Here is a 288,358-nt window from a genome sequence, read left to right as displayed (position 1 = left end):
TAAAGCCATTGCAGAGAAAAGTGTAAAGGTTCTTTGAAAGCTAAAATTGCATCTACCATAACATTCAGTGATCCCAATTCTGGATATGTAACCAAAAGAAATGAAATCAGTACACCTGATTGTTGTAGAATATTATTTTAAGGTGTGTTACATTTGTTTATGCTATGGAACATTTGTTTAATGATGCACATTAGGTTTTAATGAGAATTAATGAATTGTTTTTGTCTTGCACTTGTTTAACTCTGTGAAGCTGTGTTACTTTGCCTGTCCAAAACACCTGAGTAGTCTAATAAAGAGCTGAAAGACCAATAACAAGTCAGGAGAAAGAATAGGCATAGCTGGCAGGCAGAGAGAATAAACAGAAGGAAAAAGAGAGGGATCTAGAAGCAAGAAAGGATTGGATTGAGGAGTGAAAAGGAGGACAAGAGGAAAGCTCCAGGGCCAGACACCCAGCTACACAGCAAATCACTGAGAAAGGAGAAAAGAAAGGTATACAAAAAATAGAGAAAGATAAAAACCCAGAGACAAAAGATAAACAAGATAATTTAAGTTAACAAAGGCTGGCAAGAAATAAGCCAAGCTAAGGCCAGGTATTTATAAGAAAGAAAAAGCCTTTGTGTGTGATTTATTTGGGATCTGGGTGGCAGACCCCCAAAAAGCAAAAAAACAAAAAGGTTTAAAAAAACAACCAACTACACCTGAGGGTTACCTGCATGCCCATGCTTATTGCTGCTCCATTTACAACAACTAAAGACTACCACCTGGCAATACAACTATCAACAAATTGGTAAAGAAACTGGAATATATGAACAAATTATGTTTATACACACACACACACACACACACACACACACACACACACACACACACACAACACACACACACACACACACACACACACACACACACACACACACACACACACACACCACACATCCCATCACCTCCCATCTCATTTTTGAGCCATAATGAAGGATGAAGCTAGACATGACAACATGATTGTAAGAGCCTATCATTACAACACTGAGGCAGGAAGACTCCCATAAATCTGAAGCCATCTTCATGTAAATAGTGAATTCAAACATGATCAACAACAACAAGAACTGAAAAAAGTGAAGATGTATTATTTGCCTGTCCTCCAATGTTACATTTTTCTGACTGCCTTGCTTCAGAAGGGAGTAATGAGACTCTGAGGACCCCCATGGAAGGTCTCACCCTCCCTGGGGAGCAGAAATGGAATGGGATAGGTAGGGTGTTAGTAGGGGGCAGGGGAGGAGGGGAGAGAGAGGGAACTAGGATTGACATGTAAAACAATCTTGTTTCCAATTTAAATAGAGAATTGAGAGAAGAAAAAAAGGAATAATATCACTGTTCAGAAATAATACCTTATTAAATAAATGCTTCTTTAGTGGTTAAAAATAAATAAATAAAATAAATAAAAGCTCCTAGAAGCCGGGTGATGAGGGCGCATGCCTTTAATCCCAGCACTCAGGAAGCAGAGGTAGGCAGTTCTCTGTAAGTTCAATAGATACGGAGTGGGATGGTTTTCAAGGGGGTTACTGGGAATCAAACCAGAGACTGACATGTGCTAAGCATTTCCCCTGTACCCTGAGCAGCGTTTTAGCCCTCTCCTTTGTTTTTGCTTTCTGTTAGTTTGTTTTTTCATTCATTCACATACATATGAAAATGATATCAGCACCTACTCTGATGAGAAGAAATGACTACATTTGGATGATTTGGGTATCTTTTTCAGCAAACATGCACTGGCAAGCCTCCCTTCCCACTCTATACCTCTATTCTCAATCCACTTACCTAAAGTTTGAAATTTTGTCTATTTTCACATGAAAACCTTATAAGTCCTTGGAGGAGAATGTCAGATTCTGCTTCACACAACCTGAAGGCCCCAGAGTCTTTTTAAGCCACACCATTGCTGCCCAGAGCTATAGTTTGCACTTTTAAAGTTGAATGAGTATGAGCTGAAGAATGATTTTGCTGAATTCACTTTTTAAAAACTGAGTTAAAGTGGCAGATTTTCTTTCTGATTTGGGTTTAATTAAGACAGACCTGTCATAAAAAGAAAGCCAGAGGAAACAGTCAATGATAACACCCATCAGCATCCATCATGACCAAGCTCTTGACAGGGTTAATGTTCTGGAACATCAGGACCAGCAGCAACAGGGGGGTGGGGGGGGGGTAGGGGAGGAGCTCCTCATTTGTTTCTCACTCATTGTTTTGACACATGCCAGCATCAGTCTTCACAAGAGGGCTTGCTTTAAGGTAAATTCATTTAAAACTTTGAAAGAAAACTACTTTTATAACAAGTATTGTATCAACACCCATGGATATCTCCATAATGCAGTCAAACTGCAGAGGTAGAGCCATGGATATCTGTAGTTATGTACATATAATGCTGTGCTTTATTTTGAGAATATAATTACAATTATACTCTCCCCCTCCTTCTCCTCTTTCCAAACCCTCCTCTCATATACTCCTCCTCAATCTCTTCCAAATTCATGCCCTCTTTATTGGTCATTATTATTGTGTGCATATATGTTTATGTGTATACACATGTATTCCTAAACATAACCTGCTCAGTCTGTATGATGTCGTGTGTGTGTGTGTGTGTGTGTGTGTGTGTGTGTGTGTGTGTGTGTGTGTGTGTTTTAGGACTGCCCATTTGGTATTGGATTTGTTGCTGTTTTGTATTCTGGTTCGAGGTTAAGAGTAAGGTACCTACATGGGTACCAGGACTGGTACTGAGCTACCTATGCACTTGAGCCCAGATGAGTCCCAGGACTGGTACTGAATAACCTATGCACTTGCGATTCTGCCACAGTATTTTGCTTCAGTTTAATGTCAAATGTTTATCTTTTTCTTCATGATATCTAAAACCATCAAACTCAGGGTCCTGTATCATTTTGCTTTATCATCCTTTTGTATCTGCAAATGTTTACTGGACTTGTAAGAATGAGCAGCCTGAATGACTCAATGGTTAGGCTTGCTGCCAAGCCGAAAGACCAGAGTTCAATCCGGGACCCACTTAGTAGGGGAGAAATGCTTCCTACAAGTTGTTCTTTGACTTCCACCAATATGCTATGTATTGCTCATGGGTGCATGCATTTATAGTTTGCAGTATAATGAACATGTTTATCTTTTTAAATGAGAAAATCAAATTATTAAAGAAAATGTGTTGATTGAAAATGGTATGCTTGGGGCTTTGGAGTTATAATTCTGATTATAATAACTACATCCTGTTATTTTTATCCTCAGCATAAAAGAATTATTATATAATTCAGTGTTTCAAATGCACTACGGGACATTTAAAATTATATCCACAAACTCTCCCGAATTCCTTTCAAATGATGCTACTTAATCATCTGCACTTCAGCATGGGCCAGAACAAACAGAAAATGCTGTGTTAAGGAATAATTTGGTTAAAAGAAGAGGACATTTTCCACTCTCCCCTCCTCTTCCTCATTCACTTCAGGAGGATCTACCATAATGTTAACTAGCCTATGAGGAGATATACCTGGCAAGGAACTAAAGCTTCAGCCCAACCAAATGTGGGGAACTGAAAGGCCTAGCAATAGCCAGGTCAGTGAGTTCAGACATGGAAGTCTTAGCCACAAACAACTCTTCTGATGGTTACAACCTTGACAGTAGCCAAATAAAGACCCTGACTGAGAACCAACTGACTTAGATGTACCCCAAGCCTGGTTTCTCAGAAACTATAGTAGATATGTACTGCCCCAGCCTCTAAACCTGGGGCCGTTTTGTCCTCGTGCAGTAGATAACCAGAACACACGTGTGTGGTTATTGGCTGGAAGCAGCTTTACACCCTGGGGTGATAGAAAGAAGCCTTAAGTTTTTTTAGTCTTTACCTCCTTCACCCCCACCTCAAAAGGCTCAAACAAGCCAGAAAACCAACCCTTAAACACTAGCAATAAAACACAGGGAGAGAATCCTTAGTCGGTGTGATCCCTGAGTATTTATGACAGAGTTCAGAAGCAAATCTGTTGGTTTTCTGTCTCTGACTCTGGTAGGGACAGAAAAGGCATATACATATATGTGCACAATTAATAAAAAAGACATGAATTTGAAAGAGATCAAGGAAAAGTATATGGGAGAGGGAAGGAAGGGAGGGGAGGGGAGAAATGTAATTTTATTCTCAAAACAAAAACATAAAATAACACAGAGAATTATATCACAAACACCACCCTACACTAGAGTGGGTGTGAACACTGGAGTACTTTGCTTAAGACACCCAGTTCATATCTGTATATGACTGTGTACTGGCTGTTGTGTTGCAAGTACTCTATTTGCTTCAATCCATAGTTTTGCCCTTTCAATTATTCTTTTTCACTCCCCCCCGTCTCTTTGTGAAATAACTAAATAGACTCTTTTCCCCTCCCCTCCTCCCCTGCCCCCCCCCCAACTAACACCCTACCTATCCCATACCCTTTCTGCTCCCCAGGGAGGGTGAGGCCTTCTATAGGGTTCTTCAGAATCTGTCATATCCTTTGGGATAGGGCCTAGGCCAACTCCCTTGTGTCTAGGCTTAGGAAGTATCCCTCCCTGTTGGATGGGCTCCCAAAGTTCATTCCTATGCTAGGGATAAGTACTAATTCACTACAAGGGGCCCCATAGGTCTCCTCACTAACACCCACATTCAGGGGGTCTGGATCAGTTCCATGTTGGTTTCCCAGCTATCGGTCTAGGGTCCATGAGCTCTTCCTTGTTCAGGTCAGCTGTTTCTGTGGGTTTCACCAGCCTGGTCTGGACCCCTTTGCTCATCAGTCCTCCTTCTCTGAAACTGGATATCAGTTCAGTTCAAGGTTTAGCTGCGGGTGTCTGCTTCTACTTCCACCAGCTGCTGTATGAAGGCTATAGGATAGCATCAATCTCATTATTAGGGGAAGGCATTTAAGGTAGCCTCTCCTCTGTTGCTTAGATTGTTAGTTGGTGTCATCTCTGTAGCTCTCCAGACATTTTCCTAGTGCCTTTTAATTCTCTTACTTCTGTTTCATTAGTAATTTCTACAAGCATGTTTTCTTTTGAAGTCCACAGTTAACAATATCTTTTTCTTCCAGACCTTGAACCAGTGAGTCCCAAATTTAACATCCTGATGAAATCCTTAAGGACCTTGTTAACCTTAACATTTGGAACCAGTAGTTCTGGACAGGCTAGAGAGGTGACCTTTTAATCCACCCCCAGGTGAACTGCCATCTCCTGCTGCTGGCAGCCCACTTAAAACAGCAAGGCCATGGGCCCCAGGGCTCCTGCCATCTCCTTTCTAATACAGAGTTCCAGTTTATTGCTGTGTATTATTAACTTCACATTCAAGCCATAACACTGTCTCAAATGAAGTTTTTAATAAACCACCTTATTTTGCTTCTGTATAATTTTGATATGTATTATGAAAACTTTTTCTATGTATCAGAAATATTGTCTCATATAAGTGTCTTAGTATGTGTTTTGTGATTTTTAACCTAGGGATGTATGGATAAATTTCTATTCAGACCATATAGAGAGCAAACAACAGATTCAATATATGAGTCCATTCAAGTATAACATAGTGGTTCAGTGAACTAAAGGAGTTTAGGTGATAAACTATTTATAGGAACATAACCAACTCAAAGATACCTACATCATCAAAAGCCTTGCCCCATCCTGAGTGTGAACTCATGAAAGCATCATTTCCAGAGCTCTATATGCAACTTGCAGGCAGCTTGATCATAACAGTCTCCTCACCCTAGCAAATATTTATTGCTTTCATTACCAAGGTCTTGTGAGTCCTGAAGGTTTCAGGAGTATCTTGTACTTTGTAAATTTTGAAAACTTCTGAAGGCTCATTAACCTCCTTTATCCCTATCTAGGAAGGAATGCTTTAAATCTGACCAAGTAGCTTTGTCACAATGTGCTATTTTCACACCCATTCAAATTATTTCATTGCACAATTTGTCCAAATGGAAGATGATATGTAGATGAGCCACCAAAAATTAATAAAACACTCCAAGCTGTCCCTGACTCTAGAATAAGGAGTCTCAATTTCTGGGTCATGGAAATTTGTTTTTGTCATTAAATTTCATTCTTTTAAATTATTTTTAAATATTTGAGAATCCCATGCATGCACACATTGTATTTTAGTATTTACCCCCACTGCTCCCCCTAACTCCTTCCATATCCTCCCTGCCTCTCAGTACTTCATGTCTTCTTTTTGTTGTTGTTTTTATATAACTGAGTGAGATCGATTTATGCTACTTTTATATTGATGGGGTTGGGACCATCGAGTGGAGCATGGGCATTTTACCAGTGGCTACCCCTTAAAGAAAACTGATTCTCCTTCCCTGAGAAGTCATCAATTACCAATAATTCCTTGGCTGGGTGTTGGTTGTATTGAGAAATTAATTCCTCCATGCTAGAATGTCTACTGGCTTGATATGGTGCAGACTTTCTATAGACAACAACAGCTTTTGTTAGTTCATGAATGTGGTAGTGCTATCATGTCCAGAAAACACTGTTTCATCAGCCTTTCCCTCATTGCTGCCTCTTACAATCTTTCTGCTATCTCTTCCTCAATGGGCCTAAGCCTTAGCAAAAGGAGGTATAACACTGATATCCATTTATGGCCATGAATACTCCACAAAAATTTGTTTTCTACATTTGGGCAGTTGTGAGCTTTCAAATTAACTACTATATACTGCACAAAGAAACTTCCTGGTAAGGTCTGAGAATTACTTTCATCTATTGATATAGAGATATGAATTAAAAGAGTGACTTTATAATATGTGTATTTAGCAAAATGGTGATAAGTTTACTCCTGGGGCCTGTAAGTTCACAAGCCATGGGTTTTTAAACAGAGTCACAGTACCAGCGATGAGCTTTCTCTAGTAGAATGGATCTTAGGTCAGAAAGCAGTCAGTTACCCATACCACTGGTGCTGCAATGGACTTATCTTACCATGTGACCATCACTGTTGTAACCCAAAGGGTTCACAATGGATGAGACTGTTGATGATTTTTTTCTTCTCCAACAGCCTTTCAGTCATAAAAGCTAGCCATTCTGGAAGAAGCTTTTTAGACAGAACCAACTTGATTTCTCCATGTGCCATGAGTTCATCTTCAGAAATAGGTTCTTACTATCAAGTACTGATAGGCAATATCCAATCAAGAGCAATGACAATAGCCTGTATTGTTTGGGGGGATACTCCTGGCCAACAATTCAAGGGAAAGTATCTTCCACCTGACACTAGGCTGTTTTGTGTGGCTGCTTTTGGTTGGTTGTTTTCTTTTTCTTACTTCGTTTTTTTTTTTTTTTTTTTTTTTTTTGGCTTCTGGCAACAGTATTATCCTATGTTTGGTAGCTTCAAATAAAATCTTTTATCTGAGTATATAAAATAGTAGGTTTCCAAAAGCCTTAGTTGTATTCTTCTTTCCACTTCCTCTTCTTCTTGACCTGATCCTTCTCCTCACTTAAACCTCCTGTCTTCATTATTCCCCTTTTCCCCTTCATACTTCTAAAAGAAAGTGGGGTGAGACTTGCATTTTTATTCCATCAGGTCTTTGCATTCATTGTTACTATTTTGTTTAGCAGAAATCTTTTTGTAATCCAAGGTAAAACCCAGTTTCTTTATCAGTAATGTTTTCAAGCATTATATTCTGGGTCAACAAATCTAAGTTTTAAACTCAAAGAATTCAATCTTTTCTATTAAAGCTTCATTAGCTTTCAGGAGAAAGCATTGTAATGAAGAGGGAGAACATAAAGACTTGAAAATCTCCAGGGCTCCTCAGAAAGGCTTCCTTTACATAGAATAATTCATCAATTTCCACAGTAACAGAAAGTAACAGGAACGTGACCCGAATGAGTAGCTGAAAACTGAGAAGTGACTTCAAACTCTGTCCTAGCTGTTTGTCAGATACCAGGCATGGCATGGCCTTCCTATAAGAAAGATGTAGATGCTATAGATATGTTTGCCAAGGCCAAAGCTTGTCTTCTCAATACAGAATTGGTGATATAGTGTTAGTCGCATGTTAAAACACTTAACCTTGATAGGTAGAAGATTTGTAACATGAGTTTTTAAACTGGGGTTAAGAAAGACCTAGTGTTTTCACAAATGCACAAAACTTCCTTTAGAACTGTAGGGAAACGATTCCACAGGGGACACTACCCCATCTGAAAGTAAATTCCTCTTAAACATAAGTTTTTAGGGAATAAAATGACTTTCAAGTAACCAGATTCTCAAAGAGATAATTTTTAAAGGGACTTCTAACTGTGTGTTGTTTGTCTTTGGTGTTAGTAAATCGTGTTTGCACATTTTCTTAATTTTCACATCTATGTTATTTACTTATACTTTATATACCCCCATTCTATTTATAGTTAAAAGTCAAGCTTTCATTTTATAATTATCAAAGTGACAGAAATGAAAATGGGCAGGTTAAAATTTAATTTTTATTCACAAGTAAACATTCAGAAACAACCTATCTTCCTAAGTTAAATACCTATGTATTTCTCAAATTATTTCCTTTACAAATACATGAATGTTATCTAAAATGTTGGCCCTTTACTGATTATATTGGCATTCAATGACTCTGGAGTTATTCAAAGAAACATGTGATTTTATTTTTCAAAAAAAGTTTCTCAATACCACTGGAAGCGACAAGGAAGGAGAAAGTGAAACAGGAACATTCCCATAATGTCTTAAATATAGTGGAGGTTTTCAGACAACAATTATACTCTTGATGTTTTCATAAAATACAACAAAGAACAAAAGAATAGTGAAAACCCTGAACGCTACTCACTGAAACACTTGTTTTCAAACTAGTTTTTCGCACAAAACAGATTTTGAGATTATTAGGCATCTTTTCCATAAATATATGGGCCTGGTTTTTCAGCATGACAACTTAAATATATGACATTAAAATTCCAATTAATTATACACTTGGGAGTAAAGCAAGAACTTCTAATCATTGATATATTTTTCTTCTAAGTATTTTATATTTATGCTGCTCTTTAAATCAGCTCATTTCAAGAACATGGGGTGTGTATGTATACATTTATATGTAGATATGAATTAATGCAGGTATTTGTGCACATGAGTGTCCGCTGCTCCAAACTTCCTTATAATATTTGTGGAAAAAAAAAAGAGATGGAATTTCATGACTTTTTACGTGATTAATTTAGCAAATTCTTCTTCAACTACCCAAAATGTTTTCCTTTTTCTAAAAGCCAAAGTTTTATCACTTTCCTTTGTCCTCATTAAAAGTAATTGAAAAAATCAAGTTAAATCTATTTCTAAACATCAAATTCATTTTCTATTAAAGTTGTTTTTCTTCAATTTAAATGAATCCCAGGAGGCTGGGAAAAATCTAATGAAAGAACAAAGATTTTTATGTGTTACAGGCAATATCTTCCAGCAGATTTTTCTGCATGTTTGAGTTGACTTATTAAAGTACTCAGACTGCATGTCCCACATAGAAAACCACTGTAGCCCTCAGTGGTGTCCCCAGCCCATTGCCATGACCCAGGTCAATGGAATGCCCTATTTTTCAATTTTCAAGGTATTTCACAGTGTTCTTCACGTCAACTCACAGAAAATAGCTTTTTTTTTTTTTTAAAGATTTCCCAATCATAGCCTGACTGGAAAAATTCTCATAAACACTTTTGCTGTCATTATAAAGAATCTTTACCTTTCTAGACATGCCTGAAGTAGAGGTGGTTTCTCCCTTAGGCCCCGGGCTGCTTTTCTTCTACTATAACACAATCAGGTATCCAGATTATTATCTGTAATTTCATCTGTTTTCCAAAAATCATTTACTAACACACAGATCTTTTTTCCGGAAGGGCCAAGTACAGGGGGCAAGCACTTCTACAACATACTAAAACCCATAGTATATCAGTGAATTAGAACTCACCAAGTTCTTATCAGTAAGATTTGTGATTTTCTCAGCTCTATCAAGAGGGATTAAATGAACAAACCAGAATCACATTTGTGATTCATACCCAAAGACAATAATAACTGAAAGATATAATGATGGTTGGTTTCAATGTCACCTTGCCTGCGATTAAAATCACCTGAGTAGGAAACCTAACCTGAAAAAGTGGCTTGATTGCCTTGATTGAAGTGGGGAGACCCATCCTCACATCTTCTAGAGGCCACCCAGATCAAAAAAGGTATGGTAGATGGAAGATTATCTTGTCTTTTGCTTGCTTGATCTTCCCTTTTCCCATAGAGTTGATTTGATTTACCCTGTTTACTGCTGCTGCAAACTGAATCCCTTTGCTGATAGCAAAAGCAGTGTTCCCAAGTCATCATTGCAGATCTAGTGACCAGTGGTTCTCTAGGAACCTTCACTTCTGGTGTCTGAGCGGAACTATGGAAGCTCTCTCTCCACCTTGCAAACTGAATAACTACCAGTTGTCATTTCCCTTCTCCCAGTGAGAGACCGCTGTTACTGGATTATTCCAACCTTTGAAGCACCCAGCCTCAAGGCCAAGTGGTGACCAGATTCTCAGGTTGTCTGGTGTGATTTAGGTGTTGTTACTATTTTAATGCAGACTGAATAAATTCAATTTGTAGTTATTAAGGTGATACAGACTAGTAAAGATACCAAACATCTATAAAGCAACTTTCATATGATATTTGGCTGTTTTCACCAGCCTGGAAGGGGGAAATGTGCTTTCCTTACAAATAAACCTGTGGATTATTAATTCCTATGTAATCTGGAAGTAGTGAAGTGAACACAGAAGCTGGGCTCTTTGATATTCTGCCCCTTGTTCAGAACTTCATTAAACCTTTCCTTCCAGAAGGCATGACTAAAGCTTTTTGGCTCGAATGTACAGGATCTTGCTATGTAACTTGCAAATGGACACACACACACACACACACACACACACAGAGAGAGAGAGAGAGAGAGAGAGAGAGAGAGAGAGAGAGAGAGAGAGCGCTTTGGAAGTTTTGATACTTAATTACAAGATTAGGTCAACTACTCTAACACCACAGATTTTTCAAATTCTCATTAGAGACTTTTGATGTTGGGCTTACTGTGTCCATCAGTGAATGCAGAAGGTCCATTTGGCTTAGCTTGCCACTACACCCCCAACCTGCACCCAATTACCTGGATGCAGTATGAGGAGAGGTCACAGCACTCCCAAACAGTTCTTTCATCTGATAGTGAAGATGAAAAACAACCCGCAATTCTCCCTGTATTGTGCACTAGCTCTTTGTTTTATCTTCTAAAGGTTTGATGTTCGATAATGAATAAATTAGAATAAAATATGAATGCACCCTCTGTAAGTACCCAGCAGGAAACATTAGCTGCTGAGCCAGATCTCAATCAGCAAATGAAAGAGGTTCCTTCTGGCCCTAAAACTGAGCCTGGGAAGTCTGCTTATTTAGAAGGGAACTGAAGATGAAAGAGGAAGTGTGTGCCTGCATGGGTGTGCTGCTTGTGTGTGTGCAAGGGAGGGGGAAAGTTTCCACTTTTCTAAAGCACCACAGCTCATATGACACATGTCAAATAATGCCTTATCATCTAAGTTATTATAAGAGCACTCGCTGACCCATTGTTTCCTTATTCTTGATTTAAATGGCATCCATGCTTTGTGTTGATATTTGGGGACTGAACATATCTGAAAGCTCATAAATCCTATAACATATCTACATTGCTGCATAAACTTACACTCACAGAGTAAACATAAGCCATTCAGAAACACACAGATTGTGTGGCAAGAGGCTTTGTGTTACTTTACCTGCCTTTGTCATATTCTCGGTGTCAGTACTTACTTTCCTGTGTTGTCATATTTGCATCTAGTTGTCTCTTCCCATGTCCTCTATGATCATTACTTTCTTGAAAAGTTGCACATAGCCCTACTCTGAGGACAGTGTCATTTAAAGCCAGGGTCTGAGCCTAATAATAGCTCTGCGTACTTGATAGCACAGTCCCTTGCCATTACTGGTCCCCCACATCTGACTTCCCAAGAGCTGGCACATACAACTCCCCACACCTCACCTGATGACAGCTGGCTTTTCCCTACAGCTCTCTCTCCACCCAGAAGTGCCTGAAAGCAAGAGATAAAGCTTGTGACAGGCATATGTTCTAAACGTTTTAGAGTTCTTCAGAGGGGCAAATGCCAAGCAAAGATGTTTTCTTGGTACTTTCCTCATTTTTACTATGTCTCTCTTATCATGCCATTCCAAACTGTAGGAACAGTTATGCTACAGGTGTGTGTGTGTGTGTGTGTGTGTGTGTGTGTGTGTGTGTGTGTGTGTGTTAGATTGTTTTTTGTACCATCTCACTAGGTGGAATGCTACTGACTTGAACAAAAGTAAAACTATAGAAGACTGGAGAGATATATCTTTGTATATTCATCACCTATTTCTACTTCTGGAGCCTTTTAAATGTTTCACTCTATTTACTTCAATAGTACAAAAGTTAGCTTTTAAGTAAAAAAAAAAAAAAAGTCTAAATTTCCATCTAGCAGCTTGAGAGGAATTTGAGTGGAAAAGTCCCTTCTCCAAATAACATCTTGTGAATATTGTGAGCAGCATCCAGGCACTGCCTGTGTAGAGCAGGAAGTGACTCATGGTCAGTTCGGCAACCTAAGCCTATCACACAGTCTTCTTTCAATCCCTGAGCACACCAGCACAGCTTGTCCTTTTTCATTTCATCTGATGAGTCACCTCTGTCAGTGCAGGGTCAATTATTTTAAGTAAAGTTTATAAAGTCTATAGAAAATATATGTAGTAAGTTCATTACTGTATTTCAAGCATATTGTAATTACCATTTGGCTTGCAATAAATGCTTATAATAAAGTGGACTTTTAAAATAAGAAATGGGATAATAAGATAGCTATCTTCTGAAACATTGGAATCAAATGACATAAAGAAAATAAATTTTTTCTATTCCTTTTCGAGAATTTTTAGACAATTTAAAATTCAAGAATTAGGATTACTTAGAGGTATAAACTATAAACAAGTGACATTAAAATATAATAAACAGAAAGTAATATTTATTTCACTATAATATAAATTCAATACATTTAAATTACATTGTCTCTTGACTAAATTTCACACTATTGTTATCGTCACGATTACCGAAGTTAAGATTCTTATCTGCCATTTAGTAGCACAAATTTCTGAAGTTATGGTTGCCCGGAGTCAGTACGTATAAATGGTGAAGTCCTCTATTCCTACCATGTAATTAACTGAATTCCAACAGTGAAGGGTGTGTGTGGCTGGGTAACAGGCAAACTGTAACAAAGCAATAAACTAGGAAATGTGCCATAGTAACAAACAATAAGTTGTAATTCTTTATAGTTTCACTAGGTGGCAAGTGACTGACTTCAATAAAAGTAAAACTACAAGAGAGCCCAGACATGAGGGTTAAAGGAATAAAGAAGAGTTTCTCTAGTCATCTGCCTTTATTCATTGCCTGTCTGTCTGGGCCACTCTCACAGCTCACATAGCTAATATTTGTATGAGGTATCATATGGTATAGTCTGAGAACAATGGTTGTGAGTGCCAAATGCACGGTTAAGGTTCAGTTAAAATATGGCCAGCCCTGAAACACATGCGGACAAGTAACACTATGTGGAATGAGCAGATGGTATTTACATTTTGGGGAATATATACACACCCATGCATCTCTCTCTCTCTCTCTCTATATATATATATAGAGAGAGAGATGCATAGATATAACAGCAAATTTTTTAAAGAGAGCACATGAATATAAAAAAAAGAGCAAGTGGGTACATGGATTTCAAATAAAAACTTAAGGCTTTGTTTACTGCAAGCTAAGGGACGATGTATTAAATGTCATATAAAAAGACAAAAAGTAATAACAATAAAATCTAAATTTAAGAAGCCTAGATGTCATGAGACATGGAGATCTGGATGAGAGTGTTTGGTGTGAGTATAGTTGTGACTCTAAAGAACAGAGGACCAAAGTGAAAGAGAAACACATTTGAAGAGATACTGTATACAATCATGGCAACACTGGTGAGAAGTATGCAACATTCTCCCAAAAGATCATAATATCAACCATTGAAACATAGAAGAAAACTTCTAAAGCAACAGAAGTGTTAAAAAGTTACTCTATGACTTTTATTTTAATGTGTGACAAGTTGAAATAATTTCTTTATAGCTGTGATAAAAATTGATACAGTATAGGGGTCTGCGGAGCAACAGGTAGTATCAGAGATGTCTCAGGTACAACAGAATTGACAGTTGAAGAACAGCATTCATTGAGGGTGAGAAAAAAAAAAAAACGCATGCAGCAGATACACAGCAAACAAGATTCAGAAGCCAGAAATCCAGTCTCTTCTTGAGGGCTGGGGATTTTGAAGCCAAGGAAGAAATGCCATTCCCTACTTTAGGGTGGGTCAATTTTAAGACAGGATGGTTGATTGGTCCACAGTTTTTGTGTGCCATGTCCTAATCCACCCTTGAACTTTTTGAGACAGTCTATCAGCCTGCTGATGGAAGACAAAAGCTCTCAGGAGGTTGAGGAGGAAGAAGGTAGCCATATTGGAAATTTGGCTGCTTTGTCGTCTAGTCATGGTCTCTCTCCTTATCTGTCTGTTTAGTGGGAGTCAGTGTAACTCCTGTCTATCTCTTAAAATCAAGAACACAGCATTATAAAACCAAGGAGAAGAAAGAGCCATTACTCACCCCACACAAAACAAAAATGCTCTCAGAAAATACTAGTAGCTGGCTGGTGGTGGCACATGCCTTTAATTGCAACACTCAGGAGGTAGGGGCAGGCAGATCTCTGTGAGTTCAATCTCAGCCTGATCTACAGATCAAGTTCCAGGACAGCCTACAAAGCTATAGAGAAATTCTATCTCAAAAAACAACAGCAAAAGAAAATAAATAGTAGTAAAATATGTTTTAGACAAATTATGAAAGAATTATTACTAGAAAAACCTGCTATTAGGAAGAACAACACATCTTCAGAAGAAATAAATAGGGTTTCTGGTGGACTATTAGAGATTTGAGTTATCAAAAGAAAACAAAGACGGTGAAAATAAGAGCTAGTCTAAAGTTGAGTGGTTTATGATCACTATAATGATGACATTATAATGGCAGTTAGTGTTTTATACATTATCTGTATACATTTGATATGTCATATGTAGGGGAGAATTTAAATTTACAGTAACAAAGGGGAAATTTGTGTAATCCTAAAAGTCTGCTCCCAGAGGTCTAGATATCATAGTATCAAAAGGTCCTCCTATGCAAGCTGCCAGGATAGAAAAATAATCATAGCTATAAAGCTTATTAACTGCTATAATGACAGCACTGGTGAGAAACCATCAATAGTGAAATAGGGGCACTACTATCTTGAGGGTAACCAAGAGCTGTTTAATTGGACTTCAGGCCCACTCAATGGGAGGATGTTAATGCCTGGTACTATAAACTTAGCCAGCTACGTGGCTAGAGAGGGTATTTAATGAGTATTTTAAATGGCCTAGCATAATCTTTGGTCATGTTTCTGGATTTGAAATGTCCTAAATCATGAAAATGTTTTACAAGGAAACATCGTTTTCTTCATATGCAACCCTTCTTAAACCACACAGTTGCATCAGAAACAAACGTAGGCTGACTTATGTAAAATCTGTTTCCAGTCAGTGTTCTAATTGGACCGTCAACCTAGAAGTTTTGCCCTTTCTAATCTTATCCCCTAAAGGACAGCTGTGTAATCCCCACAATTTCATCAAACTGATTAGCTATGGCTCAGAGTTAACTTTCATCCCTGAGTCCACATTGACCTGGCCTGCAGGACATAGGTGACCAACTGTGATATTGTCATTCCCAAAGGCTCCCCTACCCTTCTTCCTCTAGCATGCAACTCCTCTTGCCAAGACACTGGGAAAGCACACTAGTTCTTGCTTTCTGCAGACTTAGAGAGCAACTCATTGTTTATCTATCCTCAAATCCTACTCCATGTATCAGAAAGACTCGTGCTCTTTTGTTGTTGTTGTTCTTCCCAAAATTATTCCCTGAAAAAAAAAACTCATTCTAAATAATTATCTGCCTCTGTTTTCACTGATGCCCCAAGAAGTGAAAAATAAATTCATCAACTATATGTGCATTTCAAACCAAGTGTTCTACTTGTTGTTTAAGACAACAAGTAGAACGAACATCCATTTTGTGAGACTATTCAGAAAAAAAAATCTGTGTTTGATAAAGGTAAAGTGGAAAATATCCTAGCAGCAATATGGTATGTTGGACATTTTTGTAGCTCCTGCCCTTGGCCTTCTTACTTCATAACCATATATGGGAGATTTATAAATGTTATTCAAAACAAACTAACAAACAAAAGCCCAAACAACAGCAACAAAAACACTCCTCTGAAGTCTGAGGCAGTGGGTATCTAGTAAATTCTAATCCCCAAATCACTAACCCATTCTCTGTATCACAGAACCTATGTATACATAACGATGGGAATGACAAGGAGAAAAGAAAATAACTTGGTAGTTGAGCTTACCAACATAGATCAAGATTAATAAACACTGGAATAAAAGCACAGGGTTTTAAGAGAATTAAAAGAAAGTAATGCTATCCCTGTCTAGAGAACTCTGTGAAAATTTGTGGGAATAAAGGTTGCCAAAGGGCAATGGAAGATGAACTGAGATATCCAACAAGCCAGTTTCTGTTCTGGACAGCAGCCATAGATGTGTTGGATGATGAAAGTGAGGCAGCATGGTTGGATAACAGCAGGGGTTTGAGTGTTGAAACACATTGGAAGCTTAGCTGTCAAGGGACATGATCAAAGATGAGCTACCATAGCAAATGACATGAATGCAATGGCTTTTTATTCCATCCAAATATCTACAATGGGACTGCATGAGTAGAATTTTCTGCTTTCTGAATGATTTAAAGTGGAAGGAATCACTAAATGTGGCAATGACTGATGATTTTAAAATGTACAGTATGCTCTAAACAAGATGCCTCATTAGATATTCAAACAGGAGTATTTTGTTTCCTCAATGGGTATTATTTTTATAGTATAAAAAAGCCATAATAATTTGGACTTTTTCTGGAAGTTTAATTCAGTTAATGCCAGACTGAACTTTCTAGGTATATGATTTCTAAATTTTCCAAAAGCTGCAAAATCTTCCTTCTGAACAGCAAAAGAAATTTAAGTTGGAATATATAATATTTTTATACTGCCATATAACTATAAGAAAAACTCATACTCCCCATAATTACTAGAAAACATCTTAAATTCTTTCAAGAACCCAAATCTATGATCATTTAATTTTCCTTAAAAACAAATCTGGCCTCTTACTGGAGTGTGAAGAGATACCTTGGAGTTTGTCCTTGGGGAACAATTGAAATCACCACTTTCACAGATGCTGACATGCTGTCACATCTGGAAGAAATCCTTCATTTCTGATCAGGTGCCTCACATGTCAGTGTGATCTTAGGCAGGAATATAGTGCACCCCAGGAGAGCCTCACCTGAACTGAATACAGATGAGGTGACAACATCAAAGATGTCACTGTTTCCTTGAAGCAGGAGGTCAGCTGAAGGACAAGGAACATCAGAGTTTTGTCCTAAGTAATTCCTTTCCTTCATCATTTTGGGACAGAGTAATCCAGCAATTTCTCACTCATGTCCTCTATCTCTGGGTACCATTGCCAACAGGGAGACTTCAAGGATGCCTAAGAAATACTGGCATCATATTTCACAATGTGATTTGTTCATAGGATCCTTTTGACATTGTGGAATTTGAAATTTCATGACTTGTCACTTTGTCTTTGAAGTTTTGTTTCTATGAAGTTACATCTATAAGTCATTGCAAAGACTTTGAGAAAGACACAGCCAGTCACCACTGTAGACTCACTAAAGACACCTTTGCTGAAGCGAAGGGGAAACTGTTTTCCCAAGGACTCTCCTCTTTGCTCTGCTGGCTCCTCTGTGCCATTCCTCCTCATCAACATGAATCCCACACTTTACAGTAAGTATCCAAGCTAGCAGATAAAGTAGTGAAGTGCTGTATTTTGTGAATTCTCTGAAGTCCTTCCACACACTCTTGCTGTTGAAACACATATCATATATAACTTCAGTATGCAGTAAGCTTATTCATAAAAATTTAGTGAAAGTCAAACCTGCTCTCAACAGCATTCTACTTCCAGATTTGTTAAAATCCCAATTGTTTACATGTGATAAGCCCATTTGTCAAATGTTTTCAAACAATACTGGTAGTTACAAAGGTTAGCATTTCTCTTTTAAACAGATATTCCTATAGGCCAGGTCAAAATACACAGTTTAAAATAGTCCAAACATTCTTAAGGAGCTAAGTCTGTGAATTAGGTACAGTATTATTTGCTATACTAATGAAAATGGACTCAAGGTTGAATTCATGCTGCCATCTAACCATCCTCTCATCTTGTTGATGCTATAAGATATTTGCATATAGCTCCTGATAATCAAACTAATATTAAAAAAAGAGGTTTTCACTAGAGTTTCCATCACACAAACCAGACTCAAATATGCACTTTTTCCTTAGCTTGGGGTAAATGTTTAGATTAAAATCACATATCAATATGGATTTATTATGTACCACACATTGAGCAACACACTTTCACACATTATGTCAATTAATTTTTAAATGGTTAAAAAAAGAATATAAAATCTTTCATAGTTTCATCCATAGCTAAACACTGAGCTGAACTCCTGGAGTCCAGTTGCAGAGAGGGAAGAGTGATGACCAAAGGGGTCAAGACCAGGCTGGAGAAACCCACAGAAACAGCTGACCTGAACAAGGGGAAACTCATGGACCCCAGACTGATAGCTGGGGAACCAGCATAGGACTGTATCAGAACCCCTGAATGTGGGTGTTTAAGAGGCCTGAGCAATCTATGGGGCCTCTGGTAATGGATCAGTATTTATCCCTAGCATACGAATGGACTTTGGGAGACCATTCCACATAGAGGGATACTCTCTCAGCCTAGACACTTGGTGAGGTGGGTGGGGTCTAGGCCCTGCTCCAAATGATGTGACAGACTTTGAAGATCCCCATGGAAGTCCTCACCCACCCTGGGGAGCAGAAAGAGGTTGGGATAGGGGGGCAGTGGGGGTGGCAGAGGAGGAGGGGAGGGGAAAGGAACTGGAATTGACACGTAAAACAAGATTGTTTCTAATTAAAATAAAAAACAGAGCAAAAAATTTTTCATAGTTTCTTAAAAAGGGAATTTGCTGTGATGTTTGCAGCCACAAATGCTGACTTGGGTTGCACAGGATGTGAATCGATTTATTACAGAGACTTTGGTTTCAGAAAGATTTTGTCCCCACTGTCTGAATAGGTATAGTTGTCATGCTTCTGTAAGTTTTTACATCTGTTATGTGTCCACTGTATATAGCATTATAAAGATATAATGGGCATTTGTTTTAGTTACTCACAGCCTGGAGATGAGGATTCTGTTTAGTATTGCTGCACACTATTCTAGATGCTCCTGTGGTTTCTTTGGGGGTAGTGAAGAAGGTGCATTATTAACAGCGCTGTTCCACTTTTGCTGCATCTTACATGCTTTCCCATCACAAAGCTATGACCTGTTCAGGCCACCTCAACCTACACAGTGGAGTAAACATCTGTTCTCTACACCAGTGATTTTAAGACAAGCTAAGAATGCCCACAAGTGTCTACAGTTCAAAAGGCTGTCATTCTGGAATGTTTCCATGGTAATGCTAGTTAGGTATGTCAAAGCACAACTTGCCTGCAGCCCTGCTCCTAGGTGTCCCTAGGGCTTATTCACTCTTTGCCACCTGTCACTAGGGCTGTTCATCTGTAGAACAATTAACCAACAGTGCACAGCTTAGAAAAACAAACGTATCATTTGAGGGAATCTTGACCCCCTTCCTCTAACTTCAGAATTCCATTATCCAGCTCTCCTTTGTAGCCAAACTTCACGGGAGCAGATTCCTATGTCCAGTATATTTCTGCAACATTCATCCACACTTCAATTCACTCCAAATTGAATTCTGCCTTCAACATATCTTGTCAAAACAGAAACCACTATTGTCAGCAGTCTCCCCTTTCCCAGTCCGGTTAGAAGGTTTACTTCATCATCGGTGCAGTCCCACGTGACACACTGCTCTCACAACACTGGACTCTAACTTTAACAAATCTCACCAGCCCTGCTGGTGGTGCTTTTGTTCACATCTAGCTTCTGGTTGGTCTGCAATTTAAAACCTACGGGTCAGAAATACTAGATCTTCGATTTACTTCTCTGTGTTTTGTCTTATATTTTGTCCATATCATAAATATCATCTATAAAAACAGTATCATTTTCCCATCCCAAGGAGAAATCTTGCTTGTTAAGCAGGAGGCTCAAGCTAGAAAAGTAGTGTTTAGGAAGTTTCACTCAGTGTCAGTAAAATACAATCAGTAGAGAAACATTGTGCTGTATCTTAATGGTAAGAGACACGGCATATATGATCCTACTATTGGAAACACAGTGAGCACACTCATGAGATCACTGTGGGAAAAAGCAGTACCCCACATGCTTCTGAATAGACACCTGACAATTGGTGCCACCTTCAGGAAAAGGAAAGGAGACTATGAGCTGAAGTAATCTAGGACTGGATTAGGCACCTCTCACATCCCAAGATGGCTCTTTCAATAATTCAAAGGAACACTGGTATGGTTCTGCTATATAGTAGTATCACATTTTAAACACGATCAGCTCTTTGGCCTCTCAGTTCTATTAATAAGATTTTCCTGCAAATATAATCAAAAGTACACATATAATACCGATGACTTTAATTAAGCACTATGGGCATGGATGCACTACCAGCTATTGAGAAGTATGTGTGTGTGTGTTCCAAATAAATGAATAAATGCTATATGTGTAAAAATAAAACCTGTAAATAGAAACCATATACGGTAAAATATCAACAGCAGTGATGTCTGCATAGTGACTTTTCTGTAGCATTTGTTTGTGTGTTTTTCTATGCTATTTTAGTATAGAATATATGGTATAGAATTATTTTAAACCAATATTTATGAACTACATTAGCAACTGTAAAACTTAAAGGCGTGTATAAAAGAGTTCTCTAAATCTTCCAAGAGTGTTTACTTCACTGAGAAAAGAGGCAGCAGCTGTCCTTGCCATCCAAGCGCTGTTGCTAAGAGCCACTTCACTCATAATCACCCTCTAGCTTCCCTATAAATTAAACCCTAGATATGGGTGCATGCCCTCAATATATGTAAAGGCTTACCATATAAATTCTTAGGAAGTTAAGGCTATCTGCTTTTATTTCTTCTCCACATGCAAACGTGTAAATAGCAGTGTTTTTTTTTAGAAATGAACACATACCAGATTAGTGGTATTAACATATTAATGTAACCAGCATATTAATATTACTACACCAATTTCACTGTAAATATTAAATTATCATGATAGCACAGTAAAATTGTCCTTGTAATTGTAAATAATTGCATGTTATTAACCTAGTATTTCATTTGCCTTGGCTCTTAGTAAAAGATCACTTGCATCAGAGCTTTGATAGTTGTGATGATGATGAACAACAATAATAAAATATCTGGGCATGAACTATGTATCACACTATGTACTAGGCTGCTTAAATGAGAAAAGATGAGTTATAAATTCTGCCAAGGCCCATATCTCACAAACAAAGAACCTATTACTAGGAATCAAACCCAGATAAGCATAATTCCTCCAAAGTCCATCAACACTACCAGTCCCCATGTTTTGTATAATTAATATATGTAAATAAAACCTTGAAATAAAAAATTTAGAGGCTATGCAACAGAAGACCTCATCATCTCATGACACTGCCTTCTTCAATCAGCCTGTTGTCACTGTTTCTTTTGGTTGTTCCATAAAAGCACTTAGAAAGTTAACTGCTGTCCAACACACCAGGCAGGACAGAATTGAAGCTGTCTAACAAATGAAATTCAAGGTAAGCTGAGAAGGAAGCTTTCTAGTTTTAAATTTACACAAGTCTGAACTTTGGAGCAAGCTAGGCATGCCAGTTGGAAGCGTTTACCAGGAGATCATTTCATTTCACCTTTAATTAAATGATTAGCTGTATTGCCACTTAGCACACTTATGGGGAAAGTGAGATGCCTTGGAGTAAAAGTGGAGTATTCATTGGATGGAAAAAGATACATTTGGAGATTAAGCGCTAATCCTTTAAAATGTTGACATTTTGACATTCTGGAGATCTGTAGAAGAATTTTACTTTTTAAGCTACAGAAAGAGTCAGATGTTATGAGGTTTTGTGTGGCTTTGTTAGAAACTTACAACTCACTGTCTGACACAATTTCAGGTAGATGTGGACTGCTAAAATAATAGTGTTCTTCCCCTAACAATTTAAAATTATAAAAATGCATTCCAAAGCAGTTGTGTTACCACCTCATATGCTCACACCTAGCCACATTAGCTTTGTCTGGAGGATAGTGTCACACTATTTTCTCTAAAACTCATGTATCTAAACAAAAATGGTGACTTATTTATATGAAGTATAAATGATGATTATTTATATAAATTATTCAGTTGTTCTAGGTAAAAAATAAAAATTATAAGAACAAGATTTCCACAGTTAGCAATATGATATCAATGCACTATAATTCATACCTTTACAATTCTTCTATTACAAAGGAAACACTACAATTATGGGTCCTACAGCTTCTATATGAGTCTGCAGGGGTCATTTTTGTTTGTTTTGTTTTGTTTTTTGTTTGTTTGTTTTTTTCAAGGCAGGGTTTCTTTGTGTAGCTTTGGAGCCTGTCCTGGAACTAGCTCTTGTAGACCAGGCTGGTCTTGAACTCACAGAAATCCACCTGCCTCTGCCTCCTGAGTGCTGGGATTAAAGGCATGCACCACCACCACCCTGCTGAGTCTTCAGTTTTTTAAGTTTGTACATCATACAATAATTACACAAAGGGATCGTTTATATTGTAGACTTCACATTATTAACATGGGAAATTTTATTGGGGGAGGGGAGAGTAAAAGGGGAGAGAGAATGGGAGTACAGAGTGGTCTCGTGGGAAGAGAGAGGGAGAGAAAGGGTGAAGGAGAAAGAAAAAGAGAGAGAAAGGTACTGACAACAAGAGAGAGAGGGAGAGGGGAGGAGACAGAGAGTGAAAAGAGAGAAAGAGAGAGAATGAGAGAGAGAGAGAGAGAGAGAGAGAGAGAGAGAAGGAGAGAGACTGTGCTCCAGTACATGATTCCCTCTTCCTGTAAGTAACCACAAATAAACTCAGTGGGCCAAAAAAGTTAATAACTAAGTTAGTAAATAAATAAATAAAATAGGAGGAGCTTATTGAGAACAAGAAGGGTTTCAGCAGTGCTGGCGAGCAAATGAAAAGTCAATATATATGTACACACATAATTTTTTGACAGTTTCTATATATGTGTGTTGTGAAACTGTCAAAAAAATTTTAAAAATTAAAAAATTCTTTCTAAAAGTGACCCCAACTGGTCAGAAAAAAAGAAAAAATGTGACTATTTAAAGAAAACAATAAGCAAAAAATATTTTTTGTGTATTTGTGTTCATGGTCAACAAGAAGAGTCTTGTACTCAAATAAGGACATGTGACGTGCCTCAGGGATGTAACATGGCCAGTATATATTTCTTGAAAGGTTGTCTTGCAAAGTTTTTCCTGTTTATAGTATTTCTCAGCATACTAAGATACAACTCCAGCACACTTAAAAGCAGACAAAGAACCCATTGTTAATATGACCAAGACCAATTTCCTCACTTCGTGTTACTTGACACCTCAAAGCTACAAGTGATCTGTCTGGGTGCTGAAACAAAGGAAAAGAAAGAACCTGTTAGGAGGTTCATACTGAGACTGGTGGGTGGGAAAGGGCCAGGTTCTTACAGATGCTGATCTGTTGTGTGCCCATTGTCCCAACATCTCTTCCCAAAACCCTAGGCCAGATCCAGATCCTGGAGCTAGAGACAATGATATCTTTCCTCAGCCTCTGAGACCAGCATTTGGATGGGCTGGCCCTCCCAGATCAATCATCAATCAAGATGATGCCCCCAGACAAGCCTGCGGAGCAATCTGACAGAGGCAATCCCTCAATTGAAGTTCCTCTTCCAAGGTGACTCTCATTTGTCAACCAAAGTTAACCAGCACATTCCCTGGATGTAAAGGATAAATGCTCTGAAATCACAAGGTGCTTGTGAGTCTTGAGTATTACCCTTGCCTTTAACATAACTTAGTTAGTGATAAGTTTATATCACATGATATTTAATTGGGCTTCCATTTTACAAACCAGTCTGCCTGCACAATACATGGAAGTGGATCCATTAACTGTCTTTACTCTATCAAATGGCTGTGTCACTCAACCCAGTGTGCCTATGACATGTAGGTTCTGGAGGAACCTAGACCTCTGTGGTCACTAAGTTGTTGGCCTTTGCCTTTATGTGGAAGACCTGCTACTTCTTTTGTTATGAATCAAACCTCCATAAAACTGTTCTTCACCCAGACAGATGGATGGCTTACCCCCTGGGAGCCTCATTCTTACTAGTTCATCCTCCTTCTCTCATGAGAATGCTTAGAGTTTGTAGCAAAAAAAAAAAAACTGACTCGTGATAGATATTCAATTTTTTTAATGTAGGAATAAACATGAAAAAAATGATTGTTAAGGGTGGTGGAGGACCAGAAATTGAAAACTGCTGCCAGAATGCAGGGCTCTTCACCATCCTGGGAAAACTGACTTTCATTGACATCATCTAACAGGGAAAAAAGCCAACAGAGTCCCTTTCATCGTGGTTAAGGATATCACTGAAGAACAGCAGAGGCATCTGTCAGCGCTCTCCTTAGTTAAGGACCAGCGAGTTCTGTAACATCAAAAGTACTTCAAAGACTCTGTTGCAGAGTCTCTGGCAGGATATTTCATTCTAAACTCTGCTAGAAACTTTAAAACAACAGGAGAAACCAGCAACTATAAAATTCGTGCAAACCTGAGTGACAAAAGAGTCTCACAAAGCAAGAAGGAATTATATGCTTCTGGTCAGCATGTCCTTACACCTCCAGTTCCTATTGATCACCAGATAATATCATCACCATTTGTGGAAAACAAAAGCAAAGCATTTGCCAGTTTCCAAACATTTGATTTTCAATTCATGATAATAAAGAAATAAGTTCTTGCTGGGTATGGTGGCACACACCTTTAGTTCCAGCACGCCGGAGACAGAGGCAGGTAGAACTCCATGAGTTTGAGGTCAGCCTTGTCTACAAAACAAATTCTAGGACATCCAGGGATACATAGAAAAAACTCTGTAATAAAAAACCAAAGGGGGAAAAGAAGAAAGTTTCTCCAATTTCCTCTTTCAAAAAATCATGTGGCTTATCCTTGGGCCTGTCCTATGTGCCATGGAATGTATTACACCCCTCACAGATGTCTATGGCAAAACACAAAAGTCAGTGAGGCTGATAATAGAGGTCTAAAACAAGCCAGCCTCAAATCCTCACAGTGTCTGTATGGTCAAACATATTCTGCTACATCTGATGTAGCTATTAAAGGACAAGAGCAGCAAACAAGGCTGAGGCCATCTGTCCATAGTGTCCTCACTAAGTAGATCAAATATGACTTATTGAAGATTAAGGTAAGACCTGCCTCTGCTCACAGTGAAAACATAGAATCACAGACAACCAGCTTAGCAGCGCCACTATTCTTCCTGTGGAATGAATTGCTGAGGGAATCAGAGATCATCGATAAATTGTACATATTCATTGAACACCTACTCTGTTCAATGCTGATTACTGTTTCTTTTGTGACACCAATGAATTCAATGGCTGCCGGCCAATGGAGAAAATTACCAACGGGTTCAATATTTTACATTAGATTTTACATTTACAGAAACTTTAGTATGGTTATCCATGTTTAAAGGTAAACCCAGAGATTCACAGAGGTTTGAATGATACAGCCAAATAGAAATGTAAGTGTTCATGATCCTAAGATTTATATTATTAATCCTATGGCATTAAAGACATGTTTCATGCATTGAACATTAACTTCTACAACTTCAGACTAATAATGTCAGTCACAATTCAGCAATATAAACTTTAGGAAGAGAGGGTCACTGTGGGGTTGCAAGTTACCTCAGGGTGCACTGAAATATTGGCTGTAAGTGTTTGTGTGTGCAAACACAATTCCTCACTTCTACTCATTCTTCTTATGGTATGATATTGTCTTGGTTATTCAGCAAGCAAAATACTGACTTTGGACAAGATACTCATTGAATAGAATGAGCAGAGGCCTTCTACAGAATGAATCTGTATTTCAGTTGGAAAAGACAGAAAACACATGCATATGCAAATGCATAAATAGCTACAAGTGTGGTAGACTATGGGAAACAGCAATGCTTGTGATACTTATTACAGTGTAATGAGATAAAGAAAAGTCAGGATGATTGCTGACAATCAAATGACTTCATGCTGGCATTTTTTTCTCTTAGCAGTTAGTAGCTTGCAGAGCAAATCTTTAGCTTTCTAGAAAAGAAAAAAATTCTTGGCAAGTTAGGCACTGATGCTTCAGGTCAAACAATATGATAAAAACTGAGGACTTGAACATGAACTAACTTTTGCAGACCACCTTGCTATTATATCTCAGCAACTCATGGTTAGTTCAAACTCTTTCTTGGTTTGTTTCTTGTAAAGAAGCATTTTGGTAAAGTTAGAGGAGTTGCATGATTTGAACTGCTGGAAATGAAAAATAAAATTTAACTAATTTTATTCTACAGAGGCTATCCCAAAGACGTGAGCATTGTGACACAGGAAATGGACTTGGAAGTTTAAGAAAAATTTTTAAGTTTTCTGCTTTAGAAAAAGATTCATTTACCTTATTTTATTTGTATGTGTGTGTGCTTGAGAGTATGTATGTGCACATGTGGTTGTAAGTACCTGTGGAGTCCAGAAGTATTCATCAGAACCCCTAGAGCTGGAGTTACAAATAGTTGTGAGCTGTTTGACATTGCTGATGGGTATGAACTCGGGTCCTCTACAAAAGCAGCAATTACTCTTAGCCACTGAGCCATCTATCCAGCTCTAAGTCCATTTTCATACAGTAATTTCTAATGGAGATGATATTTAAAAATTGAATTTTTCAGTTGTGATGTTACATTTCCTAAATACACTGTGAGTGAAAAATGCAAAGCATGCAAATAAAAGAAATCAGTAGTTGGGTGTCTGCTGGCTTTGTTCATGTTTTCACTTCCCAGGTAAAGTTGACTTATTTAGAAATATAGTCACTAAATAATATATACTTTAATTGTGAACTTGGGAGACGAGATCAGAAAAGTGAGGAAGTGAGAAAAAGAAGGAAAATGGCAGAAGATGTTCTTGTCAGAAGTATTGGGAAGGTTGAAAGACTGTCAGGTCTTGATATAAACCTATCTTTCTGTGGAGAACCAGATAAGCAATACTACCAGAACTGGAATGCCATGTTTCACAGCCTGAAAGTCATTTATGTAACTAGGCTTAAAAATACTGAAGTCATTTAGAAATGTAAACTGAAATGCTTTTAAGTGGCAGCTTTCCTGTGTAGAAATAAAAGGAATGGGAGCAAAATATAGACTTTGACATCTGACCACAGTTAACAGTTCTGACAGATTTGGTAAAATTGTGGAAGAATATTTCTTTAAAGTGTGCGACTTTTGTGTATACTGCATTTGTTTAACTCTGTGAAGCTAGGAGTCTTTGCCTGTCTAAAATACCTGGTGGTCCTAATAAAGAGCTAAATGGCAATAGCGAGGCAGGAGCAAGGATAGGCCGGGCTGGCAGGCAGAGAAGATAAATAGAAGGGGAAACAAGGAAGAGGAGGAGAACGAGAGAATAAAGAGGAGAGGACATGAGAGGCCAGCCACTGGGCCACCCAGCCAGCCACCCAACCAGCCAGCCAACGGAGTAAGGAGGAAAGTAAGATAATGCATAAGTAAGAAAAAAATAAGCCGAGAGATAAAAGGTAAACAGGTTAATTTAAGTGAAGAAAATTTGGCTAGCCACAAGCCAAGCTAAGGCCAGGCACTCATAAGTTATAAGACACCGTCCACGTGTGATTAACTGGGGAGCTGGGTGGTGGGCCCCCCTAAAATAAACAAAACAGTAAAAAACAATTGACTACAAAATATTTTCATCATGTTTGGCTCTCAGTTGAAGCAAATGCAAGCATCTGTTCAAAACTTGGCTTCTGAGACTGCCTGCACATCCTGCATCTCTAGCATTTTCTCTCATCCCAGGAAGAAACGATCCCAAGAATCACCAGGTGTCGTAAGTGGAGTTTTAAAATCAGTGGAAATCCAGAGCTGTAGACTTAGGGAAAGTAAACTGAGCCAGAATGGGTCAGCAGGTGAAGTGTGTGTTTGTCTTATTTTTCTTTTGTTTCCTCATGTTTGAGAAATTGAACAAATTCTACCAACTCACATTTTAAAAGTGAGACTTTAACTAAACCAATCACTTCCCATCCACTATTCCCGTGAAGGCTGCATTAAGAACATATACTCTATGAAAATAGCAGTAGCATTTTGGTAGATGTGAGAATCAGAGCATATTTGGTTAGATGCCCATGTCAGTGGAAAATACAGCCATCAACAGGCTGAAATCATCAAAAGTTAATAGTGGAGCCCTGGCTTAGAATGCTGTTAGCATAATTTCCTGCAACTTGTCTATAATTAAGGAAATACTTTGTTAAAATGGTTTTTTCTCCCTCTTTGGTGTCATATGCCTGTCTTAGAAGTGAAGTGCTATGTAAAAGGAGGGAACACTGGCAGATTGAACGACCTTATCATTTATTGATCAGTGGGTGTGATAGTGGTTGCAACCGCAGGATAATATCTGCATGCTGTCTCTTGACTTATTTTTTTTTTTTAAAAATGTTACAACAATAAATAAAGTGCAGTTTAAACCCAGCCCCAAAGAGGGAAAAAGATTTGGTGTTTTGTTTTGAGTTATTCTTTGAAAAAGCATTTTGGGAAAAAAAAATAAAACCTGTAAAATGATGACCGAAACTGATCAGTGTGAAAAGAAATCCCAAATCACTGAACTGTTTAAGTCATAACTGTAGAAATATCTAAGGATTTAAATATAATGTCTTCATAGTAATTAATTTTAAAACAAAAATGTGGAACTTTAATACATTTACATATTTATTTATTTATTTATTTATTTATCTTTGAGATATGGTCTTACTATGTAGCTCTCACTAGCTTAAGGCTTATTATGGAGAACAGCCTGACCACAAACACACAAAAATCAGCATGTGTCTGCTTCTCCAGTGCTGACATTAAAGGCACATCCCACCATGCCTGGAATATATGGAAATTTAAAAAGAAAAATAGCTTAGCAATATTAACTAAAAATTAGTAATCCTGGATATATTTATACATAATTTCAAGTGATCCCCATAGCAATCTTATCAAACTGAAAAAAGCCAGGTAATGCTTAGTTTATTAAAAATGCCCCAGAAAATGAAAAGAAAACTTTCACCACACTGTATGTGGCAAGCATGATTGTGACCTTCAAACCACAGAGGACCTCAAGGTCACAGGGAAATGAGCAGCTCTACTTAAAGCCACAGATGGAGAAAGGAGTTTGAAACACTAACAAAGAAACATTAGCATCTGCAGCATCATGCCTGTGCCTATCTAGATTAAAATTCAAATTGCAGAGACCCATAAAGCAATGATAACCAGTAAGAAAATGCAGACACAATTTGCCACTCTTTGTTTTTTAAAAATGCTACCTTGTCATTACAAATAAATGTTATCAATAAGGGAATAAAAAGTTAATTCATCTTAAGTTAAAAATAAATTGTCAAAGTAATTTTGGGAATAATTTGACAAACATGGTAAGTACTCACATATATGTAGAGTTTAGACATAGAGTAAAGGATTACCAGCCTACAATCCGCTCTGCCAGAGAAGCTAGTAAACAAGGAGGACCCTAACAAGAGACATACATGGTCCCCTGGAGAAGGGGAAAGGGACAAGATCTCCTGAGCAAATTGGGATCACAGGAGGAGAGGGGAGGGAGCTAGGAGAATGAGAAGGGGAGAATAGGAGGGGGGAGGAGGACATGAGGGAGTAGAAAGGTTGAGTTGGGAGAAGAATAGAAGAAAACAAGAAAGGAGATACCATAATAGAGGGAGACATTTTAGGTTTACAGAGAAATCGGGCACTAGGGAAATGTCTGGAGATCTACAAAGATGATACCAACTAACAATCTAAGCAACAGAGAAGAGACTGCCTTAAATGCCCTCCTCTGGTAATGAGATTGATGACTGACTTATATTCCATCATATAGCCTTCATCCAGCAGCTGGTGAAAGTAGAAGCAGACACCCACAACTACTCACTGAACTGAACTGGAATCCAGTTGCAGATAAGGACGAGTAATAAGCAAAGGGGTCCAGACCAGGTTGGTGAAACTCACAGAAACAGCTGACCTGAAAAACGGGGAGCTCTTGGTCCCCAGACTGATAGCTAGGATACCAGCATGGGACTGATTCAGATCCCAGGAACGTGGGTTTCAGTGAGGAGACCTCAGAAATCTACGTGACCTCCTGTATTAGTTCAGTACTTATCCCTAACATAGGTGTGGACTTTGGAAGCCCATTCCATACAGAGGGATACTCCCTGAGCCAAGACACATGGAGCGGAGGGTGGGCTTAGGCCCTATCCCAAAGGATATGATAGGCTCTGATGACCTCCTATGGGAGGCCTCTTCCTTCCTGGGGAGCAGAAAGGATATGTGATTGCTAGGGTTTTAGTTGGGGGTGGTGGTGGTAGGGGAGGAGGGAAGGGAGAGGGAACTGGGATTGACATGTAAAACAATCTTGCTTCTAATTCAAATAAAAAAAATTCAGAGAAAACAAACAGGCATCTAAAAAAGAATAAAGAAATTCAGGAGTTAAGTATTATATATGACTTGGCGTTTGACCTCCTGACCATTTCCAAACCATGAGAAAAAGAGAGAGAGAGATCCTATAGAATATCATTTTCAGTACATGCAAAATGCTGATTTTGGTGATCACAGCTATTGTTCAAGTTGAATTGACACTTTAACAGTGGGAAGTGGGACTCTGGAGAAATAATTCAGTCATAAGAATTCAGTCTCTCTTGATTATGGGTGCTGCTTACAACAGACAAATCTGATTTTATACTGTCTTCCTTTGCTTTCCAGAGCAGTCAAGTCCAAGTTATCACCTGGGGAGTGGAAACCAGATATTTATCAAACAGAAAGCCTGGTGCTTTGGTTTGGACTTCCAGTTCTCTAGAAATATAAGGAAAATACCTGCTTTGTAAATAGATGAGCATATCTTGAGCAGTCTATGATAGTAGCTCAAAAGAGATTGAGACACATGAGAAAACTATGAAAATATATGGTACCAACACTACTAGCAAGTTTAATAGTCGCTGTTCTCTGTAGACAGGAGCCAGCATGAAGATCATTTTAGTAACTTGAATCACTGACAGCATTGGAAATAACACCATGCAACAAAGGCCAGTTAGTGAAGCATAACCATAAAAGTCAGGGTTATCATAGTGATCACCAAGGTGGAAGTGGTACCCACTGGGGGTCCAGTGTAAAATTATAGAGGTAGATAATAGAACACAGATTCCCTACTGCAAAATAGACAAACAATCAATAAAGGAGAAGTGGGTATATCCCAGCAAAAGAAACCAGAGATGGAAAACTTAGATCACTTTCAGTAAAAGTCACAATTTCTCTTTTAGTTTCCAGACATAATCCAGTTTGCACATTCCATAGTCATTAAGAGGTGATTTAGTCTCTGAGAGGGAGGGCCTTGTTTAGACTACAGCAACTATGCGCAATAATGAGTCCTCAGCCCTTTTCCAAGGGCACTTCTGTCTATTTACTCATACAGCTGTGTAGTGGAGGGAGAATGAAGGGGGTTCTCAGACATTTGGAAACCATTGTTGAAATAATCTGAATTGACTCTGATATCATCAAGAAGACTTAAGGTCATATGACTCCTTGTTTGAAAGTTAGTGGGATAAGCAGAAAAGGGGTTGCTCAGGTGTGAATTACAGTAGGCTCACAAAATGCGAAGATATGTCTAGCCATTATGTCTGTAATCCCAATGCATCATCATCATTAGCATTCTTGACAGCTTATATAATGCTGGAATGGATGTTCTTTGTGCAAGGAAGTGGCATTTTACTAGAGAATCCAAATGGAAGGATCATATTAGCAGGCCACACTGTAAAGAAAATATCGTAAGTTTATGGCATAAGTTAGTTCTGCCTTCAAGAAACTACAGATACAGATAGAATGATCTCCATCACTTCTCCATTTAATCTACCAATCCGGTTCTGGGAAAATGGTGAATAGACCCTGGAATGTGAATACAGGCATTACTCTGAAGTAGCAGTCACTGTCATAGCAATTGCAGTATCTCTAATAAATCAGATGAACATTGCTTGTTAAACACTGTTTGTGGCTATAGATTTGTACCCCTATTTAAGTTAGAAAGGATCGAAACACCTCACATTTACCTGAAATAATATATATCTAGGATATATAAACCTACAACTGTATTAATTCATACCTCTCTGGCACAGTATATCACAACAAAATCTTGATTGTCAGGTATCCAGCTGAGCATCAATTTGAGGTACCACATTGATGGCATTATGATGAAAACAGCAGAAGAAAAATTGTGATAATCAGTTTTGTATCTTATAAGATGTTGGGGGGTCATAAGGGAGGATGGAAAAAGAGAGGGATATGGACAGGGGAAGGGGGAGACAAGAAAGAAAGCTTAGTTTAAAGGATTAATATTTTTAATTGTTAGTTGTCTGCTAGAACATTCATTAAATAAAGTAAAAGGTAAATAGAGTTTGCAGCACCTACCACAAAGAAGGAAATGAATTGCTCTACAGGGAAATTTATCTTACCTGTATGCTCCATGGAAGAGAACTGTCAGTGCAAATGTTTGATCAAGAGTAGGCTCATGGGATGAAATACTCTGAAGTAAGCCTAAACTTAGGGTATATGATCTGTCAGCCCCAGTGGGTAGAAGGGAAAATAGTCCATGTCGAGTTTGTGGCAAACTTTCCTGTGAAAATTCCAACAAAGACTCATGAGGTTCTGCAGAAGATCCATACCCTTTGCAATGAGATTTTAATCTTTTGGGAAATAACCACAGGCATGTTAGTTGGCCTTGGTAGAAATGGAGTACCTGATTGTGGAAGAGTAAGTCTGTGGCCAAAACTATTCATCAAGAAGTGACCCTTGTCTGATGTGCTACAGTATAAGTAGACACAGCAAAAATTCATCGTAGCATGAAAGTGATGGATCTGTGATTGTTTCAGTCCATGCTTCCTGGAGAGACAGAACAACGAGAGGGTGAACAGACACATGGGGTGGTATTTATTATGGGAGACAGCTCAGTTCTTTATGGAGAAGTGCTGCGATTGGCCATCTGAGAGCTGGAGAACCAGCAATACTAGTGGGCTGACTCAGTCCAAGTCTAAAAAGGCTTCTGAGCCAAGGGAGTTTTGGTCTGATTCTTAGTTCTAGGCTGGCCAGCCTAGAGGGAGACAATCAGGCACTGGTTTGAGCTCTGGAGACTAGAGGTAAAGAAAATCTGGAGTCACTCCAAGTCAGAAAGCTAGAAAAAGGCACCCAGGCAGGATGAGACAGGATGAAACTTCTATTCCTCTTCATTTTGCTCCACCTGGTCTCCCATATGGCTGGACAGTGCTCCTTTGCTTTGGGGTGGGTCTTTCAAAGTGAGGTCACCAACTTATCCACCAGTCATTTCTGCAAATAATTAATAGGCATCCCAGAGGCAGCCCAGTTATTCTAACCTAAAGCAAAATTATACAGATTACAGCAGAAGAAAGGTGCAATTGATGCCTACTGAGGAATGGAGAGTAAATAACCCTTTCCCAACTGTATCTCTTACATCAGTCAAAATGATGTTCAAAGTGTGGAACAGCACCATTGCCATGGCATCCTCAACTGAAGAAACAATGTAGTAAAGTTGTTTTTCGTTGTAATTCTACACCCACCCCCACAAACAGGCTGGCCACCTCTGTCAAATGTTATAGTTACCCCTTTCTAATCCCTCAAGCAGCAAAATGAAGACAAGAATTAGATCAATGGGCAGTTGTTTTGCAGACCCACCTGTGTGCATAAATGCTCATAACCAGGAATTGTGTTAACCAAACCATCCCATTTAGCAAAAGAACTTAATGAACTTCTGCAAATCTCAGGAGTTGCGGTGGGATGTATAAATATGAAAAAGGCTTCCTGCTTGAAACTGAGAATGCCCACTTACCCTAGAAATTTCTACATATCACACATATGCTAAGCCTTTAGCTGCAGAGATTTTCTCTTTCAGTTTAAGCTGACTTCCCAAGGAGTGCTATTAACTCAGCAGTTCAGTGACACCACAATCTCCTTGTGACCTGAAACAGCTCCCAGCAATTTACCAAATTGTTTGCTCATTGAGTTGTATTTTCAGAAGTAAAAATGACCAGTTTAAGTGTTTCCCCTAAGCATAATACATACAAGACAAGATCCAGAAAAATACCTGAAATGACAATCCAGTTAGTGTTCTGCTTCATGGTGCTATTGAAAAGTCATGCAAATTCTACACATCGATTTTGCTGTTAATAACACTCATTATTATTTGCTGAGTGCTGACAGTGAGCGGGAACAACCCTTGTGCTTGGGGCTTTTATAGTACTTAGACAGCCAAGGAAAACCGAATTAACTACACCAGTTAGTGTGAGGCTTTAGGGCTTATTTCCAGCTATATTTTTTTTCTCTTTTTCTTTTCATTTCCTCCTCTTTATTATGGTAGGATGCCCTGTACAATGGAAGAACATCACTGGGACTTTTTTTTCAGAGCCACCATAGGTAGTATACATTTAAAAATTATGCTGCAGATATAGGAAGTCTTTTAATACAGTTTAGAAATGTCACCCAAGGTCCCTAGTGGCTTTTCACAGAGAGAATTTGTAAATAAATTGATAAATATTTGCACTATAGTAAAGTATGTTGTTACTAATTTACTGTGTTCCATTTTCCATGAAAGGGTCAATTTAACTGCATAACAAAAAGAAGCAAAGAAAGAAAATATACCTATTAATTGCACACCATTTATTTGCAAGAGTTTGATATCTTTGATATATCTAAGTCACTGCAGTATATTTAAGAATTTTTAAAAAGATACTGTTATGAAGCAAATTTATTGGTGTTTTAAATTACTTTAAAAAGTAATTCCCAGTATGCTTACATTTATGTTTCTATTTTAAGTGAATCTTGTATTTAAACACATAAATATAGCACAGGATTATACACTGAACATTTGGAAATCATGAGTTTAATGGGATATAAATGACTCCTTAGGTCAACAGAAATACATTATTGCCACCATAGAAGGAAACCCCATCTCAAAAGCATTCTAAACAAAATCAAGACTTAGTGCATCTAAGCGTGCTTGGGAGATAAAAAACCGGTTTATCATCTAGCTTCAATTTTTATGAGTTTATTTATCCTGAGATAACATTTGCAAGGCTTTCCAAAACAGAAATGCAGAGGTTTCTGTTTCTAATTTAAATAGTCATATGATATGTGACCTTAGTGTAATAAGAGGTGTTCTGGCCAGGGCAGTTTCTTCTATGGATCAAGTGAATTTTTGTTAAATTGTAAAAATTTAAAACAAATGTCTCTCCAAGCAAAAAAGAAAAAAAATTAAAAAGAAGCCCTCAATGGCATCATGAACCATAACTTTAAAAAAACATACCTAAACAATGAACAGCCAATCGTTGTAGGAAAACTAAGAGATTTTCCTGAACAATTTGTGGTATTATTTAAAAATCTCTTTGAAAGGAATTGTTCTAGAATGACTGATTTTCTTTTTGCACCTTCACTCAATAAACACTAAAAAGTCAATTATGTAAAAGTGAAAGTAAGCAAAACAAAGCAGCATTGTGCTATTTTAATAGATTAAATGACAGAAGAGAAAAAATTCTGACCTCTTCTATCATATCTAGTAAACAGTGACATTCTTTTGATGTAGTCCAAGAATTGGCTGATTATTATATCATTCCTTTTCTGCATACTCTTAAAAACACACACATAGTTGTACAGGGGAGATGAGAGGCACGCTGTATTATGACTTCTTTAAATATTTATAACACAGGAGACACCTATCTGCACAGCAGCGGAAAAAGTATCTGTGTGATTTGAAAGTCACAGAGTGTATCCCGTAGGAAGGAGAGCCACAGTGTATCTTCTCATTCACCTAGTCTTTCATCCTCTTTAGAGCTACAGGAACAGTGGAGCAATAAACTACATAACATCTCTAAATGCCTAAGCTCCTCCAATCTCAGCTGGCTCCTTCAGATGTAATCACAGATTCACAAAGAGGGGTCATTTTCAAACTGTGTTAAAATATATATTCTTAGGGCTATTTGCAAAGAAGATGCAGCACAGACTTTCAAAAGTAGATTGTGGCTAATCCTATGTCTTACACCACCCTTCTCACAAACTTCTAATTCTCTTTTAAGTGTGTTGGGTGAGAAACTGAAAACAGGATCTGTTTGTAATAATGCTTATTATCCTCCCAGTGGTATGACTTTTCATACTCACATATGATTATTTTTTATTTATACTTCCTGTCCCCTAGAATCCTTTAACATCCTCTAGGGGTTTCTTTTAGACACGTGGCTACTTAATACAAAGATAATTTTGCATTTGTAGCACTGACATTTTGTCCTACATGGATTTTTTCTTACTTTCGAAATATTTCTTATACTAGGAATATTTTTGTCTCCTTTTTTAAATAATAATAATAATAAAAATATTTTGTTCATACAATGTATTTTGGTCATATTTACCCTTCCTGCAAGTTGTCCCAACTTCCCTACCTACTGAACTTACCTCTATTTTTTTAAAAGGGGGGGGGAGCAAAAAAGCTCCACAAAACCACAAAAATGAAAATCAAACAGGCAAAAGACCATTAGCAAAAAACTGCCATCTTCTGTATGCTGTGAATATGTTTCTCTTACTGGTTGATGAATAAAGCTGTTTCAGCCAATAGACAGGAGGGATGTAGCCAGACAGGAAGTATAGGTGGGTTTACCAGACTGGGAGGAATCCAGGAAGAGGAACACAGAGAGTGAGTCAGGAGAGAGATGCCATGTAGCCGCTGAGGACTAAAGGTTTCTGGGCATCACTGGTAAGTTAAGACAACATGGAGATACAAAGATTAATAGTTATGGGTTAATAATTAAGAGAGAGCTAGCACCAGGGAAAAATACTAATCCACTACCAGAGGCTCCCTGGAGTGCAGAGGCCTCCTTATTGACATCCATGTTCAGGGGTCTGGATCAGTCTTGTACAGGCATCCCACACGAAGGGATACACTCTGGCCCTGGACACATGGGGAAGGGCCTAGGCCCAGTACAGGAAGATTTGGAGGACACTGCAGAGCCCCTGTTGAGGGCCCTACCCTGCCTGGGGAGTGGTGGGTGGATAGGGTGGGGAGGTAGGTTGGGGGTGGGGGAGGAGGAATGGGGGTGAGGGAAAGGAGAGGGAGAAGGGACTTACATGTGAAATAAGCTTGTTCCCTAACTTGAACTAATAAATAAATTTAAAAGAGAGAGAGAGAGAGCTAGCCTGTAAGAAACCTAAGCCATTGATCAAACAGTTTATAATTAATAGAAGCCTCTTGCATTATTTGGGACTAAAGGGCTATGGAACCTGGCAGGACAGAAGCTTCTGACCTCAACAAAAAGTCCACAAAAATAACATTCAGGTGGTGTGTGTGTGTGTGTGTGTGTGTGTGTGTGTGTGTGTGTGTGTGTGTGTGTTGGTCAATTTCTCCTGGGTATGGGGTCTGCCCTGTTTTTTTTTTTTTATGATAACTGTCTTTTCTATGGTGTGTCTAAAAGCTTTCCCCACTAAACATCATTCAAATACTTCCTCATAATATAATGCTGGATTTGGTACTGACGTATCAGGGAGGCAGCAATGGTAAAAGCTACATGAACTTTATTGAGAGAAGCAGATGTTTGGAAGTTTATGAATCTCATCCATCTATGCCACAGTTCATTTGCTGGGATCTATCTTGATCAAGGACAAGTTTATAGAGAATGAGGCTGCTGACACAGTCAGAAGGGGATAGTTTGTATTCCAGAGGAATGAGCACTTTGAGGGGAGCACAAATGTCTTCCATTTTGAGTCCACTTCAAGAAGTTTGTATACATAATTCATACACAGATTTCTTTTCTTCTCACCAGCCCTTTAATGGTCTTCCTTCCCAACTTCTCACAAGTGTGACAAACTATTAATCATTGCTATTAGCTAGGGTAGAAACTTATGCCTTTCCTTTTCCAGCCAGATAGGTAAAGATGCAAGCTTGCCATTTAGCAAATTGCTTTCAGAGCAGTGTGGCATTGCAAGAGCCCACCTGTGGTTGTTTGATAAGGCCAGAAAACAGCATGGAGACCTATGAGCTGGGAGGAAGCCTATTCTTCAACTTGGCTTGGGAAATTTCTAATGAAATAGTAGGTAAAGTTTCAGGGAGAAAGTTCAGTGAGACAAGAGTGGGCATGCTCGTGTTTTGAGAGAGAACAGATAAGAAAAGATAAGATCCCTCACAACTTCCTGAGATGCCACCCTGCATATGTGCTTTTTTATTTCATGAGAGTTCCTGGACATACTTATCTGGATTTCTAGCTCCTTTCTCTTGCTTACCTGCTTGAAATATCAGCCAACACTTAGAAGCAACTACTCTAATGCAAGTCTCTGAGGAATGTTGGTGAGCAATACAGACCAGTTGTTTCTTCATGATGACCACGCTGTGCTAGCACAGGGATTCTCAACCTTTCTATTGCCGTGACCCTTTAATACATTTCCTCGTGCTGAGGGTAATCCTCAACCATAAAATTATTTTTGTAGCTACTTCATAACTGTATTTTGCTATTGTTACGAATTGTAACATAAACATTTTTGGAGGCAGTTTTTTTCAAAGGGCCAAAATCCACAGCTTGAGAACCATTGTGCTAGGAGGCCTGCTTTGGAGGCTTTCAGTTTCAGGGAATAGTTAGAAGATGAGAACGTGTCTAAGTGTTCTGAAATCTTAGAGTTAAAATTTCCATTGTCTGTCTCCCCACTACTCCCTTCAGGGCTGAGGTGCCCCAGGCTACCTGGTGCCTTTCTTAATTTCCATGGCCTACAGGGTGGACAGACAGTTATATGACCTCCTGTAAGACTATTTATTTGAAAAGCTGCCATTGCTTAGAGAAGTTCTCAGAAAATGTCAGCTCTTGGATCACTTGGTAAATTCTTAGGAAAAATTCACTCCAATGAAAAGTATGTTCTCTCCTAAAACCTATAGACTCACAAAAATGTTTTGTTTTTACTGGTGGGAAAATATTTGAAAGTGAGATGAGTTAGTGTTTTATTGCTGTGACCATGACCACAGCAGCTCTTATAAAGAAAAACGTTTAATTGGGGCTGGCTTACAGTTTCAAAGGTTTAGTCCTTTATCATCATGGTTGGGAGCATGGTGGCATGTGGGCAGACATGGGGCTGGATAGGTAGCTGAGAGTTCTACAATTGGATCCACAGGAAGCAGGAAGTGACTGCCACACTGGGTGTGGCTTGAGCATCTGAGACTTCAAAGCCCACCCCCTAGTGACATGCTTTCTCCAACAAAGCCACACCTAGTCCAATAAGGCTACATCTCCTAATATTGCCACTCCCTATGAGCCTGTGAGGCCATTTTCATTCAAACTAGCACATGCCATAAGTTGCCAGACCCTTATAGCTTCACTGAAGCTCTAGGCTCTGAATTCTCTTCTCTTTGTTTTCATACATCTTGCCAAGGTCTCTACAGTCTGCCAGCACCATTAACAGGTGAATTCGGGATCATTATTTCACCTGGCATCTGTAATATCTCTGTGAACTGAACCATGAAAAACCTTGGACAGTAATTAAAAGTGGAGGCACGTTATCACCTCAACAGCATCCCATGTGAGCACTTGAGCTATAATGCTACATTCTGCAATTGGTTCCTCTGAGCCTGGAATAATAGAGTTGATTCTAGGCCTTCAAGTGGACACGAAACAATTCCCTCCAGCAATCCAGTAGGCTAATCTTTGAATTTCACTAAAAACCTTATGGGGGGTTCAAGATTATTTTTTAAATTGTTTTTTTATTTAAAAGTTTTAAATTGTTTTTAAGATGATCACATGCAAGCACTATATTGTTATCATTCCCACCCCCTCATTTCCCACCTCCAACTCCTCTCATATCACCCCCTCCCTCTCAAAGTCGTGACCTCTTTTTAAAATATTGTTACAGATACATATAAATATAGCTATTAGTGTTGCCTCTATGTGTTTATGGCTGACCATTTGTCATTGAATAATCTATTAGGAGGCTTATTCGAATAGAAGATGGATTCATCCTCTCTCAACAGCCTTTAATTGCCTGTAACATCTTGTAGGATTTTCTCCATCCACAATAGCATGCCAACTGGTGGCATCATTGTATGGCTCTTGTTTAGGCAACCATACTGTTGAGATTTCAAGGACTCAGAACCCCTTCAGAAATAGAAAACAGCATCTCATAGCCAAAGACCTGGTCCTCTATCTCTTACAATCCTTCTACCCCCTGTTTTTTTCTGAAATGTTCCCTGAGCCTTACGTGTAGGAGTTGTGTTGTAGATGTATCAGCTAGGGCTGGGAACTCTGCAGTTGGTTGTGCTTTGAATGCATTTTGGCCATTTTTGGTTCTCTGCAAAGGTTTCTGTCTGCTACAAAAATGAGAGGCAAGTGCTACACTTATTTGTGAATATAAGGATGAAATAATAGGAAAGTGGCAATAGCAGTTTCTCCTCTATGATCTGTGACCTCACCATTCATGGGTAGAGTTGGCTAGTTTTACAGTGCCAGGCATGAATTAACTCCTATTGAGTGGCCCTTGTGGTTCATAGGCATCACAGCTTAGTAGGACTATCGGGTTCTTTTCCCCCTGGTATTTCTTGACATCTTGCTTATAACCTTCTGATATTGTGATAGCTAGACTTCAGAGAGGAACCTTCCAGGTTAGTTCCTGCTCAGTTCCACCAAGTCCTGTGATTGAAGTGTATGGTGTCTTCATAAATAGGGTCTTACCTTCAGGTTCTGTAAGGTAATGGTGGGCAAAGTCAGGCTAGAGACTACATAATTTTCTTTTAAGTCTCATTGACTCACTTCACCAACAACTCCTTATGTTTTTTTTTCAAACACTTAATATTATATTATTTATCTTTCCTACCTTTCTCACCCTCTGTATTGGTCTTGGTCTCTGTTCTCCTTTCTCAGTAAAATTCCCCCATCCACATTTATAATCTATTCATTATTTGATAATTTTGTATATGTAATACATTCTGGTCATGCTCACCCTGACCTTCCCTCAACTTAAAGCCTTCCCACCTCTATGAGCCCTTGTCCCAACAAGTTTCCCTCCTGCTATCATGCAATTTATTCGTTTATTCATTGTTGTGGCCCACTGAGTTTAAAAAGATTTTTGGGGGCATGGGTCAAAAGCTAGCTGCTGGAGCATTAGCAAGTGGCTACACTACTAAAGACAATGATTCTCTGTCTCCCAGCAACCATTAACTGCTAAAGCTCTCCAGAAAAGATCCAGGCCTCCTAAGGCCCTTTCCCAACATACCTGAACTTTGATAGGCCCAATCCTGTGCAGTTCTGTGCAGACAGTTATAGCTGCTGTGAATTGTAAGTGCAATAGCCATGTTATACCCAAAAGATAGATTTCCATGGCCTTCCTCCACATTGTCTGCATATTAGATACTTTCTTTGGTCCACTTCTAGAAGCCTCCTGGGTTCCAAACATCTGCTTGAGCTGGGAGTTTTTGAGCCTTGTTCTCTGATTGTTTCTGTGTGGGATCATTAGGAACAAGCACGTCATCCCACAAATCTTAATTCCCATACAACAAGTATATGGAAAACAAAGATCTGTTTTCAGTGCATCTTTCATTCCAGGAGACCATAGGCAATAATTTAAAGACATTTTGTTGCTATGTGTCACAGACCAGCAGATTCCTACTGATGGAAAGGGACAAAATGTTCACCCCCTTCAACTTAGACTATGCACAGCTAACACTTCGGGTGTTTTGAGATCCCTTTGACTTCAGACAAGTTTAAGTTAGGGTTCTTGCCTGTATCTGCAGAAATGAATTCTGGATTTATTTACCATGAAAAAATATTGCAATGATGCCATTGTACAGCCAACAAAATAAAACAAAACAATGAGGCTGGAATACCAAGCTCTGAACACGGGCAGAGACCATAATAAACTTCTGCTTGGAGTACCTGGTTTGGATGACAGTGCAACTCACTTGGGAAACTAAGCAAATGACAGATGCCTTTGCCACTCATGCCCCGTAACTCCTCTGGCAGAAAGTCTACAGTTCAGTTATTGATTTGAGTATTTTTCTCTTCATTTGCCACTTGTCAGCATTCTATTTGCTATGCCCAGGACACAGGGAGACTGAAAACCTGGACTGTTTTGATGCTGTGGGAAATCAGAGCAGCATCTACCCTGTCTCAGAATAATTTTTAATACTAATAATAGTCATAGAACTGTGAACATAAAGACACACAAGTCAGCATCATTCTTCCGTCTATGGCAGGATGTGTAACATAGGCATAGATGGTGTCATCTGTGGTTTCATTTGATCAATTACATAGTAAACGTTTTTTAGTATTTAGGAATCCAGGATATACAAGAATTGTAACTGCAAATAGTGCTAACATTAAGCATTCTCCTATAGATTGCAAGAAGCTGAAAAAGTTATGTCAAAACATATGTGTTGGGCTTCATGTTATTATCATTATAGTGATAGCCAGTTGTGCTTGGTGGAATTTGCTGAAGGCAAAAGAAAAGTATGGGCAGAGAACTCTTGGATGTCAGTTGAAATGTTTTAATTTTGGAAGTGGAATATGAGAATATTTGCGTCAATAATAAATAAATGTTTAGTAGCAAAGACATTCCTATGTGTAACATATAAGTGACATGTGGAAAGGCCCCATGTGCTGTTCATGAAAGTGAAGAAAGAGCATGGGTGTTGCTGCACACTTTACTATTCTGAAGATCGGAGAGTCATGTTTCTTTTCTTTTTCTTTTTTTTTCTTTTTTTTTTTTTTTTTTTTTGGTTTTTCGAGACAGGGTTTCTCTGTGTAGCTTTGGAACCTATCCTGGCACTCGCTCTGGAGACCAGGCTGGCCTCGAACTCACAGAGATCTGCCTGCCTCTGCCTCCCGAGTGCTGGGATTAAAGGTGTGCACCACCAACACCATGAGGAGAGTCATGTTTTCAAAGTTTACTTTTAGTTTCTATTACTATTGAGGGAAGCATACATACATACATACATAACATACATGGAACTGAACACATAATACATACATACATACATACATACATACATACATACCTGGAACTGCACCCTGCATCAAGTTTTATATCTAATCCAGACAACAGATATTTCATGTACTAATGACCTATGCCACACTAAGAGATAAAACAGAATTCTCACATGACCCCTTCCCCCACAAAAGAAAGAAAATACATTTTTATGGCTAAAATGATAAAATCAAATCATTAAACTTCATTTATCAATATTTTCAAAATCTGTTCAGTTGTTCCCAAAAGAGCTTGGTTTCACTCGCTCAAAAACTTAAGTGGAACTAAAGAATCCACTTATGTAGACCATTTTCTTTCCTTCTTCCTTCCTAGGTATGTTATTTTCTTTTACAAATAGTTTCTGTATAATAGGAATTTAAAAGGCCGTCTCCCATCCTACTACACAAACCCTTGGCCCACTCTCTGAGTAAAGCTACTTAGAATTACCCTTAAAAGAAAGGAGGGAGGATATTTTTGACTATATTTGCATATTTAAGTCTTACAGTTCTAGTATATAATATGGTGATGTTTGTCAATATGTTTTAGTTCTACAATTGCACAAAAGGCTTAAAAACCAAAAGTGATTATTCCTAGGGAGTGGAATTGTGAGACAGTGGAAGGAGTTTGGGAAAATTAAATGTAGCACATGATAATTTAAGCAATAGAACTATGGAAGACACAGGTGCTTCAACGGCATTGATCAGTAGGTATTTATGACATATTGTGAAGCAAAGAGACAAGCATGAGAGGAATGTTGGAGTTATTTAAGTTTGCAGAGGTGTGAGGTGACATGTTCCAGGGAAAGGGAATAGCATATGTAGCCCTGAAGCAGGAAAGATCATGTTATAAATTAAAAATTAAAGACGTCCCAAGGGAGGAATATAATGTGATTTGTCCAAAGAAATGAAAGCACTTGGACCACACAGGTCTTTAGGTTTTGTTAAGGAGTTTAAAGTTGGTCCTAAGAGCACAAGAGAGCCATTGAAGCGTTTTAATTGCAGGGTTTTATTTTCACCTTAAATGATAGCTCTGGCTACAGAATAAAAATTGTACTGTACAGAGACAACATGACAGACAACAATAGCAGGAGACAGGCTATTGAGAAGGTGCAGTTTTTACACTAAAAGCATAGCAATGAGATCTTGAAGCTAGGAAACCAGGAGAACAAGTCCGTGGCTTGAAGATCAATTGGATAAGAGTGGCACAAAAGGTAAATGAGACAATAGTGGCCTCCATGTTCTGGGCATCTGGGTGGATGATGACAATCATACTGAATGTGGAATTTTGAGAAATGATTTCAACTTTTGAAAACTACATTCTGTAGCTTCTGGAACTTAAATATTTGGACTAACATATATTTAGCATATTTTTTCTTTGTTAGTTAAAATATAGTCACATAATTTCTCCTTCCCTTCTTTCTCCCTCCAACCCTTCCCATTCTTCCCAACTCCCTCCGCAATCCATAGCCTCATTTTCTTCATTAGTGTTACATATGTGCATGAGTGCATAAATATGCAAATATAATCTGCAGAGCATGTTTGTGTGTGTATACCTTCATGACTGCCCACGTGGAAATGGATAATCAGTTATGGGGCTCATCTGTGGATAAGATTTATTCTCCCTCTTTCAACTATCTAATGTTGTCTGTAGTTCTTTGTCTAGAAATGGAGCCCCAAGAGGTTTCTCTTTTCCATATTGGCATGTCTATTGGCATTGCTCAGGTCTTGTTTAGGCAGTCATTTTGATGTCTTTCTAGGAGACACAATCTCACAACAGACTTCCTGGTCCTCTGGCTCTTACAATCTTTCTTTCCCTCTTCTGTGATGTTTCCCGAGTCTTAGGAAACTAAGTTGTATTGTAGTTGTATTGTAGATGTATCCACTTGGGCTGAGTACCACATGAGCTGGTGTTCTCTGAATGTTGACCAGTTGTGCTTTTCTGTAATTGTCTGTCTTCTGGGAGAGAAGCTTCTCTGGTAAAGGATGAGAGCTACATTTATTTGTGGGTATAAGAATACATTTTAGAATGCAGTTAAGATCTATGCAGGTCTTAAAAAGTGGTAGTAGTAGGTTCTTCTCTAAGATCCATGAGCTCACTAGACCCAGTATAATACATATATGTGCCAAAACATTATTGCTGCTACTCTTGGTTGCCTCCTGAAGATTGAAGGTAAGTCCCTATCGTTGAAGACATCACATTCTTCAGAGACAGGACTTAGAAGACTGGAGCTCTATACAACCTAAAAGCCTCATCTTTGAGGTTTAGCTTTTATAGTACCAGAAGATGCTATGCAAGTTGCCAGTGGAGGGAAGAAATCAATAGTCTTTCCCAACTGTGATGTCTATGAACCACAAAAAATGATCAGCATGAAAAGATACCTCTAAATGTGTAATAGTGGCATTTGTATCTTGATCACAACCAACAGCTTTCTAATTGTAGTGAAATTGAGAAATCATGCCTGGTACTGAAAATTTGGCCAATATTTTTATTTTTAAAAATAGATTTAATTAGTTATAATTTATGTATAATAAACTCCCTTGGTGATAAGTATATGGTTTTATTAAGAATTGAACTTCTGTAATCATTTAATCAGTTATAACCAAGACATAAAGCACTTGTATTACCCAATTCCTTATCCCCCTTTGCGCATAGAAGGCAAAGATACCTTGGTTCCCTCACCAACCCACATTTGAGGGTTTTTTTTTTTTTGTCTTTTGTAGATTTTCCATGTAACAAAATGCTTCTTTCACTTAGAATCCTGCTCTTGAGAACAACCTGTAATTGAATAAACAGTAGATTACATTCTTTCATGCTGAATGATTTTACTCTACCAGGATGTAGGAAGTCTACTTATCTACTTTACCAGTTGATGCACAATGTCACGTCTGGTTTTATCTATATGAATAAAAGGGGTATGACTACTCAAGGACACATCCTTTTTTAAACATGTACACTTACTGACTTTTCTCAGGTAAATATCTAGTGACTTAGTTGTTGAGGTGTACAGTAATACACACTTAAGAAATATTTTAAAACATCTATTAATGTTTCCAAAGTGGTTCTAGCATATTTATTTCACATGACATGTGTGTGAGTATAGGTTTTCCCATATCCTAGCAGACATTTGGTATTACAGAAATTTTTAAAAATTCATCAGTTCTAATAACTATGGAAAACTAATGCTTTCCTGGTTTTACTTAATGTGGAACATGTAATTATTCACACTAATGATGGCAAATATCCGTATGTATATATACACAGAAATCATGATACTACTTATCTTATAACTACTATACTGTTATAAGAATTGAGTCAGAGTGAATGAGGGATCTAAACTGATAAAATTTTAGACTTTCTAAAAGAAATGTAAGAGAAAATGACTTAATATTGGAAATTGGAAACCAAAAAGACAAACTATAAAGACAGATTAATAAACCAGAAGTTACCAACATTATTGTATTTAAAATATTGTTGAATTTACGACTACAGCTTCAAAACGGGTCATATTGCCCTCATTCCACCTTGGGCTTATGGTTTCTTCCTTCTTACACATTTAAAGCATATCTGTTATATCCCTTTAATGTTTTTGTTGGCTTATGTTACTTCTATTGTGTCTACATCTGTTTTTTACTAATTGACTTTCTTTATTTTTGTTATTAGGCCATAGATTTCAATTTTTTTTGCTTTCATAGAACTTTTTACTGGATTCCAGAGAATGAAGTTTTTGTATTGTTGCTATTTTAAAAAAATCATTATTCCTTGAAATATGACAACATGTTCTAATAGGCAGTTAAGTTACTTGGAAACAGATGGATCACATTGAGACTTTAAAGCATTGCTAAGATGGTCACATGTCAACCTTAATGACAAGACTTAGTCTAGTTGCTTAGCAGATGCTTTTCTATGAACACTTTCTAATACCCTGTGTATTATGAAGCCCCTCATCTCTAGTTGAGGTTCACACACTGTCTCAGAGTGCTGTAAGCTCTGAGGTTTACTGTTTTTTTTCTGCCTCTCCTACGGCTACTCACTTCTGATATTTTGTACAAATCGGAGCACAGAAAGCACAAATCTAGAGTTCCCAGGTCTGATATTTCTAGGATCTTTCACCCAGATTCTATGATATTCTGCCTATTAAGGATGCAACTCAATTATTTTATGTGATGTGTTAGACTTAATAAATAATGTTTGAGAGATTGTGGGAAAAATGATGGTAATTTCTATTATTAGATTAAATGCTAGGCTCTTATCTAGGTATACTCTTATTTTATCTTGAACAAAGGCCTTCTGGTCTAGTCTTCTTCAATGACTATGGGAAGTGTCTCTGACCTATAGTTCAATTGCATTATTAGAAAATCTTAATCAGAAGTATCCAAGTAGGTTCTTTCCTTTAAAAGATAATGTAAAGTATAAGCCTATGCTTTATTTTTAAAATATATGAGGTTTTGGCTTAATTTATTAAGTAACAATAGGCAATGAGTATCTTTTAATAGTTCTTTTAATAGGCCAGAAAATTTCAAGCATTTAGAATGCTCCGGTTATGGATATATATTCATGTCCTCATGTTTGCAATAGATACATTACAAGTGAGCCCTGCCATAAAGGAAACTTAAATTCTGACAGTGCCTTTGTAATTAACTGGGCAGTGGGTAATGTAAAGAGTGTCAGTGAGAGTCTAAAATGCCACAAATAAGCCTTAAGTTTTATTTTTTAGAATGTTTACATTTAGGAATTTGCTAATGTAATACTGATATCTTCTATTCTCTTTGTCTGGGATTTTTGTTCATTTTTTCTATGTATTGCAAGCATTCTTTGTGTGTGTTATATACTGTGTTTGTGTATGTACTTGTGCACACACCTAAAAATACCCAGAAGATACAAGATTATTTTCGTTTATTTCTTTCTGCCTTATTGCTTTAAGACAATAATAAACTCACCATTTTGGCTATTCTGTGTGGCCAGCAAATTTCAAGCATTTAGAATGCTCCGGTTACGGATATATAGAATTATGTCTGGCTTTTTATGCATGGGTGTTGGCTGAAATACAAAATTCATGTCCTCATGCTTGCACACCAAAAGTTTATATCTATTGAGGTGTATCCCCAGCCCCTTCATCTAGATCTGATCAATGATATATATTTTTGTAGCCATAGTTTAATATCAAACTGAAAAACTGACATGACATAGCAGTATTAAATAAACTACAGACCCTATCTGATTTTCATCAGTGTGTGTGTGTGTGTGTGTGTGTGTGTGTGTGTGTATGTGTGTGTGTGTGTTTCTGTGACATTTTTCTACTTTTGATTTATTTGTTTTATTTTGTGTTGAGAATGTTATCTATGTACATAATAAAATGTGACCATGTATTACAAACATGTGGTTCTTTTCTGTCTCTGCTTTCCTCCTTTTTAACAGGAATACTACAACTGCTGACTCCACCATTAGTTTGGTATATGGGAGTTGAATATATTGCTCCTTAAGTTTCTCCAGTGTTCAGAGAGGAGAGGGCCTGAATTCAATGATTCAAGAAGGGCTGTTCATGGCCCCTAGTCTGCTGTCTGGGAGGCCATCATGGGACTGATCCAGACTCCTGAAAGTGGATATCAATGAGGAGGCATCGGCACCCTATGGGGCCTCTGGTAGTGGATCAGTATTTTTCCCGGTGTAAAAAGGGACTTTGAGAGCCCATCCCATGTGAAGGGATGCTCTCTCGGCCTTGACACATGGGGGAGGGCCTGGTCCTGGTCCAGGATGATGTTGGGGAATTTTGGGAACCCCCGTGGAGGATCCTACCCTCTGTTGGGAGCAGAGTGGGGAGGGGACTGGTGGGGAGTTGGGGGAATGGGGGAGAGGGAGAAGGGATTGACATGTGAAATTATAATTTTGTAAAAATTAGATAAACAAAGAGAAAAAAGAAGGGCTTTTATAGACATCTGGGAATTAAGTTAGATGCTGAGTTTCTAGACTAGTCAGAATTGATGAGCTCTGTGTGCAGCAATACCTTTGCCTTAATAAATGAAATGAAGTGCAATCAGTTTGATAGCCAGTACCAAGTTTGGGCCTCTCCACACATGAGTACATATATATATATATATATATATATATATATAATATATATATCCCCAAATAGGAACAGTATGTTGAGAGGCTTGGTAAGGGATGAGTATAGGTTCCCTATGGAGAGAAAATACATACTTCAACACAGGAGAAAAATGAACTATTTAAAATATGCAAAATATGCATTCAAATATTCTTCACTATGTTTCCCTTTGAATGTGAGCTGAACATAGTGATTTCTTTGGTACTCACAGACTATGTGAGTGCGCTAACCTATTCTGAAGCTCTAAAATACTATGGCTCCTACTCTGGGTAGCCTCTCTCTCAGCGCAAAATTACACATGCCCAGCAACCCTATGGGGAAATTCATGTAGCAAGCTGTGACCATGGAAGTTCTATTTCCAGCTAAATGTTTTGAAACTATACTCCTGGCCAAGAGTTTGACTACAATCTTCTCAGAGATCTCCAGCCAGAAAGACCCATTGCTGGCACTCCTAGATTACTTAGAAACTGTAAATGTCTAATGGTTTTAAAGTGTTAAAATTGCTATCCAACAATATAACTGGTGCACTCCCTGAAGCCCCCTCTTCTCTGGTATTTTGCTTTGTAAATTCTAGCAGCATTATTTTGTGTTCTAGCCTGCAGGACTTTTGGTTCCTTAGTGTTCTGAATATTTGCTTCTGGTTGATGGGCTAAGTAAATTATAGTGCTTATTTCACTTGTTCCTTTCTCTCTTGAGCCACAACCCAAGCCTACAAGTGGTTTAGTGTCCCAAAACTATTGACTATTGTCTCACCTGTCTTTCTGGTTTGCTTATTATTTTAAAACTTTCTTGTGTGTGTGTGTGTGTGTGTGTGTGTGTGTGTGTGTGTGTGCGCGCGCGCGCGCGTGCACACGCGTGCGCACGCATGTGTACACACAGATGCACACATTCTATGTACCACGACGATCCAAATGGTCGAACTCAGGTCCCCAGGGTTGGTTGCAGGTGTCTTTCCCTGCGGAACCACCTCTCTGACCCCATCTTGTATGTTTGCTAATTCCTCAAAGTCTGAGTTAACATATGGTCCATATTTTTCTATCATGACCAGAAACAGTTTCAGCTTTGATCTCAGTTTACATACAAAGAGCTAATACCCTCATGAAATTCAGTAAAAGAGTTCTTTGTTGTTCCTTAAATTTTAAGTATTTTTTTTTCTGGAGAGGAGTATTTAATGTTAGCTTTATTCTGTCAGAAGTCCAGTGACGTAAAGAGTAAGAGAGAGTTTGAAGTTGGGGAAGCCAGCGCTGCACCTAGATCATCCAGGTTGTAAAACACAACATGTGAACACCTTGCATGCAAGCACAGTTGTCTCTTCCTGCTCTCAGGCTGAGCCATCCCTGTGTCCCTCTGAGCACACAAAAGCAGTGCCGAGCCTAGTTACTGTCTGGTGAAATATAGAGCAACCCGTCATAACCAACATACTTCCTAGCTTCGGTTTTCTTTCCTTGGAGGTTGCTGATGTACATACATGCCACAGTCCTACCTTGTCTTCTCCATCGCATCACTGACTACTAGATCAGATCGGTTCTTTCTTCCATACACATACACAAATCAAACCCGCTTTCACTGATACTCATAAAACTCTCTTCTAGCTAGCACATGCCATTTCTCTCTCAGGGTTGTTTTGTTTCTCAGCCAAACACATCAAGTTGATAGTGGCAGATCCACAGCAAGAACCAGTATTAGTTCTCGATCAAGCAGTTGAAATCAGAATAAATAACATCTTGGACATCTTGTGAAGATTAGAAGCATTATTCAGTGCAGCTCATTAAATTAACCAGGATGCTGTGCAAAGACAGACAAAAGAAATCATGGCTACCTTTCAAAACTTGGTAAGTCTGGTAGGAGAAAAAAAATAAACGTGGAAGTCGTTTCGATGCAAACTTATAAAAGTCACTTGACTCCATGCAAAATAAGTGATAGAATTCAAATAGAAGGGAGCAAAGCTGACTGGAATGCAAGTACTTACTCCTGAAATAATTAATTTTCCTCTTTCATGAGGTAGTAGTAGGGAGTCACTAAATTAGGGATGGAAACTTGACATTGGCAACCCTTGAGTTTTAACACATATGGCTTAAAAATACGGTTCATTGGGTTTTAAGAAATGCCAAATATATTCCAATAAGTATACATAATTTAGTATGCGTTTCTCTTGGAATTTTACTTTGGTAAAATATGAGAGGACTATCTTATTCTCTTATTCTATAATATGTTATTGTAAAAACATATGAGAAATATCGTAAGACCCATACACTAGTGGAACCAGCCTCCATCTCCATACTGTTTAATTCCATGTAACCGAGTTTTGTGTAAAGAAGCAACAGGTTTCTAGGCAAGTCTCTGAGAACCCACAACCTAGTTGCTCCAGTTACAGAGATTTTACAGGGTAAGATTGAGGAAATGGTGGCAAATTCACCTACAGTGTTTTCATGTCTGTTTTTAAAATACTTTGGGTACAAAGTATTGAGGACCAAGCTTATTCGAACAAGTGAAAACGATTGCCTCCATTAAAGGTACACTTTACACCTTTAAGACTAGGAACCAAAGGTAAAACAACAAAGGATATGGGAAGCCACTCCCAGCTGTGAACTACCCCTCTCTCCTTTAAGTGTATTGGCATTAACTCTTGGTGCCTGGCCTCTTGTAGAGGATTGGAATAGAGGTTGGATTAATCACCCTTGAGTCTGAAAGTTTCTATGTGAATTTCAGAGAGTTTTGAGCTACAGCATTGGATGAGGATCGTTTGAGACCCAAGAGGAGAGAAACATGACTTATGCATACACAAACAAAAGAGGCAAGATATTCTCACCTGGTCTGAGAATTTTAGAATACAATTCTTCCCACTGATCTTAATTTTACTCCAAGAGGAGGAGGGTTTGGAGGAAGAAAAGGAAGAGGAGGAGGAGGAGGGGGTGGAGGAGGAGGAGGAGGAGGAGGAAGGAAACACTGATAAGTTGGGAGCCAAGAAAAGGTAGCATAGAAGGCACTGAAAACTCACTGGTCTGTTGTTACTGTCCTGGCAACCTGTTTGCTATGCTCCTTGAGAGGTTATGTTACCTCCAGGGTTAGAATGTTCTGAGACACCAAGTAGACAAATCAAAAGACTCTGCCACACAGGCTGCAACTCCATCCTCAAGTCTGCACTGAGTTTTGCTTTGTGTGTGTGTGGGCAGATAGTGTCCAAACTGGACAGAGGAGGAGCCCGAGAGAGAGGGAGGGTGGGCTGGAAAAGGGAAGGCCCCTACCTGCATTTACCTAAGCCACAGCTCCACCCCCACCCCTGTAGGGCAGAAGGTGGGGGGATGCAAATTAAGTCTTTCTGAATGGCCAATCAGGAGTCAGGTGAGAGACTTTGGGTCCCAACACTACTTGCCCAGGCTGTGAGCACATGTGCTGTGTTCTGGGACCTTTGTCCCGCAACGTCAAGCTTGGCGGGCACCCCTGGGTCCCTGATTCTGGTCTGGCCCGCCTGATTCTCCCCTACCCTCCACAGCCCTTTGAGGAGCGCGCGCTCTCCCGCCCCCTCCCCCAGCCAGCCCTCTGTTCGCCGCGGCGTCCCGGGGAGTGTGCACAGAGCTCTGCTAGGCAAGCTGTCCAAACCCGGGCGCCGGCCTCGCTGTGCGCGGGTGCGGGCGGCGAACATCGGTTGGGACCGCACTACTCCGCACGGCCGCAGACCGCCCGGTCTTCCCCGAGTCTCGTGGCTCTCGGTGGGACTGCGGGACCGTCCAGCGGGGCTCTGGCTCTGGCCCGCCGGGCCTGAAAACTCTTGCACGGTCCACAGCGCAGAAAGTCGACTCATCACCTAATTCGCCGGGGAGCTGGAGCGCAGAGAGCCGGGGCACTGCTGGCCGCTCCTCCCCACCCCAGCCCCGCCCGGGCTCCAGGAGTCATACAGCTTGCCCCCCCGCCCCCCACCCCTGGCAGACAAAGGGCCCGGGCACAGTCGCCGCCTGGCCTCCGGCGCTCCGGGGAGGCGGCTGCGTGCGCTGTGGATCGCGCGGGAGGCGCGCACCGTGGAGATGGGCCGCGACACGCGCCTGACTCGCATCTGCTGCTGCTGTTGCCTCCTCTACCAGCTGGGCTTCCTGTCGCATGGGACCATCTCAGGTACGCTCAGAGTGACTTTCGAGTTTCCTCTCCTATTTAGCTAGTGTGGACCGAAGACACACGGGAAGGCAGAACTGATGCACCCGGTGCGTGTTGAGTAGAGTTCCGTGGGTAGCAGGGAAACAGCTTACGGGGCAGTTGAGCAGGTCGGGGTCGCAAGAGCAAGGGAAGGTCACTTCTCTTGCCCCCATTTTAGCATCTGTAAAATAATCAGCTCCCCCAACCCCACCTCAAATAATGGTTCAAAGCAGTGTTTACTGTACCTAGAGGAAAACCGGGTAGCATGCCATGTGTTATTTTTGAGATTATGCTGGAGTTCGCACCGGTTTCAGTCTATGCTAAAATATCATCGCCACACTTTTATTTTGAAAGTGCCGAAGTCTGTAAGACTTGAGGTCTTGCAGGAGTTTCGGGAGCTAGACGGGTGGTCTCCCTCGTATTCCTGCAATCTCATGGTATCTGTGCAAACCGTGTGCCTGAATACTTGCGTGAACTTTAAGCCCCGCGCCTATCTGTCTGCCTTGTCCGCAGGGCTGCAGCTCACACCCGACCCCGAGGAATGGGAAGTCGTGTTTCCTGCACTCTGGCGCCGGGAGGAGTCGCTGGACGCGGCGGGCGGCAGCGGGGGCAGCGCAGACCCGGGCTGGGGGCGCGGCGCTGGGGGCGGCGGCAGGGCGCAGGCTGCCGGCAGCTCGCGCGAAGTGCGCTCGGTGGCCCGGGCGCCGCAGGAAGAAGCCGCCGGAGGCCAGCCAGAGTCCTGGTTCGAGTCTACCCCGCAGCCAGGTGGTGAGGACGAGGAAGAACTCGAATCTCAGGAGCTGCCTCGGGGATCCAGCGGAGATACGGCCCTGTCCTCGGGATCCCCCTCCTCATGGCAGCCTCTGTCGCCCCCACAACCGCCCCCAGCTCAGCAAGAGGAATCCAGCACCGAGGAAGTGCTGCTGAGGATCCCAGCCCTTTCCCGGGACCTGTACCTGCTCCTCCGGAGAGATGGCCGCTTCTTGGCTCAGCGCTTCGCGGTGGAGCAGTGGCCAAATCCAGGTCCTGAGCCCACCAGGGCAGAGGCTGACCCTCGCCCTCACACGCCGCCAGACGCCGCCTGCTTTTACACTGGGACGGTGCTGCACCATCCTGGCTCTCTGGCCTCTTTCAGCACCTGTGGAGGTGGCCTGGTAAGCGCCCTCCCTTCCCCAGCTCGCCATTCCATCCCTTATTCAATACATCAGGCTCATTTGCATGCACCACCTCCTCCATTCTTTGAAGTATTTCTTTGAACTCTCATTGATACCTTACCACCCAGGTGTCAGCACTAAGCGCTTCTAAAGGAACACCTTCAGGGCAGCCAGTCCAATGAACCAGACGTCTTACTGCACACAAGGAGCTTTCGGGTGAACTGTAAATTACTTTGGGATTCTTTTCCTATTTCTTTCAAGAGGTTCAACTTCTTTCTGTCTCCTGAGTTCCTGAAGCATGTCCACCATGGGGTGTCTTTGAGCAGTTTGCAATCTGCTCCATGATGAATCCTTTCTGTATTTGCCCCCACATTCAGCTCATCATCTGTGGCTTTCCAGTGTTTGCTTGTTTGTTTGGCTTGAGTGCCCCACTACAAAGTGTTCAAAATAGTTCTCTGGGAATTATATTGTGACAGGTAGATAAGCCCATTGCAAAGGCGATCTGTCTAAAGCTGCTGTTTGCCACGGGCAATCCTAGAATCCCACCACCAGAGGGCTAGGGTTTAACTTTTTTTTTTTATTTTTTTATTTTTTTTTTTTTTTTGGACAACAGTCTCCTTTCCTTTCTAGACTCCATGTTGGAAGGTTGGATACTTTCCCAAGACCCCCGTTGAGAAAGTCAAAACCACTTTCTCTATCCACGTCCATTACTTGACTTTTCTCCCTGTGTTGACTTCCTTGGCTTATGGCCTTTGCTTTGTGTCGGTATAAAAATATAGATGACAAAATTTACCATTTTAATGGATTTTATTTGTCCAGGTCAGTGGCAGTAACTATATTTACCTTATTTTCCTACTATAACCCGTATAGCTTTTATTATTAGTATAAGGCATACCTCATATGGGAAATTCTCCTGTGAGTTGTTAGGCTCTTCAGAGGGAGCCATTGATGGGTATAAGAACTAGTATGAAAGCAAGTTGATGCCTCGGAGGAAAATCTAACAGCAACAGATGACAGTCAAAACCACCCAAAGGCATGGGAAGAAAAAAAAAAAAGTGGTCAAAAACCCAAACAAAACAAGACTGGAAACTTTACCTGTGCCACCAAAGTTCTGGTGGTTGAATGATGTGAATTGCTGGACAAGGCTATATTTTACTAGATGGTGAATATTCAAATATAGGCATTTTAGGCATGACTGAGAAGGTGGCTTGGAAAAATGACATGAAAAGCTTTGGAAATGTTTTCTGTGGAACTGATACTTGAACACCTCAGCAGGGTAAACATTTTGTGGGGGTTTCATTGTCTGCTAGCTTTCGGCTGGGGATTAAATAATTACATATAGAACACTCCTGGTGTGGTAAGAGCAGTAGGGGACAAAGCATTTCACTGTATCGAGTCCTGGGCTGTGGGTCAGATTTTCCAAATGAGCTATGCCTTCTCACCATACTTCAGGGAGTAAAGTTAGAATTATGACTAGGTTTTTCATGAACTGAATAAGAGTTTGACATTCCTCCCTGTTTATCATGTTGGATTTTTGCTCACTTTTCCTACTAACCACACAAGTGTATACTCTGAACTGGGAAGTCTTTGTTATTGAAGAGAACTGACGTTGCCAGCAATACAGTATAGCAGTCAGAATTTGAGTAAAAATGTAGGCAAGTAGCCAGAGGGTAAGTTTGTTACTCCAACTGCCATGCCAGCCCCCTGCCTCTGAGCTTCTGTATTAGGAAAGAGAGAATAATTTGTGATCTTGACCCCCACCTTTGGCTTCTCCCCCAGTGACAAGTTCCTCACCTCTCTCATGTGAGGAATGAGATAACTCAATGGTTGCATTAAAAATATGAGTTGTCAACTTTAAGGATATTAAATGGATCTTGTATTGAGGGCTAACATGCCTTCACAGGTAAGTTGCTGTTTAAAAATGGATATGACAAGGAGTCATGAAGCAATGACATACCGTCATAAACAGTCAAATGTCACACCAGAGTTTAGAAATCCTTGCCCAAGGTAAAACCCCGGGTAGGGAAGTTGGGATGAGCTTCCCAATGTCCAGAAGTTTAACTGGGTTCCTAAGAATAGGGAGATAGTCTCCAGTCACATGATAGAATGTTTCAGGTAGAGAGAAGAGATTAGGGGAGTCATTGGCAGTGCCTGTAGGAGAAATGGACAAAACAAGCTCTGTCTAGGCCAGAAGAAGCAGAAGACCTTAAAATGTTCATTTGGATTAGACCCCCTAAGCATCATCTACCAGAGTGTGGACCTTGACTGGCTATCTTGTTAAATCTAGACTACATTGCTGCCCATCCTGTAACCTTCGTGGGAGACAGACACCATGTTGCAGAAGGTAGATTGTCTCCAAGAGTGCCAGGCTTTAGTTGGTAACAGCACTGTTCTTCTCCTGCAGCAGAGGCTTTCTTACTTTTAGTTGCGTAGAACAAGGTAAATCACCATGTGTCCAGTTATTCTTTTTTTTTTCTCCATAATGATTTTTAACTGCTAGATACTACTTAACCACAGAGCTGAATTAGCTTCTTGGTTATTACATATTTAAAAAGATTCAGATCTTGAATAAAAGGAAAAAGGTTGTCAGTTTTTGTAAAGAACTACGTACTTAACAGTTCAGTTTTGTAAAAAGCTAAGGACTTAACAGATTAGGCAATATGGACATCAGTTGATCTGAGATGATTAAATCTGTAGTATTTGATGATAGAGCATGGATTATTCAGAGTTCAGAGAAGTGACTTTATATCTTGATTTGTATACAAGGCTCATCTCCCATTAAAACCTGAGACCAAAATAAATTACTTTTGAAATAAGGTTTCAAATTTTACCATGTAGAGACCCCCCAAAAGTGATGTAATGAAAACTCCTCCTATACATGTTCCCTCCTTATTACTTGCTGTTCTTTTCCAAGTATAAAACATGTTATTTGAGTGTAGTACATGGTCTGAAGACCACTGATGTACAAACATATGCATACGTAACTTTAAGATTTTTGTAGTATCTGCATCTCACCTTTGAGTAGTTGTTTTATACTCTCAAGGTTTTTCTACTGTCTCCCTCAGTTTGGTTTGACGGACCATTTTATGATTCCACTATTTTCTTATCATGAACTTCGACATGCACAGAAGAGTGGAGATACGTTGTTGGCTGGGTAATATTTTTGCATGTCAAAAGGCATGTGTGTGTATTGGTAATGCATTATGTGGCAATGGTGTTTTGAGCATAGGCTAACTAAGGTGTGAAAGCTCGCCTTTCCCTGTAGAGGTACTAGTGTCACTATTGAAATTTCTTTCTTTTGATTCTTGCTATCTTATAGTCTCTCTGTCTCTGTCTCTGTCTCTGTCTCTCTCTCTCTCTCTCTCTCTCTCTCTCTCTCTCTCTCTCTCTCTCTCTCTGTAATGCTTTGTAGCCTGTCCTGGCACTCACTCTGTAGACCAGGCTGGCCCCGAACTCACAGAGATCCACCTGACTCTGCCTCCTGAGTGCTGGAATTAAAGGTGTGGGCCACCACCTTCCACCTCTTGTTATATTTTACCTATTTTTTTCTACTTGATTTTGCTCTTCTTTATTTCTAGTTATAAAGTTCCTTCCTTAAGTATTTTAAAAGATAAATTTAATTATAAGTAGCACAGTATGAGAATAATTTCAGAAGTATATAAATATATCATCTGTAATCTTCCATCCAGAGACAGGTTCTTAACTTTTAATGGTTTTATGAAAATGTCAAATTTATTGGGAAACTAGGAAAGGTGTACTTTCTTTCTTCCTCTTTCTCTCTTTTCTTTCTTTCTTGAGACAGAGTTTCTCTCTGTATAGACCTGGCTGTCCTGGATCTTGCTATGTAGACCAGGCTGGTCTTGAATTCACAGAGATCTGCTTGCCTCTGCCTCCCGTGTGCTGGGATTAAATAAAAGTCTGTCTATCTATCTATCTATCTATCTATCTATCTATCTATCTATCTATCATCTATCTATCTATAAAGATGCACTTTATTAAATATCCTTTTGGTTCATAAGACTGCACTAAATTCTGTAGATGTTTACAAAGTGGAGTCAGAAATAGGTTGATAACTGGTAGTTTATGGTAAAAGTACTCATGCAAGAGAACCAGTGACCAGATTTGCACCTGAGGGACCCAGAAATGCTTCCTAGTCAGCTCACCCAGGCAAAAGAGAGCTGCTGTGCGCCTCCCTCCTTCTTAAACCCTTGTCACATAACTCTGACCACCCCAAAGTGGGCATGGTCAGCAGTACTTGTGACCAAGTTTTCTCCCTACAGAATTCTACAGATTTAGAGGATCAGATGGACATGTCTGGGATTCTTGATCTCACACATTGTATTTTCTATGTAATTATTCCACATTTTGTGTTCTTATTCAATTCAGTTAATTGGTAGCACTTAAATTAAGAAGAACATCTATAATCTACCTATCTACCTAGCTACATTTGTATATTCAAAATGTTTTAAGTAAGCCTGTTGTGCAGTACTCTGTGAATCTTCATCAGTGGTTCTTTACATCTAACAGTGCAGAAGGTTTGGAGAACAGAAAGTTCAATACTAGTTCCTTGCTCTAGGTGTTGATCATATTGAGTTCCTTGCTCATGTGTTGATCTGTGTCTTAAACTTGAGACAGTCCTCTTGCAGGAAGAATTTTGTATTCACTTACCAATATTTACTTTTTTGAATTTTACTAACTGAATCATAAACAGCATATTAAAGATTAGATTTATTTATTTTATGTGTATGAGTGTCTACTTGTATGTATGATAGGGCAGCACATGTATGTCTGGTGCCCTAGGAGGTCAGAATAGGTCATCTGAACCCCTGGAACTGTCACTATGGACAGTTATGAACCACTGTGAGTGTGCTGGGAATTAAACTCAGGACCTCTGCAAGAATAGCATATGCTTCTAAATGCTGAGCCTTCTCTCCAGCCTCACAAGCATATTTTAAAAATCTAAACAGAAGTCTTAAAATACTTGTAAGTCAATGCAAAACAGCATATTTAGATCAGAGCTCATTAGCAAGGGGATGTTTTAATTTAATAGTAATTACAGCACTTTAATGATTTTAATTGACTAAATAGTAGACAAAGGGCTGTTCCTGTTGGGAAGTGGGTTAAATAAGGGAAATAATCCATATGTATTTATTATATTTACAAATGATGGGGTAAATAGCAACCTCTTTAGATTTTTGGTTTGGGGAGGAGATTCCTGAAAAGAGCCTTACAGAGGCTCCCCTGGACAAACAGAGACGGTGATTCAATGCAGAGTGCTTTCAGTGTGCAGCTCCAGTGTGCACATCACTATGTCCTTCTCATCTTTTTTCCGATGCCAAGCCCCAGACTGAGGGAAGTGAGAAAATGGGAGCTCAGCCATTCAAAGCTACCCAAATACTTTTATAGAGTGATTATGTGGTAGTGTTGGAAAGACCCCGGGGATTGGATAGGTTAGTACTCACTTGTCCAGTCAGAGGCACTTGATTTCATCTCATAATTAGTGTGCACATATCTGCACTAAACTAACTCTTTATAAGACAGTGCTGAACTTAGACCAGTATTATTGTCACTACAGGGGAGGCAGAGAGAGAGAGAGAGAGAGAGAGAGAGAGAGAGAGAGAGAGAGAGAGAGAGAGAGAGAGAGAATCATTAAAGGCATATTGAGAGGGCCAACATGAGGTCATATTGCTCTACTTTTTTTTTTTAGCTCTGTTGCCTCAATCTGGCATAACTAAAGGAGTGACAGCTTACATAGCAAGCCTACATCCTTATGCCTTTAACTAGATTTCCTGGTGCCTGATATGTTAACATGTACTGTGTAGACATCAGTGTTAGAATCCTGGAGATAGGGAAAGTAAGGAGTTGGTGATACAAAGGTATTGAGCATTTCCTATTAAAACTGTAGTTCCAGATCTAACCTCAAGCATAAAGACCATGTTTGAAAACTAAAAAAGGAATTCCGTTTTCTTCCCTATTTTGATTAGTTCTTTAAGAATGTTATGCAGTATGTTTTTATCCTATTTACATCCTTTCCGAAGTCCTCCTAGATCCATTCCCAGTTCACTACCTACTCAGTTCTCTTTTGTTTTTCTCTTTTGTTAACCTACAGAGTCCCAATTGTGCTGCTTATATATTCATGTATGTGTGGTCATCCACTGGAACTTGGTCAACCAACCAGGAACCACATCTTAAAAAAACAAAAAAGAAAAAGAAAAAGAAAAAGGACTCTCATTCTCCCAGAAGCTATCAATTGTAAATAGCTCCTCAGCTAGGAATGCAATATAAAACCGACCTCCTCTTTCACTGTGGGCTTCTTGTTTGGCTTGAGGTTGTTCAGGACTTGTACATGCTGTTGAAACTGCTGTGAGTTCATTTGTGCAACTGCCTCACTGTGGCCAAAAAACCCACACTTTCCTTATAGTCATCCACCCCCTCTGGCTCTTACCATTTTTCTTCCCCCTCTTTTGCAATGGTTCCTGAGCCTTGGGAAGCAAGGGCATGATTGAGATGTCTGTTTGAGAGCTGAGCACCCCCACCATATTTAAATATTTTTCATTTTAAACTGTTGTGGGGTTTTCCGATAATCACCTTCAACTGTGAATGGAAGCTTTACTGATAAAGGCTGACAGATGCATTAATCTATGGGTATAATGATTAGCCATTAGGAGTTGGTTAAATACTGTGTCAATTTAGTAGGATAATAGTGGTAGGTTCCTCTCTAGGACCCATTACCTGCCTAGCAGCAAGTTCATGGATATTGATAAAGGTGGGAGGAATGGGTTTCACATTGGGGAGGGGGCCTTAAATCCAATCAGAGTGGCCTGTTACATCCACAGTCTTCATCTCACTATTGCACTGGTGGTTTGTCAGGGAAGTCATTTTTGCAGTTCTCAGAAGAACAGCTCATTATGATTGATGGTTACTCTTCTCCTCTGGTGTTGTGGATAGAACCTTCCAGCACTATGAAAGCTAGCCAGTAAGGATGGAGTTTCCATGTCAGTACTAGCTCCATTTTATGATTAAGGTGTGTGTTATCTTCAGGAGAGGGTCTTACCTTCAAGTTCTGGGTGGTAATAGTGCTCCAGTAATACCTTGTAATATTCAGGGGTGTCTTACAAAAGCAGAAATCTGAGGTCAGCCATTCCAGTGGCGCCAAGAAAAAGACCCCACAGAATTTTACATCCACTAAACTTTAAAGGAAGTTCTAAAAATCTTGAGTTTTTTCTGTTTCTATCATTTCGTTTCAGCACAAATTATGATAATCATAGATACCTTCTGTCCATGCCTTTTAATGTCCTTCCAGAACCACACTCAACATGTCACTGAACTAAAACTTTGAATTAGTGGAGAGGTAATACAATGGGATATTAGTGCCAGTGTGGAAGTCTTTTTGTTTTGCAGACAAAAAAAGTTGAATACAAGCTGAAATACATCTTGCATTTTAGAAAATATCTTAGAAATGAGGCAAACAAAAACTAAATTATTTTAAACCACAATAAAATTTTAGCTGGCAATAAAGCAGATGGCTTATTCTATCTTTTTCTAGTCATTATGAAATACAATTTTTCAGAGAAAAAATATGGAGCATACCTTCAGACTGACAGGGACTTACCTACTACCAAGTTAAGATACAATTAAATACAGACAGGGATGCGTTGCTGAACAATATTTTAAAATCATCAATGAAGAGAAAATTGTGAACTCTTTGTAGGAAGTTGTCTGAGCTGGAATGTCAGAGCAATGTAGATAGCTTCAAGGCAATGCAATAGGATTTAAATGATAAACTTTTTCAGACAATAAATATTATACCAGGTTTATGCACTCACTTGTAATCTGAATTTTATGTCAATAGTTCTATAAAAATCTTTATAATTCACAGTGAAAGCAGTGGACAGTCTAACAGGAGTGACAAGGAAGATAGTTTTACCAGTTAATAAAATAGTACATTTGGTCTATTTCCATTATAATTTGGGTTTAAAGACATAATTAATAGTAAGTAAAATATGATGCTTTTAGTTAGTTATGAAAACACCACATTTCTTGGAGTTTTTCAGTTCCTCAATTCAGACATTCAATTAAGTTATTGACAGAGGAACATACATATAACCTGACTTCAGTTATATCCTTACATAGGACACAGAACTTCAAAATTGTGTCACATCCAAATAGCAAGCCTGAGAACTCTACTGTGGAAAGAATCATGTATAAACATAATCAGCACAGCATAAAGTTTGAGTAATTTGTTACAGAAGTAAATGGCTTTTAAAAATTAAATTAGCAAGTGCCCAATTATACTTACAGATAATTTCTATTCCCAATCGCTTTTTAGTTGTAATTTCCTGAGGTCAAAATTACTGGTTTATATAGTTATAGTTGCATTTTTAAAATTATTAAATTGATGATCTTAAGATCAAGTGCCCTTCATAGACCACTTTCCAAATATAGCCTAATTATTTCCCATTAGTAAGATGGGGTCATAGATGTCAGGTTGATTCTATCTAGAGGAAATCATTATGTAAAATAACAAATTGGAAAGGATGTTATGAATGTTTTCTTTCTACCATCCTTTATTGGAGTTATGAGTTACATACCATAAAGTTCATCTATGCCAAGTGTACAACTCAGTTGTTTTAGTATATTCACAGAAGTGTACAGCCTTCACTGTGGTTGAGGTTCAGAACATTTCAGTCAATTCATAGTGTCTATCATATCTCTTTGCAGTCACTCTTCATATCCAGTCTCATGTAATAACCAAGTTTCTGTCCTTGTAGATTTACCTGAACATTTCCTATAAATGAAATCATACAAGCTTAGTGTGTGCCTGGCTTCATTCAGTTATCGTTATGTTTGTGGCCACATTGTACATTCCCTTTTTCCTTTTCTTTGAAAGAAATTAAGAGTCTATTTCTATGACATGATTAGTAATCATATTATCATTATTTGCTGAGTAATATAGTTACTTTTATTTATTTTTATTTTATTATGTCTTGATGTGTTTAGTTGAAATAGAATTGCATCACTTTCCCCCTACCCTCCAGCCCCTCTCTGTTTACCTTCCCTAGATTATCTCATAATTATCATTTCATCAACTCATGCTCATTTAGATTACTTCCATGTTTGGGCTATTATGGTTACTGATAATGTAAACATCTGTATAGAAGTCTTTGTGAAGATACATATTTTTCACTCTTCTTAGAGTAAATATATTGAAATGGAATGACTGGGTCATATGATAAATGTTTTAAAGTACTTAAAGCATTAGAAAAATTAATTTTATCATTGGAATTTTGGGGTCAGTTAAGCCATAGTTTTCATCCTACATGTTTTATGTCCAATTAGTATTTCAAAGGGATAAGATAATATTAAAACTTTTACTGTGAGGAGAGCTTTGGGGTAGTCAGTGGAAGGTCTATAGGACAAACAGCAGTGCCATTTGAAAATCACATCAGCTGGTAAAATGGTAGATTAAAGAAATAGATTTGAGAACTGGAAATGTGGCTTAGATGTCAGAGTGCTTTTTTTTTTTTCTGGTATGAAAAAGCCCTAAGGCTTGATCCCCAGCTTCCCCAACTCACAGCCACCACACACATATGAGTTAGTATACATTGAGGAGGTGGAGAATAATAAATTAAGGTGAATCTGAGGCCAGCCTGGGCTATATGATTTTCAAATTAAAATAAACCATTAAAAGGAAAGGAGGGACAAAGGAATGGGAGGTAGTTTTGGTTTCTTACTTGGACCCCATGATTGATTATTTTTCAATTTCAGTTTTACAGTTCCTTGTCCTCGTTAAGTTCCAACAGTTTACATAATCTATGTGGATTGAAAACAAATATTCCTATGTGGGAGGTAGTGTTATGAAAAGAAGAGAGGGAGCAGAAAGATAAAAGAGGAATTTGAGTCTGATGACATACTCAAGGTACCTTTTAAATGTAAGAATATTCCCTAGTTTCCACTTGAATGTTTTGGAATAGCATGTTCCTACCTACTTTTGCCCATTAATGTGGTTGCCTGGTTATCTCACCAGTGGTATTTTAGTAAATTGTCTAAGAACTTGGCTGCTTTTTCCTTTGGCTGCAGAATCTCAACAAGTTAAAATCTGGGTTCTTGGTGACACGGTTCTGAACCTATTAATAGCTCACCAAAGGTTTGTAATAGTACATGGCAGGCTCTATATTGGAAATACATGGTGAACTGTCTGCCTGATTCTTATTTCTTCCCATTAACTCTTCCTTTAGCAGAAACAAATCAGGTGTGTATAACCTTCCTGGTGCCATCACCCTGGGAATTTTGAAAATACAAGTGAAAGAGGAAACCAAAGAATCCCTATGATGCAATGTGGGTAGAACCATAATAACAACATAGGCTTTTGAAAAGTACATTAGAGTTTACACAAAACTTTTGTCTGTGGTATGATACATGCTTCATAGAGAACATATAACCTCAAAGATATGCTATGTGCTAAGTCTACTTTTTAGAAACTGTTATATTTTAAGGATTCTATGAGATGTAGCTATGTAAAGAAAACCATTTTTTAAAATGAATAATTCAAATTTACTTTCTTAGTAAAAGTCAGGTTTGGATATTCTAATTTACCTCTTAAAATGTAGGATATTCTTCAAATTATAAAATTTTGAACTGAGAAGAACATTTAAATATATTAATCATAAATCTCTGTGATTCACGACAGTGGTAGGTAAAAAAATTACATGAGAAATATCAGCAGGGAGAGGGAATTCAACAGATTCTTTTATCTTGTTTTGCTGTAAAGACACCATGCCTAGTCCTTGTTGATTCTTGCATAAACATTGGATAAAATATATGAACTATTTTGCTTATATTGTATCATATACAAATATAGCCTTTCTTCTCCTTTATGGCTCTTTTGTGTTAGTGTGCTTAATATTTTCAAACAAGACATTTTCACACAGCAGAGAGATCTATATGAAGACATTTTAAATACTATTAGTTAGCACTTCTTGTTACAAAGAAATTCATTCATCGTCATTGTGCATATGTCCAAGATGTGTAAGACATGTGTTGGTGGGTGTTACACAATGTATGTGTGAAAGTCAGAGGACAACAACCGTGTTGTCAGTTTTCTCTTTCTATCTTTACCTGGCTCTGTGACTTGCATTTCTAAAAACAAAGACCTTAGTTTTGTCAACTTCTAGCTGTGTGCTTCAAAACTACATTGGCCAGAAAACACTGGCATTATAGAATTGGTATTGGTTCAGTTTTCACAGTCTGCAGAACACTCTCTCTATCTAATGATGGACAATCTTGACAGAGGCAACAACTATAAATGCTAGTGATTCTGTGTGACTCCATTGCAGAGTTTTGGACAGTCACCTATTTTTAGGTAATTACATTAGATTCCATAGTACCCTCTGAGGAAGATGTTACTGCTTCTACTTGATCAACTGTTTAGGGTATTGAATAATTGGTCTAAGAGCATCAATGGACTCAAGTGTAGATCTGGCCAATTTCAAGACTGTTGCCCTTTATTCATAGACATGGTTTGAATACTGGGTTCCCATGAAACTATAAAGTTATGAAGCATTATCCACACAACTTTAGTTTCTAGGTTAAAATGAAGTGGAAGGGAGCATGCTGAGGGGAATTCCAGTACCTTTATCCCCACTTGATTTGATAGCCTCAGTTGTTTTCTTTGTATACATCATAGCTTTCCTTCATTTAGTATTTGGTTTTACCTGATGTCCAAGTTGAACAACAACTGGACAATTTCTGAGAAAGAAATTGTAAAGGATATTAAGAACGAGTGGGGGCTTAAAGAAAATGAAACACAAGGAACAGTTTGTGGAAGGGAACTAAAGTACTAATAGAAAAGGTAAACTGATCAGCATAACAAAAGGCTAAATTTAGGTTTCAAACCAATGACCTATGCTTGTACTGGAGGGTTACAGGAAGAAGGGGAGTAAATAAAGCAAAATGTAAACAGGAGAAAGAAATAAACTAAGCAACAATATAAATGAATGCTATAAGAGTAATGAAGCAAACCCAGTGAAACATTGATAGTTAAGAAAGAAATCAACAAAACTGAAGAGATTTTTATTGCTAAAGAAAAAATTTAGACAAGTGCCTACCCTGAAATATTACAGTGGAGGTCTTATAGATGTGAAGGCATGGAAAGGGCAACAGGAGACTACAGTGAGAAATTCCACAGCAGGAAATCGAGCCAGTCCTTCGCAGTCTCAGGCTGGATAACCCCCTTCCAACTCCCTTGCTCCCAAATGAACCTGGGGAGCACCCTTCGTCCTCCACTATTGCCTATGGCCTGAGGGTAGTCTGGTGGAAGAATAAACCCAGTGCCTCCGTAATGTGGAGCTAGACTGTGCATTGAGGTGCCATGGCCTCAGGAAATCATTGTTTATTTAGCAAACACCGCATGTTTTCTTACAGATCTTTCTAAGATACGGGGAATTATTTATTGTAAAATATTAAAATAACCTACAAGTATACAAAGAGTGACTCTTAATCTGACAATTCTCTTAAGTCGAGTCATTCAGCAATCTGCTGCGGCAGAGCTTTCCTGATGAATTTCTCAAGGACCCCTGAGCAAGCTGCAGCAGAAACTGCTGGACATCTCCAGGGAACTCTTGAGGCCTTGGTCCTGCAGCACTGGAGTTTCATGGTCTGAATAGAGTTCTGCTGGAGTTTGAGTAGGGAAAAATGAAGACCAGGTCTCTTTGCTGTGCTGCTCCAGGTATGTCCACAGAACAGGTTTCTTAACTTCAAAATTACCTATAATTAAAGAACTAAAATTAATAATTGCAAGTCAGTTATTTGAGTCAACAATGTACTACTACTGCTAATTGTGTCACACCCCTTCTTTCCAGGTCTCAGGTAAGTGTCCCAAACACTTCCCTTACAGCAGAGCTGACAGCCAGGAAGAACTGTAGTGAGCGAGGGTCTGTCAGTGAGTCTGCATGGCATTCCCCACACCCGTGCCCTCACCACCCCTGCTATCATCTCCCAGATGTGTCTTATTTACATTTCTGGAGATGACCCAAACTCCATGCACATTTTTCTTCAATTATTTTTATTGATTTTTTTTAAGTTTTAATGGAGCCCCCTTCTTACCATAGTGATAGTTTTAATATGTAGAGGCATGGATAAGTAACATTTATTAACCTTGTGTAATCATAATTTTATGCATATAATATAAATAAATTTACAATTATGTTTATTCTGTAACTTGTTTATTGAGATGTAGGACTTGGGTCCTAATATTTGACTATCTGTGTATATTGCTCTCTGGTCAACACATTATTTTAATCACTTTGTCCGAATCCATATTTAAAAATGGCTACATCATAATGTATAATATGAAAACATAATTTATTTAGACCATCGGTTTCAGTGTTTGTCTTAAGAGAAAGAGCTTAGCCTCTTGTTAGCTTTATTATTTTCAATAAGACATTTATTCAATCTTTCTGAGAATTTTTAATTTATATTTAAAATAAGGGAAATTTTTTCTCTTTATAAAGCTATAGATGATATTAAAGAAATACTCATATAAACTGGTTCAGGACAGATTGTTGACCTCATACAAAGGAGTGCAGATAGGATGAGTGTTGCAAAGTGTTGTCTTGTGACTATAGATATTTAAAAGCATCTGGTCAGTACACCTAGATACACATTTAGAACAGCCAAAATATATACAAATGTTGCCAATTTATCCCATTTCTCATAGTTCTCTCACCACCCTCTCTCTGTGTATGTTTGTGCAGTTTCACACAATTGAGAAGGGCATGGGGCATTGCATCATGCCTGCTAGATGAAGCTGGACACAAGCACCAAAAAATTATTCTCCCAGATGCTCTGCACGGATAATACGTTGTTGGCTATGACTGTGTTTATACATGGCAGAGGCTGTGAAGACAGATTCCTGTTGCTAGACTTTTAGTACAGCACCATTTTACACAATTTCAAAGCATGCTAGTTCTGTCTTGCACATCTCTTTAAGACATTTCTGGAAATGGTATCTTTGAGGGAAGGGAGAATGCAGGCTGGTATTACTGAAACAGCACATCCTGTCAATCACTTCTAAAGATACTAGTCCAACTTACATCCTCACCAGTTTCACTATAATTCTCCTTCCTTCAAGTCTTTGGCCATTGTGGATGTTAGAAGTCTTTATTTTCAATAACCTTGACAAATCTTAATGTTTCTTTGCAATAGTTTTCATGTCTTTTCTGCATTACATGCTCATAATCTTTGTCATTTCCTCACTAGTCTTTTAGTCATTCAATAAATATATAGTTCTATAAGTGTAAAACTTTGTAACTATATGAATATACATACATTAATTCAGCAATCCAGATTTTGTGAATGCTAAATTTCACCAGTTTTGCTTAAGGCCTTTATTTTCAAATCTGTGAGTCATGTTAGAGCTCCCATGGTTCCCTTGGCAGCCAATTTCCTCCCAGCATCTCCAGATGTAACCACTATTCTCAACATTGTAAACATATTTCCATTCATATTTTTATAATTTTGTTATGTATGTGTGTCCATGAAAGCTCAATATTGCTTTGTTTTTTAAAAATGCCTAACTGAAATCATGCTGTAGAAGTCTTTCTAGAGCTTTCCTTTTTCAAGTTATAACATACAACACCAAAACTGACAACAACCCCCTCAAATGCCAAGCAACAGCAAATGCTGTCCTGTTCAGCATAGTTTATCCCAATTCTTCTCATCTCCTCTATTTACTTGTCCATCAGGTCCATCATTTCATCTTAAACACATGTGAAATCTGACTGAATATGTTTTGCAGGATAAAATGACACAAATTGAACAGCAAATTTAGAAATAGCCCCAACAGAATAATTTATTTTGTAGAGAAGTACATTGTTTAACCATTTCATTTGGATTCCTAAGGAATTTAAAGATCCCTTGTCTCTCTGTAAACAGTGTTGGGAGACACTAAGATGTAGGGAATGTTTGAATGATGGCTTAAGACAAAAAAACTGGTCAATTTGTAATATATAATGATATTTACTACAGCAACAATATGATTTAAAAGGAGGTCATTTTAAATTTCTGTAACAATGACAGTATTGATATAGGTTTTGTGGTCAGTGAGTTCTGTCTCTAACTGGTCCAAAAGTATGCTTTATAGTAAATCTGTTATCAATAATAATAGCATGACAAATCTGACTTTTTGTATTTATCACATCTTGTGCTATATATTAGGCTACTTGTTAATGGTTAATTTTCTCTTCATGAATCATCTCAAACATGTATGCATTCATATACATGCCCATTAATGGAACTGTGTTTATATCTGTGAAATAGTGAATTCATCTCCATGCTTCCTTGGTGTTCTCATGCTCAGCTACAAATAGCATAGCATTTTCTCTAAGTGCTTTGCCGTTGAAACAATCTTATTTAGTCTGTAGTAGAGGTCTGGGACATTATTAATTTAGAATATAATTCAGTAAAACATTTGATTTCAATTCTAAATTAATTCAGTCTGCAGCAGATGCAGTAGTGGGATCTGCCATTCGTATGCATTGTTCTGCTAATTGTTGAATTAAGCCTGAATGGAGTTGTACCCAAATACAGAGTTGAATTCTGTATGTGGGATACACTGAAAAATAATAAATTTCAGAAAAGTTACTGGACTGAAAGAAAGTACGAGCCCATGTTTGAACTCTGTGTTGTGTTTGGTGTGATTTCAGCCTTCTGTTTTTCACTTTCTTTAATGAACTTCACAACAAGAGAAAAACACTAGGCTTTAGGTTTGAGTGAAAATTTTAACTATTTATGAAATATTTGGGCAGCATTTTGTAGGGTCCAGTATGGTGTAGTTTATTTATACTGTGGAGATTTATACTTGTGCAATGTGCTTTTATATGCACAATGACTTTCAGTGGACAGGGGACTGTTAAATGTGATGTAGGAAAGTGTTACATTGGCTTCACTGTTAATACCGCCTCTGTGCTAAGATACTCAGACCATCTCACTAGTCAAACCTCAGCTCACATCCTCAGTTGAAACACAGCACCACCAACTGGGGACTAAGTATGCATCTTCCAGAGACTGTGGGGGGACATTTCTCATTTAATCTATCTATCTATCTATCTATCTATCTATCTATCTATCTATCTATCATCTATCCACATACATAATACATACATACATACATACATACATACATACATAATTTGTATTTGTTTGAACAGATCTGAGAGAGAAGCATGCAAAACTAATTACCTTCTGAATTCCTGGAAATGACTGTTGATTGATTGAGCAGTTAAGTGAAGTTTCGCCCAACCATCCCAAACCCTAAATTCTTATCAAAACTGTGATGTCCTCCAAATTCTTTCCCTACCAACCATCCCTCCAATCCTATTATGTTCTCAATGTTAAAATGGACAGGTCTTTGGAAATGAAGCTAATCCCTATGTTGTTTCTAAGAATTATTTCGGACACAAGTTATACATTGTGGATTTAACCAACATCAAGCCTATGAACTATAGAAGAAATGCAGATAAATGACACTGAAGTGTAGGGAGGTCAGGTAGTCCCCAACTCTCCAAGAAATGAGTATTTTCTATAGATGCTTCATCTCCTAGAGAATAAACACTCAACTGCTCTTAAGTAAATGAATATTCCACAAACCACCCATTAAATGGCTACATGTATATGTCACCCACCTTATTTCTGATTAGTTTTTAATCTTGAGAAATAATTTTTCCTGCACATTTTGCTTTCTCTTGTGCTTTTGTGGGTTGCTATTCAGTGGAGCTTCTGAACATCTGAATACATACATGCTTAGTCACGATTTAATGCGGCATTGAGCCTCAGCATATTTATAACAATTCCTCTAACATTACTCTAGAGTACATTACGCAGATAGGCATAATTAATTCCCCACTTCAACATTTTATTTCCTAGGAAATGAGTGTCAAGTGGCATCTGCTTGTTTCCTTGCTTATTGGTTAGGTTGATTGTTTTTCTATGTCATCAATCCTTATGGTTCATTCTGTGTGAATTTCTTATCTTGCAACTGGAAAGTCTCTTACTGGTTTAACTTTATAACAGGACTGTTTATTTATTTTTTATTTAAATTAGAAACAAGTTTGTTTTACATGTCAATCCCAGTTCCCTCTCCCTTCCCTCCTCCCCTGCCACCCACAGACGTGGTATCCCATCCCCTTTCTGCTTCCCAGAGAGGGTGAAGCCTTCCACGGGGATCTTCAAAGTCTGTCATATTATTTGGAGCAGGGCCTAAGCCCTCCCCCGAGTGTCTAGGCTAAGAGAGTATCCCTCTATGTGAAGTGGGCCCCCAAAGTCCATCGTGTACTAAGGATAAATACTGATCCACTACCAGAGGCCCCATAGATGACCTCCAAACAGTCCTATGCTGGTTTCCTAGTTATCAGCCTGGGGTCCATGAGCTCCCCTTTCTTCAGGTCAGCTGTTTCTGTGGGTTTCTCCAGCCTGGCCTTGACCCCATAATAGAGGGAGCCATTATCGGTTTAAAGAGAAATCTGGCACCAGGGAAATGTCCAGAGATCTACAAGGTTGACCCCAACTAACAATGTAAGCAATAGTCAAGAGGCTACCTTAAATGCCCTTCTCCAATGAGATTGACAACTATCTTGTATGCTATCCTAGAGCTTTCAGCCAGTAGCTGTTGGAAGTAGAAGCAGACACCCACAGCTAAACACTGAGATGAACTCTGGAATCCAGTTGTAGAGAGGGAGGAGTGATGAGCAAAGGGGTCAGGACTGATTATTTTTAATGTAGTCATTATATGTGTTACAGATAGTTTTTCCATCCTATCAAGTAGGTTCGTGGATGCTTTACTAAGAAGTTCATAAAATTTACATTTCAAAATGGTTAAATTTTAAAATATTGCTAATACATTTGTATGTAGTATATCTTTAACAAGAATTTCTTTTTCACGTCATAATCAAACATTTTAAAATTAAGGAATTTCATTAAAAGGCAAGTTATAGAATGAATCACAGACTTTGTTGCTCTCTAAATTAAAACAGAATATTATGTACTAGAGATGAGTGTGCACAGGCTTATAGAATTTTAATCTCTTTAATGAATCAGATCAAAGGATAAGGAGAATTAATTTTAGAGATAAATAAAGGGACATAGGTATAAGGGTAGCCATTAAAGAGATCTTTAAAGTTACTGGAAACTTGTGAAAACTATTTTGTCATTGATTGCTTTTGTGTTCATTCATTATTTTTAAATAGAAATTGTATTACATAAGAAGATGTTTGAAGGGCCTACTCATTCATATTTTTGCTCTCCATGGCCACCATTTGAAATTTGCTATATTGCTTTTTATTGCCGATCTATTTTCCTATGATTACAGAATTGTTTTTAAAGTTCAAAGATTATATGCAACATTTCTCATTTTAAATAAATTCAACCTAACAAATGGATTTAATAATTTGTCACCAGAAGCATTAGTCAAAGCAGTGTGGTGGCTACATATCATGTGTCTTTCCTGGAAGTGTCATGATTTACCTTATTTTCTTTGTGGTAGACTTCTTTTTTTTATAATTTATAATTTTGAAAGTTAATCTGTAGTTTGTAATGATTTCATCTATGGATGATTTGGCTAAATGTATCAAAAATACATTACTAAAACTGTAATTATGGAGTCAAAAAGTAAAATAACATGAATCCAGAGTTCCCAAAGGGCATTCATTTGTGGAGCCACCCATGACATTTGAAACACCAGTTCAGTTTACTTACAAAAGCTACTTGTCATTATTTTATTTTTTATATTGTAGTTTGAAATAATGAAATTGTAACGTATTTTTGGAATTTCCATTATTTTATTTATTATTCAAGATGGATTCCACACCTATTTCACTGTTTGTTTCACTTCTTTGTGAATTGTACATGTAGTTTATTTTCTCAGCCACTAGGGCCTTAGTGAGCCTCTCTCCAAAGAACTGGCTAAGACAGAGCAACATTGACAGTAAATGTTTTCTCAATCTAGTTGGTGTTTTTAGTTCAAACTCAAGTTTTTTGTTTTTTGTTTTTGTGTTTTTGATACAGGGTTTCTCTGTGGCTTTGGAGGCTGTCCTGGAACTCTCTCTGTAGACCAGGCTGGTCTCGAGTTCTCAGAGATCTGTCTGCCTCTGCCTCTGCCTCTGCCTCCCAAGTGCTGGGATTAAAGGCATGTGCCACCACCACCCAGCTAACAATGAGTTTTTTATAGTTACATATTTATATGTTTAAGATATTAGCTATCCACAATGATGATATTCAGATAGAATTCCAACTAATTTATTATTTAGTCTCTCTCTCTCTCTCTCTCTCTCTCTCTCCTCTCTCTCTCTCTCTCTCTCTGAGTGTGTGTGTGTTGTGTGTGTGTGTGTGTGTGTGTGTGTGTGTGTGTGTGTACTTAGGTGCTACCCATTTTTTTAAAGGCAGGATAGAGTTCCTCACTGGAACTTGCTAAATATATTAAGCAGGGTTACCTGGTGACCCACCACCTCAGAGCTGAGATTACCAATGTTCACCACCATGCCCAGCTTTTAACACAAGTTCTGGGGATCAAACTCAGGATCTGAGTTTGAAAACCAAGCACCTGACCAACCTTGCCATCCTCCTCAGCCCCAAATATAACTATTCAAATGAAGGTTTATTGTCAGTTAGGAGGGATATTTATAGCAGCATCTTAGTACTGTCTGTTCATTAGTTTTAATTAATGCTACGTAAAGATTAATGATTCTTTTGGATTCATTTGTTTATTTTAGCTGCTGAGGATTGAACCCAGGACCTCACATAAAGTATATAACACTTTGCCACTGAGCCATACTCTCTCATCTTTAAGATGATTCTCATTCAGATTAAAATGTGAAAAAATAATTTATAAGCTTTTTACTCATAAATAATAGAATCAGTATCTAAAAGTTTTGTAATAATGGAGAACATACAAAAATAAATCTCCAATTATTTTAAATAAAATCTTGGATAGAAATCAATTGCCTCAGCTCTTCTACAGGTGACATGTTTTATCTATTTTACAAGTATCACGTGCAAGTTTCTTTTTCCTGTGTCTTTTTGATAGATTGCTTTTAAGTATTTTGTTTTATTGTCAAACCATAAAATATACCCACTAATATTGAATTTGCAAAATCTGTATGTGTGAGTGAAGAATTTTTAAGTTGGATATTTTCAACCTCTTTCATTCAAATTAAAATTCCCTTTGGCATTAAGGAAATAAAGGATTGAGTGGTAGGTGTAGGTAGTCTTTTGATTAACACTATACAAAGCAATTGCCCATATTGTAGAATAGTTATTTACAAGATTTGTTTTCTGATCCATAAATGGCTACTGCATACCAGCAATTCTTAGTTATGAAATGTTATGTCAGACCCTCTTGAAATCTTGTTCAAGAAACAAGAGATCTTGTGTATCTAGGCACATATCTGACATTCAACATGAAAGATCATGGGTTTATCACACTTATATTTTGTACTAATTGTTTCCCTTCTTCTCTTTTCTTCATAGTGTTACAGTTCAGCTATCCATCTGACATGGTCCAAAATCATATTGTGATTCTTATGTGTTTCTCTTTTACATCCTATACATCCAAGCACCAATACGTTATGCTTTTTCTACCTTCAAAATTCATTCTGTCCTTTTCACTATTGTTGATACTGTAATGGCCTGAACTGTTAGTTTCTTGTCTGAATTGTGGAAGCCTCTCTTTCCTACAAAGTAACCAGAGAGAACTGCTTTTTGGTAAGTTCAAACATGTTCCTTTTAACATTTATGATGGCAAAACATATACAGTGCAGATAAAAATGAGGAATACAAATATCGGCCTCATTTCATACTTTGAGCCAAAAAGTAAAGATACTCATTTTGGGAATGTCTGGAAGATTCATTTCCGTTGAACCAACACCTTGTTCTATGTTTAAACATCTAATAAATAAGCACTGGTATTTATTAAATATTGGTGGTAACTATGAGAACCTCCTCTTAACCCTGTACTTGTTTTATTTTTGTTTTGTGGGTTTCTTTGTTTGTTTGTTTTGTTTTTAGAGTCAAAGTCTTACTCTACAGCTTAGACTATCCTCAAATTCATTGTGATCCTATTGTGAGTGGTTCTATGTTAGTTTCCCTATACTCTCCTATTTTAAGTCATCCTACACATAGAAGCAATGTTTTCAACAGTCATTGCCATGTTTTAGGATTCGTACAACCAAGACACAAGGCAGACTCAGGAGAATATCCAACTAAAATTGTGGGAATGACAAAACAGGAAACCAGTTTCAGGAAGAAATGGTCACAGTCACTGGTCATGAGCACACTTGTCATATGTCTCAGGCCTGAAAACATCTATGATACAGAAATGGAATTCACTCTGAAAAATAAGGACAGGAAGTGTCCTGGACCTTTCGTAACATTTATTCTGAGAATTGCTACTATCCAGTAGAGGTCTAAATTGCCTCAGTATGGTGACTGCTTAGTGGGCAGTTAACAAGAACAAACACAACTATAAATATTTATCAATGATGTTGACTAATGGCAACTTTTCTACATGGAATTTGGAGCCCAGACCAACCTGTAGTGCTTTGTCTTGATGCTTCGGTGTTTACAGATGCTTTACCGAAAACATGTCTAATGAATGTCCCATATGGCTGAATCAGAATGTAAGACATTTCGGGTTTCAGAGTGTATACCATATTATATCAGTTATTTAGAGCTATGATTTCCTAAGGCTGCATATAAAATCAGTATATTGCATTAACATTTTTTAGCCCCTGCAACCTCTGATGTGGTGTATGTAAAATGAGTGAATAAAGAAATATTAGGAGGCAAAGAAACATTCCATTGTGTTTGGTTAAGAAAGCACTCATGTGGGAATGAACTCTGTCAGGACAAGGTTTATCTCTCTCACACAATAAACATGCCTTTGTGATTTGTTAATGCAAGTCAGAATGGAGATGGGAGAGAATTATTCAAGAGTCTGAAATGGAAAAAACCACTACTCACCTCATTTTGCTGTTACATTGCAAATGAGAAAGGGACTTAATATCTACAAAAGTCAACTTTTATTGTTTGAAAATACTTCAGATTGTTTTCTTTAAAAGTAGAAAAATTTAAAAAGAATTCTTTGCTGTATGTCTTGCTGAATTTCCCACTTCTGGCAAACTAATCATTATGTAGCCTGCACTTGGTAAATACTACTAAATAAATGAATTAACTATATTCATTTGACCTTTAATTGACTCCTAAAAATATGTTGCAGCACTTTTCCATTCTCTGAGTACCGATGCTATGGTCCTAAATAGTTTGCTTCACTAATCTTGTTTCCATGGTAAAATAAATCTGCATCTTCTCTCTTGGGATATGTAGGAGGTTGGCAGCATCTCTGTCAATTGTGAGGTCACCAGTAAGACCTGACAGTGATGTGTGCTTCTCCAACTGCAGCTGTACAGCTTTCTCAGTGGTCTCATTCAGCTCCACTTCCAACCCAGAACTGGACTGGAATTGCATGAGATAAACATCACAAGTATTCATCACCATGGTGAGCAGCTCCCCAAATTGTCCAGTGACTAACACTAAACAACAAGGGGCATCCCCGAACACACCAGTCATTAAGTCTAGCATGGGTGGGAACTTGAAAGCCACCTTCTCTTTGTTGTTTATGAAATATTATAGGTCAAGACATTTCATAAATCCAGACTTTCCTTCTGACTGTACAATATGGAGGACATACTTTTTTCTCATTTGCAACAAAAGAAAACCATGTTGTTGGTGAGGAAGACACAGGAATGTTCCTCAGCTTAGGTTTTGCTGTTGATTTAAACAGCAGCCCCAGCACATGTGGTCATCCTGCATAGCACTTTTGATTTTTTAACCGGACCCATGTAAGTTAGACAGGGACAGCAGCTTCCTCTGATTGGCTGAAGTAGGGCTTGTTTCTAGATTTTCTTCCAAGATGATCCTCAAAAGATGTATTTTTTTTAATACAAAAACTACTCTTTTTTTCAATCTTAGATTTTCTTCAATTCTGTCTATTTCCCCTTCACAATTGTAAGACCCTGGGTTTGATTGTAAATCTTCTCTGATCTGTCCTTACGTGTCCCCTCTAGAAAGTATCATTCATTTCTATGGCTTGAAATTTTATCTCACACAGTTTTTCCCGCTTAAGAACAACCCCCTCCCCTTGAGCTTGCTGTGTCTTCTTGAATTCTGCATGTGGAAGTCTCACAGATATGCCAAGGTTTAAGTTCTCACCAGAAATCCATCGTTCTTTCCACCCACAGTCCAGGCCATCACTAAGGTCTGCCTTTGATGTCCTCCTTACAGACTCCCATTTTCCCTTCTTTGGTACTTAAGCCAGACACTCCCGAGTCACCCTTAATCATTCTGTGACATGGTTCTCTCCTTGTTCAGTATTGAATCACTCACAGATTTGGGCCATTGCCCTCTGGTTTGGGTGAGAGTCCAAAATAAACCTGAAATGTGTTGGGTTTTCTCCACGTCTTCAGTTTAGCCATGGTGATTTTGCACCTGGCCTATTGGGACAGATTTCAAGTTGGTCTGCTTCATTCAGCTTTCATCTCTGTTAAGTACATTTTCTAAAAAAGAAAGAAAGAAAGAAAGAAAGAAAGAAAGAAAGAAAGAAAGAAAGAAAGAAAGAAAGAAAGAAAGAACAAGAATAGTTTTCTTTGGGGTTTATATCAGATCATGCTGCTCACTGTGTGCTGCCAGTTCGCCTCCAAGTAAAACTGTAATGTCCCTGACCTGCAGTCCTAAGGGGTATGAACCTGCCTGATGCTCTGCCATCCTGGATATTTAGTTTCTCCTGCCATTCTGTGACTCTGTCACTGGTGTGGTTGTCACATTAGTTACTAGTTTTTAAGCCAAATCCTGGCTTGTCTCTAGGTTGTCTTCACTGACTGGCTTCACCCTCAGTCCAGCATTGCCCTTTAAGTACTGAAGCACCCTTCTGCCTCTGCATCATCCTGTATCCATCTTTTAAAGTGTACCTGGACCTGCATACACACATGCCCCCACCACAAACACACATACCCGTATACAACTTAGACACATTATCTGATACATATGTATATAATCTTAAAAGTCCACCCCTACTCTAAACCTTTTTAAATAAAAAAATATAGCTTAATGGTTTTTAAAGCATATTTACAGAATTAGAAAACTATTGCCATTACCTAATTGGGGAATATTTTCCTGACTCCAAGAAGGAACTTTGTATCCATTAAAAATTACTTCCAGTTCCCGTTTCTTGCTTATTCCCTGGCAAAGACAATCTACCTTACATCTCTATAGATAGATCTCTTTGTCTAGAAGAGGTCAACAAAACAGAGCCATTCCTGAGATGCCTTTTTGTTCTTTCTTTCTTTCACTTAGATTGTTTTAAAGATTTATTCATGTTGAAACCACGACAGTACCTACAATATTGAAATATTGCTGAATAGTATTGCATTATATCACTAGTTCTCAACCTGTGGGTCGTGACCCCTTTGGGCTGGCAGAGCCTTTCAAAGGAATCACATATCAGGTATCCTGCATATCAGATATTTACATTTTTATTCGTAAAAGTAGCAAAATTATAGTTATGATGTGGCATTGAAAATAATTTTATGGTTTGGACTACCATGACATGAGGTAGTCCATTACAGCCTTGCTGCATCAGGAAGATTGAAAACCACTGCAAAATGTGAACATACACTTTGTGTACCCACTCATCAGTTGGAAGATTGTGCTGTTTCAATCTTTGTTTTATTATTAAAACATGTGCTAATATGAATATCAGATCACAAGATCTTATGTGGAGGATTTATCGTGGGTACAGACCTAGGAATAGAAATGCTAGATCGAAGATAATTCCCCTCAAAACATTTTGAATGAATGACCAATGCACTTCTTAAAGCAGCATTTCATATATCTACCAGCAGCCTAACACTCTGCCTCTGCCCCCCGTATTGAAAATAGATTTGTTTTCCCCACATATATTCTGATCACAGTTTCCCCTCCCTCCCTCTATTCCCTCAGTTTCTCCCCCACCTTCTTTTCCATCTGGATATATTCCCATTCTGTCTCTCGTTAGAATATAAACAGGCATCGAAGTGATAATAATAATATATATTAATAATATAAATAAATAATAATATAAAATGATATAATAAGATAAAATGAAAACTATCACATCAGAATTGGACAAAACAAAACAACAGAAAGACAGAAGGAAAAGAGACCAAGAGAAGGAACAAGAAGCAGAGACCTACCCCTTCACATGCAGGAGTCCTATAAAAACACTCAACTGAAGCTATAATGTATACACGAAGGATTTGGTGCAGACCTGTGCAAACTGTGTCCATGTTACTTTAGTCTCTGTGGGTTCATATGAGCTTTGCTCATGTTGATTTAGAAGGCCTTGTTTTCTTGATGGACTGCATCCTCTCTTACACTTTCTTACACTCTTTCTTCCTTCTCTTCCCCAGGGTTCTCTGATCCCTGACAGGAGGGATTTGATGGAGACATCCCATATAGGGTTGAGTGTTCCAAGGTGTCTCACTCTGCATAATGTCTGCCTTTGGTTCTCCAAATTTGTTCCCATTTGCTGCAGGAGGAATCTCCTATGATGGTCCAGCCAAACACTGATATGAGTATTGCAGAATGCCATTATGAATCTTTTTATTGCTATGGGATTTTTGTTGTTGCTGTTGTTTTTGTAGAACAATAGTATTTGGTTTTACCTATGATCCTGGGCTATCTAGCCTCAGGTATTGGTTACCTAAACAATGTTGAATGTAGGTTCTATGGTGGTTTGAATAGAACCAAATTAGGCCATATATTTGAATGCTTGGTCATTAAGGAGTGGTGGTACTTGACATGGATTAGGAGGTGTGGCTTTGTTGGAGTGGGTGTGGCCAACTTGAATGAAGTGTGCTACTGAATAGGAGCACAAGGAATTGTAATGGAGCCAAGTGCAGTGCTCAAGGAGACAAAAATTTAAAGAAAAACCTAATTGAATAGAATAAAGGGAGCGGTAATCTCAGGCCAAGATTCCACCCAGCTGAGCTTCCAACTTGTCTAAAGAAAAATTTAGGTCTGTGTGTGGTGATGTACAAATTTAATTATAGCACTCATGAGGGAGAGGTAGGAAGATCTCTGAGATCCAGGCCAGCCTGGTCTACAGAGTGAGTTCCAGGATAGCTAAGCTTAGACAATGAAAGGAACAATAGCACACAGAAAGCTTATGCAGATGTAATTGAAGAAGGGAGCCATCTTCCAGCCTTAGTAAGCAGCAAAACTTAGCAGCTTTGGCCACATGGTTCTGGTTTTAGAGTCAAGAATACAAGAAAGGGGTTATTATATCTCCTTCTATGACTAAGAGAAGCAACTGAAGCCAGGTATGTATCGGAGGTGTCCCTGAATGGAGGCCCAGAGAAGCCATTGTGTGAAGCTGTGGAGGTGAAGCCTAGGTTGCCATGGAGACCTCAAAATATTGGAGATTTCAAGGCCCCAAGAAAAGACAGTTTTAATCAGTTCTTAAATTCCTATCTCTATCCCATGTCAGAGGAAACATAAGGAAAGCACAGTGGTTTATAAGAAAATGGACAGAGAGCATGTGTTTCACTGTTAGATGAAGAATCTGTTCTTATATAAGTATCATGTAAATAAAATATGACTGTGTTGAAAGAACACAACAGAAGAAGCCAGCATGAGGCACCATGCAGTGAAATCTGTAATCCTGGCCAAGAAAAGACAGAAAAGACATAAACCAAAGGGGTTTGTTTTTAAATGCAAACCACACAAGTGATCCAGCTATGGAAGGGTCCTGGGCTTCATTCTAATTGTCTTCCCCTTTGTATCACTCTTCTAGCTATACTGACATTGTATTTCCTTACAGTTGCCACATCTCATCAGTGCCCACATCTGAACCTTGCTTAGAATGCCCCCTGCCCCTGCCCACAAACCTGTGTACAGCCATCTCCTCTCAGAAGCTCCTCATCCATAAGACTATTCCCACAGCAAGTTTGAACTCTCTCATAGACCTTAGAACTCTCTGCATTCATGTTAGACATGCATAATTTCTCAACGTGCTATTTAGACTCAGGAATCTTAACAATATACAACTTCCTTCCAGTTTTCCTTCTTCTGATATATGTTTTTAGGTTGAGGGAAACTCTCTTGTGAGTTTAACCAAAAAATTCATTTGCTAATTGAGATATTCATCCCCTATCATCACAACTTCCAATTCATGTCAGTGAGAATTTGTCTGTTGTGTGTTCTCCACTATAAGCCATTTTTAGAATGGACAGCATCCATGCAAAGGGTAACTAAGTCAGAGTCCTTGGCATTTCCCAGCTTAGACTTTTCTACTTGAGCCTGGGCTTCCTCTGATTCTTCAACAACTGGAGCTGGAAGGTATGTTCAGAAGGAATAAAACATTCTTTGTTGACTAAGAGTATTAAGGGTATTGTTTACTATGTGTTTAAAGCACACACTCTTTCCAGCTTGTTTGTTGGTTTGGGGAAGACTATCCTTCATAGAAACTCTTCCCTGAGGCTTGTCCTTTGTGATAGGGCTTCATCCTATGTAATCATCTCTTTTATACCCATCTTTGGTCCTTAGGTGTCTTTCCAGGAAACTCTTATAATCATGGAATAAAACACAAACAGGAATCAAGGGATAAGTGACCATACATGACTTAAGCAATTATTAAGCAAGTTATGACTTTGATTTAGATAAATGCTACCTTCTTTCCCAATAATGAAAGAAGGCACCTGATAACAAGCCTTTGAAGCCTTCTTCACAGTGGACTGAAGCCTGACCTCTGCTTGCACAACCCTTTTACTGAACAAAGGGTTGAGTGAATGAGTAGCTAATAAAATTGACATACATTGGGAAGATAAGCCATCAGTTATCATTTTAAAAACACACATAAGTATTCTTAATGCTATTAAGTAACAAGTTATTAAATGTAAGAATGGGAGTAGAATAAAAGATCCAAACATATATGAGTTTGTCTACACATATATAATGGCCCATGATATATTTGTATGTACATCTAAAAGTATGTACATGTGCGTGTGCATGTATATGTATGTTAATTGACTAGAAAGCAATCTGAACTTATACTCATATACAATATTCTTTATGTTGGATTTGGAGATGATGATTTTCTTTAGCTGTATAAAATAAATGTTCAGTTATTTAAATTTTCTATTGTTATCTTCAGAAGACTTTTTTAAAAACCCAGAAGAGAGACTTACAGATAAGCTAAAAGCTGAAAGCATTCTCCCCAATCTTCCATGGGAAAATTATTGGGCACCTACACCTACCTGACAGAGTCTGTGGATGAAGCACTTGGTTCCCTTGGACAGTCAACTATGCCTTTGTCAGCAAAGGAGTTCAGCCACACAAAACCACTCAAGATAAAGTTCAGAGCCCTCAGCACAATGTTTTTCTCCTCTGCATTGTGAAGGATAAGGCCTGGCTTTGCTGTGGATATCAAAATTTGGATGTCTACCATCTGTGAGGTGCTTGCTTGACATCCAATTCCTTAGTGCAGAATTTTTTAAAGATGAGGATTATTTGAAATAACAATCACATGGCAAGCCTAGATTTCTGCAGACAGCCTCCCAAAGGCAATATGCACTTGGAGCCAGGCTTCTTGGGTTTGAATCCTGTCATCACCACGTGCTGGTTTGTAATCTTAGGACATAATAAATCTTTTGGAAACTCACTTTTTGCAACCATAAAACTAGTGAATTACCAAGCATGTTCCAAGATCAGTATGCAGATTAAGTGAAGTCATACATACAATGTACTTGCCATATAAGAATTCTATCATCTTGTTTTCATGTGAATGTTCAAAAAAAGAAAAATATAAGTGAGTACGTATAGCTTGAGCATGCGTGTGCTGATTAGATATTTTGTGAATGACATAAACTGGGTCATTTGAAAAGAGGTAATGTTAACTGATGAATTCTCCATCACATTGGCTTTTGGGCATGTCTGTTTAGCATTTTCTTTATGAATGATTGTTGTGGGAGGGCCATGTCCACTGTGGGTGGTTCTACACTTTGGCAGTTGGTCATGGGGTGTAAAAGAAAGCAGGCTGAGCAATACAATAAGCAATGTTCCTCCATGGTCTCTGCTTCAGTTCTTACCTTCAGATTCCTGCCCTGGTTATGTTCCTTTCCTCAGTGAAGGACTGTGATCCAGACATATATGGCAAAGAAACCCTTTTCTCCTTTTGGTTGGTTTTGGTCAGTATTTTATCATTGAGATAAAATACCCAGCAACAGAAAGTAACTAGAACAGTGGGGAAGCAGAAAGTAGATGGTGCCATGAGAAGAAATATGCACTCTGAGAAGTATTAGTTCAGTTCACAGAGAATGGCCATTCATAAAGTGAGAAATGAAAGACAAAGAAAGTAGATTTAAAAGGTAACAAGATAATTGGGATGGGATATTGGAATAGCTATCTAAGTGGTGAGTTGTAAAGGCAGAGAACATGTACTGACCAAAGTTAGCTTTGGAACAAGGAATAAGACCTGTTTAGGACATACCTGGTACATCAGCTGGTATTATTATTGTTGTGCTGCTTTTGTTCAGGCATCCATATTGTTGAGGTTTCATGTGTGCATTTTCCTGTCAGTGTTTAGGAGACACTGCCTAGCTGTATTCATCCTGAGCCTTTGGTTCTTAAAAATCTCTTCTCCCCTGAGTCTTAGGTATGAGGGTTACATTGCAGATGTGTCATTTGGGGGTTGGGCACACCACTGTCATTTATTCTTTGAATTTCGAACTGGTATCTCTGTCCTTAGTTCCATCTGCTGCAAAGAGAAGCTTGTCATTCCTAGAGGACAGGAGGTCAATGGTGGCTGAAAAGTGTCAATCATTTTCCTTCTGTGTAGCTTGTCTGATCCCAAGTGGTCAGTTCTGGATACATGAACAAATGTGCATTGTGAACAGATTCAGGAGGTTATATACACACATGCTTATAAAGATACAGATTGACATGTAACACTAATAATTAAGAGGAGATTGGGAGTTTGGGGAGGGGAGGGTGAGCAATGGGAGGAATTGGGAGGGGTGAGGGAGGAGTGGGTGATACAGAGTGTTAATTATGATGTTCATACAAAAATCAAAATTAAGAAGTACTGAGAGGACAAGAAGTGTGTCAGTGACCAGATGGGAATATTGGGAAATTCTGTCCATCCTTGTAATGATCCTTGGGTCATAACTTACGGAGGTGGTGTTGACATTGGGATTTTGAGTGAAGATAGAATGGACAGGAAAAAAAAAAAACATTGCCAGAGAGCAAATTTAGAATGATGTCCTAAAACCAAAATTTTTCTTGGAAATTTGGAGCCTTCAATGCTGCTCTTTTCTACATGAATTTTAAGCAAGCCATGCAACATTTCCAAGGTCCCGTTCCCTTGATTTTAAAACTTCAGTAATTCCCAGCTGATTTCTAAGTGTCTTTCTATTATTATACTTTTATGATCCTCTTTGAAACTTTTTGGCTGTGAAAGAAAATAGAATGACGTTTATAGTCTGGTGGCTTGAAAAGTTTCCTCAAGATATTACTTGGACATATAAGGAAGGCAACACTGGAAAAGGCTTGTGGAAGAAATGAAATTTGGATTTTCCCTAGATGAAGTCATAGGTAGAGTGAATACATGCTATTCAGAACACTAAATTGATATCTTCTCTTTTCTTCCACAAGAGAGCAACACGTTGGGTTAAGAGCAGATTTCTCTGAGTATTGATGCTGTACCAGGCTTCCTGATTGAAGTACGAGGCTACATACTATCACAAAGGCCTTCACTTCAAAAGCCCTCAGTCCACTTAGAGTGAAATGAGACAATAACTACATTTGACAATAAAGTAATAGAAAATATGAGGTGCAGAAAGGCCAAGGAAGGCAGTGGATACTTGAGATGTTAGGGTCTTTTTTATTTTGAGGAAATCATAGCTAGGCACAGAGGCAGTGTGTTTTGGGAAGAACATGGCATCTGGGACGTGTCAAGATATAATGATGCACTAATTGTTATCCTGAAATATTCCAATATAATGTTTGTTCACATAGAACTTTTCTTCATTATGGTTACATGAGATTTCAGGAGTGAAAATGAAATGACAAATGTAAATAATGCTGTAATAAACATAGGAGTGCAAATATCTATCTAATTCAGTGGTTCTCAAACTATGGGTTGCAACCAAATGGGGGGGGTCTAACAACCCTTCAATATGGGTTGCATATCAGATAGCCTGCATATCAGATTTTCATGTTATGATTCATAACAGTAGCAAAATTGCTTTTATGAAGTAACAACGAAAATAATTTTATGGTTTGGGCATCTCCCCAACATGAGGAACTGTATTAAGGGGTGACAGCATTAGGGAGGTTGAGAACCACTGCTCTAACTCATTTCATTTCCTTGATATTTGTGAGGAATTGATAGTGCACATTTTGATGATGCTCTTTCGCTATCACATAGCCATAATATTTAGTACTTAAGGAGTAGTCAATATGTATTTTCCACCGAGACTCAACAAATTCACCAAACTCACTGGAACTTTACATAGAAATAAAGAAAGTGCCAGAAGGAATGGAGGGAGTATGAGGTGATGACTTGATGGAATGGGACTAGTGTTTTACCAGGTGAAATGTAAAACAGGACTTGAAATGAAAATCACCCCAGGAAGAGCAGACAGGACTGTCCTTCTATTTCTGAGTCTAGTAAGTTTTCAGTTAGGTCTAACTTAGGTGTTTAACATCCATTCATCTCTTAAGTAACTTCAAATTAATTTGAACAAATGGAAAAATTAAACTTGATTCACTGAAGCAGCAATGTTTAAACAACAACAAACTTTGACCAAGTCAGTGTTCTGGATGGAATAAGAACAGGTCTGTGGGTTGCTGGTGGCAGTATTAGTGTATCTAAAAGGACACTAATATTTGTGACAGCTTACAAGATATAAGAACTTACAGGAAGACACAGCATAGTCAGCAAACAAGAAATAGCAGCTTATTTTCACATAAGCAATGCTATATTGAAAAATAGTGAAATTATTTTGAAAATCCTTTGTATAAGTAGGATCCATGTGTAGAGGTGTATGTATATATGTGTACATATGTGTAGAGGCCAGAAGATATCCTCCAAGCCATCCCCTTTGTGTACACGTGGCATGTGGGTGTAGGTGAATGTACATGTATGTATGTGCATGTGCATGTGTATGTATGCGTGTGTGTGTGTGTGTGTGTGTGTGTGTGTGTGTGTGTGTGTTTGAAAGGTGCATATAGACTGGAGTTCAGCATCAGATAACTTTATCCATTGCTCTCTCCCTTGTCTTCTGAGGTAGGTCTGAACCTGGGAATTATAGATTCCACAGAACTAACTGGATAGCCAACTCCAAGGATATACCCATCACCTCCTTCCTAACTATAAACCCTTAACTAGAGTTCTCCAGGAAAGTGCTACAACCCTGGCCATTTAGGTAGATTCTGTGGAATCTAGCCTCAGGTGCTTCATGTCTGACGCCTAAGAATTTTATGCCCAAGTCATCTTCCTAGTCCCTACTAATTTTTTTTGAGATACTGTTTCTCAATGGTCTGGAACTGACCATTTAGGCAGGGCTGGCTAACCAGTGAATCCCAAGGATCTGCCCATCTCCATATCCCCAAGTATATATCACCAACCTGCCCTTTTTACATAGGTTCTAGGTTCAAACCCAGGTACTTGTGCTTATGAGGCAAGCACCTTGTTGAGTAATATCCTCAGTCCCCTGAAATTCTTACTAAATTGTGAAATAAAATTATTAGTGACAAATGTATATCACAACAGAAATAGAGATGGAAACAACTGAAAAATCTTAAATTTATTCTCTACTGTTATCATACAATATTTCAAAATAACTTTGCAAAATACAGACGTGATGGTGCTGCTATTTCACATGAGCTTTTGTTTCTGAGTTGACACTAAAGCAAATTCTGTTGGACACTGGGGCATTTGTGCAGTGAGGTTAAAAGGGGTTTATAGTTTTTCACAGCTTGTAAAACCACAGTGTAGATAAAGCAATCTTTTTTGCTAATAGAAAAAAAGACCTCTGTGTGAGAACACAGAAAACCTAAGGTTAATCATCTACGCAAGTATCTTGAATGATACAGAAGAAAGCCTCTGCGCTTGTGTGTCGTCGTATAGGTTTCCGGTCTCTGATGGAAAGGCCACATTGCTGTTAAATGTGCCTAGGGCTTAGTGCTCAGACTGTGGGTAAGCATTGCACAAATGAGTCACCCTTTATAATTACTCTAACTTTTTTCCTTTTAAAACTGGTCTTCTTAGTTTCAAAAAGAATGTCTATAGATAAAATCCTAATGCCCCATAGAACCTATATTATAGTTTCTAATTCTTAACCCAACAAAATGTAACCTCAAAATATACATTTCAAGTAATACTTAGTGTGTTAATAGAGGAAAAAGAAATTTAATGTTTGGGTGTGCTCATTAAATTTGTCATAATTATTGGAATAAGCATATCAGGGAACAGGTATAGAGTATTTAATCAGTAGCAGACTCCAGGATAAGAATTTTAGCTGTGTTTTCAAACACTCCCTGTCATTTTTGTGTGAATTCACAATAACATCCTTACAGCCCATTGCTATAAGTTATGTACTCCAAAATGAAATTCCAAAATCTGGTCTAGGGTGCGTTAAACTTTACAGGACACTACATTGCTTAGTATCTTAAGGCTCATTGTTATGAATTCAGTAGTTTAGAACCTGTTGAGAATATGTTAGACTATGAAATCAGAATTTGAGTTAACTTGGCATGTTTGTATGAGATGTTGTCACATCATGATCCATTAATCAGTTGCAGTGTCATTACTGGTTGTAAGGATAGGTGAATAAGGATGCTACACTAATATAATGTGGATCAATTTCTAATTCAACATCATCTAGTCCCATTGTGTATGTAGTTGGTATTTGTCTATCTACTAGGAAGAAGAGGAATAAAACTGTGAATATTATAAAACAATACATGTTGTATTTTTTAAAAAAAATCTCTCATGTTCATCTAAGGAAAATACATTTTTATAGCAAATGTAGTTTTTATATATCTCCAGTTTTGAAAGTTGCTATTTCTGAAGAAATTATTATGCTACTTTGTGTGCACACTAAATTAAAATGATCTATATATTTCATGTGGTTAACATGAAGCTGAATTAACAACATTATATAAATAGAATTTTGGATTGAATAATTCAAGTTGCAGGAAAATATTTCTATAAAAATGTCCACTAAGATGTTAACATAGTTAAGCCTGTGCTATATATAGATTGGGTTATATACTTAATAAATATTGAAAAGAACTTCTGACAGTTCTGTGTGGAGTGTTTTCCTAGTTATGATGCAGTTTATATTTTAAGAAGAAAAAACGCAAGTGCCTAGGCTTAGCCTCAACACATCAAAAATGCAAACTGATTATTTTTATTGATCATAACCTTGGCTTGCAGTTTTTGAATTTGCATGCCCAATTAGATAAGTGTTAAACTCTATGACATGAAGTTTGGGCTTGAATGTGAGTCTTCGATCGATGTTCTGCTTCATTCTGAAAAGTTTCTAAAGTGTTTAGTGGAAAGTTTAAGACATTTTCTCTGTTAATTTCAATGCTGTGCCTCATCATTTGCCTTGATATTTTACATGAATTACTTCACTAAATAGAAGTTGTCAAGAAGTTGGACTGTGTGGTGGCTGCAATTAAAAACTGCTTCACTGTTGCTGGACATGTTGTTCATGTTAGTGACCCCATGGGTCTCCCAAAGTCAGCCTTTAACATTCCAGAATTTTTACTGTGCATCTGTTGCTGGCGCCTTGCCTCCCACCCACACAGGCTCAGTCTAACTATGCTAGTTTATGCTAGTGCAGTAAGTGCGTCAAGATGAAGTCATACTATGAGAAGGTGGCTGCCTTACTAGTGGGGCTGCAAAAATAGCTTTTCAGGGAATTTGTATGCACATTTGTTGAAGAAAACAGCACGTGGGTGTGGAGTCTGAAAAGTAATTTCTAGATGGTATGTCTTACGTATCTTTTCGTGTTATGTATTCCAGATGGGCTTTATACAACTCAACGAGGACTTCATATTCATTGAGCCATTCAACGATACAATGGCCATCCTAGGTCACCCACACCGTTTATACAGGCAGAAAAGGTCCACAGAGGGAAAAGACAGGGAGAAGTCAGCTCTTCACAACCATCACTGTGGTGTCATTTCAGGTAACCCCTCCTGAAGAGATTAACTCAATGTGTGCTATGGAATGAGTCTTTGAAGCATTCTGTCTCCACCTCTCCACATCCCCTTCTCCCGATGTGCACTCACCCTCCGTACCCTTGACCTCTTGATTTCCTTGTTATTCTCATATGCTTAATGGCAATTAGATATGTCCATGCTGGATGTATTGTTTAATGTTTTTATGAGGCACTTTAATATCAAAAGACGGAAATTGAAACACTCTTCAAAGGTCAGCATATGACCTCTCTGCCATGCTCTTGACCAAGGAAGTCTTTCTTATGGGGTGCTTTGCACTGCACTGTAATAGAAATGACTGACAGAGTTCCAGACTTACTGTGAATGAATATTGAGCTCCAAGCCTTACTTAGTTTACCCCTAGGAGAACTATATAGATTTGCTTTTCTCTGACTAGAAGCATCCTTTGTGTTCTTTTAAACTCATTACTATAATGTGAAAAAGAATGAATTTTAGAAGGCTTTTCAATGTAATGAGTTTAAAATTAGACTTGAGGGTTTGTATTTAAGTGCTAATGTAGTTGATGTGTAGGACGTAAATTCTAAAATTGACGGTGGTATTTGAGGCCAGGTTTATGAATTGTGACAGTAAGTAATATTTGCAGAGACCACAGCTCTCTAGGGTATTTAGGTTAGAGAAAAATTATGATACACTGTGTCGAATGTATTTCTTTAACATTAAACATGATTTCTGCTTTCTTTTGTAAAAACTCCTGCCATATTGGAAAAGATCTTCAGTGGTTTTGGTTAAACCCTGTTAATATCTGATCCAGTTTACCAGAAAAGACCATGTTATGTAAGACAAGACCTCTTTCCTATTTTAGGAATTTTTAATTCAAAAGAGGTACAGAACAGAATGGAAGTTAGAGCATTATGGACAAAAGAAGAACATGTTTGGCATTTGAAACTAAAAACAATAGCAGTGACTCAGAGGTAGTCTGTTTAAGACTATTGCTCTGTATAGTCATCCTGAAAAACTGCACTATGTAACTCCTGCATCCCGATGAGCTCCCACCTTTAACTACCCACGTTAACTAAGGGCACAGTGGAGGCTTTGTGGGCCATTGTTCACTGAGGCACACACTCTGGAGAGACCTTGTGTTAATAGGTTAATAAACCGTAAATGCATGACTCATGTTTGGCAAACATTATTCACAGTGTTTCTGATATACATTACGCAGTATGTATAATATGCATAATATATTGACCTATTTGGATAAAAGACTTGCATGCAAGGACAGGAAGCTGTCAGCAATCAGATGATTTGTTGAGCTTACCTATACTGGGGAGTTCTGTGTTGGAAAGTATTTTAAAATTAGCCACATGTGAAATGTATTATTTTCTTTCAATCATGTATTCACTGTTGCTTTTTTCTTTGTGTTTTGAGCCTACACTTTAACACAATATGACTTAGGTTGGCATAATGCAAAATAGAATTTTAAATTTTATTTCAGCTTGGCCTCTGTCTTGCTCCTTTCCACCATGTAACTGTCCTAGGTAGACTATGTGTCTTTGCATTGATTTTAGGAATTACTTTTTCACAGAAACTTTCCTACTCTTAGGATGACATTTTGTATTCCTTTTTAACTTAATTTTTTTTGAGAATTTCAAAGATGAACACTATGTTTACATACTTTCTATATATCTCTCCAGTGCCAACTCTTCCCTTATCTCTCTTTAACTTCATGACCTATTCTGTTTAATTATTATTTTTACACACACATATTTATATATACACTATACATATATAAATACATTATCAGGCCAACTGTTACTGCCATTATGCAGGTCTTATTTAGTATAGCATATTATTGAGATTTCATTAATGGGTATAGCTTTCTTGATATACACATACATATTTATATACACACATGCACACTCACACACACACACACACACACACACACACACACACACACACACACACACTATGCTACCTTATAGCAGGCATCCTGCTTTTTCCCCACTTTGTTTGTTATGTACCCTAAGTCATAGGCATAGGGATTGTGTTATAGATTGGTCAGTTGCAGTTGGGCTCAGTTGATCTCAGCATTTTTGACCAATTGGGGCTTTCTGTAAGGCTCCCTATCTGCTGCAAAAAGAAACTGTGATAAAAGGTGAGAGCTACCCTTGCCTGTGGGGATAGAGATCATTTGGAATGCAGTTAGGAAGTATACTGATTTTGGAAAGTGGCTATAGTAGGTTCTCCTCAGAATCCCATGACTCATCAGTCATGAGTAGTTGGCATAGATTACAGTACTATAATACAGTCTATCTTATTAAGTGTTCTCTAAGTTCAATTAGACAGCTGCTGGTTACCTCCAAGAAATAAATGTCACTATGGATGTCTTGCTGGGATGGTTGTTGTTTGGGTCATAGAAGTCGTAGCTGGGTCAGAATATTGATTACTTTTCCCCTTTGGTAGCTTGCATATTAAAATACAATATAAAAGAGAGGAGGATAAAATTAGATTATCTATTGCCTGTGTTTTTGTGAGTGTCATTATGTTCGTTAAGTTGGAGTTTTCCTTCCAGAACCTTCTATAGTGCTGCATTTGTGGATATGTATTGTTTAAATCTGTTTTTGTCATGGAATATCTTGTTTTCTCCATATATAGTGATTGAAAGTTTTGCTGGGTACAGTAGTCTGGGTTGACATCCATGCTCCCTTAGTGCTTGTAGGGTATCTATCCAAGACCTTCTGGCTTTCAGGGTTTCCATTGAGAAGTCGGGTGTGATTCTGATTGATTTTCCTTTATATGTTACTTGGCCTTTTTCCTTTGCTGCTCTTAATATTTTCTCTTTATTCTGTAGATTTGGTGTTTTGATTATTATGTGTAGGGGGGACTTGTTTTTGTGGTCCAGTCTTTTTGGTGTTCTGTAATTTCTTGTACTTTCATAGGTACTTCCTTCTGTAGAAGTGCTTTGAACTGTTTCAAGAACTTCCTTCACTTGTTTGGATGTTTTTTCTTGGGTTTCTTTAGATTCTTTAAGAGATTTGTTTATTTCTTGAATTTTTTGGTTTGTCTTTTCCTCCATTTCGTCTGGGAGGCCAGTACAAGACTGATCCAGACCCCTGAACATGGATGTCAATAAGGAGGCCTCTGGACTCCAGGGAGCCTCTGGTGGTGGATTAGTATTTTTCTATGGTGCAAGAGGGGACTTTGAGAGCCCATCCCACGTAAAGAGTTATACTCTGGCCCTGGACACATGGTGAAGGGCCCAGGACCAACACAGGAGGATTTAGTGGACTTTGCAGAGTCCCTGTTGAGGGCCCTACCCTGCCTGGGGAGTGGGTGGATGGGGTGTGGGGGTAGGTTGGGGTGGGGGAGGAGGGATGAGGGTGAAGGGAGTGAGAGGGAGAGGGCGTTACATGTGAAACAAGCTTGTTCCCTAACTAGAACTAATAAATAAAAAAATAAAAAATAAAAAATAAAAAATAAAGAAAGAGAGGAGGATAGAAGAGTTTAAAGTTAGAGGCATTAGATTTGAAGCCTAACTTTAATCACCCACCAACTAGCAATCAGTGAAATTTATAGTTTTAAATCTCTCTTCTGTATTAACATTGTAACAACCAGTCAGCTCACAATGTTGTAGGGTTAATTGACAAAATTCCTATTTCTAAGTGGAGAATAATATAAAATGTTTTAAAACTGAGTCAGTCAAAATTATATTGTACAATGGCAAGTGTGATGAGAATCTCCGTTCATAACATTCCTTTAGGTGCCGAACTGGGCAACAGGAATGCTGTGCACAAGCTAAGACAAAGAACTGTGAGGTCAGGGGTCAGGCTGCCTGTGTTCACACCACGGTGTTACACTTCTTAAGTATGTGAACTTGGGGAACTCATCTCTCTGTAGTTCCATTTACAGCATGCAAGTTGGGAACAGGATACCTGAACCTCAGTGCTCTTCTCAGCATTAAATGTGATTACATGGGAAAATGAAAACGTATGCACAGTTTTTTTTTTTGAGATGTTAATGGGGCAAGAACATTTTGGGCAAAAGAAACAAAATCTAGGAAAGTGTAAAGGCTTGAGAAAGCATCAGCCAAGGGGGCTGGAGCCAAATGTCTGTACTTGATGATATCCAGTCCTGGAAAAGTAGCTGTGCACTGGATAATGATGGCACACACATGCTCTTCAAGTGACACTGTCAATTAATTTATTTTTAAAGATTTATTTATTTTTATGTGCATTGGTGTTTTGCCTGTATTGTAGGTATGTATAAGGTTGCCAGATCCCCTGGAACTGGAGTTACAGACAGTTGTGAGCTGATATGTGAGTGCTAGGAGTCGAACCCAGGTTCTTTGGAAGGGTAGTCAGTGCTCATATTTGCTGTCCAATCTCTGGCCTGACATCATTAATTTATAATGCTCGGCATTGGAGAGTAAACTTATTATTGTGCTTAGGACTCTGTAGGAGAAACTGGACATTTGTGGGGTTAAAAATCCAAGTCTGAGCTGGATAAAGAGATAGTCTCTATTCCTAGAGTTGACTCAACCAGGCCACTATTAAAGTGTCTCCTATACTCCATCCAGTATGCTGTGATGACTGTCAGTGTTGGCAGGTGATAAGGGGGCACCAACTTTGTATTTTTCTGCATGTTATCAAATTCCTTCTCTAATGGGAAGTGTGCAGCAACAGCTGTACATATAGCAATGTGCTTATGTCCAGAGAAGGATCTGAAGATTTAGGAAATAAGGAATGAGCTAAGCAGAGTTGTAGACAGTGACAATATCAAAGGAACAAACAACATAAAAAGAATGCTTCATTATGCATGGTTTCCACACACAGTGACTAGGTTGTAAGAGGGTCTCTACCATGGAACTGAATTATTAAGAAACACGAAATGTTCCAGATTGTCTATGTAAATGCAACATGCTAAAAGAGCATTGGAAGCTGCCATATTGGGACCCTCACTCTTGGGGAAAGTAAGTGTTCTGTCTACCCGTCAACACAAGGAAAAAGCTCTCTCTGCTATGTTCAGTCCCCACTTGTTTCTGTCCCTCTGATTCTCTTGCTGCCCTGTCTTCTCTGAGTGTCTTCTATTTTATCTACTGGTATATAGATATTCTCCGGAAAGGCCATGTTTGCTTTTTATCTGTAATTTCACTTATTTTATGAGGATGATAGAAGTCAAATTGGTGGGTTCAACTTCACATTGATTAGTTACAAATTCCGTCTCCATTTCACCTTCTGCCCCTGTAGGGAGAGATCTTACTAGGTACCTGTGGTGCTGACCACGCCCATTTGGGCATGGCCACAGGTTGGCACAGGGCATATGGGATATTGGCCTGGGGAGAGGGAAGCACAGTCTCTCAGGTTCTGGTCAGGTCTAGGAGACCATGGGAGACTGGAGGCTTGGAACACTGACCCTGGGTTATCTGTTTCTCATGTAAGTGGTTTCTCCCAAATAAAATAACCTATGACATCCCTACCTCATGTATGATAATCTTCATCCTACATCTCCATGCCCTGACTTCCAGGTGTATACTAGCTCCTATTCAGATGTTTGCCTTAGAAAATCCATAGTTGAAACTATCATTAAATAGTACTTTTTATTTGTGGTAAAAATTAACTTCATGGCTAAATTCTTATTTTAACTTTGTATTTAGAAATGGTGTAGAAATCCTTTATAAATTACAATAGTTCAATACCCACTTCATTCCTTGTGCTATAAATTTGATCTTAACACTAACTACATGTTTCTTTCTGCAGTTGATATTGATTTATTGTCAATTCTAGAAAGTTTCTGGAAGCCTTCAAATAACTATCTTTTATGATAATTGCTAACATTTTTAATACAGGCTTGAGAAATACACTATTTTGATGCCCTGCAGGAACCCAAGAGAGAAATCAAGAAAAACAGATAGGAAACACTGCCAAGGCTGAGTGGCTTCCCTTTTTAGTCGATAATAAGGATGCTTCCTTTGAAAAGAGAGTCAAAACCAGAGCCATAGCACTCAGCTCCAGAACAGTGAGGAGTCAGCATTGGTAGAAAAGAGTGACACTAGGGAGATGAGTGGGGGATGAGAGGACGGGTCTAGCTGTTCTGGGTTTATTCAACTTTATAATGCTTTAAAATACTACCTGAAAGGCTATTGTTTTGGGGAAAGCTAGAATGATTGGTTTAATGCAGAAACAATTTGTTAAAAATGATTTGAGTAATCATCTGTTCACACTCATCTTCAATGTTCAAAACCCCTAAAATTCCTTAGAGGATACCTGTAGGTTATGAAAGCAGTTCTTTGCATACATTAATGATCTTTAAATTTTGGTAGGTTGTATGCAAGGGAAACACTCTGTTCTCTTGTCCTCTTGTGATGATGGATACATACAAGCATAAAAGCAGATCATGACATAAATACAGAGGTTTGTAAGGAGTAATTCACAAGAGGCACCTTTTGAGGACAGCGAGAGACCCCTGTAGTAGTTCCAAGAGGCTCTAAGTTGCTATAGTAAATAATAGCAGTTTGTGTCCCCAACATTTTGCAGTTCAGACATTTTCAGAGAGCCAGGGCAAGATAGGGAGCATGATCTGTGACATCATTCAATGGCACCATATTCTTCCCCCATTACCATTTGCCATGCCCCCACCCCGCCTGGTGTTATCCCCTGAATGTATACCTGAAATCACTATACTTTGTCAATTCTAGCCCACTGGGATGGAAATTTGAGAAAGAAGGACAAGTGATTTTGTTTTAAAATTGATCTAGGAATCACATATACCAGTTCTCCTCATAGTCTGCCCTTGGTCATTTAGCTGGATGGTCACACAGTTGAACATTAGACTGAGCAATGCTTCTGGTTGGACAGTTACAAGCCAGCCAAGAGAGCAGTGGTGGCATTGCTGGGAAGAGTGGATACCTACAGGCAGTTAGTTATCTTAGCTACAGCAACCTCCCTCAAATCAATGAAAGGGTAACAACCAACAGGACTAGAAAATGTGGAAACATGTTCGGAGTGAATGATGCTTTGTTTTTGTTCCTGCATATTTCCATATTCATCTCCTTATGGAAGTGAGTGAATGCTTCACAGTACATGATGCTGTCATTTCCTCACAAGGCCAGCGATGATAACAACATGAGAACTTTTTCATGACCCATTTATTAGGTATTGATTCTGGCAAGATAAGTCTCTTCATAAATAAAATTGAAAGATTTTCCCCCTGCTAATACTTGCTGTAAGGTAGATTGGAGTCTGTAATTATAGCTATAATTCACACCACAGTTGGTTAAACCACACAGTTAATTTTTAAGTGTCCTAGACTGGAAAACACTATTTAACTTAATTTCTGTTCTTGTCCATCCTTTGGGGCTTTGCCATTCATTTCTATCACTGTTTTGATGGCATAAGATCCAGTCTTATCAACTGCTGCACATGCCTACTCTTGTTCTTGCCACTTTGCGTTGCCTTTTTAGATGCTACCATGCCCACTTCCTGTACATAAAGGGCATTTGCTTTTATTTTCCTATGTACATTAACTTAGTCAACTGACTTTATATGATATTTGAGTAAAAATTGTTTTATTTATTAAGTGGATATTTAAATTTCTATTATTACAAGAAAAAAGAGAGAAACAGTAATCATGCTAATATTTAAAGCCAGAGAGCTCACTAGCTATTGTCTTGGCATCTGTTTCATCTTAGATCTCAGGGCTGACTCTTGTGTCTAGAAGGTAATAAGAGAGGGCATTTAGGAGGTCAAATAATTCAAGATGTAAATGAATCCTGAAACTTTGCAGATGTTAGAGGTGGAGTAGATGGTTACTGAGATGGAGCCATAGAGGCAAACTGAAAACACCTACTGTGAGTATAAATATTTACTATAAACCAGTTCCATGATTGAAAAAGGTGAGAGCACCTCTCCTGAACTCAAACAAAGTTAGACATCCAGGGAATACCAGCCATTCAACCAAACATTTGTCTTCACATTTCCAGAGAGTTCACAAATTGTGGTAAGTAAATTTAAAAAAAAATGTTGGTCAATAAGGATAAGACATCTGTGAAGGAAACAATGTCAGCTTAGACTTTTGCATTCATTATTACAGGAGCTATGACTGATTCAGCCATGTATTGCAGAGGTAGTTATATGACCATTGAGATTTATTAAACTTTATTCAATGATGCATGTAAATAGCTGCATATTTATCTCACATCAATATACCTCAATGAAGCTGTTAAAACATAAACATCACTGTAGCAGCACATGAACATAGGCAGTTGCACAGTGTTGCAACCACTGAATTGAATTCAGGAAATATCTGTACCACATGGACATCCCAGTTCTGCTCTGCTGTCCAACTCCAGGGCTTGCCAGATTGAAAAGGGCCTCAAACTACCTATTCTTTTGTAACTGTCATGAGATCCATCCATGGATATATATCAATTGTTTTCTTCCCATTTTATCTAGTGTTTCTCTGGTTTTCATTAAATAATTAGGATGAGATTCGATCCATTAGCCTGTGTGAGCTAGTAAGAACAGTGCTGTTCTGAGTAATATGCACATACTTTGTGTGCAATTCTGATGGAGGTATTTGAGAAATGATCATTGTATATGCATAATTTCGGGTTCGAAGACCATGTTAATCAGTTTTTCAGCATGTTTATCCCAAAATTGAACACCAGTATCTTTTGTATTATTGATTGTTATTTCAGTATAATCTTTGGAAGTGTGACGATAAACATCCAAATTCAATCAACCATTTTTCCTGACTGTTACATATATAACTGTTTTACATATATACCATATACATGTGGATGTTCAGTTGTCCTTCATGTCTATCAGTATTCAACGTTGTATGTTCTTTAATTTTGCTTATCGTAGGAATTTTGATTCATTTCCATTTGCTTTTGGGTTTTCATGTTGCCAGACTTGGTTGAAGCCTCTCTTGGACATAAATTAGAGATGAAGAGGCTTTTGTTGGTGGTGGTTTTGTTTATGTTTTTGTTTTTATGACCCAAAACTGAAACTGTTCAAGTCCATTGTCTGTATTTCAGTTTTGTTATCTTGTATTAAATTAGAATTTTCTTCATTTACATAATCTGGAGATATGTAGCAAATGTCTTCTTCCGCTTTGGGGCATTCTTTTCACTGTGTTGGTGGCATTATTTCATACACAGAAGTGGTTAATATTTCGTGCTCAAACTTATAAGATATTATGTTTTCAATTGTCACTTTAATTCAAGAATGTTTGAGGAATTGTTATCACTGTAAGGTCTAACTTTTAAACCCATGATGGGAGGTGGAGTCAAAGCCTTGCATCTCATTCATCATGATTTAGTAATCAGAACAACTGCCCAGGATGTGTACAACAGTAGTTTTAGATACTTTTGATAAGCAGACATTTCTTTCATCATCAGGGTAAAAAGAAAGTCACTAACAGTTTTTGTTTATTATATTTTGTTTGGACTCTGTGTTAGAAATTTTACTGAAGTAGTGCAAGGAAAAAGATTGCACTAAAATTCACTTTACAGGCAGGGAAACTGAGGAGGACTGGGAGGCAAAAGTACCTTAATACAGCAGAATTGACACATCCAAGCACTATTCCAAAGTCCCCTGAGATTCCCTCATATAGGACTTTACTTGGTGTTGGTTTCAATCATGAACGGTCACTATAATAAATATATTGAAAAAATCATTTCTCTTTTGCAGATAAAGGAAGACTAAGGACTAAAATAACAGAGAGCAGAAGAGAAAAACGATATTCATACAAACTGCCCCAGGAATACAACATTGAGTCTGTAGTGGTTGCAGATCCAGCAATGGTTTCCTACCATGGAGCAGATGCAGCCAGGAGATTCATTCTGACAATCTTAAATATGGTAGGTGAACCTTAAGATGCATTAAAGGTTTTCAAGAGAACTGTGAGTAGATTCAAATCTAAAGAAGCATTTTGTTTGTAGTCTTTGGTACTGAAGCCAGGGCTTCAAATTCTCTAAAATTTAACTCATCCCTTTCTCTCATGAAAGTATGAGTTGCAATGTGGCCTGGTGTCTTAGGCATGTCAAATTGATTTGTCTCCAATGAAACCGCAAACAGGTCTCCAGACCTTGCTTTATTTTAAAACATTTGCTGTTAATTTTGAAATGGAAAAGTTGTCAATTTTCTTTTCTTTCCCTTTCCCTTCCTTTTCTCTGTTTCTGCCTTTACTTTATGTCTTCTAAAGACAATATTGATAGTATAGCAATATTGTAGTATTGGTTTATGTGCATGCTTCTAGCAAGACGTTATAAAATAATTATAGGGTGGAATAAAGATAAATTTTTTCAACCTACTTGACTCAAACATTTATGCAATTTCAAATAGCAAGTAGTGATTCCAGTTTTCTCAGTTGAATCTCATATATATAAGGTAAAATCTAAGCAGGCTGACTCCCATGAAGCTAATATGATTGCCAACTTCTGGGATGCAGAAAAAGTTGGTGTCTAGTGTTTTGGGGATGATTATCATCACAGTAATCCTTTGACATATTTTGCTGGACAAACTTCCTTCAAGGAAGAATCAGAAAATTGCCAATGAAGAGTGGATTTTACAAAAGGGAAACAAGACTCCAGCCTGGGTCAACCTTGCTGTCACTGGGCCTCTTTCCCCCAATGGATGATTTGCCTTACTTTAGACCCTTCTGCCCATCTTTATCTGCATTCTCAGACTCTACTAGCCTTGCTCAGAGGCAGCCTGACAGCCTGACTTTAGTCTTGTCCCTGTACTGAGAACAGTAGAAACACAACTTTGCTGTGTCAGCCATATACATTGTAATGCATATTAAATAAATTTTAAGTTAAAAAAACCCCAAAAACTAGGGAACCGCAGTAAAAATATTGTATTACCTATCAGTTTTTAAAATAAGGTTCTTATGCTAAGTTTGGCCTTGAACAAAAGTTGCTATGTTTTCATTTAATTTTAGGAGTTTTAATTTTATTTGCTTTCAGGTTTTTAACCTTTTCCAACACAAGAGTCTGGGTGTGCAGGTCAACCTCCGTGTGATAAAGCTTATTCTGCTCCATGAAACACCAGTAAGAAAGTTTGGAGTTTTTATTCAGTTAAGTGGCTGAGAAATTGTGTTCAGGAACTTTTAAGTAGAATGAATTTGAAGGATATTCTTTTATTGACTCAAAATCCAAAAATATCCCCTGAATCACTTAAAGTATACATAAAACTGGCCTTTGGTTTGGATTAATCCCTCAATTTTATATGAAAACTGGAATGTTCTTAGTTTCCAAGGATCCTAACAACAAACCTTAACTTTCCAAAATGTAATTTTAAGTTATTTTAAAAGACAGCTTTCTTATATTATTTAAACATATGTGTTGAAGGTATTTTCTTATCTGTATTGCAACTGAAATGGAGGAACAGTCTATGGCATCACTCTGGCTAATTAAAAAGAAAACTAATTAAAGGCCACTTCAGAAAAACTCTTCATAAATTACAGAATAATCTATTTCCCAAGCCTAAAATATCAGATGTTGAAATATTCCATTTTGCATCTTTGATTTTCATGGTAACTTTACAATAATTACACCTTCACAAATTTCAACTTTGTTTAATGTATTTTGTGTGAGGTCAGGATGAATTAACACTAATTGCCTTACATGTTCTAATTAATGTCATATTCATCAGTGTGCGTTAGTAATTTGGGAAGTTTCCTTAGGATTAACGAACTGATTAATTAGGTATATCTGAGAATAATCTGATTGGAAAATGAAAGCGGCCTCTGTTGTAGGCAGATCTGTACATTGGGCACCATGGAGAGAAAATGCTAGAGAGCTTTTGTAAGTGGCAGCATGAAGAATTTGGCAGGAAGAACGATATACACTTAGAGATGTCGACCAACTGGGGAGAAGATATTGCTTCGGTGGATGCAGCTATCCTGATAACAAGGTAAATCTTCTAAGCCAAATACGTTGCATTCTTAATTCAGCCTCTCTGCTGCTAATCACATCCATTCCTTGGGACAATGCTCTGGTTCCAGGGTTTCTTGGCATAATGATTTTAGTCTTCTCCCTCCATTCATCATTGATTTCTCGGAAGTTTGATGTTGGATAGATACTCTGTTGACAAAATATTTGTCAGTTAATTTTAAAAACTGCTCACAACTGCTGTTATCAAAGATATAACATTGATGAGAGTATCTTAAAACTAAGGAGAATTTTGTGAGAAATGAAGTACTATAAGCATATGCTATGTTTTGCAGCCATCCCTGTACAAAGTTAACTTCTTAAGTAGAATTCAGTAATTCATAGTTTTTCTGGGTCCATTTGAGAAAAGACTTTCTGATGTATCTCTAGCTAACTAAATGAACTGCATAGTGAATGTACTTAGCATAAACATTTGTAAAGCCAAAATGCGGATAGCTCGTAGCTTTGAAAATATGGAACAATGCACAGCCATATGTTCTGTGTCTGTTCTCTGTATTAACAAATTGTCAACAATATTGTTTTGCTTCCAAGAAAGAGCTAACAAAAAATTCATTACGTGCCAGTGATTTAATCTGAGGTCATCAAAATTGTCAAAATTTCATATCGTATCAGTGACAGCAATATAATATGAATTGTCTGAAATAAACCTATGGAATCAATGCTATTTTCATAATAGTTATACTCAACAATCATAGCAATAAACTTTTATCAATAAAAACTGTATGAAAGAACATGAATGGATTTACTTTTTCAGCTAGTGCATGTAACTGATACTGGATTTGTACACTAAACGGGCATGCAACATGAAAATTTAGGTGGCAAAAGTTTGAACTCATTGTAGTATAATCCCTAAAAGATGGAAAATGTACTAAGGAAGCCCCACAGTTAACCCAGCTCTATGTTTAAGGGCAGTTTCTCAGCTGGTAGAACAGCTAGGATCTCAGTAGATCACCAGAGTGTTTCTGAGAACAACAGAGGACAGAGCCCTATACATAAAAAAAGTGCCAAGACGTATGTGTATTTGTCATCAGTATAGATCTAGACTCTTCCCAGTTTACCAGAGTGTTATTGCTTTGTTAAAACCAATAGTGATAATTCAGTCAAGCCAGGCTGCAAATGTGAGGCAATTGTGATACCTTTGCCTCACTGTTCTCAATATTTGTTTAAGAAACACAGAAAGGCTGTGTTATCTGCATGGCAACCCAGGAGGATCTGCTCTGACCCAGCATGATTTTGATGTTTAGTGGAGACTGAGTTTTCCCCATTTACAGGGCCTGGGGAAACATCTTAGGCTTTTGATAGATCCTCCATTGCAGGGAATAACAAAAACAAACAAAAAAGCAAACAAACCCCCAAATGCTTTCTTTTATAAAATTTGCCTTGGCTATGGTGTCTCCTCCCAGCAATAGAACAGAGACTAAGATAGATGCATGCATTTAAATAAAATACAGAGTAAGTCTGGATGGCAATTAAAAACCAAAATTTAATAAGGTCACCAACACAATTCAACATTGAAAAGATAATATATTTCTTAATTAATGATTAGGTCTACTTTACAAAAAAAGAATGACAGCATTCCTTAACAACTTAGGTAAATGCTAAGTAGCATAAGACCCTAGAATTACATGTGAAAGGCACACATGTGGATGCTCCAGTGTAAAACAGAGAAGAAAGTCTTCCTCAACAGGTGGAGGATGATAACTTCCTAAATACAAAAATAGCACTAGTAAGAACACAACACAAAACTAGTTGCTTTGTTATTCTTCTTTTTCTTGCTGTCACAATGTATGTCCACTCCCTTATATTTATCGCAGGCCTCATTACTACAGTACTTGTTTCATCTGTGCAGGCCTCTTTCTCTTCTTGATACAAGATGCAATTTACTAGTGTTGTTTTTTATAATTACCTCTCTCAGAACAGTTTGTGTGAAATTATATGCCATTTTAATGAGCAGATGAATAAATCTTGGTACATGTGGAGATAGTGTATTAAAAGCAAAATGTTTACTTAAAGATTAAAGGAGTTCCCTTGCACTGTTTTATAGTTTTCTATACATTTGGGACAGGCAGCATCTGCACACATTAATTTGACCTGGTTTATAACTTCATATAAAAAGCATCATCCTTCTGAATTTGTAATTAATTTGATGCTTTTGCTTAGCAGAGTGTCTTGACACCCACTCTGTGCTATTGCATATACTGATAGTTTGATGCTATTATATTTGACAATTTGAAAATATTAAGTGGGTATTCTTTTTTTAATTTTTTTATTAGTTCTAGTTAGGGAACAAGCTTATTTCAAGTCCCTTCTCCCTCTCCCTCCCCTCACCCCCAAACTTCCTCCCCCACCCCAGCCCACCCCCCACCCCATCCACCCACCACTCCCCAGGCAGGGTAGGGCCCTCAATGGGGGCTCTGCAAAGTCCACCAAGTCTTTCTATGCTGATCCTGGACCCTTCCCCAGGTGTCCAGGGCCAGATTGTATCCCTTCATGTGGGATGGGCTCTCAAAGTCCCTTCTTGCACCAGGGAAAAATACTAATCCACTACCAGAGGCTCCCTGAAGTACAGAGGCCTCCTTATTGACATCCATGTTCAGGGGTCTGGATCAGTCTTGTACAGGCCTCCTGGACAGCATCTGGGGTCGATGTGCTCTCCCTTGTTCAGGTCACCTGTTCCTGTGGGTTTCTCCATCCTAGTACAGACCCCTTCGTTCTTCATTCCTCCCTCTCTTCAACTAAATTCCCGATTTCAGCTCAGTGTATATCTGTGGATGTCTGTCTCTGTTTCCATCAGCCATTGGATGAGGGCTCTAGGATGGCATAAAGAGAAGTCATCAATCTCAATTTAGGGGGAGGGTTTTTAGGTTATCCTCTCCACCATTGCCTGGATTGTCAGATCATGTCATCCTTTTAGGTCTCTGGAGATCTCCCTGGTTCCTGATCCCTTCTCGGGCCTACAGTGGCTCCCTCTGATATCGTATCTCTCATCTTGCTCTCTTTCCTTTAAGTGGGTATTCTTTTCCTTTTTATTATGTCATAAATACCAGACCTTATAATTGAATAGATTATTGAGTTTTTAGTAAAAAAAAAAGCAAATCAATTTGCTTAGAAATAAAGTATAGACTAGTGGAATATTATTACTCATTATTTCATGCTACTTATATATATTTTCTGGTTTATTTTCTCAACATGAAGTTGATAGAAATGTAAAAAGAATATAATATGAGTTGGAATATTTAAGAATTAGAGAAGGGAATTTTAAAATTCTATATAGAAAGTATTCCAAAAGAAATATTTCAAATTTAAGGCTGGATTAAAATTATGAGGGAAAGCATATGGTAACAAAATACATATATCATGGAAAATAAATTAGTTTCCAGAGCATGACAAAATTTTAACCTCAGCTAGCTTAGTTACTAATATGTAATGAATGAACCTGACACTATGTTTGATCAATAGCAAATACATAATTAAAATAAGTACTACTTTTTTGTTATTGATGCTTATGTTAAAGAATAGAGAAAGGATTATACAGAGGCAAAGATGTAAGCCATTAAGTCTGTAGCATGAGTCATGTCTGCAGACATTTGAACTTCTCTATACCTCTGCTTTGATTTTCTTTAATTCAGTGCTTACTTATTGATTTGCACACTGTGGTCTCATGGCATCATAGTCCATACCAGGAGTCCTAACCATTGTAGTGCTGAAGGGAAAGAGTCCCCTTGAACTCATTGTCAGAGTTCAGCCTGGACTACATAGGGAGGCCTCTTCTCAAAAGCACACAACAAACTTCCCATATTGATTATGTAAATATAATTGCAGGAATTTACAGTCAATGTCAGGGAGCAGTGAGCTCAAGGGATTCATTTTCTACAAAAAAATTCAACTGGTGCTTCATACCTGAAAGAATATTTTTCTCCTTGTCAATAAAATGTTTCTAGATAGTTTCCATATAGCACACCTTTATGTGGGCTGTAGATGTCACTCGGTAGGTAAAGCACCTGTTTAGCATGAGTGAGATTATCTGGGCTTCCTCTTCGCTTCACTGATTGTTTCCCTTGATGTCCTGTTTACCCACTGATGGTCTTAAATCCTGGGAGAGTGGAGACCTATTCGGAAAATACTTTCCGTACTTAGATTTTGTAGGTTACTGTGTTTATGTCTAGCAATCTTAGTATTTCAGGTGTCCCATGGAGGTCTTTGATCCACTTGGGTTTGACTCTTGTACAGAGTTATAGACAGATATGAATATGGATGGATTCGAAGCAGATTTCTACCTGAGTTCCAAAGAAGAACCTCAACTATCACTCTTCAAATTATTAAAAGAAAAGAACTGGGTGGTGGTGGCGCCTGCCTTTAATACCAGCATCAGGAGGCAGAGGCAAGTGGAGCTCTGTGAGCTAGAGGCCAGCCTGGTCTGCAGAGCTAGTTCCAGGACAGCCAGAGCTGTTTGTTGCACAGAGAAACGCTGTCTAGGAATACAAAAAACAAATAAACAAACAAAAAAAGAAAGAAAGAAAAGAAAAGAAACAGCGGGAAAACTTCCATAATCCTATGAAGCCAGTATTACTCTCACACCCAAACTAGGTAAAGACACAACAACAGAAACCTATAGGTCAAAATATATGATAAATATAGATTCAAAACTACTCAATAACTAGTTAGCTGTCATTATTACTGCTCTTTATAACCTTCTCTAGCGATGTATATGTGTGCTCGTAAGAGAATAGACCAAAATAGCATTATATATGTCACACATTCAGCAAACATAGAACACTATAATTAAATATGCTTAGCTATGTACATAGGAAGTAGAACACAGAATGGGATTCACATTTAACTACTGTTTTATAGTCCACTTTCTCCTTAAAATTATATTCCAAGCCTTTGTTTTTCTTACTTGTTCCTCTAGGAAAGGTTTTAGTATATTTTCATCAGCTAACTCAGAAGTTCATGTTTAAATTTTTAAATGACTTCTAATTAAAACTGTATTTTCACAATATAAATGAACCCTCATAGTAAAGTTGAAAAAATATTTTTACATTTTTAACACAGAGCATCTGTTATGCAGCTCTATGACCCTCTCTTACTGGAAATTAGCATATATTGTGTTATGAGTATGTACAGAGCACTTTCTTCATGGTATATACACATTTCTGCATTTGTTTCTTTCACCTTGAATATATCTTCAAAGTATTTCCATGGCATGCATTGCATCAGGCACACTAAGCCCCCCACTGAATGTCTCCTGTTCCTAATCATGGAACCCATGAACTCGTCATCTTCTATACCACAAGGAACCTTGAATATATGACTAAATTCAGTAACTTCAGTTGGAGATGTTACCCTAGATTTTGCATACAGACCCAGTGTGTAATCACAAGAGTCTTAAAATAGGAAAGAAGGAAGAAGAGTTTCCCACTCACTGGGACTGGAAGATGTTACACTGTTAGCTCTGAAGACAGACAATGGGGCTGACAAGTAGAGGAAGCTCTCAGTGTCCACTGGAAAGGCATCGTACTATCACTGCAGCCTCCAGGATCATAGTCCTCATACCACTGGGATTGTAGCCTGGGGTCACTCATATTTAGTTTCCATGTAAATCTGTTTGAAATTTGTCTTGCTTTAAGCCACTAACAGGGTGGCAATAAATTCTAATAGCATCAGGAACCCAGTCCACTCATTTTTCATTCATTCAGAGGGATGGTCATTTAAGTGTCCCAATTCAATTAATTTACTCTTTATAGAAATTTTTGGTTTGGTACTCTTTGAGAAAAATGTCCTACAAATATTTTATCTATGACACAAATCATGTGCCGATACTCATTTAGGATACTAATTTAAAGCACTTTTTGTCTTGAAGGTATACATACACATACTCATCCTGGGGGCTTACCAGCTGTTCTCCCTTATTCTCCTGTGAGGTGAGCCTTATGTGGAGGACTCACTTCTCTGCTTCCAGTCCCACACTGCTGAAAACCAGTGAACCAGAGAGAGAGAGAGTTTTAGTCCTAAATGACCTCCAACTATCTGGTCAGAAACATCTAAGCAAGTGTTCTGTGTAATCTGGAGGAATGTTTTACTTGTCTAAATGGTGTAAGACGATGACGATCAGACCTTTAATTTGTAAGGAAGCTGTGAAAAAAAAGTAAGAAAAGTTAATTACCAGGGATTCCCTGTTCTTACCCATATTTGTCAGCTTAATTTAAAAACAAGTTAAGATTCTACTGAACGTTCATCTCCGACAATTGCTAAATGTTGTGTGCTGCATTGTGACACATCACTAGGAGGAAATTGTAGGTCAGGGATTCATCTTGGTCTCAGTTCAAATGCAAGATGTTCTTAGAATATTGAACCTATCTGAAGTAATATGTTTGTTAAATTGTTCTGTGTGATAAAATGAAGTAAATAGTTTGGAGCTGACCTAGTGCTGTGGGCTCATGGTAACAAATACACAAAAAAGCTTCTCCCATGTGTCAGCCCTACAATTTCTTAGCATAACTGTCACATTACTCTCTGATTTATACAGAGAGCATAAATCTCTGACTCTTAAATATTTTTATTTAAAATTGAATTTTCATAATTTTTGCCTTTCACATTTATTTAAATGATCCTGGTTTATCTGTAATTCTTCTGAAAATTAATTTCAAATGAGTGCCATTGGCAAGAAAGATAGAAAATTTAATAAAACAGAGATGGCAAAAGTATCTTGATTTAATAAAAATCACAGAATCATTTCTGAATGAATCATTTATAGGTATGTCCCAGGGCACTGTAAAACTTTACAATGAGATTTATTCTCCGATGCATCTTCATTCCTGGAAATTAGAGACTATTTTTTTCAACGTTAAGTCAGAACTTACACAGAATTTATTGGTCTTCTCAGTTTAGACTAAAAGTATCATTTCCACAAACTCACATAATGAAATTCTCTGAGGCCAACTTCATGAACATCAAGTCAACATGAGCCAAAATGTGAATTTGAATCTGCTTGAACACAGGTCTGGGCTGCAAAGAAATTTCTATTCTCCAACACACACACACACACACACACACACACACACACACACACACACACACACACACACACCCCACACACATCTTGGAATATCTTGAAATTAATAATATATTACTTTGGCCATCTGGAAAAGCATCTCTGACCAGCGAAGACTGAGAACCCCAAAGTCATGTGAGGTTAAATGTGGCTGCCAACTCACTCGTTAGCTGTAATGGCAATGCTTCCAGTGATTTTCATTAGAGGACCTTTCAGATTCTATGTAAAACGTATACTTTATTCATTTCTTTGTTTTACTAAGTGAACAGAAATTGTTTTTCGAAGGCTCTCAGTCCCTTTGACAATGAGCAGTGCATTTGTCCTAGCTTACAATGTTTACTTACAGATGAGGTCCCTTGGTTCACATTATGTAAATCAAATAGTGGTATTGCAACCTCATGCACCTTGATATGGTGCATTATGGATTTAGAAAAAATAAAGCTCAGAACCCCTTTTCTCCCACATCTGAGTATATTTTACGCTCTGTGACTTGGGCCCTGAGGTTGACTGTATTTTATATGGTTCTTTCATTTGCTATAATAGCATAGCATTTGGTATCATCTATTTGATGACTTTCATTCTCTGTTTTCCACCAATAAAAATTTAAAAAAAACATAGATGTTATTTAACCAGTACAACACCACCTTAGGCTTCTTGCTCATTGACCCTCAGCATTACAGAGGTGGATGGGCATCACATCTTCCATGTCTCTAGAGAATCCAGTTTCATTTATCACCATGGCATTTCTCAGATACAGATAAAGAGCACATGATGTGTGTCATTGAACATACTGGTCCTATTCTGTGCAGAAGTATAGGGGAATGTGCCTCAATTTTAAGCAATGCTCACCATGTTGGTATTATGTCTGCGAATACTGGCTTCTGTTGCTCTCTGTTAGTTTTTTTTTTTTTTTTTTCGTTTATCTAGTGTGTATATGGCAGCAACCCTTTCCTAAAACCTTTCATCTACAGTCATATTCCTAACCTGGATGCATTTTACTATGTGGAAATACACTTACCATAATTTGGAATCAGTTCAAAATAAACATATTGAAATTGAGTGGGTTGCTACTACATAAAGCAGATCTTAGGTGGCAAAGTTGAGTTAATGGAGTCCATAATCACCAAAGAACCAGGCATGAGGAAAGACACCGAAGGGGGCATGACAGGAATTTCATCTTCTGATATTAGATCATTAATAGTCATTAACGACCTGTTAGTCTAGCCTTTATTTAATATGCTCTGAAAATGCTGGATTCATTCTAGAAGCCATGTTCTTTTTGTTTCTTACTTTTGTTTATTTAATTAAAGTGCCATCACATATCATATCATATTTACTCCCTTGCTCCCTTCTTTCCCTCCCATGTAACACTCCACAACCCAGTTTACAAGACATCCTCTTCTTTAACCATTGACATACCACAATTTATATTTTATTATATATATATTATATAATATATTATATATATATATATATATAAACATAACCCGCTGATCCTGTCCAATGTTGCCTTCATGTATATGCTTCTAGGGCTAATGATTTGGTATTGCCCCCATGGACATCTGTAAAACATCTCCTACACCTGAGGTTCAGGGAACACCAGGCAAAGGAAATGTAAAGGGTGTAAGAGGCACAGGCTGTCTGCTGTGAGATTGTTTCTCCGTGAAATGACAGGGAAACTACACACATGAAGTTCCAAAAGCATGACATGGATGCCTAAAGAAAACCAGAACAGTTCCCATGATAGTTGTCATCTCAACATAGATGGAGGAACAATTTTGTTTAGAAGTGTATGCTTTGACTATTTTGAACAAGACATGGGAGGTAACGAGATGTTCCATTTAGAACAATGTTGATGTGGGGGTGGTGCAGGAGAATGGCTTTAAGATTTAACTTAAGGCTGTCAAGAAAACACTCAATTTCATGTAATCCCTTAATTGTAGCCCTAGAAATACATGTTTTAGATGAATGCAATCTTGTTTTGCCTAGAGGCACAGCTTTTCTAGTGTTCTTGTTTTTTCTTTTTGGTCTGTTAAAGGGACTGTTCCAACTTTGCGTTGGAGGAAGTTTACTTGCAGTTTTGACATGTACAAGATAAAAGTTTATTGTCTTCACTCACTTACACGGACTTCCTTCTGAATTTATAGTGCATTGTTGGACAATCTTTTTCTTAATTAAAATTTTAACCATGAGAACTCTCAGTGTAGATATATAATCATTATTTAGTTCATCAATGTTTGCTTTCTGTTCTTTGCTATTTCTTTTTAACAACTAAAACTGAATTTTACTTAGTGACTTCAATGCAGTTAAAATAATAGACATTAAAACATTCCTAAGAGCCAACCCTAAGAATCCAGGGAAAAATCAACATCCTGTTACTGTTTTAACAGCATGGAAAATGATAGTATGTGGAGTAAAACCTTAAAATTTCTGCAGATGAGGCTAAACATTGCACGGTTAGTAGTACAGAAATACACAATAATTAGGAAACAGCGTATCTTACCTCTACATATATCTCTTGCATTTGGGGGATGGGGCAAGCCCATCACAGATGAAACTATCTCTTTTCTGCAAGGGTGTCTTTGGCATAAGTAGGTGAAGATGTGATGCTAAATCAATCCAAAACTTAGCAAAAGAATGTTCAAAAGTGTCTCAATTCACCTTAGTTGAAATCCAGTGAGTGAGTTATTGGAAAGGGGGTCTCCACTAAGACAGCCAAAGAATTCAGGAAGAAGCACCCTTGAATCATTATGGAGACATTTATGATAAGTCACATACTTGTATTAATTTGTTATTTAAAACCACAAAATAACCAGTGCTTTCCTAAATATTAGGTATAATTGCATGAATTAATTTTATACTAAGTCCCTTTGTCTAGTATTATAAAGATATTTAGAGGTCGAACTTCCTCATGTCAGTTAAACCATTTCACACTACTGTTACAAATTAAAGTTGATTCCATGCCTGTTTCCTAGAATTTTCTTTTGTCAAAAATTTTCCAGGAGAAAAGATGTTAACGATTGTTTATATTAAAATAATTCATCCCTATCTCATTGTTTTCCATTACTACACATTTTGTTTTCCTCTAAACTTTTAAAAGAAAAATAATTTTCTTCAGTCACTAATGTTTCAGTAACTTATAATTTTCCATTGAATAAAGATGGCTTTGAACAGCTGTTAGAATTTAAACATCTTCATGCTGTAATGCATATCTGTTGTCCCAGCTCTCTGGAAGTAGAGGCGGGAGATTCAGCTTGACTGATCAGACAGTGAACCCAGTCTGGGCTACATGATGTCCTGTCCCCAAAACAAGCAAACAACAAAAAGAAAGAAGTATTTGATTTTAATTCAGACAATGAGAACATATTATTGAGATATTAATGGGGACCTTTAAAGGATTTTATCAAAGTTTTTGTATGTTATAAACTACAATAAAATAATGATCATGTGCCTTTTTCTTTGCACATTGATATTTGCTGTTAAAACCATTATTTTAGGGTACTTAATTTCTATCTGGCAAGTCACAGCTGAGTTCATTCTACTTAATTTTTTGATCATAGAGTTGACTAGATAATAAAAAAATGTCCCATTTTAGAACACTTATAAATTGTATTTAAAATATAAGAAGCATCTTTTATGTGCACAGATTAGCCATAGGCAAAAGGGTCTCTCAAAGACCTCATGAGTTTAGGAGGAAATGCAGTAGCTGCCCAGGGGGAGTTTGTTCTTTGAAATACTTCCTTTGAAGTACTTTGCACATCTTGTGTCATGTTTTATTTTAAAGGTCCATGCAAAGGAAAACTTTCAAAGATGTACAAAGTAGGAAGTAGAAATGAAATGATTACAGATGGCTATAACTTATGGATATCCAGACCTTACATAAAAGTACATGTGTGGTCAAACCTCTGCCCACAACTAAAGGCTATCAAGAAGGGATTATTCTGTATCACCCAGGATTATAGGATAGGAACAAAATTCCCCTCCCCAACCAATTACCCCCAGAATTTGCTTTCGAAATTTAGTCATGCAGCAAAATAGTTTCAAAACTTCCCAGAAAGGACCCCCCTCTCAATGTATACCACACAAAGGCAACTCAAAATAGCAAACACAAATAAGATAGTATGTTTCAGACTATTATTTTAACAATGTAAAGATGTGTTACATTTGTTTATGCTGCAGAATATTACTTTAATTGTGAAAAGTTGTATTACTTTTGTTTATTCTGCATTCATTTAATGATGTAAGGATGTGTTTTTGATTATGTAAAGATGTGTTGCATCTTATTCAACTTGTCTGCCTAAGGCTCCTACCTGATTGGTCTAATAAAAAGCTGAATGGCCAGTAGCTAGGCAGAAGAAAGGATAGGATGGGGCTGACAGGGAGAAAATAAATAGAAGGAGAAATCTAGATTCAAAAAGGAGAAGAATGACAGAAGGAGGAGAGAATGAGGGATACGTCTGGGACAAAAAGCCAGGCAGACACTAGCCAGATATAGACATAGCAAGAAAGTAAGATATACATAAAGAAAGAAGGTTAACAAACTCCAAGGCAAAACGTAGATAATGAGAAACAGGTTAATTTAAGTTAAATGAGCTAGCCAGGCCAAGCATTCAAAACTAATAATAAGTCTGTGTGTAGTGATTTGGGAGCTGGTTGGTGGCCCAAAAGGAGGAGCCTGATACAATAGTAAATCTAAACATACCAATAATAAATATAATCAATACATTGAATAATTTATAGGAATATTATATAGCTAACTTTACATGTTTAACCATGTTCTATTTGCCAGAAATTCATAGAAAAATGAAAGTTGAATCTAATACCAAGGAAAACTGTACTAACTGACGCATTAATGATGAGAACATTAGGGAACGGTCTAGTTAGTTTTTTGTCAAATTGATACAAAGAAGATTCTCCCATGAGGAGGGAACTTCATTGAAGAAATACCTCCATCCAGTAGGGCTATAAGCCTGTAAGCATGTATGAGTGTGTTGGGGTCGGGGAGCAGTACAATGGGCCATGCTACCATTGCACAGGGTCCTTGAAAGTCTAAGAAAGGGGCTGAAGACAGGCATGGAGGCACCGGGTAAGCAGGAATTCTTCAAGGCTCTTGTCTATGCTCTTTGCGTTCCTGCCCTGACTTTCTTCAGGGATGGACTGTGCCTGGGGCATGGTAAGCCAAATAAGCCCTTTCTTCCCCCAAGATGCTTTTGGCCAGTGTTTAATTACAGCAGCAAGCAAACAAGAACAACAGATAAATGTGATCTTTATCCAAAAATAAAACCAATAATTCAAAATAAATAAAATCCATAAAAGTAAGAGAGGTTTAATTATTCAATAACTTAGCTTTGAAGTGAACAAAACAAAAATTAATAGACACCCACATGGAAACATCAAAAAACTTACTACTTTAATGGAATTTTAACATTTCTTCCTTACTAATAAATTCAAAATCAATCCAAAGTTGTTTATTTCATTAAGCAATTCTAACTCATGATATCTAATAGGTTAATGTAGTGAACATGTAAAGAAAACTCTTTGAGGAAAATAATGCATTTAAATATGAAATGAAATTTATAAGACCATACATAGTTGCCAAACTATAAAGGCTTCTTCTGTTGACTCAACCAATGTCTAAATGGAAAAAAAATCTGTTAGTATCAATATAATTGATGAGGTTTCAGCAGTTCTGCACTGTATCTTTTTTGATGATTAATATTTGTGTGTATTTATCAGTGTTTCCTAAAAATGTACATAGAGGTAACAGTTTAAGATTTCCATATATTCATATACTGAACTTTGATCATTTTTATCCTCTTTTACTTTATCCTTAACACCCCCTCTTTTCTCCTTAGTTGTGCACTGTGTTTCTCTTTTTTGCTTATTTCATTATGCTTTCTGTTTGGCTTTAAAAAAAAAAGAGCACATTTTAGTTTGAATTAAACTTTTTGGTCATGTTTTTCTTTCCCCTAAGTCCCCCCCAGAATCCTCTCATTTTCCCCCCACTCAACTTTATGTTCTATATCCCCCCATTCAAAAATAAAGCATGACCAAAAAAGAGGGTACAGGGCAAAGAGATGCCAAAATGAATCAAAAAGTCCACTAAAAAAACATGTAGTTTTCTTTGGTGTATTAACTTTTTAAGAAGATTGATTGATTGTGTGTGAGTGAATTAATGTGTATCAGAGGCCAGAGAGGGCATTGATCTCCTGGAAGTGGAGTCATGAACCACCATGTGGGTCCTTGGAACAGAGTCCAGACCCTTTACAAGAGTAGTTAGTGCCCTCGACCACTGACTCATCTCTCCATACCTGTTCACTAATTTTTTAAAAAGTATTTTCTATCATACAATGGGATTCAGATTCTATAAATTATAGTGACCTTTTTAAAAAGCTATTTTCCAATCTCTCTCTCCCCATCTCTCTCTCTCTCTCTCTCTCTCTCTCTCTCTCACACACACACAGAGAGAGAGAAAGAGAGAGAGAGAGAGAGAGAGAGAGAGAGGGAATTAACTGTGTCACTATTCTTAAAAGTTACATAAAACTTAAATGCTAAGGAGTAGGTTAACACTTTTAAGTACAAGAATTGCAGCAACAAAAATAATCCATCAAAAATATCAACAGTTACTGTATATTAATACTTTATGTGAGAGATGCATTTTACTTGCATGACAAATCTGCATTTTAAATGATTGTACATTGTTAGATCATTTTATTCTGCACAAAAAATATATAGGGCTGTATATGCTAATCATTCATCCTGCACAATAAGCATATAGAACTGTGCCTCTGTGGTTTGGATGAGGCGCCTGAGATGCAAGACAGTTAAGTAAATTGTCTGAGGTCACAACAATAGCAACAGAGAGATAAATAACAATCATTTAATATAGCATATCTCCTAAGTCAGACTCTGATAATGTTGTGTAAACTGTGATCTGTGACATTCTAAATATGTGGGAATAAGAGTGTCATTAAGAGGTGCCCTCTAACATACAGTAAAATAATCCATAGAGCCCATTTATTTAAAATGTCAATTTCCTTACACCCTCTTAAATGTGCTTTTCAGTCTTTGAAAATATTTGCCAATCTTGGAAACTATAGATGACTTTAAAATACAATCCTTACCTATAAGCTCTCAACCTGGAAATTCTTTCATCGTATCAAGTAGTGTTATAATACTTTCCTATGCTAAATCATTTACCAAAATCATAAACTATGTTTTATAACAACACAATGAAACTGTGCAGAAAAATTCAAAACAAAGAAGGGTTTTATTTCTTAAATAGGAAGGTATATCATAACTAAGTAATATGTTTGCTATTAAACTCAGATTATTCCTTAATCTTCATCTGAGTTCTATTAAATTTGAGAGAATAGACAGCGTGGCCCATGTAGCCATGACAATAAGTCGTGATTGGCAGTTGTCTGAAAACATCTCTCTTTACTTTGATTTTCTACTTTCCCTTCTAGGAAAGATTTCTGTGTCCACAAAGATGAGCCATGTGATACTGTGGGTAAGTACCTGTGAAAAACTTTCGGTTTAGGAACACTGGAGAACTTACATATATGTGTTGCTTATATATAGTAAATTATTTGAGGGTGCTGAAATTGAAGGATTAATTTTGCAATGTCATATATGCATGTATGTTGCAACTATGTGCTAAATCCTGTTGTCACTTCAGCTACTGTTGAAACAGCTTAAAGTCATACATAAACTGTACACTGGAGCTATTTTCATTGTTTTAAGACTATCATCTATTCTTTCTTGTCTTTCTCCAATGATACACAATGCATTCAATAGCATTTTATTATTGTTGATAACACAAGGCTAAATACATTTATAATATGAGAATAGATAATATTTGAGTCATATATGCTTCAAGTGATTTGCAGATTATAAAAAGAAATCCATCTACTTTGACTGGTGAAGACTCTTGGACACCACATAGCAAATTTTCCAAGTTTTTAATTGATATCAAAATTCCCAATAAGGTAACCCTAGAGCCAATAGAATACATGTACCTGTCTTTCTAGTTATTGGACAACATGCACATGCATGTCTGTTAAAATATGTGCAACTGTGTTAGTACACATTAAAAAAAAAAAAACAAGACAGGTGGAGAGATAGCTAAGCAGTTAAGAGCACTGATTGTACTTCCAGAGGAACTGGGTTCAGTTCCCAGCACACACATGGCAGCTCACAGCTGGCTCTAATTCCAGTGCCAGGGGATCTGCTGTCCTGTTCTCATTTTTGCTGACACCAGGTACGCACATAGTGTGCAGACATGTGTGCAGGCAAAACATCTATGCATATAAAATAAATAAAACTTTAAAAGAGATCTATGTGTTATATGCATATGGATGTATATTCTTCCATTCTAGGTTCAGTGAATGCAAAAAGCAATATTGTTAAGGTACATTCAAGACATATAATTAGATTTTGGCATATATCATGTAAGGTTTCTTTCTTTAGGGTAGCAAGTACTTTAACTTACCCACCTTCAGATTCTCATTTGTTCATTGAAAAATGAGCAAATAAAAATAGATGGGGCTGGAGAGATGGATGGGTCATTAAATTAACATCAGTTGCTTCTCCTCAGAAGATCTGGGTTCATTCCCAGCACCTAAATGGTGGGTCACTACAGCCTATAGTTCCAGTTCCTGGGAATCCAACCTTCTTCTGGCCTCCAAGAATGTCCATGTCCATGATAGACAAACATACATGTAGGCAAAATTCTACACAGAAGAAATTTTAGGTGGCTAGAAATTTAAATGATGAAGTAGTTCCATTACTTTGATTTCTCATCAGCGTCCTCATATATTTCAACTCTTGGATAAAATATGAAATATTATTACAAAGCAAATTATGATTATGAAATCTAGGTACTACTTGACTCAAAGGGCCTCTCAGTATCGTAAGAGCTAGATACCCACAGAAGCCTGACTTCACTCAGACATGGTCTTCCTCATGTTCTCACTGGTTTCCTTCAGTTTTCTTCTTTTCTTTCCCCAAGCACTAAAAAATATCTTTGTTTTAGTCATCCTAACCTTGGAGTATTTGATCATGAAGCACTCTTGTCTCAACAGAGGTACACTTGCCACACACATCCACACACCCAGCTCTTTAAGTGACAGCCTATCAATGGCTCACCATGTTCAAATAAGTACTGGGACTCAACCACTGAGGTGGCATTCTGTGTGAACTGTCTCACCCCTTAAAGAACAGGACTTCAGGATGCCAGGCCCAAGCCAGTTTAGCACATGAAGTTGCCTTGGTCGAGACTGCAAGCTGTCTCATGTGTGCTTCACTGAGCCATAAATGGTTCATGTATGTGCCCAGAATATATGAATGAAGAATAATCCAACTCCAATAACTACAATTACAAAGGAATCATGGCCTATGATTAATATAGCATTCTTCACTGAGGAATGGAGAGAAGGGAGATGTCTTTCCGTGGACACTTACACCATAGAGTCTAATCTCAGAACACATGTTAATGTTTGGGTTTATTGAAGTAGCCAATGTAAATTCCTATTATTTAATCCAGTTTAAGTCTTCTGTTTCTGTTATTTCAAGATGTGGGTAAATAAATCTACCCTGATCCTCATGTGCCCTGTGACAAATAGAAGAGTATCAGACAATATTAGTAACATCTCTTCCACAATCAGGAAAAGGCTGATGTTTCTCTTCAATTTGTTAGTAAATATAACACTCATAGTTACTATATAGTGTGTCTATATCCAGCCATCAATCCACACCTCACAAATATATGATACCTCTTCACTCAGATACATCCAAAATTGTATGCATGGCTGTTGGAGGACATGCTATTTCATCACAAGACAATTTTCTCTTCTATGATGATTTCACATGGATTTATCTTACTTTCTCAATTTTGATGAGAAGACTGCTTCTAGGTTGATTGGGTTTAAATAGTCATATAAGGGCCATCATGTAAAAATTAGATAGGCATTGATATTTTGTCAATTTTCTTATGAGGTTATAATCTCTAGTAAAGTAAGGAGATTTCAGGCTCAAATTAATAAAACATATTTATACACATTTGTAAATCTCTGAATATAATATGAAGGGTTGTAGTTCTGTCAGATGCCTTTCCTAAAACATGTTCCTTCTTTCATCATTTATTTAGAATGGACTTGGATTCAGCATGTTATAGATCAGATGTCGTAACAAGTGTGTTTAGAAAGACAAAGGAATGGCTTCAAGATTCTCTAGTTTAGAAAATGAGTGGCTGAATGATGACCTTCACATCACAGTTTTCCCTACACTTTCTGATATAGCTTGGAGGGATTGACAACAGCTAAAGACTTCAAGTCTATGTTGGGAATTTGTGCTCTATGTGGAGGAGGATAAAGATGTTTAAAATCAATGGAGACTTTTGTGGCAGCATTGCAATTCTAGCAATGCTTTCAAGGATGCTACATTGAATTCCGCTAAAACCCGAGCCTTTTAGTTTATCATCATTGTTTTGTTTTACAGATGAAGAGGGCTCTGAAATAGAACAGATGGATCATACATTTTAAAGTCAGACATGGAGGTTTAAAGTGTGTCTTTTCTGTTTACTTTTCTTAACATGGCACAGTTTATTTTAACACCCGAAAAGCCTGAATTCCCCTCTGGGTTAAAGTACACTGATACTTGCAAAGCAGCTGCTTCAGACAGGCACTCAGTGCATGGCCAGGTCTGTCACATCCACTTTCTCAGTGACAAATGGTCGGGTATTAGTCTGTCTGTGTCACTGTTAGTATTAGGAAGTGTGGGCTTCAGACCCACAGCTTATCACTATAATGTGAGCCATTTCTTATAACACAGTGCATTCATGGAATGGAAAAAAGGAGAAGTGCACAACACATTTTTATGCCTGGAGTGTGAGCTTCTATCCCATAACTAGTGACTGTGATGTGAGGGGCTTCTTTTTTGTTTGTTTTGTTTTGATTTCGGCACTCACCACATAGCCCTGGCTGGTTGATAACTATGTAGACTAGGCTGGCCTAGAACTCACAGATCCATCTACTTCTGCCTCCAGAGCACTAGAATTAATACTGTTGACTAATGGCAGTGAGTGTCAGTAGGAAAAATATTGACAGTGAAGTTAATGACACTGCCTGATTTTTTTTTTTAGGGCTCTTAACCTACCGTTGCTTTTCATCATTAATAAAAATGCTGTGTTTACCTTGCTTTTATTTCTTGAAAGGATGTTAAGGGTGTTTTAGAAGGTCAGTGTTCTATTGATAACTTTAAGAAATACTACCATAAATACAAAATTATTGATGATCTGTGGGAAAGGCTTATTCTCTCTCTCTCCCTCTTTCTCTCTTCCATGTATGTGTGTGCCTGTGCACGAGTGTGCATGTGACTGTGGAAGATTAAGAGGTGATATTTTGGTCTGGTAGGGAAAATACCAGCCACCATGAGTTCCAGCTCCAGTGTCCCAGCCCTTTTTGTACCCCATTGTTAAGACATGGTGCTTTGGATTTCAGACACTGCAATTTATTTTCAACAGATTATTCTATGTCTTAGGTGTTTAGAATGATGTAGCTTATTCTCTCTGTGCTTTCGAATATTCTTTTCTTGTTAAAATGGCATAAAGATCACCTATGGAGCAACTGCTAGAGAGAAACACATCCAGACACTGAAGTTATTTAAATAACTGATTTATGTTGACAGTTTGCATGTAAGCATTCATGTACATGTCAGTTTTCCAACACTGGTACATTCTCCAAACCACATTTCTGTAGACTGAATCATTTTTATTCAGTAAGAGGAAGGGGTTAAACCTCATTTTAAGGCTTAGTTTTTGTTGAACAGCATTGTGTCCCATTTCAAGGCTCCAAAGGCAGAGAGAAGTATGGAGACTGCAAACACTTAAAAGATACTCTGAGGTCAACTCTCTATTTAATGACTTTTACATCCAGTGTTTTATTTGATATTCATACATGTATATACAATGTTTGAATCCAATCCACCACACCATCCCTTCCCTTCCATTCCTTTCCTTCCTCCTTCCACCTTTTCCTCCAAAATTCATATGCTCCCTCTCTTTTTTTGAAGTAATTTTAAAGTTCTTTTTCTTGTGTTTCAGCTGCATTTGAATGTTCAGGTTTTGCTGTTGTAGGATCACTGGGTTCTACTGGTGCCATATTGCTCTTTTGGTTGTTGATTGTATTCTTACAATTGGTGTGGCTTGTGCCTATGCCTGTTCTTCTAACTGGTGTGGTTTGCACCTGTGCCTTTGTAGTCTGGGGTTGTTGGGAAGGGCTGGCCAAGGAGGAGGGGTGTTCAGGTGCATGGGGCTGGACAGCAGAGTGAGTCTTGGAGGGATAGTCTAGTGGGTGGCGGGCTTTGGGCACAGCCTGGAGGCAGATCTCTTACCTGCTTGTAGGCTGGTGGGAACTACAGCAGAGCAGTGGAGTTTCACCAGAGGTGGGAATAGTGTCTAGCTGCCTTGCTAGTGCTGGGATGGGAGAGGGTAGGGCACAGGATATGTCCTGGGGTTTAGTTATGGTCCACACTTCGGGGCAGTCCAGCTGAGAGGCCAGTCATTCACCTGTTTTTCCAACTGGTGTGGCTCCATCATCAGAGGCTCCAACCCTCTGAAACTATAAGCCCGATTGAGTACTTTATTTTATAAGTTGCTGTGGTCATTCTGTTTATCAAAACAATAGGAAAGCAACTAAGGCAAAGGGGTATGAGTATTTAAAGCTAGCCTCCAGTGACATACTTCCTGCAATATTCTGAATCCTCTAATCTTTTGAAAGCTGTGCCACCAGCTGGGAACTGGGGGTTCAGTACATGAGACTATGGGTGACATTATTATTTATATTGCACATGGGTTATTTAAATTCCACATTAGCACTGTGTTGGACGTCCATTAGTGATTTTAAATCTAATAGTGTTTTTGTTTGTTTGTATGTTTGTTTGATGGAATTTGGTATTCCTCCATTTGGTGCATATATAGTTAGGATTTTAATAATATTCTATTCTTGAATTTTTCCTTTAATAAGTATAAATTATCTTTCCTTAGCTCTTCTAATTGATATTGGTTTGAAGCCAGTTTTGCTGGATATTAGAATAAATACATCTGCTTGTTTCTTGGTTCCATTTCCTTAGACTATTTTTTTTCCAATAAAAAAAAATCTTTAACCATAAGTTGATACCTATTGTTGGGCATGAGGTATATTTCTTGGAGACAACAAAAAGTTGGCTCTTGTGATGTGTGCATGAGTTCACGACCATTCACTGGAGCATAGTAATCTACTAGTGACCGCACCCCAAATAATAATGATTCTTCCTTCCCCAGAAGCTATAAACTGCCACCAAACCTATCTTTTTATTTATATTTTAATATGTTTTGAATTGAAATAGAATTATATTACATTTCTTTTAACAATAAATGATTGCAATTATAATTGTTTCAAAATTGTAATAGTATTTAGATTTCTCAAGTCTCTAAACATAATTTTCTCTTACTTAAATAGATGCTGATTATACTGAGAACAAAGTAACTTATGAAATAAAATTTATTAGAAATAGGAATGGTGATGGGAGAATAATTTGCCAAACCTTTTGAAAGTTTGAGTGTTTTCTTACTTACAAAAGCCTTCTATCAGCGATTTTACTAAGAAAGTATTTTCTACAGTGTTGGTTGTATGGTGTTTTTCCCTGTTCAATTCCTTTGGGATATGATTTGTTATAATATTATAAACATATATTAGCCAAAATTCCTGATTTATATGCAATCAGAAGACAAATGTTTTCCATCTGTATGCTTAGAATTACTTCACACAAATTAATTCTGACTAATCTTAACTTTCCTAAAAGTCAGGTTGTTCATCTCCAAGGCAGATGAAGTCTTCAAAGCCAGTCATTTCTTTTGCTTATAAGTAAAGTCATGTAGGGAGCCTGAGACCTAAAGTTGGTTACCAAAAAGGAAATACTGATTTCCAAGCAGGCTTGTGGAGAGACAACAGTGAGTGTCTATTATTGAATTGCTTGTGTAATAATCTATACATAGCGTTTTCATTGTTCCACAGCACCATATTTTCTGGTTCAGTAAAAGCTAGATTAAGAATTTCAGGTTTTATATTTTATGAATGAGTTATAAAGGTCACATCAAGACAATAAGCATAGACAGTAGGATCTCTCTTCCCTGTCTTAACTCCAAAACCTTCCATATATCCTCCATTCTCTCTTAAAGTCGTGGCCTCTTTTTTCATTAATGTTTCATATATATGTATGTATATAGACATAAATATACATATGAAACATTTATTTTAGTTCTCTGTGTTTTAAATGTTCAAAGTCTTTAATGTTAATGTCTTCAACCATTGTCTCATGCACTGTTCTTTCTCTGTTTTCTGTAACTATAACATAAATGACAGAGCCTGGGTAAAGCTTCTGGGAACCAGAGGTTCTGACGAATGATGGGGCCTTCTCCCAGGGTCATAATGTGGTGGACAGCAAGTGAGAATGTAGGATTCCAGAGAGATCAGTCTGAAGATGCTTTCTTCAGGACCTGTTCACACAGTAACCAACTAACTTCTGTACTAACAGTATTAGCCATAAGAGCAGTGAGCCCTGTGACCTAACAGCCTCTTGAAGATTCCACTTCTTATTGTCACCTGGACAGTCACTGAAGTTCAGCAGGTATCTTGGGAAGGCTCATGTTTTCAATGCCATACAGACATGTCTGTTCCTTCCTGCGTTCCCCTGTCTTAGTGTAAAATTATTTAAATTTCTATGTATAAACTTTGGGGTTAATATTATATTATGTTATATACTCTTTACAACCATATAATATATATTATGTTAGTATCTTATAGCTGCCTATAATAAACTTTTGTGTATATACTTAAATAACTTTCATCACATAGCAGTACAAATTCTTAGTCTTAAAAGAAATTTATTATACTAACATTTTTATACAGAGTATCATAAAGAAGTCATTTGTATATCAAATTAGCCAAAAAGATGTATTTCAAATTTGGTGGTCCTTTGAAGATGGGTCTTATGCTTTTATTCATTATGTTCAAATATCTTTTGTTTTATCATCTTTTTGTTCTGGGTTTTATGTTTCTGGCACAGTGGACCATTTCTCTGTGTAGTTTTATTTTTATCTTGAGGCCATATTCAGTGGATTCATTTTCCATCTTTGTGCTTGCTGAGATGATTAAGTCTTATTTCCTGGGCTGAGAAAACATTTTCTAGTGCAGGACACATTTTTATATTATAGTCATAGCTTAACACTTACTTTCATGATAACTTGGGGATTGAGTTCTCTAACTGTAGTCTTTTCTAGCCTTCTCAGTTTTGTTGTTGGTGGACCCAAGTTTCAATAATGGTAAAGTTTTAGAGTCAGTTTCATGGATGTTTAAAACCAATAAATAACATCAATTTCAATTTTTCTAGTTTGATTGTGGATCTCAGTTCCCTGTCCATAGAATCTCCATCCCCAGCCATATTGAAGCCATGCCCAAAATTAAACCTCCCACTTGATGTTTTTGCAGTGTGGTTTAAAAGAAAATGGTCCCCAAAGGGTGTGACAATAATGAGAGGTTTGGCCTTGTTGGGGTAGGTGTAGTTTTGTTAGAGGAAGTGTGGCACTGTGTAGGTAGATTTTGAGGTCTCGTATGTGCTCAAGCCACTACTAGTGAGACAGACCACTACCTGCTACCTGTGAGTCAAGATGTAGCACCTTCAGCTATTTCTCCAGCACCATTTCTGTCTTCATGGCAAGGTGTTACATCATGATGATAATGGAATAAACTTCTGAAAATGGAAGCCAGCCCCAATTAAATGTTTTCTTTTATAAGAGTTGTCATGGTCATGATGTCTCTTCCCAACAATAGAAACCCTAACATTCCACCTTTTTTATAAAGAGAGTCATTACACTTTTTTATTTTTCTAAAAGTCATTTTCCTTAGTATTTATAGAAACTACACTATTAACAATATTGTAAATGTCTTTAAGAGAATCTGAAAGTGTGTTATAATGACATTGATATCACATTCATGACTTGAATAATTGTACTTTTATATTCTTAGATTGCTATCTTGTTTTTGGTAAATAAGCTAGCACTAAGCCAATTAACAGGACAGATTACTAGTTTTATAATAGTATTAAAGGTTGATGTAATCAAGAAACATGGGTTTTCAATATCTGGACACTATTATACTTTCTCAGGCTTTTCTATTGAGTATGAGAAATATATTTTCATTCTTCAAAGTTATCTTTTTATTTAATGCTTGAAGCAAATCACAGTTCATTATTCTTTGCTTTGGGGATTTTCACTTATTAAATCCTTCTAAGCACAGTCCATATTGAGGACATTCGAAATCAATTGTTGTTGTAGAGATAGGCTACCAGCATGCACACTTCCAGAACCATTTACTCACACGGGCATCTGTCTGCTCTCCCCATGTTCACTCATTTGCCTAGTGATATCTCCCCTTTCCTGTTGTTTGCTATTCCTCACCTACTTGGTGATTCCAGAAGCTGGTTTCCTTCTCATAAAGCCTGCCTGGTTTTCCCTCTTTAACATATTTTTTTTCTATTTTCCTATTTCTAAGATCATATATACTTGTACATGTCTTATTGTACCCATTTTAAAATGGGTATTTGTGTGGCTCACATTTCTAAAACTATGCTCAACATATTTGGACTCTCATGCTCAGAATGTACTACAATTTGCACTACAATAAACCTCGAAAAATATATACCTCGTGGGGAAATAACATATAGGATACAGCTATGGGTAAATAACTTGCCTAAAGCTCTCCCGAAACATTGTGCTAGGAAAACCAGGATGTTGAATTCAGGTGGTCCAGTCAGTCATAAAAGCATAAGTTCTGTAGGTGGAACACTTAGTTCTGTTTGTGTTTATCTCTCTGGTCAGATACGAGCTCTGATTTCACCCAGTCTTTTGTAAATGCATCCTACAACACTTTGGGAGTCTCCCATATTCTTCCTTATGTATATATTGATTTAGCATAGTTGCCTCTTTTTTTTCCTCAGAAGATTCTCCTTCATCCTGGTACATAACTTCTTTCGTTTAGATGGGAAACTAGAAGGCGGGTTTTGTTTGCTTTCCATCTCAAGGATTCTTTATATTAATGGTGCTTTGAAATGTGTCTGTATTGCATCTATCTGTAATAACAGCTGTGATAAATCCTTCCCCTTCTAACCCCAGACCTCATTATAATAGGGAACATATGGGCTCTTGAAGAGAACACCAAAGCCTGGCCTTTGAAAGAAGTAACACAATTTGTTTAAATGGTAACAAGTGTTCTTCCTAAGGATCAAGGCAAAGGCGTTCCCTTGATCTGCCAAATTAGGGTCAGTGAATTTCAAATTTACCAAGTACTAGTTGACCTTTCTGACTCTGCCCATCATTAGACTAGGAGCAGAAGGTCATTTTCAATTGTTACACCACAACCAGGTCTATGAGAAGTTGCAATTACTAATCAGATTTGTAAAGATGATTACCGTGTTTAAAAGTTTTAAGTTTCTCACTGTAAACCTTAATGAACACATAAATTTGGAAAATGGGAAACAAGAAAAAAGTCCATCCATAATCTTAGCACATTTTACAGCTGCTATTAACGAATTACCATATACTTAGTCATTTTCTTCTTCCTGTAATATGTGGTAGTATGGTTTTATAATATAACTGCAATCATACCTCTTTGTAGATATATATAAAATCATTACTTGAATAATTTCTATTATTTCATATGCATTTATATTTTATACTATAAATATCTTTATGTATTATATTAATCAATATATTTTCAAAACCACACTGTGAGTCAATGATTTCCTATAACCTTGTATTTGTAGATTTTTATACTCTAGTACTCTCAAAGAAATCCCTTTGTGCTCTCCTGTGTTACATGCTGGTGCAGGAAGGAAACAACAGTGCTGGTGCTCCATTCCTCTTGCTCCTTGATTCTAAACCATAGTTCCCCCACTGTGTTTCTCAACTCTTCATTCATGAATGAAGCATGTGTGCTTTATGACAGCACCATCTGGTTCATCTTGATTCTCCCACTTTCCTAAGTTCATTTGAACAAACATCAAATTTCTCATTCAGCCAACACCACTGAATTATTTGACAAAATATCTCAGACATTTTAAATCCCTAAATTCCACTCTCTGGTAACAGTCACAATATGTTTTGCTCTTTTTTGTCCATATACTGCCCCTATATAGCATTTCAACATATATCATTGGCTGGTCTGGAACTGGCTACATATACCAGGCTGGCCTGGAGTTCATAGAGGATCATCTGCCCCTACTTTCAAGTGCTGAGATTAAAAAGCACACACCTCCTTGCCTGGCCTCTATTTGTAGACATACACTGTATTTTTGTATGCATGAATGTGTTGTTGGGGGACAGGGTATGATCAGGTGAGCTCAAGTGCCTGCAGAGCACAGAAGAGGGTATCTGCTACCTTCCCTGGTCCTCTGCAAGAGCAGGAAATGCTCTTAGCTGCTGAACTACCTCCACAGCCCTTCCTTTATGTATGGATGAATCCATTTTTCCTACTACTGTATCCTGTTCTTCACATTTCCAGGTTCTGCTACCTTGCTTCTTTGCTTACAAAGAGAATCCTACACATCTTTCCCTTCTGTATTCCATTTCCACATCTGATGAACAGAGCAAGGGCACAAATGCATCCTGTGGGTTTCAGTCACTCAGTCGCCTATCCCTCAGCTGGACATATTAGTGCTGCTCCAGTGCATGCTCTCCAACTTCAGCCGAACCCATTTTTTTCTTTCATGCATTTATATTAGATGCCCCCCCCGCCCCGACTACTTAATTAACTCACTTGCCTATTTCTTCAATGGATTTTTTCAGCCTTTTGTTCTCTTTCAGAGGCATTGCCTCTCATTCATCCAGGACACCTGCACCAGACAGCGGTGCCTCTGGTTTCTTCAGTGAGCAATCATTTCAGAAAGCTGTTCCCTTAAGATAATAAGCTACATCTACCTTGGGGGGGAAACCCTCCAGCAATTATCACACAACTGGGAACTTAGAGTTATTCTATTTAAAACTAGGATGGAAAATAAGGAGCTCAGTGTGAACACAAGTCTCAATATAACATTTGGAATTTTGGGCAGTTTGTTAAGGCTAGAAGATTACAAAATATCAAGGAGGTTGTGGGAGGAAGTGTCTGTCTGTGAATGCATGAGGATCTGAGTTCAGATTCCATGCCCCCATGTAAAAAGCTGGAAGAGGCAGTGTGTGTCTATAACATCCATGCTAGGGATACAGAAATAGGTAGATCCATGGAGCTTATTATCCATACAGCCTAGCTGAACCAGTGACCTCAGGCTTGGTGAGAGATCTTAACTCAGAAATTAAGATGGAAAGCAACTGAAAAAAAATCTGACATGAGACCTCTAGCATTTGTACTCAGGTGCACATGCACATGCATGCACACATATATGCCATACACTGACAGAAAAATAAGGAGTATAAACAAATAACAATCCTAATATTTGTGGAAAATACGCTATTCTAGGTATATCGGATATGAAATGTAGAAGTGAGTAAAGTGACTAGATTTTCTCTGTAATGGCCCATGTGACATGTTGATTTTTTTTTCAGTTTAAATTTGGCATATGATTAATAATGTTGATGTCTTTTAGGTATAGCTTACTTGAATGGAATGTGTAGTGAAAAGAGAAAGTGTATCATTGCTGAAGACAATGGCCTGAACCTTGCATTTACAATTGCTCATGAAATGGGTCACAAGTAAGTAAAAGCCATCACCACGTTGTACATTTAGCACATAGATTAATAATGTGAGTTATTTGGATACATGTGTGGTTTTGATTGTTTTCTTTGGAGTCCAAGTGCTTTAAAACTTTGAAGAACTCAGCGGAAGAAGTAGAGGGAAGTGATGCAGAACGCATATTGCAACCTGTAACCATTCCTGACACTTGGAATAAAGCCCCATTATGCTGTTGCAGTCCTCATCAAGACAGTGCATCAAGATGACGCATGACTGATTTCACTATACATTTCCAAATAAATATTGTGATAGCCGTGAAACTACAAAGCAATGTGTGTTTCCAACAATCACTCAAGAAAATCCCACCAGACAAGTGACAATACTGCAAAATAACAGAATCTCTGTGACTATCAGAACACACTAATGAATTAAAACAATGAAATGAGACTAACATGCAGTTAGCACTAACTTGACCCCAGGCGTTATTTTTCAAATCTGAGCACCTCCCACACATTGGTTCATTTAGTACATCACACAAGTGAATGGGTACAGCCATAGTTCTTTTGATTTTCTATTTTATTGAAAATAGATTTTTTCATACAATATATATTCTGATTATGGTTTTCCTTCCCACACCTCCTATCTGATTCTCCACATTTCTCCTCCCATCTGAATTCATACCCTTTCTTTCTCTCTCGTTAAAAATCAAACATGTACCTAAAAATAAAAAAAAAATTGATAAAAAGATATGATAAAACAAAAACAAACAAAATGGTACATGACAAACCAAAACAGGAGAAAAAGAGCCAAGGAAAAAATGCAAGAAGCACATATAGACTCAGACATATGTTCCTACACACAAGAATCCCATGAAAACATAATATCAGAAACCGTAACATATCCACAAAAAAAACTATAAGAAAAAAATTTTTTAAACATTGATAAGGTAGCATGAGACAAAGAACCAACAAAAAAAAAATGTTTGTTTTGTGTTGGCCTTTGACTGCTGGGCATAGGTCCTGTGATTGTAATTCACCATTGTCATTAATCCCGATGATAATCAGTCAACAACATTTACACATTTTAAGTACTCAGAAGAGTAATCTTGTGACAGAGTGCTATTGCACTGCCACATTAAAGCAAAAAAAAATCAGAAACTTTATTTGCCCCCTCAAAGTTATAAAAATGGCATTTATTGGAGTAGGGATTTGACCGCAAGCCATTGAATTCGAGTCATACTTGTCTTGATTTCTACATTAAGTTAGCTGCTATCCTTGGACCTAAGGTTTACTTCAGTCAATTGGGTGTAATACTTTTTTGATTGGGTTACTTTAAGGTTAAAATGACATAAAAGCTTTTCATGTGTTTTCAAGAAGTTTATTGTAATAGACATGGTATAGATTGGGAACAGATTGAATTGTGAGTGTAAGCTTCTCAGTTTGCTGGACACATCAGCAGTAGAAATATAGTCAAGTCTTACCAAGAGAGATAATCATTAAGAGAGCTTTGTTCATCCACAAACTTTTATCTTCACTTCAGTGCCCCATGTTTATTGTTATTATCTATTAGTCTGTTATCAAATTAATGAGTTGGAAACTATGGAATAAGCAGATAGAGTTGTAATATAACCAGAAAGAGCCTTTAAGCAGATTGAAAGGGTATGGCAGATGAAGCAAATCAAGCCCCACTCAGAAAGGACAATTACCACATTTTCTCTCATTTGTGATTCAAAGTCATGTACTAGATATTTTATGGCATGAAATTATAAGAGAGATTTGGGGAGTATATTTGCAGGAAGGAAAGAGTAGAGGGTTAGGGGAGGGTTTGGGAACAAACATTGTCAGATCACATGATATAATGGAAGGAAATTGTCTTTATGAAACTAATTGCTATGTATAGTGCATATATGCCAAAATTTTTGAAAGAAATTAAAGCTCTGGAAACTGTCATCTCTTAAGATTTTAAAGCAGGACCTTTACACTGAAATTAGTGATGAGTACTGGTCAATTTATTTACTGCACTGTGTTGCCTAGAATTATCTATAGGAAGTGTGTCATGTGTCTCCCTCTATCACACAGATTTTTAGAGACAGGCAGTCCTTCACTCAGAGTTTCATAGTTAGAAGGATCTTTGTATTTTTGCTTTTCTTCTCATTGTAGGGTGGTTACTATTATAATCCTGTATTGCTGAGCAAGCAGCAGATATTCACTTAGTAAGAAATTGAATATTTCAAAGAAAAATGTTAAATGGCTTTTTTCAATGATAGCTTTAAACGCATTCTAGGTAGCAATGTTGTACAGATATTCATCAATGTTCACCAGAAATAAACGGTAGTTCTAATTTTGTCTAGCATACACTATATTTTAAGGACACAGATGTTAAAGGACACTAGAAATATGGGCCTGAAGTTCCTGGATTTATTGAATAGACCTTTGTAGATAATGAAAGGTTAAAGTCTGAGTTGAAACATAAATGAAGATTTGCATAGGAAAGCATTTTACTAGAGAGTAATGACACATGTTAGGCTAGAATTAACTGTTCCAGGCAAAATTAAATTGAAGTCAGTTGACAGATGGTTTGAATAATGGTATAAAGAGTAGGTTTTAGCTAGTGTATCATTAGTTCTCAGAACTTTGAGTAAATAAGAATCATCCAGAAAATGTACTAAAGTGAAGTTTCTGAACCCCTATCCATCAATGTTCTCTTTCAGTTGATGGTAGTAAGTCCAGGGAATGTACAGTCTAACAAACCTCATGTCAATCTACAAGCCCTATCGTTCTGTTGTTGATCACATTTTCAGAATCTCTTCTTGTTGAGAAAAATGAAAATTTTACATTGGAGACTGGGGATTTGATGTGGCATAAGTGAATAGGATCAGCACTTGTCTTCATTGATGGAAGTAGTGGTAGTAAAGCAGGGAAAATGGAGGAGATGTATTAAGATAAAAACCTCTCAGGACCTGTCCTAAGTAAGCAAGAATTCACCAACCCTCGTGAAGGAGAACTTGACCTCAACCACCTCTTTGATGCCTAGGACATCCATAGTTTGAGCTTATCAAGTGTGTGCAACACTGGTAGGTAGGCTCAGGGGAGTGCAGGCAAAGTTTAAGGAAACCTCTTAACTATTTCACCTTTTTGACGACCTCCATTGTGTCCCTCTGAGATTTTGCCTTTTCACCTAACTTTTCTGGGGTTGTGGATAATAGTCTGGTTATCCTTTGTTTTACATTTAATATCCACTTATGAGTAAATGCATACCGTGTTCGACACAACTGTTTGCTATCCCTAATATATGAATGGTACTATTGCACCCTTGGGGATATCTTACCATGCTGGTCATATTGTGGTTATCAGGCATTACAGCTGAGTAAGATTCTTGGTTGCGTTCCTCTCAATAACTTCACCCAACAACTGGAAGAGAATTTCCATGCCTTGAACTGGGTATGCTGTAATCTGTGGCTTTGGAGGGACACACTATTATATGCTATATGGCTTAATTCCATTATATATATATATATATATATATATGTGTGTGTGTGTGTGTGTGTGTGTGTGTGTGTGTGTCTGTGTGTGTGTGTGTGTCTGTGTGTCTGTGTGTGTGTGTGTGTAGATATATAGATATGTGTGTGTGTGTAGATATATAGATATGTATGTATAGAATTTAAGGAAGATTAAAAATAATATATTTCCCTATTGCTTTTTATTTTTAAAACAATCTTAATTTGCATACCAATCCTAGTTCCCTCTCCCTCCCCTCCTCCCATTCTCCCCACCATCTCCTCACCCCACCCTCATCCATTCCTCAGAAGGGGTGAAGCCTCCCATGGGGAATCATCAAAGTATGTCACACCATTTGGGGCAAGACCCTTTCCCACTGTATCCAGACTGAACAAGGTCTTGATCCCTCCACAGGAAATGGTCTCCAAAGAGCCAGTTTATGTACTAGGGATAAATACTGGTTCCATTGCCAGCAACCCATAAACTGCCCAAGCCCCCTACTGTCACTCACATTCAGAGGACCTAGTTTGGTCTTATGCAGGTTCCCTAGCTATCAGTCTGTAGTCAGTGAGCTTCCACTTGTTCAGGTCAGCTGTTTCTGTGGGTTTCTCTAGCATGGTCTTGACCCCTTTGCTCACATTATTATTTTTCCCTCCCTATGACTGGACTCCAGGAGTTCGGCCCAGTGCTTAACTGTGGAGTTCTGCATCTGCTTCCATCATCGCTATTGCTTTTAAAAACATCTTTAGTGCTGTTTGTCTATTCCTCCTCCCTCTACCTCCTGAGTTAGAGAAAAACTCTTCTCTTTTAAAATATTACTGTTTACAAATCGAATCCTTTCCAAATGACTCTCAAAATGGGAGTTAATACATGTGTTCTCCAACTCTTCCAACATCGGAAGGGACCATCTTCAAGATCCAAGCCATTCTCCAGCTTTCCATCAGCTGTCCTCAGGATATCACAAAAACTTCCTGGCAAGGACTTTTAAACAAGTTGAGAAGTTTTATAAGATAAAAATATTTTTTCAGTTGACTTGACAACCATGTAGAATGTTAGTGGAGAGTTTATTTGCCCAAGGCCTTTTGTCAAAATGAATTTAAACTGAGATTATTAAAATGTAGTTCAGTTGCACAGCATGCAGAGAGGTGTTACAAATGTCTTAGTTTGAAATAGTTTTCCATGCAGTGTACACTACATGGTTACAGAACTGAGTTTATAGAGAGATGTGTTTCTGCTAAAAACAGGGGAGGCATAAAACAAACAAACAAAAACCCAGAACACAAATCATCTGCTAAAATGGAGTTTGGTCCAGAAAGAGAAGCCCTAGAGTGGGGTGGTTCAGAGGTCTGTCTGAGCATTGAACTAAGAGGATATGCATCTAAGTCACTCCCACCGTGACCTCAAGCTGTCCTCATCTGTAAAATAGAAGCCATTCTAATGGGAACAGTATGTGGCTACTATTAAGGTTAAATGATATCATTGAAAATGACTAATGTATTGACCTGCACAGATAAAGATTAACAATTGTTTTATTTCATAGACTTAGCAATGTTTCTTGATGATTCCAGATGTGCTTCAAAATATCCATATCCAAATATTTTAGTAATCCATCCTGATGTGAATCATAAGGAAATGTTAATGATCAATAAACAATAATTCCATCATCAGCTCTTTCCATGGCTCAAGCTAAGGTCTAAGTGATAATCAGATTCCCAGAGGGAAAATGGTCATCAGAATAAGAAGCTGCCCTCTTCTTCAACTGGAAAATCACATCACTCCGTTGGAAACAGACAAATCATTAAGTCTTGGAAGTTAAATCTCCCAAATGGATACATTACTTAAGAAGTTTTATTGTTTCGTTTGTAAAATTCCAACATTTGTGCATGAGTCTAAAAACTGCTTCAGCACAATGGGAGAATTGATCATATTCCACACAGTCAGTCAGAGGCTGTTAACTAAAGAGGTGCCCCATGAGCATGCTGTGGTCAAATCTACCAGGGAGATGAGGCAGTGACACTTCCAGAGACTGCATCAGAAGCGAGGGCTTGCAGGTGTAGTCAGGCATCCCGAGAATTTTGTGAGGTTGTGCCTAACTTACAGGTGCTTGTCTAATTTTTGATTTAAAAATATCTTTATAAATATATTTTGATGACGTTTTCCCTTGCACATCCTCTCAGATCCTCCCCACCTCTCTACACATCCAACTTGTTTAAATTTAATAACTAAGCAAATTAACTCATGCAATGGTAATTTTCTTAACAAGCCTTAAGCCCACACTTTCAACAAATAAAAGCAAACACAGCACATCGCCTGGATCTCTGTGATTCTTTTGTAAAAAGAGATTAATGCAATAAAATTCTCTTACTTACTTCCTCAGTATAAAGCAGCAACTATAAGGTCACTTTGTAAACAATTTTCAACAACCCCACTTAGTTTTCACAACAAGGGTTAGGTAGGAGAGTGCTCTAGTGTTCACAGTTTCTTTGATACTAGTGTTCAATTTGCTTTTCTTCAGTCTTTCTCAGTGGAGCTGTTTCATATACATTCTATATAAAGTCTTACTTTTTCTTGAGGTCATCAAACTTTGAAAGTATTTTCTCTTCCTGTATTTTATGTCTATTATGCCATTAATATGTGTTGATACAGACCCACTTCAAAGACATTCATGAAAAATGGAAACATTAGCTAGTGAGTGATTTCTGGTTCTGAAAGTGAATTTGATAGTAAATTTTTTATTTTTTAATCAAAATTACCATACCTAAAGGAATTATACATAATTAATAAATATCCTTTGTATTCTTGCAGAATACAGATGAGAATGATTACTTCCATGTCAGATTATTCTTTCAAAAATAAATTTTATTCAAATATTTAATTTATATATTTAATATGCTTTATTTTGGTTTTAGAACAAGTCTAATTATTATCACCCAGAACAACTTTGATGAAAATTCTAACAGTATTCTAAACTATAATGTGTAAATGTTCTTGGAAACTTTTGTTTAAAATTTTTATTTTGTATTTAGAACAAAATCAGATGAAATAGAATATTACACTATCATGCCTTTTTTGGAAACTTTGCATGTATTAAGCAAACTTTTATCTTTCCTTCAATATTAGTTTCTATTCATGAGTGATTACATCAAAATCCTGAGTTTGAGAATTTATTAGACATTATAAGAATTTTGTTCTTAAAGAGAAGTGATTCTGGTTGAGCTATGTAGAGTGTGGGTTCTAGATGCCAGACATTTGGGAAGCCTAAAAGGTCCCTGTGCTCAAGAATTTTGAAAATAAATGCAGTACAACTTAGAGAATATTGAACGTTAGTCTCCACAAAAGCCTTTGGTAATTTAAGACAAATAGATGAAGTACAGGCTAGTAAAAGTCTTTTAGCAATGATCTGCAGATGACTTGAATAATGTTATGTATTAAGTAGAATATATTTGGGCAAAAGCTGAAAGACACCTTAGAGGTGAAGGGTAAGGTATTGACTGTACAATGCCCAGTGTGTGATGGCTGATTACAACCTTATAAACCACCTGCCAACTCCTTTATTATTCCCTACTCTAAGCTAATCTTCACTAGCTAAATATGTAATTATTCCTAAAACATGGGTTCATTTACAATGTGGTTAAAAAAAAAAAACCTCTTGTGTTCATTTTGACAGGTGTTTTTCACGTTCACTATGGTTTGTTTATTCAGTAATTTCTCAATGTAGAAAATTGGTTTTCCTTCTCATGTTTTAGGAGTGAGACCTATGGGGCAAGTAGTTATTATGGAAGCTCTCTGTTCCCATGTTTTAAGGGAAAGGCCTGTGGCATATAGCTACTGTCTACATATAGTTAGGGAGAGGCCTGAGGATCAATAATTACTTTGGATGCTGTTGTCCATCCCCATGGTCTTAGACGTAAGGTCTATATCACTATGTTCATGGGGATATGAACTGTGGAACACATACTTACTGTGGAAGGTCACTGTCCTTGTGTTCTTAGGAGGGAGTCCTGCTGGGCACATAGTTACTATTGAAGCTCTCTGTTCTCATTCTACATTGTAGAGTCTTATGAGGTACATTAGTTATTGGTGTCTCTTTCATCCTTCCTTTCTTTCGCCCCTACCCTTCATTCTTTTCTTCCTTCCTTTCTTCCTCCCTCTTCTTCCTCTTCTTTTTTCAATATTTTGGTTGTTAGTCTAGCCTTTAATAGCTGAGTCATCTCTCTAGCCCTTGGTTCTTTTATTTTTATTTTTTATTTTTGGTTCATTTGTTTTGGTGTTGGCTTATTTATTTTGAGACAGAGTTCTAATAAAAAGTGTTTAATGTTATGCTTACATTAAAAATATTTTATATTAAGACAGAAAAGATGAAAGGGCCTCTTATGGTATGTATATTGAGCATAGGAAATGCTAAATAATAGTGAATTACAAGAAAGTAAGAAACATAGTTGAGAAATTCCAAGTTATTTTTAATAAATAAAACTGTAAAAGATGAAGGGCCTAGGTCTTCACTGGGTCATCTGGAAACTTCTATAATGGGGGTTAAGAAGGCCAATTCATGTTAAAGTTAGCTTTGATTATAGGTCCATTTCACAGGGGCAAAGTAGATGTAAACTGAGGGAGAATGTCAGTAAGACATATTGGGCTAAGAGCCAGGAAGAATATCATAGTAATTGTCTCCATTGTCTAGTAAAAATATTTTATCATCTCCAGTAGGTTACAATGGGAATAGAAAGGAGATAACAGTTGAGAGAAATGTTGAGAAACCATATTGAACAAGACCTTACCCAAACACAGTGATGTTTTGGGAGTAGGACAAAGTGTTGGTGTGATGATAATTTGGAATACAGTAGATAGCTAAAGCATAACTAAACACCAGAGGAAAAGGGGGACAGACAGGTCTAAATAAAAGCTTTAAAGAGAAAAAACTTCAAGTTCTATTGAAGATTGTTCTAAAGTACTTATTTGGGAATGAGCCAACTTTTCAGAGTAGAATCTCTACTTAAATAAACAGATTTATGATTCAATAGAAAAGGTAATGATGGCCAAGAAGTTTTCCAAAAGATATTTTTGTTATTTGAGGTCTGTGTGGAAGAATATGGAGCTGTGAATCAGATGAAGGAAATGTTCCAAGAAGTTAGTAGTTCATTTTAATTTCGTATGGCTAAGATGTACTTCATATTTTAAAGAACAAACTACTTCAGGCAAAGGCAATAATCCAATGAGGTTGAATGAAAATTTTCTATTTTTATTCATATAAACAATGCAAAAATATGTGTACAGTTCATTCAATATCTTATATGTAGCTAAGCATGCACTTTGAATATTTGTTTTGAATACATGTTTTAAAAATAGTCTTAATCAATTTATTACATTATTTACTTTAAGCCTTGTTGATAAATTTTAAAAACAAATGTAATTTGAAATCCAATCTTATTTTTAAACTAATTTCTTCCAAATAAAATTTCTCACTTGGTGTTTTGAATTACATACCACTGTAGTAATAAAAGAAAAAATAACATTTGCTTAATATGGATCTTTTTCTTTCAATTATATTCTAAATCAGCATGGGCATTAATCATGACAATGACCACCCATCATGCGCTGATGGACTTCATATCATGTCTGGTGAATGGATCAAAGGACAAAATCTTGGTGATGTTTCATGGTCCAGGTGTAGCAAGGAAGATTTGGAAAGATTTCTCAGGTAGTAGTGTCTCTAATTACTTTTTCATTGTGACTATTTATGTGTTCCTGTTGACTGCCAACCAGTAAAGGCAATGTGACAAAGTGGAAAGTCAACTGCAGAGTGGAACCAGAGCACTTGATTCTGCCTGTCTCTTTTGTTGACTTGTGGTATGAACTAGAATAGTTTAACTTGCTATGATGCTGGTTTTCTTTCCCAAATGTCCTGCCACTGCTTCAGCCCCAAATGAACACGCAGAGATCTATATTAATTATAAAACTATGTCATTTCAGCTTGGGATGTCATTCAGAGCATTAATAACTTGAGAACACCATCAGCAATTGCATTAATAGATTACAGTATACCCTATATAGTGTGTCCTGGAAAAACATGCAAGATTTGTATGGCTGTCATCACACATAAGGACTATGATCAAATTAAATGTAATCTCCAAAATGGAAGCTGTATCACAATGTCAATTATAGTCATCAGCTGACTATGAATATTCACTATAAAATTATTTCTTTAAATCCCCAAATAGGACTGATATCGTTATGATGCTTTCGGTGGGATACTCTCAGAGTATAAGCTTGTATATCTTACAAGTGCCTAAAATCATATAACATCACAGCAGATTTAGACCAGCTGAACTGATTCATGTAGACAGTGTTTATGATCAAAACATTCTGTTAACTTGAGCAGTATTGTTATTATTAGGATGATCTTGTCTGCTTATAAATAAAGTGTTCTCATGTTCAGAATCCTTTCTAATGCACTCAATGGCGGAGCTACTGAGTAGAAAGTTAATTTCATTATGAAGCTGTTTCTTCTTACTAAATAACCATAATGACTTTTTCATTTAATTCACATGTTTAACATTTCTGCATGTTGACAGGTCAAAGGCCAGTAGCTGCTTGCTACAGACAAGTCCACAGAGCCTCAGTTCTGTGTTGGTTCCCTCAAAACTGCCAGGGATGGTGTACACTGCAGATGAACAATGCCAGATTCTCTTTGGGCCTTTGGCTTCCTTTTGTCAAGAGATGCAGGTGAGAGGCATGGGCAGCTGTCCTTGATCGCCCACATTTATGGTCTAGAATCCCTTGGTGGAGGAGATGACCTTATTTTAGTATGTGTTGCTCCAAATCACGACAATCCTCAAAAGAAATTTCTGAGGAAAAAATAGTGTATTTGCGTAATTCCACCCAACTCTACACCTACTCGAGGGCCTCAGGACCCTAGCCTGCCTTCCTGACCTGCTTCTGGCCCATCCCATTTCAAGGAACAATCATAGATCTGTATCACTCACTCTGAAACCCCTTCTGTTTTCTTTGCAGTTTGGAAGTGAAAGCAAAAGGCATAGGCAGTTAAGTAGAGTCAATAAAGGAAAAAAAAGGGCTAAGGCAGAGAGGAAACTTACTACTTCAAAACCACACTGAAGTAAGGCAACTATTTGTGTTATGCCAGAGTAATGCTTCTATTTTACATTTTAAGCTTTTATAATTGGTAACTGGGTAAAATACAGTAAAATGATGAATGGATATGTAGTTGTGGTAGAAGAGTTGTCTGTCCTTAAACATAAAGTGTTTAAAATTATTTCTTTTTTCTCCATTTTTAAATTTAAATTAGAAACAAGATTGTTTTACATGTCAATCCCAGTTTCCTTTCCCTCCCCTCCTCCCCTACCCACTACTGACACCCTACCTATCCCATACCCTTTCTGCTTCCCAGGGAGAGTAAGGCCTTCCATCGGTGGTCTTCAGAGTCATATCCTTTGGGATAGGGCCTAGGCCAACCCCCATGTGTCTAGGCTGAGGGAGTATGCCTCTTTGTGAAATGGGCTCCCAAAGTCTGTTCCTATGCTACGGATAAGAACTGATCTACAAGAGACCACACAGATTAAAATTATTTCTTATAAAAAATTTGGGGAGGAAGTCTTTAAACTGAACGGCCACTGTCACCAGTAAAACCTTCTACCTTTTCATTTTCTGCTTGCTTTGTTTATATTATTATTTGTCACAAACTTGCTTGGGTTTCATAGGTGTTATTTTATCTCTGGATATTTAATTTCTTAGGGGATTAAAAAACAATTATTTTCTTAGTATCCTAAAAGTGTCCTATTTCAAATTAAATATTGTTCAAATAAATTGTTTATATTTTTAAGTTGCTGGAAATGTTCCTCTTTTTCTTTTCAAATTTTGTACACACACAGAGGGGTGGAGTAAAAACTACTTAACCTATTACATTTTAAACGATCATGGTGACATCTCTCCTTTTTGAAGGGTCTGAACTGACCCAGGTCTAGGCTTTGGGTCATGTGATTTTAATTAAGGAATCAGAGAATGGGAATCATCTTCAGAATAGCTTCTTTTGTTACTCCAGTCTGCTGTGCTAGCTGCAGCTAACCACAGACAGCATCTATGTGAATGACCATGGGAGCAATACAGTAAAGTTTTATTGGCAAAGAGCATTGGCCAGTCCCCAGAGGTTTACCAAACTCTGCTCTAGGCTTGAAAATGTGAGCACTTAATAAATAATCTACTTAGATTAAATGTGGTCCCTTTCCACTTGGATTATAGGAACATGCAGTGTCCAGTCACATAAGTGCACAGTCTGCTTTATGCTGTAGTCATTGTATATGCTAATCTGTGTGCACATTGTAAACTGCAAGACAATGTTGTAAGTTCTCTTTAAATATCTGTATGCGTTCAAACAATGATTAAACTGTACTCTCTTTTGGCCAGATGTTTGCCCTTCTTGCTGTTCTACATTATGTCTGAAGAGAACATCTACTCTTTGATTTCATTTCTCATGTTGACTTCTTGCATTTTGATTTTGCTCATGGTGAATTCCCTTCATCTGAAAACGCTTTTTCACATTGAAATATATTTTCACTGTATACAATGCTTGACTGACATTTCCTTTCTTGCCTTTTCGGGGGTCTTTTCTATGGTGTTTGTACTTCTTCCATATTCATGTCTTTTGTAAAATTTGGTAAGAAGTGTGTAGTCATCATTCCTTTGAAGACATTTCCCTCCATCCACTGTTGTCTTCTCTCCCGATGAGCCTATTAAACATGTGAAAACTAGCATGGCCTCACATGTTTCCTAAGCATTTTTATGCTTCTTCACAGTCTCATTTTTCATTTTTCATTCATTCATTCATATTCAATAATACCACTTATTTTCAGGTTTACTGGATATTTTCCATATAATCTGTTCTGTGCATAAACCTATCATACATACTTAGTTATGTCACATTATGGTTTTTTTTTCAATTGAAAGTGAATTTTCATTGAGTCTGCCTTTGTCTCTTCTCTTCCTATAACCTGTCCTATACATTTAATTTACCTCGCCGAGTTTTGTTGTAATTTCAGTTTAAAGTGTGAAAACTGCAACTGTGTCTCATGTCAGGCTCCAATGGTTTCATTCTTCTTTAGAAAGTATATTCTTCTAATTCTTCACAGATAACTAGCATCCAGTTGTGTAGTAGAGATTATGATCTTATGCTTTAAAGTGAGGCTTAGCACAGTGTGTCCTTGGGAGTTAGCTGCTGGAATTCTGAGTTAAAAATCTTACAGGACTGTGGTCATGAATATTTGTTCACATGTTCTTTATGGCTGGGAAAAGACCACAATATTAACCTTAATCAGAGGCCATATGACAACTTAGCATGAAATTCATATTATTTGGTACATTTTATTTAAAAAATGTGATCCTGTTGTCAAGACTAGGATCTATTATATTCTACAAAAGAACAGGATGATTGGTTTGTTTTTATTATTACTATTATTACTTTTTTCTGCTTACAGTAAAGTTAGTTAGATTTAAATTGGAAGCTTTGTATTGTCTACAACATGTCAGGTTTCTCCTGCCATAAGTAGCATTTGTAGAATGTTCTGTGTATTCATTCAGCCCACTGCCAGTAGCAGATAGATTCTTTCCGTCCCCTTCCATCTGGGGTTATGACTTCACCTTTGACCACCCTGGTTCTACATTTACAGTGGCATATCTTCCATCATCGTTCCAGCCACTTGATGCTAGGTTACAACCAAGGACATCCCTTCTGTCAAAACTGTAAAGAGAATATATTGCTTTGTGCTGATTTCTTCAGTTTTGCATTCGATCCCCAGAGCACTGGAGATTTGCTTTCTGGAAACATAATCTATCATTCCTGGAAGGAGATTTTTAATTCTAACTCCAAATCTTTTCTCTTGCAATTACAAATATTTCCTTCTACATGCTCTTTTCTTTCGGTCTTCATTAAGTAGATACTGGCTGTTCCACTAGTTTCTTCTTACTAATTGACTTTGTTCACACTTGCTGATGTGTTCTGCCTAAGAGTCCTTTGCAGCTTACTGCTTTATTAACCGGCTGTGCATTCCCTGCATTGTCCTTCCAAAGCCTGCTATTCTTCTGTTGCTAGTAATTCTGGAACATCTGCAGAGTGGATGGTATAAGAGAAAATGGCAAACTTACTTCACTGACAGACACATGACTGTTTATTTCCCAGATGGAAGTGAACTAGATCCCAAGTGTTGCTTGCCACTAAAAGAAGCTTTACCACTGAAGACTAGCATCCAATGACTTGCCTTCTGTTGTCTGTGTACTTGAATTTCACATCATTTTCTCTGGCTTTCTGTGGCATGACTTCTCGGTCCTCAGCTAGGATATCATCTTGTTCCATTTTCCTATGAAAGGAACATCATGTTTGAGTGTCTTTTGCACACACTTTCTTTTTTTGTGTGGTGAACAGATTTCTGTTTGCTTGAATGGGTCTTAAAGGGAATTTTACTTCAGTAGCTTAGATTTGCAGTTTTTTGTGCAAGTCTTTGTTTTGCTTTTGCTTATTGAATATAGAGGCTATCTGTGTCCTTACTTTTTTTCAAAATATTTTCTTTGCTATATTCTGTATCTCAAAAGAAAATTATCACTGTTAATTTGGGTTTTTGTTGTAGGCATTTCACAAATTCTAAAGATCATATGCTGAGATCTTAACAAAGTAATGTGTTGGCCAGCAAAAGGACTCAGCTGGTAAAGACACTTACCACTATTCAATTCCCTAATATTAAAACAGGAAAAAACACTGGGTCATTATGCACTATATTTTTTGGCTGATTGCTCTATCCAGGCTGTATTTAAATCTAAATTCAAAATGTAGCAATCACTAATACTACTTGTTCTTTAAATTCTAGTCTTGTATTTGCATCCATCAAATGATGTGTTCAGAAGTGTGTTCCCTCACTCTTTTCTATAGAGAGTTTGTGTGAGCCGAGAGTCCAAATTTTAAAATGATACATTTGGGACAGAGCTGTTCTTCATAAGAAGACAATCAGTTTTAACTCTTCTGGTCGTAGTATACTAGCACATGACTATGACTAAAGAGGGTTTTTTTTTTAAACACCATTCCACAAATGGTCTATATTTGAAGTAATATGTTGAGCTACTGAGATTGTATTTTAGGAGGAAATCCATTTAAAAATAAGGAGTTACATGTCTAAGGATGAATTATTACTTGGAAGTACATGACTTCATATCTTTTATTTTGAGAGAAACTTGAAAGTATTTTAATGGAATCATTTTGATAAAAAAAAGAGAATTTATGGTATTTATACATGGACAACTAACTTCCCTTCCCATTTAAATGTATAACACCATGTATGTGTGTACACCTATAAAAAGCCTATTTGAAATAAATACTCGTAGTCATACTATGTGTACGAAAGGATTTTTTTTCACTGCAAAGTTTAAACCATAAATATTGTTCAGTTTTGTATTTGTGTTTAGATATTCCATTCAAACTGTTTTGAGATACTAAAAATTCTTTTAACTGAAAAATTAAGCAATCCCCCAACCAAGTTTTTTTAAAAAAATATATGGTTTATTACTGTGGAACCTAGAGAATGCTTTGTTCTAATGTCATATCTTACCCTACTCCTTTGAAAAAGCTAGTTAAGACACAGTACACATTTAGCACATTCCACCTTTAAAAATTCAAACAGTCTATACCATTTCTTCACTTGATTTGGAGAGATCATCTTGTAGACAACTGGGATTCTTCATAAGACCGAGACTATAGGTTACCCAGCATAAACCTCTAGACCTACAGAATGCGAAGTAGTCAAGAGATCCCCTCTGCATGATTTATACCTGGTTGTGCTTATCTTGAAAAGCTGCCAAGTTTGCTATTTATCTTCTCAGTGTCTCAAGTGGGAATTGATTAGAGCACCTGCTGTTTTGAAGGACTAACTGCTCATGGTTGAAGGTCAGCATTTAGACCACCAACAGTGGTCAGCTCTGAAATGATAGTGTAGAAGGTTTGCTTTTTCGTTGGCAAATGAACTGAAGTAATTATTTATTTTAGCCCAAATTAACTTTATTGAATAGCTGTTAAGCTGTTGTTTGATGAGAATTCAGCATTTGACCCTAGTTATAAGAAAAAAGTCTTAAGAAAGAACTTGAGAAAGGTAAAATTTTGAAGAACTAAAATTGTAAAGCCTAAGACATATTCACTTAGTTATAAGCATTTGGGCGTTTTCAAGAACCTAAAGCATCACAAAGCAGCAAGATTATTCAGTCTTTAAAGTAACTGCCTAGATGAATTTTTGAGGAAGTGATCTGCACAAGGGTCAGGATGAACCACATTCAAAATAAAGTAAGATATATTTACACCAAACATCTTGAAGTGAGGGATTCATTTTCACAGAACAAACAAATTGAACAAATTATATCTCTCTTCTAGTGGACTAGACATTTAGGAAATTGCAAACAATTTATAGGTCTGAATCTTAGACATAACAGTATAATGTTTTAGGAGTTCTGAAAAATTAGCATTAGAATCATAATAAAATTTGTTCAAAATATTAGCTTAAACATATATCAGTGTATTTAGCAGTTCCAACCCTAAGACGGCCATTTTCACAGTGTTAATGTTACAAGTTCATGAGCAAAGAAAGGTGTCTCTGTATGATTGGCATTTGTATTAGGGACATCCAGATTGGGAGTTAGGAAAGTAAAAGATGGTGAGGGGAGAAAGTGAGTTCACAGTTCAGTTCATGGAACCAGAGGGAAGTTCTGTGTGTTGTTGTGGAAAGGGGCCTATGTATTCATTAAGAATACAAAAGAATTGATTCATTAAGAACTCATCATTAGTCACTCAACACGGAGGGACTTAAACACATAAATCAAAATCAAGCTGAGCAGTAAGGTACCAGCGAGAAGAGGATGGCATCTGGGATGCAGCTGGAGGGATGGACCATGAGCAGAGGAATTGAAATACTGCTTCTTAGAAGAATACAGATGGGATGAATGTCTGTGGATAGGGCTAATCCCAAAGTTCCATAGTGGAAAGATAAGAGATAATCTTTCTCCTTCAATTGATTCATTCTTTAAAGTTTTCTTTAACTGCTCCTGACAATCTTCTCTTTTCTTCGATTCTGTAGAAATTATTTTATTCACATAATATTAATGGTTTTAAAATTCTAACCTTTCAATAGAAGTTTATTGCATTCCAAATGTCTAAGAGATTTATTTCTGCATAAGTGAAAATAATTGATGATGATTGACAGATATCTACATAGAGTTACGTATGGGTCAAGGCTGTGTGTCTTAACCGTGTCGTGCATGCATAAAAGAAAGACTGCATGAAGAGGTGTGGGAAAGGAGTGTTGAATGAGTAACACAAATAGAAATACGTAAGGGCTAGCGCTAGGGCTAGGGCACAGTAGTATGGTTCCTCCCTAGCATGCTCAAGACCAAGGGTCATACTACAAAAATAGAAAAGTAAAAAAAAATCAATTTTTTTATTCTTGCGGTTTTGTTCCTACCCAGGAATAAATGTTGGATTTTCAGCTAAAAATTTGTTGTTATTAGCTACATAATTTTACATACACCTCTAATTTATCACACGATTTTTTAAGATTTAAAGTTATTAAACAGAATTTCTAAGATTACATGTAAAGTTTTCTATCCCTATAGACAATCCAGGTATTGTTTCATTTATCTTTAATATTAAAATTACATGAAGCATATTTTCACTCAAATACATGTTTGCTTGCATCATAATTACTACCATTACTGACCTAAACTCAAAGCTGTGGACCATTCCCCTTATACTATTGTGCCCTTTCTACAGCATGTTCTCTGCACAGGTCTGTGGTGCAGAGTAGAAGGGGAGGCAGAGTGCAGGACCAAGCTTGATCCACCAATGGATGGGACTGACTGTGACCCTGGCAAGGTGAGTCACTCACACGCCTAGAGTAAGTAGGAAAATGACATGAAATGGGAAACTTGCATTGTCTCCCAACATCTACACACACATCTGTCTTAGGATCAGTCAGATCATTTATTTCAGTATGTTAAATGTTAATATTTAATCTATTTTTAATTGTAGTTTTTATTGTTTTCATATGTATGTGTGTTTTAGCATTAAGGTGTGCAATTTTTCTTGATGTTAGTATAATGCTCATAGTCAGATATAAATACTACTTTCCCCCAAAACAAATTAATGTTCTTTTATTAGTTAAATACACAGGAATAAAATAAGCACTAATGATAGCATCAATGATAAAAATTTCCCAGAGCACTGATGAATTCTTTTAATTATGATTTTTTCCCCTCAGGAGTTCGGTTATTACAGAGATAACCAATAATTTTCTTTCTGTGGTTGTTGTTGTGTTTGTCTGGTTTTGGTACCAGGGTTATAATGACTTCATAAGAAGAATTGGGAATGAGTCTTCCGTGTCTACTGTATAAAATAATTTGAGGATGTTAATGTTAGTTCCATTTTGAAGGTGCAGTAGAATTCTACACTGTAACCATCTGGACCTGGGTTTTTGCTTATTAATGTATTAATTAATTTATTTATTTTTGGATTTTTGTTAGGTTGGTTTGGTTTGAGTTTGGGGTAAATTTAAAAAATTATTCACTTTATTTTGATTCATTTTGGTAGGTCATATGTATTTAAATTCATCCGTTTCTTTTAGAGTTCCTACTTGAGATCTGTAAAACCAATACTCCTCAAGTTATTTCTTAAAACAAAAATTTGATAGCACAACTGCTAACATCAAAATACCAGAGAGATCTCATTAATAACTTAAGGTCGCCCCTAAAGCCTTGGAACAGTTGTTTCAGAAAAACAAATATCTCATAATACCCTCTGAGATTCCAGAAAAGCCCAGGCTTCCTGTGCTATATATTCACATAGCATGTATTATTTTACACTCGTAGAAATTAACTTAAAAATTTTTAAAGAAGTAACTGTGTTATTCATGTGCCACCCCTTGGTGAGGTGTTATTGACTGTGGATAGTTGGTAGGAGAGGGAAAGTCATTCATTTTGTGATGATGTGGCCACTGAGATATTTGGCATGGATGGTTCCACACTCCTGTACATGTGGGAAGCAGTAATTAGACTTAGGGTTATCCAACAAGGAAGGAAAGAAGGGAGGGAGGGAGGGAGGGAGGGAGGAAGAAAGGAAGGAAGGAAGGAAGGAAGGAAGGAAGGAAGGAAGGAAGGAAGGAAGGGGGAAAGAGGAGAACACATTGCAATAGAACATGTTTGGAAAGATATGAGAGGAGCTGGAAGAAGGAAATAAGAGGTGGAAATGAGTATATATATATATATATATATATATATATATATATATATATATTCTACATATGGAATTCTCAAAAATATGTTCTTCATAAAGATTTAACCATTCATAAAGGTAGAAGGGTTGCTGGATTGGTTTTAGGAAGCAATGATAAATTGATATAAACATGTACTTCTATGGTTTCTTTAATTAAAAGAGAAAAAATTGTTGAATTTGGAACTCCTTTTGAAGTGTTTTGTCACTTTCAGTATAGAATGGCATCTTGAGGAACACTTCTGTGAACTATCAGCCAGTTGTTTATAGACTGTGCCAAATATTTTTCTATGAGATTAAGTGGAGAATGAGGGTTGAGGTCTGTTTTTTTTTTTTCTCGAATTATAAACAGAGGTACAACAATGTGTGTTTCTCACTTTAATGGAATTCCTTAAGTGACATTAACCTGAGTAATTTATTGCTTGAATCATAAAACTCTGGGAAGACAATAATTTTCATCATCCTGGAAACACCGATGCAGAATCACAGAGGGATGCTGAACTTCCGGCCAAGAGTTCTCCAATATCATGCAAGTCACTTGTCATATTTAGTGCCTCATTGTTATAACCTGAATTCTAAATATTTTCGCTATAACAATTTTCTTCTTGTATAGTTAAGAATAATTTACATTCTTGAGATCCCTAAAGTCAATTTCTTTTTTCAGCCGAAACTCTAATTACTCATAAAAGGTAAAATGTTTTCTTTCCCTGTGATATTGTTCTACAGGTTGTTAATGTTTTGCATTTGCAAATGCATAATGAGTTTCCCAGTTTCTTGGGTCATGTGAACTTCTTCCAATACTCATGTGTCTTAGCTATTGTAGGAGCCACCATTCAGAATACTTCCAAACTTTTTACATTATTGCAAATCTTTAAATGCCTCAGGCTGATGTAAAACAAGAAACAAAGCTTGGAATTTTTAAAGTCTTTTGTACCACTAAGGGTGTTTGTTATTGAGTATAAAAAATTCCTACATAATTCTATTAGTCAAATGATTTTGAAGATGGATGTTTATATACTGTTTTAAATAGCATTTTACAAGGTAAAAGAAGCAACCTTTCTCCTTTTACACTATTACAATTGTACCATATCTACCATTTTGGTTAACAATATAGAAAGCAATGCATTAATAAATTATTTACTACGAAACAGAAAGTAGTTAGGTTTCCTTCTAGTCACAGCATTTGCTCTGAATGGAAAGAGAGAAAAGGAGGCTTAAGAAGCAACTTTGAATTAGATACCTTGAAGGATTCATTATTGTCTAGTCATTTATCTTCCAGAGTTAAGACATTTGAGAATTCTGTGGTCATTCACTACTGGAGATAAGGAAGACCCCTACACCCTGACAACCACCAAGTGTTTTTGCAGATGGCCCCTGTCGGCCTTGCCTGTCTCCCTGTTTCCACAGTGTGTTGGGACCACTGTCCTGCCACTTTGACACCTCCTTGCCCCTCCACCATTTCTCTTCTCATAAACCTCTTATGAGGGTCTGCATAAATATTTGGCAGCACAGAAACACAGCTAGACATCTTAGGACATGTCTTGTCACAGAAATGATTGATACTTTATAGTATTAATGTTTTTGTAAATAAAACTAATTTTGTAGATAATAGAATTTTTTCTATTTATCATTTATTTCTTGACATTAAAATATAACAAGCACATAGTACAAAAAATGGTGCTACCAAATTAATGGCCTGCATCAATAGGAATGCCTTATACAATAATTTGTTATATAATAATTTAAGCAAAATTAACACTTTGTGTAACACAGAAACAACATTCACTACCTACAAGATGCAGAACCAGGTCCCTTTGGTGCAGAAACATGGTTGTCAGCAAGGGGGAAAACCTTAGCTATCATGTTACAGTTTCCTTAAATATCACCAGGTTCTGCGTGCATGCTGGCTTGCATGTCTGTTTCCATTTTTCTTCATGTGCCAGATGTGATCTAGTTCAAATTATATGCAGGCTAAGTCCCATTGCTTTCCAAAGACTTCCAGTCATCTATGAACTCTCGCCTAGCCAGTCAGCGCCAGCTTGTTGCTAAATGGGCAAAGATCTGTGATATGCACCCGGGGAAAAGTAAACACCCTCGGAGCAGGCCAAAAACTGTGACCAACTCAAGTTTGACAGTTTTCATACTGGGATTTTTTCCATGGCTCCTGTAAATTATTGAGTGCTTAAAGCTAGTGCGTAATATACAAGTTTCTACATTGACCACTTTTTCCTGTATTTTTTTTCACATGTCAGATTGAACCTTCACATATAACTATAGTTTATTTATTAGCAAACTTAACAATAGTGACACTTCCCACCTTGCTTTAAAAGATGGAACTTAAAGCATACTATATCGAAAAAACATTGAATTAGTTTTGATGTAACAAAAATATATACAAGAAGTGATTAATTTTGCTTATAAAATATCAATTGGATGTAAGCTAAATGATATAGTGTTGTTTTCTAAATTCTTTCCTCTAAAAATAGTAAAAAAAAATCTTCAAAATAATTTTAAATCAAGACATTAATTAAAATGCTCTGAATTAATGGGACTTTGATTTATGAAAACCTACTTACAGCATTACTGTAATTATACTTCTAATAAGCTTGTTACTACGGTTAATCACAAAATCCTTTTGCTTTAAGCTATGCCACACTCAACCTTTGCAAAACAGTGTTTATGCTGAATGCGATTCTTTTGTACCGTGGACATGAGCAAGATGAGAGTCACAGCATTTCTGCACTTTTCTCAAAAATCCTTTTCAAATCTTGATGCCCTTTGTTGCATTAAGCCTCCCATGGCCAGAAGGATCTACTTTCCTTGCCTTGCTATTTTATAACTATGGACCGAAATTGTCCTAATATTCTAATATGTTGTTCAAGGTATGATGTTGTTGCTTTGTACTTGTTTTCTGTGTGCATCATCTACATGATCTATTTTTAAGAGAAATTGTAGCACTCTTGCCCAAGTATTTGATCATTCTTCAATAACCATAGACATAACTACTATTGTCTACCTATCCTATCATTCCTCAAAAGCCATAGAAGTAACCCCTTTCACGGCTATTGGTTTAACTTCATGAAAAAGACACATGAATTTAAAAACATAAAAAAAAAATACAAAGACCACATTCCTTTCTTTGTTTTCATGGTAACACTTCCCAGTTTAAAACTATTAAACTGGTCACAGAATTTCAAAGTGAAACACAGGATTCCACAATCAATTGCTTGGATCTTTCAAACAAACGTGGCTTTCAAATGAACTCTTGCTATAGTATTAGTGGAAACTCAAGTTCACCTAAATGTTTCCTTCAGCCTCATTCCAGAAGGATAATTATTGCTATTTGTCCACACTTATACATGGCTACTTTGGAATCTGCTATTCTTCTGTGTATGGTGGGGGTATTTATTTGTTTTCCCCCTTTAATTTGATTCACAGCATGTGTTAACTTTTTTCTTCTGCTTTTGCAACCTCAGATCCCCTCTCCTCTATTTCTACTCTTTCTCCCTCACAACACAGGATTTTCTGCACTGTAGTAGTCAATCTCTGTGAACTGTTTTCATGTCGTGACTGTTCATGACACCAGAACCAAGCAAGTGGGCCTTGATATTGCCAAGTGCCAGCTAACTTTTGTCTTTTGCAGTCTTCATATTTGGCACTTGGGCTGCCATAGACCTAACTGACTTGCATTAACTCCAGTGACTATATAGACCAGTGAATGATTTTCAGTTGTGCCCTGATTTGTTCACCTAAGACATGACTTTTGGAATAGTGGTGTAAGGCTGGAGAATGCACCCGCAGGACCCCCGCACCTGAGCACTTGGCTGGAGAGTGGAGCACGTGGAGTTCCTGTAGCCGAAGCTGCAGTTCTGGGGTCAGCAGTCGAGAGCGCAAGTGTCCTGGGTAAAGAAAGTCACAACTCCTGGTTTGGGGGAGGGCTTTTACTCATCAGTTCTGAAATGCCAAGTTTTTATCATCTGTGAATCATAATGGAAAACAAAAGAGACTGTTACAACTGTACCACTGTCTCAAATTATTTACATAAAATAAAAGCTCTCCTTTAAGAAGAAAACATTGGTCAGCCTTTCTAAAAATGAGTAATGAAGTCCACAAAAGGAGACTATTCATGAGTAATTGTAATTCGATGTACTTGAACGAGCAGGATGTACAGTAGAGGAGTCAAGAAAACAGCTGAAGGAACTAGGAGACAGCAAGAGGATGATGGGACCACAGAAAGGCAAAGGGTGAGAGCAAAGCAAAGCTAGTGATGATAAAAGCTGAAAATACAAAAACAGAAAGAACAAACCAAAAACCATGCTGGGCTCAGGTACAGTTGGGGGTCATCCACAGGCCCTCCTGCTGAGTGCCACTGAACCTGTAGAGAGCACACAGGAGGGAGGGATTCTACTCAGTTTCTCTGTGTGGTCCTCCGGGACACAGTGCAGTTATACACAGCTGCAAAGCTTCTGAATTTACTAACAATATGAGCTTCATAATCCTCAGAGCAAACTGACACATAGGAGTCAGCCTTTCCATGTTGCACTGAGCTCTGCCCTTGAATTACGTTTTCTGTGTTATATTAAGTCAGTTTTGTAATTCATAGATTTTTAAAAGATAATTTGAACATTCAAAAATGTTCCAGTTTTTAAAAATATAATAAGCCTATGAATGCCCTATTCTACTCAGTCAGTTAGTATATCCATGCCTTTAAAGAAGCATTTTAATGGAAAGGACTGTATTTTATAAATATGATGGTTTTCACTTTTAAAAGTTGCTACTTATGGGGAAAAGGTGAAATTTATTATCTGTACTCTTTTTCTAGGCTAGGTTCTGAAGCAAGGGATTGTAATGGCCCCAGAAAACAATACAGAATATGTGAGAATCCACCTTGTCCTGCAGGTTTGCCTGGATTCAGAGACTGGCAATGTCAGGCCTATAGTGTTAGAGCTTCGTACCCAAAGCATGCACTTCAGTGGCAAGCTGTCTTCGATGAAGGTATGACTACCAGCTGCATGCAAATTGTTTAATAATACTTACGTTGTTCTACAAATAATCTAATAGTCATTTGTAGACTTTGGTTTTGTTTTTCTGACTTTTCTGGCATATAACAACCAAAAACTAAACATGTATATATCCTAAATTAATGTTGAACAATGACTATACATCTATTGGAATAACTAAAATTAAAATAGAATGAATATATCATGAATTGGTAAAGATGGGAAGAAAGTGGAGATAACTAACACTGCTGATAGAAATATAAAATTGTGCAGGCACTCTGGAAAGTAGTTTGGAAGTCTCTAAAATAGATGGACATGCAATGAGTAATGTAGAAGTTGTTTGCTTGAGTGATGGAATACTATGCAACCAGTACTACTGAAAGATACAAAACTCAATGGATTTCAACGCATTGTGCCAAATGAAAAATGTCAGCCATATAAGGCCATGTGTTACAGTATGATCTATGGAGATAGCAGACTAAAATGGCAAAATTATAGAAAGGAAAGCCAATGATTGGTACCAGGGACTAGGGGTAGTGTTGGTGATTAATGTGGCAAGAGGCAAATCCATGAACTGCTGGAATACTCTAGTGTCCTGGCTGTGACAGGTGTACATGCACTCATACATTTGACAAAATGGCACAGAACAGCACACACAGCTAACAGTGAACTCTCATGCTTTACTATATATTTCACTATAACAACCAAGGTGCAGCACTTGAGGATCCTAACTAAGAAAAGTACATGGGTCGTTTGTAAACTACGTTTTGCAAACTGAAATAAATCTCCAATTATTTTAAAATGAGAATTTCAAGAAAATTATATGCTGCAGTGTTAGTCTAGGATGACAGCACTCCCCACAATGATCAAATGTGTGCTTGTGTGGCAGTGGACAAAAGTGGCAGTGAGTTCTCTGGATCCATCATGCTGCCAGGGTTTCCTTTACCTCATCTCCTTCTCAAGGTGGACTGTGATTTCCTGTGTTTCCTTAAGTCTGATTGGTGGCCCACACTCTGATGGCTCAGAGCTTCTTTAAGCTCAGTTCTCTCAGCTTAAGCACATGAGTATAATATAACAAAAAACAATGGAGAGGTACAGATTATTATACAACATAATGGAAAAAAATAGCAATCAGACTACCTCTAGGTTCTCACTGTCACACACTTAGGCTTAGCTCTTTCCACAGACACTCACTCCAGGGTTTTAATTCCTCTTGCCAGAGCTAGTCTCTCCAGCTGCATCCATGATGCCACCCTCTTCTCCCTTCCTTTACCTTAGTGATCAGCTCAACTTTGATATATTTAAGTCCCTCTGAGTTGGGTGACTTATGATCAATTATTAAGATATGTAGGCCTTTCCCATGAAAACCACACAGAACTTCCCTCCGGTGCACGGCCCCCTTGAGATGTGGGCCTACTCTCCCCTTTTACAGTCCTCTGCTTTCTTACCTCCAATATGGACTCACCTAAGGCAAATACTGGTAATTTTCTTGAATAGTCTCATGAAAATTAAGGTTTGTATATGATTTACTGTCCTATTTTTTACCTGAAACATCAAACAAGTGATCAGTCCTTGTCCATCTGAATATTTGTGTCTTGGATTCCATGACTCAGCAGAAATCTGGCTTCCCTACTGTGTCTCTACTGTTGTCTCCTCTGACTATTAGAGATGTTCGATACTCTCAAGACATCTTCTTCCTGGGTAGACTATCATAACCAAGAGTTCAAATATGCAAATAACTCATCAAGTTATGTCTTTGGTCAGATTTTTCCTTTGAGTTTCAAATTGATGTCTACAATGAATTGGTTGATATCTCTACATAAACAACTTGGACCTTCTTAACTCTTCCTGTCCATTCCCACTGGTTCCATTTAATGAACACACACACTGTTTCAGCTACACAAACTTAATTGCCTGATTTTTAAGGATTTTTGTAGCCCCCTTAAACTTCTTCCTACCTTACATTCATCATTCCTTTTTGCAGTTCCAGTATAAGCAAGAACAAATTCCATACCATCCACAAATATATATAATGTTTATGTATTTTCAAGCCCTTAGACAAGGGAGTTTTTTTTAGCATTATACCTTTTTATTCTCAAGCTTTAATCTCCCTTTTTGTATACCTTGAAACCTCATGATTTGGGATGGGAAATTCAGTTTATGCTAATCCTGTAGGAAACAAGAATTCCTGATTGTTGGCTATATATCCTTTCCAAGCATCCCACAAGCGTCATGTAATATCAGACTTCATCTCTATTCCCTCTAATGTCTGTTTGAAGTATAGTAATGGTATAGTAATTGCTATATATCAAACTTCTAATAAATTTTATTGCATAAATTTGTGCACATTTTCAATATCTTCTAATTATAAAGGTTTAGTCAATATGACCATTCACCTTTTTTTCATTTGTGGGATAATCCAGTCATCACCTCTAACTGGCTGAAGGATTAGTAAAACGTACATTCATTTGAAACCAATTTACTCATATGGAATAAGGGAGCACAATAGGTTTCCTTTAGATTAAAGGAAAGTTAGGCAGAATGGGCATCAATGTAATATTGCACGAAATCACAGTAAAGTTCCCTTACCGGGCAAAAGCCTGATGACATGAGTTTGATCTCTACAGCACATGTTCGAAGGAGAGCCAGACTCTGAAATGCTGCTCTCCACCTTACATACACACATCAAGGGTGAATAAAAATATTTACAAGAATGAAGGAAAGAAAGCCTGGTTTATAGCATCATTTTATCATCAGTGAATTATACCATTTACACAATCAATAGATAAGGATTTTAAAATTAAATTTATAGTTAAATGATTCATAAAACAGAATATTGTACATTTTATATGTTAACATCAATATTTTTGTAATACAGTGCAGTATTCAAATCAAATATGTTTATCTCCTTGAAAAGTTACCTCTTCTTTATGCTGAAATTGTCAACTGTTTTACTCTTACCTTAGGAAATGTGTGGTACATTCTGTTGTCACATAGTCTGTAGAGGCAGTACACCAGAACTCCTTAGCACCCACTGACAGAGTTTCCCTCTGCATCTTGCCCCTGTCTCCCGAGACTCTGGTAATCACATTCGATGTTCAACATCTATGAGATCAACTTTTATATTTAAAGATGAGTGAGGTCATGTGATATTTATCTTTCTCACATGGATTATATCACATAACATGATAGTCTTAAATGCCATTCATTGTGCTGAAAAGGACAGGACATCAGTCTTTTTAGCATTATGGAGCACATTGCCCTTATCTACGCAGACACTGATACACAGTTTATTTCCTTTTCTCCATCATTGTAAAGATTACTGCAATGATTTTGAATCCCTCTTTCCCACAATGACTTAGTTTCCTCTCACTACATGCTGGATCATGTAGAAGTTCATTCAACTTTTCAGTGAGCAGCCTTACTACACCCATCCAATTAAGTGTAAAATTCCCTTTTCTCTACATTCAATTCCATACGTGACCTCTTTAGACTTTTTGGAAACGATCCTTCTTACTAGAGTGAGGTGGTATTTCATTGTGGTTTTGAATTGCATATTTTTAACCACTTTACAACATGGATCAATTGAGTTCATTAGTCTGTATGATCAATAATATACATACCAATAACTAGTCTTCATATCACACTATGGGAGAAAATGAAGTATATGATTTCATAAAGCATATACAAGTTCAAATTCTTGATAATACATCATATCATATAATATAGAGGGTACCGTCTGTTATTCCTTTATGATAAGGATAAATGGGTATAGGATCTTATTGAGGTAGCAAACATTCCTTGGTATATAAAAGAGCAATGTGTGGCTTTAGTGTTTCTGTAACTACATCCTCTATGAGTGATGAAGCCCTGCTGATTATCTATAGGCAGTGTGCACCTTGGAGATTGATGTTCCTTTAAATCAAGCCTTAGCACCTGCCTGTCAAGTACTGGCATGTTTCAGGGATCACCTTAGTGTCAAAGTCTCCAGTGTATTCTCTGGGAAGAAAGACTGGGATCAAAGATTTATGACATCTATAAAGTTTACTTATGGAAATTGTATGAACAGTATGTTACAAAAGGAAAATTACCAAGATTTTTTTTTCATCAGACTTCTTGTTTGGAATATGAGTGGAAATGTCATGAGGGCTGACTCCTTTCAACTCGAGTATCTGGTGTGCTTCTGTCTTCAATGAAAAGTCTAGAAAGAGAATTACATATACCACTTTTAAAGTGTTGCAGTTATAGCAGCTGCTTTTAAGTCCAAAGATCTGACACAGTAAGCAATCACTGTATAAGCACACTTTACTTTGAGGTGTGAGAGCACACTGAACTGCTTTATAGAGGCTTCTAATGGCATCTTAAAGGAAAATTTCAAAACCATGCACTTTAAAGGCTATATTCCAATTCCCCAAAATTGTTCAGGAGCCACATGTGAAAACTGTTTGAAATGTTCAGTTTTGAAGGCTCATTTAACTGTCTGTCTTCTCTTTGCAAAGTGATACCCTGTTCCATGCCTCTGGCTGTTATTTGGTATTTATAGGATACCATCAGCACACGTGGAACTTTACTGAAGACACAAGAGCCGTGTCAAGGGCTGTAAACTATTTTCCATCCTATTTATACAAGTTTAATAAGCAGTAAAGGGCTGGCTGGTGTCGAGCCAGGGGAGAAGTAATGTAGCATAGAGGCTGTTCTGGTTTCAGATTTGATTATCTGCACTGTTGGTGTCACCAATACTTCAGATCCTTCATAAAAGGATTCAAAATAGAAACACTTTTTAAAAAATGATGCCACTTTTGAGACTAAGAGGCAAGTGCTTGAAATCCAGCCCTCCTACTTCATGCTAAGTGAGACATTGAGGATGAATGCCAGCAGCTCAAGGGTTCCTGACTGTGAATCAGTGGCTCCCAGCCTGGACATTAGGCATCCTGACATGGTTTGTTTGTAAGCAGGGAAGGGATTGAGTCCACAAGCCCATCAGCATTGTGCCCCCTACACAATCACTTGTTGTTTCCGAGGGAAAAAAAAAAAACAGAATAAAGAGAATCTGCTGACAATTGTTTTTTCTGCTTTAGTAATTTTCTAAAGGATGTCTATAAACATTAAATATTACTATGCTAAAATATGTAAGTGAGAAACATCAGAAGAACTTCATGTATAAATATTAATCAGAATTTTTAAGTGAGCAGAACCCTGGTGTGTGCTTAGAGTAAGGAAGCTATCATCCCAAAATATAGGGACAAAAATTGGGATGGACCAAATATATTTCAGGAAAATGGTTGTTTTCTTTTCTGTCGTTTTGTGCCAGAAAACATACATCTGAAAATCATTTGAATCCTGATTCCTTCAGGTAGAGATTAACACACACTGGGTGCTTCCAAAGAAAACATGGCATCTAATATGATAAGCCTCTGGTATGGATCTATTTTAATGTTGTATTGCTCAGTGAGCATTGAATTGTATTTTTACCTATTATGGAAAAAAATAGAGCTTAAGATTAAAAAAATTGACAAGTCAATGTCTTTCTTCTTTTATCCACTTTGTTGTAGGAAAACCATGCGCCTTGTTTTGCTCTCCTGTTGGAAAGGAGCAGTCAGTCCTTCTGTCAGAAAAGGTGATGGATGGAACTTCCTGTGGATACCAGGGGTTAGATGTATGTGCAAATGGCAGGTGCCAGGTAAGATATCCCCAAAGCAAGACTCTATGTGCTGTAGTGACACTATGGGCCATTGGGAAGCCTCATCACATGGTGAAACACTTTGGCCAGAGAATCAGGAGGATTGGGTGGTTCAGACATGACTGGGATGGTAACTTAAAATGCCACATCTCCACTTGTATAAAGATGAGTGAGAACTAGGGGACCCACAAATCCTATTGCAACTGAAAGAATCGGTGATTTTTAAGACATAGACACAGATCTCATTCTTAAAATTGGAACCCTTATGTATCAGAGTGTTCCAGAACAAAGAGTCAAACACTTTAATTTTCCAGTTCTCTCCTCTCCTGAGACAGGAGCCACAAACCATTAAAAATCAGTCATGCTTGTCATATTCAAATATTTACCAACATAATAGAATCAATCATTTTTCAAATGCATCCTCTCTTTTTAATAGTATTTATTGTATTTTGTTTGCTCCTAAAATGTTCATTTACATGAACTTGTGTGCTGTTTTCCATCAGTCTTTAGAAATAGATCTTCTGTCAATGAGCATGAATAGATCAGTGGAAAGATCAAAAGCTGTAATGGGAAATTTTCCTCATAACTCTGACATTATATTAGGTTGGCTTTCATTGGAAGATTAATATGCAGGAAGTTCAATGTCATTGTGATCATTGAGAACATGGCGAAAGGACTGGACACAAGGGAAATGCTGACCCCATAGGGACTTCTTATGGCTGGCTTTTCAGAGATGTCCATCTTGGGACTGAGAAGAGAGACCTTTCTCTATTAAGTGGTGTGTGTGTGTGTGTGTGTGTGTGTGTGTGTGTGTGTGTGTGTGTGTGTGTGTGTTCAAGCAGCCCTTGGAAGTAAATGTGACCTAGTGACAATGGGGGTTAGTTTATTCGTGAGTTTGTTGCTATGTTTTCCTAGGCAATTTCTAATGTGTTTTCTAGAAATGGGAGATAAATGAGAGAATTAGCTGAGTGTAACAGTACTGAAGCTACAACATCTCTTAGGGAACCATGTTCTCAGACAAATCATACACACTATACACACATGTATTAAGTCATCTGAAAATTTACTTGTTAGAAAAGTGGCCAGTAAATTTGTTCTATATAGTTGTCTGAAAACTGCATAAAGATTCCCTCAACCCTACCACTGAGAAAATATTTAAGCTTTGCATGGATCTATCAGTGACCCACTACAGGCATTAGATTTATAGTTAGAAACTGGAACCTCATACAACTTGAGTATTCCACAGTTTCAACATTCTGCACTCTGCTGTGATGCTGTAAAGTTTAACACTGAGCTATGTGTTAAACACACATCAACAGAATATGACAGTGATTTGAAAAATCTCCACTGATAATTGACTTTATACATATTTTGCTTCAGAATTATATATTATATAATTAAACTTTTTTATTGAAATTCATTAATTACTACTCATATTTACATATCCATCCCCCATTCCCTCACCCTCCCATTCTCACATGTTCCCCACCAAACCCCCAACCCATCCCCCAACTCCTCCCCAGGGATAGTGAGGCCCTCCAATAGGGACCTTCAAAGTCTGTCATATCATTTGGGAGAGGGCCTAGGCCCTCCTTGCTGTATCTGGGCTGCAATAGTATCCCTCTTTAGGGAATGGGCTCCCAAAGTCCATTTGTGCTCTAGGGTTAAAGACTGGCTCCACTAAGAATCCAAGCAATGGTGGAGAAAATGCCATTGATGCCCTTCCCCTATAATGAGATTGGTGTCTACCTTGGTTACCATTCCTGGAGCCTTCATACAGTAGCTGTTTGAAGCAGAAACAGGCACCCACAGCTAATCACTGAACCATACTCCTGGAATCCAATTGTGGAAATGGAGGAGGGATGAGCAAAGGAGCCAAGATGGTGCTGCAGAAACCCACAGAAACAGTTGACCTAACCTAGTGAGAGCATGGAGACTCTAGTCATAAAGCTGGGGAAACAGCATTGGACTGAACCAAGCCCTCTGAATGTGGGTGCCAGCAGGAGGCCAAGACAGTCTAAGGGACCTCTAATAATTAAACTTGTAATTTTATTTCATTGTGACATGAATCTGTCTGGTTAGTGTATTTGTAAGTGGATTTATTTTTTATATTAATATTCATAATTAATTGTATGGGTCAGATATAATAGCCTGATAAGCTATGATTGTCATGTCACAGTGCTGTAGATCCCTGATATTTTACATAGCCTTGTGCTAGACATTAAAATTATGCCAACAAAAACTACACAGATGCTCCCATAAATCTGTATTATAATTTGAGTAAAATTCTCTGAAATGGCATGTGACTTCTGTCTGCATCAGAATATGTCAAGATTCCATTTTTTGTTTATTAAAATGCATCATTTGGTCAAAGAATGATAAAAAAAACATGCAGAATTTCCTGACAGTGCTCTGAAAACTGGGAATTCGATTAGCTTGCTTTGTTTTTAACCTCAAATGTATAATCACAAACCTGACTCTGGAAATGTAAAGATGATGAATACAAAGCTCCAATGGGTGTTTCATGGGGAAGCCTGTTTAGCTCAGTAGAATTTCTGGTTTTGCAAAAATAAGTGTTGGCCTAGTCATGTAATCATTTGCTCACAATCAACTCACCAGGGGTATTTAAAGTGCCTGCCTCTGGTGAAAGGGCATGGCCTTCCTAAGCCATTCTGCTTTCAGGTTCATGTGAACATACTGAGACTACCAGTTATAAAACACAAAGACTTCAATTTTCACTGCTTAAGTATTTGATTATCTTATTGCTGCTATCCAGATACACTTGAATCTTCATCCTACATTTTTCCATTTAAACACAAAGGACTGCTTGTTTTCTTAGCCAGCACCCAGGTGTTCCTGACTCCTGCTAAGTGACCTCCACATATGTTGTATTTGAAGCACTTCCTCTGATGGTCACTTCTGAAATAAGCTTGACTGGCTGACCAAAGCCTGGCACTAACCAGTACTCTATGCTTTGACACTGCTGGGCACTCTGCCAGGGGGAAGACATGCTTCCATATGCTGCATTCATGTGCCCTTTGCTTTCTCTGAATACTCATACCTTCGCTGGTTTTGTTTTTTGTTTGTTTGTTTGTTTTATCTGCTTGCCATAGCCTAAAACAAATCCTTGGTTTTGACTCCAATTTTTATACTTAAAAATTTCCCATATATAAAGGTCACTTGTCACGTATTAGTTTATCGGTCTCTCATTCAAACACTTTCTATGAAAGAGGGTCCCTCAGTGGCTTTCTTAAAGGACCGATAGACTAAATTTGTCTTGATGTATGTATACTCAACTGGGGAAAGCAGGATCATGTCTTCTTAGTTGCAGTGAAGGGCAGTATTTCAATAGGAAATAGTAAATTAATTTGGTCTCAGCTGTCTGTGGACAGAATAGTTCTAGGAACGTATTAAAATGAGTTTTTCAAAAACTCACACTTACTTTTGTCATCCATGTTTGCAAGTTCCTATACTCACTTCACTTAGGAAGTGAGGCCACTCATGCAGTGGAATTCAGCCACTCAGTAGCATGAGTGTGTGGATCAGAACATAAGTCCTTCTGTTTTCTTCAATAATTCCATTTTCTTCAATAATTGTTTCCTTTTTCAAAACTACTTTGGGATATCATTAGGTATTTACTATAAGGAAAATATTATTGCCACTATTTACAATTTAGCCAATTTGCCAGTTTAATTATTTGACATGAGTTTGTGGTGTTATTTGCCTTGCAGAATGTCGCAGTTTGGTAGTTTGCCGCTCAGGGACCTGACTTTTAGAGATAAAGCTCATCCTAAGTCAATGGTTTAATAAAGGGAGGAAGGAAACAACTCAAATTTTTACAAAAGTATTTCAATTTTCATTTTGTTACTGATTGTGAATTGCATGCATGCATATAATGTATTTTTATAAAAATTCATACCATGTTTCCTCCTTCCCAGTCTCTCCTTTATCTGCCTACCATTATTCCTTCCTAATTTCATATGTTCTATTTTAAACACTGCATCCACTTAGTGTTGCCAGGATGTGCATGGGTGTAGGGTCGTTTACTGGCCAATAGGTAGCTTCCCAAGGGCCATATCCCTAAAGGAAAGCACTTTTCCCTCCCCAGAATCATATATCAGTTGCTAATATTTCTTCATTTGGGGTACAATTTCATGAGCATCTCTGCTACCCATGCTGGGATTTTGTCTTGCTTGATTTTATACAGTCACAGCTGCTATGATTTGGTATATGCAACTAACCTGCCATGTCCTGAAAGCATTTCTTTTTCTGGAATTATCCATTATGGTTCTTTCCACTTCCTCTTTTCTTATGATTGTTGAGCCTTGGGAGGATGACATGGGCACATTACATCATCTACTACTGTAAAAGAATTGTCTCTGATGGAGGTTGAGAGATGCACTACTCTGTGGTTACAAAGATAAGAACTTAACACGATGTCCATTTACCAGAGTAATAATAATAGGTTCTCTCCTTGGGACTATAACTTATTCAGCCTCGGGTTCTTGGTCTTGTTAATGGTGGTACACATAAATTCTGTTTCACAGGGTAGTCCTTAAAATCTGAAGCCATTGGTTATGCCCTTAAAATTTTGCCACTATTGTACCAATGGTTTTGTTTTGCCAGACACTAGAACTGTAGATTTCAGTGTTCACACTCGGATAAGACTGTTGATTACTTTACTTCCTTGGTGCCATGCATAGCACCCTCTGTGCAATGAATGTTACAGAGTAGAGGTGACACTTCCTTATGGACAGCAGCTGGATTTTTTCCTGTTCTATGACTCAAGAATGGCAATAGAATGTAATGTTTAGGGCATGAAAGTGACCAAATTCTTGGAAAGAGGTAGCTCATACTTACCACTGAGCTTTGTTTTTTTTTTCTTAATTATTAGGTAGCCTATAGCATCTGGAAAGCAGTATTCCCCCCATTATAGGGTAATTCCATTTAAACTCCTCTTATATAGGCACAAATGTGTGTTTTAGGAAGATTTATCCTATTAGGTGTCTACATGCCTTTGAAGGTCTTTGGTGCTATCCTTCCCTCTCTCTAGATAGCTACTCCTCAACCATTCCCTCCTATGCCACACCCCATTAACCATTCTTGCCCATTATTTTACAGTCCCTCTTTGTACCACCTGAATTGTATCTCTGCTCCCTTGTAAGCTTGCTCTCTCATTGCCACTTACTGGTTTCCAGGCTACTTCAATTTAGAAACCTATTTCTAAAGATTCAAAGCCAGTACCCAAAATCCATAATTTCATTTCCTTCATAGTAAAATAGTGTTCCATTGTGTAAATGTACCACACTGTTATTATACCATTCATCAGTTTATGGACTTCTAGACATTTCATTTACTGACTATTGTAAATAGAATAGCATTGAACATGGATGATCAAGTGTTTCTGTAGAGGGATATAGAGTCCTTTGGATTGTGCCCAAAAGTGGTAGAACTGAATTATATGGCAGAGCTATTCTAACCTTTTGAGAAATTTCCACACTGATATCCATCCATAGTGGCTGTACATGTTTGCAATTTTACTAACAGTGAGCAAGTGTTCCCTTTCTGCACATCAGAGCTAGCATTTGTTGTCATTTGAATTTTTTTTCTCAGCCATTCTGATTGGAGTAAGATGAAATCACAAAGTAGTTTTAACTTGCATTTTCCTGATGTTGTACTTTGGCCATTTGAGATCTATTGTTTAGTTTTTCTTAATATTTAATTTTATATTTTAAGTCCTTTATTTATATATTCTACACTCTAACCCATTCTTGGATATGTTGCTGGTATATCCAAAATTGGTTAATTCACAATTTTCAGGCTGCCTCTTCATTTGATTTATTGTGTCCTTTGGGTCCTGTTCAGAAAGTTCTTTCCTGTGACTATCAATTCAAGTCTATTCCCCAGTTTCTCCTCTACCAGACTACAGCATCAGGAATTATGTTTAGACTATTATTGATCCATTTGCAGTTGAGTTTGGTACGGAATGAGAAATGAGAATTACGTTACTTTCTTCTACATGTAGCTATCAAGTTTAACCAGAGCCACTTGTTGAAGGTACTATCTTCTCTCCAATTTGTATTTTTGGCCTCTTTGTAAAAATTAGGTGCCTGTAGAAGTGTGAATTGTATCTGGATAATAAGTTCTACTCCATTGTTGAGTGTGTCTGTTTTGTTGCTAACTCTATGTTCTTCTGAATGCTTGGCTCTGTAATATATCTTGAATTTGAGAATTGTAATACTTCAGCAGTATTTTTATTCTTTGGATTTGTTTGTCTATCCTAGGTCTTTTGTGCTTTTATATAAATTTTAAGGTTGCATTTTAATATCTGTGAAGAATTGCTTTGGAATTTTGATGGAAACTGTACTGAATCTGTAGATTGCCTTTGATAGGAATAACATTGTCACAATATTGATCCTACCAGTCCATATTGTATGCTTTTGGTGTATACCTTAATTCCTTTCCTCATAGTCCTAAAGTATTCATTTTATAGGTCTTCCACTTCCATGGCTAGATTTAATTCAAGATACTGTTTGAGCTATGTAGAAGGCTGCCTGTTTTGTGTATAATTTTTCATCCTGCTGCCTTTTCTGAACATGTTTATCAACTGTAGAAGTTTTAGGAGTTAGTGTAATGCTGGCTTTGTTAAAAAGAATTTGGAAGCAGCCTCTACTCTTCTATTTTATGGAACAGTCTGAGAAAGATCAGCTTCAGTTCTTCCTTAAAGGTCTGCTAGAACGCTGCAATAAATCCACCTACGCCTGGGCTGGTTTGGGTTTGGAGGATTTTTATTGCAGACTCAACCTTGTTATTCATGATGGATTTATTTAAATATTTATGTCTTCCTGGATTACTTCAGCATGTTCGAAGCATTAAGAAACTCCCTTCATTTCTTTAGACTTTCCAGTTTTGTGGAATAGAGGTTTTGGAAGTGTGTTCTTCCCATCCTTTGGATTTCAATGGTGTCTGTTGTAATATCTCCTTTTTCATCTCTAATTTTGTTAATTTGGGTCTTTCTTTCTTTTTGTCAATCTGGCTAAGGTTTTGTCAAACTTGTTTATCTTTTCAAAGAACCATATCCTCCTCTAATTGATTTTATTTTTTCATTCTTATTTCTACATTGAGCTTGATTATTTTTCCCTGTTTACTGTTTTGGGTTATTTGTTTTGATTTTGTTTTTACAAGACCTTAGAGGACATCACTACGATGTTTATTCAGTTTTGATGTAAGCACTTATAACAATAAAGTATCCTGTTAGGAGTGCCTTCGTTGTATCCTGTAGATTTAAAATGTTTCATTTTCATTTTTATTTTACTCTACTTAAGTTTTAATTTTCTCTTTTTATCTTTTGAATAATTCATCCAGTGTTGTTAAATCTTCATGATTCTATACTTTCCATTGATTTTTTATTACTATTAATACCTACTTTTACTTTATTGAGGTTAAATAAGATATAGAGAATGATTTGTCCCCGAGCCGGGCGTTGGTGGCGCATGCCTTTAATCCCAACTCTTGGGAGGCAGAGACAGGCAGATCTCTGTGAGTTCCAGGCCAGCCTGGTCTCCAGAGTGAGTGCCAGGATAGGCTCCAAAGCTACACAGAGAATCCCTGTCTTGAAAAACCAAAAAAAAAATTATTTGTCCCCTATATTTATTGAAAGACGGTTTATATTTCATGTTCCACTACATGCTCTGTTTGGTTGAAGGTTCCATGAGCTACTGAGATAAATGCGTGTTCTCTAGTGTTTAAATGGAATGTTCTGTTAGAGTCATTTGATCTATGATATCACTTACCTCTACTATTTTGTGCACCTCCCCACCTCAGATGACATGTCCTTTGGTGAGTGTAGAGTGTTGATATTACCTAATATTAATGTGTTAGGGTTAATCTGTTCATTGCTTGTAAAGGAACTTACTTTATAAAGTTTGGTACATAGAAGTTTGTAATATCTTTTCCTGGAATGTTCCTTTGATCAATATGAAGTAACCTACTGTATCTCTTAATTAGTTTAACTTCCAAGTCTATTTTGTTAGATATTAGGACAGCAACTACTTCTTGTCTCCTGGTTCCATTTTCTTAGAGAACCTTTATCCACCCTTTCACTCTAAGATGGTTTCTGCCTTTATGAGGTGGTTCTTGGTAATAATGGTCACTCTTATTTACTGTTGTTGTTTGTTTTATTGAAAATAGATTATTTTCTGACACAATATATCCTGATTATAGTTTCTCCTTCCTTCACTTCTCCCAGTTCCTTCCCCCTCCCCTCCCTTCTGGATCCACTCCATTTCTGTCTCTCATTTTTTTTAACAAAAAGATCTTCTAGGAGATGATAATCAAACATGACAAATAAATTCAGTAAGATAAAGTAAAAGCTACCATATTGAACTTGAACCTGTCAGCCCAGCAGGAGGAAAAGAGTCCTGAGAGCAGGCACAAGAGTTAGAGACTCACTTGTTCTCATTGCCAGGACTCCCATAAAAATACTATGCTAAAGACTATGATACACACACAGAGGACCTGGTACATACACATGTAAGCCCTGTGCTTGCTGCCTCAGCGTCAGTGAGTTCTTATGCTCTTTGCTTAGTTGATTCAGAAAGGCTTAGTTTCCTGGTGTCCTCCATCCCCCCCTGGCTTCTCCACTCTTTACTCAATGGAGACCTCTCATTTACTCTCTCTCTCTCTCTCTCTCTCTCTCTCTCTCTCTCTCTCTCTCTCTCTCTGCATAGTATTTGGTTTTGGCTCCTTGTAGCTGTTCCTATCTGCTGCCCAAGGAAGCTTCTCTGATGATGACTGAATAAGGCACTGATCTAAGAGCATCACAAAATATAATTAAGAGTCATTTTCTTGATACTTTCTTTTACTCCAGTAGTGTTTGGTTTTACCCTAGCTCTCTGTGCTTTCTAGTCTCTGGTTCTTGGTTACCCAAGCAGTGTTGGGTATGGGTTTCTTCTCATAAGAGTGGGCCTCAAATCAAATCAGACATTGTTTGGCTACTCCCACAAGTTGTGTGCCACCATTGCCCTAACATATTTAGTAGATAGGACAGACTGTAGGTCAAAAGTCTTGTGGCTGGGTTGGTGTTTACATTTCTACTTCGATGGCTGCAAAGTGCCTTCCCACACCAAAGACACTAGTACATAGGAGAAAAGGCTCCATGCAAAAGGCACCAGCACCACTTCTCCATGTTTAATGAGTTGTATAGGTGTTTTCTTTGGCAATGGAGCGCCACTGTCAGTGTGTGGAGAGTTACTGTTTCATCTTCTCAACAGCCTGGGCAGTTCGGGATTTCTATGGGATCTTTTGGCCCACAGCTCAATTGAATGCAACCCAGTCCAGCTGCAGGAAGCCCCATTTGGTGAAAAGAGATGGCCAGTTAAGACTCAGTATCCCCCATTATTAAGAGATCTCATTAGATCTCTCCAATTATGATGTTGTTCATATATTTTAGGATGTTTCCTCTGCACTATGCTTCCATACCATCCTTCAAATGTCCCTCAATTCCAACTGTCTCACCTTGCATTCTCTCCCTCTACTCTATTTCTCCTCCTCCCTTCCCAATCCTCCCATTCCTATCCCTACCTGCCCCCAGCCCACCCCTGAAATCTCTTCTATTTGCCCCTCCCAGGGAGATCTATCCTAGACCTCTCATTTTTGCCTTATCTCTCTGGGACTATGGGTTATAGCTTGATTATCATTTGCTTAATGCTTAATATCCAGTTTTAAGTGGATACATGTTATATTTGTCTTTCTGAATCTGGGTTACTTAACTCAGTATGATTTTTTTCTAGTTGCATCTATTTTTCTGCAAATTTCAAGATGTCATCTTTTAAAACAGCTGAGTAATAATCTATTGTGTAAATATACCACTTCCTCTGTATCCATTCTTTGGTTGAAGGGCATCTAGGTTGTTTCCAGTTCCAGAGTATTGTGACTAAAGTCACAACGAACATAGCTGAGTAAATCTCCTTGTGATAGGATGGAGTGTCCTTTGGGTATACACCCGAGAATGGTGTAGCTGGATCTTTAGGTAGACTTATTCCAGATTTTTTTGAGGAACTAGCATATAGATTTCCACAGTGGCTGCACAAGTATGCACTCCCACCAGCAATGGAGGAGTGTTCCCCTTTTTTCACGTCCTCACCAGCATGAGCCTTCTGAGAGGTGTAAGATGGATCTCAAACTAGTTTTTATTTGCCTTTCCCTGATGGTTAAGGATGTTGAACAATTCTTTTAAGTGTTTCTCAGCCATTTGCATTTCCTATATTGAGTATTCTCTGTTTAGATCTGTACCCCTGTTTTGAATTAGATTATTTGTTTTTTTTAATATCTAGTTTCTTAAATTCTTTCTGATAAGCTGTGTCTTTTGAAAGAAATTCAAAGTTATTAAAAATAACATATTGATTCCTGTCATTTTGTTAACTTTATAGTGCTTATTTTCTTTAGATTTCTTTGTTTATCACTTACCTAATGTTATCCTCTCATTCTTATCTCTTGGACATGTTTATCCCTTTTTCAATCCAAAATATTCCTTTGAGTTTCCTCAGAATTACAGTATTAGTTGTTACACATTCTTTTAACCAGCCTTTACCATAGAATGTTTTTCTTAATCTTTTGATTATGATAGATATTATGGCCATAGTTTGTTTGTGTTGGAAACTGTACTCTTTAAAAACTTGGAGAATAATGATCAAAGTCCCCTTCCGTGTCTTAAAATATCCAATGAAAACTGTTAAGCCTACCTTTTTCTGTGACTTGGCCCTTCTTGCAGCTTTCAAGACCCTTTCTTTGTTCTGTACATTTGGGGTTTTGATTATTATGACATGGGGAGTTTCTTTCCTGGGTCTGACTATTCGGCATTATGTGTTATTCCCGCATCTCGATAAGCATTTCTTTCCTTAGACTGAGAATTTTTCTCCTATGATTTTGTTGAAAATAGTCTCTGGACATTTGACCAGTGTTTGTGTCCTTTTTTATACCTGTGATTCATTTGGTGCCCCTAGTTAATGCATGCTGTTCCTGGATGGTTTTAGATTCATCATTTTTTTTTGATTCAGTGATCAAATTCTTCTACCTTGTCTTCAAACTCCAACATTCCCTCTTTCATGCGATCCATCCTATTGGTAAGTCTTTCTTCTGAGCTTTTTAATCTGGCTTACTGAAATTTTCATTTAAAGTTTTATTTTGTTTGGGCTTTATTCATAATCTCTATCCCTTTATTAAAATGTATTTTCATATATTGAATTGTTTTCCTTATTTTATTCAGTATTTTTATTTTCATGGTCTTCATTCTGACATTTATCCATATCCTCTTTGTATTTATGAACATACTCCTAACTGTTCTTTTGAAATAATTATCTTTGGTATCATGTCAGTTGCTTTTCTCAGGGAACATTAATATTAGAGTACTAATTTTTGGAGGAAATATGTTTTCTTGGATATTTGTTTTTTGTGATTTTTGTTATGGGACCTAGGTACCTAAGTTACATAATTGGTAATGTATTTTTGTTACGGATATCTGTCCCAACTTTGGTAGAATGGACATTTGAATCTCAGTTTGCTGTTCTTCCAATTTGTCTGTTTTTAGACCAACTGGTTGATATGCAGATTTCAGCTTTTGATCCACGAAGTGTTGAAGTGCATCTGGAGTATCAGATGTGGTCCTAGGCTAGCTAGGGCCAGTGCAATATATGAGCACATGAGCTAACCTTACATGAAATGGTCAGGTTCTTATTGAAGACTCCCAGAAATCTGTGGAAGGCTCATAGAGTTCTATCAGTGGTCCTCAGGTAGCAGGGGCTAGGTGTGTGTGTTTGTGTGTGAGGATTGTTTCCTGGAGAAGTTGTATAGAACACTATGACTGGTCCTCTGGTGCTATATTAGTGGTAGGGTGGAGAGTCACTATGTGAGGGAGGCACACAGGACCCCTGGTCCTCAGGCAGTGTTATAGAGTTTGCTACCTGGGAGAGGTGCACAGAACTGTGTGTGGTCTTTTACAGCCTGGGCTGCAGGCCCAGGAGAATACTTCAACTTTTGATATATGCCCATCTTTTCTTACAGAAAGCTGGATGTGACGGTTTATTGGGGTCTCTTGCCAGGGAAGATCATTGTGGCGTATGCAACGGCAATGGAAAATCATGCAAAGTCATTAAAGGTGACTTTAATCACACCAGAGGGGCAGGTAATTCATACTTCATAAACTGTAGTGTCTTTGTGGACAAAAATTAGATTAAATTGGATTTAGATATTGCAGTTCTCATTTGACTGAAGACATTTTCAGTGATTTTTGTGATGACATTCAATATGTGTGATATGAGCCAGGAATTTGAACACGCTTATTTCTCAATAAGGAAAACATGAAGTCATGTGTTGTGCACTCTAGAAGTTAGAGCAGGAAGAGAATAATCTAATTTGCATCAGCTTATGTTACCAGGCTCCTAAAATGCTTATTAGCCAATGAAAAGAATGTCTAACAAAAATAGTAATTTGCAACAGCTTGAAGCAACCATTGAGAATATTAGTATTTGGTCTTTCAGCCTTCCATTTCCTTTTTGATAATGCTTTTACTAAATTTTAAGGGGAAATTTTTGAAAGCTCAAATCTGAAACAGTAGTATAGCGTGATGGAAATAAGGACAGGAGTGGATGAACATGGGCGAACTTTCCAAGTATTTTGTTGCAAGAGCCCCTTGCTGTCTTCTTTTCTCTTCTGTAAATACTACACTCAGGACACGTGAGGATGGAATGAATATAAATGATATATATAGTGTGATTTTAAAGTTCCTCACCACAGAAAGTGATAGTATCTCCACTGAGTTATAATGGCCCACCGTATTTTACACATACAAATATATATATGTATATATATAAACATATGTATACACACTTATATATACATATATGCATAAATATACACATATCACTATGTATCAAATTCTCAAGTTTACTGTGAAAAATCAAATATTCTCTGTGCTTCATCACCTACTTTCTTGGACATGTTATCTGTTGGGCTATCAGGTATGACTATCTTCTTTTAAAAAGATGCCTTTTATTATTTATTTAGGTGTATGTATACAACTGTGTGTGTGTTTCTGTGTATGCTGTGGGGGTGGGGAGGTGTCAACAGAGGCTAGAAGAGGATGTTTGATTGCCTGAAACTGGAGTTAAAGGCAGTTGTGAGCTGCCTGAAATGGGTGCTGGGATCCAAACTTGAGTCCTTTGAAAGAGCAAGCAGGAGCTCTTAAGTTCTGAATCATCTCTCCAGCCTCCGTTTATGACTATTTTTAAGACCATCATTCATGTGCTGGGATTAAAATTTAATTTAAATTCTCTAGTTTAAAAAAATTCTGATGATAAAGTATAAATTAGTGGTAGTGTGAAGAACAATCAGTTTATGTTGGACAATCAAGGAAAACTGAAGTTAAGTAAGTAGGTCATTTTGGAAGGAAAGTCAGATGAACCTTTGTGAGGTTAAATGCACTTGTTGGTTTTGCTTTGCTCTAACACAATAAGATACACAGCTGAATTTCCCAGCATTCACTTAGGAGAGACAACATGCACTTAGCTGATACAGAGTCTCAACTCTTCAGTGACAAAATGTTAATGAAATAACTTGTCCAGCCATTCGCACAGTTGGGACAAGGGAATTTTTTACAATACAGAAGTTCGACCATGATCTCAAAGAGCAAGGAGATATCATAGCACCATGTTTCTAAAGGACATTTGCACAGTTGGTATACATGTGACCGTGTTGGAGAACACTGATGCACACTGAGATTCCAGCTCTTTATTTGGTAGTAATAATGCTTCATTTCCCCACAGAAACACCACTGAAATCTCTGTGGCATGTCATTTCTGACTGCTGTGACATAGGCAGATTTTTCCTATTAATTGCTTTCAAAGCCTTTTATTTCAATGCCATATTACAATCTGTCATATAAACCACTGGTACCTAAACTATTAGGAGTATCCCTGCCTGATGTTGTCCTTGTCTGCTCCCCAGGGTCACCTCCCAAGTAGCTCCCTTCCTTTTCTGAATTAAGATAGTTAAGTTTCTAATGGTGGCAAACCTGACTGTTTCCCACAGCAACACAGTTTTGTAGATGTGGATCTAACTAACTTTTGTTAGTTTTGCTAGATGAACAGCTCTCAGGTTGAATGTTATGATCACTGAAAAAGTGGTGTGTCCTATCCTTATGACTCCTTCAACAATTCTTGCTGTGATTTATCACGTGGTGTACCTCAGAGAGATGCTTGTTATAGTTTGTCATGTAGTATAGTTCTGAACACTTTGGAATTTTGCATTTATTTGGATTCCTTTTCTCCATTACATTTCAAACTCAATGAGGAAAAATAGGGTGGCCATTTCTGTCCATCACCCTGTCCTTAATTAATACTGAAGCATTAAGAAATATTGAAGCATTACATTACTTAGTAATTTATGTTTTTGAAAAAGCTGTGTGAGTTCTTAGTTCTATCATAAGCTCCATATACTTTTGATTTTAGGAACACTGTATTCATTTCTCTTGATACTCCTTTATCCCTACAGTTAATGAACTTCCTAGAATTTCTTAAGAGATTTTCAGACTTTTTACCCATATGGCCATGTGCACTGTAGATTCTGTGTGAGTAACACATGTGCAGATGCATTGGGGCGTGCTTAATCCCCCTGCTGTATATAGAGTTTGTTAAATCATTTCTGTTGGAGCTAGAAAATAAACTTGGGATGTATTATTTTTCTCTTAGTATATTTATTGCATCTTTCATTGACACTTATCTAGCCAAGCAATAACTTCATAAAGGATTGAATGGTAGCTGGTATGTTTGGACTGTTGAGACATGATGTGTACCTGGTAAACAATATGAAGGAAATGAATGTCAAATGTGGGATTCTTTGTAAAAGAAAATTAATATACTGGTTTGAGCTATGAAAATGTGCTCTTAGAATTTTTAACTGTTTGGCTGATTAATATAGGAATTGGGGAGTCATGGTCTCATCTACTTTATTTTATAGAATAGAAACTGTGCATCATTGCAGGAAATGGACAGTAAGATAAGACTTTGTGACAGTGCAATGCAGGTTGAGTAGCCCTTATTGGAAATTTTTGATATTTAAAGTATTCTAAATTTCAGAGTTGTTTAATGTCGTAAATATTTGTATATAAATTTCCAGTTGACTATCAGTAATCTCAAACTCTAAAATCCCTGGTGCTTGCTGGCTAGCTAGTCTTGCTGGATCAGTGAGCTCCAGGTTTAATAAATTATTCCATCTCAAAACAATAAGATAAAGAGTGACTGAGGAAGACACATGAGGTCAACCTCTGACCTATGCTTATGGGTGCATGTGTACACACACATACACATACACACACACACAAAAAAAATACCTTTATTTTATGCTTGCTACAAGATAGACTACACATTACTTTTTTACTTATGCTGAACAACTATTTTTTTAAGAATTACAATAGTTAATAGGAGAAAACTTTGAAATCATCTCTTTGCCTTTTTAAGCCTCAAGTCAGATTTTAGTTAGACACATGAATTTGCACAGAATATTTAAAATTTTACAGAACTAGTAAGCTAAAACTAGGCTTCTTTATCCATGATCTTCACTAAGTGGAACCTCTATTCCCTCTTTTCCTGCATCTCTCTTATTTTATTCCACCTTGGTTTACCTTCCTTCAAGTATCATATCCATGACCACAGCTGGAAATATTTTCTGAGGACATTCAGTTGTGCCTTTTGTTTATCTTTGCCACACCTTCAGAGGTGACAGCAGACCTCTTGCTGCGGCCCTACACCTGATTTACTTCTCTCCAGCTTGTTCTCTCTTCCTGAGCTCAGCCTCTCCAAGGACAGTTCCAGGCCAACTGTGTTGTCTCAAGTGTTTTTCTCTCTCTGCTTTTTCTAGCTTGGAGAATTCCCAGAGCATAATTTCCTGGGGTGATTTTAATTTGTCCTAAGGTATCTCTAGGGAGGCTATTCCATTGGGCTTCTTCCTTACCTCAGGGTGCTTCATGCGCTTCTTACTTCTCAATAGATCTCTGTGCTCAGTCTTTCCAAGAAACTTCACTTGAAATCATGGCACATGTATAATGAAGCGTTTTCTCTACACAGCCTTTGAAACATGGTAGCGGTTACTAAAACCTGAAGGCATGTGAGGGCGAGTTAATTAGAAGAGTTTTATAAGAACCCCAGATTCATGGCATGTTTTACTGACTCTTACAGGTTATGTGGAAGTTCTGGTGATACCTGCTGGAGCAAGAAGAATCAAAGTTGTGGAGGAAAAGCCGGCACATAGCTACTTAGGTAACAGGTGCTACTGTCTCACACAGGAGCTTAGTAGAAGTCCAGCTCCTCACTCCGTGACAAAGTTCTGTGTGTTTTTAGGTTCACACTTTGAACTTCCCAGAAAGTGTGTCTTCTAATATTAAGCAAGAGTTTCTCTTTCTCCAAGAGAGTCCATGAGCAAAAGCAATTTGGATTTCTGTTGAGAGAGTGTAAAGTACTTCCCAATGCTAACTCATGATAAAAACCTAAAACAAAGACACATTTAATGACTTTGTCATGCTTTATTCTAATTATATGCATATATAATGCAACCAATTAACACATTTATTTCATGTGTATACATGTGTGTTTGTGCAAAAACATATTATTCCATGTATGACTGCACAGATATTTTTTGTGTGTAATGATTATTTTAGAAATAGGATATCTTGTCACTTAAAAGAAGCCACTTATAGTTAAAACGATTTGTGTTGAGATTGTCTATCTTGCTTCACTATAGGAAAAGTCCACTATGGAAAAAATATCTTTAAAAATTTAAGCATTGCTTTCAGGAAATACTAGATTGAATATTTGGATATAACTTTATTACATATTTTTATTGATTATTCAGGAATTTCATATCATGCACCACACTCACACCCGCCTCCCAGTCTTCCCAGGTCCACCTCTCCACCTTGTAATCTGCCACACAAAAAAATTAAAAGGAGAAATCGAAAACAAGTCCAATTTGTGTTGTCCATATTTTAATTAGGTCAATTGGTAACTTTTTAATAGAACAGAGAAATTATCACAGATAGTAGAATCTAATAAGATGAAGTCAGACAAGGGACCAAACAGGATTTAAACACTGAGCTTTAAATTATCATTTAAAAATACCTTGGAAGCTAAAGTGATGTCCTTATTATTCTCAACCTAGCAATAAATGTCACAAAAGGAAAACCCTTTGCACATGGTGAACAAGCCTTCTTACATAATATTTCTACTCTTCAGTATAAAAAGTAGTCTAAACTTATCTTTGAATTATTTTTCCAATTAGGATTTGCTTCCATAGGAACTTGTGAGAAAAAAAAAGACAGTAAAAGATTTCCTTCTTTGGGGTATATGCCTAAGAGTGGAATTGCTGAAACTTGTGGTAGACTGATTCCCATTTTCCTGAGGAATCGCCATACAGATTTCCAAAGTGGCTGTATAAGTTTTCACTCCCATCAGCAGTGGAGGCGTGGATTTTTCTCCACATCCTCTCCAGTATAAGTTATCATTGGTGTTTTTGATTTTAGCCATTCTGACTGGAGTAATATGGTATCTCAGAGTTGTTTTGATTTGCATTTTCCTGATGGCTAAGGATGTTGAGCATTTTCTTATGTTTCTTTCAGCCTACTTTTAGATTCCTGTGTTGAGAATTCTCTACTTAGTTCTGTACCCCCACTCTTTAATTGGATTATCTGGTGTTTTGGAAATTAGCTTCTTGAGTTCTTTGTAAATTTGGAGATCAGCCTTCTGTTGGATATGGGGTTAGTAGGGGACACTGTAACCATGCCTGCTAGGGGCTGTTATTGGTAATTCCCTCATTAGGAGTTGGTGAATATCTTTTCCCATTCTGTGGACTGCCATTTTGTCTTACTGGCTGTGTCCTTTGCCTTACAGAAGCTTCTCAGTTTTAGGAGGTCCCATTTATTAATTGTCGATTTCTGTGTCTGAGCTACAGGTGTAATGTTCAGGAAGTTGTCTCCTGCACCAATTTGTTCAAGGGTACTTCCCACTTTTTCTTATAAGAGGTTCATTGTGGCTGGATTTATGTTGAGGTCTTTCATCCATTTGGACTTAAGTTTTGTGCATGGTGATAGACTTGGATCTATCTGCAGTCTTCTACATGCCAGCATCCAGTTATGCCAGCATCATTTGTTGGAGATGCTTTCTTTTTTCCATTGTAACAGTTGACACAAACTTAGGTACATAAAACAGCAGAAATAAATCTATCCTTCAGAGTTCTGGCATCCAGAAATCCAAAATTCTTTTCAGTGGACTAAATTAACGTGTCCACATATTCATTGTCTTTGGAAAAGCATGAAATGGCACCACTCAGTCCCCCTAGCTTCAGGTGAGTGCCAGCATTGCTTTGTTTATGGTAGCATCTTTCCACCAGCTGCCTCCATGGTCTGTTGCCTTTCCTTCAGTGTTTAAATCTGCCTGGGTGACCTCTTATAAAACAGTCATGATAGGTTTTAGGATCTCCATTGTGATTCAGGGCAATTTATCATACCATAGAAGGAAGTTCCCTCATCTTTGCAGGCTGCAATGACAAAACACAAGTGACTGGAAAGTCTATGAATTTTTCAGTTTTGGGAACTGGGCAATCTCACCTCTTTCCTGCTATTGATAGCTACACATACCTTTTTGTTATTGCTACTGTTGTTATTTAAAGAACACCCAGTCCAAATTTGAGTCTTATATCTGTCTTAAGTTCCTACTTTTGATTGTTGTCAGTTCTCAAGACATGTTTTCATCTAAATAGCACAAATTTGGTACCCCAGAAATCTAGTAAGTTTTGCTGTACATGTTGTCATGTAGCTCAAGTGCCTATGGTTACCTTTCTTACTAAGGCAATGAAGAGTGTAGAGTACAGGATGTAAGCAAGGTGACCAACAGAATCAACCCATCAGTAGAATAAGAAAGGGGAAAACAAGGGCTTCCAGAGACACTGAAGTAGTTAAATTGAAACATTGAAATGTGAGTCTGTGGTGAGCTAGTGAGCATTCAAGGGTGACTTCTAGGTTTTGGTGAGGAGTGATATAAAGCACATTGATGAGGAAAAAGAGAGTCACACAATGATAAGGACCTAGATTCTAAAGACCTGCCAGGGGATGTTTCATAAGCCAGTCTTCCAGGGCTCCTTTGGGTATAGGAAGGAAGTTGTAAGAAGTCTTCAAAGGTGATAAATTTGTGAAAATAGAACTTTGTCTGATTAATCTTTCTTAAACAATTCATATTGACATCAGTCTATATATTACTGCATAGGAGACATGTCACTTCCCAATACAATTATCCTTTCCATTACTCTTTCTTTAAATTAAATTCATCTACTATTGTCTTCTCTGAAGATTACAGCATTCTTTTGTTAATAATTGACCAATTAGCCTAAAATGAATAAACCATATGCTTTTATTTATAAAATCATTATAGCTTATGACTTCCAAAAAAGAGAAAAATAATCTCACAAAAGGCACTGCATCCAACTTTGCCTGCAATTTCATACACAGGGCATTAAAAGGGCAAACATCTCTAAAATTAATTTGAAATGAGCAAATAATTTGAAACAAAGCAATCCTCACTTTCAATAGTTACCTGTTAATTTGCTTAGTTTAAGATGCTGTAACAAAAAGCCACAGCCTGAGTGTGTTATAAACAATAGAATTTGCTTCTCACTGATCTTAAGGCTGGAAGTTGGAGCTCAGGAGACCAGTCTGATTGGGTTCTGATGAGGCCCTGTTATGAGCTAGAAATCACTGACTTCTGTTTCTTTACATGACAGAGAAAGAGGAAGCAATGTCTCTCAGGGCTCTTACAAGAACACTAACCTCATTTATGAAGAGAGTGCCATAATGACCTCAGCCAACTCTAATTAAGTCCAAGTGACCCACTTCCTAATCATATCACAATGTGGGGTCAGGTTTCAACATGGGAACTTGGAAAGGGCAAATATCAGCCTGTAACATGTCTGAGCAGGAGGGAAAGTAAGAAATCCTAAAAGGTCAAAACTAAAGAAAAGAACAAGAGCCTACTGAAGTACCACCTGAAGCTTTTCATCCAGTAACTGAAGTCAGACTCTGAGAATCACGGTGATGCTATAGAGAGAAAACAAAGGATGCTACAGAATAACCCTTGGAGGAGGCTTCCCCTCAATTTGGGACTTCAAAGGATTCCAAGTTTTGTGTGATGGAAAGGAAGGAATGTAATTAATTATACAGGAGTGGAGAAAAGGAGAAGGAAGTATCTACATTGACATTTGTCTGAAGTGGACATGGAAAATCAACTTCCCTGAGAATCTGCAAAGCAAAGCAAACCCACATATGTGTTGCACCCACTTCATCTAACTTTGAAGCCACAAACCCTTAGGATCATTTTTCTTAATGCAGTATCAACATCAGTGACATGTGTTAAGGGGAGCACTTTCTATAAGCAATCCTCCTTCAAACCAGACCTCAAAGAGGTCAGTAATTCAGCAGATGGAATATTAAAAATAACCCAGAAAACAAAAATAATATAGACACTGTGAACCAAACACCATATTGGATAAGATTATACACAATCAATATATGTTGTGTCACACACGGAAAGTATAAACAGAATTTCCTAAATAATAAGCTCATTTACCTTTTTTAGGAAACCATTAAGAAAGTAAAGAGAATAGCTATGATCTCAGACCGAATAATTCCACTTGGCTTCAAAACCCCATATTCCCAGAATATATAATAATGTAATTTTATGAGTATTTATATAGTCAAATAAGTATTCTTGAATAGTATAAGACAGTAACATATTTAAATATATTATCCATATTGACAAATAGCATTTTTAATGTATTTGAAGAATCCTGTATTGCCTCTGTAACCTAAGCTGTTTTGTTCTAAAATTAGTAACAGTTTTGCTTTGATGGCTAAACATTGTAGTCTTATTTTGGGAAGGCCTTTCTTTTCTTTTCTCCCCATATGAGTGATTGCTTTTTTATTGCCCCCATGGGAACCATCTCATTATATTTTTCATTTGAGTTCAGTGCCTTCACTTTCTGAGTCATCCTGAATGATTGCATAGCTTACAGCTCACAGAGATGGAGGTGTGTGCTTATTGGGAGCTCAACTGACATAGACTGTGAATGTGTGGTGAGCAATAGCATTCCTTATAGATTTTTTTAACACAGCGATTCTGCCTTCTCTTGAACCCTGAAGACTTAGACTCTATTCCCATAAACAATTATACATAACATAAACATATTTCATAAAAAAATTTTCTCTACTAAACATGAGACATTTTCTTTCTGTGAGGAATCCTTTCTACTAAAAGTAGATTGCATCCATCTTCCAAAATTCAAAATTCTCTACATGCTCCTTCTATTCAATCCCTGGAAGGATGACATGTGTTTCTTCTAGCACTTAATCATACCATTGTGAGGACTCTGTCTCAGCATGACTCTGGCATTGCAAGGCACCCCAGTTTCCCATAGGCCCTTCTGGAGCTAGCTTTGTGATTTGAAGCTGCCCTGCTTCCAAGACAAGCTTAGTCAGTCTTTCATTTGAGGGTGCGCTGCACATTCGCTTTAAAGAAAGCAGTTCTTATATTATTTATCCTGTGGATAAACTGCCATCTTCTGCCCATGATCAAAGACCTTGATATATAAGCCATTGTCAGACAGGGCAACAGTTGCAGGCCTTGGCGGAAAGGCTGAATTCTAGAATCCATAGACATCCGTACTGATGAGGCCAGAAAGGTAGGGTTTTGGATACAGGGACAAGAGCCAAATTAAGCTGCGATAAAAGCCTTTACTGGCCCTGGAGCCTTAGGGAAACTTTCTTTCTTTCTCTTAAAAATTCTTAATCTAAGAATATTTCATAAAATATATTCTGATCATATCTTTTCCTCTTCCAACTTTCCCAAATTCTCCCCACTGCCATACCTACCCATGTAAGCCTTACAAGTGTTCTCACAGTGTCTGTGAGTTCATACATGTATCAGCACTGTTGTTTCTGGAAGACATTGTTTTGTTTGGGAAGGCCTTTCAATCTCTATTCTTTTTTATTTATGTCATATATAGTTTTTATGAAACCCCCCACATAGATATTACAAATGAGATTATATATTTTCATATATTCTTTGACACTTGAAATTGTAATTTTGTAATTGTTTTCTGCAAGGAAAAATCTGTTTTGACTTGCCTTCTCAAAATAGTTGGCTCACAGCTGCTTCTGATATTTTCTTATTGCATCATCACCCAGGATGGTGTTTGGACTTTTATTTCTACTACTGTTATCTTGTGTATGGTTTTCTTGATTAGTTTATCAGTTATTTAGTCTCCAAATAACCAACTTTTGGTGTCACTGGTTGCTTCCACTGGTGATTTATTTCTGCTTGATTCGCTCCTTTGTTGTTTTCTTCCATGTGTTTTGAATTTTAATGGTTCCCGTGCCATAGATAAAAACAGAAGAGCAGCTTTAGCTTTCTTCTTTCCTGCTATGACACTTCAGAGCTACCAAAGCTTTAGCTGAATTCCACAATGTACTTTCAGTTTAAGTTACCATCATAGCCCCTTTGTGGTTTCTGCTTGCATCTATGAGTTAGGTTTGAATAGTCTTAATCTTCAATTATTTTGAGATAATTATGTAGATTTCTATTTAGTGTTTCTAGTGTTGAGTCTTAGGATACAAGAATATATTCAGTCAGGTGTGAATTGAGACTTGATTTATCACCTTTGGCCTAAAGGAGTTATTTTGAAATTTCCAGTTGCTGTCTTCATTGCCAGTACAATTCAAGCTTTCAACAAGCTTACATATATTCTTCTTGACTGATCAATTACAGAAAGAGGAATGGATTGTTCCCTACCTGAATTAAATCAGTGTTACTTTATGCATTTGATGCTTTATTATATATTTCGGAATGTTATATAACCTTGATAAATTTTATATATCATCTAAGAGTTTAGTGTGTGTGTGTGTGTGTGTGTGTGTGTGTGTGTGTGTGTGCAGCCAGTTGTGTCTTGCATTTATTTGTATTTAAGGCTGGATAAGCTATGGGGGTGAGTCCCTGGAGACTCTCAGCAGACATTATTAGCCTGTGGCTCTTTATCTAGAGATGGAATCTTGCAAGATTACAGCTGGTGTTGTCATTGTGCAGGTTTTATTTACACTGCCTTATTGTTGAGAGTTTATGGCTACAGCTTTCCTGCCATATGTAGAAAACACAACCTCACATCATATTCATCTGCCTATTGGTATCTCCCCTCCCTTTCCTCCATTATGTTCCCTGAAATTTACATTTAGGTGTGATGTTGTAGATGCATCAGTTGGTGCTGGGCATCCAACAATCAGTTCTCTGGATTTTGACCATTTGGGATTTCTGTAATGGTTTGCATCTGCTGCAAAAAGAGGCTTCATTGTTGAGGAGGAGAACTACATCTTAAGCAATTTTTAAAATGTTCACAAGTAACATTTTTTTTCTTTTTTTTCTGTCTCCTCTAACTATGTTTTCCCAATCACCATGTTACCTGTGTGTTTTTGGTCTCTCTCTCTCTCTCTCTCTCTCTCTCTCTCTCTCTCTCTCTCTCTCTCTGTCTGTCTCTGTTTCTCTCTGTCTCTCTCTCTCTTTCTCTATTTATCTCTCTCTCTGTGTGTGTGTGTGTGTGTGTGTGTGTGTATGTCTGTTTTCTTCCTGAGTTCCTTGCAATTTTTAAGATCTATGTATTTACAGATCTTTTAAAAGAAAACTAAAATATTTTTAAACATTGTGCTTTTAAATACTTTGTATGTCCTTGTTCCATTTTATGGAACTCTAGTCACTCCAGTGTCATCCATATGGCAGTTCCCACATATCTACCATGCTTTGTTTGTGCTCATTGGGTCTCTGTTCCCTGAGCTTTAGTTCTTTCCTATGAATGTGTCTTTGTCTAATATGTTTTTAATCCTGTTGATTAAGTTCAGTATTTGGTATGTTTTCCTGTTCTAAGACATTTGATTTGAATACTTTCCACCTACCATTGCTTTCCTGTATCACAGACTTTCCTACAGATGTGTGTGCATGTTTAAATTTACTAATTTAATTCACTTAATTCACTAGTTCTACTATATCTGAGATTCTTTAATCTCATTTTATTCCTGATGCCTCCCTAATTATTATAAGTCAATTTTGTGGTGGTCACACCCTCATCAAGTTTTCAGTTGGGTGGTGAACATGACTAACATAGCATGGATTAGTGACTGTTACATTTTCTTTATTACCAAGTCTACACTTCATTTTGCTAAAGAGTTAATTTATGTCATGATCAGCTGCACATGTTGAGACTGTTTTTAAAGTTTTGTCAGAGTTGACTCAGTTTGCTTTGATATGAGGTCTGCTAAATATTTTATTATTATTTATTTGGCCACCTGTCTTTTTAGATTCTCTATATTCAAAAGCAACTGACCTTGGAATTACCTACAATTTGTAATTTGCTCCATACTCATTTGAACTGAAAAGTTTAAAAGTCCTTAGGTTCTTGGCAGTTGTTCTTTTCCCAGTTTTGGAGAGCCACACCCTATTTATTTGAAGCTGAATATTCAGCTTTAAGGTCTAAGGTCCCCTGTGAATGCTTTAGAAGTTTTTCTTCTTGTTGTAATTCACTAGTCTCCAGTGCTCCATAAAACAGATGCTAACTGTCTTAGCCAGTGTGATCTCCATTTGTTCTGCCTCCCCCTCTCCATGAAGCCATCCCACTCTGTGCCCTGTATAAGATCAACCTCCCAGTGAGCAGTCTGGTAAATATCTTCAGGAAGACACGAAAATAATCATAGAGATTATACCAGCTTTGTTTTCCACCCTCAGTCATCAAAAGTTTGAAGACTGTTTCTCCACACACTGTCTAGTGAGAAGCAGAGAAGGTCCACTGATTGCCAGAAGCAAGATTTTCAAAAATATATTTTTAAGTTAATGCAGTTAAAAGAAAAAAGGTCAAGAAACACAATATGTAAAAGCTCCTGGTTCTGAATGAAATGACTCTTAAGCCAATAAATTGGGTGGATTTGCATGTATATGCATATGCCATTTTTTAGGAAATTTTGAAAGCCAAGACATGAATAGAATATGAATATAATATCCCATAAACCCCAAGGGGAGTTTTAAGGCATTTTTATTAAAGATTTTCAGGAACCATAAATTGATAATTGTAATCTGAGATATAAGCATGGAAGTGGAAAAATACTGATCCATGTACAACATTAGACAAAATATTTCTCAAAATATTTAATGTAATTTACAAAAAATATAAGCAAATGCTAAACCTTATAAACGTATCCCTTAATAGATTTCCTTTTTTCCCAAAAGCTTTAACATTGTCCAAGGTTTGTCCATTTGTTGGTTGTAATGGACATTGGCAATGTTTGAGATATTTCTAACAATATATTTTGCTATCAGTAAGGATTAACAATTAAACATTGATCTCATAAAACTGAGAGTGTGTATGCCTTTTTAGCTTTCCTTTATGATATTTTATGATAAGAACTATTTTGTAGAGAAGATTGACGCAGTAAATTTCAAACGTTCATAAGCTGACCTGAACAAGGGAGAGCTCTTGGCCCAGACTGATAGCTGGGAAGCCAGCATGGAACTGCTCCAGACCCCACAGATGTGGGTGTCAGTGAGGAAACCTCAGAAATCTATACAGCCCCTTTTAGTAGATCAGTACTTATTTCTAGCTTAGGAATGGACTTTGGGAGCCTATCCCACATAGAGGGATACTCCCTGAGCCTTCTAGCGAGGCTCAGTATGGGCCTAAGCCATATCCCAAAGGATATGACAGACTCAGAAGACCCCCTATGGAAGTCCTCACTCTCCCTGGGGAGTAGAAAGGGTATGGGATAGGTAGGGTGTTAGTTTGGGGGGCAGAGGAGGAGGGGAGGGAAAGGGAGTTGGAATTGACATGTAAAACAATCTTGTTTCTAATTCAAATTCAAAAATTCAAAAAAAAACTTTCATAAACTTGTTACCTATATTGATGGGAGTACATACAAGCAGCAGAGCAACTTTTGGTGGAGATAGAAGAGATATTTGAAACTCTTTTGACTTCAGTAGCAACAAGGCAAGTGACTTAGAATTTGTATAAGAGTAGGAAGATACATTGAATGCTTTTAACAAAATAAGGTCAAGAGCATATCCATCAGTAGTGTTGTTCACACTCATTTTCTACTTCATCATTTTATAGCTCTTCGAGATGCTAGCAAACAGTCGATAAACAGTGACTGGAAGATAGAACATTCTGGAACATTCAATCTAGCTGGAACTACAGTCCATTACATAAGACGAGGCCTGTGGGAGAAGATCTCTGCCAAAGGTCCTACAACCACACCTTTACATCTCCTGGTAAGAGGAAGAAATTCTAGTGTTGCAGAAAGCTTCTCATGGCAAAGAAATTGCTGATCACTTCCCTTTCCCCCTCCCTTCTTCACTTTTTCCTCTTCCCCCCTTGTCCTCTCCCCCTGTTGTTGAAATCAGAATAGTCAGATCAGCTTTTAAAAATGTTTAAGAAATACAATATTTGAAGGAACTCTAAAATACTTTAAATCATGGTATCTAAAAATAGTAGTCATTAAAAGTAAAGCAAACTGTTCTAGGGAATTAAAAAACTGACAGTGGAAATCAATCACCACCAAGAAATAAGGACATCTTTCCCCCTAAAAGCATCATTGCTAACCAGAATGGATATTCATCAAGACAAAGCCATAGCATGGGAGTACAGCAAGCAAAGTCCACTTAATGGGGCTCATCTGTGTCTGCAGAATGTACCTTTGATAACACATTGTTTTGAGAAGAAGGATTTGGTAAACGTATCTTAAGAGAACTCTCAGCTTCCTTACTGTGTTTCTCACTAGGCAAATGGATTAGTCTAAACTCTGAACACTACACAATTTCATATATTGGAACTGTGATGTTGTTCACCATGTAGCAAAAGCCTAAATGTGCATTAGGAGAGAATTGAAAGGGAAAGGACTAGAGTAGTGGGGTTGGGTCTGGGTTTCTGGGTTGTTCATGGGCTTTTTGTCAAGGCACTGAGAGCTAATGATTATGTATTCAGATGAGTGACTGTACAGATAGAGTGAGTTTTTATTCAATTGGCAAAAAGAAGTCTAAAATTCAAAGACCTCAACACCTCTCTGCACACCCATGCACAGAAAAGCACTCGAACACAATGGATTCTCTTGTTTTAGTGAGGTGTGTCACATTATTTAACATTTTCACAGCAGTTGAACTGGTCTTTATCTACCAACATCTCTATTGCTTCAGATCACACATTGGCTCATTGTTCATCTTATCTCGATGGACCTATTATTTGGGGCTCTTTTTAGATGTGTCTTCTGATGCACCTGGTTTAGGTCAGAACCTGAGACCTACTTATTTTCCACAACTCCTTTCTGACATCACTGCTGCTGGTTCAGAAACTGTGATTTGAATTTCCCGGCTTCATATATCTGCAGTCGGTTTGCTTTAACAGGAATAAAAAGGCCAAAATGAGCTCTGTGTGTGTGCTTTCTGTTCAGCATAAATAATGCATTCACTGGGTACTATGGATAGGAAGCTGACCAGGGGACTTTGCATTTGATCGAAGAATTTAATACACACAATTACCCTGTGTAACAAAGTTAAACAATATGTGCAATGTTGTCAAACATGATTTCATTTTCACTAAGATTTAGTGCTTAGATCTGTCTCTTCTGTGTAAATCTTGGCTTGTAAATGTATATTGTCTCCTTACAGTTCCTTTGCATCCTATTTGATAATTTCAGTTAGAAGATGGTCTCTGTCCTATGCTGTCTAGAGAAACAAACAAAAAATATCTAAATCATAGGGAAAATACTTCTTTGACTAAATGCTATGCAATAACATCAATAGCAAGCTTTTTTTAATGATGATATTAAAAAACACTATTGGCCTGCGTTCTATAACCACATATATGAATTTTAACCTACTTAAGAACAAGACTGAGACATGTAACACCCTTTGTTTACAGTCTGAAAACAGCACATGCCAGACCCCAGAGTCAGAGACTTTTCTTACAGCAGCAGAGCCTTTAATCTGACTAGTAATGCCAAGGCTTTTCCTGGAATCATGGATCATAATTAGATCAGTGAACTAGGTCCAAAAGAAGGTATGTGTGTGACCTGGGTTTATTTGGTAATCCAAAGGAAACAGTAATTCTGAGATACTTCTCCTTAATGACTATTGCAGATTGAAAACTGGTACTGACTTGAAAGACGATGTCTTCTGCTGCCATGCCTCAATATGTGCCCTTGACGGTAGCATGCTCACACTTTCCTGTTGCAAAGGATTCTACCAAAGTCAAATGGTTTATGAAAGAGCCCCGTGGTCCTGTGGTCAATCACTCAATTTTGAATGGTATTAGATGTTCAATGCAGTTTGAACTTCTATCATTGAAAAGGTGGCTCATGGGAAAACAGGACTATTTTCATGTAATTAAATAGGGTGGCAAATAGCTGTTATTGGTAATGGTTATTTTTTCCAAATTTAAAGTTACATGATAGTATTGCCACAACAATAAAAAAATGCAAACTTTCACTCTTTTTTATTAGGTTGAAAGTAACTTATAATTGGCCACATCTAATGAAATATTTAAGTCAAAATCAGAACTGTGATGTAATGTCCAGTAGGTTTCAGATTTGAAAACGTAAAAAACTACTAATTATATCATTGAAATATGTTTATAAAATCAATACACTAGCTGCACAAGTCACACATCAAATATGTTGTGACACTTCTATCAATATGTTGGACAAAACCTGAGAGAAAGTAAGGAAGTTTATTTGAAATATCCATACTTAATCTTAAGTGACTTTGAAAGTTGTATTAATTCTGAATCACACATAATTATAACTATTCTAGACAATGATTAAATATTCAATATGCCTCTCCAAACACATAATTTAAAAATATTGGTAGAAATTAATGTACCAACTGTTTGCACAGATTGTCAGATCCATAGACATGGCATATTTCATATGGTTATTTAAAATATTTCATGAAAAATTTTTTCTAAAACATACACATTCATTCTCCTTTGTTTAAAATATGTGCAAAGACACATAAATGTTTTATATATAATGTATGTATATTATACATGTATTATTTTGGTATAAAATCCATGATGATCCCATTCTGACCTTGACATTGGATACCAGTGAAAACCAAAATGGCACAGTGTGGACTCAAAGTCATGCCCATTGACCCATTATAGTTTACTAAACTCTTTTGCATAACTGTGCTGTTATTATTCTAATCTTGATTTAAATCCATTTAAATATACATATTGCCCAAATTGTAAACATCCAGGGAACAAAAATACCATCCTTCTAATGATTCAGAAGTTCACTACCATTATTAGCGGTTATCTTCAGTCTCCATCTTTACCCTGTCTTAGATAGGGTTTCTATTCCTGTCATAAAACATTGTGAACAAAAGCAGCATGTGTAAGAAATGGTTTAATTCAGGTTACAACTCTCAGGTTACACTCTGTTGCTGAGGGAAGTCATGGTAGGAACTGAAGACAGGAACTTGGAGATGGGAATTGAAGTTGAGGCCATGGAGGAGTGTTGCTTACTGTCTGGTCCTCCTAGCTTGCTCAGCCTGCTTTCCTACATAACAAAGGAGCACCTCTCAGGGTGCCACCACCCACAGTAGGCTGGGCCCTCCCATATCCATGGTCAATCTAGAAAGCCCTATAGGCTTGCCTGCAGACCATTCTGGTGCAGATATTCTCTCAACTGAGGGTCTGTCTTCTCAAATGACTCTAGCTATATCAAGTTGGCACAAAACTGGGAAACACACCCCATATTGACTAAGTAACTTTCTTTCTTTTCTTTCCATAAGTGTTGGAAATCCCCAGTTTATTTTATAACTTAACATCAGAGGCTGCACATATCTCTGCTCCTAGAACACATAAACACACCAAAATGGCATCATATACATATATCATGCTTTGGGAAATGGTCTGCCAAATCAACAGAAAATGATCAGGTATTCCTGGCTGCATTCAAGTGAGCTTTCATCATGATGCATTTAGCTTACAGGTGATTCTCCAGTCTTTGAAAAAAATCCGACATTTTAAAACTAATGTCTGCTGTGAATTAAAGGTATATATGTTCATTGTGCTATTAGTATTTTTGAGTGTCAATATATTTGTAGATCCCCTCATTGGATGTGCTCTGGGTTAAATAGTATTCCTTATTACTCTATATGCCACAGGTACTGCTGTTTCAGGATCAGAGCTATGGTCTTCACTATGAATATACAGTTCCATCAGACCCACTTCCAGACAACCAGAGCTCTAAGGACCCAGAACCCCTCTTCATGTGGACCCATGCAGGCTGGGAGGATTGCAACGCCACATGTGGAGGAGGTGATGAATTTTAAAACTTCTGTCTTTTCAAAACCTCAAACAGTTGTTTTCTGATTAACCACTGATAATTACAATAGACCTGAAATATCCAATTTACATTCTAGAACCCATAAAGGTTTGTAAACTTTGTTCTTACTATGTGTGTACTGGAGGAACATCTGAACTATTTCAAGGGAAAAAAAAATCTTAAACTGAAAAGGTTACTCACCTTTGTTCCATTTTGCGCCATAAGACTGGTTGTTATATTTATTAAATAAAGAGTAATGTGTTTAATTGTAGCATACCAGGTTCCAGACACACCATTCAGGCGGTGATGTACATTCTATCACTACTAGCATCTCATTAAAAACTTTCAGCAAAGTAGCCAGAAGAAGTCAGAGAGTCAACACCTTTCACTGTAGACTCAACTAATAGAAAATATCTTGCAGTAATTCTACCAAAGCAAATGAAAGACTTGTATGATAAAAAAAATAAAACACTGAAGAAGGAAATTGAAGAAGGTTTCAGAATACGGAACAATTCCTCCTACGCTCATGGATTGGTAGGATTAATATATGTATATGATCAAAATATATTACATTCATGTATAAAAATTCCAAATCTACCATATGAAAAGGGGGAAAGGAAAATAATTGAAGTCAGGAACACTAATTCAATCCATGTCATGGAAAGAAGAGACAAGAAAATGTGGCAGTAACTGTAGGGGATGAAATTCAAAGGACTTCTTTTCATTGTTGGTTCCAACGAGACACATTACATACCATTGTTTGTCAATATGCATTGATGAAGAGAGATCGAGAAATTGCTGGAACACTATCCAGATGGAACAGGGAGGAATGAAATGAGTAATTGTGTTGGCTTTACAAAACTGTAGACAGCCTATCACTAGACACAAGAAAACAACTATTTTTGGGAACATACAATAGTTCATTTTCAGCTATGTCCATTTTCCCCACAAAAGCCACTTTGCTGAGAGTGAGGGTGACAAGGGATATCGAGGAGCTTTGAAAAGAGGAATAGGAAGTGACTGCTTAGAAAAAGACAGGAAGAATGGGATTGTTATAAATTGCCTGGGTAGGGATATTTATTTAGGTCAGATTGCAAATCATGGGTCGTCAAGAAGTTTATCAAGGGCTACTCTTGGGCATATTTCATAGCTCTCAACATCTAACAGCAGCCAGTGGCTGGAAGGAGGTAGGAACAGCAACAGTAGATTCTCTTATGAAGGCCTTGGTGGTAGCACTTTTTACTCCTCCAGTGTGGTGGTTTGAAGGACAAGTCACCCATAAGTCTCAGGCATTTGAATGCATGGTCTCCATTTCGTGCTGAAGAAATGTCACCAGGGACAACTTTCAGTCTTTAAAAATCACATTCATTCCCAGTTAGATCCCTCTGCCTCCTGGTTGCAGTTCAGGATATGTGCTCTCAGCTGCTGCTACAGCCACCTACTACCTGTTCCCTCCACCCAACCATCATGGATTCTAACCCTCTGATACCATAAGCACCAAATAAACTCATCTATAAGTTTCCCTGGTCATAATGTTTTGTCAAAGCAACAGAAAAGTAAACAATACAACTAGTAAGTGCCAACTCCTCCATCATGTCCAGTGCTCAGTGTTATAGCATGTGAGCCTGAACTAGTAGACATTTTGCCCTAAAGACTTAGCAGTTCCCTGGAACTCTTTTAGTGACCAGGACTTGCAGGTTCTCTTCTATGGCTTCTTATATCCTTCTATCCTTCAGCCACCTTTTTACATCCCCTCTATTTCCACTGTCTCTCTTGTTCTTGCTGTGGCTGCTCTCTCAAACTATTCAACTGCTGCTTGTTATAGCTGCTGTCATTACCTGCCATGTAGGAGACCACTACTTCAGGTCCTTCCCTACTGGTGCTATTGCTGCTGCTGTTGGCTGACAGTCTTGAGACCTCTAATTGCAGCTGTCACTACTTCTAGATAGTCTTGTGCTTTTGTGGGTTGGTATGTTAATTGCTTGTCTGTCATTGCTGGGTCTTTCTTGATCTTTTGTATTAGAAGTGGGCAAGAGCTCACCATTCAAGATAATCTTTCTGATTGGGGATGTGCTTCTGTGTGTTTGTCTTACTGGATGATAAGTAAAATACTGTTTGGCCAATGAGGCAGCAAGTTAGGCAGGACTAGGAGTCAAAGAGGATTCTGGGAAATGTAGCAGAGAAATGATGTTCCAGGCAGGAAGTGACATAGCAAGGAGACTCATATTTAAAAAGGAGAAACAGGCACCTGCTCCAGCTGTGCCATGTGAGCCACCAGCAAGAGAGGGTGTCAGTGAAAGGCATCCTGTATAAGTCTCATAAAATATATAGATTTATGATAATTAAGACTGAGCTTGAGAAATCCTAGTCATTGGCCAAGCAGCTTTGAACCTAATACAAGTTTCTGTGTATTCATTTAGGCCCTAACTCGGGTGGGCGGCTGGCATAAAGCCCACACATGGCAGTGGAGCTCGGTGGCTTTTGGCAGAAAGATTTATCGTAACATCTTTCTATTAGGACTAATGTTGCAATGCCACAAGGGGCCTCATCAGAGAGTGTTTCACACCCATCTCTCAAGGGAGCTGAACAATTCTCTATAAAAAGAATTGGTGTTTTCCTCAACCACAGAAGACTCTCGTGCAAATGAAGATTTCTTTTTACTCCAATCATGACATTATCCTTTCTTCAGTGACAGCAGTCCCTCCACTAAGCCAGTAGGGAAATGGCCCTTCTAAATGGCTTAGGGTGACCTAGAGCTCAGTAAGCCTGGTGATATCGAAAAGTCAGTATAAAGTGTTTCAAACAGTCCTTGATGGACTTCACATTAGGTGAGCAAAATAGTTAAGGTCATTGTGTTTCTTTAAGGTCTTCATAATATGTTCAAAATATCCATGCTGGCATCAGAGTATTCTGGATGGCGGAGAGCTAGAACTTTTCTCAAAGATGGAAAGTAGAGTGATCAGATTTCATAATGTTAGGGACTCAGGTTGCCCTATTCACCAGTGTCTTTACTCATTTACTGGAAAATGAGCATCAAAAGGGGTCACTTACAATGAGAATTTAAATTATCATTGACACTGAGTGATTTTAACTGAGTTTATTAGTGCTTTAGTGATGCTTAACATTTGGCCAGTGTCCCAGGGAGAGGCTAGTCCTTTCATCTGCTTCATAATGGGAACATGTATTTTGGTCTGTAGTAGCACTAATGGTCCAGTTGAATTCCAGGTCATGAATTTATCATGACTTCAGTCCCTGTGATGGTGCAGAACCTTCTGGCTGTGTACAGTTTACAAATACTCTTAGAGAACAAAATTGGGAGTAGGCAAGTGAATATCATAAAGTAAGAAATAAGTAAGTGATGGCATGAGACTGTGTGTGTTGAATGCAAATGGTTGTATGGAGAGGAAATTAAGGATGCTCCCACTTGAAGGAAATTGAAGAGATGATAAAGTTGGTTATAGGACCTGTTTGGATTTTATTAATTGCCAGATTCCATGCACTAACAAGATGGGAACATAAGAGATGATGGAAAATATAGAAAAGGTTATGGAAGTTACAAACAAGACTTAATGGGATGACAAAGGGATTATTGTCACCATCTAAGGGAAAAATCAAGATTGTTGGGAAGAAAAGAGGACAAGGAGCTTAGAATGTGATGCTGGGAAAATCATTCAAGTATTATAATACTAGGATTTTTTTTAGAAGTGTCAAAAGCAAAACCCTGGGAGCCAACATCCACAAGCAATGAAAAGAATGACCCAGAGGGTGTCATTTGACTATGTGAAGAGTGAGGCTATAGTAGTAAAAAACAGAGATTTGGGAAAGACAACTTGAACAGCGTCTTGTTGAAAATTCTAAAGCCAACACCCATATTATCTAGATCTAAAGTGTACTGATTATAAACAAGAAAATGTTTCTGTCATCGAAGGAAGCATGAAGAACAAGAACAAAACACAGTATGTTAAGAAAGCACAGAGGCTCAGAGAGCATCCAAAGGCACAGAGAGCAAGAGACACACAGGGATTCCATGCCCTTGCCCTTGCCCTCTGGGTCCTTCACAGCAAAAGCAACACAGGACAGGCAGGGGGAGATTTTACATAATACAAATTACTCTGAAGGTGAACTCCAACAAACAATTCCAGATCTTGAATTCCATCCACTGCTTGAATGGAAATTTCTCAGCTGTCATCAATGCCATGGGAATGTTTTCTTTCTTGCTGGGCCCCACTGTCACCATCCCTCAGTTACCCAGTTCTAGCCTGGCATCTCATCTCCACCCAAGTCTGCAAGTCTCTATTCCTCTTTTTGTCACTTCTTCACAGGACCATCTCCATTGAGGGATTCTGCTCCCATCCAGCAGACTGTGTGTGTGAAAGCACCAACAGAGGCAAACAGCCCCAAATGAAAATGTGCACTTGCAAATTGTCTTTAATAGAAATTTGGGTATCCAATCATGCCTGCAGTCTGCGTTCCAGCAGCTATCCCATGGTGGTGGTAGGGGATGAAATGGGAAACAATAAAGCAACTGAAAATCCACCTCATAGCTGAGAAATCAGTCATTAAAACCTATTTACATATAACAATATAGACAGGAAAGGACTTACCCATTGTCAGATAAAGGGAACCTTCCTTTTGATTGTTTGTCAAGGAGACCCCCCTAAACAATATGTACTATTTTTGTTGCCCTTGCTTGCCTCACAATATTTGAAGGCAAACTCCTATTGCTGAAGTCACCACACACTTTAGACACAAGACTTAGAGAATTCAAGCTGTAGATGATCTGGAAGCCTTTTCCTGGGGCCTGGTTCTTATAATTTTGAAAGGTGATGCGCAGCTGCCCAAGGGAGAAAACAAATGTTAATTCAATGACTATTGTGCCAAGATTACCCCAGTGGGGAAATGCGGCACTTTTATCATAGCCAACAATTGACTTATTGAATAGAGCTCCTGTTCAATGAGAATAAGTCCATTCCTGGTACTGGAAACATAGCCAGTTATCCCCAATGAAGTCACAGATTTTAGAGAAAAATCTGTTATTGCCATTTTCCTAAACTGATATTATTTTGATTTGCATTCTAAGTAATATCCTTAGGCCCATAGGTAAACATGGCTTGTATACCTAAAGAAAAACAAAACTAAAAAAAAAAAAAAACTTACATGAGTAAGAGGAGGATGATCAATGATCTACAACTGGTCAAAATGTAAAGAGGAGGTTCTAATGAGACATATCCCTCACAGGCTCACACATTTGTACACTGGGTTTTGATTAGTGGAATTGTCTGGGGATATTATGGAACCTTTAGATAGATCCTTGCTGGGGGAAGTGTGTAACTAGTCATAGGCTTTGAGAGTGTATAGCCTTGCTGCCCTTTAGTTCATACTTTGCTTTATATTTGTGATGGAAGATGTGATGCCTTAGCTTCCCACTGCAGCACTGTGCTTACTGCTTATTGCCGTACTTCCTTACCATAAAGGACTGTTATTCTTCTGGTACTACAAACCAAAACAAACACTTTCACGATAATTTGTTTTGGGTCAGAGTATTTTATTACAATAGAATAGTAACTAGTGAAGAAGGTAATTGTGGGATGGTCAACCCTAGTTGAAACATCTGTAATGTAACCCCACATCTAAAGCACAGAGAACATCCTGGAAGAGTTGTAAGAATTTAAGTTGGAGAACCAGGATGCCAACTGTGAGGTCCTGTCTTCTGGACATGACATAGGACCTGCATCCTTGAAATCTCAACAATACCATTGCCTAACGAAGACTTGTGTAATAATAACACCAACTGATGTCACAATGTAAATGGAAGAAATCCCATCCCAAGATGAAGATCTACAAGCAAAAAGTTGCTTCTCAGAGAGAGAAAATCAGTTTTCTCTAGGAAAAATCCCCTGATGGGTTATCCAATCTAATATATATATTTATTCAATCATAAAAATGCACACACACACATGTATGTATATATGTAACAATATTTATTTAGAAGAAATCATGAATTTGAGAAGTGGGAAAGAACTTGAGGGAAGTTGGAAGGGGAAAGAAGGGTGGAAATAATATAAATAAAGTACTCATGGATAAAACTCAAAAAAACTTAAATAAAGATGTTTTAAAGATATTGATACCAGACCTCTTTTTAAACTGTTTTAAGTTTTGGTAATCCTTTGCTCTATGTCGAAAATCCATATATGAGTGAGTAAATACAATTTTTGTCTTTTTGTGACTCACTCAGGATGGTTTCTTCTAGTGCCATCCATTTGCCTGCAAATTTCAAGATTCCATTGTTTTGTTTTGTTTTGTTTTGTTTTGTTTTTGCTGAGTAGTACTCCATTGTGTAAATGTACCACATTTTCTCTATCCATTCTTCTGTTGAGGGGCACCTAGGTTGCTTCCAGGTTCTGGCTATTACAAATAATGAACATGACTGAACAGATGTCCTTGTTGTATGAATGTGCATCTTTTGGGTTTATGCCTAAGAGTGAAATTGCTGGATCTTGTGGTAGACTGATTCCAGTTTTCCTGAGGAATCACTATACTGACTTCCAAAGTGGCTGTACAAGTTTGCACTCCCACCAGCAGTGGAGGAGTGTTCCCCTTTCTCCACATCCTCTCCAGCATAAACTGTCATTGGTGGTTTTGATTTTAACCATTATAACAGGAGTAAGATGATATCTCAGAGTTTTTTTGATTTGCATTTCCCTGATGGTTAAGGATATTGAGCACTTTCTTATGTGTGTTTCAGCCATTTTAGATTCCTCTATTGAGAATTGTCTACTTAGCTCTGTATCCCCACTTTTTAATTGGATTATTTGGTGTTTTGGTGACTAGCTTCTGGAGTTCTTTGTATGTTTTTGAAATCATCCCTCTGTCAGATGGGGGGTTGGGAAAATCTTTTCCCATTTTATGGGCTGCCATTTTGTTTTGCTGATTGTGTCCTTTGCCTTACAGAAGCTTCTCAGTTTCAGGAGGTCCCATTTATTAATTGTTGATCTCAGTGTTTGTGCTACAGGTGTTGTATTCAGAAAGCGGTCTCCTGTACCAATTTGTTCCAGGGTACCACCTACCTTCTCTTCTAAGAGGTTCAGTGTGGCTTGATTTATGCTGAGGTCTTTGATCCATTTGGACTTAAATTTTATGTATGTCAATAGATATGGATCTATCTGCAGCTTTTTACATGACAACATCCAGTTGTGCCAGCACCATTTGTTGAAGATGCTTTCTTTTTTCCATTGTACAATTTTAGCTTCCTTGTCAAAAATCAGGTGTTGGTAGGTGTGTGGGTCCATATCAGGGTTTTCCATTCAATTCCATTGGTCTACGTGTGTATTTTTGTGCCAATGCCAAGCTGTTTTCAAGTTTTGTTTGTTTTCATTTTATGTGTGTGGTTATTCTGCCTGAACATCTGTCTGTGCACCACATGAAGGCCTGGTACCCACAGAGACCAGAAGAGGCCATCAGATCCCCTGAAACTGTAATTACAGATGAGCTGTCATATGAGTCCTGGGAGTCAAACCCCAGGTCCTCTGCAAGAATGTCAGTGCTTTTTACCATTGAACCTTCTCTCCAAGCGAATTCCTTTTATTTCCAAACAGTTTAAAATGTACCTGTGGAATAAATAATTGCTTTAGAATTCTGAAACATCTGAAAATATTTGAAAGAACAGATTACATTTATTTTGATAAACCAGTTTTTTACAAAGTTCTATTTTTATATCAAAGAGCCATTTTGAGTGACAAGCACAACAGAGGCATTAAAAATTGTGCCATCCTGTCATATTTGAAGGTTGTGTGTGGAGCAGCAGCAACCATATTCCCTCAGCATTACATGAGTAGGCAGGTTGAAGGAGGAAAGTTTTGAATGGACATGGGGAGAGGCTTTTTGAAAAAGAAAAAAAAAAGAATTTTGTTATCAATATTCATTTTAGTCCTTAAAATACATAGCCTGAGGAAAACAGTAAGTCAAGGAAGAGGGGGTGAAAAGCATGTAAGAGGTAGGATACCCCACATCCTTCTGGTCATTCCACCCACATAACTTGCAGCTGCTGGTCTTCATCTCTAAATTCAGGGTGCAAGGAAGTAACAAAGCCTTTGGCTCCAAACTGGAGTTGAGCTCTTGGCATTCAGATGCTTGTGCCTTTGAAATATTTTAGGATATATTTGACAGAAAATGATGTTTTAGGGATACCAATGTCTTGATTTTCAGTTTTGAAGTTACTATTGTATGTGGGTTCCAAGATATATGTCATTAGCCAAAGAAGATTCACTAATATATAATTACCATTTTTCTTTAAGTATTTTCTTTAGTAGTAAAATTTGATTTTGTTTTCTATATTACTTGATGTAATAGGAACATATTTATGTTAAAGTTTTTTATGATATAAGCTCTTTACAAGCTTGATTTTTAATGCCAACATGATTATTCATGAACCAGGTTTGCCATAAATTACTATTCCTTTTGTTTGCAAATGACATTTTCATTATTTAATGAATCCAAAAATCAAGATAATACTCTGGTTTTTAACATTTGTTGCTGATCACGCTAAATAATAAATTAAATCTATCATCAAATATCTTACTTGGATACTATATATAAGAATTATACTGAGAGAAAAAGAAATTAGAACACATTTACTATACTTTAAAATTGATGTCAATATTATCAACAGAATGGTATATGTGCCTCTAAGAAAAATGAACACAAAATTCAAATAGATTTTATTATGAAAAAGTTTTAAGCATAATAGGATCATGGTTTTATCAAAGAAAAGTGACAGTCATTTCTAGAATTCTTAGGGCTTTTGTTAGAAGCGCTAAGGATGAAGCTATAAGGTCCACTCAAAAAGTGTATTATGTGTAGGTCCCAACAGAGCATTGGTAATGTACACACTAGCAATGAAATGTGTACATGTACGTGTTTATGTGCTTTGGGGAATTCTTATCTTGGAGAACAGTCTCAGAATATTCTAGACACAAGGCATTCAACTACTTAATGCTAAAAGATGGCCAGATCCTTAAAATAAATCTTCATTCAACATCTTGTTAACTTGACCTACCACCATCACTTTGTAACATAGGAACTGCCATTTACCTTTGAAGAAAAAGCCCTTAAGCCTAGAGGTGCATTTTGTTATGTAACAAATAGTATCTTATTCATTAGTATAATCTAAAATTGCTTTAAACTATATGAAAATCCCCATTTCACAAAAGCCTGTAATGACATCACATTATGTGTCCATCTGCTCTTTGCAGGAGAGAGGAAGACAACAGTGTCATGCACAAAAATCATGAGCAAGAATATCAGTATTGTGGACAATAAGAAATGCAAGTACTTAACTAAGCCGGAGCCACAAATTCGAAAGTGCAATGAACAACCTTGTCAAACACGGTAACCGGATTCCAGAAGTCATTGCAAGGCTTCGATTTACACCTAACTCAGTGATTATTAAAATCACTGCTTCTTCAGGGCATTCCAAAGAAATATGTACCAAAGTGTGAGCATTGAAATAAGCAAGAGCTGAGAGAATAGCAGTAAGATGTATGTCTAACTTCTTCAGGGTCTGATGACAAACCCATAAATAAGAAAGAAGGGTCACTTATTTATTATTTATTTATTTTTGGTTTTTCCGAGACAGGGTTCCTCTGTGGCTTTGGAGACTGTCCTGGAACTAGCTCTTGTAGACAGGCTGGTCTTGAACTCACAGAGATCTGCCTGCCTCTGCTTCCCAAGTGCTGGAATTAAAGATGTGTGCCACCACCACCTGATGAGCGGTCACATCTTAAGTTTAAGAAGAAAGTATGAGTCACCTCTTTGGGTTTATTGCCATTTATTTGAGTCTAGCTGTTTGCTTTTCAGAATTCTCTGAGATGAGATGTTAGAATATGACAGGAAAAGGTTAACCACAGCAAGACTGGGCAGACCTAACCCCAGAAAAACAATGAGGGCATGGGTTCCTTCAGGCTCTAGCATTCAGGTCCTCACTCATACAAAAGTTCTCAAGATCAACTGCCCAGTTCCTGATATCTGGTCTCGAAATTTGTAGGCTGGTCTATGGTTTTCTCAGTGAATGCTGGACAAGAGAGTCATGGCTCATGTATAAGGAGCAAAGTAGCAATGCTAACAGCTGCAAGGTTAGAAGAAGGTCCCTGCCTGTGGAAGCAGAGGTGGAAACGTATAGAAATGTATGAACCTGGGTATAATTTTGCTGTGTGGGTACATGGCACGGCTTCCAGAGTGGCACGTGAAAATTCACATGCTTTCCCATAGAAATGAGTGGCATGTTTAAGTAAGACAGTCCAATGTCACAAGCCCTATCGTGTTTAGAGATGATGGTCTGATAAAGAGGATGAGTATGCATTGATTCCACTAGAGTGGTGAAAGATTGCTTACTTAATCTGACACTCAGGATTGTTGAGACTTGGTGCACTAGGCTGAGTTAAGTTCTCAGAAAGTCAGAGAATTGATCTCACTTCACAACAGCTTTTGCAATTGAATTATGCAAAGAATGTACAGCATTGTAGCCCCGTACAGCTAATCTTCACTGTAACTTTCTACCACAAAAGGAAAGCATGGGGGAGGTCGTCTATGTGATTGGAGGAGCAAAACTGCCAGTTAAACTAAATGCACTTTTGTACCTATCTCTTTGGAAATTGGTGTTACCTAGGTAGATGTTCACTTCTGGATTTTGCTTCCATTCCCTTGACATGCTGAAATCTCCCTTCCCCCACTGTATTGCAAAACAAATTTATTAAGCCCTACTGAGTGAGTTTATTCCATGTTTGAAAACTTAAAATGTTTGGGGAATCTTTTCTTCCTTTACAGTGTTGAGGTTTCAAGCCTTATTTTTTTTTGCTGTGAATTCTGTGTTCTTAAGTTATTGAAATCAATCCAGTTCCTAATTTTTCCTTCTCCACTGACAGTGCTGACCCCCACATAGGTTGCACACCTCTAACAGAATAAGGGGATGATTTGAAAATGATTCACAGAAGGAAGAATATTAATATGCACTTTAACTTGGTGGGTCAGTTAGCCACCCCAGAATAGCTATATAAAAGGACCTTTATGATCCTAAATTCCATGCCTTCTGTGTAGTGCAATCTATTCCAAATCTATCCACTCCATTGTGCCTAGGATGCGAGCCATCCATTTGTCTCACATATTTGTGCCATCAATATTGTCATATAGTCACTATGAAGTTGTCTGAATTATCAGATGGACTGTCTGTCACTGTGTTCATATTTACAAGGTAGCTTTATGCCGTTTCACAGTGCCTTGGGATTCTCCTCCCTCCATCTCAACACATAGGTGTGTGGCTCTTCCACACTGCAAGGCTATGAGACTATTCCTAACATAGAACCTGGTTTCTTCCTGAAGTTAAAGTAGATGGTTAAGCTAAAGTCCTTGTGGTACACCTCCAGTCATTAGAAGGAACAGTAATATAGATACATATTTACTGCTGTGATCATTGCTTGTAACTAAAAACTCTTCATCTATTAAAACATGTGTGTGTGTGTGTGTGTGTGTGTGTGTGTGTGTGTGTGTGTGTGTGTGTGTGTGTGCTGGCTGAGTGATTGAGTCAGTAAAACTGAAAACAAGCGTTTGGAGCCCCTAAGATCACTAAATGAGATCTTATCAATAAACTCATGTGTTTGTTTACATGAGAGCTAGTGGCTAGGCTAAAGCATATACATACAGCTCTAGTTGGGAGCTATGTCTCCTAACTTACTGAATAGCTGTATGATTCAATTTTCCTTTCTGTAAATGTAAATGACCATGATAGCTGTGAACATTTGTAATGCAAAGAAAAAGAACAATTCCAAATCATTTTATATCCATGGTTATTCTGTAACTATTTATTAAGTGGACACATTAAACACAGAACACTAGGAATGGTAATGCATATATACTTTGAGAGTTAACAACATAATAAAGATGAGAATTTTGGAACATTCAAGGGCATGCAAAAAATAGCATATTCAAGGTAATTACAATTTAATAAAGTTACTGTGAATTGCTGTACTTTCTGTTAACTCTAAAAGTGCTGTATATGTGGTAAGCAGACATCTTTTAATTTATTTCCAGTGACCTTTGCTGTACTTTTAGGTGGATGATGACAGAATGGACCACGTGTTCACGGACATGTGGGAAAGGAGTGCAGAGCAGACAAGTGGCCTGTACCCAGCAACTGAACAATGGAACATTGATTAGAGCCTGGGAGAGGGATTGCGTGGGGCCAAAGCCCGCTACTGCCCAACGGTGTGAGGGCCAGGACTGCATGACAGTGTGGGAGGCAGGAGTGTGGTCTGAGGTAGGGGACACATCCTATTTCTTTCCCTTTGCCCTTCTCTGGCCCTGCACTCCTACAAAATCTTGTTGTGTCCTGCCCAAGTCACTGTGCATGACAATTGATATGGAAAATCACTGATTTTGCTAATAAAAAGGCAGATAGCTAATTTTGAAAGTATAAAATGCAAAGATATTGACATGACCCACAGACCATTTATTTCATGTACATTTTAGACTTAGGATTTTTCTCATGTATATATTGTGTGTACTGCTGGAGATGCACACAATAAAAGTTATATGACTCCTCGCATGTCTCTGAACATTAAAAAGGAGAAGGGAACTAACATTTAGCAATCATTTTATATGTGCAAGCAATGAGAGTTTACTTCTTATTTGTTTAAGTATTTATATATAAGCATAAATGTAAGAAACTTAATCATTCACTGTTTTGGGGGGGCAATATAACATGGAGGAATTGATTCATTCAAAAACACTACATAAACAATGTAGCTGCAGTTTAGACCAGGATAAGCTCACTACACCACACAGTCTTGCAAGCTTGTAGTGTGCCACATACAAGTGTGTTCTATGCAAACCCACAATGACAAACTCACGTTATCATTACACATACCCTCATGTAATTATATATGCCACTGATTTCATACATTCGGTGACTTCTCTGAAGCAGTTTAGGGGTGTAAGTGCATGGAGCCCTACAAACACACTGAAATGATACTGTGCAAAGTCCACCCCCACATAGACACACAGAAAATTATCTGTGTACATTATTTGATAGTAGTGTATGTGAGATAAAATGATAAATTGACATGGTTGTTTAGAAAACTAGCTGCCCTTTTAAAACATAGGGGAAATGATAGACACTATTAAAGGCATGCCTTAATCTATAGTCTGTACTGATTCTATTCAAACTTTTAATATTATCTTCCAGTGCTCAGTGAAGTGTGGCAAAGGCGTGCGGCATAGGACTGTGAGGTGCACTAACCCAAGAAAGAAGTGTGTCCTCTCCACCAGACCCAGGGAGGCAGAGGACTGTGAAGACTACTCAAAATGCTATGTATGGCGAGTAGGTGACTGGTCTAAGGTGAGAATGATTTGTGTTGAGTGTAGGAGGCATAGAGGGTAGAGGCAGACATCAAACAGGTAGAGTGTTTCATGCCCAGCTTTAACTCCTGTCTGTGTCTCTGAGATTATGATCTCTAGGGAATGATGTTAATGATTGAGATAAAAATAGATACATAGAAAGTATGTAACATCATAGTTGGCATGAAAAATATCTTTAAAAATAGTGAACATTATTTTGTTGCTACATGTATGATTATAGTACTTTCTCAGAATATAAATAAATATAATATATATAAATATAAATAACACTATAAATGAGCAAATTCAAACTAAAATTTTTCATATGTGAAACATATGTGACCCATGTGGAGGCTCATATAAGATTAGGCTGTGGAATACACCTAATAAATTCCCCTCATGGAACACCGATGAGGTCCATGTTTTAAGATAAAACTCTCATCGGATCTGGGTTAACACAGCTCTAATGTACCATCTCTCCAAATGCAATAGTTCCACATTTAGCTGTGGCATTGTGTTCCACACACAGCATGCAATGCTGTGGCCTAGATGAAATACAAGCCTCCTCTCATATGTTTCATAAATGGAAGGAAAGATCTGCTACAGAACATTAGCAAGCATGGTAGATTTCCATAAAATAAGCTGAAGAACATTCTGAAAGAAATACTTTCAGTATATGAAGCAAGTGCATTCTAACTTTCTCAATGTTGCCCCACAAGAAATCATGGACATTTAAAGATTAATCTCTTTTCTTGTTTCTTGTGTGTCTAGATGGGTAGCTTGTGTGTGGATGTAAGAGTGGATTCATAGGTGTGTGGGTGTGTGTGTGTGTGTGTGTGTGTGTGTGTGTGTGTTTGCATGGTTGTGCGTTTATGGCTTTCTTCCCTAATAATCTGCACACAAAAAACTGCATTTTAGTTCTTAGGAAATGTAATGTTTTCCCACTGTTTTCAAAGGTCAGATTTCACTTTAGGATTCAGATGCACTTATAAAGAAGCATTCAACCTGACCCAAAAGGCTTTTAACTGATTCACATTTCAGTGTGAATGACTTTCCAGCATCAACAAATTCCAGATTGCCCAGAATCAATTTCTATCATGTGCTGGATTTGTTTCAATAATTCTAAGAAGGAGGAAAACACATTGGGTGGAATTCAAGAGATGTAAGAGACAGTTCTGATGGCTGCATTCCATAGAAGCATATTGATGAAGCCATCAAATTGGAAATGGACAGAAATGTTTTAATGTAATGAAGTAATATCTTTGGAGGTACATGTCAGTGGAAAATACACAGAGAGTGCTAGGTAAAGTTAGGGTACTGTGACAAGTTTGAGTTTTTGCCATTTAGTTTTTGTTTTTGTTGCTGTTTGTTTGTTTTCTGTGCCTTAGAGGTGGAGGTGCACAAATTGACGCCAGACATTTTCCTCCATCTTTCTTCCTTGTTTATTGTGACAATCTCCCTCACGGAACATAATGCTTGCTTTTTCAGCATGATTGGCTGGCTGTCTCCAGGGTCCACTTGTCTCTGCCCTCCTAGGTCTGGGGTTAGAGACACATGAAACTTTACCTACCTTTTCACATAAGTGCTGGGGATCTGAACTCAGGCCCTCATGCTTGTGTACTGACCACTTTACACACTGAACCATCTCCATGGCTTCAACATTTATTCTTACAGCTACTGAAATTCTAGATGGTGTTTTTCCATTTTATTTATTTGTATTTTGGTACTGGGTATCAAATCCAGGGACTCATACATGCTAGGCAAGTGCCCTAACACTAAATTATTTTCCCCAGAAAATCTTTGAATACCATTTGTTCTGGTTAGTTTTGTTTTTTGGTAGGTTTTTTGGAAGGGTTGGGGTTTTTTTTGTTGTTGTTGTTATGCTTTTTGTTTTGTTTTGTTTTCTGTTTGTTTTTGATTTTTGTTTTTGTTTGTTTTGGGGGGTTTTATTTATTTATTTTTTGACAGTTGACACAAGCCAGGGTCAACTGGGAGGAGGGAGCCTCAACTGAAAACAAAACAAAACAAAACAAAACAAAAAACCACCTCCATCAGATTGACCTGTAGATATGTGTGGGGAACATTTTTTTGATTAATGATTGATGTGGGAGGGCACAGCCTAGTATGTAAAGTTCCACCCCTGTTCATATAGAGCTGGGGTGTTTAAGAAAGCAGCTGAATAATCCATGGAAAACAAGTCAGTAAAGCAGTACTCCTCTATGGCTTCTGCTTTAGTTCTGCCTGGTCCAGTTGCCTACCTTGAGTTCCTGTTCTGACTTGCCTTAGTGATGGGCTTTGACTGGGACCTGTAAGCCAAATGAACCTTTCCCTTCCCAAGTTGATTTTGGACATGGTGTTGATCTTAGCAATAGAAACCCAACTAAGATACCATTATATAAAATGAATTATATTTTCCCAGCTTTTGTGATGATAAAAGGTATATCAAATGATAACTATAGCCTAGTTAGCTATAAAATTTAAAATATATAGTTAAAAAGGCAGAAAATCTTAATGTTATTGTAATATCTAACATAGAAGGTGGAGCACATTTGAGGCACTGTGTACAAACAAAATAAGGACAGCCTGTCCCCATGACAAGAACTGTTACTTTGGATTAGTAAAACGTGCCTACTGTGCCCTTGCTTTGTATCTTATGACACAGAAAATTTAATTGGGATAGTATAAAGAACATTGCTTTTTATGCTATATTTAAAAACTTTTTATTTTACCATAATTATGTACAAAATTCATGAATATATTGGTAGTGAATAACTTCTCATTGAATGTGTTGCTGTACAATTAAAACATAGCTTTTGTAGTGCTCTGGGAAGAGGATGGTATCAGGGATTGTCCTTTATTCTAGGACTCTTAGCCTTTGTTAGCCCGTTCTTGTTTTACTCAATTGTTTGCATTCTCAACCTCATTATCCCTGCTTCCTCCCTCTCCCTCCCCCTCCCACTCTCTCTTTACATCAAAATATGTTTTCTCTTTTCCTTAAAGACATTTTTTTTTTCCTTCTTGAGGTCTCGGCATCACAAATTCAGTAATATACACAAATGAAAACCAGCGGCTCCTTGTGAATGTTCCTGATTTTACCCCCTTTCTGCTTCTAAGATACGACTTTCATGTTAAAATGAAAAACATCCCAAACAATTACAGAGGAAAGGAACAATGCTGCAGTTATTGTGTTCCAGTGATTAAAGTGTTCAGGGACAGAGAGAACACAGATCTCTGATTCCTATCAGCTGTGTCTCTACAGCAGAAATAGCAACAAGATGTATGAGGTTGTGGCTGGATATCTGTGCTCCTCTGAGGGCAATTAATCTGTCATCTTCACTCAGTTTCTACCCAGAGTTTTATAACATCAATACACCTAAGTGGACCTAATATTAAAACTTGGTTTGGCTTTGATCAGGAATATTGAATTTGCTGTCCATAAAGTCTAGCAACACAGGAACACTCCTCTCCTGCTAAGACAGACACAGTCTGGACTGAATCAGTTAACAAGGAGAGTGAGTCCGCAGGCTCTCCCACAGCCTTAGAGTCATTAAGGAAACTGATACCAATCAAAGGCAGATGCAGAATATAGCTAATGCTTTAAACAAGTCCATTGCATTTGTATTAGCTTGTGACTTCCAACATTTATATTTTGAGATAGTTTTGTGTGGACAATGGGATAGTTGCTCTCTGCTTAAGGGGGGTGACCAGGTCCAAGGCCAGTGATGTAGTTTAGTAGTAGAGCACTTGCCTTGCATATACAAAGTCCTAGGTTCAAACTCTAATAACACCAAAACAAAACAGAACAGTCAAATGGACCCCCATGTAGAAAGACAGAAAGGCTGATTTCTAGGTAGATGTACTGCCATGGACATGGTTCATGATTATTTCACAGAGCTGTTAAAACTAGGACACAGTGTTGCACCCCTGGTGTGGTTGAGATTAACTGTTGACACAGCTGTATGTCACATTCTGACTATGTCTGATACAGACATGGCCTGAAGATCTTTCTTAAAAGAGGGGAACAGGACACACATTTTTTTGTGGCAACATGAATCTGCATTCACTCACTTAAGATGGATTGAAAAATTACATCATTCCTCGTGTTTAATAAAATGACATATTTTCTCCCCAAATTTGGCTTCTCTACCTTTATTTGGACTTCTACAACTTCTGGTTTGCATTAGTGGAGGTTAGCAGAAGAGCAAATAAATGCATTTTATTTACCTGTTACAGAGAATTTTGTCCTTTACTGGATTTTGGTCTTCCATGAAATATTAACAAGAGATTTATATCATTAAACCAAATTAATTATTTTGTTCTATCATTATATTTATTTCATACTCTAAAATACAAGGTTATTTAGCTATGGAAAATTACCAAACTATGAAAAATGCATAGTTTGGGTCACTTATCAAATTACAGCATTTTAAATCAGTATTTGAACTACATGTTATTATGAGTCTTTTGAGGTGATGCAATACTAAATGATATACAGCCAATAATTTTGAATGAGTTAATTGTATGTCTAGTTGAAATATTTCTATGTAGATACAAAGCATGGAAGACAATGAGTCATTTTAACTTTAACTGCCATCAAATGACCATCTTCAAATGAACAGTAGAGAAATTGCAGAGACAAAGAACCTAAAAACTAAAGTAGACAAAATATACCTCTAAATATTTTGAGTTATAAAATAACTCAAAGGGAGTGATAATTGTATGTATTTGATATCATTTGATATCATCTTTACTTGTAATTATTTTCTAGTTTTAAGTAATTACAAATCTCAAAATTGTGTCTTAAGTTTTGTTCATTCTCTGGAAACAATATTCAAACTGTCATTCTTGTTCAGTTTGCACTTTTTGGTGATTGAATAATCAAATTAAAAAGAAGCCCAAAAGCAGATCATATCATTTAATCAGTTAAAAGGTACCAGCTCTTTCTATAATTGTGCTTTGTATAATCACCCATCATAACGTAAAGTGTCACTGGGTTAAGTGACACAATTATTAAATTAAGATAACTCAGACCTAAGTATAAGAACAAAGAAACAGTGGTGTATTAGTTTTCTTCTCTGTCACAGGGATAAAACACTGACAAAAAGCAACTTGAGGAAGAAAGGATTTATTTAACCTTACAGCACATTCTACTTCATGGAAAGAAGTCAAGCATGAACTCCAGGCAGGAACCTGGAAGCAAGAATTAAATCAGAGACCATGGAAGAACACAATTTATGACTTGTTCTCCGTGGCTTGCTCAGTTTGCTTGCTTTCTTCTGTAACCCATGACCACCTGTCCAAGAGTGACACTGCTCACAATGAAATGGGCTGTTGTAGAATATTTTTAAAGATCTGTTACATTTGTTTATGCTGTGGAACATTTGTTCAATGATACAAAGATGTGTTGCATTCTTTTATGTTGCAATTAATTCTGTGAAGCTGTGTTACTTTGCCGGTCTAAAACACCTAACTGATCTAATAAAGAGCCAAATGGTCAATAGCTAGGCAAGAGAAAGGATAGGTGGGGCTGGCAGGCAGAGAGAATAAATAGGCAAAGAAATCTGGGGAGAGAAAGATCTAGGAATGACAGAAGGAGGAGGACTCCAGGGTCCAGCCACCCAGATGCACAGAAAGCCACAGAGTAAGAAGTAAAGAAAGGTATACAGGATATAAATAAAAGCCCAAGTGTAAAAGGTAGACAGGATAATTTAAGTTAAGAAAAGCTGTCTGGAAACAAGCCAGGCAAAGGCCAGGCGTTCATAAGTATGAATAAGCCTCTGTGTGATTTATTTGGGCACTGGGTAGCAGGTGTCCCAAAAGAGCAAAGAGTAAAAAACAAACAATAGTAGGCTCTCTTATATAAATCCTTAATCAAGAAAATGTCCAATAGGCACCCATAGGCCAGTTTGATGGAGACAATTACTCTACTAGGGGTCCATCTCCAGATGAGTCTAGTTTCTGTCAAGTTGACTAAACCTATTTAATACACTTGACCACTTATCATTTTGGCAAACAAGCACTTGACTATTGAATTATAACCTTTCCTTTCTTCTTATCCAGACAATCTTATGCTGATATCACAATATTAAGCATAGCATGACCTTAAAGATATCATGCTATTTTAAAAATTCCAACACTAAAAAGTTCAATGTCTTTAAAATATCCAGTCTCTTAACTATGATCTCCTATAAAAATCTAAGCTATGTTCTATATTTTCTTACTGCAAGGAGGAAGAACCAGGACATAAAATCAATCACACTTAAGCAAAACCAAAGTCAAACAATATAGCTCCAAATCCTGTAGTCCAGTGCCTAGCATCTACACTTGCTTACTCTCCTCTGGCCTCTAAAAAGAATTAGCAGCTCTTTACACAATACACACAGCTTGTCTTCTAAGCTCAGGCCAGCTGTGTGCCTTACTTGCTGCTATTCTTGGTTGTCACCCATAGTCCTGGCAACTCCATCAGTGCCTGGTCTCTACTACAACTATGGCTGTACCTTCACCAATAGCCTCTATTGGCCTATTTCCAAGAATTCCAACCTTGCCACATGGTGCAAAGCCTCAGCCCCTCCCAAAGATGCCTTCCATCCTAGAGTCTCCACTAGAACTGAAGCTATGCCTTCCCAGTGGTAACTCCTGCCCTCTCACAGTGCCAAATCTCAGCTATTCTCCATGACCCCATTAATCCTTTAGGACTTCCCAAACCAGGATGATGTGGGAGACACTTACTACAAGCTTCATAGCCAGCTTGAGATACAACTTTGGCCATTTCTAGACCACAGCTTCTGTGTGCTGACATTAAGGAAGTGCTACCCAGAAGACTTGGCTGGTTTCTGATTTGTCACAGCTGTTCTTTAGCCAGTGTCAGCCAGCATTGATTGTCTTGGTAAAGCAAAGTTTCCATGTACACAGACTCTTAATCCAAACTACCACACAAAAGGCTTTGATAATGTCTCTGTTTCTCTCTGAAACTTTGCAGGCCAAACCTCCATTTCTGCACCTTTCTCAACCTTTTTATTTTCCCAACTCCCAAAACATCTCATTAAGAAATGAGCACTCAAGTAGCCACCTCTAGCCCATACTCCTTCCATGGTCCTCCCCCACTCTCACTCCCTCAAAATAAAATAAAACAACAACAGCAACACAAAAATACAGACAGGTTCATCACCGCAGTGTGCCATGTTGCTAGTACTAATACAAGTTTGTTTCTCTGTTGCTATGATTAAACACTTGTGAAAAGCAACTAAAGGATGAAATGGTTAATTTTCAGTAGATCTTTTACTAGCATGTACAAGACTTGGGATTTAACTCTCTAGTGCTGAGAAGAGGTGGGTATAGCTAGACAGACAAATAAGATATTTGTGTTTATCCAGTTGGCCAGCAGTTGATATGTGTAGGAGTTTATTATACCATTTCCCATACTCCAAAAGCCTACCCCTAGTGACACACTACCTCCATCATGGCCACACCTACTCCAACCAAGCAGTGGATAATGCTGACATTATTTTGTAAAAGGGAAGTTGAGGTAACACATGGGTTTGACAAAATAAAACAAGGTCTTTACATGTGGATATACAAAATGTGAGGGACCACTGGTTGCCATAGCAGCAGAAATTAGTGCTGAGAAGGAAGACAGGTGATACCCGCTAACTCAGTCACCAGACCACTGTCCACTCCCAAATCCTCTGCCATTTAATGCTTCTCTGTATTCTGACCTAAGTATTCATTAATGTCTGCTCATCCTCATTTTCATCAGCCAACGTGTTTCCATGAATCTGGGTTTGAGCAGGTTTCTTTTCCTTTTGCATTCTCAGTTTCTCTGTAAAGTCTTTGTTATTTCTTCAGACTATCCACGTCTTCAAGGACCAGCTTAAGGGTGGCAGCAATAAGAGAAGTTTCAGCAATCCTCAGCACTTTGCTGCAGTATTATTCTATTAATTAGTTACTGTCTTATGTTATTGTTGTTTTCTACAGGATATCAGAACTCCTTGCCGCTGTTCACAATGATCTCAGCAGCCAGACCTTTATAGTATATGTAAGAAATTTTGACTGGATAAACATCCAGCCCATTCCTCCTTAGCTTAAACAAACATGCTTCACAATTGTATTTCTTTGGAATATTATTTTTCTGGCTTCAATTCTTAACACCTATGTTTCATATTATGTGTATGTTTATAGGTATGTATGCATATATATATACATACATACACACCCACTATGCATGTAATTTGTTTTATCTATTTGCTTTTTGATATAAGATAACAGGATACAGCCCGGGCTAGACTAGAAATTACTATGTAGCATTCAGTCACCTGAAACTTGAGATGTTTTTGCCTCAGTCTCCTGAGTTTGGGGATATTTCATATTTATTAGGAAAAGGACAAGTAACTATTGAAAGTTGTTTTAAGAACTTTAACCAATATAATTTTATGTAGCTGAACAGGTCCCTTCACATTTTTCTATATAGTAGCTCGTACTGCTTTAAAATGAAATTTTAAGGTAAATCCATCCTTATTTACCTCTCTTGACATTTGAGACAATAAATACTTCTCTGTGTGTGTATGATAAATGCATGTGTATATGTTTTTAGGATCTACCTGTTGCTTCTCTCAGATACTGGGTTACAAACAAGTAGAGCCATTCTGGCCTTTTTGTAAGGGGCTGGACAGTCAATCTCAGGCCTTCATGCTTTCAGTGTAAGTTCTATTATCTACTGAATCATCTCACCAGCCTCCTCAAAGTTGGATGAGGGTAGCCGACTCCCTTGGCATCCTCGTGACAGTGTGGCTGGAATGTTCACCACTGGGTTAGACATTAGCTATCTAATCTGGAGTGTCTCTTGCTTAATAGTTTTCTCTGAGGCCCAGCAGATAATTGGCTTCTGTCAAGGGGATTAAGGTAAAGATAGCTTCTATATGCTGGTACCTGTGCTGTTTTCAGTCAAAGCTTTACCTACTAAAACAGTGTAAAATTAATTTTAAAATTCAAATAATTCATTACTCTCTCTTACATGGCCAAAATAGAATCTGGTCTGTGTTTGACAGAACTGTTGAATGAGACCTGGAAAGAATTTCCATTTAAAATGAAGTTTGATCACCGAGATTGCAAAAGTGCTGTGTGTAAGATGATAATACAACAGAACCATCTGGATAGAGTCCTGTGTCTTTTAGCCTCTGTCAGGCCCTCTCCTTCTCGGCTGAGAGCTGACAAACTGACGAAATGTAGCTGTACTTAAGTTTGTTGGTTGCTTTGTGGGAACCAGACTTTTTTTCCTCCCATTGATGTAGTGATGAGTTATACACTTGATGTCAGTTGTGGACTTCACAGCCCTTTCACAATCTGTACTCAGATCTCTTAACTCATTCATAAGCAATCTGTCTTATCTTGTCACATAACTTTTCTGGGCTTTAACTATGTGCAAACATTTCATTAAACTTAGCAGAATACTTACACCTTTAGACAGGAGAAAGGGAGGGGGAAAGAAGAGAGGGAGGAAGGAAGGAAGGAAGGAAGGAAGGAAGGAAGGAAGGAAGGAAGGAAGGAAAAGAAAACAACACTCTCAAATGTCTGACATCTAGGAATGAATCGATTCCAAACACCTATGTGTTAAATAAAGCCAACTATTTTAGAAAGACACCAAAAGCACAAAATAAACATCTCTTCTTCAGAAACAAGCCCAGCCTTTGTCCTTTCTCGTTCATGTTTCACGCTCACTTCATTAAAAAGCTGAGTGGGAAGTGCCAAGCATGTGCATAGCCCATGAAGAATGCCGCTCAAATCATTCCCAGTGGAAGTCACCATTCAGCTTCCCCCTGAGGTTTGTTCTCTGCTGTGACTGCTACTCCACTCTTGTTAAACCACTTTCGAAAATCTCATTTATCCCCAAAGACAAATTCCCTGAATCAGTTCTGCCAACCTTGTTACAGATTGGCACGTACCATTACAGATTAGATCATGTTTTCTAAGACTGTCCATTATATTGGTAGTTGAAAAAAATTTTCAAGCCCTGCCAGGGACAATTTTCCCTTAATTTAGGAATTCCTATTCTAACAGCCAGCTGGAAATGAGTAAAATATTACAGAGCTCTCCTTAGTGTTTGGCCTAGAGAAAACACATTCTGTCCAAAATATATATCTTTGGCATTCTCTGGAAGTAAGGAATCTTGGGTAATCTCTGTGCAGGCCAACGGTGAGAAATACTATTTTTAACACTTGAGTACACTGAATGATTATTTTTTATTTTCAGGAAATTTAAAAATAAATCAAATGTATATTAGGTTTTCTAATCTAACAAATTTTAAATAAAAACACATTAGAGTTAATTTCACTATGAGTTTTATACCTTTCTGGTAAAATCTTTATGGTGACATTCTACAGTATTTACAACTAGAAGATTTTTTTATTCCTTAAGAACTGCTTGCTACTTCACAAGTTAATGCTCCATTGTTAGGAATGAGTTACTTTTTTGGTATTGTTTGGTCTTTGTTTTATTTTGCTTCTTTGGAGACAAATTCTTATTCTGCATCCCAGTCCAGGCTAGCCTCAAGCATACAACAAGGAATGAGTTACTTTTATTGGAGTTGTTGGTGGCTAAGAAACCCCACAGACCCTCAAATGTTATGAACTATTGCTGATATTCTTGGTAGCCTCAAGAACTTGATGGTAAGACTATTGCTGAAGGCGTCACACATTTGTCTACTCAAACACAGAGATATCATTCTGGTACTCACCTGAAAGCCTCATTCCTACATTCTAGTTTTCATAGTGTTGGAAGGTGCTATGCATGCTACCAGTCACACAGAGCTGTGAACCCTGAAAGCTCCACTAATGACCTCCCTGGTATGATATGCATCTTATTTTAAAGGAAGAACAACTGTTGTTGTTACCAGGTTGATTTGCCAATATTTCTTTGTGTGGTCCTTATTTAACAAACTAATCATATTCATATTCAAAGGTAATTAAATTACATTACTGAGAAAATTTCTCTTATGTTTAATTTTTAGTATCCAAACTGAGGTGTGAATGTAATTTACTTAGTGTTAGAAATCTTCACTGGTATCTCAAGAAAATATTTATTCTCTTAGAAAAATCTAAAGTGACGTTTTCTAACATTGCTCCTTTATGTCAAAGCATGGAGATCATTATTTTATGTAACCTATCATGTTAATATACAGTTTTCATCAAGATATTGGAGCTCCTTCTGTATAAAGAGAAGGGATTCCTAACATTGATTTCTATGTGCTTTGTTATCTCTGCCAAAAAAGTTAAGTGTCCAAAGGCATTTTTAGAATGTTTTTTCTCTTTAAACTTAACTTCCTACCTTTTCTCTAAAGGTCACTGCAGTACAAAACTAGGATAGCATGACTATGTTTCTTGTATAGAATGAAAATTAAGGATTGAATCATTAAGTATTTTGTTGAAAAAGGTCTTTTGGGCAATATTAAAGTTTGGGAAACAGATTTGTACAATACACAATTCAAGGCTCTATTTTAGCAACAGTCTAGCATGATTCCCTTGCCAATGTAATCTCAATGGCAAGGTGTCTGGCATAGCTTGGATTTCCTTGTTATTTTTTAGTGTATTGGATTTGTTATTTTAATAGGTTTGCTTTGCTAGAAATCAAAAGAGTTGACATGTTTCAATAATATTTTAAAATTTTCATGATACATGTGCAGATCAGCCTGAAGATTAATTAGAAAGAAAAATAGAGATAGTGATTAATTTTTAAATTGACTTACAGTATGAAGAAACACCCCACCCTACTTTGCAGAGCCCCAGTTGAGGGCCCTACCCTGCCTGGGGAGTGGTGGGTGGATGGGATGGGGGGTAGGTTGGGGGTGGGGGAGGAGGGAAGGGGTGAGGGGAGGGAGAGGGAGAAGGGGCTTACATGTGAAACAAGCTTGTTCCCTAACTTGAACTAATAATAAAAAAAAGATGGCTGCCAGCCTTGTAGCTGCTAACATCATGATGAGGTCACCAGCCAAGATGGAGCAGAACCAAAAAAAAAAAAAAAGAAAAAAAGAAACACCCCACCCTATGCTGCCATACTTCTTACTGAACAATTTGATATTTCATAACTCATGAATATATGAAAAATAAATATTATATAGCAAAATGTATAAGACAAAAGAGTGCATGCAATGGAAAGAAGCAAATGTTTGGATTCCAAAGGCTTATACTAATGGTTGGCCTGTCCTTGGGGAGAAAGGCTTTCTCCAGGACTCTTCCCATCTTCTCAGTCCAGTAGCAAAACCTACTACCCCAAATACCTCCATCTTCTTTCAGGGCCTTTACTTTCTCCACTGAACCTGTTTATGTAAACGCCAGGCATTTGACTAGTTTCTTGCTTACCTTCACTGACCATGAAAATGCAAGTTCCCAAGGGTAAAGGTCCTTCGCTCCTCTGTGTACTTCTACATCTGAGTATCTAGAAGAATACCTGGTACATTGTCACCTTTGAGTATATGTTTACTGAGTGAATTAATGAAATAAGCTTTATGATTATAAATTTATTAGAGCTTTGAGGAAATTAATTTTGCATCTATTTAAATAGTATTAGACAATGTCTCAAACACACCAGGTATTCATGAACTCATTTAGGTTTATTCTCTAACACCTAATTTTGTTCAGAACTTGTCTATAGTTAGGGTAACTATATTTCCTCATTTACTCAAGCCTAAGAATTTCTATATTCTTAGAATAATTATAAACATTATCTTCTCCCATGGTGTCCTGATGGCTAACAAATTGTGTAGTCACTGTATCTGAAGACAAATTGTGCCAATGAGTCAACTAAGCAAAGGGATGTGCCTCGTGCTATATAATATGCAATTTAATAAAAACATCATTTCTGTGTTTAATAGTAAGATAGAAAGATACTCCTGTTTGCTTTCTGTTGTTGTGATAAAATACTTTGGACAAAAGCAACCTGGGATGGGAAGGTTTCTCTGACTTCTAAACCTGATCAAGGTCCATTATTTTGGGGAGGCTATGCAAGAACTCAAAGCAAATCTGGAGGCAGAAACTGAAGCAGAGACCATGGAAGAACACTGCTTACTGGCCTACTCTCCATGTATTGTGCAGCCTGCTTTTTTATTTTTAGTTGTTTTACATTCTGGCCTCAGTTTCCCATCCTTCCTCTCTTCCCAGGCCCTCCCCTCACTCTGTTCCCACCCACCCATCCCCAACACACTCTTCCTCCATTTCTGTTTAGGAAAGGGCACAATACACAATTCAAGGCTCTATTTTAGCAACAGACTAGCATGATTTCCTTGCAAATAAAATCTCAATGGCATGGTGTCTGGCATAGCTTGGATATCCTTGTTGTCTCCCATGAGTAGCAACAAAACATGGCATATCAAGTTGCAATAAGACTAAACACCTTCCCATGTATTAAGGCTGGGCAAAGTGACCCAGTACGAAGAAAAGGGTCCCAAAGCTAGTAAAAGAGTCATAAACAGCCCTTGTTCTCACTGTTAGGAGTCCCACAAGAGGACCAAGCTACACAACTGTAGATGAATGTATGTATGTATGTATGTATGTATGTATGTATGTATGTATGTATGTATGTATGTATGTATGTATGCATGCTTGCTTGGATCAGTCCCATGCAGGCTGCCTAATTGTCAGTTCAGTCTCTGTGAACCCCCATGAACACAGGTTAGTTGCTTCTGTGAATTTTCTTGTGATGTCCTTGACCCCTCTGGCTCCTACAATCCTTTCTCCCCTGCAGGATTCCCTGATGTTTTACTGCCTAATGTTTGACTGTGGGTCTAGATCTGTTTCCATAAGTTACCAGATGAAGCCTCTCTGATGACAGTTGGACTAGGCACCAATCTATGTGTATAGCAAAATATCGTTAGGCATCACTACATAACATTTCTCCCCTAGTCATATTGGTTCTATCCTAGGTCTCTGAATCATCCAGCCTGTGGGTCCTGGTGCTCCACACAGTGTCGGTGGTGAGCTTATACTCCTGCCATGGGTTTTAGGCTAGACCTCTCATTGGCTGGCAACTGCCTCATCTCTAGGCCACCTTTACCCCAGCATATCCCATAGGCAGGACAGACTGTGGGTCAAATGTTCTGTGGCTGGGTTGGTTTCCCACTCCCTCCACTTGAAGTCTCAACTGGTCACAGGAGATGGCCAGTTTAGGATACGGATCTGATATTGCTAGTGGTCTTTGCTGGGTCATCCTCGTATATTCCTGGGAGATTCCCTTGCTCCAGGTTTTTAAACCGACCCTGAAATGCCCCCCCTTTCTAGGAGTCTCTTTCAGCATTCCCCCTGCTGCTCCCCCAACCTGATCACTCATGTTCTCATCCCCACCTACCCTCAGTCTACCCATGAAATCTTCTAGTTCCCCTTCTTAGGGAGATCCAGACATTCCCCCATGAGCCCTCCTTGTTACCTCGTCTATCTGGATCTGTGAATTGTAACATAAATATCCTTCATTTTACAGCTAATGTGCACTTACGAGTGACTATATACCATGTTTGTCTTTCTGGGTCTGGATTACCTCACTCTGGATGATTTTTTCTTCTAGTTTCATCCATTTGCCTCCAATGTTCCTGTTGTTCTTGTTTTTAACAGCTCAGTAATACTCCGCTGTGTAAATGTACCACATTTTCCTTATACATTCCTCTTTTAAGGGACATCTAGGTTGTTTCCAGGTTTTGTCAGACTGCTTTTTTATATGGCCCTGGACCACCTGCAATGGCACTGCCCACAATGGACTGGGCCCTCCTACATCAATCATTAATCAGGAAAATGCCTTCTAGATATGCCCACAGATCCATCTGTTTGATGGAAGCAATTCCTTATTTGAGCTTCCCTCTTTCTGATTGACTCAAGTTTGCAGCAAGCTGTCAAAAACTAACTGGTATAAAAGGTATAATAATAATAATAATAATAATAATAATAATAATAATAATAATGATAATAATGATAATAATAATAATAATAATAACACAGCATCTTGGGGATTGGGAAAATCTTTCTGTTTCACCTGGAAGAGCAGTAGCAAATGCCTAGTATCCAGCAATGTTTAGCTCTCCAAAGTTTAGTCCATACACTTAAGTTTGTGACCAGTTGGAAAACTTAACTTACTCAAGCCTCTGTTTTTCTCTGATTGAGAATGACAATAATAGTGCTTGTGGGTGTCATGGGAAATGTCACATACTATCTCTAAACACCAGTGCCTTGACATGCAGGACATGCTGGAACTGTGTTGGTTAGTGTTGGGACTGCATGATACAAGGTTTTCAGAATGGTGATACCAGTTTTTTTTTGTCTCAGAGGAGACTGTGTCTTTGTATAATAGCTAATTTATTTAAGTATTATACAACTGATGTAAAGTGGATGAAACTACCTGGCCTCCACTGTATTTAGTAATCTGTTTTTAATTCCACGTATTAGTCAATGTGTTTTGCTAATAAAGGTCATTAAATACAATACCAGATCTACCGTATAAATAACCCATTTGTTTTATTTTCAGTATAAGATCCAGACCCATAATGGGTAATCAACAAATGTTTTTAAAACCCCAATAATTGATAGGGCATTCAGAAACAACCAAACAAAGGATAATTTTTTAAGACTGTTTGACACAAGTTTTCCCATAATGTTTCAGTTTTCATGGTGAATCATTAGTTAATGAAATGAGTCTTTTACTTATATAGCTTCAGCACTTGAAAACTGCTGTAACATTAATAATAAATTGTATAGCAGTTTTACTTCCATAATAGATTAGAACTTAAACTATTGCTGGGATCAACAGCAATACCGTGCTTAACACAATGGGGAAATAAGTCCCAGATACATTAGTTGCTAGGGGCAATATTAAAATCAAAGTCTCTTAATTCCAATGCCAAAATAATTTTGGCTTTCCCTTTTAATGCCTGTCTGTTTTTAATCATAGTTGTATCATTTGAGAAAATACCAGTTATTTAGTTTTGTCTTCCAGAAGAAGTAAAAGACAGCGTAGAAGACTTCCTAGTATCCCAGTGTCTCTCTTCAAATATTTGGTCATTCTTTTCACATATGAGGGATAAAACTTTTAACAAATTATATTTTATGAAGGAAATAATTATTGCTGCTAGGCTTTTTGCTTCATATTGAAGTTTTCTAGTGGGAATTAAATACTAGAAGCATTAAATATTTAATTTCATAAAGTTTATTTTATTAGTTTTGATAGCAGACATAATACTGCTTACTTAAATTACACAAGTTACATTATTCCTTGGGTACTATATTGTCATTCAAGTTGTGTCAAATCATTACAAAATTGATTTTCATAAAAACTGCAACTAAAGTACTTTTTTCTTCCAGTATTCCCAAAAGTATCATTTAGCCATTATCAGCTAATTTTGTGTTGTCATGAATTTTTAATAATTTTGTTAATAGTTTTGTTAATAATTCTGGGAAAAATGCATTGCTTCAGTTCACTCATGTCTTATAGTCTTGTCAGTTAGAAGGAGTAGGACTGGTCAGTGATGAATTTCCAGGCTTTTTGGGAAATTATTGAAGACTCTGTACATCCTCTGTCTCATCAAATGGAACCTTCCCACTGTAGAGATCTGCTCACGCTTTTGCTTTCTCAAATATCCCAATTGCCCTGAAACTCTACAAAAATATTAGGAACAGAGATCATAATACCTTTCCACATATTCTTATCCCATAGATGTTTCAGTCATTTATTTCCTTTTTAAAAAATATATTTTCCAGCCGCGCGTTGGTGGCGCATGCCTTTAATCCCAGCACTCGGGAGGCAGAGGCAGGCGGATCTCTATAAGTTCAAGGCCAGCCTGGTCTCCAGAGTGAGTGCCAAGATAGGCTCCAAAAGCTACACAGAGAAACCCTGTCTTGAAAAACCTGTAGGGGAAGCTGTAGCCACGCCTTCTTAGGGGCTGGCTACAGGTGTGCCTGACCAGGCTTGTGAGGGCGTGGTCAGAGTGACGTAGTGTGACTGCATGTGCGGTTTCGGTTTCTCTTTGGTACTTGCTGTACAGGCTGCTGACCCACCGGCTGGCTAGGTCGCTCTGTAAGTAAGGCTTTTCCCTATTAAATACCCTATATTTCCCACTATAAAAACCAATATATATATATATATATATATATATATATATATATATATATATATATATATTTCCCCCCGGAGGCTAAGGAGAAAGCAGAGTATGTAATGTACTTGTGTTATAAGCAGGAGAACTTGGTTTGAACTCCATTGCTGGGTAGTGCAGACAGAAAGCTCACTGCAACTACCCAGCCAGTCAATCTAACCTAATCAGTAACTCCAGCCAATGAGAGATCTCTCAGAGGAGATGGATGGTGTTTCTGAGGATGACATCTGAGGTTCTCCTCTGGCTTAAACATACATGTACACAAGAAAATAAACAATAAATAATCGAAAAATCTCTGTACACCATCCTTAGTATCCCTACATATGTGCATGTATGCTTTAAATCATTAATATTACACAAATTGAACACAGGTAATTTGGATAATATGGAAGCTTAAATTTTATTTTATTTAAACTCATTTCTTTATTTATATCTGACTTCCCTAACTTCTTTAATTTATTTGAAGTCCCCCCCACTCCCTCCCTTTCAATTCATCTCCTGCCCTAGCCCACTGTTACCTCCTAATTTCACGTGTTGCTGTTTTTTAAACCTTCTGAGTCCACTTAGTGCTGCTGGATGCACACATATGTATGACACTCTACATACATGGATCAGGAATAGCTCATTACATAGAAAATGACACGGTAAAGAGGTAATGCTTGGAAAAGAATAATCATAGTCCCTTACAAATAATTTTCATATTTTAAGGTAACTGTATTTTCTCAATTGAAATTCAGACAGGAAAAACAGCAAAATAACTTGCACACATTTTCTTCCCTAGTGCTCCATTACCTGTGGCAAAGGCATGCAGTCTCGTGTTATCCAGTGCATGCACAAGATCACAGGCAGACATGGAAGTGAATGCTTTTCTTCTGAGAAACCTGTGGCATACAGGCCATGCCACCTTCAGCCCTGTAATGAGAAGATAAATGTAAATACAATAACGTCACCCAGACTGGGTAAGCAGATCACAGAGTGGATGACTTTCAGACACAGAAAGACTTTTAGGACATATATTTTCCTTAAAGATGGGGAATTAGTAAACTGTGCAAGTTAAATTGGCTCTGAGTTGAGTCTATTTAAATATACTTTAGTCCACGTGATCAGAGAGGGGTTCATAAACTCTTTGTAAAGACTCCTTTCCTTCCATGAAGTACTTACTCAGAACTAAGTCTAACAAATACTGATGCCACACTGCCCATGGCAACAGAATTTAAGATTCCATCTAGTATCACACCTGTCAACTACGCTGGTATCTGTGGGAAGGGGAGATTTGGAATAAACTTTAAATTCCTCCATGGCCAGTGCCCTCCTTTTCACCCTGGATGCAAATGTTCTTTAGGATAAGACAGTATAAAAACAGTTTCCCATAAAAATAAACATCTAAGTCTACACAACCAAATGTGAGGTATTTTCTTATCTTTAAGAATAGAAGTATAAATTCACAAGCCCTAGCAATTTTTATTCCTTCTGTGCTTTTTAAATTTATTTTTAAATTGACATAGAAACTGACAAGTTTCTTGGCATTGTCATTCATACTTAGTTCTGGTTGACTTCCCTCATCTTCCGGCCACTGGTACCCACTGTACCCTCCATCCCCACAGCCACAAGTACCACTGTAACCTTTGACCCTTGATTGCCCTTTCCACTTTCATATCACATGTGCTCTAGTACTTCCCCATCTGCTCCCTTAAAGCCTCTCTTGTTGCCATTTCATGGGTTGCTTTCCTGACCTCTACTCACACTTAACTAACATTGAAATACATACATACAACACACACACACACACACACACACACACACACACACACACACACACACATATATATATATATATATATATATATATATATATATATATATATCATTCAGAAACCAGGACACATATGAGAGATAACATACAGTATTGGTTACTGGAAATAGTTTGTTATTTGCTTTTTTATATTATGAAGTATTTTTGTAGATAGTCTCAGTTCTTGTTATACAATCTAATTTATCATCAAGAATTAAGTGTGCCTTTTAAATGTAGGTAGCCTATGTTTGCACAAAAACTCTAAGTAACTGAATTATCCTTTATATCTGTGGCAATTGGTACTTTTAACAGCATGCTACTTGGCAACCAGAGGAATAATTTTTCACCTGTGCATATAACTTCCAGGAGCACAATTTAAATCATGTGACTATGGGAGTAATTGTCTAATAAAAGGGGGTAATTTGTCATATGTACTTTTATATTGTCAACACAAAATTCAATGAAATGGGTTTGTTTTTTCATGGAAACACAAGCCTTTTTGAGCCAAATAATTAATGTTTCTTTGAAATAACTAGTGAAATTAGAATAACATTAATCATGGCAAATGTTAAACAGTTCAAGAACAGATGCCTCAAATGCAGGTGTTCAGTAAACCATGACCTTTTTCTAACAATCATGTGGAATCTGTGAAGTATAATTTAGGAGAAAATCATGGAATATAGGGAGGTTTTGTTAAATTACATCTTTCTACTTTTTAGTCTTGAAGGGTGTATTTGTTATTCTTCTGATGCTGGAGTAAAATACCCTAACGGAAAGCAAGTTAGGGAAGAAAGGTGTTATTTGTATCTCAGTCCATCTCCATGGGAGAAGGCATGGTAGCAGACCATAAGTCCAGTCCATCACAATTCATGAACACACAGGAACAGAGAGAGAGAGAGAGAGAGAGAGAGAGAGAGAGAGAGAGAGAGAGAGAGAGAGAGAGAGAGGCCAGACTGTAAAATCTCAAATCCTGTTCTCAATGCCTTACTTCCTTCACCAAGGATTCATGACCTGAATGTTGTAGAACCAACCCATACAATACCATCAACTAGTGACCAACTTGTTCAAATTAGTGAGTTGATGGAAGACAATTGTCATTCAAACCATAACAAAGGTACACCTTCAAACACAAAACACCAAGAAAATAAAATAACATACTGAATTTGAACACAAAAGAAAATGAAGTAGTGCTGCAAAATTAATTTTACAACGAATGCTGGGACGACACACTTTACTCTGACAACCTGAAGCCAGATCTTCAGTACAGAACTGTCTAGATCACATCTTACATCCTAGCACTGGTGATAAACCACTGCAGATCTCAGCCACTTGTGAAAAACAGCCTTTATACTCAAAAGGCCAAGATTTACTCTCCACATAGTCTGCTTCCCCTCTTGCTATATGGGAAAGTATAATGTGCAGTAAACATCAGCACATTTTCATTTTGTTGTTTTGTTGTAGTTTCATTCATAGAAGTAGTTATTAATATGCAGTCCCATATTGGTAAGTGTAAGTCATGTAGGATGGTACTTACCTCTCTTCTCTGAACTTGGGAGGACCAGGAGGCAAGATGCTTAACAATTCATGCCCATCTTCGGTTACATAGTGAATTCTAGAATAATATGAGTTACAGAGTGATACTGCTTCAAAGAAACAAACAATTACTTGTGTACATATACATACAGAGGAGAAGAGAGAATTTTTTTTTCCTTTTTTAATCCTAACTACTGAAATCCATGAACAAAAACTTAAATGAAATCCATAAAATTGTTGTGTTGAGATAGACATAGCTGCAGACAGTTATAATCTCAACACTCAGACTGAAACCTGAGAGTTTACATATCAAAACCCTGTCTAAATAATAGATACATGGGCTGGAGAGAAGGATCCATGGTTAGGAGTTCTTAGAGATCTTGCAGGGGCCCTGGGTTTGGTTCTCAACACCCAAAGGTGGCTTACAACCATCTGTTAACTCTAGTTCCAGGGAATCTGATGCTGTCTTCTGACTATCTTGGGGACCAACCCAGGGCACACATCCATATTTGCATATTTACAGACAAAGCACATACATAGGTAAAAATAAATAAATAAATAAATAAATAAATAAATAAATAAATTTCTTTAAAATGTAAACAATACATAGATCTGCAACAGATATTCTGGTTATTATAAGTCGTCAGCTTTTTGAGATCCAGAATCACATGGGAGACAGCCTCTTGTCATCCATGCTGGAAATTATTTTGACTACACTAATTGAGGTGGTAAGACTCGCCCACTTCGGGTGGTACCAATCCCTAGGATGGAATCTTGGACTATATGAAACGGAGAAAGTGAGCTGAGCAAATGTCTGTCCTTCTGCTTCTTGGCCTTGGGCATACATTGCTTGTGTTGGAGTATTTTACCACAGCAACGGGGGAGATGCAACTAACACAGATGCTCAATAAACACAACCAAAACTTAGAGACTCTACTGCACATTGATTGCAAGCAATCTGTTTTCAGTAAACTTCAACTGTCCCCAGCTAAGAGCTTTATTTATTCACCCTGCTATCATATTACAGGGTGTGGGGGTCTTCCTCATTTATGTTCTCTCAGGTACAAAATATATAAGACAAGTTAACTCCAAGAAAATGAGTAAAAGTTGTTCCTACAAAAAAAAAAAAAAAAAAAAAAAAAAAGTTGTTCCTACTGACGGTACCCATGAGCCTTCCCAGGGTGAATTCACCATGTTCTGTTTCCCAGCTGCCCTGACCTTCAAGTGCCTGGGAGACCAGTGGCCAGTGTACTGCAGAGTGATACGGGAGAAGAACCTGTGCCAGGATATGCGGTGGTACCAGCGCTGCTGTGAGACATGCAGGGACTTCTATGCCCAAAAGCTACAGCAGAAGAGTTGACCTCTGGCAGGCTGGCTCATAGCTTTTGGCTGTTACATTATTTATAAATACACACACACTAGCATGTTTTCCAGACCAAATATTATCAGATTACATATAATTTAATCGAATTAATTTATTTGCCTGCCAGACATCTAATGTGGTGCTTGTTTTGGTTATTCAAACATTTTTACTATCAGGCTTCATAAATAACTTTATATGAATTGAATAAGTTGGGTCTAGTAAACTAATAAAAAAGAAATGATGATTTTTTTTTTCATTTAGGGCTGTCTGTAAGGTGCTATTTTCTCTCCACCAATACCATTAAGTTATCCAGTGTGTACACTACCTTGGCATGATAGCTTAGCTATATATGCAGAAAATGACCAATTTTCTTGTGCCCTGCTGCAGAACCTGCCCATTTTCTGTAATCCGCAGGAGATGTGTAAACTGAACAAACCTCACAGTCTTGAACAAGTTTAAGAGAATGTATTATGAATTTAATTCAGATTTAGAAACAAGTATAGGAGACCTTCTACTGTAATGAGACTTGTATATTAATAGTGGGAAAAGTAGTCAAGACAGAGACTTCACTCATGTCCATGAACATGCACTTGAACACAAGTATTGTGACCACGAAGCACTGTAATGATGTACACTGAATCACCATTGCACTCTTGGTGTGGGTGTAGAGAAGCTGTGATAGAAGTGGCGGCATCCTACAAAAACCTGTATTACTTTGACATGCAAGTAGATTGTACCTTTTAAAAAATATTTCAAATAAAGAAAACATCGATCCATCCACATCCTCACACCCCTTTAGAAGATTTATTAAAGAGTTTAAGACTTAGATCCACAAGTCATATGAGCAAAGCTATTGAATATTTTTTCTTCTTTTCACTAGGAATAAGAAACAGGAAATGAGATTCAGATACTATTTTGATAGTTTCACTGTGTTTTTCTTTTGAAAAATAAAAAATTTTAACTCCTGAAACATTCAAATGACATTGTAATTTTTTTCTTATGAGAAAATATTGCACATGATTTACATGGTCTCTTAGATTTCTTTTTTTCCCAATAAAATATGTGAAACTTCCTTTGGGGAGAAAGTTCTTTACAGGGCTATCTACGTCTCTATACTTGGCAAGAAAAGGTACGTTAGCCTCTGTTCTGAATTAGCTACTGCAGGAAGCATGCAGAGTGTGCCACAAGGAGACAGAGGGTCTCTCTCTTTTTTGTAGCAAGATGAATGTGTGTTTACCTGAGTCCTACAAAGTTCACATTCCCTAAAATTGAGGTCCCTTTTCTTACAATGCAACCCACTGCATGTACAAAAATCAGCTGTATTACTGTTGATACAAAAAAAATGCAACTCTCATTTTAAAGGCAACAAAAGATAGCTTATTCTGGAGCCACATTTGAGTGCCCATCCAGAATTAGGTTACCTTAAATTCCACAATCCAATGTGGAAGCAGTTTCATGAAGTTTTTGGTTTTACAAAGAAAGTGTCAGGATTCAAAATCAACATATAGAAACCTTTAGACTGAGAAATAGATTGTGGGAACACTGCCATTTATAATAGCCTCAAAAATATGTATGAATAAACCCAATCAAGAGGGTAAAAATCCTCTACGATAAAAACTTGAAATCTTTGAAAAAAGAGATTGGAGAAAACAATAGAAGACAGGAAGACCTCTCACCCTCATGGATTTTCAGAAAATGACCATTCTACCAATAGAAATCTACAGATTCATTGAAATCCCAATCAAAATCCCAGTGACATTCTTTACATTAATCATAAAATTCATACAGAACCATAAGTCTCCAGATAGCCAAATTAACATTGATCAGAAGGAAAAATGCTGAAGAGAGCACCATCCCAGACTTCAAGCTGTACTGCAGGGCTAAAGTAACAAAAACAGCATGATACTGGAACAGAAACAAGCATGTAGAACAACAGAACAAAATAGAAGACCCAAACATGAATGCACATAACTACAGCCACCATATATTGGACAAAATATGCCATAAATACACACTAGAAAATAGCATCTTCAAGAAACTATACTGGAAAAACTGGATACCTCCAGGTAGAAGAATGGAATTAGACTCTTATTTACCATTCTAGACAAAAAATCTACTCAATTGGATCAAAGACTTCTGTAGATGCACAGATTAAGATACACTGGTCTAGGACAATATGTTAATTATATAAGGGAGAAGTCAATTACATGAGAAACCGATAACCCACAAATTCCAGCAACAAGGATCAATGCTCAGCTGCTCTCTGAAACCCGACTGACTGGAACCAAGAGAAGGAACACAAGCCTGTCCAGGACCCCAGACCAAATCCCACATTCTCACTTACTCACCTGTGACCACGCCCAAGTGGGTGTGGTCAGTGCCACAGGTGCATCTGCTTAGATCTCTCACTACAGACTTCAACGAGAAACCTGAAACACCGAAACTGCTGAATAAAAATGTAAGCAGTCCCCTATAATATGTAAATGTAGGATAGTGTTTCTAAATAGGATTCCATTTGCCCAAGCATTAAAGCCAACAATTGACTAAAAAGCTTCTGTACCAAAAAGAAATCCACAGAGTGGGAGGGAATCTTTCCCATCTATATATCTGACATAGAATTAATATTCCGGAATATGTAAACATATGAGTGTTATATGGTGGACTGATCTTATACACTTATATTCCATTTACTGCCCACTAGAAGCAACCTCATGAGAGAATGATTAAATAAGACCTGCAGGCATTGTACACTTTCTTTCCCCAGAGACTTTTATCCTCGAATGATGGGCTCACAAGCAAAGAGATACTGGTAGTATGGATTAAAATTAACTGTAAGTTCTTTATTTATTCAAAAACTATAAAATCAAGAAGCCAAATGACCCAATTAAAAAAAATGGTCTATGAGTTGAAACAAAGAGTTCTCAAACCATAAAAATGGCTAAGAAATATCTCAACAAAAGTGTTCTACAACCATAGGGAAAATGCAAATTAAAATTACCTGGAGTAGTTTTCGTCTTATCTCAGTCAGAATGGGTAAGATCAAGAAAACAATTGACAATGGATGCTGACAGGCATGTGGGGAGAGGGGTATCTCATTGGCTAATAGTGATACTGAAAGCTAGTCTGTCCACTCTGGAAGTCAGTGTAGAGAATTCTCAAAAAACTTAACCATACCTACCATATGGCCAAGCCATACCACTCCTTAGCACATATGCAAATGACTCCATACCCTATTCTGTGGATCCTTGTTAAGGCATGTTCAAGGCAAATCTATGTGTACTATGTGTATGGAGACAACCTAAATGTATTTCAACTGATAAACACGTAATGAAAATGGCAGTACATATATACTATGGAATACTTTTCAGCCATAAAGAAAAACAAAATCATAAAAAGAAAATCAAAATCATGAAATTTTCAGGCAGATAGATGGAACTAGAAAAGAATTGTACTGAATGAGGTTACCTAGAACCAGGAAGACAAATGATATTTGCTCTCTTTACTTGTAGATACTTGATCTGAATCTTTAGATGTGAGTATAAAACCTACCATAACTGTAGAATCCAGGAAGATAAAAAGGAACCATAGATGAGGGGTCTCTAGAGAGAGGAATAATAGAACACAGATGCTAGCTATGAAGGGGAAATTTCGATAAAACAGGAGGAGGTATTAACTGGGGAGAGGGATGGAAAGGCAATACAGAAGGAAAGAGAGGGAGGAGAGATAAGCACCACCAACTATGTTCAAAAACACCATCAAATTTATACTATACTACATTTACTTAAAATTACATGTATTATATGTATTGTGCATTCATGCGTGTGTGTGTGTGTGTGTGTGTGTGTGTGTGTGTGTGTGTGTGTGTGTGTGTGTGTGTATTTTAAATGAAGTTATGTCACTTCCACCTTGGGTGATAATGCTTCACCAACAGTCATAGACTATCTAACAAACAATTATCCCAGTGCCAGAGCCAACAAGAGGTGGCCCAGCAGTTAAGAGCACTGGTGCTCTTGCAGATGACTGAGGTTTATTCTCAGCATCCATATGTGGCTCACAATGGTCTGTACCCCCAGTTCTAGGGATCTGGCACTGCCTTCAAGCCCATCCCCCTCAGGCATGGCATGTAGTGGTACACTCACATACATACACACAGGCAAAACACTTAGACACATAAAATAAAAATAATTCTAAAAAAGAAAAAAGCCTTGATTGGGGAACCTTCTTTTAAGTTAATAGTCTGTGAAGTACAAGAGACCCCCAAACAATATAGGCTCCTGCCATTGCCCTTGGTTGCTTCCCAAAAATCAAAGTTACTGCCCCATTGTTAAATGCACTACATACTTAGACACTTATGACAAAGGAGTGGAAGAATTGAGCTGGATTTGAATTAGAAGTCTCTTCCCTAAGGACTAGCTCTCATCATATTGGAAGGAGGCAGGAGAGCTGCCAAGGAAGAAAGGCAACCAACAGTTCTGCCCAGCTGTAATGCTTACAAAGTACAATGACCAGAACAATAAGATGTCCCTAAAGGTGACATTTGTATCAGACTATGTAATTGAAATGGATGACCACACAAAAGGAGGACCTCCTGTCTTCTAGGGTAAATTGATTCCACTACTGGTGGCTGATGAGATGCCGTAGACCCTGAATGAGGTCTATTGCAAAAGTTCTAACTGCATTCAGAATACCCAACCTTATGCCCACAGATAAGTGTAGCTGACATACCTTATCAGAGAAATTTGTTTTTGTAACAGATGGACACTGTTACAGGTATACATACGTGTTCAAATGCAGAAAACAACTGACCATGGGGTGACCAACCATCATTGATGCAAAACAACTCCTATACCTAAGGTTCATTGATGATGATGGAGAGGGACCAGAGAGATTGTAAGAGCCAGAGGACCAGGATGTCTCCTGTAATAGTGTCTTGTATATATTATAGAGAAGCACCCAAGAAATGATCAATATGATGAGCTAAACAAGACCAGCACAGTGCCAGTCCTGATTGCCACCCCAGTGTGGATGGGGAAATATCACAAGGCCTCATCCCTAAAGGAAAAGCTACAGACAATTCCTGACTGCTAAGAGAGAGAGAATCAGTCTCCAGGGATGAGACAACCCCTAATATATTATCCAATCCCAAGAGATCAGCCCTCAACACATGGACATAGTAATAGTAAAGGGACTTAGCAGGCTGTACTTAAATATTTGTGTGTATATAAATAAATAATAATTAAAGATTGGGGGCCATAAATTTAAGAGGGGTTGAAAGAATTGAAAGGAGAAGAGGAAGTGTGGGGGGGGGTGATATAAATACAGCACTCATATGGGAAATTTTTAAGAAATAAAAATACATTTTTCTCCAATAAATAAATTAACCCACTATTTTTAAAATTTAGCCTTACCTGAGTTCTCAGGACTGGGGAAGCATGTAGCCAAATTCTTTGCCAGAATATTGTCTGAATAGCATCTAGCCCAATGTTCTCTAGAATCTCATTCCTTTCTATACCCTCATGAGCTGGGCCGGCACCCTGTGCATTTCCTTCAACATTCTTGTTCCAAGCCCACAACAGGATGACCTATTACATTCTGCATACAGTATACAAGAAGTAAGCCCGAAGTTCCAAACCCTTCCATCTTCCTCTGCAAACTAATATTAAAGGTCTAAGATCACATGAATCATAACAATCTCACTTGTGGCAGACGGGAGTTCCAGGCACTTCAACAGATTGAATCTGTAGTCATGAAGCAGAGAGATATAAATGATGGCACTCAATTAATTTTCTTCTTTGCATTCACTCTAGGTCAAGAACACATGGGATGTCTCATCCATAGTTAAGAGTGGATCTTTCTTTGTTAATTAAATCTAGGTAACACCTCAGAGGCATTGTCTTCAAGGGGTTGCCTCCTATGGGATTCTGAGGACTGTCAAAAGAACAATCAGTATTAACTATCACAAGAGACTTTTAAAATGAAACTATGAAGCACATTATCAAACAGACAAAGGTATAAATAAAGTTTCAAAGGAAAGAAAGTCATATTTGCTAAAGAGACTGTAAGGATTTTCTGGAAGTTTCAGTGTCACCTGTGACTCACAGGCTATTAAGAGGTTTGCAAGAGGTAGGAAAGATAAGGGAACTCTTGGATGCAAGCAGATGTGTCGGTTTAGTGTGACAATGATGCGGAGAATCAGTGGGTGGGGAGAGGTTAGTTTTCTTGTTCACAACATATAGGTTTCTAGAATGGTGATAAGAAATGAGAAGTAGTGGGTTTTAGGGTAAAGATAGAATGTGAGGAAAGATGGAGACCCTGGGACTAAATTTGCAAATGAAGAGATAGTACATAAACCACAAATGCATGGAGCAATACAGAGAAATCTGGAAGAAACCAAAGAAGAACCAAATACTCGTTTCACCTACCTCATACTTTGGCTAAGGGAAGGGTCTAATTAAATCTATTTGGATGTAAGTTCTGTGTCTCCACTTGCCAGTACAGAGAGCCAAAGGCAAGTTAGGCTCCTCTCAAAGATGTGTATTTTTCCCCAAAGAATACTTGAGGAAGAGCAGTCTGAGAAATATTTGTTCATTAAATATGTGCTGGCAGCAGCCAGACTATATCAAGCCCATGATAAGCACATAATAAACTTGACTTTTGAAACATTGATGGTTTGATTGTTTTGTTATTAACTGTTGTTACTAAGTGCCTATTGCTTTCTCTAGCAAATATAATCTATAACTATGCAAAAGATTTATCACTCATTATAAGATAATGGTAATCTTCATGTACAAAGCATTCATGTAGAAAATATTAACTTCTTAATTAAATTTGCCACTATAAGTGGGTCAGGTTTTTTTTGTCAAGTCACATAGTCACATACCCTTGTGATTTTTTTTTTTTTTTTTTTTTTTTTTTTTTTTTTTTTTTTTTTTTTTTTTTTTTGCTATAAAGAAGTTAAATGCTCTCCAGTTTCTTACTTGCTTCAAAAACATCCTTATTCGGATAAGCTACATGGCACTCTTCTGAAATCTATTCCTGATACATTCCACATGTAACCACACTGCCTCTGGAAGAGAAGCCTTTCTGCTACATCAGAGAGGTTTACAGAGATGGTGAAATAGCAAACAATTGGAGTCTGTTAGAAGCCGTTTATATGTCTACCCTTAACCTATCTTGCAAGAGGGAAGGCTGCTTCCTCCAATTGAAATCCCATAATTTCTAGGTGAGGGAGTAGGCTGTTTAGAGTATCTAGTGCTTAGAGAGTGAGCACACTTAGATTAAATTCATCAGTTGTTGGCTAACTAGGCTGGTCATAAAGTCACCCTGACCTTGGCTGTCTTAACAACAGATGGGTTCGCTTACAATACAGCCACCATTCAAACTCAGCAGCTTGGTTACTCTCTGGTTACAAATGTGCCCTAGGATCACCAAACGTCATAGGTATTGATGTAGCTAGGGATAGAGTCAAAGGACCATGGATATTGAGGGGTCACCGCAGTGTGTTAGGGCCTTACTTTCTGTCACAACCCACAAGACACATGCCTGCTATTATCCCTCTTAGAACAAGCTGCCAGACTCAATCCAGCTAAGTTTATCATGGGTTTCAAAACCTAAGACGGAATGAGATCGGGATTATCACATGAGAGGTGCCGTAAGCAGGAACAAGGCCAAAGCAGCTGACTTAGGGCAGCAATACAGCAAGCAAAATCACACAGTGGATCTCTTCAGGTGGTTGTGCTGAGCTGCAGTAATGGACTTTCAGACTGAGATTATGGCAGCTTTAATATACAAAAATCACCTTTTTATACTCTGAATGGGGAGAGCTATTATGTGCAACACCTATATGTTTTTGTCATTCTATTAATTTTAATTGATGTACCCTTTTTAGTGCAATTCAAGTATCACATGCTCGTGTGTGTGCATGTGGGGGTGGTATGTGTGTGGTAAGATAGGAGGGAAGGCCCTTTGCTGCTTCGTTGTTTTGTTCCTGTGTACTGACGTGGCCTTCAGAAAGTGGCTTTTGTGTGCAGCCAGGAGACCTGGTTTCAAATGCCAGCCTGAGCATCTTCAGGCTCATTAATAATGGAGGCGTCTGACAGGGCCAGCTTCGCTTGCTTTGTTCCCCCTGTAGATGAAAGGGGACATGGATCTTTCTGTTTTGCCCAATAACAACCATCCTGACAAATTCCTGCAGCTTGACGTGAAGTCTTTAATGAGGAGCTCAAACCTTGTGCAGGCTAGCCTCGCGAGATTTCCGGGTGGAAATTTCCCTGCTACACAACACTGGCAAAATCTTGTCTACTCCCAGGTAAGATCTAAGGACATGAATACAGGTTGGGCGCTTGTTTCTTATTCACTGCATGACATTTTTCCTATTTGTGCGAAGGGGGCTTGGGGTGCGGGATACCTAGAAGCTGCTCATTCCTCCCCACCCCGTCCTATAAGCTCTGCGTAAAAGATGTGCGAATTCTCCCACCGGTTCATTCCCCTCCAATCCTCGCTTCTCTGCCTGTCTTCGTTTCAAAAGTGCGTAGCTCTCGTTTACTCCTACCCTTCATTTTAATTCGGGGGAAGAAATACTTAAACTCTGCCTGTTGCTGTGATCTATGCATAAAATAGCACATGCTTACTGCCTCTGAGAAAGCCTGAGACTTGCCTCTGCCCCTGTTAGACTCCCCTTCCTCTGATATAGAAGAGTGTAGGATACCGATACGTGACGGGGAAAGACTGACCACACTCCATCTTGGAAAGGAGTGGCTCTCAGCTTAGATGCTCCTCTTCCACAGGTGTCCGCATGGAACAGCCACAGGAGTAAAATCTTCCAATCTCATGCAGATCTCATTGCTCTTGTTTTTTCACAAAAGAATGCAGCTGATGGGTTCCATCTGCTGAGATCAACAAAGGCCCCTGCTGAGGCTCATCAAACAGGGATAATCTTGTTTTTGTTTTGAGATGTGGAGACTAATGGCGTTGGGGGTAACTCCAGGTAGCAAGAGGAAAGGGCATTTCATTTTCAAAAACGATGTGACTAACCTACAAGCGCTTGTAAGTCCTTAAATCCTTTGGAGTATTCAAATTCCCTGGACAGAAATGGGTTTGTTTTAAAAACAAGCAGTTGCTACTCGTGAGTCCTGGTGTATATAAATAAGGACTACTTGGTGGTGTGTCTGTGGGGTCCTTGGAACATATATCGAGAGTTCATTCAGAGTCAAATGATTATGTAAATTGTCTCTACTTTGTAAAGGGTTCAGTTTATTTCCATTATAATCAAGCTCTTTGTAACAACTGGAACTTGTTGCTTTTATTTTTTAATTTTGCCTGCAACATTTGTAATCCTCAAAGCCTTGTGGCTTTCCATAGACACCCACTTATCACTGTTTTTGTGTTTTGCTTGGTTAAATGAAATAAAGTTCTTCCTTTTTATGTCACAGAACAGAAGACTTAGAATTATTTCAGAAAATCTTGCCCCTCCTCCACTTTCCTCTCGGTGGGGTCCATTGTAAGGACACATAGCCAATAGATTTTTTTCTGGGCTGCGACACAGCAATCTTCTAGCATCTTTTGTTTGGTGCTGTGGTTGTTCTACTGCCTCCTTGTGGAATTTCACAACTAAAACTCAAAACCTGAGGAAATGCAAATACCTAACAGGCAATTTTTTATGCAGGCCCTTTTAGGTCTAAATAATTATTCAAAGATCAAGGAGGTATCTGCATATGTATCCTTGATAAACCTCAAATAAATTATCTTTCTTATCCTAAAATGACAAGTAACTTAGTGAAGGCTAATTTACTACTGAGGTCATGGATAGAGGGAAGCAATAGCAGACAAGTGTGAATTCAGGAAATTAGGTAGACGTGCTTCAAACTATGAGTAAGGACATCTGGTCTTCACAGTTACCACTCAGCTGCCCGAGTGGATCTAAAAATCAAGACTGACGTGCTTACCGAGTAAAAAGTAGATCAATATGAAGAAATAGGAACATAAAATTTTGAAATATTTGGAACGATGCTTAAAAACATTTATCCATATACCAAGAAGATTGAATGGGGTGTTACGCATGTCTGAAGAGGGAGCTGTCAAATATTTCTTAATTAAATTCCTCACGTGGGTTAAGCAAATAAAGAGATTATGTAAACACAGTTGTCATGTATGGAATTCTCATAAAGATTTTTAATTAAAAATTTAGTTGCTATTCACAGGAAGAAAATTTGAGATTCAGTATGATCTCCTGAAAGATTAACACACCTCTCACTTTGTTTTTTTAAGAAATGAGAACAAATAATGTATAAGGAAAAGTCTGTAGGGTCTGATTTCCTGTAAGAGTGTAAGAAGTAGAAATAGAAGTTGAGAGACAGAGTACCTCCCTGACACCAGGAAGGCCCTGGTTCTTATCCTGAGCACTGTAGAACCAACCATGTGTAGTCTACACCTGTAATCCCAGCACTCATAGGCAGGCTCAAAGGCATCAGGAATTCAGGGTTCAGTTATATAAAGAGAAGAAGGCCAGCCTGGGCTTCCTGCAATTTCGTCTCCATTTGGGGTTTTTGTTGCTGTTATGTTTTTATTTTAAAAGGGAAAAAATAGTGTCGAGTTTGGAAAACAAAATATTGTTATTTTCATGATGTTTGGTTTGGTTTTAAGGGAGGATTTCATGTAGCCTAGGCTAATCTCAAACTCAGTCTCTGGCCAAACCTGTGATGTCATCCTTCTAAATGCTCTGAGGATTGAAATTGCAGATATGTGCCATTGAAGCTCTGGATATCAAATCCAAGGTTAATACATGCTAGGCAAACATTCTATTCTTGTGTGAGCAAACACACACACACACACACACACACACACACACACACACACACACACACACACAGTTTTTTTTTTTTAATTAAGTGATAAAATGTTTAACGATGTCGTATTGGGAATTAGTTTTACTGGTGAGCAGCTGAACTTCTGAGTCTATTCAAGTGAGTTTTGTCTATTCCTGACTCCTTTCACGTTGGTTTCAGAACGCTGGGGCTTTTCAGAGGAAATCTGTGAGCTGGAGTGAAAAGCCAGTGGTGAGAACAGACATCCTTATTTCTAGACAAATTCATTCACTGGTTTCATGTCCTAACCTACATTCTTCACTGCTTTTCTGTCCCACACCACTGTTTTCCTTCAATGTCAACACTCCATATGTGTCTCTGTGTGTGTTCATTTATGTGCATGCATGTGTATATATGCTTGTATGTATGCGGGGGTTTATTCTATGTGTATGTGTATCGCTGTGTCATCATTTAAAACATTTCCATTGTTTTTTATCTAACATGTAGTCTAAATGATTACAGAATTTATATTTGGGATCTGTTTTTTATATATTTTGATCTGTTTCTAGATTATTAACTTAGTTGTGTACTTTCCATTAAAATCTATCACACTATCAATGTTTTGAAATATTCACAAAATGAAGTATTTCCAACTGTTGATGTCAATTGATTGGATTTGCTAATTTTGTTGTGCAAATTGTCTTTCTCTTTGGGAATTTTTTGTATGGATATATGTAATTTTAATGATTACTTTAAATTTTATTGTTACCATAATTTTATATCATATATAAAATTTTATAGTTATTTTAGTTTGCTGATGATACTACTTTTATTCAAAACTTTGTAGCTATCAAAGCTTCTTGCCCTAAGTCTATTTTGTTTGATATATTATATTGTGATATTATATCATATCATATTATATTATATTTTTGTGGTGGTTAGCTATGTTATGTTGTAGAAACAAACATACCCAAATTTCATCATGCAATAGGGTATGTAACACATCTGCCCCCTTGAGATGCTGATGCTGTGCAAAACCTGAGAAGCTTACCTGAAAGCAGAATTCAAATTCTCTTTCTGGAGGTTCTTTCTGCAATATCAGAATCTGCGTTATGTCTGCAGACGGAGAAGACAGAGAGGAAGCCACACACACTGTTGGGGAGGTTAGTAGTGAAGCCTGAGTTTCAACCCAACTAATGTGTGTCAATGAAGAGGAAATGGATTTGTTGTGTGTCCAGCCAAGCACTACTTCATTCCCATCCTTTAAAACAGACACCATGTTTAAGATAAGATACTTCAAATATATATATATATATATATACATATATATATATATATATATATATATATTCCTAAACACTTGCCCTTCCCACAGAATTGACAGTCAAGATCATCTATCAGATTGAAGATTCTACCTTATCACCATGCTTAGCAACAGCTCCTGAAGGCCACTCTAATCCTACAAATTCCTACAAATTCCCCTTTAGAGAAATCAGATTATTATTACTCTACACTAATTTCTTCCTTTCTGAGCAGTGATGAAGTCACTATTCCAAACCCATCTGAAATCTCTCCAGCAGTGCTTGTGCAGACACCTTCCCTGGAGGTGAGGCAGGATTCTGCTCTCTGTGAGGACCCCTTACTCTCCATCTGCATACCCTCATGCTCCAGGCTCTTGGGAGGGTCTCAGAGCTTACTTTTACTCTTATTCATGGGGATTTGGAACCCTATGGCTTTTGTTTAACCCTATTTTTATGTCTAAATGACTGGAAATGTAGATGGTAGTGTCTTCCCAAAATACCCAAGTGGTTTCATTTTGTTTTGAAGACTCTAATTCTCATCTTGTTGTGTACTCAGAAATTTATTTCCCATACAATTTATATAACTATTTGTTAGTATCATCCTCTTTATTTAGCTGCAGACAGTTCTTCTGACATAAAATACCCCTAGAAGTGTTTAATGCATAGGTCTCAAACTGACCTTTAGAGCTTTCTTTCCTGATTCCATTTCTCCAATTTTGGGCCTAATGGCCACCAACCCTGAGGCTTGTAAGACTAGGCCTTCAACATAATCTTTGACTTCAGTTACTTTATCCAGCTGAGACATGTTCCTGGTCTTCATATTTTTGTTTGTAAGTAGTTTTGCATCTCAGTGTTTGAGGGCTGCAGTTATCACACTAGGAAACACCACACCTTTGGACCCTCATTGTATACTTTTAACCATTCTGTTGAATTCCTGTCAAAGGAGTGTTTTGACAAGGTATATATGACTATGGTAAAGTTTCAGATTTGCCAAAAGTATCTTCTAGAGTTAGTAACAAATATCTCCCAAATTATCATCGTAACAGTTATGCCAAATGATTTCCACTATTGAGTAACTGTCTTCAAGCTTCCAGTATCAGGGGATATGTCTTGGATGGTAAAATGTCCACCATTCAAGCTTGATGCTCTGAATTCAGTATCCCCATGAAAATATGAGCGTAGGGGCATGTTTCCATAATTCCAGTGCTAGGGTGAGGTGGTATTGGAACAGACAGATCCCTAGAACTCACAAGCAGCCAGTCCAGTTGAATCAGTGAGTTCCAAGCTCACTAAAAGACCTTGTCTCAAAAAAAATAAGGAGTAGGGTAGCTAAGGAAGACACCCAATGTCAACCTCTGGTGTCCACTCATAACACACGTGCACTTGCATGTATACACACAAACACATGAACACAGAGAAACATATAAAACGAGTAAGAATAAGGCTTCTAGTATTCCTTCTAGGTTCCAGAGTGTTGCTGCAGTGGGGTACAACTGCCACTTTATAGCAGAGCTTCAGCATTGGGGAGGGAGGGAACTGCTCACCACAGTGACAAGGGTGACAAGTAGCAAAGTGACAGTCTTTTTGATCATGAGAAGTCTTAGAACAGCAGATGGACTGGGGGGCTTCTCTTTCGAAAGCAGTGTCCGTGGATTCCAGTTGCTTATTTTATGGTTCTACCATCTCAGAACCCTGTCCATAGTGTCAAACAAATAAACATAAAGCAAATAAAAAGCAACAGAAATCATGTAGAAGAATTTGGCAATTGGATATGACCTCAAGTCACTTTCTTGGTTTTGAAAAACCTGACCCCAAACTAATTTCAGGGCAGATGAAAGAAGCCAGACACCCTGTGTGCTCAACCAAGGAAACCAGCTAGTCACCATGCCTGGGTCTCTGTGTACATATACACTTTCTGTATCTTACATTCTTTAAACTTCCATACTTCCTGAGTTCTTAAAGGCAAGACATTAAATATTGAACAGTTGAATTTACATTTTAAAATCTGATCTGCTGGTCTTGCTCACTGAAGTAGGAAATTAAGCCTGCTTCTGTTTAATATGCTTACTTATGAGTTCCTTTGTGTGTTTTTGAGATAGCCTACGTTTTATATCCTTTCTTCTTTGAGATCAGTCAACTTGCCTTTATTTCTTAAAACTCTGGTAATGTGGAGATAGATAAAGTCCTCTAATTTCAACAACATTTCTATCCTTCCCCTGCAACTAGTTCTTAGTTTCTTAATTGAACACCCGTGTTAAACTTTTTCCCTTCTAATTCTTTAGTTTACGTTAAACTCAATTTGTTATCTTATTTCCATCTCACCGATTTCTGTTTATTTTTCAGCATTCCTTTGTCTCAATCTCCCTGCCTATCACAAATTTACACCATCTTGATGTATATTCTTAGAGGTCTTTATTTTAATGGCCTATTACTTGCTAACTTTTATGATTTGTTTGCCCGAATATGTCTTCTAGCTCTTTTTATTAAATGGCATTTTACTTGCATATGAAAGTATTAGGATTAAAATAAATGAACAAAGTTTGGCTTAATAACGAAAGTCTAGTTAAACTTGGAAGCATTACTTTAACTAAATATTTTAAGGAAATTTTTTTTGCAGTTCAGTTGATTAAAATCGCAGAAATGCTACTGAATTTTCCTCTTAGCATTTCACCTAAGATGTACCACCAAAGGCTGGACTTCATATATGTTCTTTATTTTCTCAAATCTATTTGGAAAAAGTAGTAAAATACAAATGAACCCATTTTTTTTGTAAACTAGAGATTCACTCTTGCTAGGTAAGTATTCTGCCATTGAACTATATCTCCAGCCCCAGAATTAGTATTCATTTCTATCCTGCTATTAGATAGTAATTATTATTTGTTTGGCTGTCTCAGGGATGGGACCCAAGATCTCCAGTAATATAAACATGTGTCAGTGCCTGAACCACATCTCCAGCCATCCTATCAGATTCTTTTTGAGTAATTTAATTTAATATCTAAATTATAAAAATAAATGATTTGTTCAAATCAGTAACAAAATTTAACAATAAGTTTTCTTTGGTTTGTCCTTCAGACATGAGAATGCTGTTCAGATCAGAGACAAAAAAAAAAAAAAAAAAAAAAACCCGTTTCAGGAAAATATTTAAAAATTTTCAAAGATATGGCTTATAAACAAGGCTTCGAATCCACTTTAGAATATTCCTCTGATTGTTTTGCTACTTTCACATATGACTTCTTCTAAACCTACACACATTTTTATAGTGTATACATACTTTTCTTGAGCCACATATTTTACTTCCCTCATTTGTCAAACCTTCTTATTTGTATGGAATGAGCAGTCTAGCTGGAAAAGAACCTAACAAAGACAGTTCGTGCCTGTCAGAAGAGTTAGCCTGCTTCAGACATGATCAAAGCTGTCCAGCCTTGAGAAAACAATAGAGTTATAATTGTGTTAAGTTCAAATAACCTTAATTTCTTGTCGGGTTGCTTTTATTTAATTTAGAACAACACTTATAAATCTACTCATCTTTGAGCTAAATGTTAAGATAATGTTTATTATTTTATTATACAATTTAGCATTATAGACTATAAGTTGACTTTTAGCAGACCAAAACCAAAATTAAAGTTAAAAAAAAGGTCTCCAAATTGATCTCTAAAATATGAATGATGCATTTATTAAGAATGTCAAGGAAGGGGCTGGAGAGATGGCTCAGTGGTTAAGCTCACTTGCTGCTCTTCCACTTCACCCAGGGTAGATTCCCAGCATCCCCTGCTTCTGTAACTTAAGTTCCAGGGGATATAATATCTTCTCTGGCCTTGGAGTTCATCAGGCCCACATGTGATACACAAACGTACATGCAGACACACACTAATACACATAAATAAAAATAAATCTTTTTAATAAAAGCCATGGAAACCCAATGACCAGGGGAACACAAATGGTTTCATTTAGATTATTATTTTTCCTTTTACTTACACATTATGTCAGAAGGACATGTCATGTAATGCCAATCTACAATTTTAGATTTTATAAGTACACACATTTAATCTATGTCCTGAGAGATGCTGAGACCATTGATCTATGGCCAAAGGTTGTCATACCCATGACTCAAAAGGATGTTATTTCTATCAGTATATCTCCAATGTTCTTAGGTTCAGTCACTAATATTACACACACACACACACACACACACACACACGCACGCACGCACGCACGCACGCACGCACGCACGCACGCACGCACACACACACACACACACACACACACACAGCATGTGGAAAAGGCACATACATTTATCATGTGTGCCCTTTTCTACATTTTCAATATCATTTTTTTTTAAATTCCCGAAAGTCAGGACTTGATTACTCTAGGGGACAGCTGGACAATAGACACATAGAGGTGAATGATGTTCAATTGACTAAGTTGCTCTATGACTTTTCCTGGAGCCAGGGAGATGTGAACAAATCTTTCCACCTCAGATAGGTTACTGATTAACAGACCAAAGAAATAATCCCATCCAAGTGTAACTTAGTGTAATGATAAGTTTATTACAGTAATTTACAGGAGCATGGGCGACACAAAGGCAACTGTAGCTCCAAAAAAGTCCAAACTGGCTTGCGTGTGGACTCAAAACCTGCATCCCTGGCATGCCCTACTTGTGCCAGCTTACAGACTAAAAAGTATCCTATAACCTAGAAATTGTTTGTTGCTTTCATAGCCTTGGGAAGATGCCTTGTGAATCTTGTGACCCTTGGACCTCCCTCAGAATTTAAGGGTCTTGAGTTTCCTGAGCCTGGTAAAATGCAATATTAATTTCTCAAGTTTAATGAACCTCCCTCTTTGTCTAGCATGGCATGTTTCAATTTGGGAGAAGAAACTATGCAGTACCCCTCCTCAAAACTCTCTGAAATAGGAGCTGAGATGTGTTTATAAAAAGCTAAGACATTTAAAAATGATGCAAAAGGGTTTTTAACTTTGTGTGTGTGTGTGTGTGTGTGTGTGTGTGTGTGTGTGTGTGTGTGTGTGTACTTGTATGCATGTATGCTCATACACTTGCATGTTCCTGCCAGGACATGTGAGTGTGGAGGTCAGGGAAAAGGCAGTACCAGTTTCAGGATTCTATTCTCTTCTTATACTATGAGTGTTTTGGGATCGAATCTAGGCTGGCAGGTTAGCAACAAGCACCTTTACCTGTTGAGCCCTCATGCACTCCCTGAAAACATTTTTGATCTTTATTTTGCTTGATTTATATAATATTAAGTACTTGGAATATACCAAATATATATCTTGGAATATACCAAACAGCATAAAATTCCATTGAACTCTAATGCAGAAGAGCTGGAAAACTGGGTTTTTCCAGAACTCTGTTAGATGAGTTGAAGAACACTACTCTTTCTTTGTAGCTGGAAAATGCCATTGAAATGGATTTTAAACTGAACAGGATAACATATAAAGAGAGAACTCAGTTAATGTAGAGTCCTAGATCAAAGTAGATCCTAGAGTCATTTCCTAATTCATTGCTCAATCTGTTGAATTTGAGGCAGAATCAACAAATCTTCAGATATACATTACTGTTATTTTGGCCTCTCTGCCACCATGAAGCCCATCTTATTTTTCTTATCTCCTAACAGAGAGAAAAGACCATCGCTTCTCAAGGAGCTAAGGGATCTGGTGGGGAGAGTCCAGTCCTCCCTGACAATCCTCCACCATCCATGTCTTCAGTCACGAAGAATAACCCGTTATATGGTGATGTAAGCTTGGAAGAAGCTATGGAAGAGAGAAAAAAGAATCCTTCGTGGACCATTGAGGAATATGACAAACGTTCTGTGCATACAAATCTCTCTGGCCAACTGAAGGTGTGTATAGGAAGAATTATCTTCAACTGCTCAGCCAGATCAGATAAGTGAACCTGAGAAGGTACTGTAGAAGTGACAGGAGCTCCCCACTAAACAAAATCTCCAGTCCCCAGGGCCTTTTGGTCCTTGAAGTTTTTTTCTCTTTCTCAGCAAATATTTGGGGTTATTTATTTGTTTTGTATTTTGCACAGCCAATCTCATCTGTGTAGTGTAGACAGGGAAAAAGGCAAGTAGCAATGACAAACGGTCTTCTGGGAAGATGAAAGTTGTTTTTCAAATTAACTGGTAAGGTCATATCTGTTTTTCCTTGTTTGTGATCTTGTAGCTGTTTATACTCATGTAGAGAATTTCTTTCTCTACATTTCCCCAAAACTACCTATGAAGTGATTAGACTTAGGCACTGTACAAGGAAATCCTTAACAATGATCATTTTTATTAACATTCCAAAACCCATGAAATGATTTAAGAGTGAAGGCTTATGTTTTCTGTCATTTTTCTTGTGTCTTAAAACAAAACATTTCAACAAGAAAAATTCCAGAAAATGTAAACACAATCACCCAGCTTAAGATTTTCTTCCCCCACCTTTTTTTTTCTTCTGATGTTACCAACACACATAAGACCCAAATACTTGAAAGCCAGAGTGGACTCTCTGTTGTCTGAAAGGATTGGATTCCTGACCAGCCTCGGCTTGCCTCAACCTGCCTTAGGCCAGAGAGGCCTGACATTTCCAAGTACCCTTCATTTAAAAATGTGTGTCTGGTGTGAGTTCATACCTTAACCACCTGCAGTAAAACACATTTCTTTTTAGAGGGGGCAGTGCCATAGATTTTTATGTTCTGCAAACAGGTTTTAAAACCTCAACTGTGCATTCCTTGAAATATGTAATGGTCTAGAATCACTGACAGCTCTTAATCACCTAGCTTGAAGGTACCTATCTCCACCCCACCCCCACCCCTGTTGGCTTTTTCTGAGCAGTTTGCAAAACATACATTCCCATGGCAACAACAATGCATTTCTTTTCCTCTTTGTTTTGGTTTAACCTCATGTTTTTTACCAAAGACTTCATATCATTAAGTCTATTATTGGTGAAAAATCATTGATTTATTTCACACGTAGTCACTTACTGCTGGGCACAAGCTAAGGCCTGTTCTTGGACACAAGCTAAGCCCTGTTCTCTTGTCTCCACTGTGTGTGTATGTGACAAGGGGATGGTGGAAATGAATGTTGCATTCCTTCCTGCACACAAACATAGCTACCTGAGTAAATAGAAATAGTTTACCTGATTCAAAGACTGCAATTTTCATCTGCCAATTAGAAAAATTAATTTTTTTCTCGAAAGTTATTTGTTTATTTTTGTTTGGATAGCAGACTAAGGAAAATTCCAAAAGTGTAGTGGATTCTCTGTTACTGAAACTGCCAGTCCCCCATCTAGCTGGCCCTCTGTGCGTTCGCTCGCGCGCGCGCGCGCGCGCACACACACACACACACACACACACACACACACACACACACACACACACACACACACACACTTCACAAAGCAGTTGTACTCTCAGGCTTATCTGTGAGCTGGCCTCAAGATGCTCCTCCTCTGTGTTAACTTCCAGAAGAAACTTCTAGGAAGTCATGCATCCAACTCTCATCAGAGCTTCTTCTTCTATTTTATAACTTCTTTCTCAGCACCCCTATCCTTATCTAATAAGTAGCAGACAGGGCTCCTGATTTAAATTTGTAACCTTTTTTCTAAATTTTACTTTTTTATTTTACCTATCTTGGTCTTTTGCCTGTTTTGCCACGTATGTCTATGCAGCCTTGCATGCCATGCTCTCTGAAGTCACAAGAGTGTGTCAGGTCTCCTTAAACTTGGAGTTAAAGATTATCCAAATGTAAAGTCTTGTGGGTGCTAGGGACCTAATCCTTGTCCTCTAGACACGCAGCCATTACTGTTAATGGCTGAGTCATCTTTCCAGCCCCATAATTTTGTAGTTTTGATACCAATATGGATTATAAATGTTCCAAGTGCCTTCGTATATTACTAAATTTTTCTAGATTGAGGAGTTATAAGTCACATAAGATAAAGAAATGATACACTTAATTACCAATGCAAGCAGAAGCAGGGTTTTAGGAGAGGATTGTCTCCATTAGGGAAGCCATTGGTAAAAAACCTTAAATCACTACATTTGCAACATTCAGGACTCTGATTGGGGCACAAACAAGATAAAAAACAAGGGGAAGGCAGATGAGGGTTTTTTTTTTTTTTAAGTCAGTATTCTTCTGCACAGGCTTTGTAAATTCAATTGTAATTCTTTAGCATGTCTAAACAGGTTGTTTAAACCCACTTACACCTTCATATAGGAGCACTGTCATTGCCAAGTCCATCCTGGCTACCCATGGGCATGTGCACGCCCCTCCCAGCACTACAGCCCCAAGTCTGATTAGTTCAGAGACCCCACAGCCTGCCAGCTACAGGAAATTGGTTTTGTGACACCACTGGCTGACATGTGTCCACTAAAACCACTGAGAGTGATAGCCTATTTCAAATCCTTCAAAACATCCATGCTAGAAAATCCAAAGCTTGCAGCTGCTGTGTGAAAGTGGTAACTCAACTATCTTCGTAAACTCAATTTATGAGACAGAGAACTGATTACACTAAACTAATTAGAGACTAGAGAATAATTTTTTTCAAAGAGTATATGGGATACTAGAGTGTATAGGTGACTTATTGAGCACTTGAAAGCAGAATCCTTAAAGAGAATTCTCTGGCACTCAACAGAAGATGGAGCCAATGAGACAGAGACACCATATGGATAGGATCTAAGACAAGGAATGATGAACCATGTTTCCGGAGTTCCTGTTTGGAAGATGTACTGCACCTCTGCCATGGAAGGCACTCTTTTGTTTTGTTTTGTTTTGTTTTATTTATTAGACATTTATTCATTGATGAATTCACATGGGCCTGGAAGGCACTCTTAAGACCTAGCCTTATTCTTCCTTCATGGAAGTCATTTGGGATTTTCTGAAACTTAGCAAATTCTTATCCCTGCCACAAAGATGAGATAAAACCTCCAGGGTTCATCTAAAGCTAGGAATTGTAATTGTATTTCAAGTCACTTAACTGATTTATAGGCATTATTTATAGGATGCTAGAAACACACATTTAGCTAAAAGATGATTATAATGTTTCTGACTTGGAATTGTCAGCAATTTAATGCAGGAATTGTGCAGGCTCCCTAACAAATTCTGATACAGACAGACAAATCTCCTGTAGGTATCCATGGTCAGCCAGGCTGTCTTAGCATATCTGAGACATTCAAATAGAGATGCCAATCCTACTATTTAAGCCTTGCCACTTAAACCCTACCCGAAACAAGGTGAATATGACCCTCAGGGCCTCTGGCAGCATCTTGTTCCCAAGTCTCCATCTGTAACACTGACTGGTTACTGATTAGTGTCTGTTATTTTCTTTTAGGAAAACCCCAATGACCTGCGTTTTTGGTTGGGGGATATGTACACTCCAGGCTTTGACACTTTGCTGAAAAAAAAGAAGAAACGCAACAAGCGATCAAAATTATGTCACATGGGTCTGATTTTACTCATTGTGGCCTCCATCTTGGTTACCATAGTGACTCTCAGCACTTTATTCACCTAAGGAAATTGCAAATCCTTTAAAGCTTTAAAACGCCTTCTAAATATTTGCAGGAAAATCTGTCTCTGTGCATTGTGAATGTTTGCGTCGATATCGCTAGCTGTGTGACTAAACGCCATTGTCCTTTAGAATGTGAGCACTGCTTGCTTGCCTTATGCTGGCCTCCCTGCTTTGTTCTGTGAAAACTGTGTGTGATTCTGGTCTGGGTTTTTCTCCTTTGTAAAGCAGATATCCCGAAGCATCACAATAACAAACATCACCACATGCATCCACAATCAATTTTACGGTAGATAGCAGAGCATCATCAAGCACTGGCAGCCTCTTGGCTCAGTGCTCATCTTTCACTCCCTCCTCCTCTGGGCACAACTGCCAGGGTGAAAGGAAGGCTTCCACTGAGCCGTCAGTCAGTTTAGACCTGTTTTACCTTCCTTTATCTCCATTTGAGTTAGAGAAAAGGAAAATGTGGGAGGGAGCTGTTATTCAATCCTATTCTAATTTTTCCAGCTATCCTTTATAATGATTCAAATTTATGTTGTTGTTTTAGCAGAAATACCATTGTGGTATGTGCCAGTGGATTGATAGAAACTGGCAACTGTGACCTCTAGTGGCAGTGGGTACATAATTCACCAGACATAGTGGGTAGGGCACTGGAGACACTCCAGTGATGCTGCCTCCCCTGAGGATTCTAATGGATGACAGTTAGACCAGAACAAGAGATTTTCAGAGGAGGGATCTGGATTAAGGACTCCATAAGAAATAGAACTAGTTTTTTTCTCAGTGTCATTTCCTGTTGTCTGCAGGATGTGGATAACTGAGAACAAGCATGCCCTCTCATCCTCCTGGGACATTCTTCTCTAAGGCCCCCAGTGCCACTCCTAATGCTATCTAGTGTGTGAACCAAGGCTTTTCTTCCCAAAGAGTGTTGTCTTCTTGTGCCCTTGGATAACGCCTTACTATTTCATGGTATTGTTCATAAAGATACTTGAAGTAAAGTGTATATAAGCGAAGGTTTACTGGACAATAAATTATTGGGTACAAAGCAAAATTGGTCTTGCTGATCTTTGCACTGATTGACTTATTTTTCTTCTTTTTTGCTGTGGGTTCCAGTCCCCTGTGGAAAGGATGGCAGGGAAATGAAGCCGGGGGTCCTCCTGATGCCAGGCTCACTCCCACTGGGGATGCCCTTACACTCTGCCTACTGTCACTACCTTCAAAGATTGACTGCCCCATGTTTGCCTCTGGGTATTCAAGTCATGCTTAGGGGTCACCATGCATCGTACTCATCTGTGCTGAACCCGATTATTCGTGTCTGTCCAAGGCAGTGCCCAGATGAGACTTCCTAAAGATGGCTGGGCAACCACAGAAATTCGAATGGTTAGCCTGCCCTGCCCCCACCCCAGCTTCCCCTTCCAGTCAGCCACCTAGGACTCCTTCTGCTCTCTAGGCTTCCTCTCCTTTTATTTATGATACCTTTGGACACATTTCTTCTGCATGAGTGAATTTATTACTTCGCTTTTAAACCAATATCCACTGCTAGCTTTCAATGTAACCGGACTCAAACTACAATATTGTCCCTCACTGAATTAATGGTATGTGTCTGCACCTAAGGGAAAGTCATAATGGGAAAGTGTCCTTGTTTGCATGCAAATTTATAACATGCATGCACTTCTAATTCCCTTGTGAAAATAGCTCTAGCAGGAAGAAAAAAAAAGTGTAAGGTCACAGAAAGGACAGCAGTAATGGCTCTGTCCAGGCATATGTTCAAATCTGGGCTTGCTTGAGCATTTCTGATGCAGGCCCACTCTTTTTTTTTTTTTCTTTTTCTTTTTAAATACAGTTTTTGGCACACAGCCCTGGTCAATAAATAAGTCCCATTGTCACTACACTATCTTAGTCTCTTTCTTAACCCCTAAATTGGGTGTAAAAAAAACTGAATGACTAAATTCTTAATAATATTTGTTTTCAAATAAAAAATGTTCCCTTATTATTTGGAAGGCTACTCCAGAAAAGTTTGCTTTCTTGTTCGCTTGTTGGTTTGAATTTTATTCTTGCATATTAAGTCAGTGTGTTGAAATCCTATAAGCTAATAATGTTACAGTTTCAAGGGAAAAAATTGGAATGATTATTCACACTTTTGTAAAGTGCTGCTCTCAAGTATAAACAGAAAGATTTGAAATTTGTTTTTCACCTAGTAACGATTTTTCCAAGTGTATTCCGGTTGCTGCCACCTAGTGGAGAATTTAATTAGCGGCCTACGGGGAAACTAGGCCTCAGACTCCTCTGTTTAACTAGAGTGTGCTTCTGCCACCTGGAGGTCACATTTTTTATGCCTGAGCTTACACCATGAAGGAACACCACAGGAAGAATTGGGCTATGTGCTGTTAGAGTAAAGGGCTAGGAGCGCCTGTCTACCCTTTGTAAAGTTGATCTTGACACTGTCCCACCGTTCTAGAAAAGACTTGTGAAAGGCTTTGAGCCTTGTCGACAGAGACGGAGCTAGAACTTCAGAATAAACTCTAGATTCTGCTATACATACCTGTGAACACCTGAAGCTTCCTTAGAGGGTGGCTCCTTCCTCATGTCCTCAAAAGGGTTAAACCTTTGCTAATTGGCTTTCAGATTTTCTGAGGTCTTTTGAGGTCTTGTTTATTGGTAGATCTCTGTATTGGGGAATCTTTTAGTGTGTGTGTGTGTGTGTGTGTGTGTGTGTGTCTGTGTGTGTGCAGTGAGTATACATTTAGTGTCCACAGGTATTTATACTGTGCATGTGTGTGTGGCTGTGTGGGTATAACTGCTGAATATGTATATTTAGGGAATGCGTATGTAATATACACAGCTATTCATGCTGCGGGGTACTCATGCATGCATGCAGAGTCCACAGCAGTACTGCAGGCATCCTGCCGTATCACCCTCCACCTTATTATCACAAGTCATAGTCTCTCACTGAACCCAGAGCTAGACCAGAAGCCAGCAAACTCTGTGATTTATCTGTCTTCAGCCTCCTCAGCACTGGGTTTGCAGACAAGGTGAGTGGAGGTTCGGGAAGTTGGAACACAACTGCTCATGTTTACTCAGTAAACACTTCTACTCACTGAGCCAGCTCCTCTGTCTAAATAAAGATTTGTAGTCCCCCTTCTTCCTGAACCATAGTTTAGTACCAGTTTTCAAATGTTCACCTCATAATACTGAATGCATATAATTTTGTAAGATGCATTTTTTTTCAACTGTAGCTAGACAGGACCATTAAGTCTCAACCTATCTAAATTCTTACATCCACATCCATGGTTTTGTAAAGATGGGATTTGTTTCCTTCCAGTCACTTCGTCCAGACTCTGGCCTGGCTTCAGGTGAGAATGCTAAGCAAGGGGAAGGGTTTTAGAGACCGAAGCGGTGTTCTGCCAGAGTGGCTGCTCTTTTCTCGTTTTATGGATGGGGTGACTCATGTACTTGAGCAAACAGCTGGAAAAAGTCATGGGAGGGGGAATGCTGCCCTGTCTTCTCCAGAGTGGGGGTGAGACTTTCCCTTGCGCATTAAGTGCACAGCGCCATCCCGGCCCCATGTTTCACTCTGCCCTTACTCCTGACTCAGCTATGCTGGCACCTACCCACCCACTTGGTTTCTCTCTCTCTCTCTCTCTCTCTCTCTCTCTCTCTCTCTCTCTCTCTCTCTCTCTCTCTCTCTCTCTCTCTCTCTCTCTCTCTCTCTCTCTCTCTCTCTCTCTCTCTCTGTGTGTGTGTGTGTGTGTGTACTGAGGGAGGAGGATTCTATGTAGTCCTGGCTGCCCTGGAATTCACTGTGTAGACCAAGCCAGGCTGAGTTCAAACTCACAGAGATCTTCCTGTCTGGACCTCCTGAGCGCTGGATTAAAGGTGTGCATCAACGTGCCTGGGCCTTTCCCTCCATTTTCAATTTACTCACAAGATGCAGAATCTGCAGACATATAAGGGTACATAGATAATTACAGTTTTCGTTTTTGGATTTTTTTTTTTTAAAAAATTTCAAGACAGGGTTTCTCTTTGTAGTTTTGTAGACCAGGCTGTGCCCAAACTCAAAGAGATCCACCTGCCTCTGCCTCCTGAGTGCTGGGATTAAAGGAGGTCACCACCACTCCCCAGCTTGATAATTACATGTTTATGCTGATAAAATGCATGTATTCATATATAGAAGCCAAACACAGGGCTGGAGATATGGCTTCATGGCATAATACGTTTGCTAACATGCATTAACTTATGGGTGGATCCTTAGCAAAAGAAGGAAGGAAGAAAGGAAGGAAGGAAGGAAAAAAGAGAGAAAGAAAGAAAGGAATGAATGAATGAATACATTATTTAAAATGAAATAAAACAAAGTATACTTTTAAATAAAGGATGATAAAATGTATTTTTAAATAAAGACAATACTATTATTTAAATATGAAATAGTCCTCACAAAGAGTAATGCACTAAGCCCATTTATCCAGCAGGTGGCACTATTTTCAAGGCCTCGGGCCTACACTCCCAGCTGGAGGAAGAACACTGAGGGTACATCTTTTGGGGAGGGGAGCTTGTCCTAGACTCCCCCCACTATAGAACACTGAGTGTCTTTTACAATTATCCTCGGGGTATCTCATTGAGTATGAACAATCTAGAGAGCTTCTTGGACTCTTGGGCTTGTCTGTCTCTGCCCTCAAATGTAGTTCCAAAGTGCTGGAGTTGCTGGCATGCACAGTCATGCCTGGCTTTCTAAACTTGGTTCTCTCATGCTTGTCATTAAGCCATCTCCTCTGCCCTGACATTGTTCTGTTATGGAACGAGTATCATGGACAAATCTTTCTCCAACACTCCTAGAAGACATTTACCGTGGACAGCAAGGTGTCGCACAGCCCCACATTTGATGTCCATTCACTTGAACTACAGCATCCCACCTTCACATAGAGTTCCCTGCAGCTGATAAGAACTGCAGCGTCCATACTTCTGTCTTCTACATCCTGCTGTTTCAAAAGCTGTTCCACTCTCACAATGTTATTCCTTTTCAGTTGCTGTGAGAGACATGCAGAATGTATTTTCAGGGGAAGATGCTACATTTTGGAGTGAAAGCCTTGCTAGGATACGAACCCGGAACACGGAGTCCCTTCAAGTATTCTGAGTGCTCCTGTCTAAATTCTATTTTTCTAGTGAATGTCTAGAGGTCTTCACAAACATCAGCTGCTGATGACAAAAGAGATGCCTATGTCCTCTCATCCCCAGAGTTACTTATACATAATTTCCATTTTTCTTCTCCCCAACTTGAAGGAATCATAGGGAAAATAAATGAGTTAAATAAGCAGGGGCACAGCCACACTCAGAGTGACAAGAACCCCGAATTTCAGCAAGTTGTACCCCTTCTGTTTATACAGAGTCGTGGCAAAGCAAAATAAATAAATAAATAAATAAATAAATAAATAAATAAATAAATGCTAGACCCCACTATTAAGAATGCCTTTCCACACCTTTAATGCCAGCACTCCTGACGAGGCAGAGGCAGGTGGATCTTTGTGAGTTCTAGGTCAGCCTGGCAGCCAAGGCTACACAGAAAAACCCTGTCTGGACTTCCCCCCCAAAAAAGAATGCCTTTGGGTTAATTACTCTTTCTTAGTAGATGATGTTGGACGAATTTCTGTTGTCTATCACAGTGTGGAAGATACCATGATCCAATCTCTCTGACTTTCCTTTATAATAACTTGATAATTAGATATTTCCTCCTCTAGAGTTCTGTCAGGATCCTGGCTAGAGATGAACAGACATGAAAATCAACTCGAAAGAAAATCCATACTACATGTCCACATCTGCATGGAAGGCTTCCTGGTTAAAATGTGAGCTCTTGCTGCCAGGTAAGGTTTGTCCAAGGCACTACATCCCAGCAGAATTTGCTCAAGGACATTCCCATCTTTGTACCCTTATTTTTAAAACAAACAGAAAACAAAACAAACAAATAAAAACACCTTTCTTAATTTGCACTAGTCAAACCCTCAAACTTCCATCTTTATCCCAAAGAAAAAGAAAGCAGAATTAATTTCCTAGTACCTCGGAGTTCTTTTCTTACCACCAGATGGCAGCCGCACGCCAAAAAAGCCACACCAAAGCCTGCACATCCCTAAGGACTGTACTTCCATCGAGTTTGAAATAATGGCAAATGACTGGAGAACTTCTAAAAGAACAATTAATCGTGCAGATTAAGCCCTGGAGTGGTGGCCAGGGGCCGTCCTGGATTGTCCAGTGTGCATCAGCACAGAAAGTGACAGTAATTGGGGTCCCATACTGAGAAGTTTTCAGAGTCAGGAAGTTCAACCTGGGCACCAGCTCTCATTAACCAAGACCTCAACAGTGCTTTTATTCCAAACTAAACTGATGGCTTGTTAAAAATGCCAACTCTGAGACGGCTGAAATGAATCTTCACATTTAGCCAACTGCGTGGTTGATTTTTTTCTGTCAAATTTGACATACCTTTCGTTCCAGGCTGAAAACCAGAGCTGAAGGGCCCATGGTGGTTTCAGGGACAGAGATATAAGTCACCTCCTTGTTAAAGCTCTTTCCTTTTCCATTTCACTTTCTGCAGGAATATAAAATTCATTAGCACTTAAACCCCGACAATGTTTAAAGCTGATCTTTATTTTCTGTGTACTGTGTGTCTTAAAAGTTGAGCCCAAATTATTGCTGATTTTAAACAGAATCTTAGAATTTTTCTATTGATGAACTTCTGAGCCATACAACACCATCACAGACACCACAAGGATCTTTACATCAGCAGGACTTTTATGTGAGTCTGCCTCTGAAGCTGTTTTCTATGATACAAAGTCATTTTTTTTTATTTCAAATTTGTGTAAAAGTTTGAAATTCTAGTTGCTAATTTCAATGTCAAGAAGAACAATTTTCCTGTTCCATAGTATTTTGTGTAAATTCAGTTCAATTGCCATGTCTAAAGATCACTAACTCAGGTTCAGTGAAGTTCAGGTTTCACTCTTCTGCTCCTACCACTTCCACTAAAGAGGATTTGGGTCTAGGGACAGAATTCCATTCACATAATGAACCAGGCCCCCATGTGCTTGCTCAGTGGCATTGGCCTCTGTATGGTATACTGAGCTTCCTTTTAGCACCATATATATATATATATATATATATATCAATATATAAATATATACCACAATCAATCTATACTTTAGTATATAATATATATATGCATATATACTTATATACATATAATATATACACCAAAAAGTAGAGAACCCTCCAAAGCTCTTCCCCCAGGCATAGGAAATCTCAGACAAAGTTAGGACCTTTTTATCCAGTTTCATCATCCTTATTTTCACCCTGGAACTCATGGTATGGGGTTGCACTTCTGAAGTGTCTGCTCTCAAAATCTGTCTTTCTTAAATGCCCCCTTTTGGGTAGACCCAATTATATTTTTCTGCTTTTACATATTTCATGTCCCTAGAGAAGGAGAAAATAATCTCTCTTTCTGTGTCTGTCTGGAGCTTGAGTTCTAAACTCAGGGAGAAACTGACAGATCTCTTGTGAGCTGTCTTGAACCTTGACTTGTTTTGTTGTGAGAACTGTTTCTCTGAATGAAGTCTTCTAGATGGCTCTCTTCTGTTCCCTATGGGACTCTCCATATCTTAGCATGCAGACTTATACAGTCAGATGGGACAAAGCAACAGATGTTCTTGAGAGGGAATTACTAATAAACATCACTTCCTACCTCTCCTTGCTGCCTTGTACGTGTGAGGCATTATTTTATAATCTCTTTTATTTCTGTATCATTTCCTCTTGGAGCCTATCCACAAGGAAAGAATCAATTTTACCACCTTCTTCCGGACAGTATAGGACTTGTAGATTTTCCCTAAAGATGCAGGAACATTTGTGGGAAACGCTGAGTAAAATATATTTGGCAAAGAAGCAAATGCATGGCCATGAAGAAAAGACTGACCAAGATTTGAGCTGACTTATACATGTGAGTAAAAGGGCATCGTGTAGCAGTTGATGGGTGATGAAATACTGAATCTGGTGCACAGTGCTCAACCTGTGGGTCCCGAGCCCTGTGGGGAACTGAATGACCCTTTCACAGGGATTACATATCATATACCCTGTATATCAGACATTTTCATTGTGAGTAATAACAGCAGTAAACTTACATACAGCTAATGAAGTAGTGAAGAAATAGTTTCATGGTTGGGAGTCACCACAACATGAGGAACTTTATTAAAGTGTTGAAGCATTAGGAAGGTCAAGGACCACTGCTCTAATGTAAAACATAAGGACCTATGAATGTTTAAAACCTAAATTCTCATAAAATTATGCATCTCATGCTTTATTTTGTCATTTATCTCTGCTTCAATAGCAATGTTATACTTATTCCCAGAAAGTTCTTACTTACACCAAATAATTATCACAGGTAGGCTTAAATGAACTACCATTCAAAACAGATGAAAGCTGAACTATTTAAAATACCATGCTGTTTACTTGTTTTCTGAAATAGTTCAGCCTTTCCATTTGCCAATAAATTTAAAGCAAATATTCTGGATCATCCTTAAAGTAAAGAACACATGAAAATGACACATATGTAGTTTACATATTATTTAATGTTCTCATTGTTATATAATGAATATGCTGAGAATGATTTTATCTCCTATTTTTAAATGTTTTTCACCGTGCTTTCCTTAAAATGCTCCAAAATTGTACTCCGTGTACTCATTTTGTTTGCTGAATACTCAGACAGTACTTATGACATTCGGGAGCTATGATGTGGAAAAGGAAAGAGAGCTATGGTGTTCCTAGAAAACATTCTTCAGGGCTTGTAAAGTTTAAAGAAAGAGAACAGACATAGCAGTAGAAATAGTAAGTAGTCTTGACCCTAGTTAAGTTTTTTGATGGAGTGGAGCAGAGTGGGAACTGGGGGGGGTCTGTGAATTATATGAAGCATGGGATAAAGAGAGGGGACTTGGAAAATGAAGCACAGAGGAATTCTTAGACCAAACCAACTCTAATACAAAGTTACAGCACAAAGGCTTTCCTAGAAATGATGGGAAAATAGACACAATTAAGGACAAAAGCCATAGTACATTTGTCAACATGACCTCTCTTTGTTTTGCTTAGTCAATAAACAAAACATAAGAGCAATGACATTTTTAAAATACTACCTGCTGTTCCCGGTGACTGCTTCCAAGAGTAGCTACTTCTTGCCAACATCCCTTATCACTATTTCTCTGCAACTAGTCACTACGACCACAACTATCCAGCTGCAGTTATCACTGCTACCACTCAACTGCTAACTATTATTGGGAAAGAGACACTTTCACCTTTTAAAGAAGATAGCAAATGCCCTACCAATAGATAAATCCAAGGTACAGCATAACCAAGTACAGTATGGGTGATAACGAAGGCAGGCACCTCTGCAGTCCGGAAGCCAATGGAAGGATCGTTTCCATTGGGTTGGGTTCTCAGGTGAACTCTGAAGCCCAGTGAGGTCTTCAACAAGAAGATGAGAAGAATGACTGTTTTATCCAAGAATAAAGTGATTAATAAAAAATTCTTGCACTTTTACTACAAACTCTCCAACCTGTGTGTTTTGTTCCCAACATTTTGAATTTGAGCCCTCTCTGGTATAAACCAGATCTCCATTTGTAAATTGTATTGGTTCCCTCCACTCAAAGACTTGCCCCAGCAATTGACTGGGACCTCTGTCTCTCCTCTTTGTTTTATTGGTAAAATCTCTTTCCTGCCTGCATCCTTCTTCTTAGTAGATAATTGTATTAAAATACCTTTTATCTTAAAAAAATAAAACCAAAAATGAAAACAAATCAGCTAACAACAGTAGCAAAAAACAACTTTATTTACTTTAAATCATATACCAGATAGGGTATGTATCTTCACGTTCCTTAAAACAAATGTGAATTTTTAGCCACATCAACCTACATCTTTTAAAATTACACAATCTTCATACTGCCCAGTGGGGGTGGTACCCAATCACTCAATTGGCCAAAGGTCATTTGATTCTAGCATGATTCTTTTAGAAACACTTTTTGATCTTCTTTATGAATCTGTCTGGTCCTCATTCATTTTTGATAAACAGTTATTTTCTTATCCCTCAAATGTGAGCAAGTGTCCTTCTCTCTGTATTCATAACTTCTCATTTACCCTAATTTCTATAGTAATTTTATACAACATGATTCCAATTGTTGACAATTCCTAGTGGCCATTCCAATGTCTATCCTTCCCTCTGAGCCTCAGACTAGTATATCCATCTTTTGATATGGGCCTTCAGTGCTAGAGAACAAAGACAAAAAACACACAGGAAAGAACTGGCTAACACCTCGGATATTAGAACACAATATGCTAGCATCTTCAGAGCAGTACAAAAAAAGGGGGGGAGGTATCAGGCCAGAATTCTGAACACAGCAAATGTCTTGGAAATTAAAAGGAGATAAATGACTTCTTACTCAAATTACACAGAAGAAATTCATTGCCTTTCATTGAGATAAGTGAGAAAAATGGTATATATTATTAACAAATATCCTTTCTATATCTGAAGTACAGATGCAAATTACACACACACACACACACACACACACACACACACACACACACACACACACATGACCCGTACCGAGGGTCCAGTCATTCAGGGTTCTGAAAGAGTGCCTGAAAGAGTCATGGGCGAGAGAAAGAAAGGAGACCAAGCAGCGCAAAAAAGGACAAGAGTCCGTCTATGCAATGTCAAGGTCTCGATTTATTGGGGATTAGAGTGGGCTTAAATAGCCCTGCAACAATAGAATTCAGGGGGAATAACAGAAGGAACATCTGGTGTTGGCTGGGGCTGGAACATTCTTCTTATCAGCCGGAACATCTAGTGGTCTTCCTTGGAACAGCAAACAGAAAAGCCCCAGACCCTTTCTCGGAACAGAAGCAGTTAGCAATTCCACTTGGCCAAACCGTTTCTAATTACAGGTTACAGGAGGCTCACAGAGCTGGCTTTAAGCTGCAAACTTAAAGGTCATTAAAAGGCTTACAATGGTGGGCTTTAAGCCGCATAGTTTTGGGCCCATGGCCCCTTACATCTCCCTCTTATTTTTTCCTTTACAAAGGAGGGAGGTGAGGACTAGGCCACAGGTAGCATTCTTAGGGGGTCTTTGTTCATGACCGTCTCTGTCTTAGGTTAGTTCAACCTTGCCACCTCACTGACTTTACCCGTCTTCAGGTGATAAAAACCCGCCATCCAGGGATCCCATGTCTTAGGTTAGTCAAGGAGGGAAGGAATTTGCCCATCGTTGAGGAGGCCATTTGTACCCGGGGCTACCAGTGTTGCATGCCTAGGGATGGCAAGTATGGCTCTAAAGCCTGTGACTAGACCTTTAACAGTTTAGAAAAATTAAGCCTCTTTTGATAGTCCAAGGGGTTGCCTGGTTCACTCTGCTTGTTACGCTGCTCGTCACCTGGGTTCTGGATCCGGTGATACTGTACGGAGACAAAATCTTTAGGGAGAAGTGAATCTATCTGTCCTTTTATAAAGTGAGTCATTCTTTGGAAGGCCCACGGGCCAAAAGAAATCAGCAGCAATAGTCCTATAAGAGGTCCCAGGAGGGATGGTAGCAAAAGTAGAAAGCCAGGGGGAGGTTGAAAACCAATTTTTATACCAGGACTCTTGTTGCTCTCTTTGTTTCTTTCTATCCTCTAGATTTTTTTTTTTTTTTTACTTTTTCTATACTATCTTGTACTAACCCAGTTTTATCTTTGTAAAAACAGCACTCTTCTTTGAGAGCTGCATAGAGTCCGCCTTCTTTGAGGAAAATTAAATCCAGTCCTCTCCTGTTTTTTGCAGTACCACTTCTGACAGGGAGACCAGAGAATCCTTTAGATTTTGGAGTCCTGTTTGTAGTTCTTTTATATCTTTATCTACTGCTTGGGACAATTGAGTCAAATGTGCATATTGCTGTTTGGAAGTTATTAGGGAAGCTATTCCTGTCCTGGCTGCAGCTGCCCCTAAGCCCAGCATGACAGCTAAGGTGATGGCTGAAATGGGCTCTCTCTTGTGACGGGGCCTTTCCTTCCAGCTAGGGAGCAGCTCCTCTGGGGCATGTACCGTTAGGCGGGGTAAAAGCCGTACCAAGACACAATAATCTTTACTCTCTAGAAACTGTAAGGTGGGAATAAAGGTAGTGAGTCCCTGAGAGCAAGCAAGATAAGTTCCATCAGGTGCAGCTACATATGTAGATGACTGGCTAATAATGATAGTTTGGTTGCACATTGGCTGTTAGGGTTCTGGGAAACGAAGTTCCGGTCCTCTAATACAGAGGCCTTTGCCTGAGACCTGACTTAAGGTCAAGCCCTCATGATTCATGGAATGCCATCTTAGTGAGGAAGTCTCATTAGTAAGGATAAGATTTTCAAAAGTCAGCATGCCCTCATAGAAGGGCGGCCGAGGGGAAAAGCAAATCCAGCATTCCTGATAGCGAGAATTATTAAAGGACTGTAAGGCTAAAGCAGAAGCATTTACCATGGATTTAAGGCCTGAGAATTCCAGTCCTTTAGGACTGTGGGGGTTTTTATAGTTGTCAGGCAGCTCAGAATCTAATGCCTCTGGGCAATGGTAGTGGACCAAAACCAGTTTTCGAGGATGGCGTCAATCTGAGACTTAATGAATCTGGTTAGTTTTTTGAAAAGGTAGAGGTGACAGTTTAAGTAATCAATCCAGTAGAACAGGCAAGGTAGGAATTAGTAAGTGCCTGCAATTCCCTGATAAAGGGGAGGGGTGGAAAATTAACAGACCCAACAATCCTCTATAAGGGAGTGGTTGGCTTGATGAGGGGCCTGAACAGTAGGGTTAATTAAGGAGAGAATAAGGTCAGTGGAGGAGGGAGGTCCTGGGGGGAAAAATGGTCAGGGTTTCCCTAGTCTGGAGAGGCCCCTAAGGCTAAAGCACATAAATAAACTATCAGGGGGGAATAGGAGGGGGTGGTCGTAATAGTTGTGGAGGTGTGGAGGCGTTGGCAGCATCACTGGCTCGGTTGACGATCATCCAGGTGTAGTTGTAGATCTGATAAGGGCTTCCAGCGGCAACCGCAATTGAAGGTGGGAACACACAAGTAGCCAAAAAGACAGCATCTTTTATCTAGAATTAAGCAGAATTAGAAGGCTTCTCAGGGGCTTCCCCTGGGTGGATTATATAGTTTTAAAGGGCATTTAGGCAACCATCTAGCATTATTGGCCTGAGTATCAAAAATCCATGCATGTCCTTTTCCCCAAATGAGGACCGGATCTGGTCCATGCCATTTGTAAGTTGGGATCTTTCCATAAGGCTTGAGCATAATTTTGAGCTGTTGATGGATTCCAGAGGCTATCCACGGCTGATTTTTCTGTAGCATCATACGTGAGGAAATTTAGCACAGACAATGCATGGTATAGAACTCATCCTCCTTAGGCAACCGGGTGGCCACCCGCTCTCTGGAGGTCACCATATTGATGCCGAATTTAGTGCAAACACCCAATCGACATAGCGCACTACAGCCCAGAACTCCTGTACTCAAATGATCCTCCTGTCTCAGCCTTCTGAGTAGCTGGGACTATAGGCATGTGCCACCGCGCCTATCCAGACCCATAAACATGATAATTCTCTGAGGTGAATAGCATTTTGAATTTGCTCAAATTAATCTAATATTGGATCCTATGTATGGAATTGTCTCTATTGCCATAAGATCCTTGAAGACATAGTGACTGTCAGTATATAAATTAAATGAATTATTTACCAGGATTTAAAAGACCATTATAACAGCTTGTAGTTTGATGATTTGAGCTGAAGCCAGAGCTGTCTGCTCTATCTATTTTTTTCTATTAAAAACCTATGTAAGTAGCTCTCCCAATAGAACTATTGGTAAAAATTAACATAGCATATTTTTATAGGACTGCTTTTTACAATTTTGGAAATACAAAAGATGCATTAGTGCAAATTGTAACAGTTCATGAGCTAGAAACTGATTATTAATTCTTCCTGAAAACTGAGCAAAGACAATCACCCATAAATTATTATTCTGAAACCATCAATTAAACTGTTGCTTAGAGTAGGAGACATGTATCATACTTGGTTCTCTTCTAAAATACTTTCTAAAATGTTGAACGAATGCGCTTTCGGGTGACAGCAATATTGGGGAAGCTGCACACCCCAGAAAGGGTTACAGGCTCCTTATATAGGAAAAAAAAATGCAGATCAGCATACAGGCAAGGGGCATAAAATGATTGATTACAAGTATGATCTCATGTTAGGGTGGTCACCCAGGTGTGACCTGCTTTTCTACAAAGGAAAAACCATAGAACGTACCCTGGAAAGTCCTTGATTGTCTGTTGGCCAGCCAGGTGTGACCCAAAGAGGATTGTCTTGGCAATTGCCCCCATCTAAACCATAGGATGTGCCCGGGGTTGGGGCCAACCCCCTTGTAATGGGCCAAGGCCTGTGGGAAACTTTCTCTCTCTGTGAACTAAAATCTTTTAAAACTTTTTCTCTCAGCAAACTAAAATATTTCATTCCCCAATTTTTTTTTGTGAGGTTTTAATCCTAAAACCCATGGTCCTGCTTATTGCCTGAGAGCCTGATATTGCTGATTAAAAACTAGGGCTTGGGTTATGAATAAGCATTCTTTAATAAATCGGAGTAGGTGATTAAGAATGTATAGCCCAAAAGTAAGCAGCAGTAAAAGAATAAGTAGGGGTCCGAAGAGGGTGAAGATTCCTTTAAATCAGCCTTGTTGGGACTCCCGTTCCTTTCACCGCTGGTTGAGTCTTTCTCTGAGCTTGGCCATGGAATCCCTAATAACTCCAGAATGGTTAACATAGAAATAGCACTCCTCTTTTAGGGCAGCATAGAGTAATCATGGAATTGTTGTCTTTCCAGCATCCCCATCAGGAAGTGAGAGATATTGGCATTCCCCCATGTAAGGGAGTTTCTTTTGACTTTGGGACGAAGTTAGGGACCCAAGAAGGCTGAAATGCTAGTCAAAAGCAAAAAAAAAAAAGGAATTTAGGCCTATATGGCATTTCTGTACCATGTAGGCTAATGCTTTAAAATAAGGGTTAAAAATATTTAGGCTGGTAAGATGGGTAGGCAAAATCATAGTAATGGTTCCTTCTGCCATAAACCAGAAATTGGACTATGCTTTGTGGGGAGTACATAAGCTTCCCATGGTTTTGCATAGTCAATATATCTGATGATGCTGAATCACCTCCTCTAATTATAGAACTTGTCTACCTTTCTAGTTAGCTGTTTGGGTATATCTGGATCATTATCTTCTTATAGAATTTTACTTACAGGATTTAAATCATCATTAGATGTCCCAAAAAAGGTACTTAACCAATGAATATTTTATAATAATTTCTAAAAAACTCATTTAAAGATTTTTAAAGTATCTTTTTCAATTGCTATCTATTAAGCCTTAATTTCTTTAGAATATAACATATATCTTTAACAATTCTCTAGATTTATTTAGAGTTTCTGAGTAGCCTTTTCTAATCTAACCTTCGAGGCTGACAAGCTGATAAGACCTTATTTGCATGTTAGCTGACCTGCTAAGCTGTGAATCTAACAGGTTGGCTCTTTTTTGAGGCTTCTCACAAACCCTTCTCAAAATCATGGATCAACCCTTATTTTCTAGATGTCCTTTTTTAACCATAAGAATCTAGGAAGATCTGTATTCTCTCATCTGCCAAATTTTACAGAATCATCCATAGAATCCTCATGCCTCTAAGCTAACACTATAGGCTTTTGTTAACTTTTTAATTGACTATCTCCTAGGGCTCAAATCATATTTTTTCCTGTTAAGACATTGACTGACTGACTGGATGCTCTTTTTGGCAATGTTAAAATGATTTTGATATTTTTTAAACAATATCTGAGGGAATGTAAATATCTCTCTAATCATATCCAAGGCAATTTAGGCATTTCCATTCATCTGCATTCATAAATTCACAATCACATCACGCATCCATGTGTGGCCACACCGTTCATTCATAACTTGAATACATCTCACATTTCTCCTTTTGCCTAGGTTATGATCAGCTTGCAGTAAAGAAAAATCCCTAATTGAAATTTCTAACATAGTAGTTTATAGTCAATTATTGAAATATGGGCATCCAAAATTTGAACAATTCTAAGCTTAAATATGTTGCCTTTTCTTTTCTATAAGTCTCAAAAACAGTTTCTGTCTGGCTGTATCAATAGTATTTATATACATTAATTAGCCATCAACCATGGCGGCATCTCCCAAGGCTGTAAGTTGCAGCCCCCAAGCTTGACCGCCTCTAAGAAATGCTGCCAGCAACAAGCAGACCAGTGAGTCCCCCGAGGCTGGCAAGTATGCAGAGCCCCAGGAGGGTGAGAGCATGGGCTGAGGGAATGGGGGAAGGTTGGTCATTGGCTTCTGTACATGACAATGGTCTCAACTTCTGAAGGAAGTCTTTAACAGTCAGCAAGAGGCAAGACCTCTCACCAATGAGTTCAGGGCTCTGAATGACATCCCTGAGAAGAGCCTAATAATTAAGAATAACTTTAGGAACATTTTTTTTGGGGGGGGTTAACTCATACATCTTACCTAAATCTCTCCCAACCTTTTCCCAGGTCTGGGGAGCTGTGTCTGGTCCCATTAAAAATCAAACATAGACAAGCTTTATCAATAAAACAGAAAAAATGGACTAAATCTTTCTTTTTAACATTTCTTTTTATCTTCTTCTTTTTAATTCTTACTCCTTTTTATCTTTCTTTGTAACTCTTACTCCTTTCTCCCTGAATGCTACTTTGAACTCTGTTATGAATTTTAACTCCTTACTAATCGAAGTACCCATGGCATTTGGACGGCAATGATTGGTACCTTACCTCCACCTGGAGAGAGCTCGAGTTTAGCTGTCTGCAGGATCCTCTTTGTCCCGGGGCTGTCTTTCCACCGTCCGACAGCTGACCGTACTTCGGGTCCCTGTTCAGGCACCACTTGACCCGTCCCACGGGTCCAGTCATTCAGGGTTCTGAAGGGGGGCTGCCTGAAAGAGTCATGGGCGAGAGAAAGAAAGGAGACCAAGCAGCGTAAGAAAGGACAAGAGTCCATCTATGCAATGTCAAGGTCTCGATTTATTGGGGATTAGAGTGGGCTTAAATAGCCCTGCAACAATAGAATTGGGGGGGGGATAACAGAAGGAACATCTGGTATTTGCTGGGACTGGAACATTCTTCTTATCAGCCGGAACATCTAGTGGTCTTCCTTGGAACAGTGAACAGGAAAGCTCCAGACCCTTTCTCGGAACAGAAGCAGTTAGCAGTTCCACTTGGCCAAACCGTGTCTAATTACAGGTTACAGGAGGCTCACAGAGCTGGCTTTAAGCCGCAAACTTAAAGTTCATTAAAAGGCTTACAATGGTGGGCTTTAAGCCGCATAGTTTTGGGCCCATGGCCCCTTACACACACACCCACACCCACACCCCCCCACACACACACACCCACACACCCCCCACACACACACACACCCACACACACCCCCCCACACACACACACCAAAAACATACAGTAATTGGTTTAAAAAAATTACACTACAAAGGAAGAAGACCTAAAAGTGATCAATCAACACAGAAGATGTAAATGCATAATCAGGTGATTCTGAAAGATGTTTTGAATTGGTTTGAGAATTGACAGCCTAGCTCCCATGCACACACAAAACCATGAATGCACTTATGTTAGGGATTCAGGTTTTTCAAGTGCAGCAGATCCTTTCTCCCTTGTGCTTGACCCAAGGATCTAGGATTCCAGAAATTCAGTGTCATGAAAGATCATCCCAGTGGCCATGTCGTTCATTGTCTCCTGCCAAAGAAGACTAACAGCATGAACATCTGTAGGAGTAAGCAAAGGGGGTGGTGAGCTTTACCCAGGAGTATGACAGAGAAGTGGGAAATTAAGGGAAGGTGAGAAATTAATAGAAGACAATAAATAAAGAAAAGAAACTCCCCAGAGAAGGAGGGATTTAAGACAGGAAAAGTCATTCAACTTCGTATTCTAGGGGATTTTAAGGGAAAATGGCAGAAAACAGACAAAAGCTGTGGTAATCTCTGAGATTAGTCAGATCCTGGGCTATGTGTGTATGTGCTGAGCCAATGGAGGGCCCACACACTCCATGAGTGTCCCCTTGGCACAACCAGAGAGATGATGATGTTCTCTTCATAGGCAGCTCATTCAGTGATTGGTTGCTGTTGCTACACCCTGCAGGTGTCTCACTTGAAGTTCCTTCCACTATGCTGGCTTTGTTCCCACATCCAGTGGCAAGCTTTTAACTCCCATCACAACTACTGATACAGGCACAGTCATTCTTAGGTGACTCATTATCTGCAAGATGGTCTAGGGCATCTCTTTCCTGATACAGGTGGCAGTAGAAGACATTATTGCTTACAATTTTGTCTGCTACAGTTAGCTGCAATAGAAACAAGAATATGTAAAAGAGAAATAATGCCTAATATACATTCCCCAGGGGGCAGATCTCATGGAAGCTTTTCAGAGCCTGTTTTTCTCTAATCAGGCCTACTTGGCTTCTAATGCCTACCTGCAAGCTTTTTCTTTTTTTTTTTTTAATTTAGAAGCAATCTTATTTTACTTATCAATCCCATTTTCCCTCTCCCTCCCATTCTCCCATGCCTCCCACTGACCCCCAACCCACCCCTCACCCACTCCCTAGGATGGTGACACTTTCCAGGGGGATAATCAAAGTCTGTCACATCATTTGGGGACAGTGCTTAGGCCCTCTTCCATGTTTCTGGGCTGCAATAGTAACCCCCTATAGAGAATGGGCTCCTAAAGTCCATTTGTGCTCTAGGGATAAATACTGGCTCCACTGTTAGAGTCCCATAGACTGCCCAGGCCTCCTAACTGGTACTCACATTCAGAGGACTTGGTTTGGTCCAATGATGGTTCCCCAGCTTTACGACTGAGATACATGTGGTATCACTAGATCAGGTCAGCTGTTTCTGTAGGTTTCTGCAATAAGGTCTTGGCTCGTTGGCTTATCCCTCCTCATTCTCTACAACTGGATTTCAGGAGTATGGCCCAGTGCTTAGCTGTGGCTATCTGTTTCTGCTTCCATCAGCTATTGGTGAAGGCTCTAGGATGGCAATTAAGGTAGTCATCATTCTCATTATAGAGGAAGGGCATCAAAGGTGGCCTCTCCACTACTGCCTAAGTTGGGGTCATCACTGTAGATCTCTGAACATTTCCCTAGTGCCAGATTTCTCTTTAAACCTATAGTGGCTCCCTCTATTGAGGTATCTCTTTTTTTTTTTTTTTGCTCTCCTCTATTCCTCCCCTGATTCAGTCTTCCTGATCCCTCTTGTTCTCCTCCCATCTCCTTTTCTCCCTTCTCTTTCTCCTACCTCCCTCCCCTCTTCCCCATGCTCCCAGTTTGCTCAGGAGTTCTTGTCCTTTTCCCCTTCTTCAGGGGACCATGTATTACTTTCTTAGGGTCCTCCTTGTTTCCTAGTTTCTCTGGAGGCCAGTTATGGTGGCCTTTTGTTTTTCATCCCTGGTTTTCCTGTTTTAACCCTCTCCTTTCTTTTAACTCTGGCATCTATTTTCACCATAGCATAGTGATCAACTTGCAGTTCTTACTATGGGCCCCTTTGCCTCACTCCCCACAGAAAGCCAACTCCTGCATCATTTACATATAAAACTTGCCAAAAGTGCACTTTGAAGAATTTTACTCCAGTGTTACTCAGATTATGATTCAGGTGTTAGACCCCTGGAAAACTCAGGTATCTGGGGTCCCAGGCCACGACCTCGGTCACCCCAATTACCAGGCAGATTCGAGAGCTTGCTGCAAACTGCATGAGGCTTTATTGTAATTTAACGAGCTAACCCCATGTTAGCTCGGGTCTTTCACCCACCCACCATGGCCAATGGCTCACAAAAGACAGCTCGAACCACTGCAGAGAGAAATCTTGTAGGGCAGCGTAAGGGGAGTGTCTAGGGGTATGCACAGGCTCATGATTGGTGTGCCTCCAGGCTTGGAGGGCTTGCCCTGTGTTGATTGGTCAACTGGTTGTTATGGCCCATAGGCCCTCCCAGGGTGGTTGCTATGCTCTGTGCGTCATTGATGTGAGCTTGTCTGTAAAGTACACCCAGGGTCGTAAAGCATAGTGCCACCAGCTAACTTCTGATTGGTTCCTTGACTTTCTAGTGTCTATGACAAGGTCAGACAAGCACGTGTTCGGCCGTTATGGCTGCCGAAAGGGGAGCTGGTCCCTTCATAGGAAGACAGCTTTCTGCATTTATGTTACAGTTGTGTAGCTTGGTTCTCCTATTGTCATGGTCCAGCATGTCTCAGGCCCAAACCAGGGAAGCCACAAGGTTGGGCCTCAATGGGGGAGTGTGGACTTGGAAACTCCTAGCAACCCAACTGCAATAAAGACCAAACACAGGCATCTTTTCATCTTTAGAGAGCACTCAGTTCCATGCTGCAAAACTGGAGTTGAAGGGGCCAGCTCCCCATTTTGGCAGCCATAACAGCTGAACACGTGCTTGCCATAACTTTGCCTTGGTCACTTAGAGGTCAGATGTCTGCCTTGAAGCAAGGAACCAATCAGAAGTTAGCTGGTGGCACTATGCTTTATGGCTCTGAGTGTGCTTTACGGACAAGCGCACAGCAATGACGCAGAGAGCATAGCAACTACCCCGGGAGGGTCTATGGGCCATAACAACCAGTTGACCAATCAACACAGGGCAAGCCTTCCAAGCCTGGAGGCACACCAATCCTGAACCTGTGCATACCCCTAGACACTCCCCTTACGCTGCCCTATAAAAATCTGTGCGCAGCGGCTTTGAACTGTCTTTGCTAGCCATCCGACATGGTGGGTGGATCAAAGACCCCAGCTAACATGGGGTTAGCTCGTTAAACTACAATAAAGCCTCATGCAATTTGCATCAAGCTTTCGACTCCATTCTGTGATTGGGGTGGCCGTGGTCCTGGCCTAAGATCCTGGAAGCCTGAGCTTTCCAGGATCTTACAGTCTCTTCTTTATTCAGCATCTTCCTGGCTGTAATCTAACCATTCTGCGAGACCATTCTCTTCCTCTTCTTAGACCCTATCAGCAGATCTCTCTCCCATCTCTCCTACAGTTGACCTCTCTGCCCCATACTTCCTAACTATCTGTTCTCACTCATCAAGTAGACTTTTCCCTCTGCCCTGTTGCCCTGGTGCAGGCCTATTCAAATGTTTAGTTCTGTAGAGATGCAAACTAGGAGGCAGTCTCTACTGAGGCTATGCTATTCAATAGCAGATTAGCTAGCATCTGCAATACAATGTAGACCTGAGCTCCAGGTTACTGGAACCATAGGTCTTTTGGACCCCAAGAAATTCTCTAAAAGAATAGTTCTTGGTTCCCAGCATCCTATGGGACTCCTAACAGTGGGAACAGAGGCTGTCTCTGACTCTTTTACTAGATTTTGGGACCCTACTTCTCATGCTGCGTTGTCTTACCCAATGTTAATACTCGGGGAAGTGCTTAGTCTTACTGTAACTTGATAAGCATTGTTTTACTGATACTCATAGGAGATCTGCCCTTTCCTGGGTGGAGACTGAAGAGTGGGGGTTGGGAGGGGGAATGGGGGAAAGCGACTTGGAGGGGACAATGGAGGGAGGCTGGGGCCATGATGTAAAATAAATAGATGATTAAAAAAAAACTATAATGATATTTGAGATGAAGTGTCTAAATAATATGAATAAGTAAGGCACACACAGCTATTTGCATAAATATTTTGCAGATCTAGCAAAAGTCTTAAATACATTGGCTGATATTCATTACCAAGTGGTTTCCCTCTAGGAATTTATCCAAAGTCAATAATGTCAAGCTCCTTCTAACAATTATGAAAATGTTTACTGAAATGCTTTTCTATTAAATAAAATTGTAATCAATGCAAAAGTCAGAATTTATTAAGTAACAAAATGAAGATATAGGAACAAACTACAGCAGCTTTTGAAGGATGGGCTGCTGTTACTCCTAGGCTCCATGTCCAGTTGTCTTCTAGGAACAAGATAAGGATATGAAAAACGTACTGCTGGGAATAGAAAGGGGAATCATCTTTTATCTCTTGGGTGAAAAAACCAGCTGAGTCAAAACTTTCAGTTTTTATTTATTTTTTGAAGTGCTATGTATTCTTTATATGGTCTCAGACCTAATATCAGTCTGTCTAGGATGAAATTTCTATCATCCAAACTGCAAAGAACAAGGAATCCCATGTTTGAGAAATAAAAGAAATACATTAGAAATTTTCTCTTAAATCTTTAGTGTAAACTTGCTACTCACTCCTTCTTCTACCCTAGTAACGAATTTCTGCCTTCCAGATTCTGCCCATTTCCATGCCACTGCAGAAAAGCAATTCAGAGGCTCTTACTGTTTCAAGCCACAGCAACAAATATACCTGGCCTCACAATTTCTTTGTAGGTAATGTGAAGTCAAGCTCACTTCTTCAAATTGAATATAGCAAAGTGGGTAACTAATGAAGGGACCAGCCCCCCATTTCGGCAGCCATAACAGTAACACGTGCTCGCTATGACCTTGTCTTAGTCACTAGAGGTTAGGTGCCTGCCTCGTGACAAGGAACCAATCAGAAGTTAGCTGGTGGCGCTATGCTTTACGACCCTGGGTGTACTTTACAGACAAGCGCACAGCAATGACGCACAGAGCATAGCAACCACCCTGGGAGGGCTTATGGGCCATAACAACCAGTTGACCAATCAACACAGGGCAAGCCCTCCAAGCCTGGAGGCACACCAATCGTGAGCCTGTGCGTACCCCTGGACACTCCCCTTACGCTGCCCTACAAGATCTCTCATCAGCCTGTTCAAACTGTCTTTTATAGCCATCTGCCATGGTGGGTGGACAAAAGACCTGAACTAACATGGGGTTAGCTCGTTAAATTACAATAGAGCCTCACGTAGTTTGCAGCAAGCTCTCGAATCTGCCTGGTGATTGGGGTGACCCAGGTTGTAGCCTGGGACCCCGGATACCTGAGTTTTTCCGGGGGTCTAACACTAAAAGGTTTGCTTTTAAGTGAATGAAATGTATTCTGCTCAGGTGATCTCAGAAGAGAAAAATCTATCTATCTCTTCTTCAAGCTTATATCCCATTTTACAATAAAAGTAAAAGTGTTAAAAAAACACAGCCAGTAATCTGTAGCACTGTGAGTGTGTTAAGTATGGTGGAAGCTCAGAGATGGTGGGAAGAAAGGAATATCTCATCCTGCATTCACAAAATCTCTTATCTTTCCCTTTAATTACTTAGAATATTTATGAATCAAATCATATACTTTTTTGTCATTACTTCACTATTTTTATGTAATGCCTTTAATATTTTTTATCTGAGGGAGTAAGTAAGGTTCAGAGTACCCTGGATTTTCATTTTCAGCAAGCTCAGGACTCAACCTCCCTGAGAAGCACACAGGAAAAAGCAGTGAAGTCCATATCCAGCATGAGTTGATAGCACTCCCTGCTTTCCCTCCCTGCGGACACTGACTTGGTCTTGGACACCAGGCGCCTACCATCTGAGATAAGCTCAGGGAGGACCATTCAGGGCATTTCAGTAGCTGCCTCTTCTGGTGAGAGATGATCAGCTGGAAAGTTGATTTTAAAGGTTTATTTGGCAGAAGGTGTTTGGCAAAGGCAATGGGGCAGGACTTCTGCAGCGTTTTGGGAGCATGAGAAATTTACTATGCCATTTTTGGCTTCCAGATCCTTCCATGTATATCTTCAAATTATGCCAAAATTTTTCTTGTATTTCTGGCTATTCAATGTCTATGTTTAATCAAGTTTACATCAAGGAAACTAGGCATTTAGATCTAAATAGATTGTCACGTTGGACACAGAAACTCTACTGAGTTCATTTATCCATATGAAAAAAAAGTCACTGTAATCCAAAATGACATTTACCATCCTCATTTGATAATTCACAAAATCCATTTCTACATACATTCTTAGGCACCTTAAATTCATGGAATTATATGAAACATTTTCCCTTATTTTTTTCTTTCATTTTACTACCTAAGTGAAGCTGATATTTTAAAAGCCTCACTTAAGCAATGAGCAATAATGGGAGTTTTATTTCTCAAGGAAGCACATGCTATTTTATCAAGGTAAGGACAAGGAAAAGTACATCATTTAGATCCATCAGTTCAGGGAGTTAGTGTCTCTAAACCATGTGAGAGTCTCTTGTTTCATGCAACAAAACCTCGCTGTTACTTCATCAAAGTTCTTTCACTAAAAAGGCTTGATAGGTTTATCAAGCAGGAGAATTATGTAATTCAGTGACTCAAAAATTAAAAACAAACAAACAAACAAACAAACAAAAAAGAGACCAGTGTTCTGCTTTGACTTTCATTAATCTCTGGTCAGCTGCTACCAACAGTAACTCTTTAATTGCTGTCCAGGGAAAGCTGATAACTGCACTATGTGTCCTGATTAAGGCTTTTACAAAATGAACTTGTTTCCTAAACATTAATTTACCACCATTCAGTGGCTTGGGAATGGGTTAAATGGACTTCTCTAAGAGGTTGTTTTTGCAAGGATGTCGGAATTAGGAAGTAGTAGGATCATAACAGGCATGGTCTATTCACAGGTCATTAGGTTAGCTATATGTGTATGATCTAGGACATCATTACTCTGTAGCCCTCATGTCACATGTACATCCACTGCTGTGATGATACTTCCCATCTGCTGTGATACACCAGTGCCAAGACAATCCTAGAGCCTTGCATTTAATCTTCATATTTGTGTGTTAGATGAGCAACTTTACATTATAAAAATAGCTCATCTAGGGTATTTTATGATAACATGAAAACTGGACTATCACACATCAAGATGAACTGTTCTACTCTACTGTCTGACATCCTTCATGCTCTTTAGGTACCATACCCCCCAGGTCATTTCTCCAGGTGACAGTCTTGACCATTAGGAGCTTCCTCGTGTTTCTTTATAATGGAAGTCTCAATATGTTTACTCTGCCTCATTTAAAACCACAATCAGATAGCCAACATTTTCTTGAGACTCTTAGTCTAGAACCCAACTTTTGCTACTGATTTTTTTTTATGTAACTTTGCTGATAATTGACAGTAAGCAAGTTGCCTAACATAATGGAAAGATGACTTATTGATAGAAAAGTATGTAGCCCACAGCATCAAAAGAAATTGAAATATCAATTCTTGAAGAGTTGAAAAATCAGAATAGTTTCAGGTACTTCAGTAGCAAAGATTGGTTAAAGGGTGAAGCTAGAGTTTCTTTCCAGTCTGGTCCCACAGCCAATTAGCCCCAAATAAGCACGAAGAGACATATTAATAACTGTTTGGCTGATTGCTCAGGTTTCTTATTGGTTAGCTCTCTCTTAATTATTAACCCATTTCTATTAATCTAAGTATTTCCAGGTGGTCTGGTCCTGTTAATAATTCCTCGGCTCCTGGTGGCCTCTCTCTGAGTTCTCTTTCCAGCATTCTCCTCATCTGGTAGCCCCACCTATACTTCCTGCCTGGTTACTGGACAAGCAGTGTTTTATTCATTAACCAATAAGAGAAACATATATACAAAAGGACATCCCCCCATCAAAGGGGTCACGGACCCATCAATGTGTTGGTGGGGGTATAAACTCATGCCCAAAATTTCTCCCCCAAATTAACCAAAATAGGAAAAGAGAAAGTTCCACTCTACTCGCCAGGAAGGGTTGATAAGAAGATTACATACATACATACATGCATACACATAAGACTGCCTGATATAAATAGAAATGACCAAGAAATCTTACTCATTTAAATAGCAGCAATGTAAATGAAATTGGGGTATAATTAAATTAACTATTAAATGTTTGTATTACACAGGATTCTCTAGAAGAACAGGAATGATAAAATGAATCAGTATATAGATAAAGAAAAGGAATTTATTAGAGTGGCTTACGGCTGTAATCCAGCCAGTCCAACATTGGCTGTATAGCAATGGAAAGTGCAAGACTCCAGTAGTTGTTCTGTGCTCAAGGCTGGATATCTCAGTTGCTCTTCAGTATACACTGGAATCCAGAAGAAGTAGGCTGTAGTGCCAGTGAAGGAATGGACTTACCAGCAAGAGTGAAGGCAAGTAAGAAAAGAGAGAGAGCTTCCTTTTTTTAATGTCTTTTATATAGGCTACCACACAAGGTGTGGCCCAGACTAAAGATGGATCATTTTGATTTAAGATTAAAATTGGGTCTTTCCACTTCCAATGATTTAATGATGATGATGATGAAGAAGAAGAAGAAGAAGAAGAAGAAGAAGAAGAAGAAGAAGAAGAAGAAGAAGAAGAAGAAGAAGAAGAAGCAAAACCCAAACCTCATAGCTCCCTGGGTTTTAGTTAATCCCAGCTGTTATCAAGTTGACAACCAAGAATAGGCATAGCTGAAACTCATAATTAAGGTGCCTTGATGCATAGAATATATGCATTCCACCTCTCAAACCAGAGCTCAGTCAACCTATCTAAAAACATTTGTAAACAGAACTGTTAGGCCAGTGATGGGGAGGCTAGCCAGCTAGATGCTATAGCTATTTTACAGTTCAATACATTACTGATCTTTCCATCAAAAACTTCAAGCCCTGTTGAATTTCTAGGCTGGTGATTTCTTAAGTATGTGCATCAGAAAGAGATGGAAGGCCGCAACACAAACAGCTACGAAAGCTGTTTTAATCTACCACCAACTTTTCTTGTGCTGTGTGTTTTGGTTGTTTCAGTATAATCGTTAGATCTTTCTGTCATGGACATTCTGTGTATGGGAGTTTGTTTTTTTTTCCTACACAGAAAGAGAGCACTGGCCACTGAAGCAGCCTGTTTTCAACCTTGAAAACATTAGTCTTGAGCAGAACCACATCTTACTACAGACACCCATTGTTGACAAATGGACTTCTCTAGGAAGTGCTTAGAAGAACTACCCCACAAGTGTATTACTTGGAAAGCAGACCAAAGACAGGGCTTGAGTTGCTCCTTGTTTCACAGCCAGGGCATTTGTGTGATATATGATGTGGCCTTCCTGAGGGTTCTTCTCCTTAGGTCATTTAGACACACCTAAACAAAGTGGACCCTTTCTTTGAGTCATTGATTGGAGGCTTTAGGAGAAAAGACCATGGCCAGACCTAAACTTAAGTTATCCAGCATTTCCTCATCCACTAGGTGGCAAAATGAAGGACACTACTTTACCACAGAAGCTTTTTTTAATCCTTATGTTATACACCTTGAGCTGTTTTTTTTTTTTTTTTAATTTTCATCCATATGCACACCATATGTGGTGGCCTAAATAAGAACGGTCCCCATAGGCTCATACGTTTGAATGTTTGGTTCCAAGTTGGTCGAACTGTTTGGGAAGAATTTGGAGATGTGGGCTTGTTGAAGGAAGCATGGTAATAGGGAAGAGCTTTGAGGATTCCCAAGCAAACATAGTTCTGTTAACTCTTGCTTGTGGATCATACTTTAGTTCTTAGCTACTGTTCCAGTGACAACATGCCTGCGTACTGTCATGGGGAGGGACCTGGTCCTGACAGACTATGTTGACTCCCCAAGGAAAGCCTTACACCCTCTAAGGAGTGAATGGGGGGCTGGGTTCAGGGAGGGGACAGGAGAAAAGGAGGGCGAGGAACTGGGTTTGGTAAGTAAATTTTAAAAATTTAAATAAAAAAATAAATGTTTTATTTGGTAAGTCACTTTGGTCATGGTATTGCTTCACAGGAATAGAAAAGTAATTAAGATACCATATTTAATATGCTGGGTCCTTACTGATGCAGTAAAAATTCTTCCATTCTTCCTTTGTGTGTCTTTATTCCTTGTTTGTGCTTCTTTTTGTTGTTGTTCATCATGTGCCCTAGCTCCTTGGAACAAACAAATTCCAACTTTTGTGCCTTAGCAACTCTTCCTGCAGTGGCATTAGCTCCCTATCTCAACACTTCAGAGACAGGATGTCATCGTCTCTCCACTTCATCCTGCTCCTTATATTGTTGCAACTCTGTAGTTTACCTGGCATCACCACATTGACAGTTTCAATTGGCTGACTGCCTTATCTGTCCACTTGGGACCCATCCTCATTCATCCCTAACTTATTAAAATTTTTAACCTTTTAATTTTATTTTATGTATATGTGTATTTTGCCTTTATGTGCCTTGCATGTGGTCAGTGCCTGTGGAGATCAAAAAAGGGCACTAAATCTACTGGGACTAGAGTTACAAGAGTTGTGAGCCATCACAACAGTGCTGAGAATCGAACATGTGTGCTCGGCCATCCCCTCTTCATTTGTGTCAGCCCTCTGAATTTATTTTGGCCCCCAGTTTCACACTACACAGCTGATCTAATTAGCATGCATCTAACTCGTTATTCTATATCTTGCTTCTTGTACCATCACCAGCTGCTCTCATTCAGGGAGTCAATGAGACAAAAACAATATTATCATACTTGAGTGTTATTTAGCTTTTGAATATCATTTATTTGTAGTAACATACAATAGAGTTTCCTCTATATTGAACAGAGAAACAAATGTAAAAATTGGCCTGCCTTATGTTCATCCATATATTCATAAATTGATAAAAAATTTGAAAGATGGTATTCTTCTTGCCAGATGTCTTGATTTTCCATGTATATTTATTTATTTATAATAAGCATGTTAATATGTCTATTATTTTAAATTGAAACATAAATGATATAAAATTCTCAAAGCCTTTGTGGGGAACATAAAAATTAATATGTAAGAAACCCTGTAAGAGATCAATATTATTAATGACTCTAAAGCTGGCCATAGACCAAAAACTTGAAAATTGCTATTCTGTAATAGGAGTCAAATTGTGACTATTTCAAGAGTCTGTCTGGTGAGCCTAAACCTAGACAGCAAATTCCATATGAATGGGTCATGGGACTGTGGAGCTCAGGATACAAATGCTCAAGGGTGCTTTGGGTGGGGCTTTGGAAGGTTTGTGCATGTGCAGTAGGAGTAGCTCAAGGTATGTACAGTGGAAGAGGGGAGGTATGGCCCTCTCTCAAGGAACTGCAGCCTGAAAGGATTCGCATTAAAAGAAGAATTGGTAAAGAATGCAAAAAACGAGAAATTCAGAGGCAGAGAACATGAGAAGAAGAAATTATCACAGAACCAAGAGAGCAATGTTTTCAGTAGCCATTGCTACAAAGGCATCAAAGGTTTAGAAAATCTCATGTTGCAATAAAAGGCTCTGTTGATCTCAGAGAGACCCCAGGGCTGTATGAAATAGGCTGGTTTAGCATTCAGTACAAAATAAAAAGGTTTCAACAGTTATTTTCTCATGGTATTTATTTAGAAACAGAAAAAGAGATAATTTGATAACTGGAATGGAGTTGGGCACAGGGTGTGAGGGGATCTTGTAAAATGCAGAATATTAATGTTGATCTTACAAATAATTGCCCCCTTAGGTTTGTTTATCTTGAAAAATTACAAGTATGTGGGGTTGAATAGTATATCCTTGTATATATCTCAGCAGTCGTTACTTGACAACTCACAGGAATTCCTTACATACTGGTATGTAATTAATTCACTAATTTCCTTTTTAGTATTAATCTGGAACAGTACTTATAGTGTCTCATAAAATGGGCATAAAGGGCGAGCTACTTATGTTAATAATTCAAGGCACATTGAAATCACACAATAAGAAAACATCACAGAAATTTTATTAAAAATGCTGGTCATTTTTAATCCACAATTGAGTGGATGTTCCATGTTCCCCTATTGTGATATAATCTTTTTGTACACTGTGAAGATATATCCTTTCTAAGGCACATTCTGATTGGTTTAATAAAGAGGTGGATGGCCAGTACCTAGGCAGGAGAAAATAGGCAGGATTTCTGGGTGAGAGGAAAAAGAAGGATCTAGTTGTGTGGATTTCAGACTTGGAGCAAGTCAGATGTGTCCTACTGAGGAGAGGTAGCCAAGCATTGTGGTGGAACACACACACACACACACACACACACACACACACACACACACACACACACGCACGCACGCTAGAGTATATTAATTTATAAGACCTAGTTGGAAACAAGACTAAACTGAAGGCCAACCAAGCTTTCATAATAATAAGTTTCCATGGCATTATTTGGGGGCTGGAGATCCAAAAACAGTCCAACAAGAATTACATTTCCCATTGGAAGAGAAAGTGGCGAATAATCATTTTATTTTCAAGGTTCTGGTAGCCAACAGAGCAGAGGAGAATCACAGGCTGTGAGAATTCCCAGGAAATAATTGGTTTTTGAGAGTTAAGATGCACTCATTTCATCTTCTCATGTGCACTGCGTCAAAAACCTAAGTCTGAAGTGTATGAGCTGTTAAATATCCATGAAGCATTCATGAAGTAAATCATTGGGGAAAATCCTGGGTTCTGAAGGAAAAGAGACGAGTCTAATTTAAAAGTATGCTGACTAAAATTTAAACACCCAGCTCGTAACTCTTCAGTTATTCTCATGAGATTACTCAAACATCTGTGAATAAGAAAAAATCACATTACAAACACAAAACACACAGGATCCTGTATAGGATTGGAATAAAGCCAAATTATGCACAACTGAGAAATTAGCAGCATGCTAATGATCATTTGTTTTATCCATTTATGAGATGGATGGTTAGCAAAGTGAATACTCATTACCATAATCTTTCATTTAAGAACCATTTTTCTTCCAAACCAGCAACTCATTTTAAATGGGAACGAGCCAGTCATAGGCCTGTATACTTACTTGTTAGTGATGGCATCTAGCTGTTTACTAATGACAAGTACTCAAGAAAAGTAAACTATTAATTCTTCCAAAGTATAGCGATAAACAGCACAGAAATCTAACTTTAACCTGTTTATGGTGAACATCTCTGCATTCGATATTGCCCATTATCTCCCCGTGGCTCTTTATGGGGTGAGGGGGTTGTCACTGTGTTCCCTGGCCCACTGGAGTGGCAATTAGAGGCTCTATCTTCTCTACAGATAGGACAGAAGATGGACAACTGAATGTAGCAATAAGAAACTTCTGCTTGCTCTTCTGTGTAGAAATGAGTTCCAGAAGCCAATCATGCAGGAGGTGGGACCAGGGACAGCATCAGCTGAAGTTTCTAATTACAGTGTGGTCAGTGCTTCCAGCCTTGCCAGTCTAGTGACTTTCTGGTATTTAGTATGCAAATCAGAATGCCACCTGTTTTCCTCAACAGTCCGATCCTTCATTATGCTTTGGAGTTCTGTTGCTAAAGACTTGGTCTTGTGAATTCTTTTCCTATTCCTTTCCAGGCATCCTAGTGAAGCTATTACCCATCGGATACATTTAGATGCATCAGGACTCTGAACAAACTAGCCAGAGTGGATTCTGTTGTTTGTAATCCAGTGAGCTGGCTGATAACCTAGTAAATGATAAAAGAAATAAATTGAGCTCTGAAGGCTTCTCTGAGCTACTAAAATAATTACTGGAAGAAAATTCATGAGAGTTTATAGTATGGGACATTTAATTTTGAAAGGTTAATGAAACTAAGTGGCAGACTGCAGGGAGTGCCCGGCCTGAAAAGCTATGAGTTTGCATCTTCACATCCCCATGACTGAGGAAGAACCGTAACCTTTTTGATGCCCAGTTTATCACCTACAATAGACAATAATAGTGCTCAGTGGTTCTAAGGATTTAAAAGAAACCATTAATGCAATATCAGTAGGAAGCTTTATACTTCAAATTGCCTGACAAATAGCTTTTTTCCTGAGCTATTGTTGGTGTCACATAATTTGAGGACTTTTCAGTTAAAAGAAATATAACCCACACCAGCAACTAGAAGCAGAAGGAGATTTATTGGGGAGAGTTAATGCACATTCTGAATGTTTGAGCTGAGGAAATCAAACACATAAAATTCTGGATGCAACCCAGAGAAGATGCTAATGAAGACACTTCTCTGGTCCTGTCCTTGAAAGCATAGAATCGGGATGCTTGGGGTGGTGGGGGGACGACAACGAGGAATCTGTTTCTGCCTTTTCCTACATGTGTTGTGTTCAGGAAGTCATCTGCCAAGTCTGGGAATCATTGTTCTAATTTCTGTCACCATACTTTATTTTGTGATAGTTTGAGTTTTATATGAACAGAATATTCAACATTATTTTGTAAAATGTAAGTGCGCCAATATGTGTGGATCTAAAACAAATTTTCTTTGCTTGGTAAGTGATAATGACAGCCCTCAAAAATGTTAATATCTTAAGTACCATAAACATTGAGTATGTCACAATATATGGCAAGAGTTCACTCCTGTTGTTAATCAACTGACCTTAAATGGAGAGTATCTTATGGATGATCCAGGTTAATTCAACTGTAAGCACCAGAAATGTTTAGTGGGAGAGTAGTACTGACAATAGGTAGGAGGATGTGAAAGGAAGAACTCTGGCCACTTTCCCAAAACTAATTAGTTGGTTTAGGGAGCCAGGGATAGGTATGCAATGCAACAATGCCAAAAGACAGTCCTCTAGATGCAGGAAAACACAAGGAAACAGGTGCATCCCTAGAGCCACTAGAAAGGAATGGAGGCCCGAGGACACTGATTTTAAGCTGTGATTTATATTGGACTTCTGGCCTACAGATATCTAAGACAATGTGCTTGCATTGTTTTAAGTCATGAAGGTTGGTGTAATTTGTAGTGGAGTAGTGTTTCAAAACATCTTGACTTTTTTGGGGGGGTGCAGGTAATTCATATGTGGGTACATCTTGTGTGTTGTAGCAAGTTTAATAGCAAACCTGAATTGTGCCTACTGAAGGTGTTAGCACACTCTTTCAAAATATTTATTTATTTATTTACATCCCAACTGCTGTTTAACCTCCATTCTCTCCACCCAGTCCCTCCCTCCACTTACTCTCCTCCCCACCCCATCCACTCCTCCATTTCTAGTCAGAAAATGGCAGGCCTCCTATGGATATCAACAAAACATGGCATATCAAGTTGCAGGAAGACTAAATATCTCACTTCGTGTTAAGGGAGACAAGGCAACCCAGTATGAAGAGCTTAATGAAGTTCTTAGCCCAATATTTTTCATTTTAAAAATGTTGTTATTTTTTTAAACTAGTTACATGCCATTTGTTGGAGAGGCACATATGTTGGCCCGGTAATTGGTCACAGTTACACACTATAAGAAGTTTGGTGTGCTTTTTGCTGGGAACCAGCTGCTTGCCGTCGAAATGGGCAAGTTCATGAAACCTGGGAAAGTAGTGCTGGCCCTGGCTGGACGCTACTCCGGACACAAAGCCGTCATCGTGAAGAACATTGACGATGGCACTTCAAACAGCCCTTACAGCTATTCCCTGGTGGCTGGAATTGACCGCTATCCCCGAAAAGTGACAGCTGCCATGGGCAAGAAGAAAATCGCCAAGCGATCAAAAATCAAGTCTTTTGTGAAAGTTTATAACTACAATCACCTCATGCCCACAAGGTACTCTGTGGACATCCCCTTGGACAAAACTGTTGTCAACAAGGATGTCTTCAGAGACCCAGCCCTGAAATGCAAGGTGAGGCCGGGAAACCAAGGTCAAGTTTGAGGAATCATACAAGACAGGGAAGAACAAATGGTTTTTCCAGAAGCTTCCCTTTTAGGTATATTTTTGTTTCCATCATTAAAAGTAAAAAAAAAAAAAAGAATTTGGTGTAATTTAACATGTTGGGGTAAGACTGCAATCACTGGGAAACTGTAGGGTGTATGTAGGCATTTACTCCAAAATTTGCCTCTTCAGCATTACTTCATAAACTTCATAAAATTGTATTCTTTGTGTGGTGAGCTTCCAATTTGGTTTCATGGGATCTATGGCTACAGTTGCCTTGTGGATCAGAACCCTTATTTATGGAGATGTCATTATCTCACATGTGTCTCTAAGAGTGTTCCCAGAAAAATTTACCCAATGAAGGAAGACTCATGCTTAATATGGGTAGTACCACAACAGGAAACCATGCCCTTTAAATGTTTGTCCCTACTAAATGTCACACAAGTGCAAATTTACTTCATATCAAATTATAGACACTTAATAGATTGAGCACAGTGAAATTAGCAGCTCTGGTGAAGTGGTTGTTTCCACTTCAAAGGAAAGCCTCAACTCTCAGCGGTATTTCACTAGGTTGCCAGTCATCATTCCTTAGTTCCTTCTCTAATCTCCTACCATGCCACAGCTTAATCTTTGATCTCCATATCCTTCCTTTTAATATATATATATATATATATATATATATATATATGTGTGTGTGTGTGTGTGTGTGTGTGTGTGTGTGTGTGTGTGTGTTTCTGTAACTACATATGCTTTTGAGAAACACTTCTAATGTAGCTCCACAGACACACACAGGCATACATGTTCTTAGGGAAATAGCAAGTAAAATTTTTTCAAGGCAGGAGTGACCTATTTAATCTTCTCTGTGTGCACTGTCATTGGCACCACAAAATTTTACAGGTGAAAGTCTGGGGCAAAAAGTAATGGCAGGTCTTTAGAACAACCACTCTATGTGAATGTTCAGTTCAGTTTCTTCATGACAACGCATAATTAGACCATTCTTAGATATAAACCTATGATCACTTTTGAAATCCAGTAAGAAAAAAATAGTCATATAGTTACTTTAAAAGAGGTCATTAAAAGTTAGAAAAGCATCTGCACATTTTCAGTTTTTAAAAAACTGTATCATTTCCCATTTTGGAAGAATGTGTTGAAGCATGCAAATAGATGTCTGGGAATAAATTGTGAGTGATCATATAAGCAATACTGATTTTAGAAGCATATGCTTCTTGGTGGAATTTTGGTGCATACCTTCATTGCATATTTATGCATAATAACAATATTTTAATTCATCCTTGACTGTAGAGCTGCATTTCAACTACTGAGGCTTAAAGGCAGGTTTAAAACATTTCATTACAGGTAATAATGTTCGTCTTATTCTAGGCATGTGTTTGACCTTATTTCTCATGCTAGTTAGATCTGTATAGGTGAATGAGAATTTTCTAGGTTGTAGCTCCATATTCCAAGACACCCATGACTCTTATGTGGTTGGAACACACTCCCTCCTCTTCACTTGGAGTTACCATCCCTAAATAGTTTTCTGTGTTGTGTTGCCTATTGTTTCACATCTTAGAGAGAAAACTGTCACCTGTGAGATTGGTAGTTACTTATAATCCAGTTTTAATCCACCAAAATGGGAAATCATTGCTAGTATTTGATAGTAATGACCAGTATCTATGACTCAGACATTCTAAAGATTTTAAAAATTAAGTTGATTTATGTCTTTGGAAAGAATCTAAAATGTGCCTTCATGTTTTTTTTTAGCTCAGCATGTGATCCTTTATTACATATTCCAACTTTTGATGATCTACATTTAAAGGGGCATATAAAGTATTACATGAATATTTTCATTTATATTCATCTCTAACAATGAAAAATGATTTGTTCTTTCCATGTTACTGATCTTTATTGATTTCTCTATGGCATCTTATCTCTTAATCTTTAATGTACATTCCAACATATTTCTGTTTCATTTTCCCCCACCCCCTTTATGCAGGATAACTGAAAACTGGGTAAGATGTGCACATGATCTCAACAAGGGATGAATCAGGAGAGAGTTGGCTCCTCGGAAGCATACTCCATATTATACACTCTCCACATTATCCTCAACCCTGGCCATCCTCTGGATCTTCCAAGCTGCAGCACAATTGATTTTTCTGAGTGGCCTCTGATGTACATGGCAGGAAGCAAACATAAGCAAGTATACCTGGTGTCACAGTTCTCCTAAAAGTCATCTTTAAAACACTTCTGAACATGTTCTCTACTAGTTTTTAACCACTTTACCTAAATGTTCTCAACTTTTTAAAGACTATAACTGGCTAACTATAACACTACGTCAGTAGGGATATTAGCTTGATTCACAAATCACACCTCTCAATAACCAGGACCTTCCCATATCATGATGATAAGGGAGCATTACACAGCAATCTTTCCATGCTCTGGCTCCTAGGTTCTGTGGGCTTCCTCTAGACTCATCTGACTGTTCCCTGTAAGTTTTTTGATTTATGAGATCCAGTGACAAGTATTGGTCTGACTTCCTGTGCTTCTGGAGCCCTATTTAAAAAGTCTGTCCCTGTACCTGTAAGTCTAAGCATTCTCCCTACATCTTCCTGAAACAATTTCGAGGTATCGGGTCTTATAATTGAAGTCCCTGATTCATTAGCAGCTGAGTTTTGTCAGGTGAGAAGTAAAAGTATAGTTTTGTTTTCTTGGATGTTGACAACCAGGTTTCCCTGAGTCATTCACTGAAGGCTCTGTCTTTTCCAAAATATATATTTTTAGAATCTTTGTCAAAATTCAAGCAGCTGTGGCTACGTAGAGTTGTGTATGTCTTCTCTGTTCTACTCCATTGATCTACAAATCTGTTTTGGTTCAGGTACCACACTAATTTTAAAATTAATTTTTATTTAAATTAAAAACAATCCTATTTACACACCTCTCCCTCCAATCCTACCACTCCCCCTACCATCTCTCCATCCCACCCCTCATCCACTCCTTAGAGAGGGTGAGGCCTCCCATGGGGGATCATCAAAATCAGTCACATCATTTATGGCAGGACTCAGGCCCTCCCCCTGTATCTAGGCTGAGACAGTATCCCTCCATAGGGAATGGGCTCCAAAAAACCAGTTCATGCACTAGGGACAAATACTGGTTCCATACTACTTTTGTTACCATGGCTCTGTAGTATGAGGTGAAACCAGGCATGACAATACCCCCTGGAGTACTCTTTTTATCTAGACTTCTCTGGGTATCTTTAGTCTTTCATTACTCCATATTTTTCTTTCTTTATGTAAAGAAATGCTCTGGTAGCTTGAGTAGAATTGTATTTTAATCTAGTAATGGTAGATTATTGAAGTCTCCAATCAATCACTGCTGTGCTGTGATTAATACATGGTTTTAGATCTAGTCATCTTTGTTTTATGACATTGGTACCACCATGTTTGATGTGTATGTGTTTAGAACTATAAAATCATCTTGGTGGATTGTTTCTTTATGGGTTTGAAGTGACCTTTCTTATTTCTTTGGATTTGAAGTTCACTTAGATAAAAAAAAGCTATGCATGCTTGCTTATTTTCTAGTTCCATTTGGTTGGGATACCCATTTCCATCCTTTAACCCTAATGTAGTGTCTATTGTTGATGGTGATTTGTGTGTTTCTTGGAGGCAGCACAAAAGATGGATTATGTTTTCTAGTCTATTCTGCTAGTTTGTGTCTTTTTGCTGGAGGAATTGAGACTGCTAAAATTCAAAGTTATTATTGAAAGGTGTGTATTACTCTTATTTTGATAAATGTGTGCTCTTTCCTTACAACTTTTTATTAGCTGTCCCGGTATTTTATCCTGTGACCTTTTGGGTGTATTCATTCCTCTCTCTGGACTGAAGTATTCTTTTTGATTTCCTCTGTAGAGCCTGCCTAGTTGTCATAAGTCTCTTTAATATTATTTTATTTCTTCTTTCATTTTAATAGGTAGTTTTATTTAGTAAAATAGTCTGGGTTGAGAGTTGTGATCCTTCTGAACTTTCCAGTCACTTCTGATTTTAATTTTTTTATAAAACAGTCAGGTGTTATTCTTATGGGCCTGCTTTTATAGGTGACTTGAATATTTGTTTAGATTTGAATATCCTTCATTTGTCTTAGGCTTGTAATGTTCTAACTGCAATATGTTGTGAGCAGCTTCTTTTCTAGTCCTGTGTACTTGGTGTATGTAGAACTCTTGTATCTGGGTGGGTAGCTTCCTTTTCTAGATTTGTTTTTTTATAATTTTGTTTAAAATATATCTTTAGATTCTTTACTCTTATTTTTATTTTATACATATGGGTGGATGTTTCGCTTGTATGTATGTCTGTGTGCCACATGAACACAGAGCCTGCACAGGCCAGAAGAAGGCCCTGGATCTCCTGGAACTGGAGTTACAATGGTTATGAATTGCTACGTGGATGCTGAAAATTGAACCTGGAATCTCTGTTAAAGCAACAGGTGCTCCTGACCACTAAGCCATCCTTTCTGTTCCTTGGAACTATTTTCTATGTGTTTGGCATTTCTCTCCTTCTTTTATGTCCATGATTTCAAGGTTAGAGTTTTTTATTTTAATAATGTACTAAAGCTGTCTTATTTTCTGTTCATATATTTTTCCAAATTCATAAATATTCTTTAAACAGTGATATAGTTAATCTACACTGTCTTCCAGTCCTTATACCCTCTTTTCCTTTTTGAAGATTATCATTACATCATTTCCCCATTCTCTTTCTTCTCTCCCAAACTCCTATATACCACTCTGCCTATTTTTTGTTAATTATTGATAATTGTGTATGTTCATACATATACATACAAAATATTAAAAGGACATTCAAATCTGCAAGAATATTCAAGTCACACACACACACACACACACACACACACACACACAGACACACACACACACACATTCCTAATATACCCTTCTCAGTCTGTGCAATGTTACTTTTATGTATGTTTTGGGGGCTAACAATTTGACATTGGATGCATACTTTTTAGCAACACTAATTCTTCTAATCCATTAACATGCAAATTCTATTCAAGTTTTTGTATCTTCTCAAGTTTTTTATCTGTATTTTACAATTTACTTGGTGAAGTTCTTTAACCTCCTTGCTTAAATTCATCCCTAACTGTCCACTAATCCATTACTTGGTATCAATTCAAATGAATGAAATCATCATGTTGAAAGAACCTCTGAAACTGAATGTAGGAAGCCCCAGAAATCTGCTCTTCACACCTACAATGCTGTCATTACAGGTGCATACATTGTCATGCCCAGCTTTGTTCTATTGGAATGAGATTCAGTAATTACTAACCACATAGTAGATTGTTGCAGAATATTTGATTGCACAATGACATTCTGAGACTGTTAATAAAGTTAAACCTTGAATCAAGGTGCAGAGTCCATGACCAGCTTACTGGAATTAGCCATAGGGATTTTGGAGGGCCCAGATAAAGAGGCACAGGAAGAGATAGGGAGGGACTTGGAGAGATTCACTTGGAGTCTTTTCCATGTAGGAAGGTGGAGAGAGAGGGTCAGTTAGTCATTCTCCCGTTGCTCTCTTGATCTATCAGGTTTGTACCCCCAAATCTGACTCCCGAGTTTTTATTAATAATAGAAAAATTTAGGTAAATGCATCAGTAGATAGAGCATTGATCATGTGACCTTGATGCCAAATTGCTTTGGTATCTATTCTACTTCTCTTCTGGAGAGATGTCACAACAAGCCTGTCACCCTAGGCATCCTGCCATCACCAAGAACTGTGTTGGGGAGAATTGTAATGTTTGGTCAGAATGCTGGCAAAAAAAGCCTGGTAGGAGAAGGGCATGAGAAATCCATCTGTAGTTTGATATCATGTTTTTCCAAGGAACTGAAAGACATTAAGTCATGTCATATATGCTCAAACTCACAGAGCAAACAGAGAAGACAGGTTGCCAAAACCTCAAAATCTTTTCAATTTGAACAGGTCGTAAGGAGCAAACTTCAGGATGCATTGGATAGAAAGAATGAAAGTTTAATGGCTGATGGAGAAAAATCCCAAACTCTCTAACACGTGTGCACCAGTGCCACAAAGGACAGCCATTTTAGTATATTTTAAGACAGGGAAAGATAAATTACCAAACCAGTTAAAGGAATAGAGAATAAAAGGAGTCTGTGGAAATTTTAAGAAAATTTTAACCTGTAATCAGTATATTGCCACCTTTGAATTGTGAGACTGTGATGTTTTTATGCTTTTTTTCTCTATATAATGTATAAACTATCCATAACAAACCAGTATTTTACTGAAATTAGAAAAAAAGTGAATAGAATGACTAATGTTTAAATCTACTTCCCCCTGCTGTTATATTTGATACATGATTTTACTTCATGTACTTTTCCCCCAATTGTTACATAGTGACTGAATTCTTACTCCTGCTGAGCCCCTAGAGTTGCCTGATTCTAGCATTAGACAATCCTTCAGATACTCAGGTGTGCAAAGGAGATATTGAGTCTTATACTTTCTTATCTGATGATCTTAGTCTGTACTCTGCCTCTTTGTTTGTAAAATGTAATATTTAGGTAATAATATTATTAAAATAATAAAATCAATGTATATACTATAGACATGCTTTAGAGCAATTAATTATTGGTAGTTCTAAATTTTCCAATTTTTTCTTTGTTTTTTTTCAAGATAGGGTTTCTCTGTGTAGCCCTGGATGTCTTGGAATTTGCAGTGTAGAACAGTCTGGCCTTGAATTTTCCAGTGCTGTGATTAAAGTGTGTGCACCACCATACTCAGCTAAATTTTAATTATTGACCCCAGGAGTTTAATTGTTTTTTATCACAGAAGAAATTATATTTTAGTTAACTTCTAAAATATGGTTGTTCATGGAAATTGATTACTTGGCTCTATGCATCTGAATTTGGTGAAAAGTGGAAGAATTTGGTAAGCTAACAGAGCACAGAAGAAAGTTTTGCCAAAGATACTCACAGGAACAAGTTGGAATCCTATGGGTGGCAAAGGACATAAGTGGGGGAGTAGGCAGGCAGGAGGTAGAGGGAGACAGTGGAGGGCAATGGTAGAGGGCCAGCTGGTAGCCACTGTCTTCCCAAAATGTGAGAGTAAAGAATCAGCCATTGGTCTAGAAAACAGAAATTAACTAGTAGGCAGAGTCAAACATCTGGTTTGATTCAGTTCCACACTATCTGACTTTGCAATCTTTAATGAGTCCAGACTCTCAGATTATCATGATTCTTTTCTCCAAAGATCAAAAGATAAATTCCCATGCTGCTAGAATTTAGAATATGTAATTATGATTCTTCAGACTGACAGCCCTTCTCTCCTTTGACTGGGACTTCCCAGGTGCTGTGCTAGACCAGCGGAGGTCACAACCAAACAGATCACATAGACAGAGACACTCATGTATTTATTTATTGAGTTAAATGAGTGCTGTGTGCCATACATTCTCCTAGGTACTGGAGCACAGTGGAAAATAAAGCAGGGATGATGTGATTCCTCAAGGAAACTGTGCATGCTCTGGTAAGTGCTACAAAAGGAATTAAAAGGTACTATACAATGGGGACCAGATCTGATCAGACAGTTCTCCAGGGAGGGACATTTAGGGGCTGGACAGATTGCTCAGTGAATAAAGTGCTTGCCACACAAGATGGACTCAGTGAACTCCAGGTTCAGTGAGAAAGCCTTTCTCAAAAAAACAAGACTGAAAGAGACTGAGAGTGAGTAATGCCTCTGACATTGACCTCTGCCCTCTACATGCACACACACTCATATGCACAAACACATACACAAACACAAACATGTGAAAAAGAAAGGCCATTGGACTGAAGCATAAATAAACTAGACAAAGAGTGGGGGGGTGGTCTTATAAAAGAGAAAAGCATATGAATGTCCCCAAATCAAAGGGAGAATGTGTATTAGAAGATCATGCAGCTCAGATGAAGAGGTGCACAGTGAGGCAAGCCCATGAATGTCAGTGTCTAGTTCACACAGGCACTGCAGGGCACAGTAGGAATGCTAATGTCATGGCAGGATGTGACACCCATGTATTAAGTTTAATGAGACTGAAGCAATGAAAGAAATAGATGTATTGAAAGTAAATACGTCAAGATAATCTTCTAAAATTTAGATAGATGTACATGTGTGATATAGTGAGTTTCTAATAGGTGGCTTTCTGTGTTCCTGGCCTGGCCTGGCCTGTGTCTTTTGATAGTTAATATTGTCCTTGGTTGAGTTCCAGGCTGTGGGAAGAGCCATGCATCCAATTTAGCCATCCAGATTCCAAGGTGATTTTGTGACAACTACAGAGACTGTCAACTAGATGGAGAGGATTCTAGGTCTGATATTCACAAGAGATCTTGACTAGAATATGATGTGGACTTTGGTCCACATCAAAGGATTCAGATGGCTGAAGGCAGAGACATATAAATCAGACTCCAGAGAATAAAGGATACTATCAGAGGAAAAGGACAAGTACACTGCACCTAATATAAATCTCCTGCTCTGATAAGATGCATGGACCCTGTTTACTCCGAAGATAACAACTGTGTGATGACCAGCCTCATCAATGCAATTTTCTGAAGCAAACTGGGTCAATTGTGCTTGTTCATAGCTTGGAGAAACTCATGCTATCATCACGACATTTTACATTTCTTCTATTTTGTTGTTCTTTGCTAACACTTTAGATGATTAAAAAGAAATAGAGCCTATTTTCGAGAGCAGACCACTTACTAAAATTGTGCTTTAGTGCCAGAAATGTCATTTAGCAGAATAAATGGAAAATAATACAGGTTGTTTTGATGTAAGAACTTATAAAATAGGTTAGCAAGGCAATTAGGAAGCCATCTGAAACGCTTTCCCAAGGTGAAGAATTGAATCCCAGAGCAGACTTTGTAGCCATTTAACACTGGAAACCATTCCAATAAATTGGTTCTGAAAAAGACTGTGTATTCGACTTTCTCTGTTCATTTCATTGCCATCCTTTCAACTGCAATAAAACAATGCCATTAAAGGGCCATTTGTGCTTTCCTCCTCTGCTTGTCTCATTAGCCCCCTTTCATCATTCAATCACAAAGTCAAACATCTCTTAGCTTGGTCTGGGCTCCTGGTCATCCTTGTTTTTCTTTTCTCACCCCTGATCATCCCCCATCCCATGTTTCCTTTAGTGTATCTCACAGGGTATGTGTGCACACTCCCCTGGAT

The 288,358-nt window shown here is 38.0% G+C and overlaps 3 protein-coding genes across 3 annotated transcripts; all 3 read left to right on the top strand.

The window, feature by feature from the left end:
- Window positions 1-53,556: 53,556 nt before the first annotated feature.
- Window positions 53,557-223,976, top strand: Adamts19 (ADAM metallopeptidase with thrombospondin type 1 motif 19). Its single transcript, XM_027400942.2, has 23 exons — window positions 53,557-53,644; window positions 54,176-54,816; window positions 89,936-90,101; window positions 99,786-99,955; window positions 101,063-101,146; window positions 101,854-102,011; window positions 116,573-116,616; window positions 128,778-128,883; window positions 137,918-138,058; window positions 138,933-139,083; window positions 146,168-146,269; window positions 151,434-151,564; window positions 152,484-152,656; window positions 158,214-158,341; window positions 170,402-170,522; window positions 174,571-174,651; window positions 184,574-184,731; window positions 188,626-188,779; window positions 198,038-198,173; window positions 200,889-201,093; window positions 202,021-202,173; window positions 220,073-220,250; window positions 223,825-223,976. Exons 1-23 carry the CDS (start codon window positions 53,557-53,559, stop codon window positions 223,974-223,976), a joined length of 3,621 nt encoding a protein of 1,206 aa, XP_027256743.1.
- Window positions 223,977-232,110: 8,134 nt separating this feature from the next.
- Window positions 232,111-245,586, top strand: Minar2 (membrane integral NOTCH2 associated receptor 2). Its single transcript, XM_027400944.2, has 3 exons — window positions 232,111-232,287; window positions 241,713-241,937; window positions 245,407-245,586. Exons 1-3 carry the CDS (start codon window positions 232,111-232,113, stop codon window positions 245,584-245,586), a joined length of 582 nt encoding a protein of 193 aa, XP_027256745.1.
- A 33,193-nt stretch (window positions 245,587-278,779) lies between these two features.
- Window positions 278,780-279,146, top strand: LOC100768273 (60S ribosomal protein L27). The gene has a single exon (XM_027400945.2). The coding sequence runs from the start codon at window positions 278,790-278,792 to the stop codon at window positions 279,144-279,146; it is 357 nt and encodes a 118-aa protein (XP_027256746.1). The 5' UTR covers window positions 278,780-278,789.
- The last annotated feature ends 9,212 nt before the right edge of the window (window positions 279,147-288,358 follow it).

The sequence above is a fragment of the Cricetulus griseus genome, chromosome 2 (genome assembly GCF_003668045.3).
Source record: "Cricetulus griseus strain 17A/GY chromosome 2, alternate assembly CriGri-PICRH-1.0, whole genome shotgun sequence".
Lineage (NCBI taxonomy): Eukaryota > Metazoa > Chordata > Mammalia > Rodentia > Cricetidae > Cricetulus > Cricetulus griseus.
Note: the sequence above shows the minus strand (reverse complement) of the source record. Positions and strands in the feature narration are given on the sequence as shown.

Excerpts from the sequence above, each read along its gene's own strand:
- Adamts19 (XM_027400942.2), top strand. The coding sequence starts at position 53,557 with ATGGGCCGCGACACGCGCCTGACTCGCATCTGCTGCTGCTGTTGCCTC. Across the intron at positions 138,059-138,932 it reads GATTTGGAAAGATTTCTCAG|GTCAAAGGCCAGTAGCTGCT; the intron begins GTAGTAGTGTCT and ends GCATGTTGACAG. Across the intron at positions 146,270-151,433 it reads CTGACTGTGACCCTGGCAAG|TGGTGTAAGGCTGGAGAATG; the intron begins GTGAGTCACTCA and ends CTTTTGGAATAG.
- LOC100768273 (XM_027400945.2), top strand. The coding sequence starts at position 278,790 with ATGGGCAAGTTCATGAAACCTGGGAAAGTAGTGCTGGCCCTGGCTGGA.
- Minar2 (XM_027400944.2), top strand. The coding sequence starts at position 232,111 with ATGAAAGGGGACATGGATCTTTCTGTTTTGCCCAATAACAACCATCCT. Across the intron at positions 232,288-241,712 it reads AAAATCTTGTCTACTCCCAG|AGAGAAAAGACCATCGCTTC; the intron begins GTAAGATCTAAG and ends ATCTCCTAACAG. Across the intron at positions 241,938-245,406 it reads ATCTCTCTGGCCAACTGAAG|GAAAACCCCAATGACCTGCG; the intron begins GTGTGTATAGGA and ends ATTTTCTTTTAG.